Raw genomic sequence first — 288358 nt, forward strand, 5'->3', positions numbered from 1 at the left:
ATGTGACCCCGTTTTCTCGGCTGAACAGCGTTCTGGGGGGGCTCCCCTTGCACCACCTCACCCCCCATTCTCCGTTCACCTTTGCCACCCACTCCTCCACCAAGCATTTGTAACCAGCATTGTTGGCTGGTTACAAGGGCTTGGTTAGCCATCCACTAACCCCTTCTTTTCTATAAATACCCCCCCCCCCCCCCATGCTTCCTTGCAAAGGGTTACAAAAAAAGCTCTTACCAAGAAAGAAGAAGAAAAACTCAAGCATAAACACTTCACACAACTCAAACCCACATAATCACCCTCCAAATCTCACCATCTCATCATTCAAGCCATCTCCAAGACACTCAAAGTAAAGGTATAATATCTTTCTGCTCACTGTTCGATCCCCTGAGGGGGGCTGGCAGGGTCAAGGCTGGTAATCGATACCAGTTCTGGCCCTAAAGCCGGCAGAGTTTCAAGGGCTGTTGGCTGGAAAACCCTCGCGCGATGGTCCCGTATCCTCGCGCGACGATTCTGTCTGCGTGAGAATGGACCACGTGGGGAAGGGACCCTGGTCTTTAAGTTTATTATTGTGCATATAGCTCTTTTAAAAGTCTTTAAAGGAGATTTAGCCCACTGCTTTGCTGTTTTGCATGTTGAAAATCATTGTTAGGCTTAGTTTATAACACCTCTTGGTTTGGAATGCTTTTGGGATGCTCCTGAACATGTCTCAGAGCCCTAAATATGCAAAGCAATTCCTGGAAATCCAGTCAGAACAATCGCGCGTCTGTCTCATTCTGTCGCGCGATGGTTCTCTCTCTCCCAGGGACCGCCCTTGCATGAGCAGCCTGGCCTTGGCCTTTGTTTAGACACCCCCACTGTTTAAGGGTTGCATTTTCATAATATTTCTATCTGTTGGCTGTAATATTGTTTACTTTCAAGTACCCATAAACTGCTTGGTTTGCACCTGGGTGAGCACTGGTCCTTCCAGAGCCCAGAAGGGAATGAAATTCAAACCATTGGTGAAACATGAATACTCGCGCGAGTGTATGGGAATGTCGCGCGACGGTTTGCTTGCATGCGGATGAACTCACGCATGCAAGCTGGCTGTTTCTTCGTGTCAAACTCATACACAGCGCTGTCTTGATGTATGATCAATGTTTTGAACTTCGTTCTATTTATTACTCGTCATCTCGCTCATGCATGCTATCCATCACATCCTGCAAACTGTTACAGTTTTAATCCCCGATTAACTGTTCCCCCGCCCTAATTGGCTAAAAATTGATTAATGAAACAGAATCGCAAACAAACATTTTTCGCAAATGCCTAAGTAGAGACCGATCTCCGGATTGGGCGAGAGGGGTGCTATAAAACCCTTCCCCTTTCGTAACCTAGCTCCCGAACCCAGATATGGTTATGACGGACTAGTTCCTTAACTCTTTCAAATCAAACAGCGCAGCAAGTGCTTCGAAATACGGTTCCTTGGGTGTCGGACCTTCAAAACCCGAGTGGCGACTCTGTATTTTGCGAGCGCTTGCTTTCCCCGCTCGCGCTCCCTCGACCCGGGCCCCTTGCCTCGCGTCTCGAAATCCGGAAATTCCGAAAACGGGCACGCATGCCCACAATATTTTAATAAGAGGCCTATTGTCCAATGGACAAAGATTACCCTAACATCTATTGACCAACGGGTAAAGGCAAAAGGTTCATCTAGTAACTAGGTGAGTTTGGTTGCTTGGTTCCTCCAACTAGTTGGTTAGAAACTAACTAAATTGACCAAGTAGGGTTTCTAGTCAAGAACTAACCACGGACCATAATCTAACTTATGACGGTTTAACGGAAGTTAACAAGAAATCAATAAGTCAATTAAGAGAAAATAAGAAATTTGAAATAACAACGAGATTTTTATTTACTGAAAATCGGAGTTGTTACAATTAATAAATCAGTTTAGTGTTCATTGTTTTCGTTACTATTTCGCCCACAAGTTAATGATTAAAATTGATTTTACCCCACCTGTTACTGTACTCCACAAATCTCAGTTTTCACTTTACTATACCAATCAAGTTTGCACCGCCTGATCCAAGGTACAACGAGAACAAAAAGCGACTTGGGCCAGTTCCGCTAAGGAAAATAAGTAGTACTCCAGTACTTATTTTTTGAATGAAAGGTGATGTATTGTGAGAGGATGACATTTCTCGTAGAGAAAAAATAAGTACTTAAAAAATAAGAACTTTAGCAGAACGAGAAATTTTTTCAAAATATTGACACAAAGCACTAGAGAGCTTCCTTCAAAGGAGTAGCATCCGCCCTTCTGTATCTGCATGAAGAATGGGACCCAGTTGTTCTTCATAGAGACGTGAAGACTAGTAATGTTCTATTGGACTCTGATCTAAACGGAAGGCTGGGGGATTTCGGTCTTGCTAGATTACACGATCATGGAGCAAACCTTGAAACTACCCATGTGGTGGGGACAATTAGGTACCTTGCACCAGAGCTTTCTAGAACCGAAAAGGCAACCACTAGCACTGATGTAGATTGCGGAAGGAAGCCCATACAGCAACAACAGTCGCCTGACGAGGTTGTTTTGGTTGATTGGGTTTTCGAGAAATGGAAAGAGGGAGTGATTCTCGAGACAAGTGATCTTATATTGGGAGGAGATTATTTGGAGGAAGAAATAGTGTTGGTTTTGAAACTAGGCCTACTTTGCTCAAAGTCCGATGCAGCGACAAGACCCAGCATGCGGCAAGTGATGCAATACCTTGATGGAGATGTCCTATTGCTGGAGATAATTCATGATAGCACAAGTATGGGTACAATAGGTCTTGGTAATGAAGCATGCATCTTCTGAATTTGTCATGTCATTTCCGTCATCCATTGTGAAGTCTTCTGTTCCCTCCATATCTAGCACAGAGTCGATACTCAATAGCGGCCGGTAAATTTGAAAGTTTCTAGTGCCTTGGATAATGCTAGATCATGGTTTTTTATTTTATTTTTATTTTTTTTATGTGTGTGTGACAGGAGTTAGAAGAGTTGAACCTAAGACTAATTGAATTTGGAACAAGCGTGCAACCACTTGGGTTAGCTTGCAAGTTCATAGTTTGAATGTGTGACTTAAAAGAAGGATAGCTGCTATTGGGTGAAGGAGACATATGTACTTCAAATTTCGGTTAGGAAGATTGTTGAATATTACAGATATTTGTATATACAGAAGCATATGAATGTCAAATTCTGCAGCTTTTATAGCTTTGTTTTGAGTACTGCTGTATTGTTTCTGGTCTTTGCAAATAGCAGAAAGTCAGGAAATATATTCTTGACCCATGTTTTGATTAACAAATGATGATGTTACATGGTGAAGTGATAACTCTATTAGACCTTGTTTTTCATCATTAAGCTGGAAGTTAATCATCAGACATGGCAGTTGTTGAATACTGAGCATTGTATGTTCTTGTTTCTTGGCTTTCATTCAAGTTCGTGTTCATGTTTTGATTCCGGTAGTGTTTCAGCGGGGATTGTGGTTCCTGGCATATTATTTCTGGTCTATTAGATCTCACGACTTCAAAGTGTACATCCTTTGACCCTTTCTTCAACTAATGCGAGCTGGTAATTTGAGAGTTACTGTTAATACAAGTACATAACTCTTTCTCAGGGCCGGCTAAAGGGGTAGGCCAGGGAAGCACGTGCTTCGGGCCCCCAAAAAATGTTAAAAACGAGGCCCCCAAAATTCTAAAATCACTATATGTGTGTGTGTGTGTGTGTGTGTATATGTGGCCCAAATTTTTTTTCCTGCATTGAACCTCCTTTACACAAAATAGGCCCAATTGAAATTTATAAGCCACAAAATAGGCCCAAACGGTAGAATTACTCATTAGAAACACTCGGGCGATAAAAAAAAAAAAAGAGAAAAGAAATGCTCGAGGAGTTGAGGACTATGGAGACTTAATTAGTACGTTTGCAGCAAAAAGTGTGAGACAACTAATTTTCAAATGATGAATTTTAAGGTATTGTAATAGTTGCATTTTTTTTGGATAATATGCTTCTATTTTGTAATGGTAAATCTTTTGTAATGGTTTTTTTATGAGACTTTTTGTAGACCACTTTTGTATGAAAAATATAGGAAGGCCTCATTCAAGAGGTTCGCTTCCGGCCTCCAAAACTTATGAGCCCGCTCTGCTCTTTCTGTTTCGGTATGACTACAGCGTGTATTTTTTTTGATGTAGTGATTCCCTTTCCGGCCTTTTATCGCACAAAGATTCTAGGATTAGGAGACCTTGTAGTGCATGAGTGCACTATAGAGATATGGTGCACAATCCAAGCCATCTAAAAGTGTTTTTTATGATTTACATTTCAAAAGGTATCTTAAATCAGATACTTTTGAGAAATTTTGGTTGCAAATCGGGTACCACGTGGTACCGGTGCAACACCTTCGAGCTGTCCAAACGTGTTTTGGACAGCCGGATCCAAACACCCTTTCTCCTTCTCAGCCAAACACTCTTCTCTCCTCTTTCTCTCTCTCAAATCCTAGCCGTCTAAAACATGTTTGGATGGCTCGGATGTGCGTTGGGCACCACGTATCCCATACCTTATTTGCACCCAAAAACTTCTCAAAAAGACTACCTATCTTCTAGGGAAAATGGAAAAAGACAGAAGAGAGCTGCTCCTCATTTGTCTGAATAATTCCCCAAAGAAGCAAACACTGAACTCCCAAGTCAAAATCAGTAATCCCTATTTCAAACGGCGAACTAAACCATCCACATGAATTTCTTTTCACTTGCTAAAAAAATCTTGGCCCACTTTTAAGTAAATTCAGTTATAATAATTGAAATCAGCATTGTAGAGACCCGTATTTTAGGCCTATTTTTTTTATTTATATAATTGTATGGCTTGTCGAGATAAACGGTGTGGATATATGGAATGACGTATTTGTGGAAGGATATAAAGATAAATGGATGAGAGGTGCATGTGTGAGTGTGTGGTGTGAGGGCATGGGATTATTTCCCCCACCTCTATTATTTCCGGGGAACACTTTCCCCTTCTCATTTTTATTTTCTCTCTCGGCTGTCTCTCTCTCTAATTCTCTCGTCTCTCTCCAGCTCTCATCTCTCTCTCCCGACCTCTCCATCAAAGCCCACCAAATTGGTGCAAAACCCATACAAACCCACCTCCATTTTGACTTCTATACGCGACTCTAGCCTTGAATCTCGTGGGTCTTGCTCGGAGGAGGAGTATTCAGTTGTTTTTTTGAAGTTTGGAGAGCTAGGGCTTGCTCAACTTGCGTGGGTTTTGCTTCTCGACTTGAGGTAGGGAATTCTACCTCTCTTTATATGTTTTATGAGTGATTTGGTGCATGAATCGTGCTTGTAATGTCGTGTTTAAGTTCTGATTGAAAATTCGTAATTGCTGTCAGAATTGTCTGTTCTTCCTGGATTCCTACCGGTAGGCCCGTCCTTTCTACCGGTAGAATGTTGTTACTTTACCAGAAAATCGATTCCCTACCGGTAGGAACTTTTCACCTACTGGTAGAACGATTGAGAAATCTCGTCAACCAGCTCAAACGTATAGCAGCAGCTCAAAAGTTGCTCAACGTACCTAACTTCTACCGGTAGGAATTCCTTACCTACCGGTAGGTCAAGCACGAACTTGAATGTTGGCCTTTCTGTTTTCAGTTTCTATCGGTAGGAACCTTTCATCTACCGGTAGGTCAGGCACGAATTGGAGTATTGGCCTTTCCGTTTTCAGTTTTCTACCAGTAGGGGCTTTTTACCTACTGGTAGGTCAAGTTCTATCGGTAGGACTTGTTTGCCTACCGGTAGGAGTTGGAGTATTGGCCTTTCCGTTTTCAATTTTCTACCGATAGGGGCTTTTTACCTACCGGTAGGACTTGTTTGCCTACCGGTAGGAGATTAGGAGATTGTGCTGCTTTCTTTTCAGCTGCTTCTTTGAGGTGCTGCAGTATCTTTTAGCTGCTTTTCTATATCCTTCAACTTGCATGTCAAAGCTTTTCATTGACTCTAATGAGTTTGTTTACGCATCCTTCCAAGTGTTTTGGTGAGTATTACTCGTTTCTCACTTAGAGTGGTATTCAATGGACTAGAGTGAATATGTCTAGGGATTCGACGAGTAGTATTGCAATCCGTTCTCTCTCTCGACTCGTAAAATTCTTAGATTCCTTAGTACATGCGTTTGCGGACTCCGAGTATAGAAACTAGATAATCGGGCATCGTGGAGTCTAGTCGCGGGTTAATATGTGGCTTGTGAAGGTATGGGAAATGTACTTAGAGGTACGGTGAGGACGTGTGAGATTATGGTGTACTTAAAGGAAAAGGCGTGTATTAATTAAGTAGTCAGAGTCTTGACATGGATGACAGTTAGGAACGGTTTGAGATGTAATCAATGTGGTGGATTGGTAGGATTATACGTACGGGCTTGATACGCTATGTCTGATGCAAATGGGTAAACTAGTGAAAAGGCATGAACATGTACATTTGTGGAGTCGCGTAATGATTAATTAAAATTCAGTGGTATAACCGTCAAAGGGATGATGAAATTGATTATGAAATGATGTCGATTGTGAAATGTGTGAAAGGTGACCCAAGTGGTCGTTATTGAGGGAAAAGACTCGGGGTGACCCTGCGCTCAAGGGAACTAGACCCGAGGTGACCTAACTGATTCATATTATTGGAGGAAAAGACTCGGGGTGACCCTGCGCTCGAGGGAACTAGACCTGAGGTGACCCCAACTGATTATTATTATTAAGGGAAAAGACTCGGGGTGACCCTGCGCTCGAGGGAACTAGACCCGAGGTGACCCTAGTGATTATTGATGGGAAATACCAGATTAAAGGAAAAGAAAGGTTTTGTAATAAAGGGATTTAATGAAGGTCAATGTGGACACGAGAAAGATTGTACTACCGTACGAAGAATAATAAGATGTTTTGATTTGATTATAGACAAATGTGGAACGACGTGAGCTTAATAACATAACTAGTTAAAGAAGTAAACGGCTAGTGACATTGATGTGAAGTCTAGGACTCTTAGGCGATGATTTGCTGCTAGTTGGTAGTCACTTGTACTATAGGCGTATCTGTCCATACTCATTCATTCTCGGTGTATGATTCATTCAGACTACATATAGCTTGAGCTTAGAATTCTCTACTGGGCTAGTGTAGCTCAACCAAATCTTTCTTTTCAGGTTCTGATGCCGGGCAATAGATTGCATGCATTGTGTGCTTGACAGTAAAAGACTTTTGGAAGCTGACATCACTGGTTATTTCGTCATCTTTGTGAAGATCTCATTTCGTTAAAGATGGTTTTGTAAATAATTACTATTGAGTTTTCTTTTGACTAAAGTTGTAATTATCTAAACTTAAGGACTTGTTTGTAAATTAAACAGGTGGGAAACTCTTTTGGGTAACGTATATGATATGCGAGGTTTCTCTTTTATTGAAATGTATTACTTAATTATGTTGAAAATCGAGGGCGTGACAAACATGTCTTTTTTCTTCAATTAATTTAGAAATCAATGGTTTCTCTCTTCATACATTGCAGGAACCTTACATTGTTACTGATATATATATACAAACTATTACCATACATTGACCCTTCTATCCAGCTAGTCAATCCCACAATCATAGCTAATAAAATCAAATCTAGAATACAAGAAAGGAAGGAAAGCCTAGGAATGATTTGCAGATATTAAGGATTGATTTGGGCTTGATAGGAAGTATCCATAATTGACTAGGCTAGCTAACTGATGCTTGATTGATGCTATAGTCTCTAATACTCTCCCTCAAGGTGGAGCGTTACGTGAGTAACGCCCAGCTTATTGATGAGATGATGAAATGGATCCTTACCCAGCAGTTTAGTAAAACTGTTAGCAATTTGGTTTGATGATCGGATATAGTGGGGAGAAATCAACTTCGATTGGATTTTGTCACGAACAAAATGACAATCAAGTTCTATGTGTTTTGTGCGCTCATGAAACACAGGATTCTCAACAATGTGGATTGCTGCTTGGTTATCACAATAGAGATTGATTGGCGATGAAGGAAGGATACCAAGATCACTAAAAAGGTATGTCAGCCATTGAAGTTCGGATGTGAGCGTTGCCATAGCGCGATACTCTGCTTCAGCGGAGGACCGAGAGACAGTAGTTTGTTTCTTCATTTTCCATGAAATCGGATTAGAACCAAGGAGAACATAGAAACTAGTCATAGAGCGACGAGTCCTAGGACAGCCTGCCCAATCAGAATCACAAAAGCCACTTAAGGTGAGCGAAGTAGATGAAGAAAGCAATATGCCTTTCCTAGGGGTACCTTTGAGATACCGGAGTACACGAGTGGCTGCATCCATATGAGTAGTGCGAGGATCCTGCATGAACTGGCTCAAAATGTGTACTGAATAAGCAATATCGGGTCAAGTAACCGTGAGGTATATGAGACCTCCGACGAGTCGACGATATGTAGAAGGGTCGGGTAAAGATTCACCATCAGTTGAAGTCAAATGAGGTGTTGTTCCATGGGGTAAGCAGAAGGCTTTGCACCAAGTAATCCTGAATCTTTAAGAATGACCAAAGTATATTTGCATTGACACAAGAAGATACCTTGTTGAGAACGCGCAACCTCAATACCAAGGAAATATATCAACCGTCCAAGATCTTTGATGAAAAAAATTTCTGCATCAATTGCTGAATTGCAGAATGATCATTTCCGGTAACAATTATGTCATCAACATACACTAAGACAATTGTGGATGAGTTCCCTATCACCCGCGTAAATAAGGAGTAATCTGCTCGGGACTGGGAGATTCCAGCTTTGTGAAGAGTTTGTGAAAATTTAGCAAACCATTAGCGAGAAGCTTGCTTCAAACCATATAGGGATTTATGTAACTTGTAAACTCGAGTCTCTCCTTGTTGAGCAAAACCAGGTGGAAGGGTCATGTACACTTCCTCATCCAAGTCACCATGGAGAAAAGCATTATTGATGTCAAGTTGATGAAGAGACCAATTTTTGACAGAAGAACTTAATAAGAGAGCCCGTACAGTGACAAGCTTTGCGACGGGAGCAAATGAATCATGATAATCGACCCCTTCGACTTGTGTAAAACCCTTGGCAACCAAATGGGCTTTGTATCTTTCTATGGTGCCATCAGCTCGGTACTTAATTTTATAAATCCATTTACTCCCCAAAGGTTTCTTATTGGGTGGTAAATGGGTAAGGCTCCATGTGCGGTTACTTTCAAGAGCAGCAATCTCGGCAGCCATAGCATCACGCCAATGTGGTATCTTAACTGCTTGAGAAAAAAAACTTTGGCTCTTCATTTGAGGAGATGGAGCTAATGAGCGAAGGGAAGCTGAAAAATTGGTATATGTAATATATTGATCAAGAGGATACAAGATACTTGCTGATTTGGAGGCCGATGAAGTAGGTAGTGTAGCATTAGTGACTCTAGAACAATGGTAATCTTGGAGGTAGGCTGGTTGTTTTCCATCTCGAGTGGAATGTTTGGTGGATGTAGGATTCATGTTGTCAACAATTTCTACTTGAGGCAAAGGTGTGGGTGGATTAGACTGCACTTCTTGGGGAATAATAGGGACTGATTTTCGGCGATGATATGTATGAACAATGGGGGGACATTCTCGTGGAACCAAAGATGGTTCACTTGTAGGAGGGGATGAGTTTGGCATTGGAGATGCAATTGTAGATGAGGGTGAGTAATAATCATATCTTGGATGATCTTCAATAGGTAGTGAGATGACCAGTGCTGGTGTGGGAGTTGAAGTGACATCATGAAATGGAAGAATAGTTTCATGAAATACATCTCTTGACACATAAATAGTTTTGCTCTTGATATCGTAAATACGGTATCCTTTCTGGGCATAATTATAAAGAGATATTCATATATAAAACCTCACAATAATCCATCCAATACCCCAAAAGAGTTTAACATTCTCTAATGTTTACAAAAAAAATAAAAATACATGATTGCTCTGTGGCCCAAATCAACAAAAGGATCAAGTGATCAAGAATTAAGGTTTACAATGTTCCCATATCGAAGTACTATTATCAAAAGGAGTTACAAATACATCTTCAAAAAAAATGATTTACAAAGATGACTAAGTAACTTCTTCAATGTTAGCTTCCAAAAGAGTGTCCACATCCATGCACTCCAAACATGAACTACTGCTCGGGATTAGCACCTGAAATTGATGTAAGGTTTGAGCTACACTAGCCCAATAGAAAGCTCTAATCTAACAATGTATGCAGATGAAATGTAGGAATGGTCAAAAGATGAAAGATAGCGACCCAAACCAATGGAAATGGCAACAATAGTAATCCGATTCCAACCTTTCATTTTCAAAACCAATCATGTGTCTTACTAAACAAACTTTGAAAACACCATATGTCAAGACGTGTCTCATACATGTGTCATAAGCCAAAGCTCCAACTGGGCCAATTAAAGGACCCTAATGTCCTCTGCCAGGCACTTTACCCATTTGGGATGTCCTGAAGTATCAAATACGAGCATATAGCTCATACCGGGCCAATTAAAGGACCCCGATGTCCTCTGCTAGGCTCTTTACCCATTCGTGATGCCCTGAAGTGTTCTCGTCGTGTCCGTAAAGTTTCGAAATCCTTTTTCCAACCAGTCCATACCATTCAAATCCAACTTTGGTTTATAAAATGATTTTCGTAAAATCACGTTCAAATGAGCATTAAGGTTATGGATACGTCCAACAAAGTCATAAGGTGCGAGTAATCAAGTTAAGGAATCATTTGAGAAGTGTTAGAGTAGGTTGGAAGTGATTGGGAACCAAAACGGTGAAGTACGAAGCAAAACAGCAAATGCTGGAGATAAGCAACATGTATCGATACCAAGGCCAATGGTATCGATACCTTGTGGTCAAAAATCATTCCAAACTCAAGGGTATCGATAACTAGGACAATGGGTATCGATAACAAGTAAATTTTTGGCTTTTGGAACTTAGAGGTATCAATAACAATACTAAGGGTATCGATAACAATGGGTTTTCTGGGCTTTGGAACACGATGTTATCGATAACCACGAAAATGTTATCGATAACAACGAAAATATTATCGATAACAATGGCCTTCGAGCAGATTTCAGCAGATTTTCATGGGTTTTTTGACAACAACAACACCAACTACAACAACGATCAATGGCACAAACCAAGGCAATAGAAACAAGTCATAAACATGGCCTTCGAGCAGATTTCAGCAGATTTTCATGGGTTTTTTTGACAACAACAACAACAACACCAACTACAACAACGATCAATGGCACAAACCAAGGCAATAGAAACAAGTCATAAACATATATTGCAAGTTAGAACTTCCTACCTCAAAGATTGAAGAGAAAAATCAAAGATTCTCCAAGCCCTAGCCCTAAACCTTGAAATCGAATGGGATATGCTTCCTCCGAGCTCAAACCAACGAGATACGGACCGCAATATGCGAATGAATGAAGGATTGAAGGCTGTTTTTGGTGTGGGTTTTGAGTGATTTTGGGTGAGAGCAAGAGAGAGGGTGAGGGAGCCGAGAGAGGGGAGTGAGGAACATGAGAGTGAGAGAGTGGAGAATTGGGGAATTTTTATTCCCTTCACACATAAATATGATATATATATATACACACACACACACACTAAGCACACTAAGCACATATCACACACTCACCCCTCAAATGCAACTCTTTACACAGTTTAACCCCAACCTCTATATTCCAAATCAATTTTCTCCTTTTATTTCTTATAAAACATTTAAATCAATTTTATGAATTTGTGGGTCATTACATGGATATCCAACAAATATTCTAGGCTTGGCATGCTGATCAAACTTGTGTTTGATGTTTGCATTGTGGGCAAACACAAGGCAACCAAACACGCGAAGGGTGGAATAGGAAGGTTGCTTGCAAAATAATACTTCATGGGGTGATCCATTTTGAAGTAAAAGTGTTGGAGTTTTATTGATTAAATATGTACCAGTAAATATGCATTCACCCCGAAAGGAAAGAGGTAGATTTGCTTGAAACCTTAATGCCCGAGCAACTTCTAAGAGATGTCAGTGTTTCCGTTCAACAACGCCATTTTGTTGAGGTGTAGATACACAACTTCTTTGAAGAATAACACCTTTTTCAGAAAAGAAGTGTTGCATTTTATTTGACAAAAATTCACTCCCATTATCAAAACGAACTTGTTGAATTTGGGGAAGAAATAAGTCACCATCACCAGAAAATACATGTGTTATTTTGCCTTGAAATTGGATTTTCACCATGGAAAAGAACGATTTTAAATGATAGCTTGTATCAGATTTAAAATGCATAAGGTATACCCCAGTACATCTCGAGAAATCATCCACGATAGTAAGAAAATAACGTGCACCACTCATAGATTGTTGGGAAAAAATCCCCCATGTGTCAACATGAATCAATTGGGACAGTTTATTAGATGAAATAGAGCTAGTGGGAAAACTCAACTTGGTTTGTTTTGCTTGAGGGCAAACATCACAAACATATTTATTGGAACGAGAAATAAAAGGAACATTTTTGCCTAACTCAAACAACCGATGATGAGAAGGATATGCCCAAGCCGCCAATGCCAAATGTCGATGGCAGGTGTATCAGTAATGAAATGTGCAGAAGGGTTTTGAAGGTAGTAAAGGCCACCATGTGCACTACCCAGTCCAATCGTCTTCTTCGCAGACAGGTCCTGAAACACACATCGATCATGAAAAATGTCACAGAGTATTGATGAGATTTTGTGAGCTGACTGATAGATAGAAGATTAAAATGGAAGGAAGGTATGTAGAAGACATCCTCAAGTTGAAAATTTGGTGAAAATTTTATGGTTCCAATATGTGTGACTGGCGCATGAGAACCATCAGGTAGTTGGACATGGGTGGAGCATGGCGAATATGATGAGAAACATGCCAAAGAGGAGCACATGTGATTTGAGGCTCTAGTGTCAATAATCCAAGCAGAATCTAATGCATTGAGAGCTATACCTGCTAAGTTGGGGCGGGTTTGGGTTTGATTTGACCCATATTCGACCCGACCCGTTTCAACCCGTTTATTATTTGGCCCATATTTGACCCACAACCCGTTTCAACCCACCCAGACCCTCCCATTTGCCACATCTAGCTCCTGCCTTTCTAATACCAAGCCCACCACATTGTTTAGGACGACAGACGGTGTCCCAATTGATAAGATGGATCCTTCTCTTGTTACTAGTGTCACCCCAAAGAAAGTTACGATTAATTTTATCAATTTGGTTGATAATAGGAGTAGGCAAAGCAACAGTTTGCATGGTATAATTAGGGGTGGTGAAAGTCACAGATTGAACCATCGTCGAGCGCCCCGTGAGATTAAGGGAATCAGACTTCCAACCCGCAAGTTTCTTCTCTAGTGTTTCAATGATGTACTGATAATGCCTTTTAGAGACTTTATTATGAATTAAAAGGGACCCCAAGATACATACCAAGATCTTTCGTAAGAGTAAACCCACAAACAGTGCTAAGATCCTTGGCCACTCTATTGGAAACATTGGGAGAGACAAATTTTTTTGATTTAACAGAGCTAACAAGTTGCCCGGATTCCTCACAGAACATATTAAGAGTGTCCTTCATAACCTCACATTGACTAGACGTAGCTTTACCAAAAAAGAGGATATCATCTGCAAAGAAAAGATGAGTGAAAGTAGGACCGTTACATGAAGCTTTGAAACCCACCCAATGGTTATGGTTCACCTTTTGGGTAGTGAGAGCAAAGAGATGTTCCATGTAATGATGTAAAGTACAAAGAGGTATGGCGAAAGAGGATCCCCTTGTTTAAGGCCCCTCTCCGGAGTGAAGGAAGGGAGAGGATCTCCATTCCAAAGGATAGAAGATTCAATATTAGTAACACAACTCATAATGAGGGCAATGAGGTCCTCATTCATACGAAAATACCGAAGGGTATCAAGCAGAAAATCCCAAGAGATTCTGTCATAGGCCTTATCAAAATCGATTTTCCAGATCATGCCCCCACTTTTCCCTTTCTTATTTCTAAGAGTATGGATGATTTCCTGGCAGATAATGATATTATCAGTGGTATGACGACCCGGAATGAAGCTAGATTGAAAAGGGCTAACAATGGCATCCAAGTGAGGACAGATACGATTAACAATGATTTTGGATACAACCTTGAAGGACACATTACAATGGCCAATAGGCCGAAATTGATTGATAGACTCAGGGTTGTCCGATTTGGGAATGAGAGCTATGTAAGTGCGATTAATATCTTTAGATTACCCTAATATTTTTTGAAATATCTAGGATAAAGCCCCAAAAGCCGGCTTTTTTGGCTTTATCTTGGATATTTCCAAAAATATTTAAGTAAAAGTCATATTTTTTACTTTTCTGATTCCTCTCATTGAAACGAAACAATAATTCACAAAAATTTGTCGCAAAAAAAACAAACAAACACAAAAAAAAATTAAATAAAGACAAAACAAAAAATTCCAAAAAATCTCTTAGCGGAACTTAGCCGAATCAAGTAGTTGCAGTGCCTTTGTCAAGTATTTAATGTCATGGACACACCTAGCTCTTTTTTCTCCCACATGCCTCTCTCTCAGTCAAGTAAAGTGAAACCTTAAAAGCAGAATCAGGTGCAACTTTTATTTTTTGTTTCAATAAGCTTTTTCCCAAAATTATCACGTTGAAACATTAAAAGCACACTGAAATGTCAGAAATTATCTAGTTAGTCATTCCAGAACAAAACTTGCTTCCTCTTTCTGAATCACAATTGAGTCCAAGAAAATACATAACGTGTTGATCCAACAAAAAATCAAAAGGACATGATTCACATGACAGCAACAGACCATTTATTTTGAGCTTTGATAATGTGGTTATTTTAGAAATCCGACCCAAAAGTGCACACAACCACATGAAGAATAATCAATCAAAATACACAAAGAAAGCACAGCATAAAGACTTAAGGAGCTATCTAATTGGTTACCTCCATGATTCACACCAACTTTTCACTATATATCGAATTTAAAACAGAGTACAGTTGTATGCTACGCAAAAGCCAAGTGTCTATCCTATGGTTTTGCCTCACCAATTACTACAATTCCTTGGGGTGCAACCCTGGAGCCCCTGCCGTCAAAACCCGTCATAGTTTGCAAAGTGACAAACCAAACCAAATTAGGCTTCACAAATCCAATCTTTGAGTCATTGCTCAAGAAGCATAGTTTTAAATATCGGCCGATACGTACCGTATCGGCCGATACGTACCGGAATTTTCGGCTTCCGATACGGATATTGGCCGATATATCGGTGAGATTGAAATTCACAGGCGTATCGGCCGGTTCCCGATACGTATCGGTCCGTAACCGATATTTGGACCGATACGGCCGATACGGCCGATACGTATCGGTGCTGAAAAAAAAAAAGAAAAGCAAAAAACAAAAAACTCCTTCCACACAGCTTTTTTCACAGCTTTTTTCACAGCTTTTTTGCAAAAATTTTGGATCTTGTCTTGGAAAATAAGTAAATGTGATAATTAAGCCAATGTTTGGGGTAAAAGTATATTTTTCAAGTTTTATACATGTTGCTGATGATTTTTAAAAATTCACGACCGCGACACCCGATTCCCGCGACGTATCACCGATATGTCCCGATACCGATATACCGCGACCGATACCGCGACGGCGACCGATACCGCGATTTAAAACTATGTCAAGAAGTGATCCCAATCCCATCTATGAAATGGAGATGATCCTGGTTTGTTCCTTACGTAGCCTTCATTTATCTTATGGTTTTCCGGTGTGTTCTTCCATTGCCATTCTTTATCAAAGGAGAATAACCTGCTGCCCACTCTGTAATGGTGTTGACGGTGAAGTCATTATCATGCAGTCACGAACTTCGTTTTCTTAAGCAGACCTGCTGCCCTCTATGCAAAGGTGTTGACTCCTCAAATCCCTGTTTTACCCTTGGAAGGAGACCCTGATGTTTAATATCAAAGAAGAATTTATCTCCTAACAAATCCAACCATCCATTGCCGCAAGCAAGAAGCTCTTCCCAACATCATTAAATGACTTCCACACCGGTATCAGTTTATTTTCTGATACTTTTAATATTTTGCTTGAATCCCCTAGCCATGGCTGTAGATGAAAACCAGTTCGTGTACAATGGCTTCCATGGAGCCAATATTCACCTTGATGGAGCGAAAATCCATTCCAATGGTCTTTTGCAGCTAACCAACACTTCAAAGCAACAAATCGGTCGTGCTTTCTACCAGCTTCCAATAAGATTTGATACATCTTCGTCCAGGTTAGGCCAAGATCTTTCATTTTCCACCCATTTTGTGTTTGCCATTGTTCCTGAGATAACAAATCTTAGTTGTTGTGGAATGGCCTTTGTGATCTCACCATCTACGGACTTCACCCAAGCCCTAGGAATGCAGTATTTTGGGCTCCTCAATATTTCTAGCAATGGGCAACCTTCCAACCATCTATTGGCAATTGAGCTCGATACCCTTACAAATACTGAATTCAATGATACAAATGATAACCATGTTGGAATTGATATTAACAGCTTAGTATCAAATGTATCTGCTACCGTCATGTATTACTCCAATAGGGAACGAATAAATCGGAGCTTGCAGCTTGTAAGTGGGAGTCCAATGCACGTTTGGATAGATTATGATGGGTTTGAGAATGTACTCAATGTTACATTAGCTCCTATTAGAAGCCCAAAACCAGATCAGTCTCTTTTGTCAACACACATCAATCTTTCTTCAATTCTGTTGGATTCCATGTATGTTGGTTTCTCTGCTGCTACAGGAATATTAGTTACAGGGAACAACTATATTCTTGGTTGGAGCTTCAATAAAAGTGGGAAAGCACAGGGCCTCGAAATTTCAAAGCTTCCTTCACTTCCTCATCAAAAAAAACACGGTCTAGGAACTACAGGTCTAGGAATTATAGTGTCAATGACAATAGTAGTCATTGGGCTGACTATCACAATTATTGGGGCATTTTATGTGTTGAGGAGGAAAAAGTATCAAGAAGTACGTGAAGATTGGGAGAGGGAATATGGCCCTCATAGGTTTTCCTATAAGGATCTCTTCAAAGCTACCAAAGGTTTCATAGATGAAGAGCTTCTTGGAGCAGGAGGTTTTGGAAAGGTTTATAGAGGAGTACTTAAATCTTCAAAGGAACAAGTTGCAGTCAAGAAAGTCTCCCACAATTCAAAACAAGGGATGAGGGAGTTCGTGACCGAAATTGTTAGCATGGGAAGGCTAAGGCACAGGAACTTGGTGCAGCTCCTTGGCTATAGTCGGCGGAAGGGAGAGCTGCTTTTGGTCTACGATTATATGCCAAACGGAAGCCTTGACAAGTTCCTATTTAGCAATGAAAAGCCGGTCCTCAACTGGGCACAACGTTATCGTATCATCAGAGGAGTAGCATCCGCCCTTCTGTATCTTCACGAAGAATGGGACCAAGTTGTTCTTCACAGAGACGTGAAGGCTAGTAATGTTCTATTGGACTCTGATCTAAACGGAAAGCTAGGGGATTTTGGTCTTGCAAAATTATACGATCATGGAGAAAACCCAGAAACAACCCATGTGGCGGGGACAGTTGGGTACCTTGCACCAGAGCTTACTAGAACCGGAAAGTCAACGACAAGCACTGATGTGTTTGCTTTCGGTGCATTCATTCTCGAAGTAGCTTGTGGAAGGAGGCCAGTGCAGCTACAACAGTTGCCTAACGAGGTGATTTTGGTTGATTGGGTTTTCGAGAAGTGGAAAGAGGGAGCGATTCTCGTGACAAGTGATCCTAGATTGGGAGGAGATTATTTGGAGGAGGAAATGGAGTTGGTTTTGAAACTAGGCCTGCTTTGCTCAAGGTCTAATGCAGTGACAAGACCTAGCATGCGGCAAGTGATGCAATACCTTGATGGAGATGCCCTATTGCCGGAGATAATTCACGATAGCATAAGTGTTGGTACAACAGGTCTAGGTAATGAAGCATATTCTGATTTTAATATGCCATTTCCATCAACCATTGTGAAGTGTTCTGCTCCCTCTGTATCAAGCACAGAGTCAATACTCACTAGCGGTCGGTAAATTTGAAAGTTTCCAGTGCCTTGGATAATGCTAGTCATGCAGGTGCGTATTAATGCTTATGGGAAATAACGTATTATTATTATGCTGAGAAAACTTTTTATCTTTTGGTCAAAGAGTCTAGTTATTTTTGTATTTCTTTTAAGAATCTTTCTATCATTTTCCTTGAGTCTAGTTGTCTTTTCTTTTCTATAGGAGTCTTCCTAGTAGTTTGGAGTCAAAGTCTTGTTTACCTTTTATTTAGAGTCTTGAAAATGTAATTGCTTTTATTCCTATTCTTGGAGGGATGTTCAAGATATCTATTGAAGGCTTTAGCCATGAATGAAAAGGAGTTTGAGTTGATTATTGAATTATTGTGCAAGTGCGTCTTTGCTTGGAGTGAGTGATTCCTCCAACAATCAAGTGGGTGGCATGGTCGCATTGAGTGACATCCGTCATTAGTAGTGTTGAATGACAACCGCTACCCTCGATTGAGTGGCATCCTGGGACTATCCTAACCTCACAGGTCTCGGCCTACATCAGCTAGATCTTGGTGTTTTTTTCAGAGGAAATGGATAATGCTAGGTCATGGTTTTTTTTTTTTGGAGGAAAGGCAAGAAATGTTTGTTTGTTAGTGGGAGTTAGAACTTAGAAGAGTTGAACCTAAGACTAGATGAATTTGGAACAAGCATGCAACTACTTGGCTAGCTCGCCACTTCATACTCTCTCCATCCCACTTTGTTGTTGTGCTTGTTTTCTTTTTGGCACCTCACAAAAATTGTCTATATCTCACAATTTATAATTTTTTTTATCATTTAAAAAACGTTGTTTAAAAACAATTAATTAAAATTTATCAAACAAGATTCATATTGAATATATAAAATATTATAAATTAAGAGCTTTAGATCTTTCGAGACATCCAAAAAAGGAAACAGGCACAACGAAATGGGACGGAGGGAGTAGTTTGAATGTGTGAGACTAAAAAGAAGGATAGCTTCTATTGACTTTGAGGTATTTAGCTATATATCATATTTTGATATACTTGTGTACATGTCTTGACTTTGATGCTCAAGTGTGCTCATGTAGTCAAGTCTAGATTTATTGCCTTAGCTATTAGAAGATCCTGAAGGATCACGTTCCTATCCTATCATTGTAGTCTAGATTGGATTATAGAGTTCAATAAGTAATCGATATTGATATTGCACTTATTAAAAAAAATTATTCGTAAAAAAATATCGATAATCTGCAATTTAAATAGTATCAGTGGTGGATTAATTGGGTGGCGTTTTAGTTTCTGGAGGTAGCGAAGTCTTGGGTTCCCCGGGTTCTATCGGTGGTTCGGTAGTTTTCTCCGGTAGGGTGGCAGTTTGGGCTTGGGGTTTTTTTGTCTTTTGGGTGTTTGGGGTTTGTTGGTCTCGGACTGTCGCTTGGGTCTCGGGTAGTCTTGGAATTTAAGTAATTTTAATTTCCATTTGCCGTTGTCCTTTTAATCTTTGTAATCTTGCATGTGGAGATTAATAAAATTTTCTTTTGCCGATAAGAAAAATAAAAAATTTACATGGTATAAGAGCCCATTGTTTTGTTTGCTGTCTTCCTCTCCTGATTGTCTCTTGTTCTAGTGCAAGCCAATCTCAGTTAGTTGATTGGCTCTTACTCACTTCTGAGTACTACCTCGGTTTTCCTTGATAAGACCTCTTTGACATGTCTAGACCCGGTAATCAGTATAACTCTTGCATCCTAGCTCTGATATCTGTTTTCATTAGTCTTTTCCGACGAATATGGCCTCATCTGATATTGTTTAAAACATCTCCATCAAATTCGCTGGTCTCAATTACAGTCATTGATAAGAAAACGAATCCCATAAAATCGAATGATCAAAGGGATGATGCCTTTGAAAAGTGGATGAATGGGATATGGATAACAGTAAAATCATTACCTGGATTGCAAACTCTGTTAGTGTCTCTATTAGACTGCAACTACGTAAATTTGAGACTGCAAAACAAGTTCGGGATTTAGCGTTGTGTTCAAACTTACTACTTTGCAAGAAAATACAAGCTTGAGGTGGATATTCGAGATCTTAAACAAACGAAAGGACAATCTGTCTCTGATTTTTACTCTAAAATGTCCATTATCTTTATTCTACTACTACCCAGAAGCTTGATGGTTTGGGCTTCGGCTTGCTTCCAACCTGGTTGGAGTACAGTGTGGTGTAACTGCTACTGTGAAACCACTGAGGCAGAGGCCACGGACTTCGGTTTGCGTATCTTGATCCATTTACAGTCTATATTTTTGTTCAATTTAGTTTCTGTAAATTTATTAATTTTGTTAGTTGTTTAATTTTCCCAGTGTTTCATTTGGTTCTACATTTGATTAATAAATCAGTTTAGTGTTCATTGTTTTCATTACTATTTCGCCCACAAGTTAATGATTAAAATTGATATTACACCAACTGTTACTGTAATTCACAAATCTCAGTTTTCACTTTACTATACCAATCAAGTCTGCAACGCCTGATACAAGGAGTTTTCCACCCATTTTGTGTTTGCCATTGTTCCTGAGATAACAAATCTCAGCTGTTGTGGAATGGCCTTTGCGATCTCCCCATCTACGGACTTCACCCAAGCCGTAGGAAACCAGTATTTTGGGCTCTTCAATACTTCAAACAATGGGCTCCCTTCCAACCATCTTTTGGCAATGGAGCTCGATACCCACACAAATCCAGAATTCAATGACACAAATTAAATGATAACCATGTTGGAATTGATATTAACAGCTTATTTTCAAATGTATCTGCTACCGTCATGTATTACTCAAATAGGGAACGAAAAAATAGGAGCTTGCAGCTTGTAACTGGGAATCCAATGCACGTTTGGATAGAGTATGATGGGTTTGAGAATGTACTCAGTGTTACACTAGCTCCTATTACAAGCCCAAAACCAGATGTGTCTATTCTGTCAACACACATCAATCTTTCTATAAGGATCTCTTCAAAGCTACCAGAGGTTTCATAGACGAAGAGTTTCTTGGAGCTGGAGGTTTCGGCAAGGCTAACAGAGGAGTACTTTCCTCTTCGAAGGAACAAGTTGCAGTCAAGAAAATCTCCCATGATTCAAAACAAGGGATGAAGGAGTTTGTGGCTGAAATTGCTAGCATGGGAAGGCTAAGGCATAGGAACTTTGTGCACCTCCTTGGCTATCCGGGGGAAGGGAGAGCAGCCCTTGGTCTATGATTATATGCCCAACTGAAGCCTTGACAAGTTCCTATTTAGCAATGAAAAGCCAATCCTCGACTGGGCACAACGTTATTGTATCATTAAAGGAGTGCCATCCGCCCTTCTGTATCTGCACGAAGAATGGGACCAAGTTGTTCTTCACAGAGACGTGAAGGCTAGCAATGTTCTATTGGATGCTGAACTAAACGGAAGGCTGGAGCAAACCTCCAAACTACCCACCCATGTGGTGGGGACAATTGGGTACCTTCCACCAGAGCTTTCTAGAACCGGAAAGCCCACAACAAGCACTGATGTATTTGCTTTCGGTGCATTCATACTTGAAGTAGCTTGCGGAAGGAGGCCTATACAGCTACAACAGTTGCCCGACGAGGTGGCTTTGGTTGATTGGGTTTTTGAGAAATGGAAAGAGGGAGCGATACGTACCGGAGACAAGTGATCCTAGATTGAGAGGAGATTATTTGGAGGAGGAAATGGAGTTGGTTTTGAAACTAGGACTGCTTTGCTCAAAGTTCGATGCAGCGACAAGACCTAACATGCGGCAAGTGATGCAATACCTTGATGGAGATGTCTTGTTGCCGGAGATAATTCGTGACAGCACAAGTATTGAACCAATAGGTCTTGGTAATGAAGCATCATCTGAATTTGTCATGTCATTTCCGTCAGCCATCGTGAAGTCTTCTGCTCCCTCCATATCTAGCACAGAGTCAATACTTACTAGCGGTCGGTAAATTTGAAAGTTTCCAGTGCCTTGGATAATGCTAGATCGTGATTTTTTTTTTTTGGAGGAAAGGCAAGAAATGTTAGTTTGTTAGTCTGAACAAGCATGCGACCACTTGGGCTGGCTCGCAAGTTCATAGTTTGAATGTGTGAGACTAAAAAAAGGATAGTTTCTATTGGGTGAAGGAGACATAAGTACTTCAAATTTCGGTTGGGAAGATAGTGGAGTATTTCTGATATTTTTGTATATACAGAAGCATATGAATGTTGAATTCTGCAGCTTCTATAGCTTTCTTTTACTTTGAGGTATTTAGCTATATATCATATTTTGATATACTAGTGCACACATGTCTTGACTTTGTTGCCTAAGTGTGCTCATGTAGTCTAGTCTAGATTTATCGCCTTAGCTATTAGAAGATCCTGAAGGATCAGGTTCATCTAAGTTTGAGAACTTCGTTCACGAAGGACCATCGCCTCCCTGTGGTAACTTTATGTCCATCTCAAAACCAATTGGCAGTGAGTGGAGAGGTCCCGAATGTTATTAAGTGATTGTCCATTCCACTCCCAAGCAATGTGGGACTACATATCATTAACAAGAGAGACATGGGGTGGGGTGGCTTTTCTCTCATCTTTTCAAACATGAGATGGGCATATGACAGCCTTTAATTTGGATCTCGTTTAGAAAATCTACCTTTGATTGACAGCCTTGGGATCTAGTTTACCAAATTTCCGGTTTCAAATGTCAATTTTCAGTGGTGACATGTAGGTACAGGTTCTAAAAAGGAGAAGATTATTACCAAGTGAAATGTAAAATCTTGGAGGCCACTGGGTTCATCAGACACCACAGTGTCAGTGATGCACGTGGCGTTGCCCGTGCTCTCAATCCTCGCAATGCATTCGTGCTCTCTATCTTCACTCTCACGGGTGTTAGTAATTTGGGATGCATTTCAGAGACATTTTCACGCTTGCGCCTGCACACGAATTATGACTTAACCCAATCACTGCATCAAGAAACACACTCTGCAATTTTTGCAAAAAGAGTTCAGTGCTGTAGTAATACCTGCTCGCATTAGTTCAAGAACGGGTCAAAGGATGTACACTTAGCAGCCGTGAGATCTAGCAGACCAGAAATAATAAGCCCAGAAACCACATTCCACCGCGAAAATGCTACTGAATCAAAACAAAACGAAGCACTTCGCATGTATGACAAAATGTTGAAGATGTAATGCAAGTAGTTGTAAAGGAAACAAAAAAAAAACCAGGAAAAGAAATACCGTACTAGAAAGAAAGCCAAGGAATAAGACTTCACCATACAACATCATTTGTTAACCGAAACATGGGTCAAGAATGAACTTAATGACTTGCTGCCATTTGCGAAATAATACAGCATGCCTCTTTCCACTTCAGCGTAGCAAGAAAGTGTGCGATGTGCCGCGGTGACACCTTGTGTCTTTCCTTGTTCCAGAGCAACCCCTTTTGAATACAACTCGAAAGGCTTACTAAGAATTTTGGAAGTCCAGCCATGTCTCGCCTTTTCAGGATCACCAATTAAGCAACAATAGAAGCTGAGTTCTGCGAGTTAAGCTTGTGCCAAGTTTATCAAACCTTTGAATATACAGGAAAATGATTAAAAATGTAATCTCGAATTCCTACGTACGCAAACACATTTTACAGAATTGGAGTAACTAAAAAGCAACAAGCCTGCATGTAACTACCCGCTCAGGTTGCACTCGATCTCCTACAATATCATAACAGAAACGACAAGACTGATAATAAACTGGTTTTCATTCATATTAATTTCACCCGGCAGGAACTTTATTGTCCATATTTTCCTACTTGGTAGAAGCATGTCTAGTGATTTTGTTGTGTTTCTGGTTATGCTCCATGATGGTATAATCTAGCAAGACCGAAATCCCCTAGCCTTCCGTTTAGATCAGCATACAATAGAACATTACTAGCCTTCACGTCTCTGTGAAGAACAACTTGCTCCCATTCTTTGTGCAGATACAGAAGAGCGGATGCTACTCCTCTGATGATACTATGACATCGTGCCCAGTTGAGGATTGGCTTTCATTGCTAAATAGGAACTTGTCAAGGCTTTTCATTGCAGAAGAGATTGAAACGCTGGGAAAATTAAACTACTACAAAATCAATTAAGTTACATAAACTAAATTGAACAAAAATAAACTGTAAATGGATCAAGATACACAAACCGAAGTCCGTGGCGTCTGTGTCAGCAGTTTCACATTAGCAGTCACACACTGAGTTGGAAGCAAACCCAAGCCCAGACCATCAAGCTTTTGGGTAGTAGAATAAAGATAACGGACATCTCAGAGTAAAAAATCATAGACAGCTTGTCCTTTCTTTTGTTTAAGATCTCAAATATCCATCTCAAGCTTGTATTTTCTTGCAAAGTAAGTTTGAACATAACGCTAAATCCCAAACTTGTTTTGCAGTCTCAATTTTACCTAGTTGCATTCTAATAGAGACACTAACAGAGATTGCAATCCAGGTAATGATTCTACTGTTATCCATATCGCATTCATCCACTTTTCAAAGCCATCATCCCTTTGATTATTCGATTTTAGGCGATTCGTTTTCTTACCAGTGACATACATCAACATGCCATTTCCTTTTAGAAAACGACGCATGAGATGAGACCAATGGCTGTAATTGAGACCAACGAATTTGACGGAGATGTTTTAAATAATATCGGATGAGGCCATATTCGTAGGAAAAGACTAATGAAAACAGATGTTAGAGCAAGGATGCAAGAGTTATACTGATTACCGGGTCTAGACACCTCAAAGAGGGCTTATCAAGGAAAAACAAAGTAGAACTCAGAAGTGATTCAGAACCAATCAACTAACTGAGATTGGCTTGCACTAGAACAAGAGACAATCAGGAGAGGAAGCCACCAAACAAAACAATGGGCTCTGATACCATGTAAATTGCAGATTATCAATCTTTTTTTATGAATAATTTTTTTTATAAGTGCAATATCAATCACTTATTTCTAATCAACTCTATAATCCAATCTATAGTACAATGATAGGATAGGAACGTGATCCTTCAGGATCTTCTAATAGCCAAGGCAATAAATCTATCTACATGAGCACACTTGAGCAACAAAGTCAAGACATGTACACAAGTATATCAAAATATTATATAGCAAAATACATGAAAATCAAATAAAGGTATAGAAGCTGCAGAATTTAACTTTCATATTCGTCTGTATATACAAATATCAGTAGTATTGCACTATCTTCCTAACCGAAATTTGAAGTACTTATGTCTCCTTCACCCAATAGCACCTATCCTTCTTTTTAAGTCTCACACATTCAAACTAATGAACTCACGAGTTAGCCAAAGTGGTTGCATGCTTGTTCCAAATTCATCTAGTTTTAGGTTCAACTCCTCTAACTCCCACAAACAAACTAACATTTCTTGCCTTTCCTCCATAAAAAAAAAAAAAAAAAACCATGATCTAACATTATCCAAGGCACTAGAAACTTTCAAATTCACCGACCGCAAATGAGTATTGACTCTGTGCTAGATATGGAGGGAGTAGAAGACTTCACTATGGATGATGACGGAAATGACATGACAAATTCTGATGATGCTTCATTACAAAGACCTATTGTACCAGTACTCGTGCGGTCAGGAATTATCTCCGGCAACAGGACATCTCCATCAAGGTATTGCATCACTTGCCGCATGCTCGGTCTTGTCGCTGCATCGAACTTTGAGCAAAGCAGGCCTACTTTCAAAACCAACTCCATTTCCTCCCCCAAATAATCTCCTCCCAATCTAGGATCACTCGTCTTGAGAATCGCTCCCTCTTTCCATTTCTCGAAAACCCAATCAACCAAAACCACCTCATCAGGTGACTGTTGTGGCTGTATAGGTCTCCTTCCGCAACCTACTTCGAGTATGAATGCACCGAAAGCAAATACATCACTGCTTGTGGTTGCCTTTCCGGTTCTAGAAAGCTCAGGTGCAAGGTACCCAATTGTCCCCACCACATGGGTAGTTTTGAGGTTTGCTCCATGATCGTATAATCGAGCAAGACCGAAATCCCCTAGCCTTCCATTTAGATCAGCGTCCAATAGAACATTACTAGCCTTCGCGTCTCTGTGAAGAACAACTTGGTCCCATTCTTCATGCAGATACAAAAGGGCGGATGCTACGCCTCTGATGATACGATAATGTTGTGCCCAGTCTAGGCTTGGCTTTTCATTGCTAAATAGGAACTTGTCAAGGCTTCCATTAGGCATATAATCATAGACCAAGAGAAGCTCTCCCTTCCGCCGGCTATAGCCAAGTAGCTGCACTAAGTTCCTGTGCCTTAGCCTTCCCATGCTAGCAATTTCAGCCACAAATTCCTTCATCCCTTGTTTGGAATCATGCGAGACCTTCTTGACTGCAACTTGTTCCTTCAAAGAGGGAAGTACTCCTCTATAAACCTTTCCGAAACCTCCTGCTCCAAGAAGTTCTTCGTCTATGAAACCTCTGGTAGCTTTGAAGAGATCCTTATAGGAAAACCTATGAGGGCCATATTCCCTTTCCCAATCTTCACGTATTTCTTCATACTTTTTCCTCCTCAACATATAAAGTGTCCCTGCAATTGTGATAGTCAGCCCAATGGCTACTATTCTCACCGAAACTGTAATTCCTAAACCTGTAATTCCTAGACCGGCTTTTCTTAGATGAGGAAGTGAAGGAAGCTCTGAAATTTCTAGGCCATGTGCTTTCCCACTTTTATTGAAGCTCCAACCAAGAATATAGTGGTTCCCTGTAACTCCTCCCGTAGCAGCAGAGAAACCAACATACATTGAATCCAACAGAATTGAAGAAAGATTGATATGTGTTGACAGGAGAGACTGATCTGGTTTGGGGCTTGTAATAGGAGCTAGTGTTACATTGAGTACATTCCTAAACCCATCATACTCAACCCAACCTTGCATTGGACTCCCGCTTACAAGTTCCATGCTCCAGTTTATCTGTTCCCTGTTGGAGTAATATGTGACGGTAGCAGATACATTTGATGCTATGCTGTTAACATCAATTCCAACATGGTTATCATTTGTATCATTGAATTCAGGATTTAAAATGGAATCGAACTCAATTGCCAATAGATGGTTGGAAGGGAGCCCATTGCTAGAAACATTGAGGAGCCCAAAATATTGTCTTCCTAAGGCTTGGTTGAAATCCATAGATGGTGAGATGGTGAAGGCTATTCCATGAGCTCTCAGTTTTGTTATCTCAGGAACAATGGCAAACACAAAATGGGTGGAAAATGAAAAAGCTTTCGGTAACGTGGACGAAGATGTATCGAATCCTATAGGATGCTGGTAGAAAGCACGACCGATTTGATTCTTAGAAAAATTGGTTAGCTGCAAAAGACCATTGGAATGGATTTTTGCAATCCCATCAAGGTGAATATTGGCTCTTTTGAAGCCATTGTACGCGAACTGGTTTTCATCTACAGCCATGGCTAGGTGATTCAAGCAAACATATAAATGTATAAGAAAATAAACTAATACTGGTGTGGAAGTCATTTGCCAATTTCGGGAAGAGCTTCTTGCTTACAGCAATGGTTGGTTAGTTTTTGGTTGGAGATAGATTCTTCTTTGTCATTGAACATAAGGGTCTCCTTCCAAGGGTAAAACGGGGATTTGGGTAGTCAACACCGTTGTATAGACGGCACAACAGGTCAGCTAAAGAAACGTAAGCTAGTTTGTGACTGAATGATAATAACTTCACTGTGATTCCAATTTAACAGTCACCATGTCCTTCTCCTCATGGTTATCCTTTGATAGAGAATGGAAGACCACACAAACAACCATAAGTTAGATGAAGACTACTTAAGGAACAAACCCGGATCATGTCCGTTTCATAGATGGATTAAGGATGGCTTTGTGAGCAACAATCCTCATGTCGGATTTGTGAAACCTGATTCAGTTTGGTTTGTCACGTTGCAAACTATGACAGGGTTTGATGGCAGGGGCTCTCATCATGTCAAAATCGAGATGAACATAACCCGTAAAATGCGCAAAATGGTTGTACAAGTTTCGATCCACATGGACAAGACTTAATTCAACTCTAGAAATCGATTTCTAAATTAATGGAAGTATAACGATTTGCTGATTTCCATTATATCTAGATTTACTTAAGAGAGAGTTAAGATTTTTTTTTTAGCAAGTGAAAATTTTTGTATTCGAGTATATGAGCTAGGAATAAACCATCATTGACCGTCCACGCTAAATTCACACTAAACTCTATATTTTTAACTTACCATATACTTGGTAGTATGAAAACAATTGTATTTATAAAGTTTTCACGTTTTAGAGCGGAACTCAGTTCACTCCATATTTTAAAAAGTTTCACAATTCACATCCCGCGATATATCCTTAACATTACCAACATGTGTAGCCTTTTTACTAATTTGTCATCAAGGGGCGTGGATTGTGATTTTTTTTTTTAAATATGGGGTAAAATTGGTTCCGCTCTGATACCATATAAAAACTTTATATCTATCTCAAAATTAATTAACAATAAAATGGAGAAGTCCTAAATGTTATTAGGAGGTGATTGGTTACCTAATTTTCCAGTTCTCATCATCTCCTTTTCACCTTTTGAATGTTTGGTTACCCATTTTCAAAACACATTCCCATAGAGTTCTTCCATTTGGTTAGACGCCAAAAGCGAAAAGGAGGCTGATAGGCCGATACTACCTCCTTTTCCGACATCGGTTTTTTTTTCTTTTTTTTCAGCCTTTTCTGACATCGTTGACAAAAGGGTTTTTTGGAGATAATTTTTTATTGACCATTATACCCTCTCCTAAGTTGGGTAATTACCCTTCTCTCTTCACGTTTTAGACAACTTAATCCTAAAATGTGAAGAGGGAAGGTTAATCATCTTCAATAAGTAGTAATTAGGAAGAATTTTTCATAAGTCCACTATAGCACATTCCAAACTCATCTAATCCACTTCTAAGTTTCATAATTCACTAAGTCCATTAATAATTTTAATGACAAAAATACCCCATCTCAGAAATAAAGGCTCTGTTTGGCTAACACGAAAATACATTTTTTTTCATTTTTGTTGCAATCAAGCCGCCACTATCTCCGCCACCACCACTGTCGCCGCTACCATCACCGTTACCACCACGGCCGTTGCCACCACCACCATCGTCGCCGCTACCATCACGCCACATATAACATTATATGTGTAACAAAAAATGTATTTTTTCATTTTTCTCGATTTTTTTATTGGACCTATTCAATAAGAGAACATATATATAACGTTATTAGTTCCTCTTTTTTTTTTTGAGTTTTACAGGACAAAATCTCATATAACCTTTTATATGACAGAAGCTCATATATAAAGTTACACAGTACAAAAGGTCATATATAACGTTATATTTTCTCTTTATTAAATAACATAGAATATTTCTAATCTAGAATGTTATATATAACAATATAACGTTATATATTATTATATCTCTCTCTAACTAAGAATGTTTTACAAAAAAATGACATTAAATTACAAAAACACAACCAGTTCCAACCTTATATGTTTAGCCCTAGAAAAAACACACATATAATCTTATATATTTATTCAAAAAACTTCAAATATATTAGAAGCAAGTCGGAGAGGCCGCTGCGCGAACCAAATCAATAAGTGATTGATGAAAAACACAAATATAAGCTTATATATTTCTTCAAAAAACTTCAAATCTGCAACCCTAAGAAAAATACGCATATAACCTTATGTATTTATTCAAAAACCTCCAAATCTGATGATAATTTCTTCAAAAAACTTCAAATCTGCAACCCTAAGAAAAATACGCATATAACCTTATGTATTTATTCAAAAACCTCCAAATCTGATGATAACTGGACACGGGACAAACAAAAAACCGGATCCGCCCCGATCGGATACATTTTCGGTCCTCCATTCCTGCCCCAATGGAGATTTGATCGGAGATTTGGATATCCGAATGTAAAAAAAAAACATTTGGACTCTGTTTTTTATTTCAAGCTCCAAAAACGATCCAGTACCGAAAAAGATTCGATCTTTCATCTCCAATACACATTGCAAAAAAAAATTGAGATACACATGTCCAGTACAATATTATGAATATGTAATAGAAACCCGCAAATTTAAGAAGAAAAAACGTGAAAAGGAATTATCACAGATGACACCGATGGCCTCCTCGTTGCCATTGATCTTGGATCGTAGGTAGTGATTGATGAGTTCTTCGTCGGTTGGACGGAATCAGTACCCTATCGGAAGAGATCTCAAGGGCATAACTTCCATTTTCAGAGAGAGGCAAAAAAAGAGAAATTATATAGAGATGAGATGAAGAAAAGAGACGGTAGTTTTCTTTTTCTTTTTGATGTTCTTTATTTGATCGGGAGAATTTAGTGGGGTTTTGGTAGAAGCATCAGCATGCGAAAATGTGGAACGAGAGAGGGAGGAGGCCTGCTACAGATTTGTTTTTTCTAGGGTTTCTCTCCGTATGATAGCTTATATAGGAGGGCATTTTTGTCTTGATTGAATTTTTTTTTTTTAAGAAGTGGACTTAAGGCCTTACTAAACTATATTAGTGGACTAGAGAGATTATAAACATTAGAAATAGACTAACTAGGTTACAAGTTCTCTATAATGGACCCTAGACCAATTTTTTATAATAATTACCCTTCCCTCTTCACCTTTTTTGTTTTTCAATTGCTACTTCTTCTTTTTTTATTTGTTTCCCAATAATTATGGTTTTTGCTCTCTCTCTTTTTTTTGTCCTTATAGTTGGATTTGAGTGACTCGTTATTTGAAGTTAATGGTTTTCTTATTTTAAATATGACTTGGATGGCAATATTTGATTCTTCTTAATTAGCCCAAAAAAATGTGTAGGATTTCAATTATGGGGTACATGAATTTGTTAAACGCAATATGAAAAAACATTTGTCAATATTTGACAAAGGGGGAATTGGGTTTCAGTGGGAGGTGGGGTAAAAAATTTCCAAGTGGCGGACAACTTTTTATGGAATTGCATAAAAATGAAATGGACAAAAAGAAATTTTCCATAAAAGAATTAGACAAAAATAAATTCTCCATACATGAAACGGACAAAATTAATTCCCCATACATGGAGTCGGTTTGTAGTCGAATCTGGGTGTAGACCTAAGTTGCTCCATGTATGGAACTAAGTTGCCCATTGTATGAACCTAAGTTGCCCCATAATTTTTTTTACCTTTTTCTTGGATATTTTCAAAAATATTTGGGTAAAAGTTATAAATTTTTACTTTTTCGATTCCTCTCATCGAGACAAAACAATAATCCACAAAAGTTTGTAACAAAATGAACAAACTCGAAAAAAAATTTGTATAAAGACTAAAAAAATTCCCAAAAACATTTAGCGGAACTTAGCCGAATCAAAGTATTTGCAATGTCGTTATCAAGTATGTAATGTCATGAACACACCTAGCTCTTTTTTCTCCCATGTGCCTCTCTCTTAGTCAACTTTTATTTTTTGTTTCAATAAGTTTTTCCCCCAAAATCATCATGTTGAAACAATTTTTTTTTGTCGGCAAAAGTAACAATTTATTAAGGAAAAGAGAAAGGGATTCTAACCAAAAGTTGAAAGCTACAGCCAGAGAGACAACGCCCACAACAACACCTGAAGGTCTAGAGTGCCCAAATAAAAACAGATATAGCTCAGACATCCAAAAGGCCTAAAAAATCCAAATCTTACATTAAAGCTCAGCCCAAAGAAAATCCAAAATCTAACCCTAAAATAACGCCGCTGCCTACCCAGATCAGATAGAACACCCTCCACCGCCAGTCAACCACCACCGAAATCCACCACGCCACCACTGGCCACCCCTTCGGAGATACAAACCGGAACCTAAGCAATCCAAGACTGCCGCGGAAGCTACACCATGCCGTTAGGCGAATACTGGGCCCATCCAACAACGACCACTGCGAGATCCACAAGGAAGATTAACAGCCGTGTACAAAACTTGCTAACTCTTTCAGGATCACAATTGCGTGCAGGAAAATACATAACGTGAGGCAACAAAATATCGCAAGGACATGGTCCACATGACAGCAACAGACCATTTATTTTGAGCTCTGATAATGTGGTTATTTTTGAAATCCGACCCAAATGTACACACAACTACACGAAGAATAATCAATCAAAACACGCGAAGAAAGCACTGGCATAAAGACTTAAGGAGTTACCTAATTGGTTACATCCACGATTCACACCAGCTTTTCACTATCTATCGAATTTACAAGAGACTACAGCTGTATGCTGCGCAAAAGCAAAGTGTCTATCCTACGGTTTTGCCTCACCAATTACTGGAGCCCCTGCCTTCAAAACCCGTCATAGTTTGCAAAGTGACAAACCAAACCAAATCAGGCTTCACAAACCCAATATTAGAGTCATTGCTTAAGAAGTGATCCCAATCCCATCTATGAAATGGAGATGATCGTGGTTTTTTCCTTAGGTAGTCTTCATTTAGCTTATGGTTTTTTTGGTGTGGTCTTCCATTACCATTCTCTATCAAAGGATATTTGCTACCCACTATGCAACGGTGCTGAGTCTGTTGACACTGAAGTCATTATAATCCAGTCACGAACTTCGTTTTCTTTAGCTGACCTGCTGCCCTCTACTGACTCCTCAAATCCCTGTTTTACCCTTGTAAGGAGACCCTTATGTTCAATAACAAAGAAGAATCTATCTCCAAACAAAACTAATCATCCATTGCTGCAAGCAAGAAGCTCTTCCCAGCATTGGTAAATGACTTCCACACCCATATCAGTTTTTTTTCTGATACTTGGATATGTTTGCTTGAATCCTCTAGCCATGGCGGTAGATGAAAACCAGTTCATGTACAATGGCTTCAATGGAACCCGTTTTCACCTTGATGGGGCTGCAAAAATCCATTCCAATGGTCTTTTGCAGCTAACCAACACTTCACAGTATCAAATTGGCCGTGCTTTCTACCAGAATCCTTTAGGATTCAGTACATCTTCATCCACGTTACCGCAAGATCATTCATTTTCCACCCAATTTGTGTTTGCCATCGTTCCCGATCATGAGATAACAAATCTTAGCTGTTGTGGAATGGCCTTTGCCATCTCACCATCGATTGACTTCACCCTTGCCATAGGAATTAAGTATTTCGGGCTTCCCAATTCTTCCAACCATCTTTTGGCAATTGAGCTCGATACCCTTACAAATCCTGAACTCAGTGATATAAATGATAACCATGTTGGAATTGATGTTAACAGCTTAGTATCAAATGCATCTGCTACCATAACGTATTACTCCAATAGGGAACGAATTAATCGGAGCTTGCAGCTTGTAAGTGGGAGTCCAATGCACGTTTGGATAGAGTATGATGGGTTTGAGAATGTACTCAATGTTACACTAGCTCCTATTAGAAGCCCAAAACCAGATCAGTCTCTTCTGTCAACACACATAAATCTTTCTTCAATTCTGTTGGATTCCATGTATGTTGGTTTCTCTGCTTCTACAGCATTACTTACAGGGAACCACTATATTCTTGGTTGGAGCTTCAATAAAAGTGGGAAAGCACAAGACCTAAAAATTTCAGAGCTTCCTTCACTTCCTCATCAAAGAAAACCCGGTCTGGGATCTACAGGTCTAGGAATTACAGTGTCAGTGACAATAGTAGTCATTGGGCTAACTATCACAATTGGAGGGACATTTTACGTGTTGAGGAGGAAAAAGTACCAAGAAATACGTGAAGATTGGGAAAGGGAATATGGCCCTCATCGGTTTTCCTATAAGGATCTCTTCAAAGCTACCAGAGGTTTCATAGACGAAGAACTTCTTGGAGCTGGAGGTTTCGGTAAGGTTTATAGAGGAATACTTCCCTCTTCGAAGGGACAAGTTGCAGTCAAGAAAGTCTCCCATGATTCAAAACAAGGGATGAAGGAGTTTGTGGCTGAAATTGCTAGCATGGGAAGGCTAAGGCACAGGAACTTGGTGCAGCTCCTTGGCTATAGCCGGCGGAAGGGAGAGCTGTTCTTGGTCTATGATTATATGCCTAACGGAAGCCTTGACATGTTCCTATTTAGCAATGAAAAGCCAATCCTCGACTGGGCACAACGTTGTCGTATCATCAGAGGAGTAGCATCCGCCCTTCTGTATCTGCATGAAGAATGGGACCAAGTTGTTCTTCACAGAGACGTGAAGGCTAGTAATGTTCTATTGGACGCTGATCTAAACGGAAGGCTAGGGGATTTCGGTCTTGCTAGATTATACGATCATGGAGCAACCCTCGAAACTACCCATGTGGTGGGGACAATTGGGTACCTTGCTCTAGAGCTTTCAAGAACCGGAAAGGCAACGACAAGCACTGATGTGTTTGCTTTCGGTGCATTCTTATTCGAAGTAGCATGCGGAAGGAGGCCCATAGAGCTACAACAGTCGCCTGACAAGGTGGTATTGGTTGATTGGGTTTTCGAGAAGGAAAGAGGGAGTGATTCTAGAGACAAGTGATCCTAGATTGGGAGGAGACTATTTGGAGGAAATGGAGTTGGTTTTGAAACTAGGCCTGCTTTGCTCAAAGTCCGATGCAGTGACAAGACCTTGCATGCGGCAAGTGATGCAATACCTTGATGGAGATGTCCCATTGCCGGAGATAATTCATGATAGCACAAGTACTGGTACAATAGGTCTTGGTAATGAAGCATTATTTGAATTTGTCGTTTTATTTCCGTCACCAATTGTGGAGTCTTCTGCTCACTCCATATCTAGCACAGAGTCAATACTCACTTGCGGTCGGTAAATTTGAAAATTTACAATGCCTTGGATAATGCTAAATCATGTGGTTTTTTTTTTTTTTTTTTTTGTGTGTGGAGGAAATGCAAGAAATGTTAGTTAGGAAGTGAGAGTTAGAAGAGTTGAATCTTTCTTTTTAGCTGTTCAAAAAGAAGAGTTGAATCTAAGACTAGATGAATTTGGAACAAGCATGCAACCCCTTGGGCTAGCTCGCAAGTTCATAGTTTGAATGTGTGAGACTAGAAAGAAGGATAGTTTCTATTGGGTGAAGGAGACACAAGTACTTCAAATTTCGGTTTGGAAGATAGTGGAATATTAGTTATATTTGTATATGCAGAAGCTTATGAATGTTAAATTCTGCAGCTTCTATAGTTTTCTTTGACTTTCAGGTATATCATATTTTGATATGCTTGTGCACACACGTCTTGACTTTTGTTACGCAAGTGTGCTCATGTAGTCTAGTCTAGATTTATTGCCTTAGCTATTAGAAGATCCTGAAGGATCACGTTCATTGTACTAGAAATTGGATTATAGTTTTCAATACTAGTAAGTGATTGATATTGCACTTATAAAAAAAAAAATTGTTCATAAAAAAAAAAGAAGATTGATAATCTGCAATTTACTTGGTATCAAAGCCCATTGTTTTGTTTGGTGTCTTCCTCTCCTGATTGTCTCTTGTTCTAGTGCAAGCCAATCATAGTTCGTTGATTGGTTCTGAATCACTTCTGAGTACTACTTTGGTTTTCCATGACAAGCCCTCTTCGTCAAATTCGCTGGTCTCAATTACAGCCATTGGTCTCATCTCATGCGTAGTTTCCTGAAAGGAAAAGGCATGTTGATCAGTTGATGTATGTCACTGGTAAGAAAACGAATCCCATAAAATCGATTGATCAAAGGGATGATGCCTTTGAAAAGTGGATGAATGGGCTAGGGATAACACTAAAATCATTACCTGGATTGCAAACTCTGTTAGTGTCTCTATTAAAATGCAACTACGTAAAATTGAGACTGCAAAACAAGTTCGGGATGTAGCATTTTGTTCAAACTTACTTTGCAAGAAAATACAAGCTTGAGATGGATATTCGAGATCTTAAACAAAAGGAAGGACAATATGTCTCTGGTTTTTACTCTGAAATGTCCACTATCTTTATTCTACTACTACCCAGAAGCTTGATGGTTTGGGCTTCGGCTTGCTTCCAACCTGGTTGGAGTACAGTGTGCTGTAACTACTACTGTGAAACCTCTGAGGCAGACGGCACAGACTTCGGTTTGCGTATCTTGATCCATTTACGGTCTATATTTTTGTTTAATTTAGTTTCTGTAAATTTATTGATTTTGTTAGTTGTTTAATTTTCCCCGCATTTCATTCGGTTCTGCATTTGATAAATAACTCAGTTTAGTGTTCATTGTTTTCATTACTATTTCGCCCACAAGTTAATGATTACGATTGATTTTTCCCCAATTGCTACTGTACTTCACAAATCTCAGTTTTCACGTTACTATACCAATCAAGTCTGCAACGCCTGATCCAAGGAGTTTTACAACGAGAACAAAAAGTGAGTTGGGCTAGTTCCGCTAAGGAAAATAGGTAGTACTCCAATACTTATTTTTTGAATTAAAGGTGATGTATTATGAGAGAATGACATTTCTCGTAAAGAAAAAATAAGAACTTTAGCAGAACGGAAAAATCAAGGTCCCATTACACCTTAATATCAACTGTCTTTCAGTACCATAAGGTCCCATTACATGTTTTCCTGTGTACCAAAAAAAAAAAAAAAGAAGAAGGTCCCATTTCAACTGTCTTGGAAAAATATTCATGTCCTGTTAAGATATCTCCATCACAATTCTGTATATTCTTGGTACATGACCTTTCTCTTGGAAAAGTCTTCAAGTAGATCTTTTCTTTTGCCAAGTAAAAGCTAAGTTTCGCTAAGGGTTTTTTTTTTTTTTTTTTGGTTGAGATTTTTGGGCTTTTTTTGTTTTGTCCTTGTGTGTTTGTTCGTTTTGCGACAAACTTTTGTGGACTATTGTTTCTTGTGACTATTGAAACAATAGTCCACAAAAATTTGTCGCAAAACGAAAAAACACTAAAAAAAAAATTGAATAAAGACAAAAAAAAATCCAAAAATCTCCAAAGCCCTTATTATAATTTAGTCGAATCATGGTAGTTGCAGTGCCTTTGACAAGTATTTAATGTCGTGGACACACCTAGCTCTTTTTTCTCCCACATGCCTCTCTGTTTACACCTATTTTTGGCCAAATTCAAAAAAAGAATTTCTTAATAGATTAGTGGCCAAAAATAACATTTTGGGCCTTCATTGAATTAGGCATCGATTGATTTAGGTCTTTGGTCGAATATGTAGTGGGCCTATTCTTAGTCTTGTTCGGCCTAATTGAGTTAAAACCCAGAGTAGTTTCAGGCCTTGGTCCAACTAATCAAAACTCAGACTAGTTTTTCGAGCCTATTTAGCCCAACCAGGCCTGAAAATAGAGAAGTAAAAAAGGCCATAAGCTGCATAGTCATGCTTGAGAAGCAAGCTGCTCACAAGCAGCTCAAAGGCCTAGAAGCTTCTCCCTAGCAAGCTGCTCACAAGTAGCTCAAAGGCCAAGCTGCTCACAAGCAGCTCAAGGGCCTACAAGGTTTTCTCTAGCAAGCAGCTCAAAGACCAAACTGCTCACAAGCAACTTAAGGCCTGCAGCCATTTTCCTTCAGCATGAAGCAAGGACACATGGCATTCATGCAACCCATGTGGCCCAAGCAGCTCAATCAGGTCTGTATAAGCTGTTTAGTCATGGTTATAAGCAGCTCAAGGCCTGCACAATTGTTATTCTTCAGGATGAAGCAAGACCAATAACACATGGCATGCATGCAAACTGCCAACACAAGCTGCTCACAAGCAGCTCAACCAGGCCTGGGTTTTTTGCCTTGGTGGGCCCAAATATCCCTTTTTACAAGCATCCATGCACACAAGCTACTCACAATCAGCTCAAAGGGCTTAGGGATGTTGTGTTGCTTCAAATTCCTTTTGCTTTAACTAGTTTTTAGGCAAAAAGGAAGCTTTTCAGACCAGCAGCTATTTTCTTAGAGTGGAGAGCAAGGCTTGGACAGGTGGCAGCTTCCCATTGGAGCATTCAGAAGCAGCTCAAGGCCTGGAACCTTTGGCTATAAATATCATAATTGAAGGCCTTGGCAAAGGTCCCCGACCATACAAGATGAGCTTGTGCAAATTATCTTTCAATTATCTTTACTTTCCCGCAAAGTATTTTATCTTTCAGTCCAATCTAGCCCAGCCTAGATTTTATTTCCTTTCATTTCCTTGTACCTAAACTTCGTTAAACCGTTAATGAAGTTCATTTACCTTATTGTTCAGTCCTGTTTTTCTTTTCTTTCCATTTTTCACACAGTTGGGAAATTCTAAGTCCTTGTCCTAACAAGACAAACCACAAACCACATACGACCTCACCCCTTAGGTCATACGCAATCGCTTTAGAAGAAGTCAGATCTGAGGCATTCAGGCCTTAGCACGAATTTGGACTGCAATCCAGTCCTGGCACGCCCGCAACACTAGCCGATCTGGTTTTGCACATTTTTGTGGAAAACATTTTGGCACGCCCAGTGGGACCCTAATCATTTCAAGGGGTATGATCACGTCGATTCATGTTGATTCAATACGTTGAATTGGATGTTGTGATTTGGCGTTGTGAAGAAGAAATTAGTCGGCGATATGATAAGGTCGACAAACTTGAAGACGAAATCAACCGTCTCGATAGCGAGAGGTATCAGCTCAATCCTATAGAGGGATTGTTTATCGACACATAACACTTCTACAATGATGCAATTCAAAGGCTTGAAGACGAAGTTGGCAGACTTGAAGATGAGGAACGCCAATTACGCAATGAGGTAACCTATCTCCTTAATGCTAAGTCACATGGCTATTCAAGTGTCATGCATTTAAGCCTGCCCTTACAGCCTGAATTCCAAAATGGTGGCTTTGGTGATCCTCATACTTAGAACTTTGCGGGCCAAGTTGAAGATAACATCAACATTTGGTCCTGTACGGTTGCATCCAACGAAGAACTCTCACAGGGGTTTATTGATCCCTTGGAGGCATGTTTGTGTAGGCTCAAAAAATCCAACCAGGCCATTATTAACTCCAATCAGGCCGTTATTGAAGCGTTGGCTAAACTTAAGGATAAGTTGTCAACTCTTACTCCACCACCGGTATCACAGTTTGACACTTTAGACTTAAGTTCAGGCCTGAATGTGTCTAAACAGCCTCTAGTAAGCATACCAGGCCTCTAGGCTTCTCTTAGGCCTTAGCTTCCGACAGCCCTGCACTCGGGGGGCAAGGAGGCCAAGGAATAAGACTCGGGGGGCAAAGTTCTCAGTTTAGGCCTTTGAGGATTCCCGAACAGCAGCAAGGCCTGGATGATAAACATCAGAATGATAATGACAACATTTTCAGGCCTGAGCGTAGTAGCCAACATTCAGGAGTTTTTCAAAAACATCTAGATGGAAAGCTATTTCCATGCCCAGAGGAGCAAAAAGATAGTCCTGTTTCGGCACAAAGGGAACAAGATCTCAGACTTGAGAAAAGCCAAAACATGGAAAGTCCAATCATGAGGCAAGATCAGCCCATTTTCTCCTCTCAAGAGCTTTTTGAAGTCTTTGAAGGGCTACCACATCCAAATTCAGCCATGGGCGATGGGTAGATCATTGATGCAGGTTAGCAACAATCCAGGCCTGCCATCAGCCCTATAGGCAGGTCTGAATTGCATGTTGCAGCTGTTCTAGAAGAGGAGGAACGACATGAAGATGAGGCAAACGACAACACTCCAGGGCTTGATCACGATTTATTTGTGATTGGAGATCCCCCTCCTCCCTCGGTTAATAAAGGCCTTTTTGGCATGGTCCGACCTGCCAATAGGCATTGCAAGCATAGGCCAACTATAGGCCTTAAAGTTGTAGATTCACACCCACGCTAGATTTGTGGGGCACATCAAAAGCGAGTGTTATTCACTTGGCTTATGGAAAAATGTCGTGGTTGTAAAAAGGGCTAAGTAGAGGAAAGCCCTTCAAAGGCCGAACATGCATCTCTAAGATGTTCTGCCAAGGCCTACCAGTCATTGAGTAGGCCTTATTTTTAAGTTCTTACCAGGCCTTTTCTGCAGAGGTGGAGGCTTTTTTATTTCATTTAAATAGGCCTTTTTTTGCAGTAAAGAAGGCCCTTTAAGCTCTTTCTTTAAGTCTGAGCCACCTTTTTAGGCCTTTCAACGTATTTTCAGGCCTTTGTAGACACCCCATTCTGAACTGTCCAGATAACGTTATTTGTCGATCTTTTATTTCCCCAATGATGATTTTGGTCGAGAACAGTCTGAGGATAACGAGGTGTTCGAGTTTTGAGCGTCCCGAACCCTTCAAGCCAGAGTCAAACGGCCCCAGCAAAACCCAACTGGCTTACGCCAGTACCTTGATGACGTACGCCAGTTAGCTGCCACGTGTCAGTCATCGACCGTTGACTTAGCTATCACTGGCGCACGTCAGTCCAAATGTGGCGCACGCCAGCCAAGCCCAGCCAAATCAACTTTATTCAGCCACATGGACGAGACTTTTGTGCCACCCTGACGTCGACCACAGTAGCCCCTGATGATTATGTCGTCCAGGCCCACTCCCTCTCTCTCCTACACCCCCCATCAAGGCAAGTCCCATGCATTTAATGCATGGGAGGCTCCCTTCCTCTTCCAACCAGCCAACAAGGCTTTAGCCCCAGACTGATCTCAGTCTCTCTCTCCCCTATAAATACCCCCCCTTGCATTCATTTGCAAGGGGTTAGCCTCATTAAGAAGAAAAGCTCTCTTCTTCCCTCTCTTCTTGCTCTCTATCTCTCTTCTTCCATTGAAAGAGAAAGGAAAGCAACCCACTTCCATACACCCTACTGATATCCAGTCACCATCTAAGCCTCCATCTCTAAGCGTTAAGTTCAATACCACCTTCAATCCTCAAACAAAAAGGTCTACCACCTTTGTGTCCCTTTCTGTTTTTGGCCCCTGAGGGGAACCAGTAAGGCCCAGGCTATTAAGTAATATTAGTCCTGGCCTCAAACTGGTAAAATACGACAAACGTATGAGATGGACCTTGGCGCATGCCAGTATATATATGCCGTACGCCAGTCATGGCAGTACGAGCACTACTGGCGTGAGGATCATGGATCCTCATTTCTGTTATATCACATTTCAGTCGATCACCTTAGCATGCTAAATAACCAGTTTACTGCTTTCTGTATATTTAGAACTGTTTGGATGTGGTAGTTATTGCCTACTCTTCGTCTATTCAAAAGGCCTCTGGGATCCTTCTGGTCATGTTCCAGAGCCCAGATGATGCAAAAGCCAAGCACTGGATTAGGGTCAAACGTGCGTACGGCAGTCAATGACTGGCGTACGGCAATTAAAACTAGGATCCAGTGGCTGGCCCGCGCATTTTAGCTTAATCTTGGCCTCTTTTATGATCCCACTCTGTTTAGGGGGTTTCCTGTCTATTTTTATGGCTTCCAGTTATTTCATCTGTCTGTAACTATGTATTTTCTGCTCTACTAACTGTGTGGTTTGTCCTGGATGTGCGCTGGTCCTTTTCCAGAGCCCAGAGGATTGCAAACAAAGACTGTGAAACCTGAAGAGTGAAGTACGCCAGTCAGGTTATGGCATGCGCAGGTCGTATCTGCATGCACTGGTTCGGCCAGTGCATGCTGGTGCGGACCCTGCTCACGTTCCTTCAAGGCAGCGTACTTCAAATTCAATCGGGTCGCCCAGTGCTTGTTCTCAATCTATGTTTATCATTACAAGCAAGTCATACATAAACATTTTGTCACATAAATTGCAACTTGTTACAGTTTTAACCCCCGTTAACTGTTCCCCCGCCCTAACTGGCTAAAAAATGATCAAATGAGAGAAAAATGCAAATGTTTTACAAAATGCCCGAGTAGAGACCGATCTCCGGATTGGGCGAGAGGGGTGCCATAAAACCCTTTCCCTCTCGTAACCTGGCTCCCGAACCTCGGATGTCGAAGGTGACGACGGACCGGTCTACAAGCCTTTTCAAAAATCAAACAAACGTGGCAAACGTTTTCGAGTTCGGTTCCTTGGGTGTTTTTACCGTTAAAACCCTAGTGGCGACTCTGAATCGAGGCGTTTCGCCGCGCTTTTCCGAAAAAGGGCCGCGCCCAAGTTTTGTGTAAACGAAAGTTTTTGGGGCACGTGCCCACAGCCTTGTTGTCAAACCTTTCATAGGTTTGGAGCTTCTCTGCAATCGGGACTGAAAAGAGGCCTCGTATTGGTGTATGAAGGCCTTTTTCGCGGAGATGAGCTCTTTAAGTGGGCATGAATCTTTAATATGAACACTCTAAGTGGGAGTTCAGGCCTTCCAAACATATTTTTAGGCCCGAACATAGCCTTTATTGGCAAAAATAGGCCTAATAAGAGGTGATACTTATGAGCCTTAAGATTCAACTCTGGTATAGGCATGATCATCATTTAATTGCTCTAAGCAGCCCTAGAGGATGCAGATTAAGGCCTTTTATCTATAAGAGAGGTCTTTTCACATACCTGACCAACAAAAAGATGATTGGCAGACTCATTCCAAGGTCTAAATTTAGAGAATATTGTCAGAGGCTTGAAAGCATGTCTGGAAAATGTCTAATGCCTACTGAGTCCATAGGCAAGACATGCAAAAACAGGAATCGATGCTTTTTTGGATGCCAAAAATAGTTTTACTGTTTATACACGCCTAGATCCTAAAAGTAAAGAATCAAGGCGTATGGGGGGCAATGTTTTACACCCAATTTTGGCCAAATTCTAAAAAGGGATTTCTTAATGGATTAGTGGCCTAAAATAACATATTGGGCCTTGGTTGAATTAGGCCTCGATTGATTTAGGCCTTTGGTCGAATATGTAGTGGGCCTATTCTTAGGCTTGTTCGGCCTAATTGAGTTAAAACCCAGATTAGTTTCAAGCCTTGTCCAACTAATCAAAACTCAGACTAGTTTTTTGGGCCTATTTAGCCCAACCAGGCCTAAAAATAGAGAAGTCAAAAAGGACATAAGCTGCTTAGTCATGCTTGAGAAGTGTGAGCGGCTCAAAAGCCTAAAAGCTTCTCCCTAGCAAGCAGCTCAAAGGCCAAGCTGCTCACAAGCAACTCAAGGGCCTACAAGGTTCTCTCTAGCAAGCAGCTCAAAGGCCAAACTGCTCACAAGCAGCTTAAGGCCTGCAGCCATTTTCCTTCAGCATGAAGCAAGGACACATGGCATTCATGCAACCCATGTTGCCCAAGCAGCTCAATCAGGTCTGTATAAGCTGTTTAGTCATGGTCATAAGCAGCTCAAGGCCTGCACAACTGTTATTCTTCAGGATGAAGCAAGACCAATAACACATGGCATGCATGCAAACTGCCAACACAAGCTGCTCACATGCAGCTCAACCAAGCTTGCGTTTTTTGCCTTGGTGGGCCCAAATATCCCTTTTTACAAGCATCCATGCACACAAGATGCTCACAATCAGCTCAAAGGGCCTAGGGACGCTGTGTTGCTTCAAATTCCTTTTGCTTTAACTAGTTTTTTAGGCAAAAAGGAAGCTTTTCAGACCAGCAGCTGTTTTCTTGGAGTGGAGAGCAAGGCTTGGACAGGTGGTAGCTTCCCATTGGAGCATTCGGAAGCAACTCAAGGCCTGAAACCTTTGGCTATAAATATCATAATTGAAGGCCTTGGCAAGGGTCCCTGACCATACAAGCCCAGCGCTTATGCAAATTATCTTATTTTATCTTTTAGTCCAATCTAGCCCCAGCCTAGATTTTATTTCCTTTCATTTCCCTGTACCTAAACTTCGTTAAACCATTAATGAAGTTCATTTACCTTATCGTTCAATCTTGTTTTTCTTTTCTTTCCATTTTTCACACAGTTGGGAAATTCTTAGTCCTTATCCTAACAAGGCAAACCACGAACCACATACAGCCTCACCCCTTCGGTCGTATGCAATCACTCTAGAAGAATTCAGATCTGAGGTATTCAGGCCTTAGCATGAATTCGGACTGCAATCCAATCCTGGCACGCTCGCAACACTAGCCGATCTAGGTCTTGGCAATGAAGCATCATATGAATTTGTCATGTCATTTCCGTCATCCATTAATCTGCTCACTCCGTATCTAGCACAGAGTCAATACTCACTACCGGTCGGTAAATTTGAAAGTTTCCAATGCCTTGGATAATGCTAGATCATGTTCTTCTTTTTTTCCCTGGAGGAAATGCAAGAAATGTTAGTCTGTTAGTGTGAGTTAGAAGATTTGAACCTAAGACTCGATGAATTTCAAACAAGCATGCAACCACTTGGGCTAGCTCACAAGTTTATCAGTTTGAATGTGTGAGACTAAAATGAAGGATAGCTTCTATTGGGTGAAGGAGACATAAGTACTTCAAATTTCGGTTGTTAAATTCTGCACTTCTATAGATTTCTTTGACATTCAGGTATTTAGCTATTATATCATATTTTGATATACTTGTGTGCGTGTTTTCACTTTGTTTGCTCAAGTGTGCTCATGTAGTCTAGTCTAGATTTATTGCCTTTGCTATTACAAGATCCTGAACGATTGCGTTCCTATCCTATCATTGTTCTAAAAATTGGATTATAGAGTTCAATACAAGTAAGTGATTGATATTGCGCTTATAAAAAAAATATTATTCGTAAAAGAAGATTGATATTCTGTAATTTACATGGTATCAGAGCCCATCGTTTCGTTTCGTGTCTTCCTCTCCTGATTGTCTCATGTTCTAGTGCAAGCCAATGTCGGTTATTATCCTCACCTTTAAAGTAAAAGAACGTTAAGATGAGATTGGTGGCTTGCCAATTTTGGTCTGATTTTTTCAAATTTTACCCTTTCATTGGAGGTTTTTGTGGGTTGGCCTTGGGGGCTATTGCCCAGTTTCGCTCATGAAAAAAAAACTCAGCCTTCTTGTGGACCACTTGTGGCCACATTGCAAGAGAAACTCCCACTTTCCGGTTTGGTCCCCTCTCAGACCCTCCAAAAAATTGTTCCCCTCTCTCTCTCTCTCTCTCTCTCTCTCTCTCTCTCTCTCTCTCTCTCTCTCTCTCTCTCTCTCTCTCTCTCTCTCTCTCTCTCATACGCAGAGGAAGAGGGAGAGGTAATCCAACTCGTTAGGTTTTAGAGAGAGAGAAAAAGGGAAAGGAATGGGGTTGTTGAACGAAGCAAGCTACTTGAGAGGAAGAGATGCGGGACCAGTGGCAGATCAAAAGCGATTCAAAATTTTCAAAATATTGACGCAAAGCACTAGTTAATGTTGGAAATAGTTTTATGCATGTTAGAAGTTAGAACATAATTTAAGACAAGCAAACATAAGTCAAGGGTGCACCGGAACATAAGTCAAAAAAATAAGTTGAATTCGATGGTCTAAATTCTGTATATTTTTTGGTGCGTGACCTCTCTCTTGGAAAAGTCTTCATCACGACCTAATTAAGCTATCTCTCACTTTCAGTACCATGACAATTGTTAGGGGAAAAACTTCATGTCTTATGAAGATAGAGAGAAATTTATTCACGGAGCCTCCGCAAACATCCTATTCACGGAGCAGCTCACTCTCGTGCGTCAGTTTCGGCTTTCGACGATCCAAAGCCCAAAAGGATAGCCAAGATTGCACTCCGTAAAAACTTATATATTCACGGTGAATAAGTTTATCTAATTAAGATATCTCACATGCATTCTACCCACGAGATTCCATTGGCCTGTATATTCATTGCTGTGTATGTAGTGCCTTGTCAAGTGCTTAATGTCATGGAAAAATATCCCTTGCCACAACAAGCTGTCTTTTTTTTTTTCCACAAGCCGCCTCTCTCTAAGTCAAGTAAAACAGAACCTTGAAACACTCTTTTCAGAATAACAAACGAGTCCAAGAAAATACCATCACGTGATACAAGAAAAAATAAAATTTGCAAGGACATGACTCACATGACATAGACCATTTATATTGAGCTCCGATAATGTAGTTATGTTAGAAATCCGACCCAAAAATACACAGGGCCACACGTAAGAATAATAAATCAAAACACACAAAGAAAGCACGGCATAAAGACTTGCAGAGTTCCGCAATTTGGTACATCCACAATTCACAAGAGCTTTTCACTATTATATCGTATTTAAAAGAGGGTACAGTCACATGCTGTGTAACGCAAAGTATCTTTCCCAAGGTCTTACATCACCGATTATTGCAATACCTCGCGGTGCTACCACCGAGCCATTCTGTCAAACCCACATGCATTCACGTCTCAGACTCTCAGACCCTCCAAAAAATTGTTCCCCTCTCTCTCTCGCACACGCACATACACAAAATATTGACGCAAAGCACTAGTTAACGTTGGAAATAGTTTTATGCCTGTTGGAACCTAATTTAAGACAAGCAAACATAAGTCAAGGAATGAATCTAGTCCACATTATTTTATATCCAGGGATAACTCCAAAAAAAAAAGAGGTTGAATTTGATGGTCGAAATTCTGTATATTTTCTTCGTGCGTGACCTTTCTCGTGGAAAAGTCTTCAAGACATAATTTTTTTTTTTTTGATCCGCCTTCAAGACATAATTAAGCTCTCTCATTTTCACTACGGAAAAGTCTATTATATTGAGTACATACATCGTGTACATACGCATTTTGGACCAATATCGGGTCCCAAAAAACTGATCCGAGCCGCTCATTTTATTCAAAATAGATTGTTTAGAGTTCCTGAAAAAAATAAACTCAATCCAATGTCAGTAAAAATGTTTAAAAAACATCCGACCTTGCTTCATAATTCAGGCTTCGTTTGTGAAGAAAAGTTTGATATTTTGTATATGCCTTTACCGATTTCAAATAGAGTTTATTTTCTGCAGAGACCCTAAACAACCCATTTTGAACAAAATGAGCGGCTCGGATTAATTTTTTGGGACCCGAGATGGGTCAAAAATACATACATCAGAGATGTACGTACCTATGTATATGTACCTCCGCGTGCTACCATCGAGCCCTGCCGTCAAACCCTGTCATAGTTTGCAAAGTGACAACCAAAACAGAATCAGGCTTCACAAATCCAATATTGGAATCATTGCTCACGAAGTGATCCCAATTCCATCTATGAAATGGGGATGATCCCAGTTTGTTCCTCAAGTAGTCTTCATATAACTTATGGTTTGTTTGTGTGGTCTTTCCATTCTCTATCAATGGATAGCTATGAGGAGAATGACATGGTGACTTAATACATTGGAATCATTGTTAAGTTATTGTCATTGACTCACAAAAGCTAGGTTTCTTTAGCTGACATGCTGCCGTCTATGCAACGGTGTTGACTCACCAAATCCGCATTATAAACAAAGAAGAATCAATCTCCTAACAAAACTAACTATCCATTCCTGCAGCAAGAAGCTCTTCCCGAAATTGGTAAAATGACTTCCACACCAATATCAGTTTGCTTTCTGATACTTTTATATGTTTGCTTGAATCCCCTAGCCATGGCTGTAGATGAAAACCAGTTCCTGTACAATGGCTTCAGTGGAACCCGTATTCACCTCGATGGGGGTGCAAAAATCCATTCCAATGGTCTTTTGCAGCTAACCAACAGTAGTTCACAGCATCAAATTGGTCGTGCTTTCTACCAGCTTCCGGTTAGATTTCATACATCTTCCTCCACGTTAAACAAAGATCTTTCATTTTCAACCCATTTTGTTTTTGCCATTGTTCCTAAGATAACAAATCTTAGTTGTTGTGGGATGGCCTTTGCGATCTCCCCATCCACGGACTTCACCCATGCCATAGGAAACCAGTATTTCGGGCTTCTCAATATTACTAACAATGGGCTCCCTTCCAACCACCTTTTGGCAATTGAGCTTGATACCATTACAAATCCTGAATTCAATGATACAAATGATAACCATGTTGGAATTGATATTAACAGCTTAATATCAAATGTATTTGCTACCGTCACTTATTACTCCAATAGGGAACGATTAAATCGCAGCTTGGAGCTTGTAAGTGGGAGTCCAATGCACGTTTGGATAGAGTATGACGGGTTTGAGAATGTACTCAATGTTACACTAGCTCCTATTACGAGCCCAAAACCAGATGTGTCTCTTCTGTCAACACACATCAATCTTTCTTCAATTCTGTTGGATTCCATGTATGTTGGTTTCTCCGCTTCTACAGCATTGACTACAGGGAACTACTATATTCTTGGTTGGAGCTTCAATAAAAGTGGAAAAGCACAGGGCCTCGAAATTTCAAAGCTTCCTTCACTTCCTCATCAAAGAAAACACGGTCTAGGAATTACAGGTCTAGGAATTACAATGTCAGTGACAATAGTAGTCATTGGGCTGGCTATCACAATTGCAGGGACATTTTACGTGTTGAGGAGGAAAAGGTATGAAGAAATACATGAAGATTGGGAGAGGGAATATGGCCCTCATAGGTTTTCCTATAAGGATCTCTTCAAAGCTACCAGAGGTTTCATAGACGAAGAGCTTCTTGGAGCGGGAGGTTTCGGAAAGGTTTATAGAGGAGTACTTCAATCTTCGAAGGAACAAGTGGCAATCAAGAAAGTATCCCATGATTCAAAACAAGGGATGAGGGAGTTTGTGGCTGAAATCGCTAGCATGGGAAGGCTAAGCCACAGGAACTTGGTGCAGCTCCTTGGCTATAGCCGGCGGAAGGGAGAGCTGCTCTTGGTCTATGATTATATGCCAAATGGAAGCCTTGACAAGTTCCTATTTAGCAATGAAAAACCTGTCCTCAAATGGGCACAACGTTATCGCATTGTCAGGGGAGTAGCATCCGCCCTTCTATATTTGCATGAAGAATGGGACCAAGTTGTTCTTCACAGAGACGTGAAGGCTAGTAATGTTCTATTGGATGCTGATCTAAACGGAAGGCTAGGGGATTTTGGTCTTGCTAGATTATATGATCATGGAGCAAACCCAGAAACAACCCATGTGGTGGGGACAGTTGGGTACCTTGCACCAGAGCTTACTAGAATCGGAAAGGCAACGACAAGCACTGATGTGTTTGCTTTCGGTGCATTCATTCTCGAAGTAGCTTGTGGAAGGAGGCCTATACAGCAACAACAGTTGCCTGACGAGGTGATTTTGGTTGATTGGGTTTTCGAGAAGTGGAAGGAGGGAGCGATTCTCGAGACAAGTGATCCTAGATTGGGAGGAGATTATTTGGAGGAGGAAATGGAGTTGGTTTTGAAACTAGGCCTGCTTTGCTCAAAGTCTAATGCAGTGACAAGACCTAGCATGCGGCAAGTGATGCAATACCTTGATGGAGATGCCCCATTGCCAGAGATAATTCACGATAGCACAAGCATTGGTACAACAGGTCTAGGTAATGAAGCATATTCTGATTTTGTTATGTCATTTCCTCCAACAATTGTGAAGTCTTCTGCTCCCTCGGTAGCTAGCACAGAGTCAATACTCACTAGCGGTCGGTAAATTTGAAAGTTTCCAGTGCCTTGGATAATGCTAGTGATGCAGGTACGTATTAATGCTTATGGGAAATAAAGTATTATTATTATGCTGAGAAAACTTTTTAGCTTCTGGCCGTCAAAGAGTCTAGTTATCTTTATATTTCTTTTATGAATCTTTCTATCATTTTCCGTGAGTCTGGTTGTCTTTTCTTTTCTCCACGACTCTTCCTAGTAGTTTGGAGTCAAAATCTTGTTTGCCGTGTATTTAGAGTCTTGAAAATGTAATTGCTTTTATTCCTATTCTTGGAGGGATGTTCAAGATATCTATTGATGGCTCTAGCCATGAATGAAAAGGAGTTTGAGTTGATAATCGAATTATTGTTGATTATCGAATTATTGTGCAAGTGCGTCTTGCTTGGAGTGAGTGATTCCTCCAACAATCAAGTGGGTGGCATGGTTATCTGTTTTGTTTGGTGTCTTCCTCTCCTGAATGATCAAAGGGATGATGCCTTTGAAAAGTGGATGAATGGGATATGGATAACAGTAAAATCATTACCTGGATTGCAAACTCTGTTAGTGTCTCTATTAGAATGCAACTATGTAAATTTGAGCCTGCAAAACAAGTTCGGCATTTAGAGCTGTGTTCAAACTTACTACTTTGCAAGAAAATACAAGCTCAAGATGGATATTCGAGATCTTAAACAAATGAAAGGACAATCTGTCTCTGATTTTTACTCTTAAATTGTCCATTATCTTTATTCTACTATCCAGAAGCTTGATGGTTTAGGCTTCGGTTTGCTTCCAACCCAGTTGGAGTATAGTGTGGTGTGACTGCTACTGTGAAACCGCTGAGGCAGATGCCACAGACTTCAGTTTGCATATCTTGATCCATTTACAGTTTATATTTTTGTTCAATTTAGTTTCTGTAAATTTATTGATTTTGTTAGTTGTTTAATTTTCCCAGCGTTTCATTATGTTCTGCATTTGATCAATAAATCAGTTTAGTGTTCATTGTTTTCATTACTATTTCGCCCACAAGTTAATGATTAAGATTGATTTTACCCCAACTGTTACTGTACTTCACAAATCTCAGTTTTCACTTTACTACACCAATCAAGTCTACAACGCCTGATCCAAGGAGTTTTACAACGAGTACAAAAAGCGACTTGGGCGAGTTCTGCTAAGGAAAATAAGTAGAACTCCAGTACTTATTTTTTGAATTAAAGATGATGTATTGTGAGAGAATGACATTTTTCGTAAAGAAAAAATAAGTACTTAAAAAATAAAAACTTTAGCAGAACGGGAAAATTTTTCAAAATATTGACACAAAGCAATAGAGAGCATATCCATCAGAACCAAGCCACCGAATGAATCTAGTCCACATAATTTTAATTTCTGGTTCATTCCAAAAATAAGTTGAATTCGATGGGCAAAGTTCTTTATATTTTTGGTACGCGACCTTTTTCTTGGAAAAGTCTTCATGTTCTTATCAAGATACCTCACATTCTACCCACAAAATTAATTTGGTCAGTAAAGATGCCTCACATTCTACCCGCAAGATTAATTTGGTCATACAAGATACCTCACATTCTACGCACGAGATTAATTTGGTCTACTGAGCGCAGAGTAGTTGTAGTGCCTTTGTCAAGTATTTCATGCCATGGAAAGGTATTGAATACCTGTTTTTTCCCCACCTGCCCTGCCTCACTATCAGTCTAGTAAAGTGGAACCTTGAAAGCAAAACCAGGTGCAAGTTTTGTATTATTTTATTTTATTTTTTGAATAATATGAAATGACTGACCAAAACGAATCAAGCTTCACAAACCCGACATTAGAATCATCGCTCCCCAAGTGATCCCAATTCCATCTCTGGAACGGAGATGATCCTGGTTTGTTCGTCAAGTAGTCTTCATTCAGCTTATGGGTTTTTTTTAATTTTTTGGTTTTTGTGGGGTCTTCCATTACCAACCTCTATCAAAGGAGAATGACCTGCTGCCCACTATGGAAAAGTCTTGACGGTGAAGTCATCATCCAGAAACAAGCTTCGTTTTCTTTAGCTGACGTGCCGGCACGCCACTATGAAACGTTGTTTGACTCCCCAAATCCCCGTTTTACACTTGGAAGGAGACCCTGATGTTTAATGACAAAGAAGAATCTAGCTTCAGACAAAACTAAGCATCCATTGCTGCGAGCAAGAAGCTCTTCCCCAGATTAGTAAATGACTTCCACACCAGCATCAGTTTTTTTTCTGATCCTCCTGGTTTTTTGCTTGAATCCCCTAGCCATGGCTGAAGATGAAAACCAGTTTGTGTACAATGGCTTCGATGGAGCCAATCTTCACCTTGATGGAGCGAAAATGACCTGCTGCCCACTATGGAAAAGTCTTGACGGTGAAGTCATCATCCAGAAAAGCTTCGTTTACTTTAGCTGACGTGCTGGCACGCCACTATGAAACGTTGTTTGACTCCCCAAATCCCCGTTTTACACTTGGAAGGAGACCCTGATGTTTAATGACAAAGAAGAATCTAGCTTCAGACAAAACTAAGCATCCATTGCTGCAAGCAAGAAGCTCTTCCCCAGATTAGTAAATGACTTCCACACCAGCATCAGTTTTTTTTCTGATCCTCCTGGTTTTTTGCTTGAATCCCCTAGCCATGGCTGAAGATGAAAACCAGTTCGTGTACAATGGCTTCGATGGAGCCAATCTTCACCTTGATGGAGCGAAAATCCATTCCAATGGTCTTTTGCAGCTAACCAACACTTCAAAGCAACAAATCGGTCGTGCTTTCTACCAGCTTCCAATAAGATTTGACACATCTTCGTCCAGGTTAGGCCAAGATCTTTCATTTTCCACCCATTTTGTGTTTGCGATTGTTCCTGAGATAACAAATCTCAGTTGTTGTGGAATGGCCTTTGCGATCTCCCCATCTACGGACTTCACCGGAGCCCTAGGAAACCAGTATTTTGGGCTCCTCAACACTTCTAGCAATGGGCTCCCTTCCAACCATCTATTGGCAATTGAGCTTGATACCCTTACAAATCCTGAATTCAATGATACAAACGATAACCATGTTGGAATTGATATTAACAGCTTAGTATCAAATGTATCTGCTACCGTCATGTATTACTCCAATAGGGAACGAATAAATCGGAGCTTGCAGCTTGTAAGTGGGAGTCCAATGCACGTTTGGATAGATTATGATGGGTTTGAGAATGTACTCAATGTTACACTAGCTCCTATTAGAAGCCCAAAACCAGATCAGTCTCTTCTGTCAACACACATCAATCTTTCTTCAATTCTGTTGGATTCCATGTATGTTGGTTTCTCCGCTGCTACGGGATTAGTTACAGGGAACCACTATATTCTTGGTTGGAGTTTCAATAAAAGTGGGAAAGCACAGGGCCTTGAAATTTCAAAGCTTCCTTCACTTCCTCGTCAAAGAAAAACTGGTCTAGGAATTTCAGGTCTAGGAATTACAGTGTCAGTGACAATAGTAGTCATTGGGCTGACTATCACAATTGCAGGGACATTTTACGTGTTGAGGAGGAAAAAGTATCAAGAAGTACGTGAAGATTGGGAGAGGGAATATGGCCCTCATAGGTTTTCCTATAAGGATCTCTTCAAAGCTACTAGAGGTTTCATAGACGAAGAGCTTCTTGGAGCAGGAGGTTTTGGAAAGGTTTATAGAGGAGTACTTAAATCTTCAAAGGAACAAGTTGCAATCAAGAAAGTCTCCCATGATTCAAAACAAGGGCTGAGGGAGTTCGTGGCTGAAATTGTTAGCATGGGAAGGCTAAGGCACAGGAACTTGGTGCAGCTCCTTGGCTATAGCAGGCGGAAGGGAGAGCTGCTCTTGGTCTATGATTATATGCCAAACGGAAGCCTTGACAAGCTCTTATTTAGCAATGAAAAGCCCGTCCTCAACTGGGAACAACGTTATCGTATCATCAGAGGAGTAGCATCCGCCCTTCTGTATCTGCACGAAGAATGGGACCAAGTTGTTCTTCACAGAGACGTGAAGGCTAGTAATGTTCTATTGGACGCTGATCTAAACGGAAGGCTAGGGGATTTCGGTCTTGCTAAATTATACGATCATGGAGAAAACCCAGAAACAACCCATGTGGTGGGGACAGTTGGGTACCTTGCACCAGAGCTTACTAGAACCGGAAAGGCAACGACTAGCACTGATGTGTTTGCCTTCGGTGCATTTATACTCGAAGTAGCTTGTGGAAGGAGGCCCATACAGCTACTACAGTCACCTGAAAAGGTGGTTTTGGTTGATTGGGTTTTCGAAAAGTGGAAGGAGGGAGCGATTCTCGTGACAAGTGATCCTAGATTGGGAGGAGATTATTTGGAGGAGGAAATGGAGTTGGTTTTGAAATTAGGCCTGCTTTGCTCAAAGTTTAATGCAATGACAAGACCTAGCATGCGGCAAGTGATGCAATACCTCAATGGAGATGCCCTATTGCCGGAGCTAATTCATGATAGCACAGGTATTGGTACAATAGGTCTAGGTAATGAAGCATCTTCTGAATTTGTGATGTCATTTCCAACATCCACTGTGAAGTCTTCTACTGACTCCCTATCTGCCACAGAGTCAATTCTCAATAGCGGTAGGTAAATTTGAAAGTTTCCAGTCCCTTGGATAATGCTGGATCATGTTTTTTCTTTGAGGAAAGGCAAGAAGTGTTAGTATGTTAGTCTGAGTTCTTATGGTGGGGCTTGGGAGTCTTTTTAGGTTTTGAGTCTTGGTGGTAGGTTGGGGCTTGGGTTGTTGTGAGGGCTTTTTGCTTAATGGGTCTGTTGTTTTTTTGGCTTTTCTGATTTGTTTTTTCCTTTTTTTTTCTTTTTCCTGGGGATGTTATGTTGGTGTTGTAGAAGATGGGTTGTGAACCGTATGTTCTATAATCTGTGGGCAGCCCATGTCCATTTGGTCATCTGCATCACCTCTAGTCACTTCATGACTTCAGCTGTTAAGCTGGATGATGGTGCAACGCTTTGGTGGTTCCTTTACTTATGGGACCTCATTTGCAGGGATGTGCTAATGCTTCAGGTATACAGCTGGGGTTGCTGCTGCTGTTGGTATTTATTTCTGGTAAAATTTGGCTGCAGTCATTGATACCTTGTGTCCATATGCTGCTACTATTACGACCTTTGGTCATGCTGCAACTGACATAGAGGCATTCCTTTTGGAGGATCTGAGCGCTAAGTCAGTGGAGCAATATCCTATATACCAAATGCTATTTTAATCTTTTGGAGTTTTGGCTCAATGAAGATATCAATTCTGCAATTGGGACAACGACCTTGGTCTACTATTTGGACAAGGATTTGGGCATGTTTCTGTTTGCAAAATGGAAAATGGCAGTTGTGTTACACTTTGTCTTTTTTTTTTTCTCAGCTTGTCAGGTTGAATGCTCGCCAACCTTGTAGCTCTTTTGGAGCGGGTATGGCATATGATTGTTGTGTGGGTAGGGTGCCAACATAGTTCGGATGTTAGCATTGTGATGTCGTTTCGATCCCGTTTCCTTATCCTTTGTAATGTTTCTTTTGGTCATAATAAAATATTTTTCTTCGTAGTTCTAAAAAGAAAATGTTAGTGGGAGTTAGAGGAGTTGAACCCAAAACTGATGAACTTGAAACAAGCACCCAAACACTCTAGCTAGTTTGCATGTATGTGGATTGACTCTGTAAACAGGGATTACAGGTATAGTTGTCGGCTCAAATAATGGATTCCATGTATGTGTAAATTGTTTCTCTCTTTTCATGACATTATAATTCCTAAAAAGTGTCTCATGTAGTATTTGTTGTTATAAATTGCCCTTTTTCCCACTGAAATGCAACACTATTAGACCGGAAATGTTGAAGACAGAATTAGGTTTAGGTTTAAGTTGAAAATATGGGGCATTCGAGAGTGGATTAAGCTTTTTAGTTGGGTGTCTATGATAAAGAAAATTGTGGCCAAAGTATATACAAAAATTAATTGGTAATTTAAAAATTACTGTAGTTAAGAAAATGGTTTTAGAAGGTAATTGAGGAAGAGAGCCAAATTTTGGCTTTGCCACCACTGGAGTAGTTTGGCCAAATTATGGCCAAAAAAAAATAAAAAATGTTGTATCCTACCAAAATTTGGCTTTGGCACCCAAAAATGGTTACAACAACTGGAGATGGTCCAAAGGAGACATAAGTACACCAAAATTCGGTTATGCAGATAGTGGGAGATATGTGCAGGTTCTATTTTGGTAGATCTAATCTTGTGTTTAGGTGTTCAGTTGGCGAACAATGAGCAGAATGCACAGCTCTCCATCATGTTGCAGACCAATACACTTGGTCCCAGAAAAGTTGGTTCATTTCTTTTCCAAATTGCGTCCCAGTTGAATTAACCACTACAAACGTTTCAACAATGGCTTGACAGGAAGATGAGACTTCTATGTTCAAAACAAGTCTTCATACCAAGAATGTTGAAATACAGCTTTAGACAACCTCTCCAAAATAATGAACACTGAACAACATTGGCTACATCATCTGCTGCTAGGAGGGGTTTAAGCCCAATTGCTCCACAAGTAAATGAGAGTTTTGTATTCAAAACAAATTTTCATAGCCAGAAGGCATAATAGAAAACTACACAACCCCAATCCAATAATGAACACAAACAACATTGTTAAAATCATCTAATTGCTAGCTATTAACTTCTTGCATCTTGGTAGCTTTAACTTCTAGTAAATGCAGTAAAAATGAAACTAGTATATCCCCTTTTGTCAGATTCTTTCATCAACAAAGAAGCTTGACTTCTTTATATCATAACAACGCAAGAAGCTGCTCAGACCAGGAAAAATGGCATATTCATAGTCTTCCAACCCCACAAACACCAGAAGAGGTATAAAAACAACATAATTCATCATAAATTAACGAAAAATTCCCCAAGTATTCAAGTAAATGGAAAAACACATTCCATCAGAGATAATCAAGTTCCAGAACTCCCTTAGTAGAGATCCATTTAGTGCCAAAAAAGGCACACCCTTTATGTACAACTGGCCAACCACGGATCCTCTCTCGAACTCTCCGGTCATTTCATTCTCTTCTTGCAATCTCACTTAAGTAATAATGGTAAAAGATACAAAAACGAAAAGTAAAAGAACAAAACACCCGGTGGAACTCCAGATTTGCTCTCCGACAGCAACTGAGATTTTTTCCTTACAAAATCAGAAATCAAACTCTCCAGTTGCCTGAAAAGAAAGCATCATGATAGGAGAACCTTCAAGTTGGAGGTTAAAATGAAAACAGAACAAATGACCAATCAATTGTAGTAACCAAACACACCTTATTAAAGAGAATGTCTTTGTTGTTTATGTGCATAATGCCATCCTTCAGAGTGCATTTCCACCTGCTCTTGGTCCGGGTAACCTACCCGCATAAATGCAGTATGTTAAGGCTGTTTTCAAGGGTGAACATGATTATCAGATAAGGAATTTCACTACATCCTAAAAGAACAACAACAATACCTTGTCAAACTGAGCCAAAACTAAATGCTGCGTGTTTAGCTCCTCTCCCTGGTCCACATCATCATAGTCATCATCATCATTTTCATTCAAGGGTTCGTCGTCGTCATCGTCATCTCCAATATCATTCTGAGAGATGACAGCAGGCGTAGCTACTTGATCTAAAAGATGAAAATAATAATTAACTTCACATCCAAGCGAAAGCATTTACCAAGAAAAGAAGAAACAAGTCAAATGGAGAAAACCCAACAAGAAGTCAAAGTTACAGTCCAAACATCATAAGTTTACCATATGGAGCTGGTGTGTTCACTATATTGTAGTCTTCATTGACAACTCCTTGATAATTGTATATCTGTAGAACAAAAGATTTTAGTCAGTTTACAAAAGCAACAGCTGGTGAATTTGTCACATTTCATGTATCCCTATGAAGGAAAAGATAATGTCATGTATTATGTATCCCCATTCCACATGAAGGAGGAATCTACACACATCATTACGTAAGGTAACGGAAAACCCGAACAATACAAAAGATCAACCTTTACTTGGAGAAACAATCATCTTATGCATGCACTTTTGCATTGTTATGGATGCCTAAGAGTCTAAGACCCAAACCATTCAAGCTTGCCTCTTTCAACCTCTCAGGATCAGTTATTTTTACCGAGGTATTGTAACATTTTATGACAATTACATTTACACCACCACCATTGGACATTTACTAGCTCTAGCCTGCAACACACACAAGGGTGTTCAGGCATAACAAGTCTCCAATCTATAAATGAAGGCCCCATTAAAACTGCATCCTTTAGTAGATTTATGATGATGAAAACATTCATAAATACATGCAGCCAAGGTTGGAAAAAAAAAAAAAAAAAAGAGAGCAGAAGGTGATAATAGGCATCGTACCCTTGTGCTTCTGCAAAATTTTACCATGAAAAAAGATTAGTTCTACAAGTTTTCAATTAGGTTTCGGAATTAGAACAGGATGCCATGTCAACAAGTAGGTGTTAGGAACACACAGATTTTGAAATATCCAATGTCCAAGACAGCAGTCCGCACCAGCCTCCGGTGAGTCCATCGACGCAAAAATACAAATATAGGGTCTTTATGGTTCTCCACCTTTAGCTAACATAATATATCTACCACTCATGAGTGTTAAGCATAAAAATACTAGTGCATGATGCGAACACATGCACACCCATGTAAAAGTTTCCAAGCAAATCATCTTATATCATGCATACTCCTGGAACAGACATAGGCTAACACTTACATTAGGTGTAGAAAGCACATCATCATAAGGATCAGGAATTGGCCCATCCAATTGAGAAATCCTCGAAGATGACCACACCCATTGGTTCCCAGCAGCGACAATGTCATGTCCAGTACTGCCCCCTTGGCTTCCCTGAGTAACAACCATAAGATTACTAAAGAAACACTTATCATGTACAGAAAATAACATAAAACCAAGGTGGCCTAAAAATTTATTAGTGATGCAAGGACAAAGGATATTCTGCCATAAACAGACAAAGAATGTATACCAAGCGCTACATGAATATATTCCAAGTTTCAGATTCTGTGTTTTAAATTAAAAAAGAATCAAGGAGTTTGTCAAAACGCGTGCGCGTGCGAACATATTACACCCCAATTTTCCTGAAGATGACCATCTTTCTCATACTGCTTATAGTCAGGAGACACCCAAATAAATCTTATCGTTATTCAAATAATATATTCTAACTGCACTTCAAGCATAGAACCAGAATTTGCTGTTCTCGTACAACACTTACAGCACGACCCACAAACCCTTTCAGAGCTACGTAGTAAGAAACAAGACACCATGTGAATGATATCTCTCATATGTTCGTGAACGTGGTAGCTTAGCCTTCTATCCCCAGTGAAACCACATTGATCCTATCTCATTTTGGATCAGGAGATACTTCCTGTAGCACCCGCAAATGACAAACGAACTGGATCAAAAGAATCAACCATCCAAAAGGTCGGATTCATTGCATCACATTCACCTAAATTTACCATCTCAATTGTAGATTCCACATTAACAAACTTGAAATGAAGTTACTTTCCCCAAACTTGCAATGTGTTTATGTTTTCTCGGTGATTGATCAACAACTCTGTCTGCGTAAAAAAATACAAAGAAAATATGCATTAGGACTAAGCTATTACGAATCGAGCCCAACAATTTCTCTCGGTTATCTGACAACCTCCCCCACTTGCAAACCCCACTTTTGTACCTGGAGATGCAAACATCTAGACATAGAGAAACGTCACCCAATAAGAACAAAAGAACTATCCAAAGAGCAATCAAATTCATATTGAGAAACTTGAACCCGATTTTTCTCAAAGAAATCAAGCTACAATATGTCAATAACATGTTAAATCACAGTTCAGTGTCAAAAGCCTAAGTTATTCGGAAATGGGCCACAATGACTGGGGAACTATCTATACATCGCAGTCGGGAGTGACAACAATCGACACATATACGGCACCTTCTTAGTAGCCTTCATACTTCTCAGTATCTTCTAGCGCGAGTCGTGACACATTGTCGCACACTCCACTATTTAGGGCCAGAAAAGTCAACTTGGCAATTTCCCTTGGGCCTAGTGAGGATTTTCTCGAGCTAGAAGTGTCCTATCTTGGTTGCATGCCTTTATTGCTTTCCACAAGTGATCTACTAAGAGAATTATGAGGTTTAATTATCTCTGCTGGGTAAGTTTGCTTCTACATAATTTCTCCATATAAACTTCCATGTGGTTTAGTTTGCACTCAATTTTCTATTTTTTGGAGACTACTTTTTGCTTGATTAACTGGTAAGTTTGACCTTTCACGTAGAGGCCTCCATTAAAGGACGAAATCAGCCAGTCAGTGAAGTCCCGAGCTGAATTATGACGAGACAACCAGAAAACCCACTTACATTTTTTAGTCCAAGAGGGTTCCTGGTTTGGTAGGAGTAGTTAAAAGAGAGTGCTAGCTGGTCAGATTATTGGAAATAAATTCTTTCTTTCTTATTAAGGGAACCAAGATGATGAACTAGAATAAGTCATCAACAAAGACACATGTAAATGCGAAGATGAAGCTCCACCTGAAAATCATCTGACATGGCATCTCCAGCTCCATCCTGCTGTGGTATATATCCACTGCCACCACGATATTGTGAAGCCAATTCATCGCGTTTCCGCTTCCCAGAAGACATCATGAAGAAATCCTAGAAATTTCTCCAACATTTAGTAAAATTACCAAGTACATCTGTAAAATTAAATATCTTTCTAAAATGAGCGACTGTGTAAGAGACAGTGACCTCATTCGACATCATTTTGAACTTCATCAAGAGAAAGAAAATACTCCTACTAAGTAAAGCAACTGATGTGTGGAAGCATGCTTGTAATATTTTCTACTATCTAGTTTAGCACCAAATTCAGGATGCATGAAGTATCTGATTGCCCAAATTTCTGGAACAAAGAGAAACATGGAGCCGCATGCGCACTTACATCAAGATCTAAAAATAAAGAATAGGAGTATAAAGTGGAGTAGGAGACCACTTTTCATTCGCTTGATAGTCACATAAACTAGAAACCTAAAAAATATCGCTCAAAAACTCTATTCATTTACTGCACTCAATTGCAACTTGTTGCACAGTTTTGGGTAGAACTCAACCCCTAAAACTAAGTCAAGAAGAGAGGGTGCCCTCACACATATATACTTCATATTACTTTGGTACCCAAGTGATGTGGGACTTCGCTTTACACCCTCCCTCATGCATAGCATGCTCACTCATTAGCACCAGTCACGTGCAGGCCAAAGACACGCACCCTACCCATCTCTGGCACCTAGCTCTGATACCATGTTACACGAGCTTGGGTAGAACTCAACCCCAAAAGTTAGCTCATGAAGTGAGGGTGCCCTCACGTTTATATACTCCATATTACTTTGGTAACTAGACGATGTGGGACTTCGCTTCACACAACTAACCTCAAACCATTCCCTATATCAACTCAATCAGGCACTCTAAGGCCGCATTAGGGAGCATGAAGATATAGGAAGTCCTGCCCTCAATATTTTTGAATCACAATTCACCTCTCAACTATTTCATTGCCTTCTGGGTACTGATTATATTCTTTAGACGTGACATTCTGCGACACTGGCACTCTTTGGGACGTCTGTATCAGCATTCACTACATCTTCTTCACATGCTTTGAACACCAAGGATGAAACTCTTTGTCAAATGTTGTGCTATAACATTTCAAGGATTGTGCCTACAAATTTGAGGAAGCGTGCTCTCTTAACTTTCCCGCAATAGTTGAAGATTGTCTAGTGTTAACATCTTTCAGGGCTTGTACGACAATAAGTTTGTGGTACCACACACATAGTCCTTTTAACTCAGTGGATCAGATTAACTGTATAATTTATCCGGTTGCTAGTTGCAACCACCTTTCAACATAAAATGAGAACTTCCCGCAAGCACCCTGAAATTTCAAGAGAGGGAACCCTCAAGATAAACGATGCAAAATCAGGCCCCAAAGACTCCTAAATTACAAATTGTAACCTAAATAAGAGTCAAAACTTGGCAAATCGCAATATCAAATATGCATAACGAATGTATAATCACCTGCATAGTGGGTTGATGAGGTGTTCCCCTGTCCAGCTCTTCCCGCCCTTCCACATAAGCTAGAAAGATAAAAATAATAAATGCCAAAACATTGGAGGTTTGGCACAAATGGTGCACCAGTTCTCAAAATACATACCAACATTAACATCAAGAGGGGGCCTTTGATTCATCCAAGCAGAGGGTGGTTGCTGCAGAATGCAAGAAAGTAATTCAGTCCACACCAAGCTTAAGTAGCAATCAGAAAAAGAGTATCATTCACAAGTGAATGACATTTATGCTTTGGAAACATAATGCACGGATCTCAAACGAGTAAGGAAAAGGATGTGAACCAAAAGTTTGCACTATAAAAAGTTTGTCAGCAAATACCATGTATGGGCTAGGCCTCCCAGGTTTCATCTCAGGTACACCAGAATCAATTAAAGAAGGATAGTCCCCGGGGGAGATGGGGGTGCCAGCCGTAGACATGTTGTACATTGAGCTATCTGCAGTTCCCGGTAGAGGCGTTTGAGCAGTTCCAGGGAGAGGCGTTTGCGCAGTTCCTGGTAGAGGCGTTCGCATTGGAGTTTCTAAAGGTGTCTGCATATACCACTCCATATAAGACATTAACCGTTGAATTTTAAATGTGCAATGAGAGCGTTAATATATCACCATTTTTTTTAGGGAATTGATTTTGGCACTCCCCTTTGGGAGTGCGGTTATCAATTTGGGGAGTGATTTGGGAGTGCCAAAATCACTCCCCTTTTTTTAAACCACAAAGGTGGTAGGATATGCTTGTTCACTAATATTCTCAATCCATGAGTCATTTTCAAAGATGACCCAATCACAACTGCCCAACTAAAACTGTTCTAAATATCCACCGATACATAAAATTTCTCATTCGCGATATAACACAAATGCAAAAGAAACTCACTGGAGGAAATAGTATCTCAGCTGTGGGAGTTTCATACTCCTCAGTCCCTTCATAGGGCACATTAAGATCATGTACAGGGGTGATAGGACCTCCCGGTGTTGGCCTCTGTAACGACCTCTCTATCGGTCCCAGTATAGCACCAGCTTGCATCATCTTCAATTCCCATATCTATTCATCCACCAAAAAATCCCCAAACTTTAGGGTTACACTACAGCCCTAAGAGCAGATCCATAAAACCACAATTCAAAACCCTAAACATACCAGCTCAATAACATCAACGTTATCCACTAAACAAGACTAGCAATTAATGAAACCCTAAAAAGGAATCAATTAAGTGGCACATAAGAAAATATGACCACAAAGATCGAGAAAGTACTCCTTGAAGTTCGTTGAGAACGGACTCGCCGGGTCCGCCGTTGTTGAGGAACTCCTCTCGGACCTTATTGATGACGTCTTCGATGACGTGGACGTAGACGCCGCTGGTCGAGGAAGTGGCCATTTTTGTCCCGATTAGCTGTGTATATATACCTCAAAGACAATCCAAACCAAATCGAATGGACGGTGATAGATCTATCGGAGATTGGCGATGGATGTGGGTATGGGATTTACGGTGGGGGGTGGAGGTTGAGGAGTGAGAGAGCTAGAGAGATAGAGAGAGAGGGAGAGACGGCGGAGGGAGAGATTGGGGGGATGGGGAGGAGAGAGAGGGAGGAGAGAGAGGGGAGGGGGAAGGCGGACTAGAAAGGAGAATAAAGAGTGGAATATAAATAGGTTTTGGGTCCGTTTATAATTCGCGGTGCTACGTGTCAAGATCTGCGAGGTTGTGTTCCCTGCCTGAGTTTTGGGTAAGGTTATGTCGGGAAAGGGAGTGGATGATGAGGAGCTGGGATCCACTGTGGCCTCATTCACGTCATCACATTTTTATTATAGATTTAACACATCTCTTATATTCACGTGGACCTAAGGCCCACGTTAGTATAAAAGAAGTTTAATTGAATATTTGCTTCAAATATGATATTCCTTCTGTCATAAAAATGATAGTTTTTGAAATTTATGTTATTTTTTATTACTTATATTTTTTAATTTATAATTTTTTCATGAGTTTAAAATTTTTGTGAAGTAAAACTAATCAAGAACTATCAAACAAGATTCATATAGTATATTTTTTGAAATTCGTATTAAAAGATATAAAGAATTAAAATTGACACAAATATCAAAAATTGTCATTCAATATGAAATTGAGAGAATATGTACCAATCATTTTTGTTTATTTTCATGAGTTGTTGATATGATGTTGGATGAAGGAATGAGATATCCTAAAGCACTGTAAAGTCCCAGAGGGAATCGATGAATGGGGCTACCGATTAAAAATTAAACCAACAAATAACACGAATTCTCTAACCAATCTCCATGTTGAGCAATTTAAAATAACAATCAAATTAAATTAATGCAATAAAGCTAAAGAACAAGTACGCAAAGATATAAGTGGAAACTAATTAGGGTCAACACATCCTAAGCATAAAACCACGGCCTATTTTTATTTGTACTTTGACAATTAAAAGGTTTACAAGAGATATCGAATCAGAAATTACCCACAAAACCCTTGCGACACTTACTTCACCTCTTGGTATGTCACCCCATACACCTCCTTGATTTCTTGAACTCTACGAGAATCACCGCCTCAATCTCCAAATCAAAATCGACTCCGAAAATCATCTGGCTATGTAGAAAGGAAGGCGCACACCAATGAATGCAAATGATAATGATAAAATTTAGAGTGTATTCATAGAATATTAGAGAATGACCCTAGATTGACAAGTGAAATGATCAAACATAATGTGTAAATCATCGTAATGCATATTAATGAATATGAGAATGCATACCTCGACCCCGATCTGGTATTTTTGGGTACCCCGTTTCCGCCCCGATCGGGGAACGGGTTTACCCGCCCCGCTCCGTAAAAAATTAAAAAAATTATCAGCATAAAACAAAATAATTATAAATAAAGTGATATTTTAGTATAATGGTGAAATATAAGAGTAAGATTGGAAGGGTTTTTTATTAAAATGATAAAAATATTAGGGTAAAAATATAAAAAAAATTAGTATAATGATAATTAGATTAGTAATAAAAGTATAATTTTATATATAAATATAATTTAGGGCGGGTAATATCGGGGTGGGTATTTCGGAACGGGTTTAGGGGCGGGGTACTTTCCCCTGAACCCTACCCGAATCCGGCCAGGTTTTAGATTTTTTACCCCGATCCTCTACCCGAAAATGAGGTACATGAAAAACCCACCCCGTTAGGGGCGGGGCCAATTGCCATGCCTAATCATGTGGTACAATCGTGTGTTGCTGATTTGGGAGTTTCTCTTACTCTAGAGAAAGGATTTCATCAGGTAATTTAGAACAATGATTTTCACACTCCCCTATTCGATAATTACACTTCTATTTTTATCTTTTAGTGAACAAAATACACAAAAAAAAAAATTCACAAAAAGAAAAAAAAATGAGAGATAATTTGGGAGTTCATTTTTGCATTCTCCTTTTCATCGTTTGCACTCTTTTTCTCTCGCTATATATGTCGATTTACTATGCTACCCTTTTAGGTGTAAAAAATTCAACTCATGAAAGGGTAAATATACTATTAAACTTACACCAGTAGATGTTAAAAAGAAGTGCGAATATCAAAAAGGGTCCAGCTCCTATCGCTCCTCTCCAGTTTAATGGTTTGGACTGAGCGAGATAGTCCAGATTGAAACCATCCATTAGTAGATTCAATGATTCGGATTTTTCATACATTTTTATCGGTAAGAATATACTCTTACCGATGAAAGTGTAAAAATAGTACATCCAAACCGTTAATTGCAGCAAATGAACGGTCATAATCTTTCAGAAAAAACATTTTACATAGAAAATATTTTACATTATAAAACATTTGACCTCGAAACAAACAAAGCCCTAGGCACAAATATCAAAAGATGCATGAACAAAGTTTAGTCTAGTTGCAAAATGAAGTGCATGCATATATACATATGTTCGATTCATGCTCCGAGCACTTTGAGCATTGCGTAGGCTTCATCAACACATCTCCAAACACCGGGTGGAGATTCTAGACTCCATCACAACTAAATTACCACCCAAACCCAATTACAAAAACACAAAATGGTTTGACTTGACCCGGAAAATGCTAATAGTGCTAACAAGGAAAACTTATTTGAAGCCAATCTATACAGAGTTTTGTTCCGACTTTAATTAGATCGACTTTCGCAAATTGGCGGTGTAATTGATCGTCCAAAATTAATCGAGATTCTCGTAAGCTGGTCCGGACACCTGAGAGGTTGAGATATCAAAAATCTATCAGTGGACAACGTTAAGCTTGGCGTGACCTTTACTCATGCAATCCAGACTTCCCTTTCCACAATTTTCCACGTTGCCTTCACAAGAATTAACCATCATCTATATTTGTTCGTTGTAACTTTCTTTAGAAAGTGAACCAAAAAAAGTCACAAAATCAGCAATCCAAACAGGAAACCAAACGAGAACCACCCTCCTCCCTCATTCTTAATTATCTAGAGAGAGGAATTTATTTGATTTCTTCAATTGTTTATGCTTCAATTTTAGTCATTCAAAAACTACTTTAATCCTCCTATTAGGTTCAACTAACCTCGTACATGGTTCAACAATGTTCAGCTCGTCAGACCAAACTGTTCTGTTTTTCTCTACCAAACCTACCCGAAAGCTACTCAAATCGCTGGCTATTTTCTGCTTTGTTCTCTACGTGATGCACGTTTTCTCCAGCAATCTGTGGTGCAACTCATCTCATATCCTGAATAATTACCTGATTGAGTACAATCCTTCCCGGACTTCAAATTCTCTCCCCCCGACGAACGCTTCCCACATTGCTTTCGGGATTGCGAGTTCGTCGGGCACGTGGCGAAACAGGAGATATTACGTCGAATCGTGGTGGCGGCCCAACGTGACGCGAGGATTTCTATTTCTCGATAAAACTCGCAAGGACTTTTTTCCATGGCCGCCCGCCTTGCCGCCTCTTCAACTCTTTGAAGACACCTCTAGGTACATTATATAGGTTGGAAATAATTTAAACTTAGGGAAAATTTCAAAATGACACCTGAACTTTGCATCAAATGTCACAGAGACACCTGAAATTAAGTTTATTTCAATTAAATACCTTTACTAACAAAATCCTCAAATTTAGACACCTGAGCTTAAGTTTATTTCAATTAAACACCTGTACTAACAAAATCTCCAAATTTAGACCCCCGCCGTTATACTCCGTCCAAAAAATTGCTGACATGGCCTCTCCAACCCGTTTAAGTTGCCTCATTGCACATGTTTCTAACAATGGACGATGCACCAAAGCGAAACCCATAAGGAGACTTCAGGTCTAGGGTTGAAGTGAGGGAGATAGTGGAACAATAGGCAGACTTCTGGAGAGAGAAATGGAGAGAAATCAATTAGTTTAAGGTCATTTTTCCTCCAAACCATTTTTTTTGCCCAAACCTAGTTCTTTTTTCTGCTCGGCATACTTCTAATGACGGGTTTCGTTTGGGTGCATTGTCCCCTGTTGGAAACATGTGCAATGGGGCAACTTAAACGGCTTGGAGATGCCATATCAGCAATTTTTGGGACGGAGTATAACGGCGAGAGTCTAAATTTGGGGAATTTGTTAGTACAAGTGTTTAATTGAAATAAACTTAAGTTTAGATGTCTAAATTTGGAGATTTTGTTAGTACATGTGTTTAATTGAAATAAACTTAAATTCAGGTGTCTCTGTGACATTTGATACAAAATTTATGTTCCATTTTGAAATTTTTCCATAAAATTATACTCTCTCCGTCCCTTATTTAGAGTCCAGTATTCTATTTTGGGTTGTTCCTTAATAAATGTCCATTTTAAAAAGTTAGTGGATAAAAATTGGTGCATTGTCTATTTTGTCCCTAAAAGTATATATTCCATTTTGAAAAGTAAGTGAGTAAAAGTATAATAATGATGGATAAGTATAGAAAGTGGAGGAAAAAGTTGATGTTAAAGGTATAATAATGATGTATTTTTAATAAGTTGGAGTTACGAAATATGACACTTAAAAAGGGACAGAGGGAGTATAAGTTCGCCTTTAAAGAGTCTTTAAGAAAGGAAATTAATTTTAGCACTCCAAAAATTGATGGAGGTACTCCAAAACGACGTCATTTTGTGTATCAACACAGTTCAATTTTGAAGTCCCTCCATCAATTTTTAGAGTGTCAAAATCACAATCCTTTAAGAAATTCAATACTAGAATTGCTTATAAATTACAGTTCCCAATCCAACTTAATATCTTTGGTCATAAAATTTTGGGGAAAAAATTGAAATGGTCACTGTAGTTAAGTGTTTGTGTCAACTTGGTCCCTATAGTTGTAATTGGCTCGACTTACACTCTGTACTTTTCATTTTGTTCCAATTTGGTCCAATTACTAACCGCCGTTAGTCTGTTGTTAGTCCTTTTAACAGAAAAATCAAATGGCCCTCTTTTTTGGGGTTAAAACAGTAATTTCTCATTTCCCTCTTGTCCTAATATTAGGAGTGTGCACGGGTCGGGTTTGACCCCCCAAACCCGACCCGACATGTCGGATAACACATGTTTTAGGCCCGCAAACCGAACCGAAAATGGGTAAGAACTGTCCGCGAGCCGGATTCTTTACGTCGGGTCGGGTCGGGTCCGACCAAAAACTGAATTAATCTTTATGAATTGGTCGGGTCGGATCGAGTAAGAAACACACCAACTCGAACCCCGAACCGAAATCTGATTTTTAACAGAAAATGAACCCATACCCGTCCAAACCACATGTTCGACCTTGTACGAGACCCTTTGGGTCGAGTCGGGTTCGCGGGTGGACGGATTTTTTTGTACAGGCCTACCTAATATACCTCTGAACCAAAACACAGTTTATTCTTCCATTCTTCATTGATAAGAAAGCACCTAAGAAGAAATTTGGTTATAGTTTACTGCAAAAAGTTGCCCTCCAATTCAGCATTTTCATAATCAGCCATGAGGTAACATAACCACTGGTATTGTCTACCTGTTCAACTCGTGGACAAATTGTGACTCCCCGTTTTCCAGTGGCCGACGGTACTGCAGGATGACAGGCTGTATTCGGATGGGAGGGGACAAGTCATGGTTTATAAGAAAAGATCCATCCTATTTGTATAAGGCATTTTAAAGCTGTAAGGGCGGGCCAAAGCGCATAGAAACTTCATAGTTAAGTGTGCTCATTCTGGGGTAGTTTAGGGATGGGTGACCTATTGGAAAGTTTATAGGTTTTGGGCGTCCAAAGTAGACAATATTGTACAAAAATGGAGCGGGTCGTTACACAAATACTGAGATGCCTTATTTTTCTGCATAGTACTGAAATTGCATATAGAACCATGTCCAAAAGTCACAACATGATATAGATCCAAAAATCAAAACATGATAAAGAACCATGTCCAAAAGTCAGAATATTACATAAACTCAGTGGTTGTTCGGCTAAATATGCCAAGTGGCTTATTTTTTTTGTCCTTATTTAATTTTTTTTGCATTTGTTAATTTTTTGGAGATTTTTTGGAGATTATTGCTTTGTCATGACGAGACGAACCTAAAAAAAGTAAAAAAATACCATCAAAATTTAATTTTTTTTTTGAATAAAGACGAAAAATTTAACTTATTTTTGTCTTTATTTAAAAGGACTAACGGCAGTTAGCAATTGGACCAAATTGGAACAAAATAGAAAATACATAGTGTAAATCGAGTCAATTACAATTACAGGGATCAAATTGACACAAACACTTAACTACAGGAACCATTTCATTTTTTTTCCCTAAAATTTTTCTTCCATAAAAAAAAAAGAAAAAAAAGAAGGCCCTTCATCTTCAGTGGTGATTATTTAGGTACGAAGACTACAACAAACACAAAGCCCGACAAGCCATCCGGATGGTGCACATGATTGCCGAGATCTTCAGGGCCGAAAACCAAGGGGTGCGGTGGTACGCCTTTATGGACGACGACACAGTCATTTTCATCGATAATTTGGTGGATGTTCTGTCAAAATACGATCACCAGAAGTACTTTTACATCGGCGCAAATTCGGAGTCGATTGCGTCCAACGTGTTTAACTCGTTCGAAATGGCATTTGGCGGAGGTGGGTATGTGCTGAGTTACCCTCTTGTGGAGGCGTTGGTGAATAATTTAGATGTGTGTATTGAGAGGTATCCGAGTTTGTATGGGAGTGATCATGTGGTACAATCATGCGTTGCTGATTTGGGAGTTTCTCTTACTCTAGAGAAAGGATTTCATCAGGTAATTTAGGACAATGATTTTCACACTTTTCTATTCGATAATTACACTATTTTTATCTTTTAGTGAAGAAATACAAAAAAAAAAAAAACTTCACAAAAAGAAAAAAAAAACAGAGATAATTATTTGGTAGTTCATTTTTGCATTCTCCTTTCCATCGTCTGCACTCTTTTTCTCTTGCTATATATGTCGATTTACTATGCTACCCTTTTAGTTGTAAAAAATTAAACTCATGAAAGGGTAATATACTATTTAACTTACACCAGTTGATGTTAAAAAGAAGTGTGAATATCGAAAAGGGTCCGGCTCCTGCAGCTCCTCTCCAATCCAATGGGTTGGACTGGACGAGATAGTCTAAATTAGGATCATCCATTAATAGATTCAATCGTTTGGATTTTTCATACATTTTTATCAGTAAAAATATACTCTTACCAGTGAAAGTGTAAAATAGTACATTTAAACCGTTGATTATAACAAATGAACGGTCATAATCAGAACTGTCTCTTCCAGTCCAAAATATGGACCGAAGAAAATTCATTTCCTATGGAAAAAAGAGAGTGTTAAATTACAGCCCAAAATCTGATATTGGGTCAGCATTGCAATATGAGGGAAAATCAGCACCATTAAAAAGAGAACAGAATCCTATCCTCATATTGCTTCAATGACTTTTTCATTGCAGATTGACCTACACCACGACATATCCGGTTTCCTATCGTCCCACCCGCAATCCCCTCTCCTCTCCCTCCACCACCTCGATGCCGTCAACCCAATCTACCCCGCCACCGACCGCTACCACTCCCTCAACCACCTCATGAAAGCCGCGACGGCCGACTCATCCCGACTGTTCCAACAAACCATATGCTACTCCAAGCAACAAAACTTGACTTTCTCCATCTCATGGGGCTACTCCGCTCACGCTTACGAGGGCATTCACCCTCCAAGCATCTTGCAGAGACCCATCGAGACGTTTTGGCCGTGGACTAGGTTTGCGAACCCGCCGTACATGTTTAACATGCGGATTCCGTCGCGGGACCCATGTCGAAATCCGCGTGTCTTCTTCTTTGATTCCGTGGAGGAAGTTGCTAGTGGGGACTATATCGTTACGAGCTATAATCAAACGGATATGGACCGGATACGAGCTTGTTCAAAGAGTGAGAATTGGTTCGTGGATTACTTGCACCAGATCAGGGTACTATCCCCGTTGAGGAGATACAATGAGGTGAGTTTGTTTAATTTGATCCAAAGTTGTTTAACATTTCATGCATGTGGTATCACTATCTCCAATACTAGTAAATTAGCAAATTGAGATAGTGACCTTCAGTAAATAGTCGTATCGAGTTTTTCTTTAATAATATTTTGCCGTTTCAAATAGTCGTATGTGCAACTATATTAAATTTAATTTAATACGGTACCTACTACGTTGTATGTGGGTTTCTTGCACCCGCCGCAACTCCCATAGAAAGTAATAATTTATTGAATAGTGATATCGGTGGACGTTGTATGTCGGTTTTTTATACCCGCTACGACTCGCATAGTAATAATTTACTGAATAGTGATACAAGGGGACGTTGTATGTAGATTTCTTGAGCCTTCCACAACTCACGTAGTAATAATACATTAAATAGTGATACCATTGGTCGACATTGTATGTCGATTAATTTCTCATGCCCACCACAGCTTACGTGGTACTAATCTATAGAATAGTGATACTGGACGTTGTATGTGGGTTTTTTTATTATGCCCACCGCAGCTCATATAGTAATATTTTATTGAATAGTGATACCTATGGACGTTGTATGCGGATTTCTTATGCCAATCCCAGCTCAAGTAGTAAGAATTCATTGAACAGTGATTTCTTATGGACGTTGTATGTGGTTGAATATTGTGTCCTCTCTTAGAAACGTACCCTAGCCATGGAAACCCTAGCTAGCCGTGGGGATTTTAGTTGGATTTTAAGAAAAGAAAAAATAATAATAATGTGTGAATAGGCGCTATCCCTATTGAATATGAGGCTTCCAATTAGTTTTTGATTATTTAAAAAAAACAAATAGTTTTTGTTTGATACAAGAGACTTCCAGTAGTATTATTTTATTTCAAAGGGTGCTAATAAGTTTATTTGATTTCAGGCTGGAAACAGAAGAGAATGTTGCGACATAGTACAAGAGGCCGGCATGAATGCCTCAGAGATCAAGCTTAGGCCTTGCATGAAAGATGAATTTCTGGCTTGAAACAATCAACATCAATTGTGTGTCTTACTCGGTCAATTTAGGTAGATTTTGATGGAATTATTTGATTGAAAAAAACAATTAGAAGTCTAAACTTAGAGCCAAATTTTAACAAAACATGGCTCAACTTTCTTGTTTAATTTGTTTATTTTTATTTGCCAAAAGGTAGAAATGGTCAGCAACATATAATATTTGAATTGTGGCTCCACTTGAGTTTGCTTTTAATAAAGTAATTAAGCGGCGTTTTTATTACCTAACAAACAAATCAGCTCATTGCCCACTCTTGATCAGAATTGGCCTTACCTTAAAAGCGAGGCCTTCTAGACCTTTCAAAAGGAGAGATTTTGCCTTGGCCTCGAATACGACTCTCTCTTTTTTCCGGGCCCGCTCTTTCCGACATGGACCCGGTGAAATTGAATTCCCTAAAGTTACGGAGTACCAACGGCTAGACGATAAGATCCCGTGCGCCATGAGATTGTGCACGTTAACTATATAGCTTCACAGTGACAACCTTAATCGAATGTATAGGATCAGTGGGAGGTGGTGACACGCAACGATAGTAAGGACTACACTAAACAAATGTACACCCCAAATAAAAACAAAATGAATCAACTAGAGTTCGGATAGTTTGCCACCCTAGTACGCTTTCTATTGAGAGGTCAAAAAGACAAATCTTATCCAAGAACTAATTGTCTTCGTCAGTTTATTTTTCCCCGCCGTATAAAACCTATTTCAATTCTTGAGTTGTTATGTATTGGGTTTCATTTAGTCATCTCGTTATTGAAATTCTTTAAACTCATTATATCAACCGCTGGATGATATTATGATTAATATTAATATGTAAGCAAATGGTAACAAAATGGAATTGCCCGTTTCCCCGGTTTTTCCTCCGCAATCCCTCAAAGACTAATTACTTGATACTCATGCAGTATTATGTGGGATATGCTTACGTGATATTCAACACAAAACACGCGTGTTGTGTACGTAACCCACTTGCAAACAAATTTCATTACGGAATTAGTGAGAAGTACGACGTGAAAATGATACTGGTACACCGGAGCATTGAATAATCACTCGCCTCTCAAGTGGCGGAGCTAGAACATGCAGCACAAATTAAGACAATCTACAACAATACGTACAATACCCACTTACTCTCATGAAAGAGAAGATTAGATTGATGCTGGAGTGTGAGCCTACTAATGATAAAGTAGAGCCAAATCTTCCGTCCCACTCTAAATATCCCTTACGGAAATTCTTACATTTAAAAAAAAACATATTTCTACATATTTTTATTTTTATTTTCTTACATCAAATTAAAATGCTCATTGATTACTTTAATTTGATGTAAGAAATTTAAAAAAAAAATTTAATGTCTAGAAATATATTTTTTGGGTTTGAGATTGTACAAATTTCCGCAAGGAATATTTAAAGTGGGACAGCGGAAGAGTTTTTTGTTTTTTTTTTGCTTTGGAAACTCAAGTCTATTCAAAATAATAGGACGAATAGGATATCTTAGCCGGGCAACTAAGTTCTCATTTGTTGCAGCGGTTGCCTGGCCGCCAACCTCCTGATGTAGCCTATAGGAGTAAGATCGATCGAGTTTTCAATGGTATACAAGATTTGGGGTTTGTGGTGCCAACCTAATTGTGATGACTTTTTCCTTGTGGCGTCCAACTCTTGCTCTCTATGGTACTTGCACTTTGTAGTACTTAATAAAATGTAAAAAAAAAAAACCACACCGGCTGGCCTTCCTCCCTAGGGCATGAACCACGAAGCCTAACAAGGTTAACCTTAGGTTGACAAGTAGCCTAGGTGAGCCACTTCTATCTCACATATATTGGCTTGGGACTCCCATTCAATGTGAGACTCTCTTAGGCAGAATTTCACCATCTCCCCAGTTTATGATCGCAATGTCCTTGATGCACCCCATGGTCCAACAACTTTCACACACCATTTTCAGGCCCAGCACCAAAGAACATTTTTTTCATGGGACTTGCCCGCACTTCTAATACCACCTGTAACAACAACCAACAGTCCGACTGACCTTGTCCTCCCTTAGAGCTGAACCACGCTGCCTCACAAGGTTAATCTCAGGTTTACAAGTAGCCTAGGTGAGTCACTTATATCCCATACTGGCATGGCACTCCCATCCAATGTGGGACTCTCTTAGGAGGGATTTCGCATAAATTTCCTTCTTTGCTGTTTAAAAAAAAAAAAAACCCAAGTGTTGGTCCAAAAGCAACCTTTGGGCTAACACCAAGTTCTCGTATGGGGGAAAACAAGGGAGGAAGCTTTGGGGCATAAATGTAGTCAATCCTAGCTAGGAAGACTAATTGGGATAACCGTTATGGAAACGAAAGCTACAACCAAGATAACATACCAATTTGATTTTTGGAAAGATAGAGTGGCATGATTGAAAAGGGTGTCCCCTAATGAAAAGCACTATTAAGGAATGCGTATTATGTTTACGCGAATGGTAAATGAGCAGAATTTTGTCGTGCCCACTGACACAGCAACAACTATTCGGAGAGGGAACCATTCGCTCGTGCTCGCCTGCTTATGATCTTCTGCGTTTTTCTACTTTCTTCGTGTTGTTGTCTTGCTCGTTAGCTACTAACATTTGACTATTTTATCTTCACCTCTAAAATCTTATACTACTACTCAAACCCTACTTTTACTCTTGTATTGTCAGTTCTCATAGAGGGGTAATTTAGTCTTCTCTCATGAGATTGTTGAAGAAACCCTAGAATTTTCAAGGTCAGAGAATTAATTAGAATACGGTGATCAAACGGGATAATTAATCAAAACAAGGATTGCAATATGGATTAAAGGTAAATTTAGCATCAATGAATATAACACAGTGGAGAATTGAAGAGGTGCTTAAATGGGATTCAGAAGACCAAAATACGAGTGTGCCATGTGATGTTTTCGGTTTTCTTTTCTGATTGTTTAGGTGAGATCCTCATTCAACTCTCTGGTTGGATGTTTTCTTTTTATTTTCTCTGCGGATCATAATTTATGTTTTTTTTTTAACAGCATAAATGTTAGGTTACGGGTGCAAACATATTTGATGCTTTTCGCAATCCTTATCTTCTCGATGTACCCTTATTGAGTTTTGGTTAAACTTTCTCGTTTTCAGATTAAAAAAAGAAAGAAAGAAAGAAAGAAGAAGAAGAAGGCCATCACTACCACCCCACGGTAATTTCTTTTGAAGGTTTTTCATGGTACTGCTACTAATGGATCACAAATAGTTACTTTTGCCAATAAATAAAAAATAAAAAGATCACAAATAGAACTGTGTGCGCGCGTATATTTCCAAGGAAAAGAATTCTACGAAAACCATCCAATTCTCTCCCAAACAGCATGCAATAAGTTCCAAATAAAGGATATTTGCCCTTCTTTAATTTAAATTAAGGATTGAACAAATTAATAAATTAATAGCAAACAACATGATTAAATTGTCAAATCCTAGAAGTACATATACTGGACAAGTACTTACGGCAAAAGGAAAGGATCGAAGTCTCACAAAAGTAATATGTGATCGGATGGAGCTTTCCTTCTTTTGCTTGATTATATATTCTTCACAGAAAGTCTACACACACATACAATCTGTGCACAGATTGTGCACAAATTTTGTTGTGGGGCCCACCACGGGTCCCACACAAATCATCCGAACCGTTCATTAAATGTAAAATGTTTTTTCAAGGGTTCCCGTAAAAAATAATCTCAATCCGATACCTATAGATACTCGATTCAATCGTATAACTTTTCATTATCCGAAAATCTGAATGAAAAGTTAGATGGTTGGATGAAGCACATATAGGTATTGGATTAAGCTTATTTTTTACGGGGACCCTTGAAAAAATATTTTACATTTAATGAACGGCTTGGATGATTTGTGTGGGACCCGTGGTGGACTCCACAACAAAATCTGTGCACAATCTGTGCACAGAAATCTGTGTGGATAGCACAGCTCTATTCTTCATGTAATTGTATATATGTCTGTGTCGATTTGGGTAGATATCCCACAATATTAATCCGTAACACATGAGAGAGAAAAAGCACCGTGAATTAGAGGAACTTCCTCATACCGGTTGCTGCTGCAGACGAGTGATCTTGACTAGGCTCGTGCCCTAACCTAAGCTCAAGATCCAAATTATCTTCCCCCATAGCCGCCTGTTCCTGGCCAGTCGACAATGGAAAAAACCCTTTCCCACCACTCTCTTGATGATTTTCACCATGCGTCGTTGTGGGAAACGACGGAAGATGTTGGAGTACTTGTCCAAAATGGGCATTACTAGTACTTTGATCATGCCTTAACATTGTTGGAGTGGCATGATCCATACTTTCTTGATCAGTAAAAATCCAAGGCAGGTTTTTAGGTTGAATATTAGGAGGAGGAGGAGGAGGAGTCGTGGTGGAGCTGGAAGATTGTTTGAGCTTGGCCTTGTCTTTCCTGTGGATGTTCATGTGGCCTCCAAGTGCTTGTGCATTAGAAAAACCTCTCTTGCAAAAAGTGCACTCATATGACCTAACTTGGCCCAATATTTGACCCCCCTGCTGCAGCTGATCATCATCACCATGTGTGGTATAGGAGATTATCACTACTTGGTCCGAGTTTTCTTGGGATGGACGGTTTGTCTCCATTGTTGTGAATCTTGGAGAGAGAGAGAGAGAGAGAGAGAGAGAGAGAGAGAGGGGTGGTCAACTGAATGATGGCGATGATGTTTATATGGAGATGGAAGTCGGCCTGCAGCTAGTTTTTCTTTTTTTTAATTTTGGGTCTGAACTTTAGTTTAAATTAATGTTTTTTGATAATATAGCATGGTGGGACAATGACTAAAGTAGCCTTTAGAATCCATTTTTAACCGGCTATTACAAGTTAAAATAAATACGACAAAAAGTGGGTTACGGGTAATTTCGTCTTGTTTTCAAAAAACAAATTAAGTGATAGATTCTCCGAATCAATTGGTCCATTAGACTGCATACCGAGTTGTTAAAAAAAGAAAGACAAGAATTCCAATTGTACCGGATCAAAAAAAAAAAAGAATTCCAATTGTACATTGATACGTGAATATTGTATCAGCAGAGAGAAAATCTTGATTTGCGTACCTAGCTAGCTACGACAATGGTTGAATATATTAGTAGAACACAAAGGGTGTCCACCAAGTCTTATTTGCGATTGGTAAAACACCATAAATGATGATGTCACCCTTGGGCTGAATCCAAGGACGGAACCAGGATTTTACCCTAGCAGTGGCGAAATGTATACTAAAAAAATTTAGCGGTGGCGAGACTATATAAGTTGGGCATAAAATTTTTTTTACATATAATAATTGCATTTTTTAAAATTCCTGTCGTGGTAGTCGCCGCTACTAGACCTCCCATGATTCCATCCTTGGCTGAATCTTTTTTTAAGATCAAGGCTAACCTTATAATTTAAGGGGCCATAATCTTAATATCTTAATAATCATCGGGCTAGTTCATACAGAATTTTGCTCGGACTTTTATTGGACCCTGCAAGTGAAAAGTAAAATTTTGATCCCTCGTTATTAATCGAAGTACACTTTAATTAGGTGGCCTGGACACCTAAGTAGAAGAAAGCGATAGCATTTTAGTCCTCATCACCATTCATGCTGCATGGCATTTAGAAACACGTATAACACTGTGTTTGGTTTGCAATTTTGAGATTTATTTTTGAGATAAAAAAGTTCTATAGATTTGCGTATTTTTTCGTCTTTAGTAAATTTTTTTCATATTTTAACAAACTCTTTTACTTTTTGAATAGAGAGGTATACTATGTACATCCAATCAATAAAAAATTTGACAAAAAATACTAAAGACAAAAAAACACGGATGAAGAAACAGTCAAAATTTTTGAAGAGATTATTTCTGAGGAAAAAACCAAACTATAAAGTTTAAAACCTTGCCTTTTTCAAATTGTAGTCACTTTTAGCTAGCTTGCAGCATCACCAAAAGTGCATACACAAATATGTATTTATATAACATCAACAAAAGCCACCCTATACTATGGCATACGCGGACAGAATGTTTACTCAAAAACAATGTTTTTGCCAACGACTACAGAATCTATGATGTCTTACAAGTGGTGACTTTTCTATCCCGTAAAAAACACGGTTTCCTAAATTAGAAAGGTTCCAGATTATAATAAGACATTCGACACCGCGTAACGCATCTCAATTAGGTTGGCATCCTTTTTAGAGGAAAAATGAAGAATCAATCCACCAAACAAATTAATAAGCCGACAGTCAGTGTCATGCACCCATATATACAAAACAAGAAAGCCAGAAGGAAAACAGCAAAAGTTCCCAAAACTGTTGGTAATTAAGGCACCACCAATTTTCGGGTAGTTTTCAATTTGCTTGGTTTACCGATTCTTAGGCCCATTGGCCAGTTATGTTTCATCGATCTCACTCCGGCCTTGGTCTCCTGCCGGCCTTTTATTCCAGTTGTCTCATAAAATCCCTTTCATTCTCGGCGGTGTGATACATACACCTCCACGTAGTTTTCAACAATCCACAAAGCTAAACATTTTGATGGGGCGGCACACCCCATAAAGAAGTATTTTTAGTGCATGGCAATACAACCAATGCAGCGTCACCAGCTAATTAAAAAAGATCGTGAATGGGTTTGACAGATTTTTATTGTTTCGCACTAGCGTAATCACCTATGTTTTCGAGGCAAAAAAGTATATGGAAATACCGGCATGTGATATCCTCAGATAAAGGTCCTTGTTCAGCTAAATAAATTAACTGGCTTATTTTTTTTGTCATTATTCAAATTTTTTTCGTATTTGCTAGTTTTTCGTCAATTTTTTAGAGATTATTGCATCGTCATGACGAGAGAAATCTAAAAAGTAAAAAATTATTATCCAAATCCAATTTTTTTTAATAAAGACAAAAAAATTTGCTTATTGGTTTATTTTTGTTTTTATTCAAAAAAAATAGGTTTCGATTGTAATTTTTTACTTTTTAGATTCCTCTTGTCATGACGATGCAATAATCCCTAAAAAATGACAAAAAACTAACAAATACGAAAAAAAATTGAATAACGATAAAAAAAATAAGCCAGTCGATTTATTTAGCCGAACGGGGCCAAAGAGTTGTTGGAAAAATATGCCTTACAATTTTTATTTTTTTTTGACAATATTATATATATCATTGAGAATTAGCGAAAAATTAGTGTGTTAACAACCAAGAAGATTCGATGTCTTCGAACCCGGACCTCTCTCTTACAAGGCAAGGGGTACAATCAGATGGGATAAGAGCATCTCCAATGCACCTTCCATTCCTCTATTTCTCCATTTGAGAGGATCATTTCTGGAGAAAATACCATTCCAGTCCATCCTCTATTTTCTCCTCCATTTGAGAGGATCAAGTTTGATACTCCAAATATGGAGGATGGAGAAAAAAATGGATGATATCGTCCATTTCACTATTCACCCTCACCGAATCTCATTTTGTTCATCAAATTAGCTTTGATACACTAATCCTTTATAAAATTGGTACCAATCAAAAGATATGTACAATATCTTCAAAATAAGACCCATATTGAGTATTTTTTTAATGAAGTTAGAAAAATGAAAATTTGAGTTTTTGAGGGAAAGTGGGGAAGTTTGAGATTTGGGATGAGTTTTTAAAGAAATAGAAGTAGAAATAGAGTATTGGTTTAGAGTTAGATTTCCTCCAAAATCACTTTTGCAATAAAATATACTCCCTCCGTCCCAAATTGGATGTCAATTTTTGATATCTGTGCCAATTTCAATTACTTATATCTTTCAATATGGATCTCAAAATATATGCAATATGGATCTTGTTTGATAGTTCTTGATTAGTTCTATTATACAAAGTTTTCAAACTCATAAAAAATATTATAGATTGAAAGATATAAGCGCTGAAAAATGACATGAGTTTCAAAAATTGTCATCCATTTTGAGACGGAGGGAGTATTATTTTGATACTCTCAAATGAAGAAATGAATGCAAAAATGGAGTATTGGATTGGAGATGCTCTAAGAGCCACATCTATATCTCCCTCCGTCCCAATTTATTTGTCCAATTGTTGAAATTCGTATCTTTCAAAAATATACTTATATCTTACATTTTATAATATTTTTTATGATTTTAAAAAATTTGTATAATAAAACTAATTGAAATCTACCAAACAATATTCATATTGCATATTAAAAACATTACGAATCGAGAATTATAGACAATTTTTTTAGAGGTCAAATGCTTTCAAACAGTAAAAAAAGGGGACAAACAAATCGGGACGAAGGGGCCTTACAATTAGATTGGTTACTTGTGAAGGTACATGATCATCATCACTGCCGGAAGCCCCAAAACCAACAAGTACTCGCTTATTTCTACTTATAGCTTTTTCTTAAATACAGTATATTCAAAATGTTCAAACCAGTTTTACACGTACTTTGACAATGTCATTTAGAGGTCACAGAAGAAAGAAAGAAAAATAATTAAAAAAAACCTCATCTAGTGCGTAAGCATGAGCCAACGGGACGAGAAAGTGTGGGGCCCACAACCCCTTTAATTTTGTCAAAAATACGCCATCTTGCTCCAATCATTTCCTCGCATGTGTGTGTGGGCGCGCGCGCGCGAGGGGGGGGGGGGGGGGGGGGTGTTTAACACTTTGGGTCGTCGCTCATCATCGGCATTAGCTATCTATTGACAATTGCCTCAACTGGTTTTCCTTTTTGCATTCGCGCAGCATTCGCTATAGGGGTTGTTCGTCACTTGGTTGGGTATCGACAAGTTTCCATAGAACTTGATCGTAGATATAGTAGAATCACTGTTTGTAGTGTCTATTGAATTTGATATGGCTTTTAAAGTTTCGAATTCACACATAAGGGCTCCAAATGTCAAAATGATTTCTTTTCATAAGAAACCAGCCCATGAACTCCACCTTCAACTTGGTTACTTGTGCTGCACCACTACGAACCTGTACAAGCCGAAGTAACAAACAATATCATGGGACAGAATTCCTTCCCCTTATTTATCATTCGCAAGAACTCTCATCCATCAGTGATCGTGGACTCGTGTCAGGAAACTTAACCCACTAAATGAGCAAAAGAAAATTACTCTCAATAAGCAGGAATTGAAATTAGATGTATGGCGGATGGAATAAGTCGTTCTTCAAGAATAGCTAATTTAAAGTTTCAGTCTGTAGACTAGTAATAATAGTCGTACTGGTTAGAGCCCAGAACCATAGAAGGTATAACAGATAAAAGCTGGTTGTTTTATTTTACCTCAAGCCTAAGTACTGATGATCGTAATAGTTCATGAGCAGATTGCAAGGAAGAAGCACCAAGATCTTGGAAACCCTGCTTAACTGCTTGCATGTTGTATGGCAGAACTTCAAGACAAAGCCTTTGTCTGCAACAGCTCCAACAACCCCTTGAGCAATCTTTAACTTAGCTGTATCACCCAAGTATCAGGCATCGCTCCCTTTCATCATTGCTTCCAGAGAGCCCATGCCTCGATATTTTTTGACCCGGTGGTCACCCTGTTATAGAAAAAAGTATGGGAAGAGATAAAAACGACAGACTTTAGGTGAAAAGGCAAACATGGACTGCTTCTGTGTCCTCCATATACCCAATAAAACACCTTACTCCAAAAGGAAAAGCAGCCATACTATCAAGAAAGATAAAATCGTACTCTAGTTGACCAACACGTCATCAGACACTGATTTGAGCGTATTTTTCTACCAGAAACCACCGGTGGAATCCGCATCTCTCAATGCCATACTTATCTTCCTTCATCCAAACCATCCAACATTAAAGAAAATTATTCGAAGGCTGAGGAAGCAACGTAATGAGATACAAATTGATTTCTTATCAGAAAAAAAATAGAAACTGTTGACTATATATTGAAAAATCATTCACCTCCTTCCCCTGTTCTCTCATTAGAGAAAATTAAGGCCTTACCGAAAAGAAAGCAAGAAAGACAGCTGCTTCACAGCTTGTAAGTCTATCTCTTCCTTCCTTTATAGGTGTGCAAGTACATCAATATAAAGAGAGACATAAATATATCTCCTTGCTGTAATTGAAAGAGAGGAAAGAATTTATATGAATCAACCTAGATATACCAAAGATACTACACGTCCACAGCGCACACTATTGCACAAAAATAATCGAAGGACTTTATTCCATATCAAAAACAACTCATCATTTACAAAAGCAATAGGGTTAATTCCAGATACACCCCCTGTACTTAGGTCATTTTTCAACTACACCCCCTCTACTTCATTTTTAATCACTCGCACCCCTTGTACTTAAGACTAGTTTGGAACTGTTTGTATTTCCGTCCAAAGTAACGAAAAGACTGAAATATACCCATTCGTATTCCCTTTCTTTGAAAAATCATAACTTATTCATATAAGGTCCAAAAATACTCAAACCATAGCCCAAACTTGCGTAACATCCATATGTATCTACTGTAAAAATTGAAAGATTAGTTATCAACCAAATATTGTCCAAATTTCAAAAGAACAAGCTGTTCTACAGAAAAACAGGGCAGCCAATCATGTCTTCGTAGAAAATCCATAACTAATTCATTTCAACTCCAAAAATATTGAAACCAACTCTAAAAGTTTCGTAACGTAAAGTATTATTCTCAGTAAAAATATCAGATTCATAACTTAATAGGATAGTTCCCAGAAATAAAAAGAAGATGGCTCTGCCCAGATTTCGAAACATGTGTATCAGTTCATATTCCGAAAATCATAACTAATTCTGTGTTGATTGGTTTTGCATGTTCTTGGTATCAAAATTTTCGTCTTTAAACGTACTTTAAAAGTTATGAAGACTTCAAAAATTGAATCATAGCAGAAGGTTTCACAAAATACGAATTTGTGATGGTCCAGAAAGCTGTCAAGAAAGTTTAAGAAGTTACCAGCAAGAAAATAAGTTTTCCGACGAGAGAATGGTGACGGGAGGTGGTGGCTCATAGTGGAACTGAGGTGGGGGGTGGAAGAACACCATCCTCCTCCTCTTTCTTCAAATTTCGTAGCTCCCTCCCTCAAAAATTAAAATACATGTTTGACTAGTTTTTACCAAGATGATAAAAAAAATGTTATAACCAAATATATTTACACATGCATGAGTGTAATTCTAGGTGTCAAATTGGCCATGCCATGTGTCTATAAGCGTGACATGTGTACTTGCATGCGCAAGTGGTCCCAGACGCCCGAGCACACGCGTAGCCTAGAAGCTGTCCGGGTTTCGGTCTCAGAAAAATATGAAATTTACACAGTACCCTAAATAAATTATTCTTAGAATAACCCCATTCTCGGAATTTCAAGAAAAAATCCAGAACACATAGATTTGAAATGTCTGGCCAATTGACTTCTAAAATATGTTCGTGACTCCGTCCGCGACCAATAATTAATGGTAGTGATGAATTATCATTGTAAATGGGTTTTGGGATCAATTTGGTCTTAGAGAAGATGTTTTAGAAGGGAAAATTTCCGCCAACAAGCCATTACCTGCTTTTCCATTATTTTGGACAGAAATACTAACATTTCCAAACTAGTCTTAAGTACAAGGGGTGCAAGTGATTAAAAATGAAGTAGAGGGGGTGTAGTTGAAAAATGACCTAAGTACAGGGGATGTATCTGGAATTTACCCAAAGCAATATAAAAGGAACGCGACATGGCATGCATCACCTGTTACTCATAAGCACCAGGAGCTTCATTACTTCCAGCCAAAAAGTTTCCCATCATCACAGTTGAAGCGCCGAGGACCAAAGCCTTAACAATATGTCCGGAGTTTGAAATGCCACCATCAGCAATGACAGGCACACCACTTCTTTCAGCGATAGATGAAACCTTATACACTGCAGTTGCCTTGAGCAATATCGAGAAAAGCAAGAGAAAAAGAAAAAAAAAAAATAGAACAGCCCCATAAATTAAAACAGAACTTTCCCTCATCATCAAAAGTTCCTATGGCAGAGATATACCAAATCAATTTAGAGCAGTACCAACGTCTCAGTTCTCAAGTAGCTACTACTAGAAGTCATCAAAGTTGCCTCATTTTGGAGATTATTTCGGGAGACGTCAATGTCCAATAGGCAAAATTTCATTCAGAGTTAGAGACGAGAGGCCATCACTGTCTGTATCCCAAGCCATAGAGGATAATTCCCAACCCTGATCCATTAGCTTTACCCAACAGCAAATTACTGTTCAAACAGACATTCTAAAGCTCTTTTCCAGTGTCGCTCTATTGAAACAGACATTGATAAAGAGATTACAACAAAACAAAAAACTTAACGTATTGATTAACCATTACCTGTCCTCGGCCGACAGCACAGACCTCCTGTGTGGTGCAAATGGAGCCGGACCCCATACCAACTCTCAACCCATCAACTCCAGCCTGAATCAAGTTGTGCGCTTGATTCATTGTCATAACGTTCCCCCCGATCACATCCAACTCCGGATACGTCTTCTTGACGTACTTAATCATGTCAATTTGATAACTTGAATTTCCCTGAGAACTATCCAATACGACAACATTGGCCCCGGCCTTCACCAATTGCTCCAACCTCTCCTTATCTGATTCCCTCGTTCCAATTGCAGCTCCCACCATGAACTTGCCATCTGAACCCATCGACGGCTTCCCCAACTTTGGAAACCCCCTAATTTCTGTCTACGTCAGCTGCACTCACGACGTCCACCACTTGTCCTTCTTCATTCACCAAAGGTACAAATTCCAGATTTTTTGCTGCTAAAAACACAACAACTTGCTCTAAATCATAGTCGGATGGAGCTGAGATGGTTGATTTGACCATGTAGTCAGAAACCCTAGCTTGTTTGTCATTCAATGCTTCCCAATCAGATTTCGTGACCGCACCTAGCAGCTTCGATTTCCCGGTGCCTGACTCGGTAACCAGAATGCACGTAGGTGAAGAACCGAATTCCCCAACGGAATCGATAGAGTCGGAAGGAGATTTGAATATTAAATCGGAGACAAAGGGGATACGGTGAGACTTGGTGGAGCGGATGATGGCGGCTATAATCTACAGTATTATTGAAGAGTGATGATGACTCAACCAGTAAAGATGCGAAAGTTTTAATTCCACGGTGAAGAAGAAGTTCTTTGACCACGGAGACCGTTTGGCTTACTCTCGTCCTTGTCCCCTCCTGTGTCGGGCACAGAGAAGTGATTCTGTTTGAGCTCCTCCCTTCCTCCACCTACCAAAATTTTAGGACTGGCTGCCGGATATTCTTCACCACGGGGGAAATACTTCACTCACTCGAGGTGTTCCACTTGCTTTTTCAAAGTTCTTTTAAAAAAAAAAAAGGTTTTTTAAGCTCAAAAATTATGTATTTATTTAAATAATTTTTCTACCAATATAAATTTTGTTTGGTAGATCTCATCGAGATCTTTTAAACGGTGTAAAAAAATTAAAAATTTATTTTTCATTTTCATTATATTTGAGCTTGGAAAATCTTCTTTTTTTAAAAGTTATTTTTACTGCGCATCTGGAAAACTCTTGCTCACTCACTCTCACTCCGCCTGCCAAAGGTATGTGTTGACAAAATCTTTTTGGAAAAAAATTTTAGCGGGTATCACATGGTGCATGCTCGCTCATCCGAGCCGTTCATTCCGTATTTGAACGGCTTAGATTTGAAAAGAGAAAAAGGAGAGAGAAAGTGTTGGGGTGAGAGGAGAGAGAGGGTTTCAATCCGAACCGTCTAAAAGTGTACCGGACGGCTCAGATGCGCCGAGCTCAGCACTGAAAAATCTCTCAACTTTTTGGGTCTGATGGGGGCACCCACGGAATTCCACTTATTAGCGTTCTTAAAAAAAATATTATTTGTAATTTTTAAATTTAAAATAATTACAAATAAGTATTTATTTTTTAACAATAGAAAAAAGATTAAAAAATTATTTTTGTAAATATATTACTTTTAAATTTAAAAATTATAAAAAAGTATTTATTTTTGAAAACTTAAATGTTACAAGTACTACTGAAAAGATGGGTACATACAAGAAATTTGTATCCACGCGTACAGATCCTTTTGAGATTTGTTTCGGGTCTCACAAAGATGATCGGAACCACTTAAATTGTTCAGAATTTTTTTTTATTTTGGGTCCCATAAAAAAAATCTAATTTAATCAGATATGATATCGACAAGGTCAATTAGAAAAACATCACAATTTGCTTCAGAATTTAGCCCTAAATTACAAAACAAATTTGAATGCTTTGCAAATGCCGTTATCGTTATCCATTTGAGTTTAATTTTTTCAAAAAACTTGAAGAGAATAAAGGGATTCAATCATATTTATGTAACCCGAGAGAGACCCCAAGTGAATTTGTGTGAGCGGTTATCATATTCTTTTTTAAATGGATAATGATTTGATCACAATCGTCTATTTGATAATTGCACCTTTTTTTTTGTCTTTCATTGGGAAAAAAAATACCTAAAACTTGATAGAAATACAAAAAAATATTAATAATTATAATTAGAGTGCCATTATAAGAGCATCCACATTGTAATAAGCAAATTGGTATGGATAAGCAAACTTAACAACAATGCTAAAAAAACACCTCACATTGTAATAAGCAAAGTTACAAGTCTTTTAGCAAATAACCAAATTCCACCCATTCCATAACCAAACTTAACAACTTTTACCAATAACCAAAACTCAATAATCAAACCCAATAACCAAATTCAAAACTAAAAAACTAAAAAACACCTCACATTAGAATCGTCTCATCGAAAAGAATAATTTGGTGTGGTCGGGTGCGTGATTAGAACTCGTTTGTAATTGGACATAGGTGCATTGCGTATTGTGGGGGTTTTTTTTACAGGGATGCAAAAATAAACAATGTAGAGGTAAAGTTTGTTATGTTTGATTATGAACTAAATGGATAATCAAATGCTGACGTGACACATTTTGGTTATTGATTTTGATTATTCCCATTGCGGATGCTCTAAGAAAATGGGTGAAAATCTTTTCCTTTTTTATTTTACTACTCTTTGTTCCATATCGAGAGTCTCATACTTTCTCTCTTACCATTTTTCAAATCAAAAAATCTACTACTTATGTGTATAATTTTTTGTATTTTTCCGCTCCGTATTAAAGATCTCGATTGGTACTTTAATTTGGTGCGAAAAAAATTTAAAAATTATACACGAAAGTAGTTAATTTTTTTATTTGAAAAATGATACGACTTTTCATAGTGGACTTTCAAGATGGAGTAGTATTTGTTTGTTTGGGAGGAAAATGACGGCTAAGGACGGGTTTTAATAATTAATATCCGTCAAGGACATTTTCAGTATTAACAAATGTTCTCAGTATGTCCTTAGCGGGTATTAATTATCAAAACGCGTCATGGTCCGTCATTTTCCCTTGTTTGGGGGGCAAGGGTCCTGTCCAGTTACACTCCCAACCGTCCAGTTTGGATCCGTTGTGAGCCCTTTTTGGGTCCACAATGATGGAACCATTCATTTTTTATAGTTCGTCAAGAACATTAGCCGCGCCAAAAATCACGTTGATTGGATATCGTTTAATATGATATCGAAATGCATTTATCTTCAGATAATTGTGTCAAATTGATTGTAATTCAGTGTTGCACATTTTATTAAACGATATCCAATCAACGTGATTTTTGACGTGGCCAATATTCTTGACGAGTTCTAAAAAATGAACGATTCTAATTATTGTTACGGGCCCAGAAAGGGCCCACAACGAATCCAAATTGGACCGAACTGGTTGGGATTGTAACTTGTTAGGACCCTTGCCATGTTTGGGGAAATCTGCAAAGTCGGATCTGGGACTGGGAAAACCAAAATTGCAGAGCTCTATAGGCAGTAGGGGTTGCTTTCATAGCTGTAGAGACCCGTATTTTTTAGCCGTATTTTTCTTTTGCAATCGTACAACTTGTCGAGATAGACGGTGTGGATTTATGGTGTGACGTGCTCGTGAAAGAATATAAGGATAGTTGTGCGAGAGGTGCACGTGTGTGTGGGGTGGGAGCATGGGATTACTCCCCATGCCAATAATTTCCGAGGAGAATCATTTCTCCCATTTTCTCTCTTTCTCACACTCTCGGCCGAACTCTCTCCCTCACCTTCCGAAAACTTCCTCCTCTCTTCTCTCTTCGATTTCATCCACCTAGGGTGTAATTCCGGATAAGGTCCAAGAATTAAAGTTGTTATACGAAGCACGGGTTTTCCGAATATCCAAGAAAAATCGTGATCGAATCACGTGAGAACTCGATTGACTTGGTCAAAGGGCCGGATTTTGCTCAAAATCAAGCCCGAGCTTCCGACCCCCAAAAAAAGTTAAAAAGAGGGCCCTCAAAATTTTATGATCCCTATATATAAATATTCCAAAAAAAAATTGCACTAGTATCCTTTATACAAAATAGGCCAAATTGAAATTTAGAAGCGACAAAATAGAGCTAAATGATGGAATTACTCATTAGTAACACTAAGGCGTTAAAAAAGAAAAAAAGAAATGGCCGGAGCCTGGAAGATATTTTCAGTTCGGTGATTGCAAAGTACTCAATCAGGTCCTATCTCCTACGCTACCATCTCTGTTGGATTATCAAATTTTTTATAGTTAGAGGGAATTAGAGAGAAAAAGAACTCCTAAAAGAAACGCCGCGCAGCCGATCAAAAAAAAAAAGGAAAGAAAGAAATGCAAACGCTTGAGGAGTCGAAAGGGAGGGAAGATATAGGGAGGCATCATTCAAGAGGTTCGCTTCCGGCCTCTAAAACTTATGAGCCGGCCTTGCTCAAAATCCATGAGGTAGGAATTTTTTTATTCTTGTTATACGTTTATATGATGTTTATGTACCTAGATCGTGCTTTGTTTCATGCTCGAGGTTAGATTTTGTATTTCGGTCGAATTCGAAAATTCTGCTCGTTTTTTGAGTTTCAATCCAACTTCAAACGGCCATAACTTTCTCATCCGATATCCGTTTCATGCAAACTTTATATCAATTTCAAGGTCTTGAAGTCAACTTTTCATTACCACTAGAACCTTAAACCTCTTTGTACATAGAAAGTTATGATTTATTTGAGTGGAGGTGTGTTAATCTATCACGTTGCTACGTGACAGATTTGTGTTGCCTCTATAAACACCTGTTTAATCATCCTTGGAGTGCAGATTTGACTAGGGTTCCTTCGTATCTTTTAAGCTTCGTTCAATCGCGCAACTTTTGGGGCTGGAATCACTCAAAAATATTAAGAACTCGATTTATAGTGATTTTTAGAAAATTAAGTTGTAATCTAGAAATTTGGGCAGTATAGTGTACAGAGCTGCGTTTTTCATCGTTTGTTACGGTTAAACGACGCTATTGGTTATGGGTCCTTATGGATTTTAAAGATCGGTAAGTTTATGATGTTTTGGCGTTTGAATTATTGAAAAGTATCGAGTATGAAATTTTTAATGAATTTTCAAACACTGACTACTCTACTGTCTGGATTGTTTTTGTTGTTGGGGTATCGATCCCCATGTTCTCTGGGACAGTTTTGGTCCGTTTGATTCTCGTTCAACAGTTTAATTCTCCATCACTTCTAACACCTTTTAAATATCGTTAAATCATCTCTAAGCTTGATTACTCGAGTTCCGATGATTCGTTGATCCTTCAAACTCTTTTGGCGCTCGTCTATGAGATCTAAGCATCAATATTAGCGGGTGGTATATTGTAGAGTCGCTATGAGGTTGATACGATATTGTGATATACTAAGAGGAAAAAGGCGTGTACTCATTTATCAATCGATGTTCTATTATGATTGATCGTTTGGAATACATTGAAATGTGATTATCGATGTGTGTTTGACCTATAAGTCGGTTTGATTGACGTGCTTTATTGTGTCATGAGATTAGAGAAGTGTTTGTTGAAGGGGTTGTATGATTATTGGGATTCGAGTGGCTGTAATTGAGAATTGGAATGAGGAAGCGGCTGCAACACAATTGGCGGTAATGCAGAATGCAACGCATGGGGTGGTAATGTTGTGACCCAAATAATGAGTGATGTTGACTGCAACGCAAGGGGTGGAAATGCAAAGTGGTTGAAATTATGAGAAGTGTCAAAATGGTCGAGAACCTATTGTGAGTACGTTTGATTGATGTGAGTATATTAATGTTTCTACATGACATGCGAACTGTTAGGAATACTTACAAGATGTTTGGAACCCTTTGGCCATAGCCTGCCTTCCGTTGTGATAAACTCATGTTTCTCATGTTCACTTATCGAATTCTTTCACTCTCTGTGCATACTTCATCGCATTTTCACATAGCTTGAGTATAGATTTCTCTACTGGGTTAGTGTAGCTCAACTTATCATTTTCAGGTACACTACAGGGACACAATCTTGAAGGGTGTGAAATGCATGTAGATATCACAGGCTAAAGTTATTTTCCGGAGTACTTGTCTTCCTTTGTAAATCAAACTGAATTATACTATTTTTTCATATTTTGGAATACTGTACCTATTGGGCAGATTTGTGAGATTCGGGAACTGTATTGTAATTTGGGGTAATCTATCACTCTAAGAAATTCGGCTTTTAGCGAGGAAATCAATTCCCTCGCTAAAGGAAGGGTATTGGCGAGGAAATTATGGTTTCCTCGCTAATGGGACAATAGTAGTGTTTTATTGCGTGGAAGACGAATTTTTCTCACTATTTCCTTGTCGCTAAAGAGTATTTGCGACAAATTTTCACAATTCCTCGCTAATCATTGCCGCCCAAAACGTCGCAGGGTTTTTGTATGTAGGCGGGAAAAATAAATTTGCGAGGAAATAAAAAAAATTGTCGCCGAAAGGTTGTGGAGTTTTTTTGTGTCAAACTTATTTTGATGCTAAAGTTGTAACCATTTTGTATTCTTGCAAAAATAGTGGTTATTTGCGAGGAATGAAGCATTGGTCGCAAAAGTCTATACTTTGTTTGATAGTACAGTAAAAACATTTTACAAGAAAATGTGATGGTCGCAAAAAAAGTTCAACAAAAAAATATGAGTATTCTTTAAGCATGACCCTTGGTAGTTTTATACCATTGTTGCCGTTTTTTGAAATAAATGTTACTCCCTCCGTTCCAAATTGGATGTCAATGTTTGATATCTGTGTCAATTTCAATTACTTATATCTTTCAATATGGATCTCAAAATATATGCAATATGGATCTTGTTTGATAGTTCTATTATACAAAATTTTCAAACTCATGAAAAATATTATAGATTGAAAGATATAAGCGATGAAAAATGACACGAGTTTCAAAAATTGTCATCCATTTTGGGACGGAGGGAGTATTATATCTTAGTTTTACAAAAAAAAATTTTGAAATTTATCATAATAATATACATTGTAAATAATTTGTCAAGGTTTTGCAAAATACGGATTAATCAGATCATTCATTACAATTAATCGTGTATTCGTTAGACACTTGATCGAATGAGAAATATCATTTTTAAAAATAAATTTGCATCCCAATGAAGGGACTTTTAATACCTAATCGAGCAAAAAATTTACATGAATGATTTAATCAACACGCACAACAACATCAACGATCTCGATCGTCATAATTATGTCGCGACCATGTGGTTATTGTACATCAACAATTGCACAAGACTTAGTTTACTATCAATTGCGTCCCAATGAAGGGGCTTTCTCAACTCGATTGAGCCAAAATTTTACATGATTGCTTAATCAATAAGCCCAACAAAATCAACGATCTTGATTGTCATTATTATGTCACGGTCGCGTGGCTACTGTATATTCAACTACTGCACAAGATTTTGTTTACTATTAAGAAAGTTTAACGTATAGATTATAAAGATCATTGTCTAAGTCTATTTTTATAATAGTCGATCTAAACCGTTAGGATTTCACCTTTTACTGATCACATCATTTCTACTAAAATTTGAGATCATCAGATATTGTCAATCATATGATCGGAAGACATTAATGCGTTCGGAGGCATTAAAGTCTTTATGGTGCATCACTCGAGCCCACATTGTGGTCTTTTTTTGCCATAATACAAACTGTCTATCTTTTACATAATATGAATTAGATTATTTTTGTACCAGCATGAAGTTAATCACATATCGTTGGACGTCGTTTGATCATAACAAAACGTATTGTTTTATCAATGAATTTGTATCCCGATCGATGAAGTGGCTTACTAAACTCGATTAAGCCAAAATTTATGTGACTGATTTCATCAATAAAAAAATAAAATTAACGGGGTCGATCGCTAAAAAAATTTATGCAAGAAATTATGTTTGATGTTGTATTTCAATTGTTATATATGTAGCACTATTATAAAAAAAAATTAATATTTACAAAAGAAAATCATTCAGTGAGGAATAATTTTCGTTGTCATTTGCCCGAAAATTTCCAATTAGTGGCGGAATTGGGCCAAAAGGGGAATATTAGTCCTGCAAAAACTCTGGCCACTCATTCTGCTCTTCTTTGATTCCACTCTCCACAGTCCACACCAGGGAGGCAGCGACGCCGCCCACTCCCGCACTCCGCCCACGCCGACGTCCACTCCTCCTCCCGCCGACGATCGATCCACACGGCAGTCCACTCCTCCTCTCGCCGACGATCGACCCACACCCACAGTGGTACCACTGGTACGTCTCTCCTCTCTCTCTCTCTCTCTCTCTCTCTCTCTCTCTCTCTCTCTCTCTCTCTCTCACAGTCACAGCCACAGAGCTTCACCATCCGGTCCATCACTATTTTGATTTTCCTTCAAAAACAAAAACAAAGAACTCTACATTGATCTCGATCTAGATCTGGTTGTGGGTTGCGCCTTTGTGGGTTCTCTCACGGTCTCACCCTTGATCTTTTTGACGAACTCCAAAAAACAAAACGAGAAACAAGGGTCTCCAGATGCTTAACCCTGAGTATTCATACTTGGGTGAAATTGGGTGGGGATCTCCAAGACTCTTTGTGCTTCGTTTGTATTGTTTCTGTTACTGATAGCTTTTAGCAATTACTTTTCCTGAAATTCAGCTATCGATTTGGTTTATTTATTTTCTGCAACCATTCTGTGATTTGCAATTTACCATTAACCTCTGTTGTATGACCCTAGATTTCATGATTTTTGTGTGCGTATAAGAAGTACGTTAATGGAAAAATACCCTAAGTTGACAACACAGGAAGATGAATTTTCCTTCGCTATATGCTCTCAATAGCCTGAAACTTTGTAGTGTGTATCTCTTGTTTGTAACTTTGTATTGTAGGTGATGGTCCTGAATCCTGATGGATCCAGACCTTTTATGTTTTTTTGGTATTTGATGGATCCAGACCTACGTGTTATATAACTTATATGACCTTTGTTAGTATTGTATGAAGTCTTCCAATTTCGCAAGCCACTCCTCTCCTCTACACTCCTATCCTATACTCTAAGTTTTAGTTTTAGGACTTGGGTTTTGTAAGATCTTGCTTGTTGCAGTGTGTGATCTGATAGGTGACCAATACAAATACAAATTGCTGTTGTTGCTCGGTGACCACTTCATAGTAGATTAAGCCCCCGTCTATTGTTTCTAATCTGTTTAGCTCTTTCAGGTCTTAAAGCATAGTTTCTATGTAACCCTGGGTGAGGGATTGATATGTGAGGTAAGGAAAATTATGGGTTAGGTTTTTCATTTCGGATTCTACTTGAAGGATGCAATTAGTTTTTGGTACTCAACAGTACATTACATAATTGGTACTTCATTGTTGCTTTTTGTTTAAAGGACTTCTGGTACTTAACAACATGATATAGTACTTCATTGTGGAGGATATTGGAAGGAGGCTTTTGGTACTTAACAGTACATAATATAGTACTTCATCGTGGTTTTTGTTTAGATACTTGATATTATGTTTTGGAAATTGAGGCGCCATGTTTTGACATTTGGAAATTGTTTCAATTTTCCTGCAATTACTTTTGAGTTTGATGGATTGTGTTATTGGAATAATATAGCATATCATTGTATGACAAGAAGCAAAAAAAGAACAATTACCAAGGGTTTTTTTTTTTGTCGCTAAAGAGTTATTTGTGATAAGAAAACGATTTTTTATTTGCGATGATGAGTTTCTTTGCAAAATGTATTTCTTGTTTTGGGATAAAATTTTATTTCCTCACCAAACATATATATTGGGTGAGGAAACATGTGTTGTTGCTATTGAGGGGCCATTTTGCGAGGAATTTTTTCGTTGCTAAGCATTTAAATTTTGCGAGGAAATTCGGGTTGTTGCTATTGAATGCACCCTTTTTGCGAGGAAATGATTGGTCGCCAAACATTTATATTTGGCAAGGAACAGGATACTTATAGCGACTAATTTGTTTTACATCAGTGTCCAATGATATTCCTCGCAAAATGGTTCATTCAATAGCAACGACCAAAATTTCCTTGCAAAAAATAACCCTTTGGCGAGGAAAAAATATTTGGTCGCTAAAAAGAATTGGAGACTACCCATTTGTGAGGGATGGACGACGAATGAAATTTTGTTGCAAAAGTCTTTTTGTGAGGAGAATTTTGCAGTTAGCGAGAAATATATTTCCTCGCAAAAGGCTTGATTTCTCGCAGTGTATGTACTATTGTGAGGATTTTTATTTAAAATGGTATTGTTATTTATGTTGAAAATCCAGGGCTTGACAATAGCTGAGCTTGGACATTGAAAATGGAAGGATATCCGTTCGGGCATCATCATCATCATGAACATCACAATCCCAGGGATGGAGAAGAATACCCACCACCAGCGCCTCCTCCTAGCTTCAGAGATGATGGACCTCCACCTCCTCCTAGCTTCAGAGATGATGGACCTCCACCTCCTCCGCCGCCTTCATATTACGGAGACTATGATCCACCACCACCACCGCAAGTAAACCCCCATCATCCTGCGTATCACAGTGGAAGTGGAGGCGGAGGATCGTATGATGCCCCCCCGATCTCAGATTTTCATTCTCAACCACCACCATCCCAGAACTTCAATTATTCGTCATCGGGTCACGGTTACCCTTCCCAACAACCTGCAGATCGGACTGAGTATACTACGGTGGTCCATCATGAACGTGTCGAATCGGAAGGGCATCACTCCTATCGCCCTCATCTCCCATCGTTCCTTCACCACCATGAACATCAACAGGGCTCTGCCGCTGGTAAGCCTACTGTTAGGGTCTTCACCAAGGCCGAGGCTAATTATTCTCTCACTGTCCGTGACGGAAAGGTCATTCTTGCCCCTTCCAACCCCTCCGATCCCTTCCAAGTATGTTTTTCTTTCTTTTTCTTTCATCATCTCATTACTGAACTCTCAAATTTGCTTTTGTTTCTTAGTAGTTATTACGGATTAATTGCTCCATCTGTAATGTGTTCGGGTATTATTGTATCGCAGCACTGGATCAAGGATGAGAAGTACAGCACAAAAGTCAAGGACGAAGAGGGCTTTCCCAGCTTTGCTCTAGTGAATAAGGCCACTGGTCAGGCCATGAAGCACTCTATTGGCGCTACTCACCCTGTATGTTCATGCTTTACTTACCTACTGCGTATCCATTTTCTATCCTGTAATAGTGTGAACTTTTTCTTATTTTGATCAAAAGAATTTGATTTTTTTGGTTTATATATATATATATATATATATATATATATATATATATATATATATATATATATAAAACCATTATTTGGTTGCGTCCTATTGTAAGTCTGTAATCTGTTAATTGCGACCCCATTATGAGTCCTATGTCCGTATTTAACTTTTTTGTTTGATAATGGCCGTTAATGGCTCCAGATCAACAACTAACACCTACAGCTATCATCCATCATCTACTTCTAATTAATCGACAAACTAATTAAAACTTTTCCGATTACCAATTAAAAGTGCATCCTAATGTTGGGGTCCTGGGGTCATACGACGCAGTTGGTATCACTTTTGATCTAGAGTATTTGATTAAAAAGTCTTTGAATGGTCCATTCAAAAGTTTTGGGTACAGAGGGAGGTAGCCCATCACCTCAGGCTTTCCTTTGGTAATTGCTACAGGATACATTGTTATTGCCTTTCCCATGCCTACTAGAATGTATGAGCACAAATACGAATGTTAATACCTCTTTTCAAGCCAGAATTGTTATTTATGCTATACATGAGGAGCAATTCACTAAATTTGCTAGTCCAAAACAAGTGAACTATAAAATGTGGAAAAGCAGGGCATGCTTTTGATCCTTAATGCTTTGAGGCATCTGGAGAAATAAAATAGATAGGGTTTGGAAGGACTCCATGTTATGTATAGGATTTGCCACCTTTGTTCCTTGTTTAAATATCTCCTGGGCAACCATTTCTGGCTATATGCTTTCACATTTGGTAATGGTCATGCGGCTATAAATATTACTGTGCAGGTGCAGCTGATACCTTATAATCCAGATGTTCTCGATGAGTCGGTATTGTGGACGGAGAGCAAGGACTTGGGTGACAGTTATAGAACTGTGAGAATGGTTAATAACATTCGCCTCAATGTTGATGCTCTTAATGGTGATAAAAACCATGGAGGCGTTCGCGAAGGCACTACTGTTGTTCTTTGGGAATGGAAGAAAGGAGACAATCAGCGGTGGAAGATCATTCCCTACTGTAAGTCATTGAACCTCTTTTCCTCATTCGTGGATTATATCTGCCGTTCAGGGAGCCTCTCATTTGTCTTTTGCTATTTGATCTCTTTCTGGATGTCCTTTTTGCAGGATGTTGTGGAGTTCCAAGTATGGAAGCTCAGTTGCAATCTATATGGAAGACTTCATAGAATATGCTAGTGTACTCTTCATGAGTAGTTTGTGTGTTTCTATCTATGCTGTTTGGAAATCTTTGTTGGTGATGATTCTTCTGCTACCGTTATTAGGTACTTGGTTTTGGTTTGTTGTGTGCTCTCTCTTGGGCGATGGTTTGTTGTGTGCTCTCTGTTGGGTGATGGTTTGTTGTGTGCTCTCTCTTGGCTTTCCCAACTGCCAAAAGATAAATTTAAGTAAAGTGGAGTTGGAAACATATTTCGATTGCCATCATTGAATGTATAATATTAAGTTGTGGAAATTTCTGTAGGCCTAATTTTACTATTTACATCTTTTATGTCAATTTGTTGCTGATGCGATGTAATTGTGCTCATCTCCTCTCCTATGCTTTGCTCATGCTTTTTTTCTTTCCAAAGCCTACCTTGCCATGTTTGCAGCTCTCTGTTTTTTGTGATTGTACATCAGTTTTCTCCATCATGATTTACCTCCTCTCCATAGGATTTGGATGACCATACCTTGCGGTTTCATATACGACCTGTATAAAATCATGCCTGGCATTAGAGATGCACTTCCCTGATCTCTTAGATTTGTTAGTGTTGTGAGTTTCTACTTCTGGTAGTTATTTGATGAATCTATAAGTGTGGTATGATGCACGGAGCAGGATATATCCCGTAGCTAAATGCTGTTGGGGTCTTCATTGAACGTGGATGAAGGCTTTCTCTTTTGCATTACAGCCGTCAGTGAGGATCGGTGATGGGCTGACAGGGAGATTGATGGAGACTCGGAGTCGGTGTAGATTGGTGAGATGCTGAGAGGGAGAGCCTAGAGCCAGAGGTGCAGCGCTGCGTTGAATCTTAAATAGATTTAGGGTTAGTTGTTCACTGAGGCACCTTTTTCGTTTTTTCTTACTGATATTTTTGTTTGGACGCCGGTAAGGCACATAAGGCACTGACGCTGTAACAACGTTGACGGAATAGTAATGTATATAATGGGTTAAAGGCAGTGAATAGTATAACTCAAACGGTTCAGTTCGGTCTGAACTGAGATGTCTTAACAATAAACTGAAACGGGAAATATTTTTTCTTAAACTAAAAACTGAACCGAACTGTTTGAGATACAAAACCAAACAAACCAGTTCTATTTTTGGCTGGTTTGGTTTTTATTTCACCCCTATAAAGCACTATATAAAAAACAAGGGAAGTGCTACAATACACACTCCTTATTTGGGTGTGTATCATATGCACCCTCATTGAAATACACTAAAATGTTATGATTCCCAAAATGTTATGAATCTATTGCTAAAAAGTTACGAATCATATTGATGAAAAGTTACGAATTTTTAGTATAAAAGTTACGATGCGAAATAAAATGTTATGAATAACCGGTCCTACAAGTAATTTTTTATGAGGTGGCACAATATGAACCACACAATAGGTGCATATGGTACACACCTTAAAGGGGTGTGTATTGAAGACTTTCCCAAAAAACAAATGAGTTTTTTTTTTGACATGAAAAAACAAATGAGTTTAATCAAACAACTAGCAAGTACTCCGAAGGACGGACACTCAAAAGAAGGTGGGTAGAGGAGTGAGTACAACTGTACCTCTGTCGTTTGCAAAAAAAACACATCTTTTGATCGGAAAGTAATCATCAATAAAAAAACACCACATAGATTTCGTGTGTGGGAACTACATAATAGAGGAAAATGGGGGGAAAATAACTCGATATAATCTTTTAAGAGGAGAGACAGAAAAAGTTGGACATAACTCTTGTGAGGGAAAAAGATGATGGACATTGGACATAAATAAATCTCCTTTCAACATAATTCCTTAAACTGATTGGATATGAGCAGTAAAAGGCTCACAGGGAAGTGGTAATGATTCAAACCGTGCTTTGGTCTATTTGGAATGCCCCACTTCACAGCCTGATTTTTTCTGTTTCTCCCTTCAAACGACGAAAAGATAGGGAAGAAGAGAGGTTAAATGGACACATGCATACACCAGAGCACTCATTCTCATGACAGAGCAAATAAATCTCTAGGAAAAATGGGAGGTTATCTATTGTTCACTTAAACTATGACAGAGCAATTTCAATCTCCCGTTTCAATTCCATTTGCATGAGGCATTTTTACAGACATCTTGGATGCATTAAACTAAGGTCTCTGATTGCGTGATGTGGCGGAGGAGGAGGCGGTGGCGGAGGGGGGAGGCGACAGAGAGAGGGAGGCGTACACAGAGTATTTGTGTGACTGGAAATTGCTTAGAAAAGGTTAAGTATTTATGGGCCTGCCATTGTAGAATGGACGGTGTAGATTTATGTAGGGTATAATTCTAGATCGTTGGTTGTCTTTTGGATTCAAAACCAGTCCTATCTTATTATATAGACTAGTGAATGTGCAACGCATTTTAAATACAACTAAAATGAATTACAAAACTATTGACCACCCCCACCAACGAATCTGATAAATACTGGAAGATTTGTTTTCTTAAATTAGGTTCATGCCCGTGCCTAAAGTCATGGCTCAAACGATTGCACACACAAATAGACATTAGACTCACGTGCAATATATCAACCCTTATCCAACAAACCCAACTACGCAAAAAAAAAAAAAACCAAAAAAACAAAACAAAACAAAACATATTCGTTGGAATTCCCCGTGCTTAAAGCCACAATGTGACATAATAGCGAGTTTGCAATTATCCAAAATTACAAATGGGCCAGACAAAGACTAACAACAACAAAGTAAAAAAATGGTCCCACTACCTCAAACATGAACAAAAAAAAAATGGTCCCGCCACCTAAGATATGAACATCAAGAAAAAAACCGTTCCCATCGCCTGAGAGATCGAAATAAATACCTCAAAACCGACAATATGATATTGTTGTCGCTTTCCTACATTCACCCAATATGACTCCCTAGCAACCCCTTGGCTCTTGGAAAGCACCTTAGTGATTGCTCTGTCCAGAATGAAATAGATTAATTTGCCCATCAGCTGAAAATTAACACAAATACAATTGCACAGTCACGTTGAACACCTTATTATTTAAGAGAGTTCAAATATCACAATTTTTCGTTAGGATTTCTAAGGAGCTAGCAAACAATTTTTTTCGGGAAAATTAATTTCAGGAGATAAGCAACATGTACCAACCGATACATGACAAAGCAACATATACTCAAATGAGAAAAAGGTCCAACTTTGAAACTTTGCATATCTAACACATAAAATAAAAGTTGTCAAGATCACTGACCCTCTTTTCCCTTGCCAAAGTCATTGAGAGTCCACCTTCTTTTCTCCACGGTTGTTACCTCTGAAGAAGCCTGCAAGCCATAATTAACAACACACCCACAATCAGATTAATCTCGAAGAGTTATGATCTGAACATATGGGCAAAATAACTGTGAATGAAAAAAAGACTTGAACACATCTTGGAGGAGTTATGATCAGAACATATGGGCGAAGCAACTGTGAACTAAAAACGAATTATATTTGGTCTTAGACATCCATCAAAGATCTTATAACCTTCCATATCATGGTTGTAGCTAAAAGTAGTACAAAACTACAAATTATGTAAGAAATTGGTTTTTAACTATTGGATATGTGCCTCAACTAATTGGGGTAAGCCTAGCTATAGGCATCAAAACCAAGAAGGATCGTGATAAACTCTCACTGGAAATCAAACTTCTCGTATGGGCAATCTTACAAACACCTTGAATGCAATATAAAATTCTAAAGTACACAGCTACAGTCATGCTCCTAGTAACAGGAAACAAAAGGAAAGCAGAAGCAATTGTTTTTAAAAGGTATGCAGCTCTAGTGCCCCGCCCGCATTGGTGTCAGTATATGGTCCAATGCCCCATTAATCTTTTCATTCTAAACAGTGATAATGAAGTTTTAAAAATGAAGTTCCAGCACAATATAAGAACACCAATTGGTGATTAATTATAGGTATTGTAAACAAATACCAACTCAACATCCCCACAAATGATATCACTTTAAGAACAAAAAAAAAGGGCAACAGTTGAAGAACAATTTACATTTAGAGAATACCAATGTGCTAAAAATTGTCTAAATCTTAAAGCAAAAATTAACTCACTTGACTATAGCATTCAACTTGTAGTCGTACTGCAGCTCCATATAGCTGGTATCCCCAATGTCCCTGTCACATCAATGTAAGTAGTACCCAAAACCTAAAATGTGAAAAAGCGACAGTAACATCAAAAAGAGGCTCAAGGCCTGAATATTGTATTCATAAGTTTGTTTTGTGAGCTTAGATCAAATGCAACGTGCAAGTGAAATAAAAAAAATAAAGCGGGATTCATAGTGCAAGGCTACAAGCAATATTTGAACCTGTACGGGATTGAACTATGAAGGTTAAAAAGAGGAGCTTACATATCAGGTATGAACCACATGTAGGCTTGAGAGAATTTTTACTGAGTCTTGGTAGTTGGCGCAGAGGGGGGCAATCAGAGAAAACACCCAAAAATGAAAGTAAGGAGAAAAGAGGAAAAGCAAACACCAATTCTTTATATCCATGAGTGATGAGTGCATCAATAATAGTGAAAAAATCCAACAGTTTTAAGTTGATTCCAGAAACGAATGGAATTGACACCCCATGTTACAGAGAGTGGGTCCAAGAAAATCAACAACTAATCAGTTAAATCATCTATTTAAGGTTCACCATCACAAAATAAACTAATCAATTCAACAACCAACCAAATAAACCATCTACAAAATACAACATCCAAGTATGGCTCATCTCGCACCCGACCACACTAATTTCTTGAATTCAGGAATACACCAATGCAAATGTAGATACAAAAGATATACCTCTCTGTGACGATCAGCGATGGTAAAGTAAAGAAGGGATTTGAGACACCTCGAAACTTAGTAAGAAACTCCTTGTAATTTTCCTCGGTGAAAGAACTTCAACACCCACACCTTCAGAACTTCATCACCCATACCTTCAGATGCAAAACTCTTCAATTGGACTTCAACACAAACCCCAACTCGAACCCTCGTCCCAGCTTTCAAAATCCATGCTGTCGGACCCGTCGATTTGGGAAGAATCGCTGACATCCATTATTGCGCATCTTCGTCTACGGTAGGTTATCAAATTGTATAAAAATTCAAGCAAACAACGAGGAGTTTGGCAAAACTATACTAAGCGGTGACTGTCAATTTCAGAAACTAAAAATTATGTTTAACACTAAGTTAAACATCAAACAAAGAATTCCCCCATTTTTGGGTTTTTGAGGAACCCAATACTCACACATTTTACATGGCAAACCAAAAAAAATAGGGAGAATTTTTCATAAGTCCACTATAGCACTTTCCAAACCCATCTAGTCCACTTCTAAGTTTCATAACCTACTAAGTCCACTAATAATATTAATGACAAAAATATCCCACCTAGGAAACAAGGGCCTTGTTTGGCTAACACGAAAATATATTTTTTCCATTTTTTTTCGTTTTTGTTGCAATCAACCCGCCTCCGCCGCCGCCGTCACCACTGTCATCACGTCACATATAACGTTATATGTGTAACAAAAAACGTATTTTTTCATTTTTCTCGATTTCTTTTATTGAACCGCTACACTTAACATTTAACGTTATATATGTGACAAATTTTTCTTTTTTTTTCTTTTTTTCTTGTATTGATTTTTTAACGTTATATGAGTAATAAAAATTTCATAACATACAAAATTATACGTGGCAAAAATTTTCTAACAGCAACATTTCTTTTTGGTTTTTCTTATTTTTAGTCTTTAACGTTATATGCTAGTCCATACAAAATATATAACGTTATATGTTCCGTTATCTATCACTTATTGAATTGGTCCGCGCAACGGCCTCTTCAACTTGCTTCTGATAATATATGAATATATCCATATATTAGCTTATATATAACGTTACACGGTACAAAGGTATATAGAATATTTCTAATATAGAATTTTAGTATATATAACAATATAACGTTATATATTATTATATCTCTCTCTAACTAAGAATGTTTTAAAAAAATGACATTAAATAACAAAAACACACATATAACCTTATATATTTTTTCAAAAAACACAACATGTTTCAACCTTATATGTCTAGTCCTAGAAAAAACACACATATAACCTTATATATTTATTCAAGAAACTCTAAATATATCAAAAGCAAGTCGGAGAGGCCGTTGCGCGGACCAAATCAATAAGTGATTGATGACGCCCAAATATAACCTTATATATTTATTCAAAAAACTTCAGATCTCTAACCCTAAGAAAAGCACACATATAACCTTATGTATTTATTCAAAAACATCCAAATCCGACCACTCAAAACCCCGTAACTGTTGCTGCCCTCAAACTCCTTAAATTGCCGCTGCCGTAAAGCCCCATTTGCCCACAAATGCCTACATCGCCGCTGTCGCACCGCCACTTTAGACCGCTACAAATCCTCACTGCCGAAGCACCACCGCTATGACGCCCAAGAACCACCTCCACCGCTGCTCCACACCCTGCCTTAAAAAGGCTGATGCAAACCCCAAATCTTTTAACCTGAACATGCTTTTGTATTAGATGGGCTGAAAACAAAGAAAACAAAACCAAAAACCCTTCTAACATGGAGGAGCTTAGGCTTGATAATCTTAATGGTGTTTCTCAAAAAACTTCTTTACCCTGAAAGGAAGCATCTGAATATGGATCCCTCGTGAAATCCCAAGACGTGGATGCAGCAAATCGAGACGATGGATTGGGGAGATCGCGATCGCTCGCGAGGCTCCACGCCCAGGAGGAGTTCCTCAGAGCCACTTCTCTTGCTACAGAACGAACATTCAATTTAAAAGACTCCATGCCGGCAACGAGAGAGAGAGAGAGGGGGGGGGGGGGGCTCCAGATTTATTTTTGATCTAGGATTTCTCTCTATATGATACTCCCTCCGTCCCTTATTTATAGTCCGGTATTCCATTTTGGGTTGTCCCTTAATAAGTGTCCATTTTGTAAAGTTAATGGGTAAAAGTTGGTGAATTGTCTATTTTGTCCCTAAAAGTAGATTCCATTTTAAAAAGTAAGTGAGTAAAAGTATAATGATGATGGGTAAGTAGGGAAAATAGAGGAAAAAGTTGGTGTGAAAGGTATAATGATGATGTCTTTTTAATAAGTTGAAATTACGAAGCAGGACACTTAAAAATGGACGGAGGGAGTAGCTTATATAGGATGACATTTTTGTCTTGATTTAATTTCTTTTTAAAAAGAAGTGGACTTAAGACCTTACTAAACTATATTAGTAGACTAGGAGGGTTACAAACATTAGAGGTGGACTAATTGGGTTACAAGTTCTCTATAGTGGACTCTAGACTAATTTTTTAAAAAAAATACATGAACTACTAAAATCCAGTTTAGGGATTTTGGATTTTGAACTACTCACACATTATTTGCCGCCACCGTCTGTCTCTGATTGAGCAATAGAGGGAGGCAGTGATTGGCGGAGGAAATTTAGCAAAAGGTTGAAACTCAGCAACTCCGAAGAGGATTAGTAGGTTCACTCACCAGTTGTATCTAAAAACATACCTATAGGGCATAGCAAATGATACAACAACCCACATCGACCATGAGTATAAAAAAAAAACTTGACATATGCTCAGTCACCTCCAATTCATGTATCTTAGTCCAAAACTAACTATACAGGTCTACCAGAAACACTATGATGTGCAAATAAATCTCAAATGTCATTATGCCATAAATCAACCATTCTTTGTATGGTTGAAAATTGAATACATGTGATTATACACTTAGCAAGTAGTCTCAAAAATCTTAGTAATACAATCACCTCTAGCTTGAAGCTTTCTTCAATAAGTCCAACTTCGAAAACCTGTGATTCCAAGAAGTACATCCAAATCAAATCAATTGGGTAAAGGAGTGAGTACAACTGTACCTTTGTCGTTTGTAAAAAAATACACATCTGTTGATCGGAAAGTAATCATAAATAAAAAAACACCAAACAGATTTTGTGTGTGGGAACTACATAATAGAGGAAAATGGGAGGAAAATAACTCGATATAATCTTTTAAGGGAAGAGACAGAAAAAGTTGGACATAACTCTTGTGAGGGAAAAAGATGATGGACATTGGACATAAATAAATCTCCTCACAACATAATTCCTTAAACTGATTGGATATGAGCAGTAAAAGGCTCACAGGGAAGTGGTAATGATTCAAACCGTGCTTTGGTCTATTTGAAATGCCCCACTTCACAGCCTAATTTTTTCTGTTTTTCCCATCAAACGACGAAAAGATAGGGAAAAAGGGAGGTTAAATGGACGCATGCATACACCAAAGCACTCATTCTCATGAGAGAGCAAATAAATCTCTAGGAAAAAAAGGAGGTTATCTATTGTTCACTTGAACTATGACAGAGCAATTTCAATCTCCTGTCTCAATTCCATTTGCATGAAGTATTTTTACAGACACCTTGGATGCATTAAACTAAGGTCTTGATTGCGTGATGTGGCGGAAGAGGGGCGATGGCGGTGGCGGTGGCGGTGGCGGAAGGGGGAGGCGACAGAGAGAGAGAGACAAAGGGAAGGCGGCAGAGAGAGACTGGGAGAGAATGAGGCATACACGGGGTATTTGTGACTGGAAATTGCTCAGAAAATATTAAGTATTTACAGGCCTGCCATTGTAGAATGGAAAGTGTAGAGAAGTAGATTTATGTACTCCCTCCGTCCCTTATTTAGAGTCCAATATTCTATTTTGGGCTGTCCCTTAATAAGTGTCTATTTTGTAAAGTAGTGGGTAAAAGTTAGTGCATTGTCTATTTTGTCACTAAAAGTAGATTCCATTTTGAAAAGTTAGTGGATAAAAGTGTAATGATGATGAATAAGTAGGGAAAATAGATGAAAAAATTGATGTGAAAGGTATAATGATAATGTCTTTTTAATAAGTTGGAGTTACGAAGCATGACGCTTAAAAGGGAACAGAGGGAGTAAGATATAATTTTAAACCGTTGGATGTCTTTTAGATATATAACCAGCCATATCTTATTATATAGGTAAATTCACAAATACTCATAGCTTTATTGCTTTTGAATACCCGATACCATACACACACAAGAAATTTTTTGTTGCATCATATATGGACACTCCCGTTTCGTGGCCAAATTATGGCAAGCACTGTTTAAACTTCGTCCTGATGTCCGAGTCTCGATCCCTCGTTGGACTGGGACCTTTTTCTCCACGCTCACCACTAGGTCTCCCTCTGAAAAATGCCCATGGATTTCAGTCGCTCAAATCCACCTCACTTCGATTCTCACCCACCCTTTGTAGCATAAAAACCGTGCCCAATCCAAACCCATCCAGTATTAACAGATGGTCCCTCGACGGAGCCACGGCTCTCGTCACCGGCGGCACTCGCGGAATCGGGTCCACCCCATTCTCTCTCTACACGTGTATGCTTATGTATTATGAATACTATTTGGAGCCGTAATTTTGAAATTGGAATATGGGTTTTACGTTGTGTAGGCGTGCGGTTGTGGCGGAATTGGCTGGACTCGGAGCCACGGTGCACACGTGTGCTCGGAACGGAACGGAGCTGGATAAGTGCCTGCGAGGTTGGGAAGAGGAGGGGTTTAGGGTTTCGGGTTCGGTCTGCGATGTGTCGTTTCGAGACCAGCGTGAGGAGCTTGTGGACACTGTCTCGTCTGTGTTCAATGGGAATCTCAACATTCTCGTAGGTCTATTTATTTTGTTTTTTTTTCCCTTCATATTCCAATTAGGCATTGTTGTTTTTTCTCTGTCTCGTGAAAATGCAGTTGCGTTGTTTGTGTATTATCTGGTTAATGAACTTGTTAGAAGTTCAGATACTATGCTAGAAACATAGATAAGCCAAGAATCTAGCTTTCACTCATATCGCAAAACATAGTCCTAGCATGCCTTTACGAGGCTACAAAACTAAGTGATCAAGAATGAAGAAACTAAAAACCCAGGCTAACTAGGAAACATGAATAAAAACCTAGTCTACAAACTGTGGTAGGATAATTTTCCCTAATATTGTGCTAACATTATTGATGGTAATTAGATGCTGGTAATTGATCTAGTGACAAGAGATTGATTTCAGAGTTAAAGAAGGATGAGGTGGCAATTAGTTTAAAGTAATGTGGATGTTGAGAATTTTGTACACGAGTAATTGAAGGCTTTATGGTTGATATTAATATTACGGCAGCATTCCTTCTGTGGGGGTTGGGACCTGAATGATGATAAAACAAATTTGGGTTCCAGTTGCTTGATGGGGATTCTTATTATCTTCCCCAATAGAAGCTACAACTCTCTGCTGAAATTCACAAAATCATTTTTTGAAGTGTTGGTTTTTGCAGATGTCATAACAATCAATTGCTTGAGATATCACCTTTCCAAGTTTGCACCATCATGTGTATGTTTTTGCTTCTGGGATCTGCATTGTGTCGTATTTTTTTTCGTAATTTGTGGTTGCAAATATGCAGATTAATAATGTTGGAACCAATATAAGGAAACCGATGGTAGAGTTCACGTCCGAAGAATTTGCTAAACTCTTTGCAACGAATTTTGAATCTGTTTTTCATATGAGCCAACTCGCATATCCTCTTTTAAAAGCATCAGGGGCTGGAAGTGTTGTTTTCACCTCCTCTGTATCTGGTTTTGTGTCGCTGAAGTCTATGTCTGTACATGGAGCAACTAAAGGTAATTCACTTATTTGATCTGGTCTTCCACTGCAAGATTTTTACAGCATGCTTGAAGACTTATCATAGAGAAAGTAGTCTTCTTAGTTAGTCTTCATATGCAGGTGCAATCAATCAACTTACAAAGAATTTGGCATGTGAGTGGGCAGAAGATAATATCAGGAGTAATGCTGTTGCACCTTGGTACATCAGAACCTCTATGGTGGAACAAGTAATTTTCTTTTCACCTTCCTTTGTTATTCTTCCTTTGTTTTAGCTCCTCCAAGTCCATGTTGCATGGACTTTGGTGTGCGTGTGAATCCGAGTGTCAGATTCATCTAATTCACATTTCTAAGGATACCAAACAAGGGTAGCTTTTTAGAGTAGTTGTTAAATACTTAAACTTTGTAGGGTAAAATGGTATTTCCTAATAAAATAGAAAGCATTTTGCATACCCGAAAGAAATTTGAAAGAAAATCAGGGAGCTTGTATGCATGAAATGGAAGTCATGTCATGTGTGTAGTTATTTAGTAAACTCGGGTAGTTACGCACACTTGTTGGTCCGAGTCGGACTAGATTCAAGTAGATATGTTAGATGCAGCTCCTGTAGCTTTACCCATCTGTCAGGTGTCCGACTCACGCTTTCCCTCATATTTAAAAGGTTGCACTTTAAATATGAGTCTTTCAGTTCTTCAAACTCTGCTCTGATTAGCAATGCATATCACTTTCTCTTTTGGCTGTTCTTCATATGACTATTACATTTTGAGGTCATCATCTATGTTTTGGTTATAAAAAGAGGGACACCATATTCCTTCCTGATTCATAAAAACCAAGCTTATAAATATCCAACTGGTCATTCAAGTAATAGAACCTTACCAGGAATTATGTATCATATTTCAAATAACTTAGCTGAATTTGAGATACCAAAAATTGATGCTGTTTCTGATGCTTGGAGAGTACACAACTAAATTCTTTTCCACTCTATGCTTAGTGATGAAATGTAATTTCTTTTGGAATAATCTCTTCTGTTATGTTGTATTTTCCCGTCACCAGGTGCTCAGCAACAAAGAATATTTGGAAGAGGTATATTCACGGACTCCGCTTGGGCGTCTTGGAGATCCGACTGAGGTCTCATCCCTGGTTGCTTTCCTTTGCTTACCTGCATCATCTTACATTACTGGCCAGATAATTTGTGTTGATGGTGGGATGTCTATAAATGGTTTCTACCCAAGGCATGATTAAAGGTTTTGTCTCAGATGCTTTGCGGCTATAATTTGAGTACAACTTTAACTTGATTTTGTGATTTCAGATTCATTTAGCATAATTTAGATTAGCATGTGATCGTGGATAAGGGGAATTACTTTGATCAACTCTTTGTGTCTTTGTTTGTGAGGTGATTTTTGCTCAATGTTAGATATCATGTTGATGGAGGGTATGACCAGATACGGCATCCCCTCTCAAAAACATGACTGGGAAAGGCAGCAAGATGACTACGGTTGGTTTTCTCAATTGCCTGTACGTGAAAAAAAAAGTAAGGCGGCATTGTTTAATTACATTTTCTTCATCCTGTATTGCTAATGATCTTTCGCTTAGCCGGTTGACCTTTGCTAGAGTTTGTGTTTAGATTGAAGCCTGAAGGAATACCGCAGTCCTTTTTCACACACTCGGAAGCCCGTAGTGTGCGAGAAATGCGAAGTGCTTGGCCATGCGATGAGTTGTCCTAATAAGCCGTCTGCCTCGAGGCCCTGGCTAAACTATTCCTACTTATCCATGTGCTACATCTTCGAAAACATTTGATGTGCTTTCCTCAATGTGACTCCAAAAAATGCGATTTACTATGATTCGTGTGCACCTTCTTCAAGAAAGGCTCCTCTACGCTCTTCTAGCGAGGGGAGTGTTTTTTCATTGAAGTTCCCGTAATTATATGAAAGTACTAGTTGAGGAAGTTGACTCTTCCAAGAGGGGTGGCTGGACAAACTACCTCTTTCTAGGACGAGTTATATCTAATTGAGTTGATTTTTGGTGGGGTTACTCGAAAAAATATATTTTAAATTTAATAAACAGCTCGGATCGTTTTTGTGAGACCCAGAGTGGACCCTATGAAGCAATATGTGCAATTCATGTCTACACCTACCTAAGTATAGCCGAAAATGTCGGATCGTTTTTGTGAGACCCAGAGTGGACCATGTGAATCAATCTGTGCAATTCTTGTCCACACCTACGCAAGTAAAGCTGAAAATGTTTGAATAGAAGATGGTGATGGTTTTTCAGAATTTCAAGAGGTTGCAATTTTTGCCTACTAGTCTTGGGAGGTTGGGGAGTCTATTTGTTTCAGAATAAAATGTGGCTTTTGGGCTTTTGCTATAATGGGCCTTGTAATTTTTGTCTTGGGCCTTCAAAGGTCCCACATTAATTTTTGGAGGAAAGATAAAACATTTTCTGTAGCCCAATCACTACAATTAGAATCTACTAAACATTCAGGAGTTATGCACCAAAAGTCAGAAAGCTACATTAAACAGATCAAACTGAGGATGTTATTTTTCACCCACCACATAATGGTTTGAAAATGAGGTTGATGGGGCCGGGTTGAATAAAATTTGCAGCACTTGAAAATGAGACCTACAATAACAGATAGCAGAGTTTCTAATGGCATACGTTTCTCACATAGCTAGGTGGTGAATATTAGTGTGAAGACAACAACATTCCTTGAACAAACGGATTCTACGGACATAGCGTGGAATGCGTATCAAACGGTTTTTAATACATCTGTTTTTGGAAACTACTCTGATAATAGTACTCGTATTTTGTAGCAATTCCGGCCAAGAGGAGTAGACAAACATACAGTAGCTAAGTAGACATGAATTGCTGGATGTCCGGAAAATGTTCCATGTGGTGCAAATGGTACACGTACTACTACTGCTACTGCTACTCTCAATGAAAAAAAAGAAGCTTCATTTCCCAACAAAACGTACTACAGTAGCATGCAAAACTACAGTATACTAGCCTTTCTTTTTGCCTAACTTTCTTCCTTCAAGGAGAGGGCTGGATCCCAACGCAACGCGTGTTCAGTATCGAGCGGCGTCCAACTACCACGTACCCCACCCCTCCGCACTTCACACTCCACGGATCGTGCAGACATCCAGAAGAAAAGGTTCCAATATCCAAAAAAAACACCCTTAACGTAACGTCCCCTACTGAGAGTCACATAATTTGCGCTCCTGCGCCCGCAGAGTTTTTACTTTTTGCACATTTATTTTATGTGACAAGCTTTACAAAGTGAACGTTTTCGATTAATACGGAGTGGATCCCACTCGGCATGATGCATGTGCTGCCCCCCTTCCTTGTTTTTTTTTAGGTGCAGAACCATTCCCCTGTCAAACCACCCCCCCCCCCCCCCCCCCCCCCCACCAAAAAAGAAAAAAAAAAAGAGAATGACTTAACCAGAATAGTACCAGATGTCGTGGTCAAAAACAAACCCTGGTTTGCATGGCACGTGGCACTACTTCTGCGACCTGGTGTCACTTTCATGCAGAAGAGAAAACAATTGCTCGCCTGCCTGCTTCTGTTTGAAAACCTCACGCTCGGTTACGTTTTACCTAAAAGCGTACACGTCGTCCAGTAATTATTGTCACATGACATCGGTAGGAATCAACAACTTCTTCAGATTTTCCACGCAAAAAAAAGGTACTCCTTCCGTCCCGATTTATTTGTCTATTTTTACTATTTAGAATTTTTTACAAAATTGTCTATATGTTTCAATTTATAATATTTTTTATACGCAATATGGATCTTGTTTAATAGATTCCAATGAGATCTAAAATATGATGTTTTCGAAATTATGTAAAACATTATAGATTGTGAGATATAGATAATTTTTTAAAAGGCACGTATGTCAAAATTGGACAAATAAACTGGGACGGAGGGAGTAAATGGGAACCCACGGTTCATCCACGGAGCATGCGTGTTAGGCTCATTTGGGTCGTCCGTATTCGGTAATGGACTGTTCAGATATCTCGATCGAATAGATTTCAGCTGACGGCCGAGATAAAATCTAAACCGTCTATTGCCGAGAACGGACGACTCAAATGGACCCAACACGCATGATATGATGCTCCCCCAGTTTCGCCCCTACTTATCCAAAAGTAATACTTACTGATATCCGCTGGAACTGATTTTTTATAGGGCCCCATAAAATAATATTCAAAAATTTATGGATATATTTCTAGATTTTTTCGGAATCCAAAATGGGGCCAAACGCGTTGTCCCTGCGGATTGTCCCTGCTGTTAGAATTTTTGATTCGAAAACGGAGTCTTTTCAAATAGAAAATGTGATCAGCACAGACAAGTTTCCACTAACAGTTTTGAATATTTTTACCTTTGCAATGATCAAACCTGGAAGTTTCGAAAACTCGATATAAGTCATATGCTAATAAACAGTTTCCTCGTATTTCACCGCTTTATGTTATGACTCATGGCATAAAGAGGTGAAATACGAAAAAAAAATTCTCAAAGGTTAAACTATTTTTACCTTAAAAATGATCATAGTTCAGGAAATTTTATTTTTATTACAAAATATATAAGAATACTAAAATACAAATTACATCAAACGGAACATAAGTATACAATATACAATAATAACCCCAACCGATAACCCGTTAAAGAAATTAATAACTGAAAAAATAATCTCCCTTTAAAGAAAGAAAAAATTCCGTAACTATTTCCAAGGACAAGGGTGGCCAACTTAACTATTCCCAATCGATTGAACCCAAGAAATTTCTAATTCAACATAGTGTATCCTTTTCACAACCATTCCAAAATTGATAGAGTACTAACTTATGCTTTTTTGCTTTGACAACTTCCCTAGCCTATAAGCACAATTGCCTTACAAATGATCATTTTCCTGATTTTTGAAAGACTAGACTGAATCAAGTTTAGACATTTGTTAGAGTCGAGCCAATACCTTCTCATAACTTCTAGCATCATTTTTTCCCTTTTTTCTTTGTTTTCCTTTTTTCGAGGTTTTCGAATTAAATTCCTGCACTATTTTTAAGAGAGAATTTTCTTGTGAGGTGTTTGAATACCACGAGCAAGTTTGTTTCAAGTACTTGTAGAGTCTCGGGTGACTTTTGTGCGTTGTATCCTTAATTAGCCCGTTTAATTTTTGTTATCCTTTTGCAATGAAAACAAAGGAGTACTACTAAAAAATAAGGAAATTAACCAGGTGGAAGGCGTATCGGGCGGCTACCTATGACGGATCGCCAGATTAATGGCAAGTGCCAAAGAAGGAATGAGAACGAAACTACTCCATCACCTAATTCTCAATTGATCGATCTCTCTCTCATTTTATTTCTAGACGCAGACACCTTTTGGCCCACACATCACCATCGCACCCTCTACGTATTCCCCTCTGATTGGGCCACAACCCAACCCCCAAGGGATATCTCTTCTATTCAAATCTCTCGTCCCAACCCCCCAGTCCCCACACAACAATCTCTTCTTCCACTATTCACACACCTGTCCCTTTTACTTTTTCAAATTCAAAAGAACTAAAAAAAAAAAAAAAGATAAAGAAAAAGAGTAGTGCTTTACACATTATTTTTTTATTTTTTTAACCATGCACCCTCTTTTTGTCCTCGTTTGACATGAATTTACTATGTTACCCTTCTAAGCGGGAAAAATTACCCAAATAAAAAGTTGAATTTGTAAATTCAAATCACAAAAGGACAACAAATAGGGACAACAAATAGAGTGTGGTTATGAACAAAAAAAAATGTAAAAATCAATTATCAAAAGAACTCTAGAACCAGACCAAAACACCCTAAATTATTCAATGTCCTAGGACATGAATAGGTGGTGCCCAAAGGCTACCTCCATCACACAAGTGTATGTGGGCTCTATCTGTCCATGACGATGTGTGATGGAGGAAACCATTGGGGCACTAGTTGTCTACGCTCCTGGGACAATGAATAATTTTTTTCAAAATACACCCTAAATGCACAAACAATCACATAAATGTGTGGGTCTCACACATACATCACCGGTGTGTGTCATCTCACACATTTATTTAGATATTTGTGTACTTTGGGTGTGTACTTTGGATGCATGAGACTGTAGACTTGCTGGAAAAACTACGGGTACACAAGTTGGTATACAATTATATACATATGACTGTGTAGGACTCATCTTGGGATCTAACACAAATGAATGGAGTTGTTTCAATTGTCTAAAATAATTTTTAATATTCTGTGTAAGAATTTATCTCAATCAGATATTCGTAAGGGTTTGATTAATTCATTCAACTTTTAGTCCTGCGAATTCACAAATTGAAGCCCTTTTCTATATTCTACTGAACTGATTTTTTTATAAGAATTCATATTAAAAAAAATTAATTAATTAATTAAACGGCTCTTATTATTTGTGTAACACTCCGAGGTGAATAACACACGACTTGGTATTCATTCAAAATAATGTTGCGGTGACCATGTATGAGTACCACATTTTGGTATCATGTGAGATGTCATCATTGCATTGGTAGAATGTGTTATATCCCGTGACAAACGGGGCACACTCTATTAATGCAGTTGTGACACATCACATGATACGCAAAGTGCGGTACTCAAACATGATACTAGTAATTCATTAGTGTAACAATTAGTATTATTCAACAACAAACACTTACACACGCACTCACATCTTTTGGTGGGGCCCAACACACTGGAGGTGTAGTGTGTGTGTGGGCCCCAATATGAATATGAGTGGGTTTGTGTAAGAGATTAAATTATTTGCACTTCCAGTCATGTAAACATTAGTTTCCTCCAGATCAATTATATTGCGTCACATAGTCATATTTTATCAATTGAGATCACTGTTTTGACGACGTGACGTAATATACTTAATTTAGAGAAAACAAATGCTTACACCGTTAGTGTATACTCCTTCCGTCCCAATTTGTTTGTCTAATTTCGACATACATGTTTTTTAAAAAATTATCTATATCTCACAATTTATAATAGTTTATATAATTTCGAAAACATCATATTTTATATCTAATTGAGATCTATCAAATAAGATTCATATTGCATATAAAAAACATTATGAATTAAAATATATAAATAATTTTGTAAAATGTTTCAAATAGTAAAAAAGGACAAACAAATCGGGAGGAAAGGAGTACAATTTTTTATTTTTTATGTAAATATTTGTGTTATCGTTTGTATTGGTAGAATGATTGTTTGGTGTAAGCCAAACGGCGTGCCCATGGGTTATTGTTGTTTCAATCGCCGGACGTCGTTCTCAGAGCGGGACCACATACCGAAGACGAATTCAAAATCGTCTCTCTGTTGCCTCCTCATTAGGCCACGTACAGATAACTAGACCCCATAGCCTACACGTGTTGAATTCCACCAGACGAGTGTAAGAGGTACGGCAAACAGATGAACGGTGGAGATCGGCCTCCTTTAGGCGGGGGAGCACTTACGCGTCACACGATTTGTACCAGACACGGTCAGGGAAAACGGGCAGCTGACCGAAACAGCTCGTTCTTCCCGTTTGCAGCGGAGCCATGGCTGCCATTTTAATGCTTCCTCGAGCCCGCGCGGCCTCCTCTCTCTAAAATCTCTCTCCTCTCGTTTTTCCCAACTTTTTCTACTTTGATGATTCAAATGTTTTCAGTGATTCCAAGTGTTTAATAAGTTCAACTAGATTTGACGGACTTTTAACACAACGGAGGATTTTATTTATGGATGTGGAGTAAGGAAGGAGAGATTGTGATAAGTGGTACGTACGTACCTGGGGAGATTGGTTGGAATGGCGCAGATCTGCTGCGAAGCGGTGAGTGAGAGCGAGACGACGAAGCCGTGTGAGCCGAGCTCGAGAGCGACGAGGCGGCGGAGAATCGAGATGAGGAGGATCAAGTTTGGTTGCGGCGGTGAGAGTGAAAGTAACGAACAGAAACTGGATCTCCCTGCGGTCTCGATGGAGTGCGATAACGCCGTGGAGAACAGTGACGGCGCGGACGGCGGAGAGCTGGTTCTACGGTCGGAAAGCGAAGGATCGGGGACGAAAGGGATAGTGATTTCGGATCACCAAGCGACATTGGTTCCTCCGTTGGTGACGGCTCTGGTTGGTCAGGATCTTTCGCCGAAGTTTGGCGCAGCGTCGATTTGTGGTAGGCGGAGAGATATGGAGGATGCGGTCGCGATTCACCCGTTCCTTTGCCGGAGAGAGCAGGAGTCCGCCACCGAGTTACATTACTTCGGCGTTTACGACGGCCATGGCTGTTCTCACGTACGTAATGCATAAAAAATAAACACATAGTTATGCCAACTGTGCCAACCGTAACGATTTTGAGCTGATACCGTTACACTTCGATATACACCGCGCAATGAGATGAAAAATCACATGAGCATCAGCCAATTCCCGTTGCATATCGATCTGTTATCGATTCGCAGACCGGTTCACTGACATTATGGGCCATGGCCAATGGTCTGTGATTTGTGAACTTAAAATTTTTTTTGTAAAAAATATATTTTTTAATTTATGACTGCTACAATCGATTTTCATGTATGTTTCGAAACTCTTAATACCATTACACTGCGACTGTTACGTTACCATTATGTGGGCCGATACCGTTACTTAAAACCTTATGGATTTTTACCGGAGTGTTTGTTTTTTTTTGCTTTGTAGGTGGCGATGAGGTGCAGAGACCGGTTGCATGAGCTGGTGAAGGAAGAGTTGGGGACAAAGGGAGGAGCGAGAACGGAGTGGAAGAATGCGATGGAGAAAAGCTTCGGTCGGATGGACGAGGAGGTGATTCTGTGGAACGGAAGCGAGATGGCCTCCAATTGCCGCTGCGAGCTGCAAACGCCGGAGTGCGACGCCGTGGGATCCACGGCGGTGGTGGCTATCGTTACGCCGGATAAGATTATCGTCGCAAACTGCGGGGATTCTAGAGCTGTTTTGTGCCGCAATGGTAGGGCCGTTCCTCTCTCTACCGATCACAAGGTTAGCTCCCAACTGTTTGGCTCGTTCTTGCGTATAACTCTCTGTGTGTGGGAGAGAGAGAGAGAGAGAGAGAGAGGATGCCAAAACTGTTGATCTGCTAGTACTTAGGTCATGTTTGGCAGGGTAAAAAACTAGCTTCCGTTTCATGCATTTTTGCCTTGAGTTATTTTTTCGTGATTTTAAGCAAAATTTTCGGTTATTAAAAGCATGAATGAGATGTAAAACTATTTTAATGAGAGAAGCAATTATTATTTTTAACTGTAGCCTTTATTTTTTTATTTTTTCCGATTTTTCTCATCAAGGCCGACAATTAATCACAAAGCTTTTATTGGACAATTAGACACCAAACATCAAAAAATAATAATAATATGCAGAATCTTTAAAAAAGTTAGGTTATGTTAAAAACAGCCTAAAATTCGGTTCACATGTTTTTATTTTTTTATACTTGTGTGAATCCAGAAATTGAACAATTTCACTAAACCTGTAAAAAAAACAAACATATGAAAAGCTTAACTCTTAGACCTACCAAACGCAGCCTTATAGTAATAACGAACCGTTCGACTGGTGAGATCAACAGTTATGGTTAATGGTTCTTTATTGAGGTTTTGCAAAATTACAACTTTGTCCTTTTCTGAGAAGTTTTCCGTCTGGACCACAGCCGGATCGTCCTGACGAGCTGAGCCGGATCCAAGCTGCGGGCGGGCGGGTTTTATACTGGGACTGCCCCCGAGTCGGCGGTGTTCTTGCCATGTCAAGAGCCATTGGTAAGTCCCTTTTAATCCCAACTCATTTATTCGTCTATTAATTTCCACCTAGGTTTGGTTCCACTAAGGGCTTTTTGGGTTTTTTTTTTGTTTTATCTTTATTTAAATTTTTTTCGCGTTTGTTCATTTTGCGACAAACTTATGTGGATTATTGATTCGTCTCGACGAGAGGTATCAAAAAAACAAAAAAAAATTATGACTTTTATCCAAATATTTTTTAAACATCTAACATGAAGCCCAAAAGGTAACTCATTTATTCGTCTATTTTCACCTACTTATAACTCATCCAATCGTAATATTTCGATGACGAAGTTACAGCTGATCAAGAACTCATTTATAAAATGAGTTACACGAATAATGGATGGGTTTAGTTTGTGTCCTTGAGCTCCAAAATTTGATAGTACAAAAGTAACAAAAAGGTTCTTCTAGAGACCTGAAATTTTTGTAAGAACCAAAATATTCTTTTCAGTGAAACATATAATCGTTTATTTTTCCAAAACAATGATTCTTTTTCAATGAAATACTGAAACTGTCTCCTTTTCCTAGAAAAATTAAAACCTTGCTTTAAAAGAAACAGAAAACTGTTTTCTGAAACTTTTTCTAAGAAAACAGACTGTATTTTATTTCAACACAGAAAGTAGAAAATTGTTTTCTAAAGCCCTTTCTGAATATAGGATACAAAATTGTTTTTCTCCTCAAGCATGACACAACTTTCTTCAACGAAAGCAAAAATGGTTTGTGAAATCAAAACAGTGAGACACGAAATGTCTCCTCTTAGCTGGGATTAATTGATTTCTAGCTCTTTCTTCAACGAAAGAGCTAGAAATGATTTTGAAAATAAACTACTCAACCCACATCTGTTTATTCGATCTGAATCGTGTATTGCGTTGTCTCGTTGAGTAGGAGTTGCATGTAGAAATTAAGATTCATGGAATATCAGAAAGAGCTAGAAATGATTTTGAAAATAAACTGTAAAATTTAAAATTGACCATAAGTTTTTAAAATTTATTCAACAAGCCAAAAAGAACAATTGGTTCTGAACCCGGAGTTGGCCCAATAATGGGCAAACAGATGATGTGCACTTCGATCATCATTGTGATTCTATGCTTTTCTCCATCCAGGTGATAATTATTTGAAGCCATCTGTTATCTGTGAGCCAGAAGTGACAATCACAGATCGGACAATGGAGGATGACTGTCTTATACTCGCTAGCGACGGACTGTGGGACGTGGTTTCGAATGACACAGCTTGCGGCGTGGCGCGAATGTGCCTCAGAGGGATGGCACTAGTGGGCGAGTCTACAAGCAATTCGTGCTTGTTGGATGGTGAAAGCGTCAGACAAAATGCCGACAAGGCTTGTTCAGACGCGTCGATGCTGTTGACGAAATTGGCCTTGGCGAGGTGTAGCAGTGACAACGTGAGCATAGTTGTCATCGATCTCAAGAGGGGCATTTAGCGGTATCGTATCATTTCCTTTGATAGATCTGATCCATGTGTTATCATCCATGGAAAAAAAATCAACTTCATTTGATAAGTGTAAATATGTGCAGGCCACAAGATGGCTAACGGGATAGTTCCGTAAAGGGGGTAAGGAGTAGAACGGAATCGAATGAGGCTGGGAGTGGTTTTTTCGTGTTTTTTTTATAACCGAGTGTGCGGACCAAGTTATGTTGTCCCCAACTAATTTGAGCTCTGAAGTGAATCCAATGGCCTGAGATTAAGAGTGTCTTATGCATCTATGCCAAAATGATGCAACCAATCTTGTTTGCTGACTGCTGTGCTTCTAAATATGAGATTTTATTTACAGCGCTCAATCTCGGCCGTCCAAAAGTGTTTTGGACGGTCCGGATTGAAAACAATCTCTCAACGGTAATACAGTAATTGTTCTCAAACCGGACCATCCAAAAAGTGTTTTGGACAACTGAGATTGCGCAGAGCCATGAATAAGTCTCTCTCTCTCAAATCTAAATAAATTTTCTTACAAAAATGATGCATGAGAGCATACTTCATTGATGAAATCCCACAAGGATGAAATACATTCAAGTCAGAGCTGAGAGCACCACAGCTCAAAGGTCATAATCCATCAGAGCATCCAATAGTTAAAACAGAGGAACATTCACTGTCAAAATCAAAATTCAACAATTGGGTGACAAATGAGATTTGGTTGGGTAAAAGTCTCGAGCCAAACTTTGGTGTCAGTGCCCAACTTTGCAAACTAATCAATTTGTCCATCTTTTATGTTTTTTTTTTTTCCTTTCTTGGTGTCATTGCTCAACTTTGCAAACTAATCAACTTGAAAAAGTAGAACACCAGATACAGATAGATCAGGTACACAACCAAAATGAAAAACCAGCAACCAAAGTAAAGCCAAGAAAGAAGCAAAACCAAGAACAAGCTTTAGCAATACTTCTACTGGAGAACTACCCAAAGAACAAAGCCTTAAACCACTGTGGCTGCTGCTTTAACTTCAACTGTCTATCTTAAAGCTACCAAAAACTGTTAGTCAAGTTCAAAATCTGAACCACCTGACCAAAGGAAATTGATATATTTCTATCTTATCCTATATCCATGTTTAGGTGGTGGCGAGAGACTCGACAGCCAAGTAAAGCAGAGAGTTAGTCAACATTTGAACAATTAAGTTTTCTTTTTCTTTCTTTAGGAGGAATTTGGAAGAATCAATTCCCTTCTTCTGTTTGTCAAAGGAAAATGAATCTTGCATTTTACGGCTGTTTGATAAGGTTGTGGCCAGACATCAATTTTCTTACCCAGTAAAAGCTTAACTATTTTTCATTTTTCTGACCCTAGGTATGATTTCAGTAGGTTAATACGTTGAGGGTCAGCACAACACCCGTATGCTCAACCGTACGTTTAAACCTTTTATCATTGACATGAATCGCAAACCACTCGTAGAAACCTAAGAGTACAACCGCTTGGGCATTTCAAGCAGGATGATGATAGGATCAGTAGTGTCAATTATTTTCTCAAGCTAGCATTTCAATTTGGATTAACGAGTCCGTGAAATCTTCCATTCAAGAAGATAACTAGATAGATCTCCAACAAAGCTACAATTAGAGAACCAAGGGACGAAGAATACATTGAGATTTTACAACAGTCCAGTTCATTATTTGAAATCACATGACTGGTGGACAAGAAATCAGGTAAAAGACATCAGATTAAATCCATGTAATCTGGTAACACACTAAATCAAAGAGTAACGAATGAGACCTTTCGCAAGATGCTTGTAATGTCACAGATTCAGAGCGGGCAAAAAGAATTTTTATCTGCTTGCTTATATTTGCTTGCCCTCAGCCTCATTCTCGCTGCCCTTCAATGCCTTCAATTTTCTGTATCCCTTATCAGTACCAAATAGCCTGAAAAACATTTAGTCAGTTAGACCAAATGTCAAATATTCTGCACTACCTTCCATGCATTACTATATCGAAGGCATTTAGATTGAGCATCCAATTGACCAGCGAAAACATGCTGTAAATTCTAGGTCTCACCCAATATGGTTTGCTTCTCAATGAACGATATTAGCTGCATAGTTAGGTTGGAGAGAGAAACCAAACTAGAATATGCAAAAATCATGTCAATCTTTAATAATGTCCACCACAATATCACATGTTATCCACTTATTTTCATGTTCACGCTGGAACTTTCCCATCGTACCCTTCCAAAGACCGTTCATACCAAGCAAACATGGTGCAGTAAGCATGCAGAGAGCAGAATCAGTTTTTATCAGCAGGCAAAAGAGCAGTTTACAAGGAATTACTGCAAATACAAATTGGACTTCGCCAAAATAAGACTAAAAAGGCTGCACAAAGCCCCTTGAAGCAGAAGCCTGATAAGACTGTTGATGGACATCACAAATTATAACCAAGCGTTTGGCTTGGTTGACAAATGTCAACAAACCTCAACTGGGTTGGTCTTGGGGTTAAGGTTCTTAGAAAACCAAAAAAAAGATATTGCTAATTTTTGCTTACATTTTAGGCGTCACAGTCAGGGGCGGAGGGAAGAAGTTTTCAAAATCTCTATTCCACTACCACATTTGGTGTTAGGTTTATAAATTTGCCCCATTAAAATTGCAATATTGCCCCAAGCTAGCTTTGGCTTGGTTGACAAATGTCAACAAACCTTAACTGGGTTGGTCTTGGGGTAAAGGTTCTCAGAAAACCAAAAAAAGATATTGCTAATTTGTGCTTACCTTTTACGCGTCAGAGTCGGGCGGAGGGAAGAAGTTTTCAAAATCTCTATTCCACTACCACATTTGGTGTTAGGTTTATAAATTTGCCCCATTAAAATTGCAGTATTGCCCCAAGCTAGCTATGAGCACCCATCAAATCGCAGAGATTTATTTTGGCAATAAAAATTGTGTCAGATCGGCGTGAAATCGATGGATGAATGATAGATTACATGTGTATATTGAGAAAAATATATTTAATTACTACTAATCCTAATAAGGCTACTGTGCATTTCTCTCCAATAAAAAAATTCCTCGATGAGTTTTTCAAATCATCTTACCATGACAAGCGTACAGTATGTCATAGCCCATAAAGACTCGATGAAGTATATGTGACAAGACAACATTCCATCAAAAGGGAATTTAGACGATAGAGCTCTTCCCCGTCCCCTATACCGTTCGCGGGAAATCCGAAATGGGCGAAACGGGTTAAATGGCTTTACCGCAAGGCTGCTTAATTATTTACTTGAAATTGAGGAGAAGGGCGGCGGGTGGGAAAAGATAAAGAAGCATGAGAATAGGAAGATCCTGGTAGATATGATATCAATGGATAGTTAAAAGGGTTAAACTATTGCAAAAAATTATTTTTATGATTAGTACATAACACGTGTTTTTTCGAACCCGCTCATCGGTATTTCTGGCTCCGCCCCTGATCATGGTATTATGCTGAAAATAATATCAAGCAATCAATTTATGTTGGAACAATGGAAAATATAGCTCCGTGAGCTTTTCAACTCGATCCACTTACTCCATATGTGAGATCAGGGTTTTTGTTTCCATACTCAATCCACTTACTTAAACATACTTACTACTTCAAGTAAGGTTTACCAGACAATACTTTGTTCCCCATTGTTGGCCTTTGCTATATGTTTAAGTCTCCTACAAATATAGTTGTCAGTCTGGTCAATATGAGTCGCTAGACCAATTTGACATAGTAAAGCACCTCTTAATTAAAGAAAATTAGTAGGGATTCTTCTTTCATGTTACTGAAGCGGCCTGTGTGATAAGGGGTCTTTTGATTTTGACAACCATCGAACTCCCTCAGTTCAAAACCCTCGAAACAAATGGTTTAAGGAATTTAGAGTTGAAATAAATGTATTGAGCTATGATTTAGTTTTTTTTTCTGTAAAATATTGTCTGCAATAGATCATTCGTATGAAGCCAAAGCAAATGAATATCACTTATATTTGTGAATAAGTAGACATTTTGGCTCAACAAAAAAAAAGTAAACCAAGTGCAATAAGTTTTCAACCAAAACAAATACTGTATCTTTTATTTTATATAGTGTCTCGAGGCGCCCCTGGCAAGAAACTTTTTAATTTTGCTCATCAATAGAGCAAGGAACATTAGAGGGGACTAGATGGATTATGTTATTGTTGTTGTGTGAATAGAGCAAGGTACATTAGACATGTGTACCGTGTAAGTGAATTACCTAGTATCACATGTCTTCGATTATTTAATTTGGTTCGTAAAATCTCGTAAGCAAAGAGAGAACTTGTACTCCAAACCTTACAAACCAGATTGTCAATGCTTTGAAGCAGTGTTTTCAAAATCTTACCAGTCCATGTAAACGAAAGTTGAGGAGTAGTTGCCAGACTTAGTGTAGAGCAGCCGGTGGTGATAGTCGTGAAAATCAGCACTATATGTCAATGAAACAATCAAACGTTAAATCAGCACTGTGCACAATGCACTGCACATCAAGCTAAGTGATTTGTAAGTCTCACTGAGAACAATCAAGAGGAAAATGCATATACTCACCCGCCGTACAAAGGCAAGAAGTTTGAGAGGCTCCAGGGGAAATGATAACCGCAATGAGCCTCAACTGTCTCAAGAACTCGAACTACCATCCACAGCCAGAGAGTTATAAGATGGGGGCCGGTGATGGCAGGACCAACAATTGTTGCAAATCCAAGAAACAGGATCTCAGCGGGGTGAGCATATTCAGACGTCAGTCCAAATGGTGTTGCATACCTGAAGATTCGGTAAAATACCCTTTATGAACACCAAACAAGGTAGACAGAAATGAATACATCAAAAACTGTGCAACCTATATAAAGACTTGATGCTTTTTACTCACTCATGATGAATGCTGTGGACATGCTTGTACAACCATTTTGTATGTAACACTCTGTGTCCCCAATAGAATACAAAATCTTCCAGGATGAAGTAGAACAAAATCTGTGTAGATATTACTTTCCTGCACAACAGAAAGGTTCACAAATCACTCCAGGATATATGCATTACAAACATTCAACAGAATCGAGACAGCAAATTTATGATAGAGTAAAAGAATCACAAATGACAACGCCACAAATTAAACTTTCAGTATATGAAGAACCTCAAATTACCAGGAGGGCAATGGTAGACTACTTCTCATGCCCATGAATCTGAAGACAGGATAGGAAGCAATCATAACTGGTAGATTTACACACAAATGGTACAGCACTAGGCGAGTGATACATTTCTCTTGAGCTTCAGGGGAGTTATTTTTTGTCTGCATTGAACCACCAATTAATAATAGAATCAAAAAACAAAGATCCAGCAACATGAGGCCAAAATAAGCATGTTCGACATTACCACCAAGTATAACAAATTTGACAGTACTATCGGGTACATACAAACACATGTAGAGAGCTTTCAATTGTTAAAGCATACCAATTGGCAATGAGTGGAGAGGCCGCCGAGACTCATATACTAGTTTTGGGGGAGATAATTAACTGATGTGGGACAATTTCCAACACTGCCCCTCACGTGTGACCCCCGACTCGCATGTGGAGAGGTCAAGAAAGGATCCGGAACACACGGATCACAACGAAACAAAATGCAACTATGACACAAACAAAAAGGAAAAGCCTCCGAAGATACCATGTTAAAGCATCCAACTCACCAATTGGCAATGAATGGAGAGGCCGCCCACGCTCATATACTAGTTTTGGAGGAGATAATTAACTGATGTGGGACAATTACCAACAATTACATTGGTAAGAAAAGAATATCACCGTCTATAATTCTGGTGAGGCTTATAAGTTGAAGAACAAATAATTTGGAAGCAACAAGACATTGAAAAAGACAAATGTATGCTGAAAGATATGAAAAAATCCTCTTCAGTGCATTGCGGAAGACATTGATGAAGCTAATGATACGGCCAAGGACAAGGATGGTGATAAAGTGAAGAAGTATGACATGTAGTGTGTTTTGTATATCCAGCAATCAAATGAAGGCGTATGGAAAGAATCAATATATCCTGTCAGCACGAACATCCCTCCCGGTTTATCCTTTTCTCACAAACAGCCAGAAAGAGTCACGAATAATAATTGTAGGTCCCACAAACAGCATCAGGTTAGTTTGGCTATAATTATAAATAGATAAACACTACTTTACAAAACCTCGTCTCCAATTGAAATCAAGTAATAGAGGTTATAAATAGAACCACTTAAAACAGAAAACAGTGCTACAGATAATCATACAGCAGCATAGGAATGAAACCGAAGATTGGAATTTGAACATGAAAACTATTGTTCAGGCTAGGCTTTTGTTGGGCCAATAATGAGATCATATAACATGGAAAACAAATAATAACACCACTTACAAAATGAAAAACCATTATTCTCTTTAGCTTGTGTTCCCAATCACATGACAATACTTATTGAACTAATTCAGTAGCACGAGAGAAAAACCTGAATTTTATACTTGCTCAACCATCCTGCTCTTTCCAAGTAAATAAAAGGTAGTCCAGATAAGAAAAAGACACTTTCATGAAGAAAGAAACTCCCGAGACATGCCAGTTGGAAGTCATTAAAATGAGTGATCAGATACTGCACAATGAACAAATAATAATTCCACCAAACGTTAATACTATTCCATAACAACGACAATCTTACAATATCGATACAGAACAATGATTTACACACGTCACTAAATTATCACTCAAAAGTCAAAAGACATCAAAATTGAATCGAAACACATCGTCTTGTTTCCTTGCATCTCAGATGTGATATACAAGATTCCGGTACACATAGTAGTACCGAAGAACTATTTCACCAGGCCATGGGTCCAACGAACTAAGGCAATTCATGCAACTAAGGTATTTTGCTTGAACTTATTGATAGAATAATAACTCATGCACTCGCCAAATTAGCAAACACTCACAAAATTGGGCCCTCATCTATGCTTATTTGCACACTTCAACACAAACTTTTAACAAACAATTTTAGCCACTGCAGTTGCTCTAAATTAACAAAAATCTTAGGAACACCAACTTAGGGGTTTGCTCCCTCCTAAGATCTCAAGGGCTATCAACTCGTTTGGGGCCAATCCATATTAATTGGGCTCTCACGAGTGGGCGGTGGGATTGAGCCCAGGATTAGTTGAGTGCACGTAAGCTGGCCTAGACACAGTTATAAAAAAAAAAAATCTAAGGAACACTCTTCACGTTGAGCATCTGATGAAATATCTGAACCAAAAAAAAAACACAAACTCATAAAATACCACTGGTCGAATTGAATAAATCTCCAATGCTTCTCATTGTCTGACAACAGTAACTTGAAAGGAAATCTAAACAAGAGAAGAGATACAGAGTGATATTGAGCAAATCAAATTCTCATTCCATATGAAATGGAAGGAACAAACGTTATACATCCGCATCAAAACTTGATTTCCTTATCCACAGATGCATGCGTACAGATGTACATATAAACAAGCGTTCGTAGGAATTCAACGGATCCAAATGCGGCAATGCTCGATGAGATAGAAGCTATTTCAGCGAAAATCTAGGGCATGAGAGAAAAGGAAAGAGTCGATACCAGCCAACCAGATTCGATGATCGAGGCCATGAAAACCGGCGAGGCTGGACTTTATCTCTGACGGGGACGGAGAGAGAGAGAGTGAGAAGAGGAGAGAGTAGAGTGGAGCACTAGAAAAAGGAAACAGAGACTGGACATGCGAAAGTACTGGATGAGAGGGATGTAGTTTGTAGGACTCGAGAGTGGGTGCGGCCACAGCACGTTGGTGTCGGATCGGTGTCGCGATGGAATTGGAGATGCTGCCGGCCGCTCAACTCGATAAACAACCGCTCGAATTTTAGTCGAGCATTGAAGGGTCACATTTGTATGTGTTCAGATTTGATTTGAAACATTTGTGCTGAGATCAACGATTGGATCAATCGCTCAGCTGCATTCTCAAGTCCCTGCCGTAATATCCTTCTCCACCGTACATTCGCGTGGAACTCGATAGACAAGATTCATAACCTAAAATAATAGACTTAATTGAACATCGATAATTTCGTAACTAAATTACAGGCTTTCGTAAAAATTATAAGCCGTCTAAGTTTAAAATTAATATATTGACTTATTCATTTTTCTTTGCATTAAAAATCTTTATTTCATAAATTTATTGATATCGGGTCGAATCAATCTTGTCAACTGAATCTTATTAGTGATTTGAAAAAGACGTATAGGTCCACAAACTATCAAACTGAAACCTTCTCGAGACCATAGACTAGAAGGGTGGCCTGGACCGCCTGGTGGTCTAACACTTGTGATTTAAGAGTTCGTTTCCTCGTATAATTTCAAGTTCGAAATCTCCTATTACTATCAACTATTACGGAGCTAGTCATATGAAACTTTATTCCTACGCTAAAAATTAGTCGACGTCCGTGTAAACCGATCCATACAGATTGAATATAGAAAAGAAAACAAATTGGAGGGGTGGCGTGGTTCCACTAGAGGATGGAGTAAGACAGGCAGACTGTCAGGGGAATCTGTGCTGGGGGCCTGGATTTTATACAGGAACAAGAAGCCAAGTGAATAAGCTTGAAATTTGTGGAAATTAAATACTAGTATATAGTTTGGAGTATCTTTCACTGACGTGGTAGGTTGTGCAACTACATAGTACTAGTAGTATTATAGTATCTGAGTGAAGTATACAGATATACTACGTATTTATATATTTGTCTGTGGGTTTGGATCCCATTTTTGAATGATGCTGCTACTGCTTGAACTGCGGAGTTATTTTATTGGGGAAATTTCAATTGAGTGGAAATAAAGACAATTAAAATCATAGACACAATGGAAGACAATTTCAAATGCAAGGTCAGTAGCGGCCGGACGCAGAATTTGTATAAAGCGGGACTCCGAATCACATGTATTTTTATGTTGAGAACAAAAACTGTAGTCTATAATATAAATATTGTTACTCATTAGTTCTAAGCAGAAAACGAGATTGTCTCGCATTCTATAATCACGACTCAAAAATTGTCGAAAACTTGAAATTTCAGGGGCTTTATACAAAAACTTTATCCATTTTTTTCACTCAAGAAACGTGCATGGGCGAATCCTATTGAACTTTTTCAAATAAACCTGAATATATAGGATAGTTAGCGGGACAATTGGGGGGTGTGCAAGGACCCGGGCCCCCGCTTGCACCCTTCTTTGTTCGCCCCTGTGCACGATAAGATTGAAAGTAATACTCCCTCCGTCCCATTTTTATTGTCCATTTTCGTTTTTCGTGCCGTTCTTTCGACGCATATATCTTCCAATCTACAATGTTTTTCATAATTTTGAAAACTTTGTATTATAGATCTAATCGAGAACTATCAAACAAGATCCATATTGCATATTTTTGGAGATTTATATTGGAAGATATAGACGTTGAAAGAACGACACGAAAAACGAAAATAGACAATAAAAATGGGACGGATGGAGTAGTAAGGATATGCTAGAATCAAAGATGGAGCCATGATTTTACCTTAATGTAGCGAATGAATATATATAAACTTTAGATAGTAAAAATCAAAATAACGTACTATAACCTATACGATGTTTGTCACATGCACGTATCACAACTAATGATTGTTGCTTGACATGCTGCTTTCTCTTATTCGGTTGGTTTATTCCCGTTAATGTTGATCTAACACGTTAATATGAACAGTATTGCATGAAAGATTAAGTTTGAAGTTGGGTTTCTCCCTTTTTTTTTTTTTTTTTGGGGTCAAGTTGGGTTTCTCCCTTTATCAGTTCAAACTAGGAAACTAAAGACTTTTTATATAATAAAAAAATCGTGATAAAAATTTAATGGTAATTTGGGTTTTTTTTTTTCAATATAATACTCCTCCGCCAGATTTAATAATCATTTTTTAGAATTCGTGTCATTTTTCAATCGATTATATCTTCTAATTTATAGTGTTTTACGTGATTTCGAAAACTTTGTACTATAGAACTAATTGAGTTCTATCAAACAAGATACATATTCGATATGAAATTCATTACGAATTCAAAAATATAACTTATTTTTTAGCTAGTTATAATAGAACTAAAGACAATTAAATTCGAACAGAGCTGAGTGGTAGCATTTCTCAAAATTGTTGCAGTGATAACTGCTACCAGTTATCTCTTGGCTCCATCTTCGATGATTCATGTGGGGACCAGAGTCTTCAAAGTTCATCGTCTTCATATATACTTCGTGTTACGTAAATGTAGTTGAAGACGACCACTCAATGAGAAAATCTCATTAGGGTCACGTCAGAGACAAGGATGCAAGATTGCAAGTTTTGGCTGTTTGAAAGTGCAAGTTTTATACGTGTACTACCCAAAGTCCGTTATCTCGGATCCTCTCTCCATTTCTCTCTCTCTGTATCATAGTAATGGATACCGTTCCGTACCGGCCGGTACGTACCGTTTTGACGAAGAACCGGTATCCTAACACCCCAATTTCGTTCCGGGCTCAATACCGGCTGGTATCGGACTTTTCGGAAAATACCGGCCGGTATCGGGATACCGGCCTTTCCGGCCGAATTTTACAGAGTTTTTTTTTTTTTTTTTTACTTTTTCTGGTCCCAAAAAAACAAAAAAACTTTTTTAAAAATTTTAGCAAAACACGGACTTAACCATAGTACGTGCGCGAGGCTTAGATCCCGGATTTGCACCCCCCTTGCGCACGAATAACCCGTGACGCGCACCCGGTTAATTAGTTTCCGAATCAGTTTTTCCAAATTGCCTTCGGCCACGGCACATTTTTCCGAGCCCGCGAGACCTCTTATTGGGTTCTCATTCACAAGTTCACTAGTGTGCAAAGTCATTTAAAGTGGAAAAGAGTTTTGTAACTAAGCAATGTGGGACTAGAGAATCTCTAGTAGAGATATTTCATGATGAATTGTATGATATGGGGGATTTTTTTGAATTATAATTACATATAATTATTATATATATTGTAGTTGCGGTAAATCCGAAACGGTACCCGGTACCTAACCGGTACCGGTACGTACCGTACCAATAGAAAAATCGATACCCTGTCCGAAACGGTATTCAAAACTATGCTCTGTATCTTCCGAACATTTTAACCTTAGGAGGATACATCATTAATAAGGTCATCCAACGGTAAAAACTTAGCTACGTTGCCATTCCTCTTTTTAAGAGGGCTATTAGCTTTTTGAGGAAAACGACAGCTAACGGGGTGGGTGCTCCGTTTCTTTTGTTTCCCTTATTTGCTTTTTTACTCAATTACAGAGTCTCTCTCTCTCTCTCTCTCTCTCTCTCTCTCACAGCATCACCATGGCGGCAGGACCAACCTACTTTACACCCCCATCTCAATAAAACACTATTCATACCACCTCCCCAAACCCAACTACTCTTCTGAGATTTAAAAGAAATTGTTTTTAGAGAGAGATATGAACAGAGAGCTTTCAAGTTTAATGGCGTTTGATTACTGTAAACATTCAAAAAAATTTGAATGCTCTAGTTTCTACCCCCTGTATTTATGGAGTTGTTTGACGTTTCGAGACTCCAAATGTGGTGGGATTTTTCTGGAAACACTAAGCCAGCCTTTGAAATCGAAAATGAAAAAACAATGGGAGTAGACTGGTAGAAAGGATTTTGCACTCTGTTTACTTGAAGAAATTGAAGGCAAAATTATTGTTACATGAATCAATAATGATCAATAGTAATTGATATGAACTAAGAAAATTGTTGTTTTGTGTCATTTCTTGATGTAATACTTTGCTTCTGCAATTTGTAGTGTGAGAGAGAGAATTAGGGTTTTCTTTGACACAGGTAAGAACTTATCAGAGGAAACAAAAGGAAAATACTCAGACAACACTCCCTCAAAATGGACACAGTTAGAGGGGCTCTGGTTATGGATCGGCCGATCATCTTCTTCATCGAACCGCCGGCTGAATTTTCCGTTGATGAATCAGAGAGAGAGAGAGAGAGTTGAGATTTGGGTTAACTTTTAAAAATGGAAACGGCAGAAGTGTTCCCGTCAAGTTGCCGTTCTCAGGAAATGTTTGCAACCCTTGGATAGCCTTATTAATGAGGTGTCATCCTCAGGTTGAAATGTTTAGAAGATACTGAGAGAGAGAACTGGGGAAAGGATCTGAGTCCGGCCATAACTATTCCCTCCGTCTCTATTTTTTAGTCTCAAATAAGCATCTTTTGCTATCCCGAAAGTATTGTTTCACTTCAAAACCAAGAGGGTAAATAGTTAATGAAATTTCCCCCTTCTACTTTCAAATCAATAGTAGTGCAAAAATTTTAGAAACGCAATAGGACAAATAGAGCATACAATGATGAAAGTGTAAAATAGATAAAAGTGGTGATCAAATATGCAATGATTATATTCCCGCATTTAGTTGGAATTTCAAAAGGAACCAAAAATTGAGAACGGAGGGAATACTTTTTTTCCCCCTTCTGGTAATCAAATGAAGAGATCAAACAAAATAGGACAAAAGTAATTTTTTTTTGGAAAGAGAGTATCAAATATAACTGTGTTGGTTATTATCTTCCGAATTTTTTGGTAGTTTTGCAAAAGCACTTTTTTTTACGAACAAGATCATCATCCCATATATATTAAAACAAAAAGATTACAACTACAGAAAACACTTTTGAAAGATGCAAGACATGAGCGAAGATAAGCCGTAATGGTTCATCAAATTATCCAAAAATCTCTCTAACAAGAGATGACAGAAGAAAACACGTCTAAACCCGGAGATGAAAACAGGTCCAACATTCAGCCTGATAGTTCAACCATAAATTTCTGTAAGGTTCGAGAAAAACTGCTAGTTAGGCCTGGGCGCAGACCATTCAACTCTGAGAATGAGGTTATCATAACCATACCCATTGAGTTTGGCTATAGCTTTCTCAGCATCTTCCTTGTTCACAAAGTTGACAAAACCAAAACCTCTACTCGTGCCGGTCTTCTGATCGAGAGCAACGTAAACTCGGCTCACTGGGCCAAAAGTACGGAACAGCTCGTGCAAGTCTGCCTCGCGGGTATCCTCAGAGAGGTTGGTGACCCTGACAGAGTTCTCATCGTTTCTACGCCTCATGTCGGACCCAGTTCTCTCTGCACCCGGTCTCTGGCTGGGAGGAACATAGGCTCCCTTGCTGGGTCCTGAAGTAGTAGTTGGGACTTCTGATGAAGGGGGTTTGTCAATGGAGCCATCACCTTGTGGAGCGAGATCCTTGTAAGGGCATCGTGATGTCCAGTGGTCACCTTTCTTGCCACATGTCCGACACACCATGAGAACAGCACCTGCTTTTCCGATTTGAGCCAAGGGATCTCCGGCATTCTTTGTTTCTTCAGGTTTGCTACCTGTTGGCAAGTTCAGAGTCAGCAGGAAACAATTAAGAACGTTGCTTTTGAAACAAAATCATCAAAACACCAATGCACAAACAAGACGACGCACATAAAGATGCTACAATTCATGATTAACCACAGAACAGCTTGATGTCACTGTGAATTCACAAAAACCACCTCATCATAAAGATTTAACAAATCCTCCTTGTCAAATAATGGCTGATGCTAAAGAGATGGAGAGACTCACTAGAGTACAATACTAGGATGTTAGAATGTTAACACAGAAACACCTGATATGATTGTGATGTTCTGAGGGTAACCAGCTTTGGAGACCATATTGACCAGCTAGGAAATTAAACTAGAGCTAACACTGCAAGGCATATCAATGCACTGAGTTTTCTGCTTCTACTTCAGCAAACTCGACATACCTCTTTATAGGTGAAAAATAAAAATTAAAAAAAAAACTCCACAGAGATGAGATAATCGTTGAAATATGCTAAAGCTATTGGTTGTGGTCCTTGTAGATGCTCATGCTCCTAAGAATCACATGATAATCACAGTAGCAACGGGATGACTGGACAAAAGTATATTGAGCGATTGAAATCAAACAACCACTCCCACTTGTAATTACCAATACCCATCGTAAGCTGTGAAATCAGAAACTAGCACAAATTTTACGAGGAAAACACACATCGCGCCCACAGATCTCAACCCCAAGAAAAGCAATGCCACATCACATGGACAATTTATTTATCCCTCGACTCGGAGTACCAGTGCCCACCAGACATGAAAAGAGTAAGAAATATGCTGGCATCCATAGCTAAATTGGATACTTGGATCCTCTAATTTTTAACGTCGCTGAGAGAAAAGAAATTCACATTTTAACTAAAAGGACCTTGTCTAGACTCTACCTGGATAGAATATAGGAATCTCCTTGTCCTCTGGTCCCAATGTCCCACTTAGTTTCACGTACATTTCAACATCTTGTGACAAAGCATTGTAGAACAGAGGCTATACATTACATATTCATGTACCCGTATCCACCATTTGGAAACATATTGTAGCATCTTAAGCTCAAGGGTTTAAGGAGCCTGACGAATGACACACACCCTCACCCAAGATCAGTATCCAAGTAAGTATGACCAAAATTCTACAGGACAAGCAGCGTCTGGTTTGTTCATGTGGTTCCTGTCTCTGGAAACGGTAGGATGAGGTGTGAGTTCGAGACAGGAAACTAATGCTGTGATGTCTTGGGTCCTTAGTAATCGAGTGTCTGTTCACCTTCTGCCACACGAAGGTCTTCATGATCTAGTGTTGGTCGTTTCCTTACTGAACTTACCTTTTGGCAAAATAGTTCCAAATTGTGTTGTCTTAAAGTAGGTAGGCAGATGACTAAACAAAATTTGAGGTATAGGCTCCGTTTGTTTCGATGTTTTTTCAGAAAACAAACTTCAAACTCTTATTTTCCGGTATTTGTTGGCACATGAAAAATATTTTCAGAGAGAGAGAGAGAGAGATCTGAGAAAAAGGGAATTGAACGTGGTCAAGCCTAACAATCGAGGAAACTTAGCAATGAGAATTGCAGTAGAAGGTGGCGGGTTCATTTCGGAAAATAACTTACGGAAAATTTAAGGGCAAGTCATTTACATGTAAAATGTTTTCCTCATTTTTTATACAACCAAACACCGGAAAATAGGCAAAACATTTCACCAGAAAACATTTTACGCTCAAACAAACAGAGCCATAGTGTATACAACTTCCATATTAAGTCACACTATGGCCTCGGTATGGCCAACAGTCTTTTCACATCAAGGAGCCCCGATGAATCAGTGTGAAGCGGGACAAAATCATCAACAACCTTAGTGACCTATAGTCTACTAGTAGAAACGTCTTTTAAATTTTCAAACCCAAATTAGTGGCCATTAGTCTCGCACTAATAGGAACACCACCAAAATTCTCCTCCTTTATCCCACATAGCCAGTATTCTGTATATGCATTGGAAAACATTTCTTTTAAATTCATTATAAGAAAACCCGAAATTTTCAAATAGTGCCTTTTTTTCCTTTGCCTATTGTTATACCCGTGAGGCCAAGGGTCTCAAACCCACTAGGAGCAACTTATTCTAATCACGTGGCCAACAACCTTTTCACTACTAGAACCCCCAATGAATGAACATGAAACAGAACCAACAACAGCATTAACACTTTCCACATCGAGAAGCCACTCCCCTTACTACTAGGAATCACAACCTTAGTGACTAGTAGTCTACCAGTAGGAACTTCATTCGGTGGTCACTAGTCAATAATCTCCTTAGCCTACATAGAATGACTTCTTTTAGTCAATATTTCTGAAATCCACATTTGGTGGCCATTAGTCTCACACTAATAAGAACCATGTCTTCCCTCCTTTATCCCAGTCTAGTACACCACTTTTTGAAACTCAATGAGAAGAAAAACGAAAACTTCCAACTAGGGCCATTTTCCTTCTCCTTTCCCCATTTAAGTGGTGAGTGGTGGCCAGCAGTCTTTCTACTACTAGGAGGGTCTTTTGACCAGGAACCCCAATGAATCAACATGACACAGCACAACAGTATCAACACCTCCCACAAATTAAATCCGCTAACCTTACTAGTAGGAATCTTAGCCGCATAATCCTTCATTAGGGACGTCCGCTCCTGCTCTCAATCCTTGCTCTGCGCTCGGACTCTCAATCCTTGCCCTCAAGAATTTTAGTACTTTGGGATAGTTTTAAGAGATGCTTTTGCATTTGCATTAGCTACGAATTACACCCGTAGTGACAAGTAATCTGCTAGGAGTAGGATAAACTCCATTTTGTAGCCAATAATATCTTTAGCCTACTAAGGACAACTTCTTTTAACTTCATAATTTTGAAGCCCACATTTGGTGGCTATTAGTCTCACTCTGATAGGAACCAAATTTCCCTTCCTTTAGCACAGGTGGACAATGGCCCAGTAGTCTATTAATCTGCTAAGAACCATTCGTTTAAATTTGAAGACAAGAACCACCACTCCCATTTTTCCCCCTTGTAAGCGACCGGTGACTAGACCCACTTATTTTAATCCACGTGGCCAACAGTAACATTACACGGCATCATGCGATCAACCGCATCGACATCAAATGCATTTTGAAGCAAGTAGTTTTCCTACTAGGAATCACTCCACTAGTGACAAGTTGGGTACTACTAGGAATTCCATTTGTGGTTAATAATCTTCTTAGCCTAATCGGAACAACTTCCTTTAAACTAATAGTTGAACCATGAACCCATATTTGCGGCCATTAGTCTCAAACTAATAGGAACCACAATGTAATTTGATGACAAGATGAACACACACCTTTAATTTGAAAAACCATCCACATATACAAAATAATGTCTGATGACTTAAGCCAATGCAGTTTGATGCTCATTGAAGTTTTCCACCAACACCAATGAAGTTTTCCACCAACACACAAATAGATGCGATGCAAATAAAATCTTTTCCCATATAAAATTGATTACAAGAATATTAGCATCTAACTAAATTCTACCACCCAGATAAACGTGAATTCGGACGCCAAACATATGCATTCCATCTTTCTTTAGAGACGCAGACGTGAGAACTAGCATTCCGAGTGACAATCACTCCATTTAAGTAAACCAAATACGACAATCTTCCAAATCAATGGGACAATCGCAACCAAATTACCCTCTGCCAATGAAAAAACGAGTGGGAAAACCAAAATCCCACATATTCACTCACCAAAAATGAACAATCAAATCAAGAACAAAGTACCACCGACAGCGTACCAGGAGTGGAGGAGCCCTTGGGCGCATTAGTGAACAAATTAACCAGTAGAAAATTCAAAACCCTATATATTCACTAACCAAAACTTGCAAACCCCACACATTGTACAGTGTGTTCGCATCAGATGTCATAATTTCAACTATATACTCCTTTCCCCTTTGGCCAGGTGGAGACAGAAACAACGGTGTTTAGGTTTAATATGGTGGTCCAACGCCTAGATTAGACAACCAACTAGTCAGCGCCTAGGCACTTGGCACCCCTTTCCTGTCTGACTAGCGCCTAGGGATTTTTAGAACATTGAAATGAATTATATAAATGAATCATATAATATCAATAGATGTCTTCTTAAATCCTTTTTGTTAATTAAGTACTTTTTTGGCTCGTCCTTTTTGTTTGCCTTTTTTCCAATTATCAAGTATGGTAAAAATTTGTATGCTGTAGGTAATTGACCCCACCAGCAGTAAATTCTTTCTGGCTCCGCCCTTGCAAGAAAAGTATTAAACCTAAATACCGTTGTTTCTATCTCCACCTGACCAAAGAGGAATGCGCACCAGGAGGCAGGAGCCGTACGGGCGCATTAGCATCAGTGAACAAATAAAACATGGTATATGCTTTTGGCACTCTACTTTTTATAACCACCCTCCAAAATTTATCTCTCATTGTTCGGAATACACATAGCCTAATTCTCAAAACAAACTAAAATACAAATTTTTTAGCGCAATAATAATAATAATAATAATAATAATAATAATAATAATAATAAAGTGAAGTGGAGAAATCATTTTCCGAAAAATAAACAGCTGAAAATAAGAACAGAGTAATGCGTACCATGAGCCCTGGGGCGTTCAAGGAGGATCTCTTCGGTGGAGACCATGGTGAGCCTGCTCCCCACGTCCTCGTGTACGGCGTCCCCGAACTTGGGCCAGGACCGGCGCTCGATGGCGCGCTTGCTGAGGCGAGCGTTGGCGAGCTTGCGGACGCGGGTGGTGGTGGTGACCTTGACCTTGTTTCCTTCCTCGTTGAACTTGTACTCCACCACCTTCTTTATCCCGTTGTGGTCTGGCCCGATCACCTGACGCGGCGGGAGGAGGAAGTCGAGGCCCCCCTCGCCGTCGTCGTCTTCGTCGAGCTCTCCCCAACGGACCTTGTTCGGCGGAGCCGCATCCATCACCATGGCTGCTAGAGAGAGAGAGAGAGAGAGAGAGAGATGGTGGTTCGGAGTTTAGAGGGAGAAACCCTAGGGTTATGGGATCTAGGGTTTTCTTCGACGGCAGAGCAAAGTGTAGAAGCCCTTGAAGCTGAAGAAAGAAAGAGAGAAAAGATCAAAATCAGAGATTGGATCATAAGCGTGTGGGAAAGATCCGAATCGCAATAGGGATCAGCCCAATAGTCTTCTGGGTTTATGGCTCAACCCACTCAAGGGGCCCAATAATGCCTGAACCACCCACACTTTTACGGACTGAGCGATGCTGCTGCCCCCTCAAAAAGGGCAGCACACCGTGATGCCCCACCGAGTGAGGCCCACTCCGATCTTACTTCGATTGATCGGAAATGTTCACTTTGTAGAGCTCATCGCGTAGAATAAGTATGAATAAAATCAGCTCGATCGGATATTATGACATGCCTGATAAGAACACATATAACTTGAAAATAACGGGCTCCAGAGGGTTTGATCTAGTGTTTCAGATCCATTCTTTTCAAGATATAGGTGTTTCGATAAGGCATTTCATTATCTCTAATCGAGCTGATTTTTTCGCAAACTTGTTCTACGCGACAAACTCTTCAAAGTGAATGTTTCCGATTAATCAGAGTGAAACCAAAGTAGACCCCACTCGGCAGGGTAGCAGGGGCAGCACGGTGCGAGTATGGCATGGCAATATTCCTTGACAAAAATAACGGGGTTTAAACCCCTTTCATTTAGAAAGGAAAAAAAAAACACATATATACACACATACACACAAAGAGGTCCATCTTTTGCATGTCTTTAAATTTGCCTATCGTGTTGTCCTTATAGGTCCTGTCTTAATTTCTTTCTTAGATTTATGAAAAGAGGTATGAAGCCAGTTTTAAGTGGTTGGGTGCTTGTTTCCAGTTCATCTAGTCTTAGGTTTAACTCTTTCAACTCCCACTAACACACTAAAGTTTTGGCCTTTCTCCCCAAAAATAAAATTTTAAAGGAAAAACATGGGGAAACAATAAAAAGTTAGTAATTGTTTTCCACTTCGTCAATAGTGAAGGGAATGAATGGTGATACTATGAACTGATTCCGTGTCCATTAGAACAAAAAGCATTTGCCAGGGTAATTAGTTGGCCTTAAGTTTACCCCTTCATATTTTCGGGCTTTTTAAAGGGGGGAGTTTCTTGCGGTGAACTTATGGTACCAGCTGAATGCGAAAACAATAAGTTTAGGTACACTCCTACCAACCACTTCTCTCTCACATATGTGTGGGGCCCATCCTATAATTAAATATACGGGACCGACACGTATGTGAGAGATGAGTGGTCGGTAGGAATACGTAGCATTCCTCGTGCAAAAAGGGGGCGTTTGTTGCAATTGAAAGCTTTTGTTGCAGTTGAACTTATGGTAGCAGCTGAATGTGAAAAAGTGGTGTTTGTTGCAGTTGAACTTGTGGTGACAGCTGAATGTGAAATGCAAGAGTCAAGAAGCATTAGGGGAAAAAAGCTTCTCAAAAAGCCAACAAGGGTCAATTTATTTTCATAAATTTAAAGTTGTTTTTTGTCCGTAAGTAGAAAGCATGCAAACACCTTACCAAGCTTTCGAGACCAACAGAATATGTCCACCAAGAGATCATATATGCCTTGGCTGTAGAGTTTGGATAGTCTTGCTTCTTTTGCCTCTTGTTTTTTCATCGAGGAACAGGCAAATGCAGTAGTGAATAACCAACGTAGTCCAAACTAGGTTTTGGAGAAGTTATGTAACTCTTAACCTCACATCGGCTAGTGCATCAAACTGAAGTACCAGTTCTGTCGCCTCGCATAAGAAGGAACTTGTGAAAATGCAACCCGCAAGGTAAGGGTTGAAAGGAAATAGGGACCACTTGAGATTGATATCTATTTGACACAGGCATATCAAAAATGAAATTTGAACTAACAAGCGCATCATGAACTGTCCTTCTACTTGTTAACTTCATCTTTTCAAAGTGATAGCAATGTAGACAATCCATTGCTTATAGTTCGGTGTTGGAAGCTGAAACTGTACATGTGGGAATACTATACACACGACAAGGAATTCCAGAGCGATGAACCTTTATCACAGGTGAGGAGCGGGGAAAAAAAAAAGAGCACAACTTAATTTTGAATAAGATTACCAATAATCTCCGCACGAACAAATCCCGTCTCTAAAATGGTGAAACCGGTTTACATCTCGGACTAGAATCTCTCTGTTTACGAACTTGGAAATGAACTTCGTGACAGAATGACAGTCTTCACACAGCCTCAAGTTCTTGGTGATCCGAATGGTCTCCCCTTTACTGCTGTTAATCAGTCCGAAGGCAACTGCTAATTTTTCACTATGACCCAATACGATTTGTTCCTTCTCTTCTTCACCAAGATCATAGAGCACAACTTTAGTCGCTGGCACATAACCCTTCTCCTTCATCTCCATCGATATTTCTAGCAACAAAGCGTGGACCTGTTCAATTTGTGGACTGAGTTCCTCGACCGATGTGAATGAATATATCTTCCTTTTAATTTCAATCCAACTGCGACCTGAGACTTTCTGCAGTCCCCGGTCATCAAGCAACTTCTTCACTCTTTTTACCTCATCCCACATCTTAGCTTCTGCGTAAATATCAGCTAGAAGTACATAATTCCCTGCATTTGTGGGTTCAAGCTCAAAAAGCCTTTTGCTTGCTCTCTCTGCTAGTTCAACATTGCAATGTACCCGGCATGCTCCAAGGAGAGAACCCCAAGCGTCCTTTCCCGGCTCAATTCGCATATCTTCTATCACCTTAGCTGCTTCATCTAATCGATTGGCACGGCCAAGAATATCAACCATACAGGCATAGTGCTCCACACTGGGATAAATTCTATGTTCTTTAACCATAGACTGAAACAAAAGTTTCCCCTCCTCAACAAGCCCTGCGTGGCTACAAGCTCCAAGGACACTAAGGAATGATATGGCACTAGGAGGGATTCCTTGGCCAATCATGTCATTAAAAGCCTTGATTGCATTTGTTCCGAATCCATGAATCCCATAACTTGAAATCAAGGAATTCCAAGAAACAACATCTCTCTTATCCATCCGATCAAAAATGCTTTTGCCCCATTCCAGATTACCACATCTTGCATACATGGTAACAAGGGTATTCATAACTGGCAAAATTGAATCAAGCCTTTTTCTAAGTATGTACCCATGTATCAACTTACCTTGCTCCAAAGCAGCTACTGCTGCGCAAGCTTGGAGCACACTGACCATTGTCACAGAATTCGGAACTGAACCTAGGGTCTCAAGCATCATCATCTCACGAAAAAGCTCCAATGCTTCAAAGGCCATACCGTTCTTCGCATAACACGCGATCATAGCGCTCCACGAAACCACATTTTTCAACGGCATCTCATTGAACACGCAACTCGCATACCACACACGCCCAAACCTCGCGTACACATCCACCAAAGTAGTCGTACCGTGGACGTGGGCCTCGTACCCGTGTCGCAACATATGGGCGTGAATCTCCTTCCCTCTCAGCAACAACCAACCCAAGGTCTCTGAAGCAACGCATGCCTTCAACACATAGGTGTACGTAAACCTATCCGAAGGAATCCCAATCCAATTCATCTCGCGGTAGCGGCTGAACACCTCTTCGCTCCGACCCGCCAAGGTAAGAGCCCTAAACAACGCATTCCACACGTACACAGTTCTGTTAAAAATTCTGTCAAACACCTTGCGTGCGTGATCAATGGAGTCCAATTCAGCGTACATGTTGACAAGTTTAGTGGCCAAAAAGGGGTCCTGGTCGAACCCTCCATTTACAAGGTGAGAGTGAACGGTCAAGCCGTCGGAGAGAGAGTTCTGTTGGGCGCAAGAGAGGATTAGGAGCTCGTAGGTGCGTTGGGTTGGGTTGGGTTCGTGAGAGAGGGCTTCGATGGCTTGTTTCAGCCTGCCTTTTTTACAAAGAGATTGGATTAATTGATTGTTGGATGAGGTGGTGGCGGCGGCGGTTGAGGGGCGGAAGGTGACGGAGTTGTGGTGGTGGTGGGAGGAAGCTTGGATTGGGTGGTGAAATTGTTTGGGGAGGAAATGTGGTAGTTGGACAGTTTGGGGAGCCTGAAATGACCACATCACACGGGAACTTTCACTCTACTTGTTGCAGAAGTGTTGGCTGTTTTTTCTCCTGTTCTCTTAATAGTACGAGAAGATTTTCGGTGCCGAGCGGGTACCACGTGGTGCCCGCTCGGCGTGTCCAGGTTGTCCATTTCGGTTTTGGACTGCTCGGATTTGGAGAGATAAAGAGGAGAGAGAGTGTTGGGGTGAAAGGAGAGAAAGTGTTTCAATCTGAACCGTTCAATACACTTTTGGACGGCCAAGATGTGTTGCTTGGGCACAATGTCGGCAGGGTGACGTGGTACCCACCCGGCACCCAAAACTTTCTCAGTTAGGCCCCGTTCCAGAACTTGAATAAGTTCTTATTTTTTGTTCAATAATAAGAGGTGTTCTACAAACAAAATAAGAAGTAAGTACTTATTTTTTGGTTAAGGCAACTTTAAGCTCAAAAATTATGTGTTTATGCAAATAATTTTCCTATCAATATGGATCTTATTTGATAGATCTCATTGAGATTTTTAATACGGTGCAAAAAAAATTGAAAAATTATTTTTCATTTACTTTATTTTTGAGTTTGAAAATGTGAAATAAGCTGCTTATTTGAGTTTTTTGGAACAACCCTTCTTATATTTCTTTGAGAAGTTCCAAAATAAGTACTTATTTTTTAAGAAGGTTTCTGGAACGGAGCCTTAATACTATCATATAGTAGGAGTAGTACTAGGTATGGATACAGGGCAATCTTTCCATCTTGATTATTTTGGTGATTTTGGGAATACCATTATCCACCACACATTTTCTTAACGGTCTGTACATTTAATGTTGGCTCTGCAAAAATGTCCGGTGGATAAAAGTGTGGGGCACCACCGACCAAGACCACCAAATAAATTTTCATCTTTCTGTGCTTGTTGAAAGTCGGTCTTGTTTGGTTGTTATGGAAGACAGAAGCAACAGTAGAAGATTCATAAATTTGAAATGGGATGTTCAAGAAATTTTTTTTTTTCGGTCAAACGGAAAATTAGGATGTTCAAGAATTACCTTAGGCTTATTAGCCGTAGTTTCCCAAATTGGCTAAAAGTAATAAAAAGTGTATTTTTTCATCACTCAATGATTTTTTTTTCCTTCACAAAATATTAACAAATTTTTTAGCACTTTTATATTTTGGAAAACTACCCCTTTAACCTATCATGTATAAACAAAATTTTATATAGAAGTACGGATAATGCGATTAGAAAACATAAGAATACGTATGCGATTACCATTTCCTTGGTATCAAAAGCTCACGAGCTTTCTTGCCAATGGTAATCGTATACAATAGCTAAATGCATAAAGATTACTTGTAATAACTCGAGAACAGAATAAAGGAAACAGAGAGCAAAAGACCACGCAAGCAGTGAAAATTTGTGATATTGAATGGGGACTCCGACAAATCATAGTACTATCTGAATTCTTTCTCCTCCCATTACCAGGTAATCCGCCCAGTGAGGGCGGAAACAATCCTTGAGCGTCGTACTCGCACGTGAAAATGGAGCACACATGTTTTCTTGGGAAGGAGGATTTTTAAGGAAACACAAAGTGGCTCATCGTTGGAAACAGTCTCATTTCTTAGAAGCAAATTGAGCTATTGCAGCAGCAGTCGGATCACTGGTCACGCCCAACAAGTCGTCCTTTATTGTACCAATGCAGAACTGAAAAGTAAAAAAAAAACCTATACGCATCAGATGATGAACAACGGTCCCAAAAAGAAATAGAAGAAGAAATAATCAACATCCCCGCATAATAACACCAGACTGAAAAAACAATGCAGCTTGAGATATAAGTATAGACACGGCCATTAGTAGATGCGTTAAAGGTTTGAAACACATTAGCGAAACCTCTGAAGTCCACATAATGGTTCCAAATCTAGCGCTATGCCATATGCTACTCACTCTTGAACTGGAAGAATCTCTTCTTTCCACCTCTTAAAAACCCTGACCAGAGCCAACCCTATGGCTTGGTACTATTCAAAGATTTTGGCCCATCTGGATTTGGTTTGTAGAGCACTTGCATTTTCTACAATCAAATACATTGTCCAACTACTTTGAGATAAATTCCACATTGAAGAGGATAAACAGCCTTACTAATTCAATAAAAATTTTAGCCGAGCAAAAAAAAAATATCAGTAATATGTGAGCATCCATACTATGTTTTTCATGTGCTTTTTCCCCCCTCCAAAAACAAGTGTTTTAGTGTATTCACTAGGGGGGGTTTGGGGTGGGGGGGAGTTAACAAATCCACTATAATTTTCTGAACTTTCAAGTCACAAAATGCACAAAAATTTACTGAACCAATTTTCGGATGAAAATGTATGTTTCAACTTGGTGCCACAACGAAGAGTCACTTTCCTTTTCAATCTTGACCTGCAAAAGGACTGTGGTGAACAATTTCTCAGGCATAATCAATGAATTCAGAAATTAATTTTCTCCCAAATCCAAGTACGAGAACCTATTCGTACTGATCTATTTGAAGTTGTGTAGTAAGGCATATCTGCAGATTGGAACTCCATATCATCAGGTATCAACTGAAAACAATAGACGATGACATAAAAGTGTGCATAAACAGATAAGTTAAATACATGCTCACAAAGATACAAATGTAACCATTGGACTTTTTATGGCTTCAGAAAAATATTTCCTGAAGGCAGTGGTAAAGATTCTTAAAAGATAACTGAAGCCAAATGATAATTCCTCATGCTTTATAATGCAACCTATACTCTATGGTGCTTTATCATGCACCATTGTGTTGGTAGGAGGAAAAAATACTTCTCTACAGTTCTTGAACAGTTAATCCTTAGTTAGCAGTTGAATTGTGATGCACAAAAACGGGCCTGTACTGTGATTTCAACTATTTGGACTAAATGGGTATCTAATACAAGTAGGACAGGTAGGTTACTAATCACATGTGCAAGCGACATTTAACTTCTACATGAACTACTTTCTTGGAAAACGGAAAGAACCTTGAGAGAAGCAGCACCAAAACACAAAACCCTTTCAAGAGTGAAAACATGCTTAGTAAAAGAATCGTGGCATTGTTTGATTATTGAAGCTCCAGTTAAGCAGTAGTCAACATGGTTCAGTGTGGCAAATATGTTGATTTCAGGTTTCCTGGCTAAACAAACACAATCCATACACCATAATCGGAAGAAGAGATGACATTCAATAGATTTTGAACATATGGTTGTCCTCTAATGTAGTAACAACAGCGTCAAATCCTGGAAGCGGACTTGGTTACTTCACAACTTAGTTGCACGAAGCGGGAGGGGGGCAGCAGAGGAATATAGAAGCTCCCTGGGTTGGGAGTGTGAGACGAGCGTGTACATATATCATAGAGAGATGGGAAAGATAAGGAGGGAAGGAAATGGCATTGATGATGGATGGATATCTGTGAGCCGTAAAAGGAATTATCAAAGCAGCATTATTCTTCAATTGAAGTGCACTAGAGTGCGTAGTCTAATTGACGTGCTCATTACAATTGAGCTTTGGGACAAGGTATTAGCACTTTTTCCATATATAAAGTTGCAAAGATTATCAATTTAAATCCCTTCAATCAACAACAAAGCACGATCCTGATATTCACTTCAAATCTCCCTTCCATTTAAGTGGATACCTCTATTACCGCTACATTATACTCTACCTTGCAGCCAACAAATTGGTGATATCCTTTAGCCCATCACGCAACATCCTGCGTTTTCTATTTTGAAGATGAAAAAGAAAAACATACAAAGATATCCTCACTTCGCGCTATGGGTAATGTAGCAAAACTACCTGTCAATGCGAACTTGGTTAACATGTCATCAATAATCATTAACACTGAATTGAACAACAGTCACTCAAGTCTATGCACATGGTTCAGCTTACTTGCAATAACTACAGAAAAAGATTGCATCACAGAAGTACATATCGCATAAAAAATCATTGTGTGCATACGTGGATACTAGCAATAACTAAAACTGTGGGCACCAATGGAAAAGTAATGCAGTCCCACAAGGAAGACCGATACGAAAAGATATGTACGTCATGGATGCATACGTGGAGGTGGTCAAAACTTAGCCATTCTTTGTGGATCCCGCCGCCTTTTTTGTAGCCCGTCGTCTGAATGTCAAGCTTAATCTCTTCCAGTGATATCTAAATAAAAGGGCAATACATACAGAAATAAAAACAAATCCTTTATCAAAATAATAAAAGCTCAAACTTCTACCAATGAAATGGAAACTTACCACTGGCAGAGCTGTAGACAGGAGCTTTTGTAACCAGCTCATTGAGGTTCAATCTTCTACAAAGTGACGTCACAAAGTTCATCCTTATGTTTTTTGGTACAAGGAGATTGAAATTGAAAGAAACACCAAAGCAACAGAGAACGGCTAAGTTTTGATGACAATATATCGCAAAATCCAGCTTGATGGGCTCATGTTCCTATTTTTGAACCATGGCATTGGAGCTGAAGCTTTTTACAATTGATGGACAATAGAAAATTTATGAGCATTCATGTACCCCATTCCTAAGTTGGAATTGGATTTGGAAGATCAGCTTTGCCAACAAAAATTAAAGGCCAATATGAATCCTAGTTTAAGGGCAAATCAACTTTAGAAGCACTATGTTATTATTTTTGCTGTCAAAATATTCCCCAACACCCTAAGCCATCCATTTCCTTGATTCAATGCACCTAAAAGCCACGAATGAGCCACTGAAATAACTAAAATCGCACCAAATTTCTGATTAGACAATGTAAATACAATCAAGATGACAACATCATAGAATCACGTCAAACCCATTTCACATAATCACATAGAACTAGATGCTAACTTCCCTTATACCAAAGGCTTAATTACTGCGGTCAACGTCGTTGAATCAAATTGTGTCCCCCCACCCTCAACCATATCCTTTGTAGGGGTTCGATTTGACGGGACCTTGACCGTGGTTCAGGTTTGGATCCTTCCTCCGCGCTCCGGCTGCTGGACTTGCAACAAGTCACTAGGTTGAGATAGCCCTGTGACCCTCCGACGATCAAGTTAGATCTCAAGAGAAGAATGTAGGACTAGGGTTAGGGTTGAATGACATACCTCTTCCAAGTGAGTATCCCTTGGTATTTATAGACCTAGGTTTACCTGGCCTCCAAGCTAGCGCGTGGAGAGCACACATAGGTCACCGCCTCGGGTGACCTCATATATAACAAAAGGAATGAAGCGGTTACGGAGCACATGGCCAGACCTGATGATCCCAAGGATTACGCCTGTTGCACGATCCTCATAGGACCCATTTGGCATAACTGCTCCTGCTAAATGACTTTCGAAACGCCGAAACAGATACAATGCTATTGATAGCTCCGAAGCGATCGAAGGCCAATACCGAACACTGAACCGAACAGATTACTGAGGGCATCTTGTACCAAGCTGCGGACTTGACCTTCTTCAATCGTCGGTTCACACCACTTAGCCATATTACCGAACCGGTAACCTAGGCCACCAGAACAACCCCTCAACTTTCTGGAGCGCCACCTCTCGGCTCTAGGGAGTTGATCCTTCTTGTGAACCGAAGTGAAGAGCGACTTCAGAAGTGACCAAACAGCTAGCCCCAACCCTAGGAGCCACGCGTCGATCGTCGCCGAAGTGTGTGATATCACGAGCTGTCTCAACATGCGCTGTATTAGGTGATTGGTACGAAACGTCCTTTCAGGGGCATGTGTCACTTTGCCATTGGCTTGGTGGTTCGGCGCTCTGACCTTGGTGCAGAGCCCTTGATGCAGACCGTCCGATGAGGACACGTGTCGAAGATCCAACGACTTGGTGCATGACGCTTTGTTTCCCGCGTGGCCTCTCGAAAATCCCTTTAAAAAGGGGGGAGCAGGAGAGAGAAGAGTCATCCTCTCTCTCTGTCATTGACGAACTGCTGCTGCCCGTCTAACCCAGCTTCAGATCGAGATTTTGAGTGCTTTGGGAGCGGATCTTTGTACGAAAACCAGGTATGTTGATCTCCACGTATTAATCTTCACTTTTTGATCGTTTTGGTTAAGTTTTTCATCATTTTAAGCGTGCATTACGGCTAAGCCACCGCTTGCCGTTGTCTGGTTCGTGGCGGTGTGGGTTCCTCCAGCGCTATTCATGCTCTTCCCGAAGCCCAAATTCAACCCCGAGGCCTATATTCATCCCGAGGCCAATCTTTATTCCGAGACTATAGGAATAGTTACTAGCCCTAGGAGCTCTTCCCGAGGAGGAATGTCCGGATACATACCGAGACCTAGAATTTTCGAAGAGCGACGACTATTCTCCTGAATACTAGATCCTCTTGCTTTTCCCTGGGCATATAGCTAACAGGTTTTTGCACGTTTTTTTCCTTGTTAGATAGGGGCGAATGGTCGTTGAGCTCTTCTCGGACAGTTCAGGAGCTCTGATTCTTTTGTTGACATTCTCAAAGACATCCGCGAAGCGGTTTGGCTTCGAGCATTATACCGAACCCCGATTGACCATATCGAGCCACTTGACCCCTCTAGGGCTCCTCGTGTGGTTACAACATTTGATCCCCAGGAAATGGAGGCCCCCAGCACATCGAACCAAGGTCCGGGACCATTCGCGAACTCCCTCGAGGAGGTTCGGGGACGTAGGAGACCGATGAGGCCTTGTTCTTATCGGAATCAATACTTCAATGGCACCTCGGCCGCCTACGCCGAGTTCAAGAAAGTTTATCGCATCCCTCCTGATGTCGAGGTTCGGCTACTACCGAACAGCAACCCCAGGGATCTTCCTCACCGGCAGGGGGAATTGACTTTTACCTTGATGGCAATCACCGAGGGGGGAGTTAGATTCCCCCTTCACCAATTTGTTCGACGGGTGTGTAGACACCCCAATCCGGGTCTCCTAATTTATTTACTTTGTTTTTCGGTTTCTTATTTCCCCGATGATGAATTGGATCGAAAAACAGTCTTGAGGATGGAAAGGCTTGTACTTGGAGTGGTTGGAACCTCTTTTTGAACATCAAAACCCTAAGTCAAAACCCTAGGTTTGACAAACGTGTGTTGATTTGGAACCCACGCGCGTCAGTTAACTTGCCAGGTGTTGGTCAAAGGTCAAAGTTTGACTGTTGACCAACGCGCGGGTAGGTGGCTTATGTGCGCGCCTGATCGAGTCCCGTGCACGCCGGTCAACACCTGTCCCTATCTCCTTTTTCCAGCTAGATTTTATAATCATCAGGGGCTTTACAGGCTGTGCAACCCCGTTTTCGTTGCCAGTACAGCGTTCTGCAGGTGTTTGGTGTGCACCACCCACACAACAACTCCCATCACCTTTTTGGGACTCTTCACCACCAAGCAACCACAACCAGCCTTGTTGGCTGGTTGTAGGGCCTTGTTTGCCATCAACCTCACACCCTTTAACCTTTCATATATACCCACATTGGTCTTCCATTTTAAAGGGTTACAAAATATCAAAGATTACCCAAATTCAAGCAAAAGAAGGCCACAAAAACCCTAATACACTTGATATTTCATCGCTCTAGCCATCTTCATACACTCATTTTACAAGCTTCATCACTTTGTTCAATCCATTTCCAAATCCACTCAAGCAAAGGTACAAACACCTTATTCTGTTTACTGCTTTGATATCTGAGGGGGGCTGGCAGGGCTGAGGCTGGTAATACCAGTCCTGGCCCTAAAGTTATTAGGGTTACAAGAACCATGCAACTGGCTTATCCACGAGCATTGGACCCATTTATACGTGCGCCTGTCATAGGCTGCACGCGATGGTCCACGTGAGGTTGGGATGCTGGTTATTTTCTGTTTTATTAGTGTTATAAATCAGTGTGAAGCATGGTTAAAGTTGGTTCACTGTCTTACAAGTTAAAATTCATAGCTTAGCTTAGATTGCTCTATTATTTATTTTGGAATGTCTCTGGGTTGCTTCTGAGTATGTTTTAGAGCTCAGGCATGCAAAGACAATTCCTGGAAGTCCATTCAAGACAAACGCGCGTGTGTTCCACAATCACGTGCGTCGGTCAACTTATTTCCAGTGATTATTTCTGCATGGGTAGCTTGGCCCTTGGCCCTTGTTTTGATACCCCCACTGTTTAGGAGTTGTGTTCCATTTTCATTCATTTTGTTTGTAATATTAATTGCTGTTTGTACATGTAAACTGCTTGGTTTGCCCCCTGGGTGAGCACTGGTCCTTCCAGAGCCCAGAAGGGGATAAAATTCAACCTGTTGGTGGAACATCAACACATGCATGTGTGTATGGTTCTGGCGCGCGCTGGAGGACTTGCATGCACGTAGATCTATGCATGCAAGTTGGCCACTGCTCACGTCAAATTCATACAATGCACTATTTTGATATTTGATCACAGTGTTGGGTTTTATCCCATTTATTATTCAAATATTTCATCCATCCATACTATTTTGATCATATCCTGCAAATTGTTACAGTTTAAAAATCCCCATTTAACTGTTTCCCTGCCCTAATTGGCCAAAAATTGATTAAGAAAAGAAGAATCGCAATAATTTTCACAAAATGTCTAAGTAGAGACCGATTTTCGGATTGGGCCAAAGGAGTGCCTTAAAACCCTTCCCCTTTCGTAACCTGGCTCCCGAACCCAGATATGGTTATGACGGACTGGTGCCTTCACTTTTTCAAATCAAACAACGCGGCAGGTGCTTCGAAATATAGTTCCTTGGGTGTCGGACCTTCAAACCCGAGTGGCGACTCTGTATTCCAAGCGCTTGCCATCGGCGCTCGAGCTCCCTCGATCCGGGCCCTTGCTTTGGGAAGACAGAATTTCCAAGGGCATGCTGCCCACAGGGTGCTCCGAACCCTTACCCTCATCTCTTCCTAGCTCATAGTGAATTCTTTCCGAATTATCACCAGCATCATAGAGTTGAGGCGGCAATACAACCTGACCTTCGGGCTTGAAGAGCTCTTCGGCGTATACTTGGTGGGAGTCAATCGAGAGAGCGATCGGTACTACCTCTCCTGCAGGACGGGATACGACACGTTTCTTATCGACCACCTGCCCGATTCCGAAGAGTGGGCGAGTATTTACATCTCGGTCACCGGGAACTTTATGTTCGGGCCTGGGGAGAGCGTAGATATCGCTACCACGGTCTAGTTCGAAGCCGAAACTCCTGGTCGGTAGAAATCCTTCCTCGGTACACACTTTGCATATCTTGCCATACTTCGTATGTACTGACTTCTTTCTTTTGGTGTTTTCTTACAGCTGAGGGTGTCGTGCAGGAGCTCCGGGAGAGAGCTGTCTGGGCTCGGATAACTGCCGCCTACGCCGTCCCTATCATGAGCCGATACGCCCCTGAACTGCTCGGGTATGTCCCCACGTATACCAGCTACTTGAAAAAGAAACCGAGGCAGCAGGGGGTTCCGAGGGCAGGCTAAGACGAGGGAAAGGAAGAGGTAAAGGAAGAGGAGAGGGAAGGGGCAATGGAGGGAGCAATTCTGGTCTTTGTGGCACAATCCGAGAGGAGATCGACCGGGAGACCCCAGAGAGGACATGACTCAACGACGAGATGAGAGGCCGTGGAAGGGAGGTTCTGAACTTACGGCGCCAGAGGCCACGGGGCCGAGGCGCCAGTGTTGTAATCTGTTCGCCAGGAGCCGGGACCTTGAAAGCCGCCCCTGTTTCTCCACAAAAGCCCCCGGAGAAGAGGGCTCGGGGCGAGGAAGGGGACGGCGACCGAGGGAAGGATAAGAAGACGATCCTTATAGAGGAGGAAGAGGAGTAGGGGGCGATATTGGAGGAGAGGGGACCGGCGCTGAGGTCAGGGTTTCTGCAAGCGAGAAGCCCTGGGCTCCCGAGGTCCGCCAATACTTCGGACGCCTAATTCACCATGTCGATAGTGCTACCAACAACATTAGGACGGCATACGGGTTGCTACGATCCTGTGTTCTCCCCAGGGACGTTAGAGTTGTCAAGGGCCGCACTGAGGATCTTACTGGGGAGATAGCCCAGGATGGTGAGTTATTATTGTTCCTTGTTTATTGCCTTTGGTTCGGAGTTTGTACTTGTTATGTTTTCTTCCATTTCTTGTTGGCAGGCTGATGCTCGGACCCTGGCTATTAACGATAGAAGCAAGGCTCAAGAATAGGAGATCGCTGATTTGAAGGGGGCCCTTGCACAAAGGGAGGATGACTTAAAGATGGTTCGGGAGACTTGCGACCTCTATCTCGTAAACTTCCAGAGGTGTGATACAGAGCGGGTGCTTGCCGAAGGCTGAGCTACGAAGGCTGAGAAGGATGCTGCCACTCTGAGGGTCACCCGAGCCCGAGAGGTTGAGGCCGCAAGGGACAAGGCCTATGGTGAGGGCTGGGATGCAGCCGGAGTGGAATACAAGAAGCAGGTCCGGGAGATCGAAGCTGAGCTGTACAGGGATCGCTTCCTGGACGGACTTCGGTACGGCCATGGAGCTTTGCTGAGCAAGCTTGACCTTCCGGAAGACTCCGAGCTCCGAGCCGTTCCCAAACCCCCTCCCGGGGAGCTCGTGCTGCTCGAGGAAGACGATGAGATTGTGGCAAATCCTGAGACGTTGCTGGCCCTCAAGGGCCAAGTCGATCCCTACAACCCTGTTCCGACCGAAGACGTGTAGGATGGACCCGGCTCTTCTTCGTTGAATCAAAACTTGTAACTTTATTGATTTACTTGCTTTTGGCTGGATGGCTCCGGACAACCGGAGTTTGCCGTACCAGAGTTTGTAAATATTCCTTAATGTGACTGGTGCCGAACAGTTGGCCGAAGCCAGATCACTTGCAATAGTTTGACTAGGATTTTAACTTGCACCATACATTTACTTTGCTGCTAACACAGATGGATGTTTTCATTTCCTAAACAGTGTGTATCTTTGAAATGCTTGGATGAATTTATTGCTGCTAAGGTATTGTTCCCCCTGCTTCGGTGAGGCTTCTAGTATGACAGTACAGGTTTAACCGAAGCATGAACCGAAGCTTTCACCAAAATATTTCAAAGATGTTGGTCCAGAAAAAGATGGCTTGTTGATGCCCCCTACTTTGGACGATCGAAGCGTACGAGACGATCATCGAAGCCCCTGCCATTGGCAAGGTCAGAAAAAGGGACCGAGCGATCTAAATCGAAGCAAGGAAGTAGCAAATTTGAGTTTTTCGTGCCCATGCTTCGGGTTAGGGTGTCGCGATCACTTGTTTAGGGAATGAGCTGAGTGATATACAAGCTCAAAAGAAGGTAAGTGCTGCTAGGTGATTTGCAAATTTGAGTTTCCCGAAAGGGAGATGGCATCGGCCAGGATGTCGGGATGCAGCAAATCCGAGCAATGGATGACTTATTGGTGGATCGGTATAAGGGGCTCGGGAAAAGACCGAGTATCCTTAAGGCGAGCAACCGAAAGTCCAGAAGACCGAGGAGGCCGGGGCGACTTAGTGAGAATTTTATTAGAGGGAAATTGTAACAGCCCTAAATTTTGGTCAATAAAAATTTCGTTAAATATTTGAATTTTATTTGAATTACTTATTTTCTCTTGAGTGGCTATATGATTTCTTGTTAAATTTTCGTCGTAGTTAGATTTTGGTCTCGACTAGAAACCCTACGTGACCAATTTAATTAGTTTCTAACCGACTACTTGGAGGAACCGAGCAACCAACCTACCTAGTTACTAGATGAACCTTTTGAACCTTTGCCTTTACCCATTGGTTCATAATGGTTAGGGTAATCTTTGTCCATTGGACAATAAGCTTTTCATTATTATATTTGACTAAAAGTACATATAGTCTTTCAAAACTTATTTTAAGATAAAAAGTACTTGTACTTCTTTTATCCATTGGTCTTTAACCGCAAGGGAAATTATTATCCATTGGGTAATAGCCCTAATCTTCCAACAAGGTACAAGGTTCTATTTAAATAATCAAGTATGGATTTCCCATGTGATTTTATGCATTAAAATATTGGGGTATATCTAAACCCTAGATTTTCTAGTACTTGTACTCTATTATAATCTAATGGGGAGAATCCTAGCCTTTTTATTTAATTGGGGTACTTGGTACCACACCTATATTTAAATATAGGGCTTTTGTCACATGCTTTAAAGGACAACTTTTGATTATTTTAATATAAAAGTTCCCTAGTTACTATTGTCCATTGGACAATAAAAGTTAGGGGATTTATTATCCATTGGGTAAAAGGTTTAATCTTTCAACCAAGTACATGGGTTTATTAAACTAGTCTTTTTCTTAAACCCCATGTGATAAAATACATGTTATTTTATTATAAAAGTACTTAGTAGCCTTTAAGGCTTAAGATTCTCCTAAGTACTCTTTTATTATTTTATATTGAGGTTTTGTACCAAATTGGATTAATTTATTGGGGAGTTGATCCTCCTAGAGTACATTAGTACACTAGTTTGTTTATTTAAATGAGACATGTGCCTAATTGTAATTCTTTATTGGGTATTTGATTTTGTAAATCTTGTACCTTGGTACTTTCTTATTCTTTCTTGTTTATATATATATATATATATATATATAAGTGTACTTGTGAGAGAGAGAGAAAGAGAGAGAGAGAAACCCGAGAGAGAGAGAGAGAGAGAGAGAGAGAGAGAGAAGAAAAGAAGAAAGTTTTGGTGGTACCTTGCTTGACCTTTCTTCATCTTTCAAATCCTTGGGTGTATCTTTCTTCCTAGCCAAGAATCTATCCTCTCATTGTCCTTTTATGGTTGTTTAAGACCAAAACCTTGTACCCTTGTCTCCTTCTTTCCAAACAAATCTCCCATAGTCCAATCCAAGGACTAACCTAGCTATGCAAGCTACCTTAATAGGCCCAAGTCTTTTTTTTGCCTAATGACAACCTATTGATGGGCCATTATGACATAATCCTAGCCTTTATTAGCCTAAGATTTTGACTACAAGCTAGACCTAGGTTTTAATTACCTAGATTCACCTAAAAAGCCTAAGATCTTACTTGATTCTATAGCCTTACACCTAAGATTTGGATTTGACAAAGCATGACATGCTTTGATGTGAGTTGATGGAGCAAATCCATGGGAGATATAGAGAGAGAGAGGGCCGGCCATGATGGAGGGAGAGGGAGAGTTTTGCCTATAAATAGCAAGCCATTCCAAGCATTGAACTCACACCTTCTCACTTTGCTCCAACTTCTCTCTAGAATTTCTTTGTTCTTTCTTTGTTCTTTCTTTTGTTCTTCATGTTCTTGAGTTGTTCTTAAGTTCTTCAAGAAACTCATCCTAGGCCGCCACTAAACTGCCACCCGACCATCCTTCGATCCATAAAGTAGAGTAGTGTTAGTCAAGAAGAAGTTTCGAGAGAAACCATTCTCTTTCGAAGCTCCCGAAGGCATACCGTAGGAAGTTACTCCGTCCGACCACCGACTAACCTTCCGTAGCCGTTACTACCGCCAAGAAAGAACAGTAGGATATCCTTATCTTCCACCCCAAGTATAAAGTAGGAAATTTCTTATCTATTCATAAGTGTAATGTAGGTACCCATACTTACTCGATGAATACGTAGGTTATTTACCATGTGAAATGAAGTATTCGTAGTTTGATCTTTCAAAGAGTTTGAGTTGCATATGTGAATTAATTGTGTTACTTGTGGTGTGATAAAGCATAAGTGATTTCACTCCAAAGGTGTCCATACATGTGACGTTGTGCTTTGAATAAGCATAAGTGATACACTCCAAGGGCGTCCGTACATGTGGCGTTATGCTATAAATGGTGACTTAGCATGATAAGTAGTATAGAATTGGATGATCTTGTTAGTATGTTTCATGCTTACTTTTGTCCTACCGCGGAGTCTATGCATGATAACGTGACATGAGAACCGAGGAAGTAGAAACATGGCACCTAGGGTGTGGTTAAAGAAAGGAAATGTTTTTCGAGGAAGAAAATATTTTTGAAACTACATAATGACCAGTTTTGTGTGGCATTATGTGTGTGTGTTGTGTGCCAATGGGAACCCGGGACGGCGGAACCATTGTGAGGATACTCGGGAGACCAGAACGGCGGAACCGAGGTTGGGTGAGTTAAAAATAAATTTTGGTTTGAAAAAGGTAAAATGTTTTGGAAACCGCAATGTGGCCGGACGTGGTAGCCCATTGTGTGGTGTGTGTTCCAATGGAAATTCGGGAAAAACAGAACCATTGTGAGGTTGTGTGCGTTCCTATGGGAATCCGGAGCAGCGGAACCATGGTGAGGTATAGCTTAGTTATCCGCGGTACGGAGCCAATGCAATTGTGTGCCAATGGGAACCCGGGACGGCGGAACCACTGTAAGGATACTCGAGAGACCGGAACGGCAGAACCGAGGTTGGGTGAGTTAAATGATTTTTGAAATGTTTTGGAAACCGCAATGTGGCCGGACATGGTAGCCCATTGTGTGGTGTGTGTTTTGTGTGCCAATGGGAACCCGGGACGGCGGAACCATTGTGAGGATACTCGGGAGACCGGAACGGCGGAACCGAGGTTGGGTGTGTGCTTGGTTATCCGCGTTATGGAGCCAATGCAATGTGTGCCAATGGGAACCCGGGACGGCGGAACCATTGTGAGGATACTCGGGAGATCGGAACGGCGGAACCGAGGTTGGGTGTGTGCTTGGTTATCCGCGGCACGGAGCCAATGCAATGTGTGCCAATGGGAACCCGGGACGGCGGAACCATTGTGAGGATACTCGGGAACCCGGAACGGCGGAACCGAGGTTGGGTGTGTTAACAAATGGTTTTTTTTGAAAAGTTGATTTGTAAATGATAATGTTGACACGGTCTACGATGAGTCGCGTAGGAGAAACACGAAAATCTTGGACACCAACGATAGATGATTAACGAATGTGGATGTGTCATTGTTAGCTGTGTATACACGTATCATGTGGAAATCGATGTTTTATTATAACCTTATTTGTAAGTTAAGGTTGGTGGGTAAGAATTTCCCTATTGAGCGTTGTAGCTCACGGTGTTGCCTTTTGGTGACCCTGACATATTATATTGGCGGTGACGCCGGTATAATGTGTCAGACCTTGTAGATGTTCAAGACGAACAGTTCACCGTGGTGGCTTTTGGAGCAGAGGAGCTTGCTAGGATGGAAGAGCAGGCGGAGTAGTATTAGGAACCCTAGTTTCCTTTCTTGTTGAATAATTGTACCCCTTTGTTTATGATGTATTTATGATGTAATAATGAGTCAGACTCTCTTTATTATGTAAAAAATGCCTCATTTAACGTACCCAAAATTCGGGGCGTTACAGAAATACCCAGGGGAGGACATAATCCCAAAGTCGATATAAAACAGCCCGAGTGAGGATGAACCGAGTGGTAAAAGCAAACAATGGAAACAAAAACACAAGTAATGTGAAGAAAGGAAAATTTCTCATTGATACTTGAGTCAGACTGTCGTTACATAGGCGAGGTAGCCTTAACACAACAACTTAGAAAATAAAAACTTGAAGAAAGAAAAAGTTAATAGATCCTTGGCACCGAAGCGTTGCTAGCCATAGAACTTCTTCAAGTTGTTGGCATTCTAAGTTTTAGCAATTGGAGAACCATCTAGTTTCTCAAGTTTGTAATTTCCTGAATCGAGGTGCTTTAGGACTTGGTAAGGACCCTCCCAATTGGGCATTAACTTCCACTTCTTGGACTTCTCCACCACTTTCTTCTAGACGAGATCGTCAGGTTTGAACGACCTAAGAGGGACGCTACGGTTGTAACCCTTGGCGACCTCCTGTTGGTATGATGCAAGCTTGATCCTCACTTTTTCACGCTCCTCCTTAGCCTAGTCGAGGTCTGAAGCGATGTTGTCTATATTCACCGACTCGTCAAAATTGTCAATACGGATTGTTGGGAGCCCGACCTGAAGGAGAATGACAGCCTCCATTCCAAATGCCAAAGAGAAGGTAGTGCGGCCGGTGGATCGCCGAGGTGTAGTACGGTAGCCCCAGAGCACCCTAGGTAGCTCTTCGGCCCATTTGCCCTGACGTGACTTGAGTTGGCGCTTTAGCCCGGATGAAATTGCCTTGTTTGTAGCCTCGACCTGCTCGTTGCCCTGAGGGTAAGCCGAAGTGGATGTGTCCCATTTGATGCCGTATTTATCCAATAAGGACTGGTATTTCTGCCCCGTAAACTGTAGCCCGTTGTCCGTGATGATGGCGAAGGGGACGTCGAAGCGAGAGATGATATTTTGCCAAAAAAAATGAATGACGTATGTTTCTTCAATAGTGACAAAGGGCTCGGCCTCGACCCATTTCAAAAAATAGTCGGTGGCGGTTAAGAGGAATTTGAACCCGCCAGGAGCAACGGGGAGCTTACCGATGATATCCATGCCCCAATGAGAGAAGGGCCAAGGGCTAGTGAGGGGGCTAAGGTCCTGAGCCGGCTAGTGGATGATGGGAGCGAACATCTGGCACTTCTGACAACGCTTGATGAACTCTTCGAAATCTTTCTTCATTATGGGCCACCAATACCCCTGAGTGATGGCTCGGTGTGCGAGGGAGCGTCTGCTGGAGTGACAACCGCTGTCCCCGGCATGGAGCTCCTCAATGATGCTAAGAACTTGGTGGGGGTGTGCAACTAACAAGTAGGGGCCAGTGAACGACCTTAGGTAAAGCCTACCGTTCGGATTGAGCCAAAAGAGAGCGGCTTTATTGCAGAGTCGGTGAGCTTCCTTTTTGTCTTTGGGGAGGACATCATCTCGCAGGTAGGCAATGATCTCATCCATCCAGCTCGGGCCGAGCTCTATGCTGAGTACCTCTTGGCTCAATACTTTAAGTTCGAAACTGGGCTTGTCGATGGAGCTGAAGGAGATAGAGCGATGTTTTGAGGAGGAGCAAGCCGAAGCAAGCCCTATAAGGGCGTCGACATGAGCATTCAGTTCCCTGCAGATATGTTCGACGCGAATAGCTTTGAAATTTTTGATGAGTCGGACAGCAGAGCTATGGTAGGTACGCATTTGGTCGTCCCGAGCTCCATATTCCTTCGAAAGCTGGTTTACCACTAATTGGGAATCACTGTAGACCACAAGTTCTTCGATGCCCAGAGCTTTCGTAGTCTTGAGCCCGGAGATTGGTGCTTCATACTCGGCCTTGTTGTTGGAGGCTGAAAAGTTGATAGAGAGGGAGCTTTCATGTAAGACATCAGAAGGGGAGAGGAGAAGGACTCTGGTTCCTGCGCCTCGGCTGTTAGAGGTGCTGTCAACATATATCTTCCATACATCTCCGTGGAATAGCTTCCAGGCAGTGCTAGGGTTTGCCTGGAGCACTGCTTCGGTGCTTGGAGCTGGAGCCGAAGCAGGAGAGTTGGCCGGAGTGAGCTCGGTGATGAAGTTGGTAAGGACCTGAGCTTTGATTGCTATCGAGGCTGGAAGTGGATTTCATAGTTTGCAAGCTCGACAGCCCACTGAGAGATTCGGTTAGAAAGATCCGGCTTTCGGAGGAGAGACTTTAGGGGGTACTCGGTGAGGACGATGATGCGGTGTGACTTCCATGTAGTTTCAGGCTCCGGCATGGATTTCGTCTCTTCTTTTGTTGCGGATGATCGAAGCCTAGCCTAGGAGGATGATTGTGTAGAGGGCCAAGAGGACTAAAGCATGGCGTAGGCAGCGGAATACCCGATTAAGAAAACCGCTGTTCAAGCTATCTCACCCGGTACGAGACCAGAGGCAACTGAAACGGCAATTGGTAGCCCAAAAACCAGCCTTAGAATTGGCTTTTTTGGGATTTACTTATTAGATAAGGATCGGCGCTGTAGGGAGGTATTCCCGAGCAGGTACATTTAGTTATCGAACACGTGATGTCTAGGAACACGTGGTAAATACGACTAGACTTACCGCCGAGTAGTTCGGTGAACAGCGATATGGACCAGTGATATGAGAAGTCATGGCTATAAATAGACTGTTCGGTTATGATACAGCCGAACAGATGATGTAAAGAACCTAGCACGTGATACGAGTGATCACGGGTTGAAAGCAATGCAATCGATATCCGAATAAATGGTACGTGGGACCATAGTTTGAATATAGACAGGACAGTCATCATGCTAAACAAGTGTTCGGCAATATGGACCAGTGACATGAGAAGTCAATGGTCCAGGAAGGTTGTACGGGCTCAAGGACCAGTTACATGTGAGTTAACTGGTCCAAGACGTCTGTTCGGCTATGAGACGGCCGAACAAAGATGGAACTCCAATCGAGAGTAGGAGCAGAGAGAATACTCTGGAAGATTCCAGAATAGTCATGTCTCATATAGGGATAAAGATCCCAAGAATATAGGATCTGAGAAAGATACCCAACGAGTATGGGATGTTCGGCTCTTAAAGGAAAAGAATCCTAAAAGGACTCTTTTTCATAAACTGATAAAGGAAACGAGACTCCTTGATATCCTGGGTTTCCTATACGAGTTAGGAATCCTATGGCAATAAGGATGCTTGGACAGCAAGCATCCATAAATCTATAAATATGAGGAAAACCTAGAGGTGAGAGGTACGCAATACTGCATTATTATTGCTTTCCTACTGATAATTAGGGCTGAGTTTTCTAGTACGTGATACTAACAAAAGCATCGGAGGGCCTTTGCCACGAGAGGCAAAGGTGCACTCACCCCCTGTCTATTTTGCAGATTAGGGTTCAGACGTCGAGCTAGGGTTCCGGTGAAGAGGCACGAATAAGCCGTTGCAATCCAGTTGATCCGAAGCGTCAATTGTTTTCATCCCCCTACAATTGGCGCCGTCTGTGGGAAACGAAAGAATTCCCTTTTGAAATACGACCATGGTGGAAGTAACTCCAGCAACGCCGCATGAACCAAAAGATGTGTTAGATGAGGGAAGGGACAAATCACCACCTGGGGCTCCGAAAAAGCCCCAGGGTGGGCACAGAAGGAACACGAGTAAGGACCGCCATCTTACCGTGCATCATAACTCCAAAAATAGAGGAGATGGAGAGACGGCTTCGAGATCCACGAGAAGGAGTAAATCCCATCAAAGGGATGAATCGATCGCGCACTCCAGGAGTGTGCACCATAGTGACGACGTTCTTGATAGGAAGAGGCAAGAAGTCGAGGAGTATGCTCGTCTGATTAAAAAACGAGAGCATGAGATCAGAGAATTGGAAAGAATTAGGGATCATCCGGAGGATTCTGGCCTGTCTCGAAGAAATTCTAGAGGCAATAGGTATGCTGTGGTACCATACAGAAAAGCTCCTTCACGAGGAAGAAGGAGCAGAAGCGGGAGCAGAAGTCCTGTTAGAGGGCGTCATGAAGTTTCTCCACGAAAAAGGGGAAGAAAAAGTAGAAGCCGAACACCGGAGAGAAGGACTTCTTCACGAAAAAGGAAGAGCAGAGACCGGAGTTCTACCCCCGAGGAAGAGGACACGAGAAAGCATCATCGAGACAGGTACGAGAGACCTGATGCTGATTGGGTCAAGACCTCGGCCCATAAGTCAAAGGAGCAAGAGGATGGGACAGTAACTGCACGAGAAGCAGCACGCAAGGCCCTGAGTAATATTGCAGCCTCCCCCTTTACAAGGAGGCTACAAGAAGCAAGGTTGCCGAGCAGAGTGAAGCACGGTGCATTCGTACTTTACGAGACAAATACGGATCCCGTAGCTCACATACAACATTACCAACAGGCCATGTTTATGCATGAGGGGGATGATTCCATCTTGTGCAAGATGTTTCCCTCCAGTCTTGGCAAGGTGGCTTTATCCTGGTTTCATAAGTTGGCCCCACGATCCATACGAGGATGGAGGCAGTTGGCGGAGGAATTCACTGCTCGGTTTTTAACAAGCAGAAAGGCCCCAAAGACTTTTGAGAGTCTTTCTACCATGAAGCAGGAGGAGAACGAGCAGATCAGGGATTATGCAAAGAAGTACTGGGAAACTTTCAACGAGATTGAAAGTTGCAGTGAAGAGTATGCAATTGCTACGTTCAAAACTGGTTTGCCTGTTCGGGGAGAGCTGCGCCGTTCATTGAATAAACATCCAGTAGCCACCTTGGCTAAATTGATGGAACGGATAGAGCAACACGCCAGAATGGAGGATGACATACTCCGTGAGGATGGCAGGACGGTTGCTGAACAGCAGCAGACACCTGCCAAAAAGGTGGATAAGCCTGAACCCAAGTCTTACAAAGACAGAAGGGAGTACGGACAGGCTAAGAAAGAGCCATACAAAGACAAGCAAGCTCCTGACCCCAAGTCCTTCTTCTCTATCACTACGGTTTGGAAGGAGCCAATATACAGGATTCTTTATCGAATAAAGAATCAGCCATATTTTAAATGGCCCCCAAGTCTAGGTGGAGATAAAGATGCAAAACGTGCTACGAATCAGCACTGCAGTTATCACAAGGATTGGGGCCATATGACCGAGGATTGTGAGGTATACAAGAGGCACCTTGATGATTTGGTGTCTCGAGGCTATCTCAAGGAGTTTATCCAGGAGGACCCTAAAGAGAAAGGGAAGGTCATGGAACTGGGTTACGAGCAACACCCTAAAGGCGTGATCCATATGATACATGGGTTGGCTGCACCTTATACGAGGAGTGAGGTGAGGCTGTTGCAAAGACAGGTCAAGCATGATCAGCACGTGATGCGGTTGGGAAACAAGAGAGGGCGAGAGACTAATGCATGCAACGAGAGCATGGCATTCAGTGACGATGACTTGGCGGAGGTCCAAATACCCCACAATGATGCATTGGTCGTAACCCTACGAGTTGGGGAATACGACATCGAAAGAATTCTAGTGGACTCGGGGAGCTGTACAGAGGTGTTGTACTATGATGCATTCAAGAAGCTGGGCCTGGCCCAATCGGACTTGGAACAATCAACAACACCTCTAATTGGGTTCGGTGCAGGAGCAGTTTGGCCCCTGGGAAGGGTGACTCTACCTGTTCGGGCTGGATCAGTAGTGTTAAGAACAGACTTTTTGGTAGTCGATGTCCCATCTTCCTATAACGCGATTATAGGGAGGACGTGGTTGCACAAAATGAGAGCAGTCTCCTCGACTTATCACCAGATGGTGAAATTTCCAGGATCAAATGGGATTGAAGTCCTTAAAGGAAACCAGAAGGTGGCACAGCAATGCTTGATTTCCATCATCAAAACAGCCCCGAAGGTCCACCATGTTCACACACTAGAAGTACCAGATCAACCAATCATCGAGGATGTTGGGAGAAGCCCGGCTGAAAAAGTGGTTGAGTGCCTAGAGAAGATTCAGATCAACGAGATTGATCCTGAAAGATATTTTTTGATTGGGAAATCATTATCAGCAAACGAAAAGGCTGAGTCAATAAGATTTCTAAAGGAATATATTGATGTTTTTGCATGGGTGCCAGAGGAAATGCCAGGGGTGGATGCAGACGTGATCTGTCATCATTTAAACATTGACCCTCAACACAAGCCGATCATTCAGAAAAAACGAAGGGCTGCCGCGCAGCATGTAGATGCAGTGATTGAAGAGGTCGATCGTTTATTAGAGGCCAAGGCAATACGTGAAGTCTATTACCCAGAGTGGTTATCCAACACTGTTGTGGTAAAGAAGAAGAACGGAAAGTGGCGTGTCTGCGTGGACTTCACAGACTTGAACAAAGCATGTCCTAAGGACAGTTTTCCTTTGCCTAGGATTGACCAATTGGTTGATGCAACATCTGGCTACGAGCGAATGAGTTTTCTCGATGCATATCGAGGATATCATCAGATTGCTATGTTCGAACCTGATCAAGAGAAGACTTCGTTCATCACACCACGAGGGTTATACTGTTACAGTGTCATGCCGTTTGGGCTGAGGAATGCTGGGGCTACATACCAAAGACTTGCAACCATTATGTTCAAGAAGCTCATCGGGAAGACTTTGGAAGTTTACATAGATGATATGGTGGTAAAGAGTCGAGAAAAGGGAGGGCATATTTCTGATCTAAAGGAAGTGTTCGAAATCCTGAGGAAGTATAAATTAAAGCTCAACGCCTCGAAGTGTGCGTTTGGAGTTGGCTCAGGAAAATTCCTGGGTCATTTGGTAACTTTGAGAGGGATAGAGGCAAATCCCGATCAGATTGATGCCTTACAAAGATTGCAGAGTCCCAAAACTACCAAGGAAGTCCAAAGGCTGACTGGGATGGCAGCAGCACTTAACAGATTCATCAGCAGGTCAAGCGACAAATGCAGACCCTTTTTTCAGTTATTGAAAAAAAGGGAGGGATTTGAATGGGGAGCAGAATGTGAACAAGCTTTCCAGGACCTGAAGAAGTACCTGGCCGAGCCCCCACTGTTGTCAACTCCACAGCCTGGTGAGTCTTTAATTCTGTACTTAGCTGTTTCCGAGCATGCAGTAAGTGCAGTCTTGTTGAAGGACTTGGGGATCGAACAAATCCCCATCTATTATGTTAGCAAGACGTTGTTGAATGCAGAGACGAGATATCTGCCTTTAGAAAAACTTGTCCTGGCACTTAGGACAGCAACCAGGAAATTGCCACACTACTTCCAAAGCCATAAGGTTGTGGTTTATACTGAGTATCCATTAAAATCACTGCTTCGAAAGGCAGATTTCTCGGGACGGATCTCGACATGGTCCGTAGAGTTAAGTCAGTATGATCTCGAGTATCAGCCACGTACAGCAATTAAAGGCCAGGTATTGGCTGATTTTGTGGCAGAGTTTTCCCCCACTGTTGCTCCTTTGCCTCCTACGAGAAAGGAACAGGCAGCTAAGACATCATCCTTGAAGGATCAACCCGTAGCCGAACAGGATCCCAAAGAATGGAAGTTATTCGTTGATGGATCAGCGTGCAATACTGGTTCTGGAATTGGAGTTGTCCTCTTTCCTCCTCAAGGAGTTCTCATTGAACTCTCTGTTCGGCTTGGATTCAGTGCATCGAATAATGTGGCTGAATATGAAGCACTCTTGGCTGGGTTAAGAAGTGCGAAGACCCTTAAAGCAGAACGGGTCAGGGTGTATTGTGATTCCCAGCTTGTTGTGAATCAACTGTCCGGAGAGTACGAGACTCGGAATGAAAAGATGGTAGCCTACGTGCAGGCAGCAAAAGACTTGCTTGATACCTTCGAGAGGGTATATATTGAGCAAATAAGTTCTGGACAGAATGCTCATGCAGACTCTTTAGCTTGGTTGGCTGCAGCAGTACCAACAGAGTTTAAAAGAAGGGTGGCAGTAGAATACCTCAATGAGCCGAGCATTGGGAGGAGTGTAGACTTGGTCTTGGACGTGAACCAAGGACCAAGTTGGATGGACCCAATAATGGAGTTCTTACGAGACGAGATACTCCCTTCTGATAAAAAGGAGGCCCACAAGATAAGAGTCAAATCTGCTAGGTTTTGGCTGTCCCCAGAGGGTAAGTTGTATAGGAAATCCTTTACGGGTCCCTATTTGCTATGCGTACATCCTGAGATGGTACAGAAGTTCCTTCATGAAATCCACGAGGGAACATGTGGGAGCCATGCTGGAGGCAGATCTATTGCCCACCGAGCAATTACTCAAGGCTACTGGTGGCCACACATGCAAGAAGATGCAAAGGTGTATGTAAAGATTTGTGAGAAATGTCAAAAGTTCTCACCAATGATTCGAACACCCGCCGAAGATCTGGTGCCATTAACAAGTCCCTGGCCTTTTGCTCAATGGGGGATGGATATCGTGGGTCCATTGCACAAAGCAACTGGGAATCGAAAATTCCTGCTTGTTGCAACTGACTATTTTACAAAGTGGATTGAGGCAGAACCACTGGCCAAAATCACTGAGCCTATGATAGAAAGGTTCGTGTGGAAAAGCATCATCACTCGTTTTGGGGTTCCTTATTCATTGATTACAGACAATGGATCCCAATTTCAGAAGAAATTCAAGACTTTTTGTGCCCAATATGGAATAAGAAATTTTTATTCCACCCCAGCCTACCCTCAGAGTAATGGGCAAGCAGAGGCATCCAATAAAACTATCCTAGATGGGATAAAGAAGAGGTTGGACAAAGCAAAGGGAAAATGGCCTGATGAGTTACCGTTAGTTTTGTGGGCTCACCGAACAACGCCTAGGAGGTCTACGGGAGAGACCCCCTATTCGTTGGCATTTGGAACAGAGGCTGTTATACCTCTGGAAGTGGGTCTGCCGACCAACAGGACAGCTTTGGTTGAGAGTGGAGGCAATGACAGGGCCCTTCAAATCGAGCTTGACCTTGCCGAGGAGAGGAGAGAAAAAGCCTTGGTACATCTTGCTTCTTACCAAGAACAGCTGATGAAAAGCTACAACAAGCATGTTCACCCTCGAGAATTTGGTGTTGGGGACCTTGTGCTACGAAAAGTGCTCGGCAACACCAAGGTGGCTAACGAAGGCAAGCTGGGGGCCAACTGGGAGGGCCCATATAGAGTAACTGAGATTATAGGCATAGGAGCCTATCGATTGGCAGATTTGGATGGTGATCCAATTCCAAGGCCTTGGAATGTTCATAATTTACGAAAGTTCTTTGTTTAGAAGTATTAAATCCTGTTTTGGATTTACACTACGTGATTGTGTGGGAATTACGAATATAATTCCTTTGTTCTAGTTTTGATTATTTTTTAAAACAAGGGTACGAGTAACGCCCTCTTGCGTTTTACAGATTATGAATAAAATCACTTCTTTCGAATAACTGTTGTGGTATTTAAATACGAACTACGAGTTTGGTTCTCCTTATTCGTATTGGGGAGCAGGGTATACCTTTTGAGTATGTGAAACTTAAAAGTTTTATAAATTTTTAAGTACGTGGCACTTAACAAATACAAGTACGAAACACTTGTATAGAATCCCAAGTATGTGAAACCTGGGTATACATTTGAATGCAAGTATGAACACACTTGTATGTATTTTCTTAAAGTACGTGATACTTAGCAAGTATGAAAATACTTGTGTGTTTTCTTTTAACAAATACAAGTACGAAATACTTGTATGGACGTTCAAAGTACGAGATACTTATATGGTGTTTTAAGTACGTGATACTTGAGAACCTATATTGGCTTGACTTAAATGTAAGCCACATTTAGTTCAGTACGTGAAACTGAGACACAAGTATACTTGTAAAATTTTCAAGTATGAAACACTTGTAAGATTTTCAAAACATTAAGTACGTGAAACTTAAACACAAGTACGAAATACTTGTGTGATGTTCTAAATACGTGATACTTAAGGGATTTTGTGAAAGTACGTGATACTTAACAAGTATGAATACACTTGTAAAGTACTAAACTTAAAACAGTACGAGACACTGGGAAACAAATGTTTTTAAGTACGTGAAACTTAGACTCAATACAAAATAAGCATGTTTGTAGGATTTGCTTAAAGTACGAATACTTATGCACATAAACGATGCTTAAACAGTACGAAATACTTAGATTAAAATTGCATACGAACAGATGCAGCAAACATGGAAGCCGAGCAAAAAAAGTTATGCCACGAAGGGCCGAATACCTGTTTTAAAATAAAGTATTGATAGTACTGCTACCACGCAGGGTAAAGAAGGCTATGGTCATGCAAGACCAGCCGGATGATTTATCTTAATCTAGGTTCTGAACCTCAGGAGGGACGGCAGCCTCAGCAACAGCAGCAGCAGTTTGTACCTCTGGGATAACTATCTCAGTGGTCATTTCCTGAACAGATGGTTGCACGTCATTTTGTGATTCAACTTGTATATCTTCATCAACATCTGCAAAATTGTCAATCTGTTGATCAACATCATCTGCTTGAGCTGCAACTTGGCGACTTGGTAGATCATTCTCAACCCATAGGGGAGAGTCCTCAGCAACTCCTGCCTTTGTAAGGCATGCCTCCCAGCAGGCAACCCAGATTTGATCTTGAATATCAGGCATCTGCTCGACGTAACTTGATGTTGTGGCGTCGAAACCCTTCTGATAACCATCTTCAAAGGATGCCTTTTTGGTGCTGTCCATCTCGGCCAAAACATGATGAAGGCTCTCCTCTGTGGTCTCAAGCTTGCCCTTTGTTTCAGACAAATCAGCTTTAGCTTTATCTCTCTCCCTCTCTAATCTCGTAACTGTTCGGATTAGCCTGGTGTTGTCATTTAAAAGCCTGATCCTCTCGGCTTCAGCTTCCTGGAATTTTTGGCCCAGTACGACCATTTTTTGGATAAACTAAAGCAAATAACAAAACGTAAGTAACTTTTCTCTTAAATATTACAACATTGGAGCTTTTAAAAAGAGAAGTTTATGTTACCTTGATTCCACTGACGAGACCAGTGGACACAAGCCGATCAGGGGGAGACGAAGACTCTTTCTGTAAGTCAACAGGGAGTAACAATCCTTGGGCCAGAGCAAGTGCTGTTTCCGACGAACTAGCACTGTCCCCGACGTGAACGGGACGGTCTCCTCTAGTGAATAGAGGAGTCCATGTTTGAGGAAGTACTTGGGTAGTTGGTGAAACGGGGTGATGTGTTTCGGTATCTGCTTGGGACGCAGTACCAGTTGGGTCTTCTGATCTAGGCCGTTTGTCTCTGTGAGCATCACTGGCCTCTATGGTAGTCTCCACTTCACGAGATGAAGTGGAGCGGTTCGAACCTCCTCTGTTGCGACGGGGTGCAGGGGGGGCGTTCCCTGTGGAAGCTACCCGACCAGATCCCCGTCCCCGAGAAGAGACGGTGAGGAGGGAGCTGAGGTTTAAAGGCTGACGTGTCATGGTGCTTGAGTTAGGAGAAAATTGAGAATAACCTGAAGAGGATGATTGACTGGTGTCAAGATTCAATACTGGCTGTTCGGGTTGAAGAGGAATGACCTGTCTGGATCTTCGAACTCTAACTCGAGGTAATGGAACACCTTCGGAAATAGGGATTTCACCCAATTGACCAGCTACAGTTACTCCTGCGTTAGCTCTTGTGCTCCTAGGCTGAGGAGCAGTCGATGTAGAGGCAGCGCTGGTGCTAGGATGAGCGAGCCTCCTGTCGATGACACCTCTGTACGCAGGATCGTATCCCAGAAGCACGTCAGCGTCACGACCCCGACCAGCTGTTCGGGTACCAGGCACGCCTTTATATTTCAGAACTTTGTTAATGTCCTCTGTTCGGATGTTGCTTGGTGTACGTCTGGGACGATGATTAACGTTTTCAGCTGCAAAATTCAAATTGAAAAACCAAATTTAGTCCATGAGAAAAGCTACGAGAAAGCAGTAAATGAAGAATTGTAAAAGAGGAAAATCAAGAGCATACGTGGATAGCCCCATATGTGGGGGCAATGGAGCCCCAGCACTTGGCCATCTTCCCCTAAAGGCTCGAATGCTCCAGTTACATAGAGGAAGTCGATCTCATGGTCACGAGCAGAATCTGGCAGATTGAGCACGAAGCGCTTCTCTGCCCTCCTAACTTTGAAGTAGTAAGTATTGTACTCAGGGTTTAGTACTATACTATACCACCACTGGATGTCCCAGATTCCTAAATTGGTTTCTAGAATCCCATTTAGGGCTATAGTCCCCATTATCAGTCTAACAACGTTCGTAGAAACTTGCATGGGTGTAAGACGGTACCAGCTTAAAATCTGGCGGAGGAGTGGATGAAGGGGGAAACGGACCCCGCCTTCGACAATGGACACGATTGGGATACACATTCTATCCCACGATCCAGCATCCCTATCCGCTCCTAATGGAGCGAGTTCAAGCCCTACGTTTTCAGGGATATTGTATTTTTCTCTAAATGCCGCCATGGCAGCAGGGGTATCACAAAGCTTCCTAAACTTACTGGGTCTAGGAGGGTTGTCATCCGCCATGAGTATATTCAGAAAAGAAGAAAAGATGGAAATGGGTACGAATTGAAACCCTAGAAACGACCCACCAAATCTGAGAATGAGATCTCAGATAGAAACCTAAGAAGAAGAAGGGGAATGAGAGCAAGAATCTTACGAGAATATTGTGACGATTCCCTGGAATCCAATCGAGTTTGCAGGCGGCGGCAATGGCGGAAAGCTTTACGGAGAAAAACTGAAAGTTTGAATGTTTTGGATGAAAAACCAAAGAGAGCCCTTTCAGGGGTTTAAGGGTAAGAGACGGAGACGAAATGTCTCCTCTCACGCCGTTACAGGAAAAAGTAACGGAAAGCAGAAACCGTTCTGACGCCGTTTCATAGAACGTCAGTTCGAAGTTAATGCTAGGCATATGAAACGTGCCACGTGGAGTCGTTTACCCCGAAATGGTATAATGACATAGGCGCCAAAAGGCATCAATAAGATATCGAAATTATTACTGCACGGGATCAAAAGAGTTTGGTCTAGATAGAATTCTGTTTCTAAGCATCATATATTGCCCCCGAACAGTGGTAAATATATGAAGCTGGGGAGCAATTGTAGGGAGGTATTCCCGAGCAGGTACATTTAGTTATCGAACACGTGATGTCTAGGAACACGTGGTAAATACGACTAGACTTACCGCCGAGTAGTTCGGTGAACAGCGATATGGACCAGTGATATGAGAAGTCATGGCTATAAATAGACTGTTCGGTTATGATACAGCCGAACAGATGATGTAAAGAACCTAGCACGTGATACGAGTGATCACGGGTTGAAAGCAATGCAATCGATATCCGAATAAATGGTACGTGGGACCATAGTTTGAATATAGACAGGACAGTCATCATGCTAAACAAGTGTTCGGCAATATGGACCAGTGACATGAGAAGTCAATGGTCCAGGAAGGTTGTACGGGCTCAAGGACCAGTTACATGTGAGTTAACTGGTCCAAGACGTCTGTTCGGCTATGAGACGGCCGAACAAAGATGGAACTCCAATCGAGAGTAGGAGCAGAGAGAATACTCTGGAAGATTCCAGAATAGTCATGTCTCATATAGGGATAAAGATCCCAAGAATATAGGATCTGAGAAAGATACCCAACGAGTATGGGATGTTCGGCTCTTAAAGGAAAAGAATCCTAAAAGGACTCTTTTCCATAAACTGATAAAGGAAACGAGACTCCTTGATATCCTGGGTTTCCTATACGAGTTAGGAATCCTATGGCAATAAGGATGCTTGGACAGCAAGCATCCATAAATCTATAAATATGAGGAAAACCTAGAGGTGAGAGGTACGCAATACTGCATTATTATTGCTTTCCTACTGATAATTAGGGCTGAGTTTTCTAGTACGTGATACTAACAAAAGCATCGGAGGGCCTTTGCCACGAGAGGCAAAGGTGCACTCACCCCCTGTCTATTTTGCAGATTAGGGTTCAGACGTCGAGCTAGGGTTCCGGTGAAGAGGCACGAATAAGCCGTTGCAATCCAGTTGATCCGAAGCGTCAATTGTTTTCATCCCCCTACAGGCGCTAACTCTGAATCAGAAGAATCAGAGGTGTAACTAGGGAATTTATATTATTGACTTTAATTCCACTTAAAGACCAAGACAAGCGGAAGGAACCCCATATCCTGCTGAGGCAGAGGAAGAGGAATAGATCTCTGGCGAGCTTCCTCGATAAAGAAAGGATAGAGCAGCCCGGGGCGCATTCCTGACTTTAGGAAGAGACTTGGTAGCTCTCTTCTATATGGCTTCTTTGATTTAGTAGAAAGCCGGGTTCTAGCCATCTCATAGGTCTCAGTACGAGAGGTCAATTCAAATGCGAATGCGAATATAGGCCTTATTTCAGCATATCTGTGCAAATAATCTATTTTCGTAAGGATGTTATAAGATAGATTCTAAAGGTCCGTTGATGGTCATCGGTCCTTTCTTTCATTTAATAGCTCGATTCCCGATTCCCGGTCCCCGGTCATCTTTCTTCTAGCTTTTAGTTCTCTCTAGCGATTCATATAAAGAAATATGTGTCCCCTGTGAGTATTGGTCCTGTCCCGTACTCTATCTATCGGTCTCAACTGGATCAATCGCTTTGTCGGAACTCTTCCCTTGCTTGCTTCATCTCGCCTATACTATAGTTCGATAGTATGGCATTCTTTCTTTAGTAACAGGGCTTGTTCAAAGAAAAAAAAGAGGAGGTACTACGGTCAATGAACTATTGATTTGAAAGCGTAATCTGGGCTAATATGTCAAAGCGGTCATCTGCGGCAAAGGTTTCTATAACTGTGGAAAAGGAGGGAAAGGGCTGAAATCTCCATATCTGATCCAGGTGCAGATCGACCCTTACCTTAGCAGTGATAGAGATAGCATAGCTGTAGACAGGGGCCGGGCCCGAGATGGATTCTATATAATAAGGAAGGACTTAGGAGAAATGTAACAGGCCTCTAGATTGAGGCGCCCAAAGTGTGATCCTAAGGCAGCCATTAATCAGTCTCACTCAGCATGTAGCTGAGAGGGTGTACCCTAGTGTCGAAGAAGGGGTGTGCTCTCTCTTGCTACCCTAGTCTTGATAGCTTGCAGTTCTTCTATCGTGGGTGGGTCCGAGTAGCTAAGCGCCAGTACAAGAGCGAATGTCTTTTCCAAGTCGCCTACTGAATCCAGAGATCGCGAGTCAATTATCTCGAAGTGTGGGACCAGTTATGACAACCCTACCAAGCTAGTTCCTTTCCTTCCGTGAGTGCGCCTCTTTAACTCTTTCAGATGCTCCTCGAGCTGTAATATATATTCAATGAAAGCTGGGCTTGGCACCAAGATCTTCACAAGCGAAGAAAGGAAAGTGCTATACCCACCTTTGGAATCAAGAGAAGAAGTTTCACCCCCGAACCCCGACTGTACCTGAGAACTCCTCCCCTGTTGTTAGCTCCAAAAGGAAAGATGTTAGTAGGTTGAAAGCAAACCCCGCTGTCTGTTGTTAGCGTTCCTTCGACTTCGCTCAGGACCTCCTTTCTCTCCTGTTCATTCCTTTCCTTCTATCGATCGTGCATTTCTGCAAGTTAATTCAACACCCATTTATGTATGGGTGCATACCATACCTACTATCTTACCAAGAAGTATCGATAAGAAAGCACTATCATCCATATCCAAGCTAGTTATCTAAAAGTCTCAATGTCGTACCGACCGGAAGAGAAGGTACTGAAGGAAGTTCTCTAAATCTAAATATCGCAATGTCAGGAACTCACCACCGACAGGTACTGCTTTCAGGGGCGAGAAACAAAGAACTTGGCTCGGAATAGCTCCTACTGTTAGTAACAACAGGAAGAACAACACCGCCGATTGATTATTTTCATTCGGAGTAGAAACCGAGATGAAAAGAGAGGGATTGATAGAAAGAATCGAAAGGCCTCGCCTAGAATTCTCTTCTTTACCATCAACCTTCTTTAGAATTCGAGAGTAGACGAGTTAGCAAGAGGTTCCTGAGCTCAGTCTCCCTTCGACCAGAAGAGTTCCATTACGAGAAGTTTCCGCCTTCGGGCGGTTCCCTTATTAAAGGGGGTAGTTAGATTCCTCCCTTGCTTCGAGCACCCGAGCACAAAAGAGAGAATGTGAAGAGCTAGCTAGCTACACTAACTGAGAAGTCAAAGCAAGACTTCCTTAGTGAACTAAGAGATGAGAAAGGCATAGTACTGAATCGACTTTCCAGCCTTGAAAAAGAATGGCACCTGGGAACGAGAAAGATGACCAACCGGAGTTCAGCCTACGTACAAGACAGCAGGATTAGACGAACAATGGTTTACAATGAGGGGAAGCTCTCCATCAAGAACTTTTTTCAGGGGCTAGTTAGATAAGTTTGGAAGGAAACTGCGCATGAAAGATAAGACATTCTCGAAGTTGAAGTATGTACCGGCACAGTGCTGACTTGGAAAGGAGGAAGTTCTCTATAAATCGAAAGGTCATACCGTCAAGTTGTCTTGCTTTCAGGGGAGGACCCCCGATACTGATACTGATACTGATACTGTTTTCAACAACAGGAAGAACAAGAAAGAGATTCAATCTCGAAGTTAAAGTGTCGACCGCTCTTTCGAACCCCACTGTTAGCAACATCCGCCTTCAAGTAGAAGGCGGTTCCTTCCTCAATACAATAGGGGCTAGTTACATGAGTGGAGTCCGGCACAAAGCGATCTTCTCAAAATCCGATGTCTCCTGATCTCGATATCGAATGATCCGCACATTCATTAGCTCATCGGTAGATATGCTTTCAAGTTGCTCCAGTTCTTGACAGCAAGGCGAATTCTCTTCTGTAGGACAACCCTTTAAGAATTCTATTCTAAGAATAGGAAAATAAGCCTGCCCCTGCGGGTTACAGTCCTTGATTCAAAAGAACTGAACTCTAGTTTCGGCTTGAGCGAGGAAAGAGGAAAAGCAAACTAACTTCTCGGTTGAGACATCAAAATGAGAAAGTTGCATAAACACCGTGTTTTTTGTTACAATCGCTTTTTTGCCCAGATTCAAAGTCGACAACTTTCAATTTCCCGGGGATTTTCGTTACAAGACCGATTTCACTCTAACGAGCTCTTGAAAAATGGTCAAAATGCTTACTTTTGCCGCTATATGAGATGAAAGTTTTGACTTTTGATTGCCCTTTTCCGAAGGAAAATGGTGTTGCTTCATTTCTCCGCTATATGAGAAGCACTTTTTTCATTTTGATCTCAGTTCACCGAGTGAAAATCAATGAATGAACTTTTGCCGCTATATGAGATGGACTTTTCTCAACATTCCCTTTTTTGAGTTGGTGCCAAGCCAGATCTGCCCGCATGATCCGCCCTCATGGTTGGATATACCTAGGGCTCCTGCCTACATCTAGCCCTGGTATACAGGCTCTTGAACACTAATTGGCACCCGATAATTGGCAATGAAAGAGGGGCCCGATTCTCTGCGAAGTAACCCGCCCGCTATTTGGCACATTGTGTCGTAGGATTTGTCTATATCTCTTTTAGAAAGAACTGATGAACCAACTGACTCAGCAACGGATCCTGCTTCAACAGAGACTACTGGATCGACTTTTACGACATATGGATCCGCTTGGAGGCCTTTATGGCCGGTGAGAGGTTGATCACTAAGCGTTTCTCCCCTAACTTCTCCGCCCCCAATCTGTGGCTATAACGGCAATGGCTCTAGGGCATCTCTTCTCTATCCAACTGCCATTTGTACGGTGAAACTCTACGCTATAGCCTTTCTCTCTCACCACCCTATCTGTTTGGTTATTCCCACGCCCAGCCATACTCTAATGCCCTAGTAGGGGTTTTCCCCTAAGCAACTCGGCAAATGCCCCTATATTGGGGTTGCCACTCAATAGCAGCTCTTTAACCCTACTTGCTGGTAGGTTTCTCTATGTCTCTTGCCACTTATCGTCTTTATTGGGGTTCTCTCTAAGCTTCGGAACTAATGCCTCTATCCTCCCAAACTAGTACTCATCAATCAATCTTCTCCCTATATCTGTTGGTTGAACGGAATGCTAACTTCGGAATGCCATGCCCTAGTTGTTTGGTACGGTTTATCCCATAGCGCTTCTAACTGCCCTAGATCTGGGGCTAAACCAAGTCCTTTTCTCTTCCCTGGTTGGTCTGAATAGCCTTTCAACACTGCCCTAGGTGTATCGTTTCACTAATGCCGCTGGGGCTAATATCTTACCCCGTGTTGGTAGGTTATTCCCTAAGTCTATCTCTTACGTTACTAGTTCTTTAAGGAAACCCTATGCTGTATGGTTATTCTATACCGCTTCTCTTGCCATGCCTAGCCCTAGTATTTTGGCTTAACCTTACCGCGTTTCTTCATTGCCCTAGTTGTTTAGCTAGTACTGTACGATGTGAACTCTGAGCCTCTCTGTCTTATCTCCCACCCAGCTTACCTACCACTAACACCTCGCTAGCTAGTAGCTTCTATGCCAGTGCCAGGATAAGAAGCAAAGGTGGCTAGCATAAAGAGCGAAGGTGGAGGCACCCGCATAGGCAGCAGTACTATAGGGGTAGCCTACTATATTATTCTCCAAATCCTAAGGAGTTAGCAGCTGTGAGTGTCAGTAGCTTAAGAAGTAGCAGAGGAGGTAGTAGCAGTTCCTTTACCTTGGAGACCATGTGCCAGAAGTCTATACTGGCATTTCAGTCTACTAGTAAGTCTGTACGCTATTGCCTTCTTCTCTCTGAGTTACGGCAAAGCTTGTTCTCTCATCCCTCCTGCCTTTGCCTATACCTATGCTTCTATTCTCTTCAAGTTGTTGGCATTCTAAGTTTTAGCAATTGGAGAACCATCTAGTTTCTCCAGTTTGTAATTTCCTGAATCGAGGTGCTTTAGGACTTGGTAAGGACCCTCCCAATTGGGCATTAACTTCCACTTCTTGGACTTTTCCACCACTTTCTTCTAGACGAGATCGTCAGGCTTGAACGACCTAAGACGGACGCTACGATTGTAACCTTTGGCGACCTCCTGTTGGTATGATGCAAGCTTGATCCTCACTTTTTCACGCTCCTCTTTAGCCTAGTCGAGGTCTGAAACGATGTTGTCTATATTCACCGACTCGTCAAAATTGTCAATACGGATTGTTGGGAGCCCGACCTGGAGGAGAATGACAGCCTCCATTCCAAATGCCAAAGAGAAGGTAGTGCGGCCGTTGGATCGCCGAGGTGTAGTACGGTAGCCCCAGAGCACCTTAGGTAGCTCATCGGCCCATTTGCCCCGACGTGACTCGAGTTGGCGCTTTAGCTCGGATGAAATTGCCTTGTTTGTAGCCTTGGCCTGCCCGTTGCCCTGAGGGTAAGCCGAAGTGGATGTGTCCCATTTGATGCCGTATTCGTCCAATAGGGACTGGTATTTCTGCCCCGTAAACTATAGCCCATTGTCCGTGATGATGGCGAAGGGGCGCCGAAGCGAGAGATGATATTTTGCCAAACAAAATGAATGACGTCTGTTTCTTCAATAGTGACAAAGGGCTCGGCCTCGACCCATTTCGAAAAATAGTCGGTGGCGGTTAAGAGGAATTTGAACCCGCCAGGAGCAGCGGGGAGCTTACTGATGATATCCATGCCCTAATGAGAGAAGGGCCAAGGGCTGGTGAGGGGGCTAAGGTCCTGAGCCGGCTGGTGGATGATGGGAGCGAACATCTGGCACTTCTGACAACGCTTGACGAACTCTTCGAAATCTTTCTTCATTATGGGCCACCAATACCCTTGAGTGATGGCTCGGTGTGCGATGGAGCGTCTGCTGGAGTGACAACCGCTGTCCCCGGCATGGAGCTGCTCAATGATGCTAAGAACTTGGTGGGGGTGTGCAACCAACAAGTAGGGGCCAGTGAACGACCTTCGGTAAAGCTTATCGTTCGGATTGAGCCAAAAGAGAGCGGCTTTATTGCAGAGTCGGTGAGCTTCCTTTTTGTCGTTGGGGAGGACATCATCTCGCAGGTAGGCAATGATCTCATCCATCCAGCTCGGGCCAAGCTCTATACTGAGTACCTCTTGGCTCAATACTTCAAGTTCGAAACTGGGCTTGTTGATGGAGCTGAAGGAGATAGAGCGATGTTTTGAGGAGGAGCAAGCCGAAGCAAGCCTTACAAGGGCGTCGACACGAGCATTCAGTTCCCTGCAGATATGTTCGACGCGAATAGCTTTGAAATTTTTGATGAGTCGGACAGCAGAGCTATGGTAGGTACGCATTCGGTCGTCATGGGCTCCATATTCCTTCGAAAGCTGGTTTACCACTAATTGGGAATCACTATAGACCACAAGTTCTTCGATGCCCAGAGCTTTCGTAGTCTTGAGCCCGGAGATCAGTGCTTCATACTCGGCCTTGTTGTTGGAGGCTGGGAAGTTGATAGAGAGGGACCTTTCATGTAAGACATTAGAGGGGGAGAGGAGAACGACTCTGGTTGTAACGACCCTGAATTTTGGTCAGTGAAAATTTCGTTAAATATTTGAATTTTATTTTGAATTACTTATTTTCTCTTGAGTGGCTATATGATTTCTTGTTAATTTCCGTTATAGTTAAATTTTGGTCATTAGTTAACTCTCGACTAGAAACCCTACGTGACCAATTTAGTTAGATTCCAACCGACTACTTGGAGGAACCGAGCAACCAACTTACTTAATTACTAGTTGAACCTTTTGGACCTTTTGAACCTTTGTCATTATCCATTGGTCCATAGTGGTTAGGGTAATTTTTGTCCATTGGACAATAAGCCTTTCATTTTTATATTTTGTTTAAAGTACATCTAGTCTTTTCAAAATCTTATTTAAGAATAAAAGTACTTGTACTCTTATGTCCATTGGTTATTAACCGCTAGGGAAATTATTATTCATTGGGTAATAGCCTAAATCTTCCTACCAAGTACAAAGTTTCATTTTAATAATCAAGATTTGGATTCCCATGTACTTTTGTGCATTAAACTATTGGGGTATATCTAAACCCTAGATTTTCTAGTACTTGTACTCTATTATAAACTAATGGGGAGAATCCTAGCATTTTTATTTAATTGGGGTACTTGGTACCACACCTATATTTAATATAGGGCTTTTGTCACATGCTTTAAAGTACATTTTGATTATTTTAATATAAAAGTTTCCTTTTAACTATTGTCTAATGGATAATAAAAGTTAGGAGATTTATTATCCATTGGGTAAAAGGTTTAATCTTTCAACCAAGTACATGGGTTCATTAAATTAGTCTTTTATTTTATCCCCATGTGATGAAAGTACACATTATTTTATTAGTAAAAGTACTTGTAGCCTTTAAAGCCTAAGTTTTCCTAAGTACCCTTTTATTATTTTGTATTGGGGTTTTGTACCCAATTGGATTAATTTATTGGGGAGTTGATCTTCCTAGAGTACATTAGTACACTAGTTTATTTATTTAAAGGGACATGTGCCTAATTGGATTTTGTTTATTGGTTTTTGGATTTGGAAGAATCTTGTACTTTGTACCTTTCTTATTCTTTCTTGCATTTATATATATATATATATATAAATATATATATATATATATATATATATATATATATATATATGTGTATGTGTGTGTGTAGTGTACTGAGAGAGAGAGAGAGAGAGAGAGAGAGAGGGGGAGAGAGAGAGAGAGAGGAAAGAGAGGCCGAGAGAGAGGGAAAGGAGAGAGAGAGCCGAGAGAGGAGAGAGAGGGAGAGAGAGAGAGATTTTGTGGTACTTGACTTGATCTTCTTCATCCTTCCATGATCTTTCCTATCCTTTCAAATCCTTGGTGAATCTTTTTCCTAACCAAAACTAACTCCCCATTTGTACTTCCATGCTTTGTTTAAAACCAAATCTTGTACCATTGTCTCCAAATCTTCCAACAAATCTTCCATAAATCCCATCTTTGGTACAAACTAGCCTTGCAAGCTACCTTATTAGGCCTAAGACTATTTTGCCTAATGACAACCTATGATGGGCCATTATCCTAGCCTTTATTAGCCTAAGATTTGACTACAAGCTAGACCTAAGTTATAATTACCTAGAAAGGCTAAAGATCTTAGTTGGTTTCATAGCCTTACACCTAAGATTTGGCCTAAGATTGGAGAAAGGGCTATGACTTGGTTGATAGGTTGATTTGATGACTTAATGGAACAAATCCATGGGAGATATAGAGAGAGAGAGGGCCGGCCTTAGAGAGGGGGGAGAGAGCCAAGAGTTTTGCCTATAAATAGCACCCCATGCTTCTCATTCAACTCACACCTTCACCTAGCAACTTCTCTCTCTAGAAAAATTATGTTCTTTCTTTGTTCTTTCTTTTGTTCTTCATGTTCTTGAGTAGTTCTTGAGTTCTTCAAAGAAACTCAACCTAGGCCGCCACTAAACCGCCACTCGACCACCCTTTGATCCATAAAGTAGAGTAGTGTTAGTCAAGAAGAAGTTTCGAGAGAAACCTTTCTCTTTCGAAGCTATCGGAGACCACCGTAGGAAGTTACTCCGCCCGACCACCGACGTACTTTCCGTAGCCGACTAAACCTTCCATAGCCGACTACCGCCAAGAAGTAAGGTAGAGTCCCTTGTCCACTAACTCAACGTATAACGTAGAACCGTATGTTGGAAAGTATAATGTAGAGTCCCTCGTCCACTACTCAACGTATAACGTAGAACTGTATGTTGGAAAGTATAATGTAGAGTCCCTCGTCCACTACTCAACGTATAACGTAGAACTGTATGTTGGAAAGTATAATGTAGAGTCCTTTGTCCACTAACTCAACGTATAAGTAGAGTCCTTTGTCCACTAACTCAACGTATAAGTAGAGTCCCGTGTCCACTAATTCAACGTATAAGTAGGATCTCCTTACCTTCCACCCCAAGTATAAAGTAGGTTATGTTTATTTACTTTCTGTCTCAAGTATAACGTTGTTATTTCGAACCGCTAATTATATGTAGTTCATCCTTACATACTTATCGTTTGATTAGAAGTATTTGTATTTTGATCTTTAGGATAGTTATGAGTATGTGTATATGAGTTGCTTGTATTATTTGTGGTGTGATAAAGCATAGGTGATTTCACTCCAAAGACGTCCGTACATGTGGCGTTGTGCTTTGAATAAAGCATAAGTGATACACTCCAAGGGCGTCCGTACATGTGGCGTTATGCTATAAGTAGTGATTGAGCGTGATAAGTAATATAGAATTGGATGATCTTGTTAGAATAGTTCATGCTTATTATTGTCCTACCGCGGAGTCTTTGCATGTAACGAGACACGAGAATCGAGAAAAGTATAAATATGACACCTAGGGTGTGAGTAATGAAAGGAAATGTTTTTTGAGGAAGGAAATATTTTGAAACAACATAATGACCGATTTCGGGTGGCATTATGTGAGTTGTGTGTGTGTGTGTGTGTGTAAAAGACGTGTTTTGAAAAGGTTTTGAATTTTCGAAAACCGCAATGTGGCCGGACGTGGTAACCATTGTGTGGTGGGTGTTGAAAAACCCAATGAGAACCCGAAGCGGCGGAACCGAGGGTTTTGAAATGTGTGCGTTCCCATGGGAACCCGGAGCGGCAGAACCATGGTGAGGTATAGCTTGGTTATCCGCGGTACGGAGCCAATGCAAATATTTTTGTGTGCCAATGGGAACCCGGCGCGGCGGAACCATTGTGAGGATACTTGGGAACCCGGCGCGGCGGAACCAAGGTTGGGTGTGTAGCTTGGTTATCCGCGGTACGGAGCCAATACAAAAGATTTTAAAAGGTTGGGTGTGTAGCTTGGTTATCCGCGGTACGGAGCCAATGCAAATGATTTTAAAAGGTTGGGTAGCTTGGTTATCCGCGGTACGGAGCCAATGCAAATGATTTTTGAAAGGTTGATTTGTAAATGAAATTGTTGACACAGTCTACGGTGAGTCGCGTAGGAGAAACACGAAACTCTTGGACACCAACGATAGTTGATTAACGAATGTGGATGTGTCATTGTTAGCTGCGTATATATGTATCATGTGGAAATCGATGTGTTATTTCCTGTTGTTTGTAAGTTATGGGTTAGCGGGTATGGGATTACTCTGCTGAGCTTTGTAGCTCACGGTGTTGCCTTTTGGTGACCCTGACATATTATATCGGTGGTGACGCTGGTATAATGTGTCAGATCTTGTAGATGATCAAGATGAATAGTACACCTTGGAGGCTTTTGGAGCTGAGGAGCTGGCTAGGATGGAGAAGAAGGAGGAGCTGTAGTGAGGAACCTTAGAACCTCCTTCATTTGTGTAAATATTGAACTCTTGTGAGAGTATTTGTTGTAATAAGAGCCAGACTCTATTTTGAGGTTTTTAATGAAATTGTCTTATTTAACGTACCCAAAATTCGGGGCGTTACACTGGTTCCTGCGCCTCGGCTGTTAGAGGCGCTGTCAACATATATCTTCCATACATCTCCGTGGAATAGCTTCCAGGCAGTGCTAGGGTTTGCCTGGAGCACTACTTCGGTGCTTGGAGCTGGAGCCGAAGCAGGAGAGTCGGCCGGAGTGAGCTCGGTGATGAAGTCGGTAAGGACCTGAGCTTTGATTGCTATCGAGGCTGGAAGTGGATTTCATAGTTTGCAAGCTCGACAGCCCACTGAGAGATTCGGTTAGAAAGATCTGCCTTCCGGAGGAGAGACTTGAGGGGGTACTCGGTGAGGACGATGATGTGATGTGACTGGAAGTAGGGAGCGAGCATCTTGGAGGCTGAGACAAGGGCAAGAATAAACTTTTCTAATGGTAGATAGCGCATCTCGGTGGGGGTCATTGTCTTCCTAGAGTAGTAGATAGGTTCGTGGTCCCGTCCTTCCTGTCGACGAGCACCGAGCTTATAGCATGCAAAGAGACGGCAAGGTATAGGAACAAGTCCTCCTGGTCCCGAGGTGTGACGAGGAGCAGGGCCTCAAAAAGATAAGTCTTCAACTGCTGGAGGGCTCGGTCACAATCCTCTGTCCAATTAAAGCTGCGTTGGCTACCCTTTAGGAGGGCGAAGAATGGTTGACATTTGTCGGAGGAGCAACTGATGAATCGATTCATGGCGGTGGCCATGCCCGTTAGGCGTTGTACATCTGTCACGCCCCACCCCGCAAATGGCACCCAGAGTGGGCCCGAGTCAGCACGGTCACGTGGCATTCCACACAAAAGACCACACCTCATTCTACAATAATCAGAATAAAACTCAGCGGAAGACTTCTCACATAAAATACGACCAAGTCAACGCTAAAACCTCAACTCACAAGTTATAATAAATATCATTCTCTCCAATTAATTACAAAACATTTAGGTTAACTTCTAGACGAATCAGCTACACAACTATCTAACCAAAGACATCACCCGAGGCTAGTCTCAGCACTCTCCAAAGCGTTGACCAGTAGTGGACCACCCACTCTAAACCACCTGCTACCTGGCAATCCAAAAAGGAAAGTCAGAGTGTGTGAGATATAGAAATGCTCGATAAAATATCACAATACCCAAAGGAATATCAATGAGAATACTCACCACCAACATAACTGAAATTACCATATGGGTACAATAGTTATAATCACCACATCCTCCAAACACAGCAGTATTATCCAATAAACAACCACACAACAATAACTGAATCAACAACAACATGAATATAAATCACACAAGCATGTAGTGACACGTCTGCCACATTTCCATGTACCTAAGGCATTGTGTCCCACAAACCATGCTCCCAACCTCCGTTAATTAGACGGAATGACATACGACATGGTGTGACTCACTCCACAATCCTTTTGCGGGTACAATCAACATATAACAAGTATGCATACCATTAACTAAAACAACATATAGCATAATATACAATCTCCACCACATATATCCATATGATCAATAGCTAAACGTCGGTTAGCATGATATCATTGATATACAATCACCTCCACCGCATTATCTGCATAACGATAATCATATCGAAAGCTAAAATACCATTAGCAGGATATACACTTACCACCACAGCAATATCTTATTGAGAATAATCATATCAGACACACTCACCTTTGATTCGATTGGAGTATGCCAACCTTACAATTTCGGCACCTTATAAAAGATCTGCTCATTACCTAGCCACAAGTTAACCCATATTAGCATATGAACATCTTGGGATGTTAAGCCAAATGCTAGAATAACAAGGCGTAACATGTCTTTTACACCAGCTCCTGCAGCAAACATTACATAAAGTCACCAAAATCTCTAGAGGTGTCCGGGAGTACTTACATACCTGAGAGACCTCACACACCTTTTCCATACTCTAAGGTACTACAACACACCCAAATATACCAAATATAAAGACCCACAAGTGTACAAACTCAACCAAACAGCCCAATGCATCAAAACTCCCAAAATAGGAATGACAACCACCAACAGCCTGTATTATTTTGGCCATATCTTTTTACTCGATTAGAATTAGCTTACCAGACTACCACCGTTGGAAAGTACACTTTCAGTACATAGATTTCGATATACTATAAGCCTCGTTTTGATTTATAACAACAAAGTTATGCCTGTTTGAAGTTTGAACACGAATCTGAAAAATTGCTGCGAGGCAGCTTCGGGTTTCAACCCTCAAACCTCCACCAACCACCTCAAAACCACCCAAACAGCCACCAAAACACCACCACAACATCTTATAATGAAAATTACACATATCTAACTCACACCCATGCCTCAAAAACAAACCCATAACCAAACCCAATGAATTCAACCCAAAACATAAACTTTGTCAATTTCCTTCCAAAACTCAATCCATGGAGAATCTAACCACACAAATATAAAATTAAACATGGATTACACTTCTAAAGTACAAGAACTTACTTGTTACCGAGTTGGATCACCGAAAACGGACCTCTCCTTCCTCCCTCCCCCTTAGCCGTGGCCTCCTCCTCCTCCCTCCCTCTCTCTCTCTCTCTCTCTCTCTCTCTCTATGTAAAAGAATGAGGAAATATCTTCCTCATGGCTATTAAGTCACTTAGGAAGAAATCCCATGTGGTCACTTCTCCTTTCAACTTATACTCCAAACCAATAACAATCTCCATGCAAAATCACACCAAGGCCCCTCATAGAATCCAACAAATACGAATTAAGCCCCGAACCTCAAAATTAAATCGAAACCCTAAATATCTCGGGATGGGTGTTACAACATCCCTCTTGTTGTGGGGAGCCGAGAGTTTCTCAATGGCAAGAAGTTGAGCGAGGTCGGCTTCGATACCGCGTCGGGAAACGAAGTGGCCACGGAATTTACCGGAGTTGACACCGAATGCGCACTTCTCGACATTGAGGCGGAGCTTGTGCTTCTTGAGGATTTCGAAGGCTTCGGCGAGGTGAGTCAGGTGATCATCGGCTAGCATGCTTTTGACAACCATATCATCAATGTAAGCTATCATGGTGTCTCCTAGTAAACGCTCGAACATCTTGGTTATCATTCGTTGAAAAGTCGCTCCGGTATTCTTCAGGCCGAAGGGCATAACGAGATAGCCGAAGATTCCGTGGGGGGTGATGAAGGCTGTGTTTTCAACGTCTCCTTAGCTCATGGCAATCTGGTGGTAGCCTTGGTAGGCATCCATAAAACTGAGTCAGTCATGGCCGGCTGTTGTGTCAACGAGCTGGTTAATCCGCGGGAGGGAGAAGAAGTCCTTCAGGCAGGCGTCATTGAGATTAGAATAATCAACGCAGACCCGCCACTTGCCATTCTTCTTCTTGACCACCACAGTATTGGCCAACCACTTGGGGTATTGGACTTCACGGATGGCCTTGGTGTTGAGGAGTCATTTGTCCTCTTCAATGACAGCTTCGGAGTGGACCGGAGAAGATCTCTTAGCTTTTTGGACAACTGGGCACTTGATTCGGTCGATGTTGAGCTCGTGGCAGATGAATGAGGGATCGACCCCGGGCATCTCATAAGGGGTCCATGCGAATACTTTTATGTTATATTTGAGGAAATCCATCATGTCATTCCGCTCGGTGTCATTAAGTGAGGAACCGACAAGGAAAAAGCATGAACTGTCTTTGGTGATGGAGACGGTGACAAGGTCTTCGACAGCTTTCTCGTTGGCCGGTCTACCGACGTCTTCCAAAATTGCGGCCTCGGGCACCTCAATGAGGTTGACCCGGGAAGTCTGTTTGCTGCTTCGGACCGCATTGACATAACATCTTTTGGCTGCAATATGATCTCCGTACAAGTCCTCCTGGCGTCCATTAGCACCTATGAAGCGGACCACCTGGTGATAAGTAGAGGTGACAGCCCTTAACTTAAGGAGCCAGGTGTGTCCGACAATTGCGTTGTAAGGGCTAGGAACATCGACCACCACAAATTCCATATCAAGGACAACCGAGCCTGCACGGATAGGAAGAGTGACCATTCCGAGGGGCCAGACCGGGGCCCCGTTGAAATCGATGAGGGGGACGTTAGAGGGATGAAGGTTGGTGTCTGAGAGCTTCAGGTCCTTAAACAGAGAGTAGTACATGACCTCGGCCGAGCTGCCTTGGTCCACGAGGACGCGTCGGACGTTGAAGGTGCCAATGCGTAGCGTGACCACGAGGGCGTCATCATGTGGGAGCTGGACATGGTCGAGGTCCTTCTCGGTGAATGTAATAGTCCACTTGGATCCATCGTCGGTTTGGGCTCGCTTCGGCTCGGGACCGACTAACATGACCTGTTTGGAAGAGGAGGCATCATTCAGCTTAGCACGGATGATACAAGCGGCTTCGAAGTTCAAAGGACTGTGAATAACATGGATCGTCTGAACTTCTTCTTCGGCATGGTTTTCAGCATGCTGTGCCCGAGCCCTTGTCTTCTTGTGATCAATCAAGTTACCGAGATGGCCTCTTGCGACAAGCTGCTCCAAGTAGGCCTTTTAGGGCTTGCAGGCTGTGATAAAATGACCTTGTTCGTTGTGGAAGCTGCATTAGACGACCGGGTTCTTGATTTTCCCATTTTTGGTGTTGAGTTTCTAGTTTGGGAAGGAGAAAAAGGGTTGATTCTTCACTTGGTCGATAATCCGGTGGATGGGAATGGTAAAAATAGTCTTTTTAGCGTCGAAGTTGCTTGGCTTTGGTCCCTTCCTCAGGGACTGCTTGATATTGTTGACCTGCTTCTTGGGGGGTTAAAAATGGTACTAGAGCTGGAGCAGCCACCGAGGCATACGCCGTCTTGGAACTCGTGGACTTCCCGATGCCCCTCTCAGCTTTCGATTCGATGAGCTGGCACCATCCCTTGATGCGAGTCATGAGGTCCTCATGGAATTAGGTTTGTGTTGAGCGAGGTCATCATAAACCTGCTCGTCCTGAGAGGTGAGACCGAGCTTGAACCCGCGAGCCAAGATGACACCGTTACAACCTTCAATTTCATTAAACAATTCCCAGTAGCGACCGATGTACTGGTGGAACGTTTTGTCGTTTTGTTTAAGAAGGGCGAGGAGGGAATTGATCTCCTTCTCGTGCTTGTTGCTCGTGACGAACCGAGCCATGAAGGCATTGCAGAGGGAGTCAAATGAGGAGATTGACCGAGCGGGGAGCTGGTTAAACCAAATTAGACCCAGGTTCCCAAGGCTTGCGGGGAAGACTTTATAGAGGAAGGCATCGTCGGAGGGCTCATTACGGAGAAAAAAGGGACATAACGAGCATGTACTGTACTAAGTGAGTATATGCCTCGGTCTTCCCATTGTACTTCGCAAATTTGGGCTGGGTAAATCCTTTTTTTTTTTTTTGAGGGGGGGGGGGGGGGGGGTGTGTGTGTGTGACCGAATCGATCCCTCTTGTGAAAGGAAAGGTCGTGAGTCTTTTGAGTCTGGCGTCGTGATGAGGTTGGATCGAACGGTCGGAATCGTCTGGACGCTCGGTCGCTGTACGCTTCTTCGGGATAAGTTGATCCAACCTGCCATACTCTTTTCTCTTCGGCACGACGCTTACAGACTTCTAGGGGGAGTGCTCATGGCGGTCCTTTCGGTAGCTATCTCGAGAGGAAGACTTGAGGCACTCGGTTATTGGGCTCCTGTTACGGGCGTTTTTAGGGTGTGAGACGATAGAGCTTTTGGCTTAAGCATTTTTCAGACGCTCGCAGTATCCCTTGGTCTGGAACTCCAGGAGGCCGTCGTCTTCCTTGGCAGCCCTCGCAAGGCTAGGGGTGGGTTCATGCTGCCCCTTGCCTATTCTAATCGAATGAGTGGAGGAGGCGGAGGCTCTTACTGCTCCGAGCCTTTTGAAAGTGGATTGTTTCCCTCAAGGTTGCTTAGGGGAATGGGAACGTTCCCTATGCCATGCATCCTTTTCGGTTCGACCGCCACCAGCACCTTGTGGCTCGAGACGGTCTTTGACTGATGGTCGAGATCGATGTTCCACCAGGTGGCCTCTTTTGCGACTGTGGGGAGGGCTATGATGGCTTTTGTTTTTTGCCATGGCTCCCGAAGGAATGAGATGGGGAGATCTGGAGGAGATGTTTGATCTTCGCCAACTCGTCCCGGACGTGCTTGTCGCGGCCCACAACCATCGTTAGGTCGTCGATCTTCTGCTCCAGGTGACGGATGTTGTAGGGGGATGAAAACAATTGGCGCTTAGGACGTCACTTGATTGTAACGGTTTCACGTGCCGTTCTCACCGGAACCCTAGTTCGTCGTCGGAACCCTAATCTGCAAAATAGACAAGGGGTGAGCAATTTCTTGCCTCTTTTTATCGAGGACATCTTCGCTGTAGTGCACACTTTCTGAGTGTGCAATCGATTCATCCCTTTGGTGGGATTTACTCCTTCTCGTGGATCTTGAAGCTGTCCCTCCCTCTCTGTTCTTAGAGTTGTCATGAATAGTAAAGGGGCAGCCTTTACTCGTGGTCCTCCTGTGTCCTCCTTCGGGCTTTCTTGGAGCCCCGGGCAGAGATTTATCTCCACTTCCATCTAGCAGATTTTTTGGATCGTGTGGTGTTGCTGGATCTATTTCCACCATGGTCGTTTTTTAAAGGAAACTCTTTCGCTTCCTACCGACGGCGCCAATTGTAAGGGGATGAAAACAATTAGCGCTTAGGACGTCACTTGATTGTAACGGTTTCACGTGTCATTCTCACCGGAACCCTAGTTCGTCGTCGGAACCCTAATCTGCAAAACAGACACGGGGTGAGCACACCTCTACCTCTTGTGGCAAAGGCCCTCCGATGCCAAAATTAGTATTTCGTACTGGCTGAAAGACCCTAATTATCAGTTGGTGAATAATCGTATTGCAACGTATTGCGTACCTTTTATCTCTAGGTTTACCTCATATTTATAGATTCATGGATGCTTGCTGCCCAAGTATCTGTGTTACCCTAGGTTTCCTACCTCGTATAGGAAACCAGAATATCTTGGATTCTCGTTCCCTTATCAGTTCATTACCTCAGTCCATTTAGGACTCTTTTCCATAGCTGGCCGAACATCCCACTCTCGTTGGGTATCTTTTCTCAATCCTATATTCTCGGGATCCCATTCCTTAACGGAATAACACTGCTTCTGGGCCCTTCCAGAGTGTTCCCTCTGCTTTAGCACTTGATTGGAGCTCTTTCCTTATTCGGCTATCTCATTGCCGAACAGACCGCCTGGACCAGTCACTTCATATGTAACTGGTCCTTTATCAATTACTTGGGCTGATGTCTTCTCAGGAGCTCTCCCTCTATTCGGCCCCTCATTTTGCCGAACAGGCTACTTGAGCAGTGACTTCGCATGTTACTGCTCCTATTATATCTATACCATGGTCCATCATACCATACTTCTAATTCTATATGTTCAGGAATACCTCCCTACAATTGCTCCCCAGTGTTGCCTTTTGCTAATGTTCGGGGGCAACTGGTAAAACTAGAATAGATCCTTGAGCTAAGCTTTCAACTCTTTAGATCCCGTGCAGACATGCCATTGATTCTTTTGGCGCTTAAATCATTATGCCGTCTCGAGGCAAGAACTCCACGTGGCGTATTTCGTATACCTTGCATTTAATTTCGACTGACACTATGGCCAAACGGCGTCTAAACAGTACCACTTTCCGTTTCTTTTTACTTAACGGTGTGAGAGGGGATGTTTCATCTCCGTGTCTCTCCTTAAAACCCCAAAAAAGGATGTTTTGGGCTTTTCACCCAAAACTCATATCCCATCCTTCTCTCTCTATAACCAGGCGAAAGCTTTCTCCCCTTTCTTCTGCCATCGCTGCTGTCTGCAACTTGATTGCATCTCAGGCAACCGCTGCAACAGCTTCATAAGATTCTCATTCTTGCTTTTTATTATGAGATTCGTTCCCAGATTTAACCTTATTGTTTTAGGGTTTCGATCACACCTAGTTTCAGATTGTCGTCCTGTTCATTTCTTCTGTATCCATGGCGGATAATAATAAAAATCTTCCAAAACCCAGCAAGTTTAGGAAACTCTGTGAAACCCTTACTGCCATGGCGGCATTTAGGGCTGAATATAGCATTCCTGATAATGTGGGGCTTGAACTCGCCCTTTTAGGTGCGGAGAGGGATGGTGGTTGTAGGGGGATGAAAACAATTGACGCTTCGGATCAACTGGATTGCAACGGCTTATTCGTGCCTCTTCACCGGAACCCTAGCTCGACGTCTGAACCCTAATCTGCAAAATAGACAGGGGGTGAGTGCACCTTTGCCTCTCGTGGCAAAGGCCCTCCGATGCTTTTGTTAGTATCACGTACTAGAAAACTCAGCCCTAATTATCAGTAGGAAAGCAATAATAATGCAGTATTGCGTACCTCTCACCTCTAGGTTTTCCTCATATTTATAGATTTATGGATGCTTGCTGTCCAAGCATCCTTATTGCCATAGGATTCCTAACTCGTATAGGAAACCCAGGATATCAAGGAGTCTCGTTTCCTTTATCAGTTTATGGAAAAGAGTCCTTTTAGGATTCTTTTCCTTTAAGAGCCGAACATCCCATACTCGTTGGGTATCTTTCTCAGATCCTATATTCTTGGGATCTTTATCCCTATATGAGACATGACTATTCTGGAATCTTCCAGAGTATTCTCTCTGCTCCTACTCTCGATTGGAGTTCCATCTTTGTTCGGCCGTCTCATAGCCGAACAGACGTCTTGGACCAGTTAACTCACATGTAACTGGTCCTTGAGCCCGTACAACCTTCCTGGACCATTGACTTCTCATGTCACTGGTCCATATTGCCGAACACTTGTTTAGCATGATGACTGTCCTGTCTATATTCAAACTATGGTCCCACGTACCATTTATTCGGATATCGATTGCATTGCTTTCAACCCGTGATCACTCGTATCACGTGCTAGGTTCTTTACATCATCTGTTCGGCTGTATCATAACCGAACAGTCTATTTATAGCCATGACTTCTCATATCACTGGTCCATATCGCTGTTCACCGAACTACTCGGCGGTAAGTCTAGTCGTATTTACCACGTGTTCCTAGACATCACGTGTTCGATAACTAAATGTACCTGCTCGGGAATACCTCCCTACAATTGCTCCCCAGCTTCATATATTTACCACTGTTCGGGGGCAATATATGATGCTTAGAAACAGAATTCTATCTAGACCAAACTCTTTTGATCCCGTGCAGTAATAATTTCGATATCTTATTGATGCCTTTTGGCGCCTATGTCATTATACCATTTCGGGGTAAACGACTCCACGTGGCACGTTTCATATGCCTAGCATTAACTTCGAACTGACGTTCTATGAAACGGCGTCAGAACGGTTTCTGCTTTCCGTTACTTTTTCCTGTAACGGCGTGAGAGGAGACGTTTCGTCTCCGTCTCTTACCCTTAAACCCCTGAAAGGGCTCTCTTTGGTTTTTCATCCAAAACATTCAAACTTTCAGTTTTTCTCCGTAAAGCTTTCCGCCATTGCCGCCGCCTGCAAACTCGATTGGATTCCAGGGAATCGTCACAATATTCTCGTAAGATTCTTGCTCTCATTCCCCTTCTTCTTCTTAGGTTTCTATCTGAGATCTCATTCTCAGATTTGGTGGGTCGTTTCTAGGGTTTCAATTCGTACCCATTTCCATCTTTTCTTCTTTTCTGAATATACTCATGGCGGATGACAACCCTCCTAGACCCAGTAAGTTTAGGAAGCTTTGTGATACCCCTGCTGCCATGGCGGCATTTAGAGAAAAATACAATATCCCTGAAAACGTAGGGCTTGAACTCGCTCCATTAGGAGCGGATAGGGATGCTGGATCGTGGGATAGAATGTGTATCCCAATCGTGTCCATTGTCGAAGGCGGGGTCCGTTTCCCCCTTCATCCACTCCTCCGCCAGATTTTAAGCTGGTACCGTCTTACACCCATGCAAGTTTCTACGAACGTTTTTAGACTGATAATGGGGACTATAGCCCTAAATGGGATTCTAGAAACCAATTTAGGAATCTGGGACATCCAGTGGTGGTATAGTATAGTACTAAACCCTGAGTACAATACTTACTACTTCAAAGTTAGGAGGGCAGAGAAGCGCTTCGTGCTCAATCTGCCAGATTCTGCTCGTGACCATGAGATCGACTTCCTCTATGTAACTGGAGCATTCGAGCCTTTAGGGGAAGATGGCCAAGTGCTGGGGCTCCATTGCCCCCACATATGGGGCTATCCACGTATGCTCTTGATTTTCCTCTTTTACAATTCTTCATTTACTGCTTTCTCGTAGCTTTTCTCATGGACTAAATTTGGTTTTTCAATTTGAATTTTGCAGCTGAAAACGTTAATCATCGTCCCAGACGTACACCAAGCAACATCCGAACAGAGGACATTAACAAAGTTCTGAAATATAAAGGCGTGCCTGGTACCCGAACAGCTGGTCGGGGTCGTGACGCTGACGTGCTTCTGGGATACGATCCTGCGTACAGAGGTGTCATCGACAGGAGGCTCGCTCATCCTAGCACCAGCGCTGCCTCTACATCGACTGCTCCTCAGCCTAGGAGCACAAGAGCTAACGCAGGAGTAACTGTAGCTGGTCAATTGGGTGAAATCCCTATTTCCGAAGGTGTTCCATTACCTCGAGTTAGAGTTCGAAGATCCAGACAGGTCATTCCTCTTCAACCCGAACAGCCAGTATTGAATCTTGACACCAGTCAATCATCCTCTTCAGGTTATTCTCAATTTTCTCCTAACTCAAGCACCATGACACGTCAGCCTTTAAACCTCAGCTCCCTCCTCACCGTCTCTTCTCGGGGACGGGGATCTGGTCGGGTAGCTTCCACAGGGAACGCCCCCCCTGCACCCCGTCGCAACAGAGGAGGTTCGAACCGCTCCACTTCATCTCGTGAAGTGGAGACTACCATAGAGGCCAGTGATGCTCACAGAGACAAACGGCCTAGATCAGAAGACCCAACTGGTACTGCGTCCCAAGCAGATACCGAAACACATCACCCCGTTTCACCAACTACCCAAGTACTTCCTCAAACATGGACTCCTCTATTCACTAGAGGAGACCGTCCCGTTCACGTCGGGGACAGTGCTAGTTCGTCGGAAACAGCACTTGCTCTGGCCCAAGGATTGTTACTCCCTGTTGACTTACAGAAAGAGTCTTCGTCTCCCCCTGATCGGCTTGTGTCCACTGGTCTCGTCAGTGGAATCAAGGTAACATAAACTTCTCTTTTTAAAAGCTCCAATGTTGTAATATTTAAGAGAAAAGTTACTTACGTTTTGTTATTTGCTTTAGTTTATCCAAAAAATGGTCGTACTGGGCCAAAAATTCCAGGAAGCTGAAGCCGAGAGGATCAGGCTTTTAAATGACAACACCAGGCTAATCCGAACAGTTACGAGATTAGAGAGGGAGAGAGATAAAGCTAAAGCTGATTTGTCTGAAACAAAGGGCAAGCTTGAGACCACAGAGGAGAGCCTTCATCATGTTTTGGCCGAGATGGACAGCACCAAAAAGGCATCCTTTGAAGATGGTTATCAGAAGGGTTTCGACGCCACAACATCAAGTTACGTCGAGCAGATGCCTGATATTCAAGATCAAATCTGGGTTGCCTGCTGGGAGGCATGCCTTACAAAGGCAGGAGTTGCTGAGGACTCTCCCCTATGGGTTGAGAATGATCTACCAAGTCGCCAAGTTGCAGCTCAAGCAGATGATGTTGATCAACAGATTGACAATTTTGCAGATGTTGATGAAGATATACAAGTTGAATCACAAAATGACGTGCAACCATCTGTTCAGGAAATGACCACTGAGATAGTTATCCCAGAGGTACAAACTGCTGCTGCTGTTGCTGAGGCTGCCGTCCCTCCTGAGGTTCAGAACCTAGATTAAGATAAATCATCCGGCTGGTCTTGCATGACCATAGCCTTCTTTACCCTGCGTGGTAGCAGTACTATCAATACTTTATTTTAAAACAGGTATTCGGCCCTTCGTGGCATAACTTTTTTTGCTCGGCTTCCATGTTTGCTGCATCTGTTCGTATGCAATTTCAATCTAAGTATTTCGTACTGTTTAAGCATCGTTTATGTGCATAAGTATTCGTACTTTAAGCAAATCCTACAAACATGCTTATTTTGTATTGAGTCTAAGTTTCACGTACTTAAAAACATTTGTTTCCCAGTGTCTCGTACTGTTTTAAGTTTAGTACTTTACAAGTGTATTCATACTTGTTAAGTATCACGTACTTTCACAAAATCCCTTAAGTATCACGTATTTAGAACATCACACAAGTATTTCGTACTTGTGTTTAAGTTTCACGTACTTAATGTTTTGAAAATCTTACAAGTGTTTCATACTTGAAAATTTTACAAGTATACTTGTGTCTCAGTTTCACGTACTGAACTAAATGTGGCTTACATTTAAGTCAAGCCAATATAGGTTCTCAAGTATCACGTACTTAAAACACCATATAAGTATCTCGTACTTTGAACGTCCATACAAGTATTTCGTACTTGTATTTGTTAAAAGAAAACACACAAGTATTTTCATACTTGCTAAGTATCACGTACTTTAAGAAAATACATACAAGTGTGTTCATACTTGCATTCAAATGTATACCCAGGTTTCACATACTTGGGATTCTATACAAGTGTTTCGTACTTGTATTTGTTAAGTGCCACGTACTTAAAAATTTATAAAACTTTTAAGTTTCACATACTCAAAAGGTATACCCTGCTCCCCAATACGAATAAGGAGAACCAAACTCGTAGTTCGTATTTAAATACCACAACAGTTATTCGAAAGAAGTGATTTTATTCATAATCTGTAAAACGCAAGAGGGCGTTACTCGTACCCTTGTTTTAAAAAATAATCAAAACTAGAACAAAGGAATTATATTCGTAATTCCCACACAATCACGTAGTGTAAATCCAAAACAGGATTTAATACTTCTAAACAAAGAACTTTCGTAAATTATGAACATTCCAAGGCCTTGGAATTGGATCACCATCCAAATCTGCCAATCGATAGGCTCCTATGCCTATAATCTCAGTTACTCTATATGGGCCCTCCCAGTTGGCCCCCAGCTTGCCTTCGTTAGCCACCTTGGTGTTGCCGAGCACTTTTCGTAGCACAAGGTCCCCAACACCAAATTCTCGAGGGTGAACATGCTTGTTGTAGCTTTTCATCAGCTGTTCTTGGTAAGAAGCAAGATGTACCAAGGCTTTTTCTCTCCTCTCCTCGGCAAGGTCAAGCTCGATTTGAAGGGCCCTGTCATTGCCTCCACTCTCAACCAAAGCTGTCCTGTTGGTCGGCAGACCCACTTCCAGAGGTATAACAGCCTCTGTTCCAAATGCCAACGAATAGGGGGTCTCTCCCGTAGACCTCCTAGGCGTTGTTCGGTGAGCCCACAAAACTAACGGTAACTCATCAGGCCATTTTCCCTTTGCTTTGTCCAACCTCTTCTTTATCCCATCTAGGATAGTTTTATTGGATGCCTCTGCTTGCCCATTACTCTGAGGGTAGGCTGGGGTGGAATAAAAATTTCTTATTCCATATTGGGCACAAAAAGTCTTGAATTTCTTCTGAAATTGGGATCCATTGTCTGTAATCAATGAATAAGGAACCCCAAAACGAGTGATGATGCTTTTCCACACGAACCTTTCTATCATAGGCTCAGTGATTTTGGCCAGTGGTTCTGCCTCAATCCACTTTGTAAAATAGTCAGTTGCAACAAGCAGGAATTTTCGATTCCCAGTTGCTTTGTGCAATGGACCCACGATATCCATCCCCCATTGAGCAAAAGGCCAGGGACTTGTTAATGGCACCAGATCTTCGGCGGGTGTTCGAATCATTGGTGAGAACTTTTGACATTTCTCACAAATCTTTACATACACCTTTGCATCTTCTTGCATGTGTGGCCACCAGTAGCCTTGAGTAATTGCTCGGTGGGCAATAGATCTGCCTCCAGCATGGCTCCCACATGTTCCCTCGTGGATTTCATGAAGGAACTTCTGTACCATCTCAGGATGTACGCATAGCAAATAGGGACCCGTAAAGGATTTCCTATACAACTTACCCTCTGGGGACAACCAAAACCTAGCAGATTTGACTCTTATCTTGTGGGCCTCCTTTTTATCAGAAGGGAGTATCTCGTCTCGTAAGAACTCCATTATTGGGTCCATCCAACTTGGTCCTTGGTTCACGTCCAAGACCAAGTCTACACTCCTCCCAATGCTCGGCTCATTGAGGTATTCTACTGCCACCCTTCTTTTAAACTCTGTTGGTACTGCTGCAGCCAACCAAGCTAAAGAGTCTGCATGAGCATTCTGTCCAGAACTTATTTGCTCAATATATACCCTCTCGAAGGTATCAAGCAAGTCTTTTGCTGCCTGCACGTAGGCTACCATCTTTTCATTCCGAGTCTCGTACTCTCCGGACAGTTGATTCACAACAAGCTGGGAATCACAATACACCCTGACCCGTTCTGCTTTAAGGGTCTTCGCACTTCTTAACCCAGCCAAGAGTGCTTCATATTCAGCCACATTATTCGATGCACTGAATCCAAGCCGAACAGAGAGTTCAATGAGAACTCCTTGAGGAGGAAAGAGGACAACTCCAATTCCAGAACCAGTATTGCACGCTGATCCATCAACGAATAACTTCCATTCTTTGGGATCCTGTTCGGCTACGGGTTGATCCTTCAAGGATGATGTCTTAGCTGCCTGTTCCTTTCTCGTAGGAGGCAAAGGAGCAACAGTGGGGGAAAACTCTGCCACAAAATCAGCCAATACCTGGCCTTTAATTGCTGTACGTGGCTGATACTCGAGATCATACTGACTTAACTCTACGGACCATGTCGAGATCCGTCCCGAGAAATCTGCCTTTCGAAGCAGTGATTTTAATGGATACTCAGTATAAACCACAACCTTATGGCTTTGGAAGTAGTGTGGCAATTTCCTGGTTGCTGTCCTAAGTGCCAGGACAAGTTTTTCTAAAGGCAGATATCTCGTCTCTGCATTCAACAACGTCTTGCTAACATAATAGATGGGGATTTGTTCGATCCCCAAGTCCTTCAACAAGACTGCACTTACTGCATGCTCGGAAACAGCTAAGTACAGAATTAAAGACTCACCAGGCTGTGGAGTTGACAACAGTGGGGGCTCGGCCAGGTACTTCTTCAGGTCCTGGAAAGCTTGTTCACATTCTGCTCCCCATTCAAATCCCTCCCTTTTTTTCAATAACTGAAAAAAGGGTCTGCATTTGTCGCTTGACCTGCTGATGAATCTGTTAAGTGCTGCTGCCATCCCAGTCAGCCTTTGGACTTCCTTGGTAGTTTTGGGACTCTGCAATCTTTGTAAGGCATCAATCTGATCGGGATTTGCCTCTATCCCTCTCAAAGTTACCAAATGACCCAGGAATTTTCCTGAGCCAACTCCAAACGCACACTTCGAGGCGTTGAGCTTTAATTTATACTTCCTCAGGATTTCGAACACTTCCTTTAGATCAGAAATATGCCCTCCCTTTTCTCGACTCTTTACCACCATATCATCTATGTAAACTTCCAAAGTCTTCCCGATGAGCTTCTTGAACATAATGGTTGCAAGTCTTTGGTATGTAGCCCCAGCATTCCTCAGCCCAAACGGCATGACACTGTAACAGTATAACCCTCGTGGTGTGATGAACGAAGTCTTCTCTTGATCAGGTTCGAACATAGCAATCTGATGATATCCTCGATATGCATCGAGAAAACTCATTCGCTCGTAGCCAGATGTTGCATCAACCAATTGGTCAATCCTAGGCAAAGGAAAACTGTCCTTAGGACATGCTTTGTTCAAGTCTGTGAAGTCCACGCAGACACGCCACTTTCCGTTCTTCTTCTTTACCACAACAGTGTTGGATAACCACTCTGGGTAATAGACTTCACGTATTGCCTTGGCCTCTAATAAACGATCGACCTCTTCAATCACTGCATCTACATGCTGCGCGGCAGCCCTTCGTTTTTTCTGAATGATCGGCTTGTGTTGAGGGTCAATGTTTAAATGATGACAGATCACGTCTGCATCCACCCCTGGCATTTCCTCTGGCACCCATGCAAAAACATCAATATATTCCTTTAGAAATCTTATTGACTCAGCCTTTTCGTTTGCTGATAATGATTTCCCAATCAAAAAATATCTTTCAGGATCAATCTCGTTGATCTGAATCTTCTCTAGGCACTCAACCACTTTTTCAGCCGGGCTTCTCCCAACATCCTCGATGATTGGTTGATCTGGTACTTCTAGTGTGTGAACATGGTGGACCTTCGGGGCTGTTTTGATGATGGAAATCAAGCATTGCTGTGCCACCTTCTGGTTTCCTTTAAGGACTTCAATCCCATTTGATCCTGGAAATTTCACCATCTGGTGATAAGTCGAGGAGACTGCTCTCATTTTGTGCAACCACGTCCTCCCTATAATCGCGTTATAGGAAGATGGGACATCGACTACCAAAAAGTCTGTTCTTAACACTACTGATCCAGCCCGAACAGGTAGAGTCACCCTTCCCAGGGGCCAAACTGCTCCTGCACCGAACCCAATTAGAGGTGTTGTTGATTGTTCCAAGTCCGATTGGGCCAGGCCCAGCTTCTTGAATGCATCATAGTACAACACCTCTGTACAGCTCCCCGAGTCCACTAGAATTCTTTCGATGTCGTATTCCCCAACTCGTAGGGTTACGACCAATGCATCATTGTGGGGTATTTGGACCTCCGCCAAGTCATCGTCACTGAATGCCATGCTCTCGTTGCATGCATTAGTCTCTCGCCCTCTCTTGTTTCCCAACCGCATCACGTGCTGATCATGCTTGACCTGTCTTTGCAACAGCCTCACCTCACTCCTCGTATAAGGTGCAGCCAACCCATGTATCATATGGATCACGCCTTTAGGGTGTTGCTCGTAACCCAGTTCCATGACCTTCCCTTTCTCTTTAGGGTCCTCCTGGATAAACTCCTTGAGATAGCCTCGAGAGACCAAATCATCAAGGTGCCTCTTGTATACCTCACAATCCTCGGTCATATGGCCCCAATCCTTGTGATAACTGCAGTGCTGATTCGTAGCACGTTTTGCATCTTTATCTCCACCTAGACTTGGGGGCCATTTAAAATATGGCTGATTCTTTATTCGATAAAGAATCCTGTATATTGGCTCCTTCCAAACCGTAGTGATAGAGAAGAAGGACTTGGGGTCAGGAGCTTGCTTGTCTTTGTATGGCTCTTTCTTAGCCTGTCCGTACTCCCTTCTGTCTTTGTAAGACTTGGGTTCAGGCTTATCCACCTTTTTGGCAGGTGTCTGCTGCTGTTCGGCAACCGTCCTGCCATCCTCACGGAGTATGTCATCCTCCATTCTGGCGTGTTGCTCTATCCGTTCCATCAATTTAGCCAAGGTGGCTACTGGATGTTTATTCAATGAACGGCGCAGCTCTCCCCGAACAGGCAAACCAGTTTTGAACGTAGCAATTGCATACTCTTCACTGCAACTTTCAATCTCGTTGAAAGTTTCCCAGTACTTCTTTGCATAATCCCTGATCTGCTCGTTCTCCTCCTGCTTCATGGTAGAAAGACTCTCAAAAGTCTTTGGGGCCTTTCTGCTTGTTAAAAACCGAGCAGTGAATTCCTCCGCCAACTGCCTCTATCCTCGTATGGATCGTGGGGCCAACTTATGAAACCAGGATAAAGCCACCTTGCCAAGACTGGAGGGAAACATCTTGCACAAGATGGAATCATCCCCCTCATGCATAAACATGGCCTGTTGGTAATGTTGTATGTGAGCTACGGGATCCGTATTTGTCTCGTAAAGTACGAATGCACCGTGCTTCACTCTGCTCGGCAACCTTGCTTCTTGTAGCCTCCTTGTAAAGGGGGAGGCTGCAATATTACTCAGGGCCTTGCGTGCTGCTTCTCGTGCAGTTACTGTCCCATCCTCTTGCTCCTTTGACTTATGGGCCGAGGTCTTGACCCAATCAGCATCAGGTCTCTCGTACCTGTCTCGATGATGCTTTCTCGTGTCCTCTTCCTCGGGGGTAGAACTCCGGTCTCTGCTCTTCCTTTTTCGTGAAGAAGTCCTTCTCTCCGGTGTTCGGCTTCTACTTTTTCTTCCCCTTTTTCGTGGAGAAACTTCATGACGCCCTCTAACAGGACTTCTGCTCCCGCTTCTGCTCCTTCTTCCTCGTGAAGGAGCTTTTCTGTATGGTACCACAGCATACCTATTGCCTCTAGAATTTCTTCGAGACAGGCCAGAATCCTCCGGATGATCCCTAATTCTTTCCAATTCTCTGATCTCATGCTCTCGTTTTTTAATCAGACGAGCATACTCCTCGACTTCTTGCCTCTTCCTATCAAGAACGTCGTCACTATGGTGCACACTCCTGGAGTGCGCGATCGATTCATCCCTTTGATGGGATTTACTCCTTCTCGTGGATCTCGAATCCGTCTCTCCATCTCCTCTATTTTTGGAGTTATGATGCACGGTAAGGGGGCGGTCCTTACTCGTGTTCCTTCTGTGCCCACCCTGGGGCTTTCTCGGAGCCCCAGGTGGTGATTTGTCCCTTCCCTCATCTAACACATCTTTTGGTTCATGCGGCGTTGCTGGAGTTACTTCCACCATGGTCGTATTTCAAAAGGGAATTCTTTCGTTTCCCACAGACGGCGCCAATTGTAGGGGGATGAAAACAATTGACGCTTCGGATCAACTGGATTGCAACGGCTTATTCGTGCCTCTTCACCGGAACCCTAGCTCGACGTCTGAACCCTAATCTGCAAAATAGACAGGGGGTGAGTGCACCTTTGCCTCTCGTGGCAAAGGCCCTCCGATGCTTTTGTTAGTATCACGTACTAGAAAACTCAGCCCTAATTATCAGTAGGAAAGCAATAATAATGCAGTATTGCGTACCTCTCACCTCTAGGTTTTCCTCATATTTATAGATTTATGGATGCTTGCTGTCCAAGCATCCTTATTGCCATAGGATTCCTAACTCGTATAGGAAACCCAGGATATCAAGGAGTCTCGTTTCCTTTATCAGTTTATGGAAAAGAGTCCTTTTAGGATTCTTTTCCTTTAAGAGCCGAACATCCCATACTCGTTGGGTATCTTTCTCAGATCCTATATTCTTGGGATCTTTATCCCTATATGAGACATGACTATTCTGGAATCTTCCAGAGTATTCTCTCTGCTCCTACTCTCGATTGGAGTTCCATCTTTGTTCGGCCGTCTCATAGCCGAACAGACGTCTTGGACCAGTTAACTCACATGTAACTGGTCCTTGAGCCCGTACAACCTTCCTGGACCATTGACTTCTCATGTCACTGGTCCATATTGCCGAACACTTGTTTAGCATGATGACTGTCCTGTCTATATTCAAACTATGGTCCCACGTACCATTTATTCGGATATCGATTGCATTGCTTTCAACCCGTGATCACTCGTATCACGTGCTAGGTTCTTTACATCATCTGTTCGGCTGTATCATAACCGAACAGTCTATTTATAGCCATGACTTCTCATATCACTGGTCCATATCGCTGTTCACCGAACTACTCGGCGGTAAGTCTAGTCGTATTTACCACGTGTTCCTAGACATCACGTGTTCGATAACTAAATGTACCTGCTCGGGAATACCTCCCTACAGTGGTTCATGGGATAGAATGTGTATCCCCATCGTAGCCATTGTCAAGGGCGGAGTTCGTTTCCCCCTTCGCCCATTACTTCGCCAGGTCCTGAACTGGTACCATCTTACCCCTATGCAAGTTTAGACCAATGTCTTTAGGCTGGTGATGGGGGTTGTAGCTCTGAATAGAATTCTGGGGACCCAACTAGGAATTTGGGACATTCAATGGTGGTATAGCATCGTGCTAAATCCTGAATACAACACCTATTACTTCAAGGTAAGGAAAGCGGAAAAGCGTCTCATGCTTAACTTGCCAGATTCTGCTCGTGATCACGAGATTGACTTCCTTTACGTTACTGAAGCATTCGAGCCAATGGGGGAAGATGGCCAAGTGGTGGGCCTCCACTGCCCTCATGTTTAGGGCTACCCACGTATGCTCCTGATTTTCTTTGCCTTATTTGTAATTCCTTCCCATTACTTTTTTGAATTTTATTTAAGCCATGTCTATGTTTTAATCTACAGCGGATAACGCTAATAAGCGTCCTAGACGTGAACCAAGCTACGTCTGAACAACAGAGATCAATAGGGTTTTAAAGTACACAGGCGAACCTGGCACTTTGACAGCTGGTCGGGGTCGTGGCGCAAACATTTTATTGGGCTACGACCCTGCTTATAAAGGGTTTATTGATAGAAGGCTTGCCAACTCAAGCACTAGTGCTGCCTCAACTTCAACTGCTCCCCAGCCGAGGAACTCAAGATCCAAAGCCGGAGTGACATTTGCCGGACAGCCAGGTGAAGTTCCTATTACAGAAGGCATTCCCCTGCCCCGCTTAGTGCTTAGAAGATCTTCTCAAAGATAGACTGCTTCCCAACAACAACCCGAACAGCCGATTCCCAGTCGTGATACCAGCCAATCATCTTCCTCCGGCTACTCTCCATCTCCTCCAAACTCAGGTACTATGACTTGTTAACCCCTAAACCTCAGTACCCTTCTCACCATTTCTTTGCGGGGACGTGGTGCCACTGGAAGGGTGTCATCAACTAGCCACGTCCCCCCGCCATCTCGTCGAACTAGGGGGGCTTCGACACGATCCTCCTCCTCTCCTCGGGAACGTGATAGTTCCCTTGAGGCTGTTGATACTCATCGGGACAAACGCCCTAGGAACAAAGAAGCCGGGGACTCTGATGCACAAGCTGCTGCATCGCCTCTGGAAAATCCCTCACCGAGCATTCAAGTAACTCACGAAACCTGGGCCCCTCTACTCATGAGGGGTGACCGTCCAGTAAACGTTGGAGATAGTGCTAGCTCCTCAGAGACTGCACTGGCCCTAGCACAGGGCTTATTACTACCTGTTGATATACAGAAGGAGTCCTCCTCTCCCTCTGACCGGCTTGTGTCCACTGGACTCGTCAGTGGAATCAAGGTGATGTGTTTTTTCTCATAACTTATATTTCACCTTTTTTTTGGTTTTAAAATTATTAACTTCAAACTATGTTCTGGTTTTCCTTTAGTTTATCCAAAAGATGGTCACACTGGGCCAGAAGTTCCAGGAAGCAAAGACTGAAATAACCAGATTGCTGAATGAAAACACCAAGTTGCTCCGAACAGTTTCAAGATTGGAGAGAGAGAGGGACAAGACAAAGTTAGATTATAATGAAGCAAAGGGCAAGCTTGACACTGCCGAAGACAGCCTTAATCAAGCATTGGTTGAAATAGATAATACCAAGAAAGCTGCCTTTGAAGAAGGATACCAAAAGGGCTTCGATACCGCTACTGCTGATTACGTTGGCCAAATGCCTGCCATCCAAGACCAAATCTGGGTCGCTAGTTGGGAAGCTTGCTTGACAAAGATTGGAATTGCTGAAGACTCAGCCCTTTGGGTGGAAAACGACTTACCGAGCAGTTGTGCTGCGGCTTCTCAAGAGCATGAGACCCTTGAGGATGATGTCGAGCAGCAGATTAAAGACTTTGCTGATGCAGAAGAGGATATTCAGATGGAAACCCAAAATGTTCCAACTATACGTTCGCCTATTCAGGAGGCTATAAATGAGACAATCATCCTGCAGAAGAATGCTGCCGGTGGTGGTGACCCTAGCACTGAAGTAGATACAGAGGTTACAACTGACATTCTCCTGGAGATCCAAAACCTGGATTGATTTGGTAAGTTTGCCTTTAATTTTCTGAAATACCTTCAAACGTTTTAGCTGGTCCTGCGTGACCATGTTTTTTGAGCCCTGCGAGGCATCAATACTTTCTATACCTTTGATAACACAGGTATTTGGCCCCTTACGGCATAACTATACACTTTGCTCAGCCCCTCACACTTTGTATGTGTTTGGATGCAAACAGGTTTTTCTAAGTATTTCATACTTAGTTGAATACATGTTTGACTCAAGTTTTCCATACTTGTGTAACACATAGTGCATGTTTTCGTATGCTCCCCAAATTTCTCATATTTGGATTTTACTCCTAAGTGTATTCATACTTAGCAATCCCGTACATCTAAGTTTCTCATACTTAGGTTATTTTAAGTTTCTCGTACTTATACAATTTTAAGTTTCTCGTACTCTAAAATGAATGTTAAGTTTCTCGTACTTATACAATCCTTAGTGTCTCGTATTTGAATGTATGTACTGCAAATGTTCAAGCACGCTCTCGTATGCAAATCAAGTTTTTTCGTACTTGTATATATTAAGTTTCACGTACTTAGTAAACCATACAAGTGTTTCGTACTTGTATATATTAAGTTTCACGTACTTAAATATTTCTTAGTTTCTCATACTTTGAATGAATTTAAGTTTCTCGTACTTAATGTATACGTGGCATTCGTGCCTGTTCCCTGCTCCCCAATACGAATGGGGGAAACCAAGCTCGTAGTTTGTATTCTAGAACAAACACCAAAAATGTAATATTATATTGCAAAGAGTGATTTTATTCATAATTTTTTGAAACTCAAGAGGGTGTTAGTCGTACCCCTTGCAACTAACAAGTAAAAAACAAAGGAGTTTTATTCGTAACTCTTACACAATTACGATGTGCAGCTTTTAAATAAACTGAAACAAAAGCTGGAGTTTTCTAAACAAAAAACTTCCTCAAATTATGGACATTCCAAGGCCTTGGAACCAGGTTCCCGTCCAGGTCTGCCAAACGATAAGCTCCAATGCCCACAATCTCAGTTACTCGATATGGGCCTTCCCAATTGGCTCCGAGCTTACTCTCGTTGGCCACCTTGGTGTTACCGAGCACTTTTCGAAGCACAAGGTCTCCAACACCAAATGCTCATGGGTGGACATTCTTATTGTAGCCTTTCATTAGCTGCTCCTGGTAAGAAGCTAAATGCACCAGGGCCCTTTCCCTCCTTTCCTCGGCAAGGTCAAGCTCAATCTCAAGTGCCCTGTCATTGCCCCCACTCTCAACCAATGCAGTTCTATTGGTGGGAAGGCCAACTTCTAGGGGTATAACTGCCTCTGTACTATATGCTAATGAATAGGGGGTCTCTTCCATAGACCTCCTAGGCGTTGTTCGGTGCGCCCATAAGACCAGGGGCAACTCATCGGGCCATTTTCCCTTTGCCTTATCCAACCTCTTCTTGATCCCATCAAGAATGGTTTTATTGGATGCCTCTGCTTGCCCATTACTTTGAGGGTAGGCTGGGGTCGAATAATAATTCTTTATGCCATATTGGGCACAGAAAACCTTAAACTTCTTTTAAAATTGGGACCCATTGTCCGTAATCAATGAATAAGGGACCCCAAATCGAGTAATAATGCTTTTCCACACGAACCTTTCTATCATAGGTTCAGTGATCTTAGCCAACGGCTCTGCCTCAATCCACTTCGTGAAGTAATCTATTGCTACCAACAGAAATTTCCTGTTCCCAGTCGCTTTGTGAAGTGAACCCACAATGTCCATTCCCCATTGGGCAAACGGCCAAGGACTCGTTAATGGCATTAAATCTTCTGCTGGTGTTCGAATCATTGGTGAGAATTTCTGACACTTCTCATAGATTTTCACATAAACCTTAGCATCTTCTTGCTTGTTTCGCCACAAATAACCTCGGGTAATTGCTTGGTGGGCAATAGACCTGCCTCCAGCATGGCTTTCACATGTTCCTTCACGAATCTCGTGGAGGAACTTCTGCACCATTTCGGGGTGCACACAAAGTAAGTATGGTCCTGTAAAGGACTTTTTATACAGCTTTCCTTCAGATGACAACCAAAATCGTGCAGATTTTACTTTAATCTTATGAGCCTCATTTTTATCAGTGGGGAGTATCCCATTTCGTAAAAACTCCATAATTGGATCCATCCAACTCGGACCTTGGTTCACGTCCAAGATCAACTCCACACTTCTCCCAATGCTAGGTTCACTAAGATAGTCTATGGCTACTTTTCTTTTGAGCTCTGTTGGGACAGCTGCAGCCAACCAAGCAAGTGAGTCGGCATGGGCATTCTGTCCAGAGCTTATCTACTCGATATATACTTTTTTAAAAGTATCAAGCAGATCCTTGACTGCTTCGACATAGGCTGCCATCTTTTCACTCCGAGCTTCATATTCCCCGGACAGTTGTTTCACCACAAGTTGTGAATCACAATATAACCTCATTCTTGTCACTTTCAGGGTCCTTGCACTCCTTAACCAAGCCAAGAGTGCCTCGTACTCTGCTACGTCATTCGATGCACTGAAACCAAGCCGAATAGACAGCTCCAACATTACTCCTTTAGGAGGGAAAAGCACAACCCCGATTCCTGATCCAGTATTACATGCTGACCCGTCAACAAATAGTTTCCATTCCAGGAGATCCTGCTCAACTGGTGCTTTCTCTTTTTTAGACGGTGATCCAGTTACATGCTCCTTTCTCGTAGGAGGCAGCGGTGCTATTGCCGGTGAGAACTCTGCCACGAAGTCTGCCAACACTTGGCCTTTGATTGCCGTGCGCGGCTGAAAATCAATGTCATATTGGCTTAACTCTACGGACCAAGTTAAAATTCTTCCCGAGAAGTCTGCTTTTCATAGCAGCGATTTCAACGAGAACTCAGTATACACTACAACTCTATGGCTCTGGAAATAATCTGGCAATTTTCTAGTTGCTGTCCTGAACACCATGACCAATTTCTTGAGGGGCAGATATCTCGTTTCTGCGTCTAGCAACATTTTGCTCACGTAATAGATAGGGATTTGTTCGGATCCCCTATCCCTTAATAATACTGCACTTACAGCATGTTCAGAAACAACTAGATACAAAATTAGAGACTCACCTGGCTCCGGAGTTGACAAGAGTGGGGCTTTAGCCAACTACCTCTTCAGGTCCTGGAAGGCCTGTTCGCACTCTGCTCCCCATTCAAATCCTTCCCTTTTCTTTAACAATTGGAAGGAGGGTCTGTATTTGTCACTTGACCGGCTAATGAATCTATTAAGGGTCGCTGCCATCCCAGTTAGCCTTTGGACTTCCTTCGTTGTCTTAGGACTCTGCAGACTCTGTAGGGCCATTATTTGATTAGGGTTTGCCTCAATCCCTCTTATGGTTACAAGATGGCCCAAGAACTTTCAGATCTTACACCAAACGCACATTTCGAGGCGTTGAGTTTTAGTTTGTACTTCTTCAGGATTTTAAAGACCTCCTTTAAATCTGTTATGTGTCCTTGACTAATCTTACTTTTCACCACCATATCATCAATGTAAACCTCCATGGTCTTGCCAAGGAGTTTTTTGAACATGATGGTTGCCAGTCTTTGGTATGTTGCCCCTGCATTCCTTAGTCCAAAAGGCATAACACTATAATAGTACAACCCTCGTGGTGTAATGAAAAAGGTTTTGTCCTGATCAGGCCCAAACATAGCAATTTGGTGATATCCTCGATATGCGTCGAGAAAGCTCATCCGCTCATATCCAGTAGTGGTATCTACTAACTGGTCAATTCTGGGAAGAGGAAAGCTATCTTTCGGGCACGCTTTGTTTAAGTCTGTGAAATCTACACAGACACGCCATTTTCTGTTCTTCTTTTTCACCACTACAGTGTTGGATAGCCACTCTGGATAATAAACCTCTCGTATTGCTTTGGCTTCCAATAAACGATCTACCTCTTCGATGACAGCATCTACGTGCTGCACGGCTGCCCTTCTCTTCCTTTGAATGACTGGTTTATACTGTGGATCAACGTTTAGGTGATGGCAGATGACATCTGCGTCCACCCCGGGCATTTCCTTTGGTATTTAGGCAAATACATCAACATATTGTTTTAGGAAACTCACCAATTCAGCCTCTTCCTCTGCTGGCAGTGATTCCCCAATTAAAAAATACCTATCAGGATCAGTTTCGTTGATCTGTATTTTTTTAAGCCCTCGATTACTCTTTCTACTGGGTCTTTTCCGACGTTCTCGATAGTCGGTTGATCCTAGACTTCCACTGTATGGACATGGTGGACACCAAGCACTGTTGAGCCACCTTCTGGTTACCCTTGATCTTTTCAATCCCATTAGATCTTGGGAATTTTACCATCTGATGATAGGTGGAAGAGACTGCCCTCATCTTGTGTAACCATGTTCTCCCTATAATCATGTTACAGGAGGATGACACATCCACCACCAGGAAGTCAGTTTGTAGTACCACTGTCCCAGCCCGAACAGGTTGAGTTACCTTTCTTAATGGTTAAACTGCTCCTGCCCCAAATCCGACCAAGGAGGTTACTGACTGTACCAAATCTGTTTGTGTCAGCCCCAACTTCTTGAATGCGTCATAATATAGCACTTCGGTGCAACTCCCTGAATCTACCAAGATTCTTTCCATGTCATATTCCCTAACTCATAGGGTTATGACTAAAGCATCATTGTGAGGTACCTGGACTCCTCCCAGATCCTCATCCGTGAAAATTATGCCATCGTTGCATGTTTCTTCGTCACGCCCTCTTTTCTTTCCCAACCGCATCACATGTTGGTCGTGTTTGATCTGTCTCTGGAGTAATCTTACCTCATTCTTCGTATAAAGCTCGGCCAATCCATGTATCATATGTATTATGCCCCTTGGATTTTGCTCGTAATCCAATTCCATTGCCTTTTCTTTATCCTTGGGATCTTCTTGGATAAATTCTTTGAGATAGCCCCGTGAGACCAAATCATTGAGGTGTTTTTTAAATATCTTACAATCTTCAGTCATGTGGCTCCAGTCCTTGTGGTAGCTGCAGTGCTGATTCGTAGCACGTTTCGTATTTTTATCTCCACCTAGATTAGGGGGCCATTTGAAGTAAGGCTGATTCTTTATTCGATAAAGAATCCTATAGATGGGCTCCTTCCAAACTGTGGTAATGGAAAAGAAAAATTTGGGATCAGGTGCTTGTTTGTGCGGCTCTCTCTTAGCCTGCCCATAGTCTTTCCTCTCTCGATAGGTTTTGGGCTCTAGCTTATCTGCTTTCTTTGCAGGGCCTTTGACTTGCTCGGCAACTACCTTGCCATCTTCCTGGAGTATGTCATCCTCATTACTGGCATGCTGCTCTATCCGTTCCATTAACTTTGTTAGTGTTCCCATTGGACTCATGTTCAAGAACTTACGCAGTTCTCCCCGAACAGGCAACCCGGTCTTGAACGTGGCTATCGCGTATTCCTCACTGCAACCTTCAATCTCATTGAAAGTCTCCCAGTATTTCTTTGCATAGCTCCTGATCGGCTCATCCTCGCCTTATTTCATAAAGGAGAGGCTCTCAAAAGTCTTTGGAGCTCTCCTACTTGTTAAGAATCGTGCAGTGAATTCTTCGGCTAACTGCACCCATGTTCGGCTAGACTGTGGACCCAACTTATGGAACCAAGACAAAGCTACATTCCCTAAACTTGATGGGAACATTTTGCACATAATTGCATCGTCTCCTTCATGCATAAACATTGTTTGCTGGTAGTGCTGTATGTGTGCCACGGGATTAGCATCTGTTTCGTAGAGGATGAACGTTCCGTGTTTCACTCTGCTCGGCAACCTAGCCTTCTGTAACCTTCTTGCAAAAGGGGAGGATGCAATATTTTCGAGCACTTTTCGTGCTGCTTCTCGTGCAGTCATGGTTTCATCTTCAAGTCCCTTCGTTTTGTTGGGTCTAGTCCTTTCCCAATCGGAATTAGGTCTCTCGTACCTGTCCCTATGATGTTTCCTAGTCCCTTCCTCCTCAGGGGTAGAACTTCAGCCCCTGCTTCTCTTCCTTCTTGAAGAAGCCCTTCATCGTTCTAGTGTTCGGCACTTACTCCTGCTCCTCTCTTTTCGTGGAGAAGCTTTGTGTCGCCTTAGGGTGGGACTTCTGCTTCTGCTCAATCTTCCTCGTGAAAGAGCTTTTCTGTATTTCACCATAGCATACCCGTTGCCCTTGGAATTTTTTCGTGAAAGTCCAGAGTCCTCCGGGTGTTCCCGGATCCTTTCTAGCTCCCAGATCTCGTGCTCTCATTTTTTGATCAAACGAGCATACTCCTTGATTTTTGCCTCTTTTTATCGAGGACATCTTCGCTGTAGTGCACACTTTTTGAGTGTGCAACCGATTCATCCCTTTGGTGGGATTTACTCCTTCTCGTGGATCTTGAAGCTGTCCCTCTGTCTCTGTTCTTAGAGTTGTCATGAACAGTAAGGGCGCCTTTACTCGTGGTCCTCCTGTGTCTGCCTTCAGGCTTTTTTGGAGCCCCGGGCGGAGATTTATCTCCACCTCCATCAAGCAGATTTTTTGGATCGTGTGGTGTTGCTGGATCTATTTCCACCATGGTCATTTTTCAAAGGGAACTCTTTCGCTTCGCACAGACGGCGCCAATTGTAGGGGGATGAAAACAATTGGCGCTTAGAACGTCACTTGATTGTAACGATTTCACGTGCCGTTCTCACCGGAACCCTAGTTCGTTGTCGGAACCCTAATCTGCAAAACAGACAAGGGGTGAGCGCACCTCTGCCTCTCGTGGCAAAGGCCCTCTGATGCCAAAGTTAGTATTTCGTACTGGCTGAAAGACCCTAATTATCAGTAGGTGAATAATCGTATTGCAACGTATTGTGTACCTTTTATCTCTAGGTTTACCTCATATTTATAGATTCATGGATGCTTGCTGCCCAAGTATCTGTGTTGCCCTAGATTTCCTACCTCGTATAGGAAACCAAAATATCTTGGATTATCGTTCCCTTATCAGTTCATTACCTCAGTCCATTTAGGACTATTTTCCATAGCTGGCCAAATATCCCACTCCCGTTGGGTATCTTTTCTAGATCCTATATTCTCGGGATCCCATTCCTTAACGGAATAACACTGCTTCTGGGCCCTTCCAGAGTGTTCCATCTGCTTTAGCACTTGATTGGAGCTCTTTCCTTGTTCGGCTATCTCAATGCCGAACAAACCGCCTGGACCAGTCATTTCATAAGTCATTTCATATGTAACTGGTCCTTTATTAATTACTTGGGCTGATGTCTTCTCAGGAGCTTTCCCTCTGTTCGGCCCCTCTTTTTGCCGAATAGGCTACTTGAGCAGTGACTTCGCATGTTACTACTCCTATTATATCTATACCATGGTCCCTCGTACCATGCTTCTAATTCTATCTGTTCGGGAATACCTCCCTACAGATGTAGGTGTGGAGTTCGGTGGCGGCCCTTGCGTCCTGCGTCGAGGTTCTGGCTCCGACTTCGATAGATATGTGGGATTTTCCCAGGGCGTTGGCTTTACTGGAGGCCAAGTTATGGTCTCCGAAAGGGCCGAGCCCGAGGGTGGTTTCACTGGGATGTGGATCTTCGACTTCCACCATGGCTGGCTCGGAAGCTTGAACGGAGCTCTCAAAAAAAGGAGGAAATGATCGACTGAGAAAAACGGCTAGATCCCCAGTAGAATCGCCAATTGTAGGGGTTCAATTTGACGGAACCTTGACTGTGGTTCAGGTTTGGATCCTTCCTCCGCGCCTCTGCGTTCCGGTTGCTAGACTTGCAACAAGTCACTAGGGCTGAGATAGCCCAGTGACCCTCGGACGATCAAGTTAGATCTCAGGGGAAGAATGTAGGTCTAGGGTTAGGGTTAAATGGAATACCTCTTCCAGGTGAGTATCCCTTGGTATTTATAAACCTAGGTTTACTTGGCCTCCAAGCTAGCACGTGGAGAGCACGCATAGGTCACCGCCTCGAGTGACATCATATATGACGAAATGAATGAAGCGGTTACGGAGCACATGACCAGACCTAATCCCAATGATTACGCCTGCTGCATGATCCTCATGGGACCCATCTGGCATAAATGCTCCTGCTAAATGACTTTGGAAATGCCGGAACAGATACAATGCTGTTGATAGCTCCGAAGCGACAGAAGGCCAATACCGAACACTGAACCGAACAGATTACTGAGGGCATCTTGTACCAAGCTGCGGACTCGTCCTTCTTCGATCGTTGGTTCACACCACTTGGCCAGATTACCGAACCGGTAACCGAGGCCACCACATCCTTAAAAAATCCTCAACGACTCTTCAAAGAAACAATTCCTGATCACTGTATTCCACAAAACTGTGTCCGGTTCAAGAATTCCATTGAACACCTTACGCGGCCAGGGGCGGACCCACTTTGGCGCACGTGGGGTCACATGCCCCCACGCCCTTTTTAAAAAAAAATTCCCGATTTTCTATGTATATATATTATATATTCTATCATGTGTAAGATGTAAAAGTTTGGTACAGTGGTAAGTGACAGACTAATTTTTTTTGGTTTTTTTCAAAATCCACTAGAGCTCTTTCACAGTTAAGGTTTCCCCCACTCCCCAACGTCTCCAATCATTTGTGTAGTACTCAATATGAATCTGCACATTGTATTTGTATATTTTTGGTCCCCAAAACTTGTACTTGTAAAGTTAATAATAGGAAAATAGATGATGAACATGTGATAATTTTGTTTTAACGCATATAGTCGAAGTGCGCAAGTTTGCCCAAGTAGCTTGTTATTAAAATACATATATACTTTAAAATTATTACATTATCATGAATGCTAATTAAAATTATTTGGGAGTGAATATGCTTATCTGTAACTCATATATTACGGCGTTACATAGAAAAAATTGGTTCCCCACTATGTCGAATTCATAGGTCCGCCACTGCTTACGTGCATACCCAACATTCGAAAGTTTAAAATACATGTCGACCAGAGCAGACCCAACAAACTACTCCGGCCCATACCCATCAACAATCAAATGGGCATGAATCAAAATCCCAACTTTTTCACTCAAACCCACCCAGATGAAGAACTTACCCAAAGAACTTACCCAACAAGGACGACTATTTTTGACGACGACGATCGGCGATTTAGAAATATTCAAAACTGAAAACCCACATATAATGAATAATTCACCTAGATTCTTTCTTCATCCAACCAACTAATCGGTGATGTAAAACAATGAGAACAGTTTGATGAGATACAACATTCACAATTCAGAAACAACAAAATAAAGACTAAGCAAAATAACAATTGTAGAAAAAGAAAAAAAAAAGAAAAAGTCAGATGAGAGTTGAAGATTTGTTACCTGTGACCTGACAGAGAAGCTCAAGCGCGGTAGCTTCGCAGCTTTCCCCTCTACCCTCTGCACCAAAATACAACATTTCACAATTCAGAAACAACACAATAAAGACTCAGCACAATTAGGGCTTTTGTTTTCTTTTACCAATTCTTTCCGCCTCCACACTCTGCGACAGCTACCTCCATCGTTTCTTGAATGCTTCCAATGGTGTCGACATTATTGGAGCTCGAGAGGTAAAAGAGAGATGGGTTCACAGGTTAATAGCAGATAGCCAAAAAATTGCCAAGCTCACAATTAAAACTCGATCAAGAGAATACGAAACATTTAAATTGCTCCCAATATTGCGAAAAAGACTCATTATCTTGTTGATATAAATGGGATAGTTCTTGTAAAAGCATATGAGTCTCATATGAGGGAGTGAAAGTTTTGAAAAATTGTTCTGTAATCTCTTGCCATGTCGATCCTGGACTCAAAGAATAAAACCAATCTTGAGCATTATCACGCAAAGACGCTGGGAATATTTGTAAAATAGCCCTTCATCGCTAGCAAAATTTTTCTCAAGATCATCAACATGCGAAAATGGATTTTCTGAGGACAAGCCATAAAATATAGGAAGTAACAATGAACAATCAAGTTGCTGTGCATACCCTCCATAGCACCTTGCAAAGTAGGCCATAGCCCCCCTTGTTATTCTGAGTAAACAAGCATACACAAAATGTAATACCCCGTTTATTAAAAGAATGACTTTTAATTAGTGAAATATGTTTTGTTTAAGTGACCCAGTAACTTTATGACTTTTAATTAGTGAAATATGTTTTGTTTAAGTGACCCAGTAACTTTATTTTTGTTGTGTATTTAGAAAATATAGAGAACAAAACAAAAGAAAAAGGGCATTCGGTGCCTTGTGCAATGTGTAGAGCATTTTGTGTGGGCATGTGCTGAACTTGGGAATTAAGCTGGAGGTGGAGCTCATAAGGTGAACTTGGTGATTTGAATTGATGACTAAGCATCAGTTACTATATAAGTGAACCTGAAGGCTTGAATCATTACGGTTGTAGGAAAACTAAAAAAAACAGTAGTCATTCATAGAGCAAAGTTATGGACAGTGGGTTCAATTTTGATGGTGATGAGATCTTGTACGATATTCTTTGAAGAGTACGTTGTTCTTGGAAGAGGAATATAATGTGGAACTATATCTGATGACTAGGCGATTTGAGGATGAGTATGAGATACATATTTCTTATATAATATTAATGTTGGGTTCTTGTTGGTTGTGTTATGTGCGGTGACTGTATGTCGTGGAACTGTTTGGTATGTGGCGGGGTGACTAGGCTAATAAGCTATGCCAAAAGACAAGTTAGCCAATGGGCTGTGGTGAGGCTAGTGAGGTGGTACGTCACCCGTTATATACTAAGGAGAACCGGATATGTGATTCCATTTATGTGGAACGTGTTATATGCGTGGTTGGTGTTTTACGTGGTGGCTGATGTGGTGCAGTTTATTTTAGTATTGATATTGTACATGTTATTATGTCTCACACACTCTTGGGGTCCTTTGGACTCCAGCTTGTAGGTTGGTTAGCGGGCCAGGTGCCGGTGACGCGAGCTTGTCTGAGTTGCTCCGAGAGTGGGTTGTTATTTATTTACTTTAGAAATAGTTGTAAATTGTAAAGTTTCTGGAATAAAAGACAGATTGTGGTCTTTTTAATATCGTGGTGCTTGAGGATTCGGGTTGTGACACAAAACAACAACTAATTAATTAATCCAGACTAGAGGGGCTAAACCGCCACCTCATCTCAACAGCAAGTTATGCCACTATCTCGGCTAATCAATGCAATCAAATAAAGCTAACTACACTAACTAAGAACAAATTCAATATTTAACTTGGTTTCATTACACCTCAGGTTATGGTATGAAGACCGGTTAGAGGTATCCACCAAGCTAAATATGAGCTACCAACACATAAACTATTAAACTACTAGACGAAAGCAGGATACTTACAGCGGTTTGTCAAACCTCCAAGAAAGCCATAATAAGATAATCCCGGGCAACGGCACCAAAAATGCTTCGTTCGTCAATATATCATAATATGATCACCCCAAGCATAGGGTAAACACGTCATTTGAAGTATAATAATCCGGAAGACCGGGATCGTACCCAAGGGAAAAATTAATACGGTTTGGTTGGATTTGTAGATGTAAGCAAGGTTTTTGGCTTTTAGACAATCAACTTTGTTTTACTTTGCGGTGGAAATAAAAAGGCTAAATTAAAAGCGAATAAACTAGGAAAAAGACAGGCTAGGTGTAGGAGATTCTAACACTCACGACTCAAGTCAAATTACATTTCTCACCCAATTACGCGGTTTAAGATACTCAATTAAGGTTCTTAATTCGAAAGACAAATGGTTCAATTACCAAGCTAGCTTTAGAATTCATTTAGCAAATGCCTTGTGCGATAAAGCTCTAAGCATCATGTGTGGCAAGTAGTCAACGACCTTGCCTACACATGATCAAGAAGGTTAACACCTCGTGCTATTTGACAAACAAACCTGAACTACACATCGATTTTCAAACCAAAGATTTAAACTTTATGATGAGAAAAATAAATTTAACTCAAGCCATGAGGTGTTAATCACTCCATGATCTAATCTTGAAAAACTACTCACTCATATCTAGAGAGATAAAAGCAAGCAAAAATCAACTTAACACATTGAAAAGTAACACTTGAAATAAACTAGATAATATGATAGATTGGAAGATAAGCTACAACTTTAATGAAAGCAAAAATAAAAAAAAACTAAATTACTTAAGGTAGAAAATTAAAGATTCAAAGCTGAAAAATGAAGAACAATTCAAAAAGCAAGTAAATCTATTCTAAATCTAAAAATGGGTACATTTCTGGCCAAATCGTGCAAAGGTAACATAACGGGGTATTTATACCGCCTTTGTTTTGCGCACAGAATATCCCAAAGATGCTCTAAAGATTTTGCTCCGAAGGCCCTCGGTACTGATACCTAAGAAAATGTGGTACCGATACCGAGCTCATTAACTGTTGCCTCTAAGCTCCTCGGTACCGATACATCTTTTTCCTTGGTATCGGTACCGAAGCCTTTAGCTCCAACTTCAGCTTCATAGCTCCCAGCAGCTTACACAGTATCCAACAATTTTCACAGCATCTTATTTTCATTCCCTATATACTTAAATAAAGATTACATTTTAAACATTTCTTTTACCTTTTCTTTACTTCAAATTATATAATGAAAATAAGGAAGTACCCCCCATTTGGAAACAATAGCATTACCAGAATTTTGAGATTTCAATCCAATCAAAATATTGATCCCAAGCTTTTAGTGTAAAACAGAAAATAGCACACTTTGCTATAGAAGAAATGGCTCAAAACATGACCTTGCTCTTCGAATAAAACCTTGCAAATTTGAAGTTACTCTTAGAAAAATCCAAGGATCAATTACAACCATTTTTTATCTTAGAAATCAATACTTTTTTGAAAAGTCATTTTTCTATACTTAGACAAATTTTCAAGGGCCGACTGGGTCTTCATTGGTTCCTCGGGTACTTGGACGCACTCGGGTCATATATGACGTCAAAACATGCCTTATTTACATGATTTACCTGAAAATACTAAAAACATACATTACGTGCAAAAGCAGATAAAAATAACTAAATTAACAATGAAATCAAATTAAACTAGAGACTTAGCGCACCCTCATAGGCAATATCGGGTGCTTATCACCTATTAGATTAGATTCGTTGCACCTTTCACCTTGGGGTGGAGCAAGAAATTTTGTTTTCTGGGGCCAAAAGTTAGATTCACATGTTAGATACTTTTCATTTACAAATCCAAAGAATAACTAAATTAAGAGGTTGATTATAAAATAGATATACACTTATAAAATGTATTTCTGCTTTATAATTAATTGGTCCCAAAGACTAGATATATTTTGAAAACGATGCATGACTAGTTTAGTCCCAGTGATTACCTGGTATACGTGGGACAAAAAACAGTAAATAAATGGGGACCAAAATAGATGGGTAGAGTGATCTTGTACACTTACATTAAGCTAGGAGGACAAAAATGAGAAAGACAAAAAAGACTATTCCAAGATGTGTGTAGTCTTTGGATCAAAGACAAGCATGCCCTACGTCAATGGGAATATGAAAGGCTTACCATCAACATCGACCAAGACAATGGGCAGAACCATCCAATGACCAAGACTTAGCATTTAACTCAGTGGAACCCATGATGACTTCGATAGGATGTCTTTTTTATTTTTTTCTAAAATGTATAATGGGGCTGGGTTTCTTACCAAATTTTTTTTTTTGGGTCAAACTTTAGAGATACTTTCATTGATATGAAAAACATATATCGCGAATGGCAGAACGGGTAGCCACCTCCAAGGAGAGAGGAAAACAACTATAAAAGAGGCCTAAACTCACAAACGAATTGAACATTCAGGACAAGACTTGTTTTTGACCTCGAAAAGCCATCAAGATGACGTAGAAAACCCACCAAAACAACATACACAAGGAGTGAGAGAAAGTCCCATGCAGGGGAAGAAAACCAACCAAAAAAAAAAAACACAGTAAACAAAAATTAAAGCAAAACCTACGAGCAAATAACAGATCTACACCCGGCTCTAAGTTCAGCCGCCTAAAAACGCCGATCAAGACCCTCACTGCTGCCATGTCGAGGGCGGCCGAGAGACAGCAAAGACCACGAAACGGAACCTTGATCAGCACAGCAACCACACCACACCGTACAACAACAACAACACCAACACCAACTACTATCTCCTTCCCAAGAAACGCGACTACGTTTGGTTTGAGTTTAGTGATTCAATCCTTTCTTTTTGCACACAGTCCTTAATTATTACTTTCTCAATTCTAATTTTTTAGTCATTTTTAGAGTCCGTGCCACTTTTCAATTAATTAAGATTGAAGATATTTAATGTATTCGGAGACGTTTAAGTGTTATAGTGCACTAACCAAGCCCTGCTTGAGGTCTTTTTTTGGCAAAATCCAAATAATCTCTTTTGACGTAATACAAATTAGATCATTCGTACCAAGAATGAAGTTAACCGCCTATGGATGGACACTTGATCTAACAACAAAATTCTTTTTATTTAAGAATTTGCGTGTTGATAGACAGCTTTCCTTAACCCGATTGAGCCAAAAATTTACGAAAATTCTTATGATTAAAGAAGGAAAAAAAAATGAACGGTTTAGATCGGGAAAGGTTGCATCGTGATCAATGTCCATCGGAACAAATATTTCCTTTCTTGAAATTTGTGTAAACGGGAAAAAAAAAGTTGATATTCGCCGACCAAATGTAATTTTAGTCGGCAAATATTACCTATTCCCTACTAAATTATTTAGTCGGGAAATGTTTTTCATTTGTTGATTTTGTAAATTAGAAAAAAAAATTGATATTCGCTGACAAAATGTAATTTTAGTCGGCAAATATTACTATTCCCTATTAAATTATTTAGTCGGAAAATGTTTTTCATTTATTGTTTTTTCAAATTAGGGGAAAATTTATATTTGCCGACTAAATTTATTTTTTGGTCGGTAAACATTATTATTTCCCGACTAAATAATTTTAGTCGGTGACTGTCCAACAATGGGCGACTAAATTTATTTTAGTCGGGAATTTTAGTTGACAATGGTGTAATTTCTTGTAGTGTATTGTAGAGCTTGTTTAAGAGAGCATTAAAAAAATATTTATCTTTTATCGAACATCGATATATAGTATATAGTTATGTTAACGGCAAAAAATATTTTAAAAATAAGACTTGTTTCAATACATGTCCATATCGATGATTAATTTGGAATTACGTCAATATTAATCCCAATTCAAAATGCAGATCGAGTACTACAAAACAAAACCACACACCCACCTTTACATCTTGCGTCTAAAGTGGCCTTATTTGGATGGGCATTAATTTCTCTCGATGCTTATAAATGCATTTATGTGGGTTGCGGATCATTTGTGATTAATGGAGGAGGCCATGAGTAGTGAACAATCTGCACAGAGTGAGCTGGTAGGAGGATTAGCGATATCCCAACTAGTCGGAAGAGAAGATCATGACCGTGATCGTGGTGGTGCTGAAGAAACTGGCCTGAAAAGGAGGTTGTGGGTCGAAACAAAGAAGCTGTGGCACCTAGTTGGTCCAACCATCCTCAGCCGCATTTGCACTGCAACGTTTGCCGTCGTCACCCAAGCCTTTGCTGGCCACCTTGGCGATGTCGAGCTTGCTTCCATCTCCATCGTCAACACCGTTATTCTTGGCTTCTGTTTCGGACTCGTGGTATTTTTTATTTAACACACTCATTAACATTAGCTAGCGTACGTGAAACACACATATATATACACACACAATACATGACTACTTGATCCAATTAGCTAGGCAGCATAAAGAAGGTTGCTAAGTGTTGTTTCCCCCCTCCCTTTGATAGCCATATGTTAGTGGGTTGCTAGCTTTTTCTCCCTTATCTTTTCTTGGAGGCAAGTGCAGAGCCCAGGGTTGTAGATACCGTAAAAGGCGGAGATTTTAAAAGAATTTTTCCCTCAATTAAACAAAATTTAATTAAGGAAATGCAAAAAGTAAAGAAAGTTTCTATAGGGTGCAACATTCCACCACTTCGCCTAGCAGCACCGACGCTTGTATTGCTCTCCCACAACCCGGTTTTCCCGGTTTAGGCCAAACTCCTTGTCTATGAATAGAAACTTTTTGGAAATCTCGCCACGTTCTATCCAGTAGAAGATGAACATCCGCAAATAATGCGGAAAATACGGAAAATTCTTTGTTACAATTCATAATAGATTGGGTACGTGATCATTTTTTCGAATCTTAAATTAAATAAGTGAAATAGAGAAAGCTTTCTCGGTACGTCCCGTTTTAGCACAAATCCAGTACCTTTGACCTCCATTTCCGTTTCGTCCAACTTTTCGGCTGATCTCGAACAATTCCGGCAGATCGGGAGAATCTTGGCCGAGATGACAATACCGCTGATTTCGTCCGGCAAATTTCACCGCCTAATCTCTGCTATTTTACTTCCCAAACTGAGCCTCAACGACACTTGTACGCACTGGTGTAGCCCCAAATCCTTGAGATCTGCGTATCCGGCGAACATCATCAAGTCTCTGGCGACCTCGTGTACTCTCCGGTGACCTCGTCTCGTCTCCATCTTCAGATCGTAGTCGCTGGAAAACTTCCAACATCACCGTGTATGGAGGTCAATGTTCCACTGTGCATTTTGTGAGAAGTTAATGCTAGAGAAGAGGAAAGTAAGAGAGGAGAAAGACAGTCAAAGGGAGCCTGGCAACCGTGCAAAATTTGGACGGCTGTGATCTTCTTGAATAAAGGATGGTCGATTATAATGAGCGTGATATCTATATAATATGACAGAGAGGTTTTTGAATCCCTAAAATTCTTTCTATATTTTGGATCCTACGATCGGTACACATTTTTTCTACGGTTGAGGTCTACAGGTAGATGGCTAATGATATATTTAAAAAGGATGGTACAAATATTAAATGGTCTTTTTAATTACCCGAAATCACAGAAGGATTGAAATAATATATTTGAAAAATATGTTGACATTTATAGTGCAAATAAGATCAAATGTTTCTTTTTTTCTTTTTAATCATAAAGATCAATTAGTGCAATCATACCATCTTATACCTTCTATAATACCTTGGTTCCAAATCGAAAATTTGGAAATAAGATTAATCTTTGCTACTTCAAAGATTTAAATTTTGATTATACTTTCTATTTAGAAGGTCCCCGTTTTTTCGGGTAGTTTGTCACAGGCATACATTTGTTTTCCAACTTTTGAAAGACCATTTTCGATAGTGAAGTAAGTTTGATTTCTTGAATTCAAGAGATTCAAACAGCGAAGGATTTTTTCAGTTCTCACGCAAGTCTGATTTTTTTCTTGAACGATTAATTTTTACTCATATTAGGTTTCTTTTGCCGAAAATTGAGAGTTTCTTGAATGATTTTTTCAGTTCTCATGCAAGGGATTCAAACATCGAAGGATTTTTTTTAGTTCTCATGCAAGGTTCGATTTTTTCCTTGAATGATTTTTACTCATATTGGGTTTCTTTCGCCAAAATTAAATTGGGAGAAAAATATGAGTGTGAGATAATAGTTTTGTTTTAAACAACCTTGGGTCTTTGTTGTTTTCTTCTACCTTCTTCTTACTTTCTAAAATTTGTAGGGAAAATCAGCAAAAATATATTTAGTGAAATTCTGCATCGATCTTAAATTCGAGGTACTACTAATGTTTTTTTTTTTTTTTTGATTGGAGGGTTTTTTTTTAATCTTTGTTTTGGTATGTCAGTTTTCTTCGCAATCGTGGCACAAGATATATCCACTTTATACTCCATCTGAACCATCCCCATATCATATAGAAGTTCTGTGTTTTTTCTGATTTTCTCTACCTTATATTTCTACCAAAAAATTTCATTATGGGTTGGTTATTTCTACTTATTTTGTTTGATTCCGGGTAGTTGTTGTTTGAGCTATTGTTATTCATGGCTATTTTGAGCATGCATTCCCCTACCCCCAATTCTGCTTTGAAAAGGAAGTTTTTTTCTTAGTCTGTTATGAATCCGACTGGTTTTTTGAAAAACGATTGAGCTAACCGAACCAAACCATTCCAAGCACACACCGAACTGAACCTTCACTTTCACAGAACAGTCGGTGCAGATGCATGAGTTTCAAAAACCGACTTGAACGGTTTGGTGCGAAAAGTGGGGAAAAAACCCGACCAGTTCCGAACCGATTTTATCGCAAGTCGTAAGACATGGGTTTTGTTGGGCTTGCGAAGACTTAGTTTTGGACATAGATCGTCTACCCAAATAATTTCCACACAGATATGTATTGAGATTGGAAATCTTTCATTTTTCAATGTCTATTGCCTCTATATATGGGAGGAATTTTGGAGCCTAGGATTGGTATACATTTTTTCAATGGCTAAGATCTACGGACAGTATAACTAGTGACCTATTTGGAAATAATTGTACAAATATTTATCACACTTCTAATTTCCCGAAATCACGGAGAACATTCAAATGATATATTTGGAAACGAGTTTATAACTTCTATATGCAGATTTATACCTTCTATAATGCCACAAACGTGGTCTAGGATAATCCGAAACATGGTCTACTTTCCATTTTGCATTTGAAGAGTTACGAGTTATGAATTGACAGATTTAAAGATTTCGGCCTTCTATTCATACTTTCCTTTTTGCATTTGTTTATACCTTCCATAAGGAATTATTGTCGAGATTTTGGGATAAGAATTAAAGGAAACCTCTTATTGTTTGTCTTCTGCTTGATTTCAACCTCTGATTTTGAACCATAAGACCATTGCAGACATTATCGAGACACAAATGGTGAGGGTTCCAGGTCCAGACACAATTGCACTCCTCGGATTTCAAACTTTTGAAGTTGGACCATTTTCAGAATTTGAATACACGTTACACACAATAATTCTTTTAGTCGTGTTAAAAAACGTGTTGTGCCGTGCCTGAACATGGGTAATTTCTATCTGGGACACCTAATAAGGAGCAATGGTTTTTGAATTCAATACATAACCAACGGTCCAAATTTATCCCCCTCCTTACATAACCAACGGTTTTTGAATCCAATACATAACCAAACGAAGGGGATATCTAGAGCTGGGCAACAGACACGAGACACGATAACACAACACGAACCGGACACAAAGTTAGCGGGTTAGGGTTGAACATTTCTGACACGAAACACGAAAATGACACGACTCGAGAACACGAATTCTAAATGGGTCGGGTTCGAGTTGAACACGCTAGACATGAAATTGACACGACCAACACGGTTACAAATCTGTGTCACCCATTTTCACGAACATATATACATAATATATGGTATATCTGCAATTCTATATAGAGTTAGGCAACAGACACGATAACACGACACGAACCGGACACGAAGTTAACGGGTTAAGGTTGAGCATTTCTGACACGAAACACGAAAATGACACGACTCGAGAAACACGAATTCTAAATGGGTTGGGTTAGGGTTGGGTGATTTGTGACATGAACCCGACTGACACGATATGAACACGACTCGACACGACTTGTTACCCAGGTCTAGGGATATCTACTCTTCATTCTACATTCCTTTTAAATTTTACACGTTTTCTTGATATGGGACAAAACTAAACATATCCCCTTCCTTTTTGAATTGTTACAAAATGGAAAAAGATATTCTAATTGATTATCCAAATAAAAGAGAAAATTAATGTGTGCAATTTTGAAAAGGTAATGTTAAAATGACGCTCCATACAAATTGGCATTTGCAAGTATAGGATCGAAGAGGATTCTAAAAGACTACAAATGTTGTCCACTTATCTTAAATTATGCTCCTAATTAGGAAATGTTTTGAATCGAGCAATGTGTATGTAGTTGTCAAGAACTCCATTTGCGAGTGATTTTTGCCTCCTTAATTTCTGCTCAATATGACAATATCACCAACCCTCTCATATTCTCTTTTCTATAATACTCAAACAAACAACAAAATTAAAAATAAAAACTTCAAATTATATTCTTCATTTAGACATGAACATGAACACCGACATTAATGAGAGAAGAAGGATATGCTATGTTGAGTTTTTTTTGCTTTTGTGTTAAAGTGGTTAGAGGGATGAAAATGAATAATTTTTCGACCATCGATTCGAAGCCGTGCCTTCAGGCACGGGCATGTGCTAGTATCTCTACATTATTACGGGGTTTGCACATATTTTATGTTCCCTTTAAAAAACATGTTTTTATTGCTAAAAATTGTGAAATTTAAACAATTATTGCACTCTAATTTTCCTTGGGTAGAATAATGTTGGATTATGTAAATGAAATTTTAGTGTAGAAGTATAATTCCACTAGCGATAAATTCGAAACGGTAACCGATAAGACACCGGTACCGGTACGGTAATAAATTCGAAATAGTAACTGATAAGACACTGGTATCGGTACGTACTGTACCGGTACCATGTCCTATACGGTATTCAGAACCTTGGTAGAGCCCTTTTTGTTATTTCTTCTTCTGTCCCAATTTGTTTGTCTAATCTTGAAAATTCAACTTTTTTAGAGAATACAATAATTACACCTAAAATGATTCAACTTTCCACATTTATCCTTAACCTTTTCAAAAAAGTTACTTTATTCCACTAAAGAAGGGCAAAAAGGAAAAATCAATTTAATTAGAAGTCAAATGGACAAGAAATCTTACAAGAAAACTTAAATTTCTTCATTTTGTTAGGATCGATTTTGTAGGAAAGTGTCTCTGTCAATGAGAGAGTTGAAGCTGTTTGTCCAACAACTTTTTTGATAACTAAAAATACACAAAATTATGGAAAAGTTAAATATTTTTTTTCATCATCTTCGTGCAACTGAACAAGGCCTACTGAACCATTTTTTAGTCCTGAGAAAATAGACTTTATGTCTGTACAAATCTTTTGTGTCATTTACTCTCTCTCTCTCTCTCTCTCTAAAACTATGTTTGGTCATGCAGACAGGGATGTCAAGTGCATTGGATACATTATGTGGGCAGGCTTTCGGGGCTAAGAGCTACCACATGTTGGGAATACACCTGCAACGATCATGCATTGTGCTTCTCTTATGCTGTTGCCTCTTATTGCCTGTCTACATTTTCACAACCCCGGTTCTGAAGCTGTTGGGCCAACCCCACGACGTGGCCGTCCAAAGTGGGCTCGTGGCCGTATGGTCCATACCACAGCACATGAGCTTCGCGTTCGTGTTGCCAGCCTTCAAGTTCTTGCAGGCCCAGCTGAAGCCCGGGGTCTTCGCATGGGTCTCGATGGGGACCCTCGGGGTTCACGTGGCTATTAGTTGGCTGTTTATGTACAAGTTTCGGTTCGGGGTGGTGGGGATTGCGGTTGCCTTGGATGTTTCGTGGTGGATTATGGTGGTGGGCATGTTTGGCTACGTTCTCTGCGGCGGTTGTCCGGAGACTTGGACAGGGTTTTCAGTGAATGCCTTTTCCGGATTGTGGGACTTTTTCAAACTCTCTGCGGCTTCTGGTGTCATGATTTGGTATGATGCACTCTCTCCTTCTCTGCACGTTTTTGTTAAGTATTACAACTCTCAGGGGAAACAAGAAAAGATGCTTAAAAGGGACTATATGGATGATAAAAAATTCACTTATTAGTTAGAGTTTGCTGTAATCATCAGTACGTCATGCTAAAATCTTGTTAATGAACATTACTTGATATTTTCGATGAGCTCTAAAAGGTGAACATTTTGATCACTAATGCCAGTATGAAAAGCACCCACAAAACCAAAGCATATGATGCCTTGCTTTTGGATAATTTAGCCAAGTCTCTCCCACAAAGGCACTGTATTGTGTCACAATCCAAACCTAGGATTCGGGCTCAAAATTAGGAAAGCTGCAGCCACAAAATGGATTTGGATTAGGTACTTTCTCTTTTTAAAATTCAAACCGTCCAAAACACGTTTAGACAGTGAGATTGAGAGCGGTCGGAGAGTGGTGAATGTTGAGTGGTGGGGGTAGACTTAATGATTGTATTATTGACTCATGCTATTGATCTGGAAATTATTCTGCAGCTTGGAGAATTGGTATTATAGAATATTAGTCCTGATGACTGGAAATTTAAAGAACTCCACATTAGCTTTGGATGCCCTACTGGTGTGGTAAGTAATCTCATACGTCTTCCTCGATCTATTGGTGAGTATCGATTAACTTAAAATATTTCCATTACTTCAAATTCAGAATTTAATTACTACTTGCGTGACAATATTAATTAAATTCTCCAGCTAGTGTTTTACTCCTATTTAATTTAATTTGCTCTATGAAAACGTTTTTGGCAGCATGAATGTGAATGCCTGGGAAATGATGATTCCTATTTCTTTCTTCGCAGCAATCGGGTATTAAATCTAATCTAATCTAATCTATTTTTACCAAATGCTGATCTTTGATCTCACCCTTTGTCTTTTGTTCCTTCCATTTCGTTGCTAATGCTATTATTATCCCATGGAGCACCATGTTTTTTGATAACTTATATTGTTTTTAGACCAGCTTATGCGCATCGACTAAATTCGGGATCCAATATTCCACCGCCCACTCGAGGAAAATCCTATTAAAGCTGGAACAAAGCTCTATATAGATTGACCCATATGAACTGATAGCACTTGAGAGGTTTTGAACCCGAAACCTTAAAACCTTGACCACTTGCTAGGCTAACCCCTTGAGATTAGCATGTAGCACCATGTTAGTGTCTATTATTGTTCAAATTAAAAGCTCACCAATCGAGAAAACTAATAGAATATACAATTGGGGGTATGATTTTACACTTCCCATTCATTTTAAAAAAAAAACCCTCTTTTTTCGTGTGATCACTTAACCCCAAAAGTACTATCCCTTTCAGTTGATCTTTCCAGATCTTCTTTCACACAAGGATGTTGATTTTGGCGCTTCACTTTTGTACGTAGGGTCTCCACTTTAACCGTGAAATTACTAGTAACTTCATGTACGAAGTAGATTGCCTACGTACAAAAGTGAAGCGCAAAAATAAATTTCCTTCACACAAATGCAAAAATCATTTTGTGAATCTGCTTATTTTGTTAGAATCATTCTTTAAGAATATGTTTTAGAACATGCATGTGTAATTTTACACTCAATATATAAAGTGGTGAACAGAGTAAGAGTTGCGAACGAGCTAGGAGCAGGAAATGGAAAGGGAGCAAAATTTGCAACAAAGGTGTCCGTGGGGCAATCCCTCTCAATTGGCATACTCTTCTCTCTCCTCATTATACTCTTCAATCACAAGCTTGCGATGATCTTCTCGTCTAGTCACGATGTCATCCAAGCAGTTGGCAAGCTTTCTTACCTCTTGGCCTTGACCATCCTTTTCAACAGTGTTCAACCCGTTTTATCTGGTATAATAATAATTACTGAACAATATATAAATTCGACTTTTTCTACGGTCTATACCTTTTTTTTTAAATGAAAGAATAAAAAAGTTTGATTTTCTAGGAAATTTTTAAGTAATTAACTAGTGTGAAATATTCAATTGACAGGGGTAGCCGTGGGTTCTGGTTGGCAATCATGGGTGGCTTATATAAATATAGGCTGCTACTACCTTATTGGAATCCCCGTTGGACTTCTTCTTGGGAGAGTCTTTAACTTTGGTGTTAAGGTATGTTGGGGCCGTTTTAATTTGATTCTTAACTCTACCAACACTGACGGTACTGGCATTACCTATTCTCCACCGACGGCCACGCAAAGGGTTTTGCACGGGGAATCCGAGCCGATCAGTAATAAATAAATAAAAAAACCGAGTGGACTTGTGAAAAATCAGCTCAATCCAATATGTATAGGTGCTCGATTCAATCTTTCTATTTTTCATTCAGATTACAGGATCCTGCAATCTTCTCACTCGGTTTTTTTTAAAACTTATTGAATGACTCAGATTTTTCGTGCCAGATCTGGATTGGGCCTCCCGTGGCCGTTGGTGGAGAATCGATAACGCCACCATCGGTGGCCGTAGCTTTTTCGTAACTTAAATTAGCATTTCGTTGGATGTATTGTAAAGTACAATTATGAGTCATTAGCAATTGGGTAAGAGACCTAAGAAGGACCTTAGGTAAGGGGTGTTGGATTTTTTAAAAACATTGGGTAGACGAAATTATACACAGTTCAAAAGTTTTTCAAAACTTGGCTATCAAAATTCAAAAGAAATTTTGTTTTGGTAGGATAATCGCCCAACCTCACCCGTCCTTGATTACATATTTCTGAAAGCAAAATGCCATGTATAACTAGTACCATTTATTTGCTTGTCTTTTACTATTGTATCCACGATTGACTCTCCTCTATAAAAATATTTTGAGTGACTGAAATCAAAAGATACATATCTTGCAGTTAGAAATTTATGATGTATCAAATTGTGGGAAGAATTTATGACATGCGCGATATTTTTCTGATGATAATGGAAGTTGAACCCTGGCAGAATGGCGCTGACTCGTCCGCAATTCACACCAAGAAACTAGTTGGTGTTTATACCATCTAGTGACTACCATCACACTATGAGAAAAATCTTTTATTTATTTATTTTTTAAGTGTGGAAAGACTGGAAACCCATTTTATATTCTTTTTTTTTTTTTCAATCGTCATACATCAGCGGGGGTTAGTGGGGGGTGTTAGAGTTAGCACGGAGTCCAGAAGCTATCCATAGCTTGGGACCCCAAGGGTGTTGCTCCAACAGGAGTCGAACCCAGGACCTCCCTCATAAGGGAGAGATGACATACCAACTGCACTAGGCAGTGATTGTCAACCCATTTTATATTCACTCTCATGGATTTCAATCCTAGTGAAAAACCTCTTTTGCCAGTGTCGATTTTTTTAAATAAAATAAGTCGAAACAACTTTTGTGAAATTATTGGAAAATGTTGTCTAAAGGTTTTTGATAATTCAAATGTCTGGACTAATTTAGAGACACCTAGCTAAAATGTTGTCAAAAGTTCCTAAAACTACGCTTACAGTATTTCTTTTATTTATTTGTCATGGTCGCAAGTTTCATCATTCAACAGTAATACTAGAAACCAGCCATGATTAGCTCAGTTGATCACTCTTGTACACTTTTAAGCGGGAGGTCAGATATCAATCCTTACTAAAAGCAAGGATTGATAGAGAGTACTAGAGTTTGTGTGTTGCATTACCACCAATATTGTTTTAAATTGGGCGCCCATTGACTGTACGGTGATTATTCATAATGACTTTTATGCCATTGGCTAAATTAACACAGGGTATTTGGGGTGGTATGATTTTTGGGACCGCTGTGCAAACAACAATATTGGCCATCATAACAATATTGTGCGATTGGGAGAAAGAGGTAACAAATCTATCGAATTTTTGGTAGCTTCTTGACAACTATAGGATGTTGCCTATCAATGAAGGATAGCGATTTTGATTTGCACTCTCCTCATTTATATATCCACATCATTTTTTTTGTCTTTGATGTGGATTTACTATGTACCCTTTCATTAATTAACACAGATTTTTTCCTCATGAAAAGTAGCATAGTAAATTTACATGAAAACAGGACGTCTAGATGAAATGAAAAATGTGAAAATCAACTCACATATACGTAGTGATGTGGATTTACTATGTACCCTTTCGTGTATGAATTTGCAGGCACAAAAAGCTGTTTTGCGGGTGAAGCATTTGTCGAGTCCTAATCCAGATGATGATCAATTAATTAATGGGTGAAAATTAACAACTACTACCACATTGTCCTCCTGAAAACAATTTTGTACTATTTTTATGGGGGAATTGCTGTTCAGTGGGGGTTGGAGCAATTTATTCCCAATTCATGAGACACTTTTTGGGAATTGTCCAGACATGGGAAGGAAAAGAATAAATCCCAATACATGGTGTTGAAGACAAAAACACCCCTCTCTATTATAACACACATTCAGAGAGCAATATTATATGATTGAAAGAGCAATATAATTTAATTGAAGGTGCAATATTATGTGATTAAAAGAGCAGTGAACTTCCACCGATACCTTATACAGGACGCCGTTTCGGATTTTTTTTTTTTTGGTGTTGAAACATTTGGTTTTATCCTTCTCTTAGGACTCTTCAACGAGAGCCCTAGAGCTAAAAATTAATTATGATCTTTTAGAATAAAATGATTAGAAAAATAAGATCTTTGCACCGGTTCAAACAGATTGAAAATCGGAACATTTAATTTTTTCATTTGGTTTTATGGTTCTCTTAGGGTTTTTCAACGAGAGCCCTAGAGTTAAAAATTAATTATGATCCTTTAAGATAAAAAAAAATAAGATTTTTGCATCGGTTCAAAATGATTGAAAAATTGGAACACGTAATTTTTTTCATTTGGTTTTATGGTTCTCTTAGGGCTCTTCAATCAGAGCCCTAGAGCTAAAAATTAATTATGATTCTTTAAGATAAAATGATAAGAAAAATAAGATTTTTGCACTAGTTCAAAATGATTGAAAAATTGGAAAACTTAATTTTTTTCATTTGGTTTTATGATTCTCTTAGGACTCTTTAACGAGAGCCCTAGAGTTAAAAATTAATTATAATCCTTTAAGATAAAATGATTAAAAAAATAAATCCAATTTTTTCTTAAATGATCGTAATTAATTTTTATCTCCAGGGCTCTCGTTGAAAAGCCCTAAGAGAAGCATAATAAACCAAATGAAAAAATTAAGTGTTCCAATTTTCAATCTGTTTGAACCGGTGCAAAGATATTATTTTTCTGATAATTTTATCAAAAAAGATCATAATTAATTTTTAACTCTAGAGCTATCATTGAAGAGCCCTAAGAGAAGGATAAAATTAAATATTTCAACACACAAAAAAAACAAAAAAAAAACAATCAAAACCCAGATTCAATTTAGGTCTATAAAAGGGGCAAATTAGATTCATAGAATGAGCAACTTAGATCCAAACTCAGATTCAACTACAAATCGACTCAGGATCTCATACAAGATGCAACTTAGGTCCATAGAAGGGGCAACATGGATTTATAAAAGGGGCAATTTATGTCCATAGAAGAGGCAACGTAGGTCCAAACCTACATTCAACTACAAATCGACTCATGATCTCATACAAGGTGCAACTTAGATTCATAAAAGGAGCAACATAGGTTTATAGAATGGGTAACTTAGGTTCATAGAAGGGCAATTTAGGTCCAAACCCAGAATCAACTACAAATTGACTCCATGTATGGGGAATTTTTTTTTCTCAGTTTCATGTATGAGAAATTTTGTTTTTTCCATTTCATGTATGGGCAATTCCACAAAAACTTGAGGGCGTAATAGTCATTTTAGGTGGCTCTTTCCATGTTTTGGCAATTTCTTTCTTCCTTTTCATATTTAGATGAATTTAGAAAAAAATGGTCCATGAGTTGGGCATTATTTGCCCCTCCTACCACTGTCCTGTAATTCCCCCTATTTTAATTGGATTTGTAGCTGCGTACGTAGGGCCAGGCCTTAAAGGGGCTTAATTATTGCATTGTAGATTGAATAAAATTTAGAGAACTCAACAAGATTTTAATGGAACTTGGAATAAAATCCAGCAAGCCTATTTAATAATATTTGAAAATAAATACTCCATTTGAACCTGGCGTGGAATAAAATCTTGCAGGCCTCTTTAGTTAATTCTTGCTGCATAATAGTACTAAACATTTCAAATGGTTGCAAGTTGGTGCCATTTAGTCATAGCTATGGCGCACAATATATAATGGGATTTCGGAAGTTAAAATAAGTGATTCATATTAAACTGTGGGCTTTTTTTCAAAAAAATAGAACAAAATATCAACCATGTTGGATCTAGAATGTAAACTTTTTTTTTTTCTCGGCAAAAGGAACTTTTATTAATCTCAAAGGGGTACATCGAAGATAAAGCAAAAATTATAAAGAGCTATAAGCAAAGAAAATATCCAACCAGAGTTGGATAAAACACCTCTTTTATCCAATCTACACCTTCACTTTTCGAATCCCATCCAGGTAACCCTTTGAAATGCTCCATTGTGTTTATCTTGATATTGAACTTAGCCTTCATCCACATAGCTACTCTAGTTTTAACTAAATCTACCACTTCTAAAGGCTGATATGTTGCCCCATTAAAGATATACCCATTCCTTAATAACCAGATGGACCAGAGCTAGCGTTGCAAAAAAACATACTTCCCATATATCTTTCTCCAAGTTTCGAAACCTACTCCCAAATCATTACAGTGCTAACTCTGCTAAGGAGGATGGACAAACCCACTGGATGTTCCACCAAGCCAATATTTCTGACCACACCACCCACGAGAAACGACAGTGAAGGAGCAAATGTTGAGGTGTTTCCACATGCATGTCACACAAGGGGCACGCGCCCCGGAAGTTTTCCAATTTTGTTATTTTGAAATATCGGGTGCGGCCCTCTTTGAAAAGCGCGGCGAAACGCCTCGATTCAGAGTCGCCACTCGGATTTTAGCGGTGAGAGCACCCAAGGAACCGAACTCGAAAACGTTTTGCTACGTTTGCTTGATTTGAAAAGGCTTTGTAGACTGGACCGTCATTACCTTCGATATCTGAGGTTCGGGAGCCAGGTTACGAGAGGGGAAGGGTTTTATGGCATCCCTCTCGCCCAATCCGGAGATCGGTCTATACTCGGGCATTGCACAAAACGTTTTGCATTTTTCTCTCTTTTGATCATTTTTAGCCAGTTAGGGCGGGGGAGCAGTTAACGGGGATTAAAACTGTAACAACTTGCAGTTATGTGACAAAATGCTTTATGGATGATTTGCTTGCAATGATAAATATAGATTGAGAACAAGCACTGAGCAACCCGAATAAATTGGAGTACGCTGCCCTGAAGGGTCGTGAGCAGGATCTACACCAGCATGCACTGGCCAAGCCATTGCATGCTGGAATGACTTGCGCACGCCATCAACAAACTGGCGTACTCCACTTGTTTGGTTTCTCAGTCTTTGTTTGCAATCCTCTGGGCTCTGGAAAGGGACCAGCGCACACCCAGGACAAACCACGCAATTAATAAAGCAAAATATATACAGTTACAGACAAATGAAAATGGCTTCAAGCCACGAAAAGCAGCAGAATACCCCAAAAATAGTGTGGGGACAGTAAATAGGCCAAGATTAAGCTAGGATGAAGGGCCAGCCACTGGACCCTAGGATAAGCTGCCGTACGCCAGTCGTGGGATGCCGTACGCATGTTTAACCCTAAATCAGTGTTTGGCTTTGCATCATCTGGGCTCTGGAACATGACCAGAAGGAATCCAGAGGCCTTTTGAAACATATGAAGAAGTAAGCAGCAACTACTACAGCTAAGCAACTCTAGATACAGAAAGCAGTAAACTGGTTATTATCATGCTTAGGTGATTGACAGAAAGATATGATAACATAAATGACGATCCATGATCCCCACGCCAGTAGTGCTCGTACTGCCATAACTGGCGTACGGCACAGAGATACTGGCGCGCGCCATGTCTTGTCTCATACGACTATTGTATTTCACCAGTTTAAGGCCAGGACTAGTATTGCTTACTAGCCTGGGCCTTACTGGTTCCCCTCAGGGGCCGAAAACAGAAAGGAACACAAAGGTGGTATACCTTTTTGTATTGAGGTTTGAAGGTGGTATTGAGCTTAAGGCTTGAAGATGGAGGCTTAGAAGGTGACTGTATATCAGTAGGAGTGTATGGAAGTGGGTTGCTTTCCTTTCTCTTTCAATGGAAGAAGAGAGATAGAGAGCAAGAAGAGAGCAAAAGAAGGCCTTTTTCTTCTTAATATGTCTAACCCCTTGCAAATGAATGCAAGGGGGGTATTTATAGAAGAGAGATAGACTGAGATCAGTCTGGACTAAGGCCTGTTTGGCTGGCTTGGGTCAAGAAGGGAGCCTCCCATGCATTAAATGCATGGGACTTGCCTTGATGGGGGGTGTAGGAGAGAGAGGGAACGCCTCTGCCGAGAGTAATCATCAGGGATACTGTGGCCGACGTCAGGGTGGCCACCAAAGTCTCGTCCATGTGGCTGAATAAAGTTGATTTGACTGGAATTGACTGGCGTGCGCCACATATGGACAGGCGTGCGCCAGTAAAAGCTGAGTCAACGGTTGATGACCGACACATGGCAGATGACTGGCGTACGTCATCAAGGTACTGGCGTAAGCCAGTTGGGTTTTGCTGGGGCCGTTTGGCTCTGGTTTGAAGGGTTTGAAAGGGGTTTTGAAAGGGGTTAGGAATGCTCAAAGCTCAAACACACCATCGTCCTCAGACTGTTCTCGACTATAATCATCATTGGGGAAATAAAAGATAGGAAAATAACGTTATCTGGACAGTCCAGAATGGGGTGTCTACACACCCTGCCAATTGAATCTCAGAATTAAATTTCTATCGAAAAGAATCGACCTTGTGGCAACCTTATCTTGAATGGCCATCCAAGAGAAAATTTCCACTTTAGGGGGACTCAAATTCTTCCACAATGAACCGAGTAAAGTGTTCCGTGGTTGTGACTGGGCTTCCCACTGCCTATAGACCAATTTTATAGAAAAAACTTTGTCGGTTGTCCAAATCCACTGTAACAAATCAGGCTTTGAAGGATTTAAAGTCACACCAACCAGTCTTTGTTTCAAGGACTCATATTGTTGAGAATCCCGAACCCTTAGTGTGCCCCGAAACAGCAAATGGCACTCACCATTGCCCCCCAAACCATAGAACCTACTCAGATTCTCATCCTGCTGCATTGATCGCCTATACAGCCTTGGAAATTCATCTTTAAGCGCTATAGTACCCAACCATGTGTGCTCCCAGAATAGAGTATCTCGACTGGAGTTTAACTGCACCTTGAACCCCTCCCCGAATAGAAAATCCAAGTGCTGAATCAACATTGCCAAGTGAACAAATGTCCCTCCATACATTAGATATTGACCCAGAATGAGGCGAACACGGGAACCAACTCTTCCGGTCTAAATTATATTTTCCTTTGATAACCTTTACCCATAGAGAGTTTTTATCGCTGCTGAATCTCCACCACCACTTAGCAAGGAGAGCCAGGTTTTGTTGCAACAATCGCTTGACCCCTAGACCCCCATTCTCCTTTTTCATAGTGATCCTCTCCCAATTGACCATGTGCATTTTCTTCTTATCCGGTGTATCACCCCAAAAAAATTGCCTTTGTAATTTCTCAAGCGATTTGGCTACTTCCATGGGTATTTTGAATAGGGACATCAAATAAATCGGCAAGGTGCTAGAATTGTGATTGATCAAAGTCAACCTGCCCCTGGTAGATATAGTTCTCGTTTTCCATACACATAACCTCTTTTGAGTCCTTTCTAAGACTGGTTCCCAAGTTTTCACCCTTCTAGGATTAGCACCTATTGGAAGCCCAAGGTATTTGATAGGCAGAGACTCCACCTTGCAACCCATCACCCGAGCAAGTGCCTCTATATCCTGTTGCTGAACTTTTACACCACAAAGGGAGCTTTTAGAGTAGTTGATCTTCAGGCCAGACATTAATTGAAAGCATCTAAGAATTCGCTTGATGTTCTCCATTTCTACCAAATCATTGTTGCTAAAAAGAATTGTATCATCGGCGAATTGCAGATCAGAAATAGTCACACCATTATTCCCCAACCTAACACCTTTGATGATATTCTTCGCTCGAGCTCGTTCCAGCATAATATTAAATGCTTCTGCCACTAGATTAAACAAAAAGGGGGATAAGGGGTCCCCTTGCCTCAGCCTTTTCTGCGTTTGGAATTCCCGCGTTGCTGCCCCATTAATCAAGATAGACATAGATACAGTGGAGCAACATTCCTTAATCCATCCACACCACCTATCCCCGAATCCTACCTTCTCAAACATATCCAATAGAAAACCCCAGTTAACACAATCATATGCTTTCTCGAAATCCAATTTCAGAATTAAACCACCATGAGCAGAATGTTTCCAACTATGAATTACTTCATTAGCAATTAACACACCATCCAAAATCTGTTTTCCCCCAACAAAAGCAGCTTGAGTTTCACCAATAATATCAGGAAGATGATCTTTAAGCCTATTAGCTAGCACTTTGGATAGGATTTTGTAAATAATCCCCACCATGCTAATAGGCCTAAAATCCTTAAAGGTAGAAGGACAATCAACCTTAGGAATTAATGCAACAAAAGTGGAGTTAATACCTTTTGTAAGCTTTCCATTCCGATGAAATTCTGAGAAGAATTGGATTATTAGGTCCTTCATGAACTCCCACCCCTTCTTGATAAACGAGAAGTTGAAACCATCCGGACCCGGAGCCTTTAAGCTATTGCACCCTTTTAGAGCAACCACAATCTCCCTTTCCTCAAACACTCCTTCCAATTGCAATGATATCTCTCCGGACATTTGTCTTTGAAAACCCCCCCCCAAAGTTGGTCTAACCTTTCTCTCCTCTGTAAAATTACTCCGAAAGTGGACGATTGTAGCTTCCTTGATTTCGTTGGGATCCTCCACTGTTGTACCATCAACTCTGACTAAATCGACCATATTCCTCTTGAACCTATTATTGTCCATAATCTGAAAATATCTTGTATTTTTGTCCCCCAATTTTAGCCACTTAACCCGTGATTTCTGTCGCCATAGTGATTCTGAAAGCTTGTAAAGCCTCCAATATTCTGCCTTTGTTTTACATCTCAAAGCCTTTTCATCTGGATCAAGTGGTCTACTTCAGCAACAATATCAAGCTGATGGAGTGTAGCTTCATTATCCTTGAGAGCAGTGTTGACATCCCCGAACTCCTCCTTATTCCAGACTTTCAGCCTATCTTTAATGGCCCTCAGTTTTTGAACAAGAATAAATCCAGCCCACCCCGCCACCTGAACCTCATTCCATGTCTCTCTGGCCAAACTCATGCATTTAGGGTTAGAAAGCCAAATATCCATAAACTTGAAAGGTTTAGGGCCCCAATCCCTGCTATCATCCTTAATCGTAACTGGGCAATGATCAGAGATTGGTCTCGGTAGACCCCATCGCAGGATATTATACTTATCTAGCCACTGTTGAGACACTAGGAATCTGTCCAACCGGCTATAGACAGCATGATCCTAATAATTAGTCTAAGTATATTTCTGGCCAAGCATAGGAATATCAATCAACTCCATGTTGTTGCAAAATTCTGAGAATTCCCTCATGCCCCTTTCTAGTCGCAAGCAGCCCACCCTCTCACTGATAACTCTAATTTCATTGAAATCCTCCCCTACGCACCATACCCTCTCACTGATAACTCTAATTTCATTGAAATCCTCCCCTACGCACCATGGAATAGGGGAGCCATTCTTAAGCTCCAATAATTCCTCCCAAAGCTCTTGCCTAGACGCTGCTTCATTTGGGGCGTACACATTGACAATCGAACAAGGGAATTCATTGTAAAGCATACCACTCATTAAAATATAGGATCTTTGGACCAAAATGTTAGTAGCCGTAAAGAAATCCTTATTCCAAATGATAAGCAGACCTCCGAAAGCACCCACAGAATTGGAGCAAACATATTCGAAATCGGCATTCCCCCAAATTTTCTGGATAACAAACCTCTCTACTGCCTCTAATTTTGTCTCTTGAACAAAAACCATATCCGGTTTCCTATTCTTAATAAGTTTTGACAGAAAGCGTTTTTCGACAATACTTCCCAAACCTCTTATGTTCCACTTTGTAATCTGCATTAGAAACAAAAGCCCTTTTGACCTACTCCTCTAAATTAGCTAAAACACTAATTCCTCTCACCCCTCTCTCTGAGTAGAGAGTACTCCTTAACCTCTAGATCAACCATTCTCTTTAAAGTTTCATTATCATTAGGCAAAAAATTAATATCCAACTCACCTCCGATTGCCATGGTAGCTCTGACTTCGTTTGCAATCGTTGGACTGACTTGGCTAATATCCTCTGAAAGAGACTGAGAAGCTTCCTTCGAACTTGAATCTCGGTCCAAATCCTCACGAATCCTCAACAAATTATTCAGTTGTCTTCTCCTTCTTTTCCTGCATTCCGTATTATTCAGGTCCACCAATAAGTTAATGCAAGGCACCTGAGACAATCGCACCACCAGTTGATTCACTAAGTTTTCCCATGGTGACTCCATGATTGGGGACGACAACTCCAGATGTGGAACATTAGCCGGAGACCCTATTGGAGATGGTATCTCATGGGCGTGGCCCACTACCTTATCTACTCCTAACTTATCAACCGGCCCATCATGAGAATTAATAGGAGCCCGTGGTATTACTTGTGCTTTGCTGGGGGCTAAAGATTCCAAGTGGGCCGAGAGCTGAGTCTCGAACGACCGACTCCTCAATCAAAGATTCAAAATCCTCTAGGAATACCTGTACACCCCTTATGTCAAACATTAAATGCTCCCCTGCAGCTGAAAGCTTTGGGCCACCAACCCTCTCATCTTTTTTCTCCTTCCCAGTAGTCGAGCCAGAGTCCCGTGCACCCTCACCTACCCCTTCCTTCTCATTGGTTAGACCCTTTGGAGGTATTTCCACGTCATCACCTTCTACCAATGTCCCTTTTGCAATAGGGCCATTACCAACCTGCAACTGAGATTTCGAAAATGGCCTTTGGTCAACCTGAATCCCCGGACTCAAAACTTCAGCTTCATCTAGGTTGAAAAAAGAGGACAACTCCTTCACCAACACATCATATTCCACACCTTTTACCACCAGTTTAATCCACCTCTCGATCCTGGACCTTTCCTCAGTGGCTATTAAAAGTTTCCCTTGAGCAAAGAATAAACCTCTCAAAGTATCCTCATGCACTGAGATGAACTGACCCCATATCTTACCAATTTGTTGGAAAGTGGTATTGTCCCATGCATTAAGCGGAAGACCTTGACATCCCAACCACATAAACCGTTCATGGCTAGCGGGTTCTCCACTCCACGGTTTCACCACCTCGAACCACCTTTCCAACTACGAGCCCTTAATGAGTTCATCCCTTACTCGTTGGCTTTGCAAATGTTATCAGAACAGATCTCCCACCCAAAACTCTGAATTGGGCAATCTTATCTGTTTCCAACCCAAAGCTTACCTTCAGAGTCATCATCGGGACCACTCTACGCATAATCGCCACCGCACTCCAGAAGAGCCATCCATTCCCAACAGGACTGACCTGAATCGTGACATTGGGGCTTGGAGTTTTGGATGACTCTCCATTTACCACTTGGACAAAAGATTTGCCAGGATCCTTGCTAAACTGTCCAGCCTTCGAGTTCACCCCTTGACCAACTTGTTGACTAGGCCCGTCCCTGCTTCTGTATTCCTGCTCCCTCCATTCATGGACCCTGGGTTCCTTCCTCTTCTCAACCCGACCAAAGCAAGCCTCTTTGACAAATAACTTTGTCCTCCACCCAAACTCTATTCAACTGAGATATTGCCATGGAGGCAGAGGCTTGGCAGTCGAATCTGACAAATCCAAATCTATTTCCTGTACGTTTGCTTCTCTTCCATGGGATAAAAGCATATCCTTAACTACTCCAAACTTATTGAAAGTTCGTTGTAGCCACTGTAGACCTTGGGTTTCAGGAATGTTGTCCACGAACAAAGTATAGGTCTCCTGAGTCCTTCCTCCTTTGTCAGCTTGAGCCCTGTGGCTGTTGATCACAGGGATCCACACACCTTCACCTCTGGCCTTTCCTTGCACTCTAACCCGAAATCTCTCTCTCTCTCTCTAGCCATTGTTTCACAAGAGAGAGAGACATCACTTTTCGCAGCTGTAAACTTTGTGGGCAGAGAGGGGTGCACATTTATCCGACCAGAGTTGTTTTTCACAAAAACGGACTTGACATCTACCATAACCCATTCAATTAATAAATGAGTTCCACCGGATATCCTCAAGACAAATCACATTAAGCTTTTATTTATGAAGCTCGTCATAATTTTAGCAAATTTCTCATATAAAAAAGTTTTCAAATCTCAAATTGCCCTCATGTAGTTCATGTTTTAAAAATTGCGAGACGCTAGTTGGCTTTCTAATCTAAGCGTTCAATCATCGCCTAGCGCCTAGGCCGCCTAGGCGGAGACTAGTCGGTTTTGGCGATTGACTTTTAGAACAATGATGTAGTCCACCTTTTTCTTTGTGAAACAAGATTCTTCAAAGTAAAATAATGTCAAACTTTATTGGACGGAGGGAGTATTAGTTTGTTACGAGGGCCAGCTGAGCCGAATATTCATCCCCGGTACATTTAGCCCTTGAATATTCATCCTGATACACACTTCGTCTATTTTTTCAGTAGATCTCAGTCCTTGGAGCGACTGGCATGAGGGACGGGATCTTAAAAGTGAACCGGTCCCGAATTTTAATTTACATGAAAATGAAAAAAAAAAAATCTCCATAATCCATCCCAATGAATTTATCAGTAAAAAAAATCCCAATGAATTCGAAATGCTCGACTATCACACTCTCTCTCGTGAACGGATCGACTCTCTTTCCTGGGATGACCAATCATGAAAAAGTGCTTCAATATCGCTACAAAAGCAGAAGATCAGAAGCTATATATTGCTACTAGTGTTTGCCCGTGCCTACAACACTACGCACGCTAGTAGGAAATGCTCGTGCCTACGGCACTTGCTAGCTAGTGGCTCAAATACTATCGATTCATTAGTGTGTAGTATGCTATCCTCTTCTTAGTGGCACGAAAGAGAATTTTCTGTGCTTACGGCACTCCTCTAACTATACATTTAAGCTAGTTACAAAGAACTATCAATTTGTTTTTGGAATCCCATTAAATACCAAGTAAAAAGTTAAAACTAGGAATCACTCTCTACACAAAAATGAGTACACGCTTACGATATAATCTTAATTTTCATAGGCAAAACATGATTCCAAAACTTATTCCACTCTGCACTAATCTCTCCACCAAACTTCTTGACTCCAAGAAACTTTGGATTGGAGTCGCGACCGTTCTTTGTGGATCCCGCCGTCTTTTTTGAAGACCTTCGTCAGAATGTCAAGCTTAATCCTCATCCTCTTCCGGTGATATCTAGATAAAAGGGCAATACATACAAAAATAAAAACAAAATCCTTTATCAAAATAATAAAAGCTCAAACTTCTACCAATGAAATGGAAACTTACCACTGGCAGAGCTGTAGACAGGAGCATTTGTAACCAACTCATTGAGGTTCAATCTTCTACAAAGTGGTGTCAAAAGTTCATCCTTATGTTTTCTGGTATAAGGAGATTGAAACTGAAAGAAACACCAAAGCAACAGAGAACAACTAAGTTTTGATGACAATATATCGCAAAATCAAGCTTGATGGGCTCATGTTCCTATTTTTGAACCATGGCATTGGAGCTGAAGCTTTTTACAACTGATGGGCAACATAAAATTTATGAGCATTCATGTACCCCATTCCTAAGTTGGAATCTGATTTAGATGCTCAACTTTGCCAACAAAAATTAAAGGCCAATATGAATCCTAGTTTAAGGGCAAATCAACTTTAGAAGCACTATGTTATCATTTTTGTCGTCAAAATATTCCTCAAGATCACCCTAAGCCGTCCACTTCTTTGATTCAATGCACCTAAAAGCCACGAATGAGCCACTAAAATAACTAAAATCTCACCGAATTTCTGATTAGACAATGTAAATACAACCAAGATGACAGCATCATAGAATCACGTCAAACCCATTTCACATAATCACATAGAACCAGATGCTAACTTCCCTTATACCAAAGGCTTAATTACTGCAGTCAACGTTGTCGAATCAAATTGCATCCCCCCACCCTCAACCATATCCTTAAAAATCCTCAACGACTCTTCAAAGAAACAATTCCTCACCAACCCAGAAATCACCGTATTCCTCAAAACCGTGTCCGGTTCAGGAATTCCATCGAAGAAATTAAGCGGTTACGCGCATACCCAACATTCGAAGGTTTAAAATACATGTCAGCCAGAGTAGACCCAACAAACAACTCCAGCCTATACCCATCAACAATCAAATGGGCATGAATCAAAATCCCAACTTTCTCACTCAAACCCACTAAGATGAAGAACTTACCCAACAACGACGAATATTCAAAACTGAAAACCCACATATAATGAATAATTCACCTAGATTCTTTCTTCATCCAACCAGCTAATCGGTGATGTAAAACAATGAGAACAGTTTGGTGACATACAACATTTCACAATTGAGAAACAACACAATAAAGACTAAGCAAAATAACAAAATAACAATTGTAGAAAAAGGAAAAAAAAAAGAAAAAAGTCAGATGAGAGTTGAAGATTTGTCACCTGTGACCTGACAGAGAAGCTCAAGCACGGTAGCTTCGCAACTTTCCCCTCTACCCTCTGCACCAAAATACAACATTTCACAATTCAGAAACAACACAATAAAGACTAAGCACAATTAGGGCTTTTGTTTTCTTTTACCAATTCTCTCCGCCTCCACTCTCTGCGACGGCTTCCTCCACCGTTTCTTGAATGCTTCCAATGGTGTCGACATTGTTGGAGCTTGAGAGGTAAGAGAGAGATGGGTTCACAGGTTAGCAGACGGAGGGAGAAGGGGAGTGGTTAGTAGCAGAGGAGAAATTTTTCAGTGCGGAGCGGTACCACGTGGTGCCCACTCGATGTGTTCCGGCCGTCCATTTCGATTTTGAATGGCTCAGATTTGAAGAGAGAAAAATGAGAGAGAAAGAGAAGAGAGAGTGTGGGCGTGAGAGGAAAGAGAGTGTTTTAATTTTGGTCGTCCAATACACTTTTGAAAGACTTAGATGTGCCCGCTCAGGCACAACGTCAGCCAGGTGACGTGGTACCCACCAGAGGCATGGCGGACAGAAATTGGGTCTGGGTTTCGGGTGTGTGAGAGAGAGTACGCACTTTGGGAAAGTGAAAGAAGAGAGAGAGAGTGAGGCCTCAAGTTTTAAATTCAAATTTTGAACCACCGAGATCTATTTTTGTCATAAAAATGTGTTGTATTTACCAAAATGTCATTTTTTGGATGAAGGGTAAAGAGAAATTTGGACCGTTGGATTTGTTTGTATGTGTAGATAAAATTTATATCAGAGAGAAATCTGAACCGTTGAGAAAGAATATTCCCAAAGATACCCGTCCTGTATATGTCCGTGTCGTCGAAGATTTGTTGGCTCGAGATTAACCCAAAACCTTTGATTAATTAAGGGAATTTAGTGATTAATTAAGGCAAGAGATTTCCGCTACTTTCTCTGGGAGATGAAAAGGAAAGAAAGAACCGAGGGAAGAACTGATCCTATTCTCTTCCACTCCATTCTTCTCCTTTCTTTCTACAGTTCTCTTGCCTTGATTGATATCGATACAAACATGGGCCTAACCTTTGCACTTGGGCCCAACTACAAAATAACTTAAAACATGACCCAAGAACTGAATAACATTTAGCCTACTTGCAAACTTAGGTCTAGGCCTGTCAATGGACCGGATCTAATCCGGATTCGATCCGAAAAATTCGATCCGGATCCGGATCTGGATCCGATAAAGTCGATCCGATAATCCGATAATCCGAATCCGGTAATTCAATACGGATCAGGATCGGATCGGATCGGATCGGATCGGATTAAATCCGTTATCAATCCGAATCCGAACTTTATTTTTTAAAATTTTTTTAATTTTTTTTAAAAAATAGTATTTTTTTTTTTTTGAAAAAAAAATGTTTAAGAAGTTGTATTTTTATTTTTATTTTTATTTTTTAATTTTTTTAGGAAAATATTTTTTTTTGAAAAAAAAAATTGTATTTTTTTGATTTTTTTTTTTTTTTTGCTAAAATTTTTGAAGTAAAAAAAGTTTCCGGATCGGATTCGGATTTTCGGATTCGGATTATCACTATCGGATTTGAGTCTTATCGGATCCGGATTGGATTGGGTCTTATCGGATCCGGATCCGGATCTGTCAGATTCGGATCGAATCCGGTCCATTGACAGGCCTACTTAGGTCCCGTTCCATTCAAGTTCTTATTTCTCAATCTTTACGAGGCAGGTCATTTTCTTACAATTAGTATATCACATTTAGTTCAAAAAATAATAAGTAAGTATTTTTAGTTAGTAGAACACATTCCTAATACTTCCAAAACACAAAATTCAATTTTAACAAGACTAGGTACAAAGGTAATTGATCCTAATTATTTGAACTCCAAGATCATGTTTGTTTTTGGACTCATGTCTCAACATTTTTTCTTTGTGCACGGTTCCCAATAAATTTTTTTGTCAATTATTATTACTCTTATTTTTTTATCCATCTCTTTTCACTCATTACCCAAAATTCAAAATTCCAAAACGAAAATAGTCCAATTCATGATCCAACTTTTGAACTGCAAATTCTAGACCATAGGGTTCCAATCTTAACTATGAACAAGAAGATTTTGATTACGATTTTGAACCCCATTCGATCCTATATACTATTTTTTACTCTTCGATTTTGGCACTTTTTTTCGCCCTTTGAAAACCCTAGTCGGTACATGTTGTTGATACTGTATTTGAAGTAATAATTCTGATCTCGATTTTGGACCCTAGTTGTTATGTATTGGTACCTACGTTTCTGAAGTAATAATTACTACTAAGGTCATGCATCCAAGGACGAAACCAGGATTTTATCCTAGCAATGACGAAATGTATACTAAAAAAATGAAAAATGCATTACAATATTAATATTCATCGGCTCTAGAAAAAATTAAAATAACCTAACAAAAACTACTGTAAATGATGTTTGACATTTGCACATGGAGTACGAAAAAAGACTAACTTTAATTTTGGGTATCGATAATGCCACTTCCCAAATTTATGTCACTTCCCAGATCCCTATATGAATTTCCCAAATTGATAACCGCACTCCCTTTCAGAAGTGACATTATAAATTTAGGGAGTGACATATTATAATTAAATTCTCTTAATTTTTTAGGTTAAGTTATTTTAGGGTTAGAGTGTAGAGTTTTTTTTCTTAATTACATATCATCATTTATATTATTTCACTTTGGCCATTTGAATTTAATTTTGGAATACTTTTTTGGGTCTCCTTTCTTGAAAAAATAAAATAAAAGATTTGTAATTATTATATAATAAAAAATAAGGAAAAAAACCTAACAGTGGCGAGACTATATAAGTTGGGGATTAAAAAAATTCACATATAATAATTATATTTTCTAAAATTCTTGTCGTGGCGGCCGCCGCCACCGGACCCCCCTGGTTCCATCCTTGCATGCATCCACGGTGGTATAATCAAAAGCCAATTATTTTTAAAGTTAACAATATTGGTATAAAAAATGACTCACAATGGTATAATCAAATTTAACAACATCCTTAAAAATAATTAAATTTTGGGCTCTGAGTAACCAAAACTAACAACCTTTTTCAATAATCAAAATTTGTAAACCCCACACCACATAAGTTAACTAGTTCCAAAATTTGTATACAAGCATATTTCAACTGGTATTTTCTTTTTCTCTTCTTCGCTTACTCTATATCTTCTTCACTTCATTCACAAACTATTTTTCTTACTTCATTCACAAACTATTTTTCTTTATTTTCCTCCAAAAGTGAAGCTCATATCTCTCAATGATCTACAATTCAACCCATAGTCATCTGATTAAGGTATTTTACAATTCTTTCCCGTTTCTATTCCCCCCCCCCCCCCCCCCCCCCCCCCCCCCACAAAAAAAAATTTTCATAGTAGACAAGAGGGAAGGAAGTCACCAATTTTTTCCCAAAATTAAGAGAGAGAATCGATATATTTTTGCCAAAAAAAAAAAACTTAAATGGAGGGAAGTGAATGGCGAGAGGAAGAGAGAGAGAGTGCGTGAAATTATAGTAGACCCCTTATTTGGGTTATGGACTAGAAGTGACCATTGCGAACCTCAACATTGTTAAGCTTAGCAACCTCTTAAATGAATAATCAAAAGCTGATGTGTCAACTTTTGGTTATCATTTTTTGCTTATACCACTGTGGATGGCCTAAGACCCATGTGTCGTAACACCATATATGTAAGTTTTCATTTTTGGGATCTAATTAAGGTTGTTTTGTTGGGAGAAAATTGAAAAACTTGTGAAACTGAAAAAGTCTAGCTCCATAGAAAGGCTCAAGAGACATTTAACAGCCTACATACAAGGCAGTCGAATATTCAGTACATAGTCGATTAAGAATTCAAATCAGTAAGAAGTTTAGAAGAGTTTCCCATCTGTTAATCATCTCGTTCCTCTTGATGTTGTTTCTGAGCAGATCAGTACGAGCAGCAGCGACTTGAGCAGAAACTCCTTTCTCTTCTTCTAATAACTTCTCGAATTCTCAATTGTACCCATCTTTCTCCTGTAACAAAGCATTCTAGCTTCTCTGCCAAGATTTGTCCCCATCGTAGCAGCAGAGAATTTTCTTCCTATTCAAGTGCAGAGAATTTGACTTTACAGACAAAACTTCAAACTGCATGTTTGACATTTTGGTTGAAATACTGGAGAAACCATTGAGTAACTCTTTCTTTTGGCGCATTTCTTCACTGTGATACTTGAACAAACTGAAGGTGTCACTAGAAGTGTTGAAAAAATGCTCAAGGACTATGTGTTCCTACAAAGAAAACACATTTTTCTGTACTAAAACAGACATACATTCAATCAGTTCTTTGGATTTATTCATGACTACTTCCTCGAAAGGAAGTTTCAGTAAGTCAAAGAATAAATCGACTTGTGCCTGAATTCCTTCACCATATTGAAGGAATTAAGAAGGTAAACTAGATTCAGGACTTACTGTTTGAGACTTTAAAGATTGAGAGGCAGCTTAATTCAATCTCTGCAGCTAGTCGAGCTAAGTCTGAATCTGTTTGGCTAAAAGACTGATTGACAGGTGTTTCTGCTTTATTCACTGATCGAGGTGAAGCCACAAGATGGCTACCAGAAGCAGGAATTATTGGATCATTTTGGGCTTCAGGAGTTGTTTCTCTAACAACTGAATTAACAGGACCCCCATCTGGATTAGAAGTTTCATCTTCGTTTGATGCCATTTTTGGTGCACCACATTGTGAGTCAGGTTGATCTTTTCCTGGAAGTCTTGACATGACTTGGGACTGATCACCACCTTGAGGGGTTACAATTTGAGTTGCTGGAAGAGCCATAGGATTGTGCAAGCCTTCTTTCATAGGTATGAATCTAGGAGTTTCAAGGTCTATGTCAGCAATTCGTTGACCCAAATCTGAACTCCTGTCTTCCACCAACTCGGTATTTACATCCATCACCACTATGTTTGGAGAGAATACGGTTAAAGATGTATCAACTTGGTCAATGCCTTTTGGGTTAAGTATTTGATCTGTTTCTATAAGTTTCACTGCTTCGATTGGTACTTTAATCGAGTTTTCACTCTCTGTGATTATTGAATCAGATGCAGCAGTGTCTTGAAAATCAAAAGCACCAATCTCTGTAGAGACCTGTATTTATTTTATCAAATGTTAATATTCTATAAATGCATGATTATTGGGAAAGAAATTGAAATAATGGTATTTATGTGATTTGAGGCTAAAATGATAGAATTGATTGTGGAACAAATTCCATGCCCAATTTTATAGGCATGAACTCATAGTGTCCATTGCTAACTTGGCCAAGTTAAAACAGAGGCCAACAGAGACAGCAAAACAATTCCTAACTAGGTTTAAACGACTACGAATCCAATGTCACTGCTTTGTTCCAGAAACAGAAATTGTTAGAATAGCACAAGATGGTTTGGAATACAATTTCAAGAAGCAATTCAATGGATCTAACTTTAAAGATCTGTTTGAACTTTCAATGAGAGCCTCATAGTTTGAGGCTATTCTCCAGGAAGGAGAACAACTTAACAATAAATCACTAGGAACTTACGACCAAGATGCAGCAGGAGATATTGAGATCGATGTAGCCTAAGTCATTGGGAAGAATCCCATAGTTTGTGATACTTTAACTAGGGCAGAAAAACTAATGAATATGCCTTCCTCCCAACCACATAAGAAAGGGAATTAGGCTAGTTATAGGCAGTATTCTTTTGATTTGTCACAAGCAAATCAGCTATTTGATGACCTGTTAAAACAAAAGTTCATAACTTTGAGTGCTGGTCATACTATTCCATCTGACAAAGATAGGAATGAAAGAGAATACTGTAAATGGCATAATTTATGAATGCATAGTACTAATAACTGTATTACATTTCGTAATTATGTGCTGGATTTGTTCCAAAAAGGCATGTTACAATATTCTAAAGGAAGCAAAGAGGTTATGGGGATTGATGTTGATCCATTCCCTAAACTTGATATCAATATGGTGTCTGCAAGACTTTCCGAAAGACTGGGACCCAAAGTTGAGAAACAGAAAGAGGAAGAGTATATGGAGACTGATGGAGAATCATTCTCTGCAAAGTCCCATGGTTCGAAATTCTCAAATGATTATTTATGTCTCAGGTGTGGTAAAGAGGTCAAATTTGGGAAAACAACCATTGCTGAGAAAGAACATAAGTTTGCTTTTTCTAAATCTGGGATAAGGTTTAATACTATGGGTGGTAATGACCTCCAGATTTATGTTGGAGCAAAACTTATTCATGAAGGAATTGATCCTGGGATTTTTGTCCCAATGGAATCAAACTACTAGTATGGACCAGAAGATCCATTTCTTTTCAAAGGCAGTCCTGTAGTGCCTCCAAAGCCAGGAGTTCCATCTTATCATGATTTGGAGGCAGTTGGTTACCAATTTCCCAGTCGAGGGAGATACCCGAATAACAGAGGAGCAGGTTTCAGAAGAGGCATGGGTCCAAGAGGTGGAGGCCTTCATGGACGTGAGGGGAACCAACCCAGAATGGTACTACCTCCTAATCCAAATCATCACGAATGAGACACTATTCGACATCTTAAATTCCCTGCAAAAGGATGGTATACTAAAATTTCAACTTCATAGAAAAGGAGACTGCAAAGAAAATTTGCCTCAAGGGTCTATGATGGTCCTTTAGATCATGTAAATGATCCAATGAAGTCGATTGCAAATATGGTCTGGACCAGAGAATCTGGAGAATCCAGTTAGTCAGGAGGAGTTGTCCCAAAGTCTGGGAGGCAAATAAGGATGTGATTCTTTCCCAGCCAAAAGGGAAGAAAGAGTTAAAACAAAGTTTGAAGCAAAAGATGGAGGAGTTTCAAAAGCTCATGGAAGATGATGATGATGATCTCCTTGATGAATTAGAACATGATCAAGATGAACTTATTCGAGATGCAACTCCTTCACCATAGAAATTAGCAACGTTTGGTGAAGGATTGCCTTCGGGTCAGGAAAACCCCCAATTGCCGGTCCAGACCCCTAAAACCGGACGAATCGGTATTCAATCCGGTTCCGGAATCCGTTGAGTGTATAAAGAATGGAGATGATTTGCGAGGGTCAAGTCAATCGGAGGCAAATTTGGGTGATAAATCGACGGTCGAGGGCGGGGGCGGAGGAGAGAGAGAGAGAGTGGGACGAGGGGGATTACGAGCTGTTGAAGAATTGTTGGTGAGGCATCCGCTGGGGAAGCCGGGGCGGTGGGAGGGGGTGGCGAGGCGTTCCGGGGGCGGCGCGGGGCGGAGAGCGTGATCAAGGCTGCCAAGTCGATGGGAGAGAGGAAAACTAATGATGCCGATTCGTTTGTGCGGTTTTTGAAGGACCAGAAGCCTGTGGATAAGTGGATCGAGGAGGAGGCGGAGATGGTGGTGTGGTGGTGGAGGGTGGTGAAGTGGTGAGAGAGAGTGTGGGTTTGAGTGGCGGAGATGATATAGCTCTGTTGAATGCACTGAAGGCGTTTCCAAAGGATGTGCCGATGAGGTGGGAAAAGATCGCGGCGGCTGTGCCGGGGAAGTCAGAAGGCCGGGGGTGTGAAGAGGATTGCTGAGTTGAAAAAGGGGTTTAGGAGCTCAAAGGCTTCTGCTGAGGCTTGAAAAAGGATTTCTTAATACAACTGTTCTGAGTGGCATTGGAGGGGTAATTGGTGTATCATTGCATTATGACATATCCTTTCCGTTTATTGATTGATGGAATTTTTAAAAAATTTATCAAAATTCAATTTGCACATGCATCGACTGTTGTAACTCAACATTTAGAAAAAGTGGCAAATATGTGTTTCAATAGCTTCCTGTTTTAATGTTTGATTGATTTTTCACAAATTCTGTCTAAATTCGACTTGCACACGAATTGCTTGTGCCCCGATCTCTATAGTGCTTTATGGGCAAATTTGAATGCATAGAAAAATTAGAGCTAATTTGTAGCTTCGTGCTTATTAGAATAGACTAGAGGCCGGGGCATACGCGATGCGTGTGCAAATTGGATTTTCACGGTATTTTTGTAAAAATGCTTCCCACTTATTGTTTGATCTAACTTTCACAAATGTTGTGAAAATTCAACTTGCTCACGCATCGCGTATGCCCCAGCCTCTAGTATAAATGAAGGCAGGTCATTGAACATTCCAATTAGTTCGGTTATTAGGCCAGTCATTAGTCAAGTTTTATAACATGATCAATATTGAATCAAGACCACAAAATAGGCAGTTAAAACATTATCAGATTTGCCTCAAACATGTGACTTCATCAAACCCTCTAGTCGTCTTCCTATGTTCACTGTTTCTTTTTCTCTTAGAACTTCCACTTCGATCAGTTAATATACGTAACTCGTCATCATTACTCACGTAATACATATATGCAATGTACAAATACTAACTTAACCATAGGAAGCACTATTAATCAACACTAGAGGCCGGGGCACACGTGATGCGTGTGCAAGTCGAATTTTCACAACATTTGTAAAAATTTGATCAAACACTAAGTGAGAAGGCATTTTTACAAAAATATTGTGAAAATTCAACTTGCACATGCATCACATGTGCTCCGGCCTCTAGTACCCTTCTAAACTCTAATTCTAATTCTGATCACCTATAATTCTTTTGAGACTTGATGAGCGGATAGGGGGAAAAAAGTATCCACAAACCAAATCTTCAAAGAATTTATCCTAGCAAATAACCTTAATTTTCAGTTTTGGGAGGAAAAATATACTACCGTGTACCTTACTCCCCAAACCCATGCTTTATCATCTGATGAAAGGAGTTGTAAAGTGAAAAACTTCATTGAGATTCACGATAAAAAAAAAAAAATTAAATTAAACTTCACAGGCATTCATATAACAGAAAGTCTGAGCTTCCCGACGGGTAACTCCCGACCGAAATCCCGACGCCGTACCGGGCCCACTCCGACCACCGGACGGCTGATCGGAGCCGACCAAAAATTCTAAAAAAAAAAACCGAGTGGGTCTACGCAAGAATCAACGGCATCCGATATGTGTAAGTGGCCGATCCAAACACTCCATTTTTTTGTATTGTGTGTATACAAAAGAATGGAGTGTTTGGATCGGTCACCTACATACATCGGATGCCGTTGATTCTCACGAGGACCCACTCGGTTTTTTCTTTTAGAATTTTTGGTCAGCTCCGATCAGCCGTCCGGTGGCCGGAGTGGGTCCGACGTGACGTCGGGATTTCGGTCGGGAGTTCCCGGTCGGGAACTGTAGCCTTACTCTTCATATAAATACAGAAAGTGAAAGGAGTAGGTGGTACCTTTGAAAGGCTGTTACTCCATCTTTTAGTCCTCTCTGCACAACGTACAAAGATGAGGATGAAATTGGAGAGATTATTCCATGCCCCCGGGCATAGCCATGTGGTGCTCCGGGGCTTTCTGCACCACACATTTCAGTGTGGACCACTGAAATGTGTGGTGCAGAAAGTCCGGGGGCACCACGTGGCTATGCCTTTGGGGCATAGTATAATTTTTCATGAAATTGATTCGTCATACCTTTACTGCTTTACACGAAAGAGAGAGAAAAAGACCGAAACAGATGAATTCCATGGCTGTTCTGTCTGCAAAAAGAAAACTGCATGGCAGTTCTGTCTATGAAAAGAATTTTGTGAGCCACGTGTATATAATGACCGAAATATCTGAAGATTCAAAAAGGTCATAAGGATGGCATCACTGTGGACCTATCGTTCATTTGTTTCAATTCATCTGTATGTCAAGACACATTTCGACATTCCACGTCACACGTTTCCCGAACAAAAGGTGCAGCCAGTACGTTCTGCCGAGCCTTAGGTGTTTCTCCGAACAGTAAGGCACAATACCTCGTTCGGTAATTTTAACCTCCCGATAAAGTTCTCTTGCTCGGTAGATCTCTTAATGTTCGGCGGAAGCTTCTTACGTTCAGCGAGTTACATTCCTTTTAAATGATAGCTTTGCTTGTGAATACGTTCGGAGACCGTTGTTGTGGAACATTCTAGAAGCTTCCGATGATACGTGAGTTGTTTTCTCTGATAACCGAAGTAACATCTCTGCTTGACGTGACATACCTGACATAGTTGTGGCTTTGCAAAGCCTGGGAAGCGGCGCTCATTAAATGACTCTGATACATGACGTCATCCGAGCGTGGCAACGCGCACGAGAGGCAAAACCGACTTGCTCAGCACTCTACCCCTTTGCCTATAAATAAAGGAGTACCCCTCATAGGGCAAAGATCTTGTAACGCCCCGAATTTTGAGTACGTTAAATAAAAAAATTTATTGAAAAATAAACTGAGTCGGGCTCTTTATTACAACAAAGCTTAAAAGAAGTACTTTTATTACAAACGGAAGGGAACTAAGGTTCCTAACTACTGCTCCGCTTGTTCCTCCATCCGAGCTAGCTCTTCGGCTCCAAAGGCCTCAGGTGTAAAGTTCACTTGTTCATCTATGAGGTCTGACATATTATACCGGCGTCGTCACCAATATAATAGGTCAGGGTCACCAAAAAAGCAACACCGTGAGCTACAAGGCTCAATAGAATAATCCAAACCCTCTAACTCTTAACTTACAACAATACATCATATAGTCAATAATTTCCACATAATGCATGCTTATCTAGCCAAATTAACTAACAACGACACATCCGTATTCGAATATCAATCAACGTTGGTGTCCAAGATTTTTGAGTTTCTCCTACGTGACTCCTCGTAGACCGTGTCAACATTTTTCACATTTCATAAACGTATCACCTTTTCAAAAATCATTTTTAACACACCCAACCTCGGTTCCGCCGTTCCGGATTCCCGAGTATCCTCACAATGGTTCCGCCGTCCTGGGTTCCCATTGGCACACATTGCATTGGCTCTTCTCCGCGGATAACCAAGCACACACCCAACCTCGGTTCCGCCGTTCCGGGTTCTCGAGTATCCTCACAATGGTTCCGCCGTCCCGGGTTCCCATTGGCATACGCACATACACAACTCACATAATGTCACCCAAAATCGGTCATTATGTAGTTTCAAAAATATTTCCTCCCTCGGATAAACACATTTTCATCTTCGTTAACCCACCCTAGGTGTCATGTCTCTACTTTCTTGGTTCTCGTGTCACGTTGTCATGCATAGACTCCGTGGTATAGGACTTTCCACATAAACAAGCATTTATCGAAAACTCAAAATGAATCCAACAAGATCATCCAATTTTAGATTACTTAACATGCTTGAATCACAAATAACGAACATCATGCATTTCATACGTTCCCAACAAAAGATAACCTTATCTACGTTAAATAAAATGATCAAAGTTACTTCCTAATGAACTTATATTTAGAGTTAGGGTACAAAACTACTTTATACTTAGGATAGTAGATAAGGATAACTACCGTTATTCTTGGCGGTGGTCGGCTACGAAGATTTGGTCGTCGATTTTGGAATTCGGCGTCGTAACGGCGTCGGTTTGCTTCGAAAGGAAAAGAGATATTCCTTCTTTTCCTAGAAACAACTTTACTAACTAATGTGGACTACTTTAAAGATCTATGGGTGGTTTTAAGAGGTGGTTTGGTGGTATTGCTCAAGAACTCAAGAAAACTCAAGAAAACTAGAACTTTGGAAGCAAGAACACTTAAAATTTCTAGAGAGAAGGAAGAGCAAAGCTTGAAGGTGTGAGTTTGAAGCTTGGAATGGCTTCTATTTATAGGCCAAGACTCTCCTCTCTCTCTTTCTAGCCGATTCTCTCTCTCTCTCTCTCTCTCTCTCTCTCTCTCTCTCACTTTTCTCTCACTTTTCTCTCACTTGTCATGGTTGATTGAAAGGTTGATGGGGAAAGTTAAGGCTTACTTGCACACTAACCACCTAGTTTTAGGCTTGCATGGCTAGTTTAGTACCTTGGATGGGATTTTGGAAGATTTGTTGGAAGGAAAGGGGACAATGGTACAAGATTCTTGTGTTAAACAATTGAAAGATGTACAAAGGAGGACAATGGTGGTTATACTTGGCTAGGAAGAGTAAACAATCAAGGATTTGGTAGTACATTGGAAGATCAAAGATCAAGGTACACATCAAATTCCCCCTCTCTCTCTCCCCCCTCTCTCTCTCTCTCTTGCATGGTACATATACACATATATATATACTACTAGTGCAAGAACACAAAATAAAATAATGGGTACTTTTGGTACTTGAAATCCAAAATGACTAAAAGGTCAAGATTTCCCATTAAACTAATAAATTGGCACATGTGTACTAAGGTAATATTTAAATCATCCAAGTACTTATATATTATATACATGGGTACTAATGTACTCTAGGTAGTTCATCTCCCCATTAAACTAATCTAATTGGGTACAAAACCCCAATATAAAATAATAAAGAGTACTTTAAGAATCTTAGGTTTTTAAAGACTACTAAGTACTTTTCATAATAAAATAATATGTACTTCATCACATGGGTTTTAAGAAAAAGACTAGTTTAATAAACCCATGTACTTGGTTGAAAGAACCACCTATTACCCAATGGGTAATAAATCCCCTAACTTTTATTATCCAATAGACAATAGTAACTAGGAAACTTTTATAGTAAAATAATCAAAAAGTACTTTAAAGCAATTATAAAAGTCTTTGCTCAAATCTTTCATTTAATCTTTTTAATATAAAGAATTGGGTTTCTATTATCCAATGGATAATAGTTCCCCTAACTTTTATCGTCCAAAGGATAAAGAATAAAACTAAAACAATAAAAGGAAATAATTAAACAATTTCTAGTCTAGGGTTTGAAAAGGTTCAAAAGGTTCAAGATGGGCAAAATGGTTCATCTATGGTTAGGGAAAAGTAACTAGGTGACTTCCTAGTTTGGTTTCTCCAACAAACCGGTTAGAAGCTAACTAGACTTTCTAGGTAGGGCTTTAAAAGTCAAGAAACGATCTTTGAGGGGTTAAAGTGTAATTAGGGTTTCTAGTCGAGAAATATGATGATAAGGCGTTCAATTGCTTGAAGACAAATCGCTAGAAATTAATAAGAAAACCATCGAGCAATTAAGAAATTTCGAATAACAACGAGATTTTTATTGAATGAAAAATCGGAGTTGTTACAGATCTAATCTTCTCTCTTCCTTTCCCTAGCATATTTCTTACTAAACTCCTTATTCTTCCTCCACCTACTAACTTGTTCGTTAGAGCTTCTTCCCGGAGGAACATCCCCCTCCGGTTCTGCAGGTACACAATGGTCAACGCAGCTCTTCCACAGTTCAACAAATAGAGGGAAAGGTTTAAGAAGATCATGGTGAAAATCAGCCCTCTACAATTGGTAACTCTGTTGGGGAAAACGTACTTTTCCTAGCAAACAGTGGGCCTGATTTCCACCCAAGGTCCTATCCTCTCCTCTCTGTTTTTCTTCTGAATGGAGGAAATGGCTCATTGTCTTCCACCCTCAGGTCCGGAGAACTTCACCCTTAGGTTTGCCAGGTACGGGTCTCTCAATCTCGAACCCGGACAAGTTGCAAGGACGGTTCCTCCAGTTTCTCGTCAACTTTCATTCCCTCAAACCGAGTTAGACATTGCCTTGGCGGAGTAAAAGCGTCAAGCGGCGGTCATAGCTCTACTCCAGCAATGGCTCAAAGATCGGGACGGAGGCGTGGCTGTTACACCTACATATGACCACCCTACCGAGCCAAGCCGTTCGACAAAGCCGCACAAACGCTTGATAGGGTCGCAATTGCACCATCGAACGTACAGTAAAGGAGGAACATCCCCCTCCGGTTCTGCAGGTACACAATGGTTAACGTAGCTCTTCCACAGTTCAACAAATAGAGGGAAAGGTTTAAGAAGATCATGGTGAAAATCAGCCCCCTACAATTGGCAACTCTGTTGGGGAAAACGTACTTTTCCTAGCAAACAGTGGGCCTGATTTCCACCCAAGGTCCTATCCTCTCCTCTCTGTTTTTCTTCTGAATGGAGGAAATGGCTCATTGTCTTCCACCCCCAGGTCCGGAGAACTTCACCCTTGGGTTTGCCAGGTACGGGTCTCTCAATCTCGAACCCGAACAAGTTGCAAGGACGATTCCTCCAGTTTCTCATCAACTTTCATTCCCTCAAACCAAGTTAGACATTGCCTTGGCGGAGTAAAAGCGTCAAGCGGCAGTCATAGCTCTACTCCAGCAATGGCTCAAAGATCGGGACGGAGGCATGGCTGTTACACTTACATATGACTACCCTACCGAGCCAAGCCGTTCGACAAAGCCGCACAAACGCTTGATAGGGTCGCAATTGCACCATCGAATGTACAGTAAAGGAGGACATTCGGGTCACGAGAACACGATCATTTTATACGATCAGTTCACAGGGATGCCAACCGTATATCAGCTTGTGGATGGAGGAGCCGAGCTTCATCAAGCTCATTTAGGGGGCACGAGAGAGGAGGCCCAAGAGCTATCCGGAGGAGTGTAACGCCCCTGAATTTTGGTCAATAAAAATTTCGTTAAATATTTGAATTTTATTTTTTTATTTTTATATTCCTTCTATATTTCCGATATTTCGTGATAATTAGATTTTCGTCCATAGATTTTAACCATTGGCTAAGTAGTTTCCCGAGCACATAGAACTAGATTCTAAACCTATTGGTTAGAAACCAACTACCTAGTTCCTTGGATCCTTTACCCATTGGGTAATAACCGTTAGGGAAGTTAGTGACCCTTGGGTAATAGAGTCTTTTGACCAATGAAGTACCGATGTGACTAGGAAATCTTCCAATAAAGTTGATTTGACTAGTCATAATAAAGGAATCTTGTACCTTGTTTCCTAGAAGCCAACCTTATCACTTCAAGCTTTCTCATCAAACTTACTTTATTCTTTTATCCATTGGTCCATATTGTTAGGGTAACTTTCGTCCATTGGTTAATAACCTTTTCATTATTATATTTTGTTTAAAGTACATATAGGACATGTAGTCTTTCAAGAAATCTTATTTTAAGTATAAAAGTACTTGTACTTCTTTTATCCATTGGTCTTTACCCGCTAGGGAAATTATTATCCATTGGTTAATACCATTAGTCATTCTTTGATTGACTTGTACTTGAAAGACTTAAAGATTTGACTTGTACCCTAAGATTCTTTAGTACTTTATATTATACTTTAAACTAGACATGTGCCTATTGATTAATCTTTGTCCTTAGGATTTATTAGCTTATATATAGTACCATAAGTACATATGTATACATATATATATGTGCATAAGTGTATTAGCAAGAGAGAGAGAGAGAGAGAGAAAGGCCATGGGAGAGAGAGGGAGAGAGTGAGAGAGGGCCAGTTGGAGAGGGAGAGAGAGAGAGTGATATGTGATGTGTTGTTGTACAAGCTACCTAAATAGGCCTAAGTCTATTTTGCCTAAATGCCAACCCATTCTAGTCTCTTTCTAGCTTCCAAAAGTACACCCTAGCCTTGCCTAGCTAGATTATAATTACCTAGATTCACCTAGAAAGGCTAAAGATCTTATTTGATTTCATAGCCTTACACCTAAGATTTGGCCTAAGATTGGAGAGAAGGCTATGACTTGATTGAAAGGTTTGATTTGACAACTTAATGGAGCAAATTCATGGAGGATTTGGAGAGAGAGAAGGCCGGCCATGAGAGGGGAGGGAGAGCCCAAGATTTTGGCTATAAATAGCACCCCATGTTTCTCATTCAACTCACACCTTCACCTAGCAACTTCTCTCTCTAGAAAATCCTAATGTTCTAGTTTGTTCTTACTTTGTTCTTGAGTGTACTTGAGTTCTTCAAGAAACTCATCCAAAGCCGCCACTAAACCGCCACTCGACCACCCTTCGATCCATAAAGTAGAGTAGTGTTAGTCAAGAAGAAATTTCGAGAGAAACCTTCTCTTTCGAAGCTACCGGAAGCCTACCGTAGGAAGTTACTCCGCCCAATCCCCGACGTACCTTCCGTAAGCCGTTACTACCGCCAAGAAGTAAGGTAGGATCTCCTTATCTTCCATCCCAAGTAGGAAGTAGGTTATCTTTATTTACTTTCCATCTCAAGTATAACGTATGTTGTTTTGATCTCCAAGAAAGAACGGTTTTTCAAAAGTTAAAACTTTACTATTTGCATCGAAGTATTCGTATTTTGATATTTCGAGGAGTTTGAAATGGTATACATGAATTGATTGTATTACTTGTGGTATATTATGGAGTTGGATGATCTTGTTAGAGTAAAATGAATGATTCATGCTTACTTTTGTCCTACTGCAGAGTCTTTGCATGGAATCGAGACACGAGAACCGAGAAAGTAGAAACATGGCACCTAGGGTGTGGTTAATGAAAGGAAATGTATTCCGAGGAAGGAAATATTTTTGAAACTACATTATGACCGGTTTTGGTGCATAATGTGAGTTGTGTGTGTGTGTGCCAATGGGAACCCGGCGCGGCAGAACCATTGTGAGGATAGTCGGGAGACCGGCGCGGCGGAACCGAGGTTGGGTGTGTGGCTTGGTTATCCGCGGTACGAAGCCAATGCAATTGTGTGCCAATGGGAACCCGGCGCGGTGGAACCATTGTGAGGATACTCGGGAACCCGGCGCGGCGGAACTAAGGTTGGGTGTGTTAAACAAATGATTTTGGAAAATGTTGATTTGTATATGAAAATGGAGACACGGTCTACGATGAGTTGCGTAGGAGAAACTCGGAGAATCTTGGACACCAACGATAGTTATATAGCGATTGCGGATGTGTTATTGATATTGTCTTTTGTAGCTGTGTATACACGCATCGTGTGGAAATCGATGTTTTATTATAACCTATTGATTGTAAGTTTAAAGTTGGTGGGTAAGATTTCCTATTGAGCGTTGTAGCTCGCGGTGTTACCTTTTGGTGACCCTGACATATTATATGGGTGGCGACGCCGGTATAATGTGTCAGACTTCATAGATGAATAGGGTAAGATGTATACCTTGGAGGCCTTCGGCGCCGAGGAGCTTGCCAGAATGGAGGAGCAAGCGGAGCAGTAGATAGGAGACCTAGTTCCTCCCTTGTTGAATAAATGTACCCTTTGATGTATTTATGATGTAATAATGAGCCAGACTCTCTTTATTATGTAATAAATACCTCATTAACGTACCCAAAATTGGGGGCGTTATAAGGAGGCAGTCAGAGGCGTCTGGAACGAAATGAACAACCATGGCATTAACACCAAGAACAAAGGAGGATTCCCGAACCACGTGTGGAGATTTCCAAGCTTCTTGCTGCTCAACCTAATCCCATGCCTGTTGACAATTCGAAGCTCAAGCAGGCAAAGGCTTCCCCTTTCATTGACACCATTCAACAAGAGTGGCCGCCAGATCGGTTTGTTATGCCAAAGCTTAAATGTAACGAGACAAAGGAGGATGCAGTCGCGTTCATTTGTCGATTCCGTCAGACGATGAGTCTCCATAACTTTTCTGATGCTCTAATGTGTAAGGTTTTCCCTTTTACACTAAGTGAGCTGATAATGTTATGGTACAACCAGCTCAAGCCCAAATCTATCAAATGCTTCAACGAACTAGAGTTGGAGTCACCAAGCATTTTGTGATGAGTAATATCCAACCGAAGACGCTATCTATGCTTGTAAACATGAGAAGAACCCCAGGAGAAACTCTACGGTTGTACACCGAGTGTTACTGGGAAGTGTACAACCTCATCCCCGACTGTGACCAGAGCGTAGTTGCCGAGTCATTTATGAATGGACTCGATCCTACCTTGGCAATGTTCCATGATCTTTCCCGAAACCCACCGAAGACAATGGGAGAGCTTATGGTCATTATCGAGAAGGATTGCATTCACGAGGAAGCAGTAGCCGAGCGCAACGCACCGAAGGCAGTGAATCCACCCAAGATAACGTCCACGCCCAAAAAGCAAGTGGTTAATGTGCGCCAGGTACAACGAGGTCAAGGAAGTACAAGCCAAGGATCTGGTAAGCCGAACAACAAAAATTGGCCTCCACAGCATTCACAACAGAAGCAACCTTGGCAACAAACAAAACGAGAACCGAGGCCAGACGAGTACGTGGCTGAATGGACGATGTTCACCAAACCCATCTAGAAACTCTTGAGCATCATCAACCAGTTACCGTTCTTTGTATGGCCAAAAGGTTTCTTAGGCACGGTGGGAAATGGTCCCGGGATGTGCAGTTACCACAAAAAGTGTGATCATTACACCACCCAATGTCCACCGTTTAAGCGATATTTGAAGGAGCTGGTTGCAGCCGGGCATCTTAACCCCTGGATTGACACTCGGAAGATCCCACTTTCCCCTGCTCATCCTATAGTCTGAAACCTTGTCGGGGTCATTTAGGGCCTACTTTCTGAAGGACGAGCTGCCGAGCTTCGAACTGAAATTTATAGAGCCGTGGCCGAGCTTCGAACTGAAATTGATAGAGCCGTGGCTGCATTATTGGTTTGCAACGTGGGCACCTCAACGAAGCAAAAATGGGTAGATCCAAACCTCGAAGACCTGATAACCTTTACATCTGAAGACTTTAACGGGATACAGGTGCCACATATCGATGCTTTTGTCGTTACCATCGTCATTGACAAATAAACTATTCAACGAGTGTTGGTCGATCAAGGAAGCTCGGCAGAGATAATGTTCTACTCAACCTATAAGAATTTAGGGCTCTCACCAGATCACCTTCAGACAGCAACCACTCCCCTCATTAGTTTTACAGGTGCCCCAGTATGGCCGCTCGACTTGATTACCCAACCTGTGCGAGCCGGTTCCCGAGCGATAGATGTCAAATTCGTGGAGGTTAATTCTCCTAGGCCCTACAACATCATCCTTGGTCGAGCCTGGCTACACGGTATGAAGGGTGTCGCCTCTACCCTCCACCAAGTCATGAAGTTTGTCGGGTGGAACGGTCTGTAGGAAAGCCTACATGGTGATCAGGTCTAGTCCAAGAAATGCTACATCAGCACCGTTACGAATAGACCGAGCTTCGTAGAGGTACAATGTATTAAAACAGCTGATATTCCAGTTCTTGAAAATGTTGGGTTGCCCGCCGAGCAACGATCAACTGAGGAGCTCATAAGGATGCCAATAACCGAGGATGAAGGACGGTACTTTCTCGTCGGTAGTTCTTTGGATGAGACCGAGCGTATGGAGATGTTCAATTTCCTCAAAGCGGACATCAAAGTATTTGCTTGGACTCTTGAGGAAATGCCAGGAGTGGATCCCTTATTTGCCTCCCATTCCCTTAACGTTGACCTGAGCAGACAACCTGTGGTGCAGAAAGTTCGTCATTCGGCAGCTTTGCATGTGGAGGTAGTGATGTCCGAAGTTGATTAGTTGTTGAAGGTTGGGGCTATCCGGGAAGTTTTGTATCCTACCTGGCTAGCAAACCCTGTTGTCATGCCAAAGAAGAATGGAAAACTAAGGGTTTGCATGGACTATACAAATCTCAACAACACCTGCCCCATGGATCGCTTCCCCCTTCCTCGGATTGAGCAGATGGTGGATGCCACCGCAGGATACGAGCGACTGAGCTTTATGGATGCATACCAAGGCTATCACCAGATTGCCTTAGCAAAGGATGATTAAGAGAAGACGGCGTTCATCTCTCCGCGGGGTACATATTATTTCAACGTCGTGCCATTCGGATTGAAGAATGCCGGAGCTACCTTTCAGTGAACAATAACCAAAATGTTCACTGGGAAGCTCGAGAAGACGCTGGAAGCATACATTGATGATATGGTTTGTAATAGCAAGCTCGGCAACGACCATCTTTAGGATTTGGGCTAGATTTTTGACATTCTGAAGATGCACAAGCTTCGTTTGAATGCAGAGAAATGTGCATTCGGAGTTGGCTCGGGGAAATTCCTTGGTTATATGGTGAGCTGCCAAGGGATAGAAGCCGACCCGACGCAACTCTCCACCGTACAAAACCTCCGAGCTCCAACAACAATTAAGGAAGTGCAATGGCTCACGGGGATGGTGGCCGCGTTGAACCGTTTTATCCGACGCTAGGGAGATCTCTGCCGCCCTTTCTTCCAAGCAATCAAGACAAGTCAATGTCGGTTTGTGTGGACCGAGGAGTGTGAACTGGTTTTGCAGTCATTAAAGGAATACCTTTCCCATGCTCCACTCCTCATTACACCTTTGCCTGACGAAGACCTGTACCTTTATCTTGTTGTCTCGGATCATGCTACGAGTGCTGTGCTCGTTCGGAAAGAAAGGATGGAGCACTTATCGATTTTTTACTCAAGCAAGATGATGACGGACTCTCAGACAAGGTATCTGCCTATGGAAAAGTTGGCATTGGCTCTCGTCTCCGCTAAAACGAACCTTTTGCCTTACTTTCAATGCCATACGATTGTGGTCCTCACTGAGTTCCCTCTCAGGGCTGTCCTTCGAAAGACTGACTCATCGAGTAGGATCTTGAAATTCTCCCAGGACCTTGCAAATTATGACATCCAATTTGAGCCTCAGAATGCCATCAAGGGCCAGGCTTTGGCAGATTTCTTTGCTGAGCTCACGCCCGGATTGAAGGACGAAGAAAATGCCTTTGCGGTTACTACGGAAACGGCTCTGCTTGCCGTAGAGGAGTCCCATATTGAGTGGGGTATGTAGACACCCTATTCTGAACCATCCAGATTAATTTACTAACTGTCTCTGATTCGCCAATGATGATTAAGGTTAAGAACATCTCGAGATTGTTGGTGTGTTTAAGCCTTGAGCGTTCTAAACCTCATTTAAACCATTGTCGAACCCCTTTCCAACCCTTCAAACCAGAACTAAATGGCTTTAACAAAACCTTACTTGCTTACGCCAGTGCAGTGATGGTGTGCATTGGTAAACTGCCACGTGTCAGTCATCGACCGTTGACTTAGTTAACACCGACGCACGCAGGTATATGTTTGGCGTACGCCAGTCAAAGCTCGTCAAACATCACTGTTCAACCATGTGCACAAGACTTTTGCGACCACCACAGTACAATGAACAGTAGTCTGATGATTGCAATTGGGCAGGGGATGTCCCCTTCTCTCTCACACCCCCTTTCAAGCCAAGTCCCATGCATTTAATGCATGGGAGGCTCCTTCACTAACCTAACCAACCCTTAACCCCAACTGATCACAGCCCTTCTTCAGTCACTTTTGGCTATAAATACCCCCCTTGCATATGAATGCAAGGGGTTACCACCACTAAGAGTCTCCGAGTTCTCTTTCTCTGCCTTTTGTCCTTTGCTTTCTTATCTTTTCCTCCATTCTAAAGGGTAAGCAAGGAACACCTTCATACACACCACAGCACCCTCACACCCTTCATCCATCCACCAAATCTCAAGTTCAAAGCCCAAATCCACCATCAAGCACCATCCAAAAAGGTATACCACCTTTTATTCTATAACCTGTTCTAACCTCTGAAGGGGGCTGGCAGGGTCAGGGCTGGTAATCAATACCGGTCTAGCCCTAAAGCTGGCATAGTTTTGAAGATCGTGTGTGGCTATCACTGGCGTGCACCAGTAAAATAGAGCCATACGCCAGTTATGACTGAACGTGCAATACTGGCGTGGGGATCACTGATAAGCTATTTTCTACTTTCCTTTTTATTTTATCACCTTACTGCATGCTAAAACCAGTTTATAGCTTTCTGTATTTTAGGACCGTTAGTTGTTATTTGTTTATTCTGCTCTGGAAGGCCTCTGGGATCCTTCTGGTCATGTTCTAGAATCCAGATTATGCAAAAAGCCAAGCATTGGGTAATGATGTAACTGGCGTACGGTCCCTTGAGATTGGCGTACGGTAGTTAAATCAAGATCCAGTGGCTGGCCCTTGCATTGTAGTTAAGCCGTGGCCTTTATTTATTTCCCCACATTGTTTATGGGGGTGGTCTTTTCATTTCATTTCTCTAGATCTATTTATATTTCTGTAGCCATATATAAACTGTGGTGTAAACTGCGTGGTTTGTCCTTGGTGTGCGCTGGTCCTTTCCAGAGCCCAGAGGATTGAGAATAGAAGCTGTGAGTTTAGATCTACTGACGCATGCCAGTTCGGGTGTGACGTACGCAGGTCATTCCTGCACGCAGTGGCATAGCTAGTGCATGCAGGCTTCTTCTTGCGTGCCTTATCCTCGACCGGTTGTTTTTCAGTTTGTCTAAACATGTTCACAAGTGCTTGTTCTCAATCTGTACTCATTGCTTCAATAAATCGTCCATGTCATTTTATCACATAAATGCAACTTGTTACAGTTTTAATCCCCATTAACTGTTCCCCCGCCCTAACTGGCTAAAAAAAGTGATCAAAGAGAAAAAAATGCAAATGTTCTACAAAATGCCCGGGTAGAGACTGATCTCCGGATTGGGTGAGAGGGGTGCCATAAAACCCTTCCCTTCTCCTAACTTGGCTCCCGAATCTCAGATATCAAAGGTGATGACGGTTGCTTCGTTCGCTCCGATATAAGAGATAACACCCCAAGCGTAGGGCCTAATACGTCAGTCGAAGCATGATAATCCGAAAATCCGGGATCGTACCCAAGGGACTAATTAATACGGCTTTGCTGGATTTGTAGATGCAAGTAAGGGCTTTCGGCTTTTAGACAGCCAACTTGGTTTTACGTGCGTAGTGGAAATTAAAAGGGGCTAAATAGAAAAGCTAATAAACTAAGGTAAAAGACAGGTTAGGTCTAGGAATTACTAACACTCGCGACTCAAGTTAAAATTGCATTTCTTACCCAAATACGCAATTCAGGATACACAATTAAAGTTCCTGAATCGAAAAATAGAATGGCTCGATCACCAAGCTAGCTCTAAAATCTATTTAGCAAATGCTCATGCGTCAGAGCTCCAAGTATCATGTGTGGTAGGTAGGCGATGCTCCTACCTACACATGATCAAGGAGATTAACACCTTAGCGATTTGACAAATAAATCCGAACCCCACATCAATGATCGAATCCAAAGATATAAACTTTATGGTGAAAAACGCAATTCTACTTGAGCCATGAGGTGCTAATCACCCCATGATCTAACCTTGGAAAACTACTCACCCATATCTATTGAGATAGGAGCAAGTAAAAATCTACTTAACATAATGAAATAACAAGACTTGAAATAAACTAGAGATTAAGATAGATCAGGAGTAAAGCAACAACTTTAATTAAAGCGACAATATCAAAAACTAACAACTAAAGGCAGAAATTAAAATATTCAAAACTGAAAATGAAGAACACTCAAGAACAATGCAAAGAGATCCAAAATCTTTTCTAGATCTAAAAGTTGTACTACTCAATCTATTCTATTTGTTTGTACAAAATGATGACACAAGCTTTTATACTCTGGGGATCCACGCGCAGAATATACCGCAAGATGCTCTGAAGATTCGCCCCTAAGGCCCTCGGCATCGATGGAGAAGGGCTTAGATTGCTACGCTAAAGGCTTCGGCATCGATGTAATGTATTTCTTTCCATCGATGCCGAGCACATTAGTGCCTTCCTGGATAAGCCCCTCGGCATCGATGTAACTTATTTTCTCCCATCGATGCCGAGGCCATTATCCCCATCACTTCAGCTTCATAGCTCTCAACAGCTTCCACAGCACCAAACAGCTTTCACAACATTTTATTTTCATTCTCTAAACTTAAGTAAAGAAAAGGTTTCTTTACTTTAATTTATTTAATGAAAATAAGGAAGTACCCCCCATTTGGAAACAATGGCATTACCAGAATTTTGAGATTTCAATCCAATCAAAATGTTGACCCCCAGCTTTTAGTGTAAAACAGAAAACAGCACACTTTTCTATTGAATAAATGGCTCAAAACATGACCTTAATCTTTGAATAAAACCTTGCAATTTTGAAGTTGCTCTTAGAAAAATTCAAGAATCAATTACCGCCATTTTTTATCTCGAAAATCGATATTCTTTTCAAAAAGTGATTTTTCCATATTTAGACAGATTTTCAGGGGCCGACAGGGTCTTCATTGGTTCCTCGGGTACTTGGACGCACTCGGGCCATGGATGATGTCAAAATATGCCTTATTCACACGATTTACCTGAAAGCACTAAAAACATACCTTATGAGTAAATGCAATTAAGAAGCAACTAATTAAGCGATGAAATTAACTAAAACTAGATACTAGCGCACCCTGCATTGCATTAACGGGTGCTTATCAACGGTCCAGTCTACAAAGCCTTTTTTTCAAATCAAACAACGTAGCAAGCGTTTCAAGTTTGGTTCCTTGGGTATTTCACCGCTAAAATCCGAGCGGCGACTCTAAATTGTAAGTGTTTCGTCGCGCTTTCCAAAAAGGGCGCACTCAATTTTAAACAGCAAAATCAAAAATTTTGGGGCGTGTGCCCACAGTGGCGACTTTGCTGAGGACTCATTGCATTGATCAATATTTGGCAATTAATACATAAATGAATAATTTTTTAAAAGTCTGTCGAAACAGTGCGCTCCACGCTGCTGAAGAACGGAATGGTAACGTAACAGGATCTCAACATCCGACCAATCCGAACCGGGGCTTTTACTATTGTTCACTTGTGTAGTTTTCTCCAAATGTTGATTAATAAAAGTGAGCCAAGCTTTAAAAGGCATTTTTCAAAACGTTGCATTTTTCTCTCACTCGATCGTTTTTGGCATTCTTCATTTGCATCAATGTTGGTCAGCCCCGTTGAGGTGTTTTGGGTAACCGGCACAGTTTACTGGAGTCCGGGGTCCTCGAACACCCAACAACCTTGGACGATGAGGAGTCGTACTACCGTTCAACCGTTGCTTTGCTACACACATTGCAGCGGGAGGTATATCGCGGCTCTAGTCAGAGGAACCCCTTTAAACCAAAATTGGCCTCGACATGTGTACAAAGCAATAGAACCTTCCAACCTAAGACAGGAACCCGCAGGGTAGGATTGTTTACATCTAACCCCCATATACTGTCTATGTGTTACTGCTTTCCTTATCGCATGTCTATACATACATTCATACCGTTTTGCGTAGGAGCATGCTAGGGTGGCTTTTAGGTTGTTTTATGTCGAGTCTATCTTATACTTATTAGGACGTTGTCTTGGCCCGATAACGAGTCGTGCATCTCGATGTTGCACGTTATCAATTTTCAAAGTCCTTGAATCAGCGAGACTTAGCGAGACTTTGAGAAATCAATATTCTCTAAGTCCTTGTCTAAACACCCGGTCGAAGTTTCAAACAAAAAAACCTGGAACAACAGAGAGAATGTCGTGATACTTACACCGTCCAGGTTAAAAGTGCTAATCACTTACATAACTCAGGCTTCGACACAATGCTGCTTACGCCACCCCGGTTATGGTATCACGTCATCTACACCGAGTTGTTCCGACTCCAAAAGTAGATGAAAATTACTTCGAGGGTGGGGGGTATTGACATTGAGATTACTCCTAATGATATTGCTGCATATTTGAGATTTCAACACCCCCCTCCTGAGTCTGTGAATTACCCTAGGAAGGATGAGTTGATTGATTTGCAAGTTGTGAATAGTCCCCTCTATAGTGACCCCGCATTGGCTACAGTACCCCATGTGCCCGAAAATTTCAATGCTAGTTACAGATTTCTGAATAAAGTGATACATTTCAATCTTTACCCCTAAGGCACAGAGCACAAACCTATAATGAAAAGTGGAGAAATTTTGTATGCTTTCACTGCAGGTGATCTTGTGGTAGATTGGGCCATGTTTATTTTTACTCAGCTGTGTGATTTCAGGGCTAACACTTTGATTACTTCAAGTATGCCTTTTTCTTGTATGATTACAAGTTTGTGTATAGAGAAAGGAGTCAGGGGGACAACATATGAGAAATTGGAGGAGCTTTCTCTGGGGCCTATAGATGATACATTTGATGAGAAGAGTTTGTTCCAAACCCACGCTGCAAAGGACAAACAGGTAAAAACCGAGGATTACTTGACCACCATGCCTTCAAAAAAGGAAAAACAATCATCTTGGATCAAGAAGCTATTCTGTCAGGGGGTCGCAATCATTAATTGTCAAAGGAAGGAGAAGATTGAAAGGAGAAAGATTATGAGGGAATAGGAGAGACAGAAGAGAGAGTTGGCTTGGCAAACATCACTTCTGGAGCAGCAATATGGGGTGAAGTATGTCCCCGAACCAGTTGATGAAGGAGATGTGAGCGATGATTTCGCTGGATACGAAAGTGAGGAATTAGCTGACTGATGGGGTGATTTGACATCTTGGTGATGTGGTGTGATGATGTGATAGAGAGTCGGTGGCTTTAGAAATCCCTTTACTGGGTCGGGGTCTAGGTTGGTTGACATGCCGACCATTCAATCCGTTATTTTGTTTTGTTGCATTTCAGTTCGTAGTTTAGTACTGCACATTATTAGTTAGTAGTTGGTTGATATTGGTTTGGCCATTTTGGCCCTTGACTTGGTTGATTTCATGTGTTGGCGGCGGTCATTCGGGTAGATAACCAAGCTAGAAAAAGACCGTCACCCATTTTTGCTAACCTATTCTTTGTAACCAAGGTCATTAGAAGCTTAAAAAAGTTCTTAGTGTGGGCACGCGCCCCCGGAAATTTCATTTGTAAAATCGGGTGCGGCCCTTTTTGTTTGGAAAGACGCGGCGAAATGCCTTGATTCAGAGTCGCCACTCGGGTTTTAGCGGTGAATGCACCCAAGGAACCGAACTCGAAAACGTTTTGCCACGTTTGTTTGATTTTGAAAAAGGCTTGTAGACTGGTCCGTCGTCACCTTCGATATCTGAGGTTCGGGAGCCATGTTACGAGAGGGGAAGGGTTTTATGGCACCCCTCTCGCCCAATCCGGAGATCGGTCTCTACTCAGGCATTTTTATAAAGCGTTTGCATTTTTCTCTCATTTAGTCATTTTTTAGCCAGTTAGGGCGGGGGAACAGCTAATGGGGATTAAAATACTGTAACAAGTCGTGATTTATAGCAAAATGTATATGAATGGTTTGATTGCGATGCTTAAATATAGATTGAGAACAAGCACTGAGTATCCCGAGCAAACTGCAGCACGCTGTCACAAGGTGACGTGAGCAGATTCTGCCAGCATGCACTGGTCGAGCCATTGCATGGTGATAAAACCTGCGCACGCCACATATAAACTGGCGTACTCCACTTGTTGGATATCTCAGTCTTTGTTTGCAACCCTCTGGGCTCTGGAAAAGGACCAGCGCACACCCAGGGCAAACCACGCAGTTTAGTATAGCAGGACATGCACAAATACAGACAGAATGAGTGGCTTTAGGCCATAAAAGAAAGCAGAACACCCCGAAACAGTGTGGGGACAAAAGATGGGCCTAGATTGCGCTCAGATGCAAGGGCCAGCCACTGGACCCAAAAACTTAATGCCGTACGCCAGTATGGTACTACCGCACGCCATTCAGCCCTCAATTCCAGTGTTTGGCTTTGCATCATCTGGGCTCTGGAATATGACCAGAAGGATCCCAGAGGCCTTTTATGACAGAAATGAAAAAAAAAAAGATAGGATATAACCACTAAACAGTTCTAAATATGGAAAGCAGTAAACTGGTTATTTAGCATGCTAAGGTGACTGACAGGAATGAAACTTAGTAAAAGAGACGATCCATGATCCCCACGCCAGTATTGCACGTAACACCATAACTGGCGCACGGCATATAATTACTGGCGTGCGCCATGTTTTGTTTTAAACGACTGCTGTATTTTATCAGTTTAAGGCCAGGACTAGTATTGTCTACTAGCCTGGACCTTTCTGATCCCCCTCAGGAGATGAAAATAGAAGAGAACACAAAGGTGGTATACCTCTTAGTATGGTGGTTTTGTGGTGGTTTTTGAACTTGAGGGTTGAAGGTGGTGGCTTATATGGTGACTGGGTTGCAGCAGGAGATATGGGAGTGTATGGCCTTCTCTTATCTTTTAATGGATGAAAGAATAAGAAGTCTTGGAGAATGAAGAAAGGGAGAGATGGCACTTCTTAATGTTGCTAACCCCTTGCAAATGAATGCAAGGGGGGTATTTATAGGGGGGAATGGACTGAGACCAGTTAAGGCCAGGCTTTGTTTGGCTGGTCTTAGGTGCAAAATGGGCCTTCCATGCATTAAATGCATGGGACTAGGTGATGGGGAGTGTAGGAGAGAGAGGGGACGCCTCCTGCGGAAAGCAACCATCAGGCACACTGTAGTCGACGTCAGGGTGGCACAAAAGTCCCGCCCAAGTGGCTGAATAAAGTTGATTTGACCGGGTTTGACTGGCGTGCGCTACTTATAACTGGCGTGCGCCAGTGAAAGCTGGGCCCATGGTCGATGACTGACACGTGGCAGCTTACTGGCGTACGTCACCCATATACTGGCGCAAGCCAGTTGGGTTTTGCTGGGGCCGTTTGGCTCTGGTTTGAAAGGCTGGAAATGGGTTTGAAAGGGGTTTGGGACGCTCAAAGGTTCAAACGCACCTTTGTTCTTGATCTGTTTTCGACTATAATCATCATTGGGGAAGTAAAAGATCGACAAATAACGTTATCTGGACAGTCCAGAATGGGGTGTCTACAGAAGCCCCCCTTTGACGGCACTTGAAGCGCCATTGACTGGAGACAAGTAACGTCAAAGGTTTTCTAGACACCCTCTTCGAGGCTATCCAGAATGCATGGAATTTGAAGAACCTGTAGATTTTGAGATTGGACGGATAGATCGTCGTTGATTTGAAATTGGACGATTGGATCGTCGCTGAATTGAATCTGGACGAGCGGATCGTCGTTTGAATTGAAATTGGACGAGCGGATCGTCGTTGAATTGAAATTGGACGAGCGGATCGTCGTTGAATTGAATTTGGACGGATAGATCGTCGTTGAACTGAAATTGGACGAGCGGATCGTCGTTGAATTGAATTTGGACGGATAGATCGTCGTTGAACTGAAAATGGACGAGCGGATCATCGTTGATTTGAAATCGGACGATTGGATCGTCGCTGAATTTGAATCTGGACGAGCAGATCGTCGTTGAATTGAAATTGGACGGATAGATCGTCGTTGAACTGAAATTGGATGAGTCTCTGCTTGGGGCTGGGTCCACAACTTCTCAGAATAAGTCGGGCTTTCACTCGGAGAGCAAAAATCTGGCATGGGCCCTGAATTGGGCCTGAGGCCCACAAACTAGTGGCGTACGGTACACTCGTACTGGCGTACGCCATGGTTGAAGGAGATCCGAGCCCAGACCCGAGCCCAGACCCGGCCCAAACGTCCCATACGACGTATAAGCTCCTGAACCAGTGCAGAAACCGCACTTCTTTGGTTTTGAAGTTCTGAAATCTCCCCAAGTCTCTCAAAACTTCCCAATCTCTTACTCAATCTTTCATCCTTCTTGCAAACCCACTTACCCACACTCATCCATGGCAGAACCCGGCGAAGGTGGCGGCAATGGTGGTGTTGGTGGAGAGGAAAACCGACCAAGGGGTGAAATCGAGGCCCCGAGGCCACAAATCGACGATCAAACGACAGTGAGGGTGTCGCCGAGCGCCGGCGCTGGCAGTACAGGCGGCGGCGACGGCAGCGGTGGCCATGCAGTGGAGGCTGGCAGTGGCGAAGGGCGGCGTGCGCCAGGATCAGAGGGGCGTACGCCAAGTGCTACAGGGTCAGTGGGCCCACGAGTTCGTCGTTTGGACGCCAGGGGTGGTGTAGAAGGGGTGGTGATCACGGGCCTTGGCTCGGCGGGGGCCGGCAGTGCCGGTGGCGGCGGCAGTGGTGATGTTGGTGATGATGGTGGAGATGGTGGTCGACCGGGGACTCCAACGAGGGATCTGGCAAGGGGCAAGGCTCCTGTGGTTGAGGAGGGTGCACCCGGAGAGGTACCCGTAGAGGAGGTGGCGTTCCGGCCTGCGGTGGGCTCCTCGGTTCACGTCCCCATCACTCGGGGGGACTTTGCTGAGTTCGTGTCCGAGGAGGAACTCGGCCGGCTGCTCCGGGAGAACCCGGGGGTGGTGGCCGCTGTGTTGGCTGCGCGGGAGGACCGGGCCCGGCAGGTTGAGCGGGCGCAGGAGGAGGAGCGCCTGAGAGAGGAGGCTGAGAGGGCCAGGGCCCAGGAGGAGGCCTTTGAGAGCGAGGCTGGGGCAGCAGAGGAGGCTCAGGGGGAGGTGTGGTCCTTCGAGCGAGCGGTGACGCTTGCAGAGTCCGCCCGGCTGGCGCCCCGCCGTCAGTTTGACGCGGCTACATATGCTCCGGCCGAGCCACACCTGTTTATACCGTCCGGGGTCGAGAGCCTCGCGCCTTTGAGGGAGAGTTACGACGCCGAGCTGATACTGAGGGACCCCCAGAGGCACTTGTCAGTGGACTGGGCGCAGGTATTCCTTTGAACTTGCTTTAGTATTTCATGCCTTACCGTTTTTATGATATGCCATTTGAACTGTAGTAGCTTAGCCCATAATGCATGTAGATTAGAACCTTGACTGTAACCTGACTGCGAAAATGGAATCTTGAATAGTATGCCTCGACTTTGAAACTTGACTTGAATGATAGAACACTTGAAATAATTGAATCGACTGGTAGGATGCTCGTGACTTCGACAAAAATGGTTAGTGCCAGACTTGAATCGACATTAAGTGGCTTTGATTTGATAGGGCTGTCCTTTGAACTCGACTAGGTAAATTGCCGTGACACGTTGAACGCCGGGATGGCGTGCCCTGTAATTTGATTCGACCATACGGATAAGCTGAAAACCTGCGAAATCGACTGAGAGATGTGCCCTGAGAGAAAAGAGGCCCTGTAGCTCGGAAATTGCCCGAAAAACACCTTGAATTGACTCGACTGATGACATAACTGAATGGTATAGTATGAGTGCCCGGTAGCTTTGCTCGACCTTTATGATGCTCATTTCGACTGTAGTAGTTACCTTTTGAGATTCTGAATTCGACTAACGGCTTGGATTGCCATTACTGATGAAATTCTTTCTGTTGTCTGTCTTTGTTGTGCAGAGGGGAGCAGCCAACACCCGTGGCCACGGCGGTCCGGCGAGTTCGCTCGAGCTGTACAGGAGTTTGCCCGAGCGAGTCAGGGCTTTGGTTGATGCGGCAGGATTCCGGCCTTTCATCCTTACACTGACGCCCGTGAGAAGCGACCACGCTCTGTTGACGGCGCTGGCCGAAAGGTGGTGGGATTCTTCGAACACCTTCCACTTGCCGATTGGAGAGATGACGGTGACTCCGTCAGACTTCGCAGCGCTTACCGGCCTGAGGGTAGGAGGGGAGCCTATTCCGTTCGACTCGGAGATGTACAGGGACTCTGAGGCTCTGGCGTGGTTTCTAGGGCAGGCGCCGGCAGGTGAGGCGGAGACTGTCCACTACGACCAATTCAAGCGGTACTTGCACGGGAGGGAGCCGGAGTCAGAGTTGGAGGCGGAGCAGATGGCCAGGGCCTATTTGCTGTACTTGTTTGGGGCTACTTTGTACCCGAACAAGCGGTCCACGGTGCACTTGTCCTACTTACCGGCCCTCCATGACTTGAGCACGGCCTCGAGGTTCGACTGGGGAGGAGCAGCACTGGGTACCTGCTATGGTTTCATGGGGGCCTTTTCGCGTGGAAAGAAAGCGGCTGCCGGCTACTGGAGGGTGTGGGAGGTAAGAACCCAAGCCCATCGTTTACTTACCGCTTTTCTGCTTATTGCTTTTGTACTTTGATTTGCATATGAACTGTATTCTGACACTTTGATTGTTTGATTATTTGCAGCTATGGGCCTACGAGGTGCTGAAAATGTACCCTCCGGAGAACAAGTGCCCGAACCTGAGGATGCTTCCCCGTGCCATGATCTGGGGTCCGATGTACAGTGGCAAGAAGAAGTCGAGAGGGAGCCTCCTAGCTTTCCGGACCTACCTCGACGAGCTGTCGGGCACTCAGGTATGCAACATGTTGAATTGGGTATTCTGCCCTTAGAATTGCTTTAATGCTGTCGCTGATGCTTTATTAACTGTACCAATGCCTTGCAGGTGGATTGGAATCCTTGGAGCGGCGCTGAGCCTGAGCCAGAGTACCTGGCAGAGAGCAGGGTGGTGACTGCGAGCCGGGTGCTGTTGGAGTCGGCCTTCGGGTGGCGGTGGTACCTGGGTGACCGGGTGACACGGCAGTCACTAGGTGCCCTTGACTTTCAGGTGCCCGGGCCACTGCCTCGCCACGCCTCCCATACGGACAAGTACACCCTGGCTGAGCTGAGGCGCTTCACCGTTCCGACCGGGCTGGCTGCTTTTCTGAGGCCTGAGCGTGACTATGCTGTCTACCGGAGGCAGCACTTGGCGAGGCCGCTCGGTGTGCTGGAGCATGTCGCCGTGCAGAGCGAGGCGCTTGAGGCTGGCGAGGAGAGGCTGAGCCGGGAGAGCAGGGCAGCCCGCCCGAGAGAGAGGAGCGACTACGCCACGGCGACCGGGCTGCCTCGGCTTTCTTGGACCCTAGCAGTGCGGGACGCCCAAGGAGAGGAGGCCATTGTTCAGTTCGAGCCTGCCAGGACAGACCCGGCAGAGATAGTAGGACCGGTAAGGCATTCCTTATCCCTTTTGCAGTTTCTGTACTTCACTTTCAGCATGTATACTTGGCATTTGATTCTGACTTTGCCCGATAATTGAATTGCAGGCCCCGATGGAATGGGTGCGGGAGGCAGCTCGGCTGATAAAAGCCATGGAGAAGGAGTTCCATAAGATAGCGGGCGGCGCCTCCTTGCAGTTGCAGTACCCACTTCCAGCTCCGGCTCCCGCTGAGCAGCCTCAGGTATAACTGTTCCTTTTACTTTTGATCGGGATTGCTTTTGACATTTCCTGCACTCAGCATTTCAATATATACAATATGCACAATGTATGTTAACTGAATTGAATGACTATGCAGGGACACGCTAGGGCGGCTCCTAGGAGAAAGAGCATGCGGCCTCCCCCAGCAAAGAAGGCAGCTTCGAGCTCCTCCCAGCCAGCGGCAAGGGTGGAACAGGGAGTGCAAATCACTCCGACCAGCGAGGAGCTCCAGTTCCGCCGGGAGCTGAGGAAGAGGCCTGCAGAGAAGAAGCCTGCCGAGGGACCCTCGCAGAAGAAAAGGAGAGAAGAAGAAGAGGCAGAGGAAGAAGAGGAAGAGGGGACGTCCCTCAGCAGCGGCTCTGACTCAGCGAGCGATCCGAGGTTCCGGATAGACCCTAGGGAGGTGGAGGACAGCGAGGACGAGGACGACGAGGAAGACCTTTTTGATGACTGAGGGCTATCACCGAGCCTTAGTCTATTTTGCCAGTACTTGCCATTTTTGGATAGACACTTTGATACTCGACATTTTGGATGGGGCCTGCGTGCCTCTTGATTTTGCGGGCGAGTGTGCCCTGATACATTTAGCTCTGCCCGGGCCGCTGTGCCGTTTGATACTTGATACATTTCCACCGTTAGCTTCGACACAGTAGTATATAATAGATGCATTTTCTGTTTTATCGCTTTCCCATCACTCTGGTGAGATTTGGTAAAGGAAAAGGACAAAACATCCGCTAATATCTAACATGCATTGATGAATACTTTGAGTCGACAACAGACACTTTCATACGCACATAATTGACTTAGCTCGAAGAAAAGATGGACGGAAACGTCCTAGGATACGACACGTATCCCAGACACGCGGGGGATACGGGAGTTTTGGGCGCCGGTAGGCCAAACTCCATCATTTACCCCGGGGAAGGAAACTGACCCTTTTGAAAGGTGACATAGATGCAAAGTGACTTGTACGAACCATCGAATACCGATAGAAATGTCCTGGTGATGGGGAAATACCAAAAAAAAAATGCTAAAAATGCCATAAAAACGGGCATAAGACGCCAAAAATGACTCGATATGGTCCCGGACCGAAACCGACACCCCCACACAGTCATATAAGTCCTACGCAACCTGTGTGGTATGACAAAACTTGGCAAGAGCCCCGGAAACGAGTTTTGCCCATCCGTATCCTTGATTTTGGCTTGACACGGGCCACCGAGGGTCCAAAATCTTTATCAGGCGTGGCTTTTGGAATCCGATGCTTGGCCATAGTCTTAAATGTCATTTGTGACTTGTAGGAACCAACAAATGGCCAAAGTCAGCCCCGGGATTGAAAACGACCACACGGAGGCAGTAGCTGCTGCAAACTGGTTTCTGGGGAAACCTACTGGCGTACGCCATCAGTTGAGCGCAGTACGCCAGTATATGGGGACACGGACACGCCAGTTAATAACTGGCGTACGCCAGGTTCTTGAGTGCCAGATCCACTTGACTGACCCACTGTCCTTTTTCGGGGGCCACTTTGTCTCCACCCCCACACGGTTTGCACACGGTTTCTGGGTGTCTCAGGGGGCAGTGTCCTTTGCAGGAGCATGATTTGGAGTCTAGCATGAGGCTTTGGATGCCCCCATAAGTGGAAAGAAATTCAAAGGGTAAAGGCCTATAAAGCAGAGGCCCTGCGAAAGTTTCCCAGAGTGCCTTGCTTCCCCTTTTCTCCAGTATACTTCAATATTTGCCATGGACAACCCCCTCCCGACTTTACTTAGGCCCTGGTTGGCGCAATTTCTAAGCGTTGACTGGCTCAACTTTCAATACCACGGTCTCGCCTCGTTCCGCTTTCTTCGACATGTGCCACTCCGCCCAGCGCTCCTGCAGGCTGCTCTCAGATTCTGGGATCCAGATGTCCATGTCTTTCGCTTTGGCGACGACGAGATGTGCCCGACTGTCGAAGAATTCCAGGCGTACCTTCGGACCTTCTCGTCCCCTACGCTTGTAGTTCCGCCCTACCAGGCGAGCATGCCCAAATTGCTGGCCAGCTCGCTCGACATTTCTCGGGGTTTGGCGAGTACCATCCTGGAGGGCGGCCAATTGAATATCATGCGGCTGATCGAAATGTACAGCCCGGACGGCGATTTGGCTAGTGATGATGCTCAGGCGCGTCGCCGCTTTGCCTTGGTGATCTGCTTGCTGGCCGCCTACTTGCTTGTGCCGGCCGACGGGCGGGTCAGCCCTTCACTGGTGAGCGTTGCTGCACAGATGGGGGCGCGAAGGAACGTGGTCCCTCTGGTCCTGGCCGAAACTCTCTTGGGTTTGGATTTGGTGTATACGGGCCAGTCCGCCGTTTTCAGCGGCAGCCCGCTTTTGCTTCAGGTAATCTCACTCAGCTCACCTTTTTCCGGCTTTTCACACGTTCTCTTTTTACCTCGACACTCGGCTTAGGCTGCTCCCTAGCTCCTTACTTGTCTTTTCGCTCAGGCTCTATCTGGCTTCTTACTTGTCTTTTCCTCTCATACAGTTGTGGCTGTCAGACAAGTTGAATCTCTTGCATCCTCCGGTAGCGGGCTGGAATCTCTTTCCGAAGGGGATCCATCAAAGGGAGATGCGGTATCCGGACATGGACATAGAAGGCTGGTATGAGTTCATGCAGCAAATGCAGCCTGATGAGATTGCTTGGAGGTGCCCCTGGCTGGACCTTCCGGATATGGCTATTTCTTCCGACGGATTCGACCGGATGGTGATGGCTGGGCTATCGAGTTTCACTTTCTACATTCCCGGCCGTGTTCTTCGACAGTTGGGCGCCTCTCAAGAGAACCACCGCACCAGCATTGGGGACTTCCGTGTCCCGAATTTCAACGCTCAAACACTCGGCGGTTACCAACGGCGCTGGGGCCTTAGAGCCCTTCAGGCTGAGATGCCAGATTTTTCAACAGGGCTGAGGAGGCGCTACAGACAGTGGCTGAGAGCAGATGTGAATGAAAGAGAAAATATTGACTGACTCCGGGCCACTCTGCTATGCTTAGAATAAACTGCGAGCCGTTAGGCTTCATAAGCATTTTGTTCTGTTTTTTTCATGCTTCAACTGTTTTTTTTTTTTTTAAGGCTTTTGTGCTCAGCTTATATATTAGAAATAGTAATTTGCAATAAAGTTGAAAGACAACAGGTTTCCCCCTTTTTGACTCGCTTCGGTGCTGCCTTTGACTTGCGCTTGACCCCCTCGAATTGCGCTATTGACCCAAAAATGTCGAACCTGGATCGAAATTTTGATGGAATGTGACCGAATCTCAAGGTGAGATTGCCTACGTATCCCTTTTCAGGGAATCAGGTCAGAACGTAGTTCAGGATAAGGTTCACTCGTGTATTTTACCTCTCCTTTTACGCTCTAACTTTTGCCTAGCACCGTCTTTTCAGGTTTTCGGTCTAGCGAGCTTTCGACTTTTTGCCCATTTATTTTTGCCTAGAGCCGCCTTTGCAGGTTTTCGGTCTAGCAGGCCGCTCTAACTTTTGCTTGGAATCGCCCACCCTTGTGGTTTTCGACCCAACGAGCATCTCTCAGGGAAAATAACGCTTGAGCTGATCCAGGTTGACCAGGGCGTTGAATTCATTGCCGTCGAGGTCGATGAGCTTAGCAGCACCCCCGGATAGGATGGCCTTGATGATGAATGGCCCGGATCGCTTCGGCCTGAATTTCCCACGAGGATCAAACACTGGAGCCCGGATCTCCTTTGTGACCATGTCTCCTTCGACCAAGCCCCTGGACTTCACCTTTTTGTTGAATGCACGGGCAATTCGACGCTGATACCCCTGAACATGATACAAGGCCCGGAGTCTTCTCTCATCAAACAACATCAACTCGATAAACCTTCCGCTTAACCAGTCAGTTTCCTCAAGACCGCTTTCGACCATGATTCTCAGCGATGGTACCTCGAGCTCGATGGGAAGTACCGCCTCCATCCCATAGACTAAAGAGAAAGGAGTTGCACCCGTTGAAGTGCGAATAGATGTCCGGTACCCCCAGAGGGCGAGAGGCAGCTGCTCGTGCCAATCCCTTGCAGACTCGGCAGTCTTCTTGATGATCATCTCGACATTTTTGTTTGCAGCTTCGACCGCCCCATTTGTTTGCGGGCGATAGGTCGTTGAATGATGGATCTCGATACCAAATTCCTCGAAGAGCTCCAGAACCCTCCCCTTGAAATGGCTCCCGTTATCGGATACAAATGCCTGAGGAACTCCGTACCGGTAAATGATGTTCTTTCGAATGAACTGAGCAACTTGAACCGTTGTCAGCGTCTTGTAGGATTCGGCCTTGACCCATTTGGTGAAATAGTCTATCGCTACTAGTATAAACTTATGGCCGTTTGAAGCAGACGGTCTGATCATCCCGATAACATCGATGCCCCAAACAGAGAACGGCCACGGCGAAGTCATGCCATACAGCTTAGACGGAGGGACATGCTGCAAGTTTGAGTGGATTTGACACTTGTAACAGCGTCGGACGTAGTCGATGCACTGCGTCTCCATTGTAGACCAGTAGTAACCCTGCCTGAGGATTTTCCTAGCGAGCATGACGCCGCTCATGTGAGGCCCGCAGACTCCTTCGTGAACCTCTTCCATTATCCTTGTTGCCTCGACGCCGTTGACACAGAGCTTGTGCATCCCGCAGTGCGACCTTCGATACAGCTTCCCCCCACAGATGATGTACTGAGAAGCCAGCCTCTGTAAGGCAATCCGGTCCTTCTTCGTGGCCTCAGTAGGAAACTCCCCACGCTCCACAAAGTTCCAAATGTCATAGTACCATGGTAGGCCATCATCGACATCGTCAATGGCGTTGATATACTCGTAAGCGGGCAAGTCCCTCTGTTCAATCACGATTGGCCGCAGCTTAACTCCTATTGGAAGTTCGATCATTGAAGCCAAAGTCGCCAAGGCATCGGCGAACTGATTCTTCAAGCGTGGGACATGGGTGAAAGTCACCTTATTGAAGCGAGGAATCAGTTCTTCCAAATCTTGGTGACAAGGCTTCAGCTTTTCCTCACGAACCTTCCAATCTCCATTGGCTTGGGAAACCACCAAGTTCGAATCGCCAATTACTTCCAACTTCTCGACCCCTAAAGCGATAGCAGCTTCCATTCCGACGATGCAGGCCTCATACTCGGCTTGATTGTTGGTGACATCGAAATTCAGTTTGAAGGCGAGAGGAATGTGTGCACCGGCGGGCGTGATCAACAATACTCCGATCCCGAATCCCCTTTGGTTAGCAGCCCCATCAAAATAGAGCGTCCATACTTCTTCGACCACTGTTAGAACCTCTTCGTCGGGGAATGTGAAATCCACGTCTTCCGGGCCGTCGATAGGGTGATCAGCTAAAAATTCGGCCACAGCGCGCCCCTTTACAGACTTCCTCATGACATGTTGGAGTTCGAACTCAGCCAGCAGAAGCAACCAACGTGCTAGCTTATGGGTGAGCGCCGGCTTCTCGAACAGATACTTGATAGGATCCATCCGAGAAATCAGTCTCACCGAATAGGCTAGCATGTAGTGTCTAAGCTTTCTTGTAGCCCAAACTAGCGCCCAACACGTCTTTTCCAGAGGGGTATAACGCTCCTCAGATCCGACCATCTTCTTGCTCAGGTAGTACACAGCCTTCTCGACCCCATTGCTTCCTTCCTGTGCTAGCAGACACCCCATGGCTGTTGAAGAAACGGACAGATAGAGAATCAAAGGTCGACCCGGCGTTGGCGGCATCAGCACCGGTGGGTTCTGCAAATACCTCTGAATAGACTCGAAAGCGGTCTGGCATTTCTCCGTCCATTCGAATGGGACCCCCTTTTTGAGCAAATGGAACAACGGCCCGCAGGTTAGAGTTAGCTTGGAGATAAAACGGCTGATGAACTGGACTTTCCCTAGAAAACTTCGCACACCCTTTTCAGACTTGGGTGGTTCCATCTCAAGGATTGCTTTGATTTTGGAAGGATCCACTTCGATTCCCCTTGCCGTGATCAGAAACCCCAACATTTTTCCAGACGTGACCCCAAACGTGCACTTTTGTGGGTTCAGGCGCACATTGTACTTGCGGAGCCTTTCGAGAAATTGCCTGAGCGTCGGGAGATAGTCTTTTTCCTCTTTTGCCTTCACAATCATGTCATCGACGTAGATCTCGACGGTCTTGTGGATAAAATCGTGAAACAAGGTCGTTTGAGCCCGTTGGAAAGTGCACCCGGCGTTCTTCAGCCCAAACGGCATCTTTACATAGCAGTAAGTCCCCCATTCCGTGACAAATGTCGTTTTCTCTTGGTCCTCGGGTGCCACAGAGATCTGGTTGTATCCGGAGAATCCGTCGACAAAAGAGAGCAAGGCATGCCCCGCCGTGTTGTCCACAAGCACGTCAATGTGTGGCAAGGGAAAACTGTCTTTGGGGCTTGCCTTGTTTAAGTCCCGAAAGTCGACGCAGACTCGGATCTTTCCATCCTTCTTAGGAACGGGCACAATGTTGGCCACCCATTTGGGGTATTCTGCAACCCTTATGAACCCTGCATCAATCTGTTTAGTAACCTCTTCCTTGATCTTCTGAACCCAATCCGGCCTCATTCTGCGGAGCTTCTGTTTGACGGGGACAGCCCCAGGCTCTAACGGGATGCGATGCTGCACTATCTCGGGATCGATGCCGGGCATATCCTTATGAGACCACGCGAAAACCTCGGGAAATTCCTTAAGAAGCCCGATAGTTCCGGCATGATTTTCCGGGGATAGATTTGCACCGATTTGCATCATGCGGGGGTCATCCTCGTCTTTCAAATTTACAAAAATTACTTCTTCTTTTAGAGGCTGAGCACGCCTTTCATCTTCCTTTTCGATGAGGGAATGCAACTCAGCCGGGATATCCCCGTCGAAGTCTGTTCCTTCATCGTCAGGGTCGACACAGTTTATATAGAAGCTAGCAAAGTAGTCAGAAGTAGGATCATGCATTTCATAAAACCCCACGGGGTTGCCAAGTACAACAGACTCGAACTCGAAGTAAAAGCTACGACGTGGAGGGCCGAGAGGCACAAGCTCCGACTCTGAGCTAGACTTAGACTTGACAGACTCTGTGTCAGACTCAGACTCATCGTCAATGCATGTTAGACGCGGAGTGAAAATGCAATTATTGAGACTTCCCTGTGCCTTCACAATGAGAGAGGTAGGATCCTCGAGAGTATCTGGGGAGTCGGGCCCGAGCATCAGCACTTCAGCTTCTTCGCCCTTGCCAACCAAACCTACTTGGGAGAACAGCATCTCCAGATCCCCTTGATCAAAAGCCTTCAGCCAGTCAAACTCTCCCTTGGTCTGACCCAGCTGCTTCTCGAACTCCTTTTTGGCCAGTTTTTCTTCGGCCGTCTCTTCATCGGACCAGGTGTCCGCAGCAAATATTTCAAATCCCGGCAGCCAAGTGGAAGCCTCTGGATCCCAAAACGGCTCTATCTGTCCCGAATAAGCAGAACCTCCTCCCTCTCGCACAAAGTAGCTGTCGGGGTTACCAAAAAGGGTTCGAGGTTTTCCCGTGTCTTTCCTCTTTTCGGCGCCTTTGGCCGGTGGAGTGTAACCAAGACCAAAGCGGCCGTTGTTGGAAGGAAAGACAGGGAACTCGGCGATCCCTTGTTGGTTGGCCCCGAGTCCTAGGCCCGGCATGAATGACATCTTCCTCATCATTTCGAGGACAGTTGAGCTTATGGTGAAGTCATCATCCATGGCAATGGCGAGGACTGAGCCAGATGTGTCGAAAGAGAAACCCCCGAAGTCCGAGTCTTCTTCCCCGTGCATAATGCCCAAGACAGGCGTGCCGTCATCCGTGAGCGGGCGGATCCCAGAGTCCGCGCAGATTGTTAAGGTTCCGGTAGGCAGCCCCAGCATGACTTTCTGGTGTAGGGTTGAAGGTACAGCCATAATGTCGGCCCTATGAAGCCAAGGCCTGCCCAGCAGCAGATTAAAAGTGGCGGGGACGTCGACCACGTGGAACTCTACATCCATTTCGAAACCCTCAGCATCCAGTTTCAGCATCAGAGTTCCTTCCACCCTGCGGCGAGTGCTGTCATATGCCTTGACAGCCAGATTGGAGGGCGTTAGGTCGCTCTTTGAGAATCCCAAACGGTAGGCAACCCTCATCGGGCAAACGTTGATAGCTGAGCCGTTGTCAATTAGCACGGTTGGCACCCAATGTCCCCGGCACTTGATGGTGATGTGCAGCGGGCGGTTGTGAGCAGTTCCTTCAACGGGCAGATCCCTCTCAGTGAAAGTGACGGAGTGTTTAGAGAGAAGTGGCAGCACGAGAGCAATCATGGCCTCGGGGGTAATGTCGATCGGTACAGTGAGCCGGGCCAATGCGGAAGACAGCTTCTCACGATGCTCCTTTGATGACGATATCAGACCCCAGATAGAGACGGCGGCAGGAATCCGTTCGAGCTGTTTCAAAATGGCGTCTTCTTCTGGAGCCCCATTTGGAAAGAGCGGGTCAGTTCGCTGAGCAGCGGGAACAGTGGCTTTCTGACCGGGCGGATTGGACGAGCTTCCAGCCTGGAGGTTGGAGGGCTGAAACACTCGGCCGCTCCTAGTGACATTGGCCACATCCCACCAAGATGATGAGTCAATAGAATCCCACAGATCGGCCGGTACTTCTTCCAGCTTGCGCTTCCCTTTGTCCGTTGATGCCACCGTTGCAGTCGAATCTGTCCCCAGAGCGGTATCCCATTCCAAATCCTCCATCACTAGACCTTCCCAAAAGGCGGGATCCTGTGCAGCCTCTTCTTCGAAGGGTGCTCCCGGGTTAGTGATGAACGGAACGTCCCAAAATCCTCCATCGACAAGAGCAGTATTGACGGTCCATACTTCGTTCCCCATGTTTAGGTCGACAATGTTATCGACGTCCCAAATATCAGCAGGCGGTGAGGTCTTAACAGCTTCTTCCGCATCCCAGAGATCGGCCGGAAGCGCATCTAGTACCATGATTGAGCAGTCATCCCCAGGGGCTGAAATGACAGGACACGGCCATTCCACAGAAACAACGTCGAGGGTAATATCACACTCATGGATGCGACGGTCGAGCGTGTCAGCAATAGCATTTACCAAGGGTAACATGGCGCCTAGCGGGCGACGAACTTCGGGCACAACTTCTCCCTCTTGGAACTGGTCCCAGTACTTCTCATCAAAATCGTTTTGATCCACATCCGCCTCGAGGCCCTGCCCCAATTGCCATCCATCAGGCTGTGGGTCCCACACGTACTCCTCGGCTTCCACTTCGACGGGGTTTGATTCGGGCTGGTAGAAGAGCGTGAACAAGGAAAGACCATCCAGAGGGTCAGCCTGCGCCGCGTGCCATTCTTCCTGCCACTGATCTAGCCACATTTGATTGACCTGAGGGTGCGCGGGGAATCCCATATTATACTGTTCAGTCCAATCACTGCAAAGCTCTTCCCATTCCTTGGCTCTGTCCTCCATGGCCCAACCGGCCGCCATCATGTTAATGCTTGGTTCGGAGGGAAAGGGTACAACTGGTCTTGGGTTAAAGGTTGAGGTAATATGGTCGGTAGGGTTGAATATGGTGGAGCTGAGGTTTATCTGGTTCACTTGGGGGTTAGGGTCATGCTTGGGTAAGGAATTGGAGATGACATTGGGCTTTGCGGGTGGAGTTGGAAGGGTGCCATTGTCCACCAAATCCTGTATCGCATGACGGAGGCGGTAGCAGGAATCGGTGTAATGGCCGGGCATTTGATGGTACGCACAGAAAGCGTTGGGGTTATGGCTAGGGGGTGGATTTTGAGGAAGTGGAGTTGGGGCTAGAGGCCTGAGGTGCCCGGTTTTGATTAGCTTCTCCAACACCGAGGAGAGAGGTGCCTCGAAGTTGGCGAAGTTACGAGGTTGGTTGCGGTTTCGGGGTCTTTGAGGTGTTTGAACTTGGTTAATGTCGGCAATGTGGTTAGAGCTTTGGGCAGAGGGGTTGTTAGCAGAGTTCGCATTGGCGTAGCTGTTGCCGCCGAACAGAGCAGTGCTGTTCCCGGTGTACGCACGAGGCTTTGATTTTGAGGCTGAAGTGGAAGAGGAATTGTCACTCCTAGGCAGAACGCCGGTTTGAAGGGCTTCTTCGATGGCCAGCCCGGAGTCATAGAAGGTTTCAAAGTTTGCGCCCTGAACCAACACGAGGTTTTTGGCGAAGTCGGGCTGCAGATTACGGGAGATGATGCGGATCTGATCCTTCTCGCTTGGGCGGTCGGGCATGAGAGCGGCCTTGGCTCTCCATCTTTGGATAAAGTCTGCAAAGGACTCCTTTGCAGTCATCTTGGTGGATTCCAACTCCCGAGTGGTCATTTTGAGTTGTGCGTTGTAGCTATACTGAGCATTGAAGGCCGTGCCGATGTCCTCCCAGGTCCGCCTCTTGGCGATGTCGAGGGACAGAAACCATTGGAAGGCGGGACCGGCCAGAGTTTGTGGGAATAGCTGAGCCATGGCATCCTCCCCAACGCCATGCAGCTTCATGGCTCCATGATAGGCCAACAAGTGAGTTTTCGGGTCTCCAGTACCGTCGAACTTTGCAAAATCGAGCATTTTGAACCGATCGGGTAGCCGAGCATTCGGAAATGGGCAGAGGCGGTCCATGTCTAGTACTCCCGACCCTTTTCTTTCAGATTTGGCGACGACCTCTTCCAACTTGGCCATTTTGGCGACCAAAGCTGCCATTTCTGGGCTTGGAGCGGGGTTCTCAACCAGTGGTTCCTCTTGGCCGGCGGCTCCCTGTTCACGCCTTTCACCGCCTTCCCCTCCTGCTACCAGGGGAAGTCGCTCCTCGATTAGGGTTTGGAGATTGGCCATAGAGGCGTCGGCCTGGTCGGCTCTCTGTTGCATGATGGCCAGGTTGCGCTGTAGACCGGCTAGGACGATTGCAAGATTCGGAGGTGGGACATCCGCCATGGCTTGTACTTCTATTTTAACAGGTTTGGGAGACGCTGGCGGAGATGGAGTAGACGGAGGGGACTCGTGCGGAGTAGTTGGTGGCGAATCCTCTCGTGACACAGTGCAGGCCAGAGCTTCCGTTGCAGTCGACTGAAAAACGAACCCCAAATCAGATCCTCAAACAGACTCGACGGACGGTCCCAAGTAGGTTTGGCTCTTGATCTCGGAATTCTGCTTTGACATCGGCATGACTAGACGGCAAAGTACAAGAGCTCAGTGACAGCCTGCAGTCATTTTATTTGAAAGAATAGACGGGAATTGAAAAAATGATCATGCCAACGTCGTCGGTGTCCTCCTAGACTCTAGAACTAGGGGGAGTCTGCTTTACACCATTCGGACGGTTGCCATGGAATCCTCGGATTTCTTTTCGACGGTGTAACCTTGATTGAATCGAATGTTACTAAGAGATGCCAAAACAGCCTAAGCCTTTGACTTTCTCCCTTCTCGAAGTTTCAAAGTTTGATTTTGGAACAGCTCGGTGTAGATGTCATGATACCGTAACCGAAGTGGCGTAGGCAGCACTGTGCCGGAGCCTGGTGTAAGTGATTAGCACTTTTAACCTGAGTGGTGTAAGCATCATGCCATGTTCTCCGTTGTTCCTAGTTTTCGGTTCGAAACCTCAATGGGGTATTGGTCAAAGACTTAGAAAGTGTCGATTTCCCGAAGTCTCATTGATTAAGGACTTTGAAAATTGAAAACATGCACCATCGAGATGCATGACTCGTCATCGGTCCAAGGCAATCGCCGAGTGGGCGCAAGACAGACTCGACAAAAGACATCCTAAAAGCCGCCCTAGCATGCTCCTACGCAAAACGATCATGAATGTATGTACAGGCATGCGATATGGAAAGCGGTAACACATAGACAGGATATGGGGTTAGAAGCAAGTAATCCTATCCTGCGGGTTCCTGTCTTAGGTTGAAAGGTGCTAATGCTTTGTACACGCTGTAGAGGCCGGTTTTGGCTTAAAGGGGTTCCTCTGACTAGAGCCGCGATATACCTCCCATTGCAATGCGTGGAGCAAAGCAAAGGTCGAACGGTAGTACGACTCATCATCGTCCAAGGTTGTTGGGCATTCGAGGACCCCGGGCTCCAGTAAACTGTGCCGGTTACCCAAAACACCTCAACGGGGCTGACCAACCATCGATACGAATGGAGAACGCCGAAGAATGATTAGATGAGAGAAAAGACATGCAACACTTTTTGAAAACAAACGCCTTTTGAAGCTTGGCTCACTTTTGTTAATTGATATTTTGGAGAAAACTACACAAGAGAACAATAGTAAAAGCCCCAGTTCGGATTGGTCGGATGCTGAGATCCTGTTACGTTACCATTCCGTTCTTCAGCAGCGCGAAGCGTACTGTTTTGACAAGCTTTTGAGAATTGTTCTATTATGTATTAATCGCCAAAAAAAAATCAACCAACGCAACGGTCCCCAGCGGAGTCGCCACTGTGGGCACGCGCCCCCGGAAATTTCATTTGTAAAATCGGGTGCGGCCCTTTTTGTTTGGAAAGACGCGGCGAAATGCCTTGATTCAGAGTCGCCACTCGGGTTTTAGCGGTGAATGCACCCAAGGAACCGAACTCGAAAACGTTTTGCCACGTTTGTTTGATTTTGAAAAAGGCTTGTAGACTGGTCCGTCGTCACCTTCGATATCTGAGGTTCGGGAGCCATGTTACGAGAGGGGAAGGGTTTTATGGCACCCCTCTCGCCCAATCCGGAGATCGGTCTCTACTCAGGCATTTTTATAAAGCGTTTGCATTTTTCTCTCATTTAGTCATTTTTTAGCCAGTTAGGGCGGGGGAACAGCTAATGGGGATTAAAATACTGTAACAAGTCGTGATTTATAGCAAAATGTATATGAATGGTTTGATTGCGATGCTTAAATATAGATTGAGAACAAGCACTGAGTATCCCGAGCAAACTGCAGCACGCTGTCACAAGGTGACATGAGCAGATTCTGCCAGCATGCACTGGTCGAGCCATTGCATGGTGATAAAACCTGCGCACGCCACATATAAACTGGCGTACTCCACTTGTTGGATATCTCAGTCTTTGTTTGCAACCCTCTGGGCTCTGGAAAAGGACCAGCGCACACCCAGGGCAAACCACGCAGTTTAGTATAGCAGGACATGCACAAATACAGACAGAATGAGTGGCTTTAGGCCATAAAAGAAAGCAGAACACCCCGAAACAGTGTGGGGACAAAAGATGGGCCTAGATTGCGCTCAGATGCAAGGGCCAGCCACTGGACCCAAAAACTTAATGCCGTACGCCAGTATGGTACTACCGCACGCCATTCAGCCCTCGATTCCAGTGTTTGGCTTTGCATCATCTGGGCTCTGGAATATGACCAGAAGGATCCCAGAGGCCTTTTATGACAGAAATGAAAAAAAAAAAGATAGGATATAACCGCTAAACAGTTCTAAATATGGAAAGCAGTAAACTGGTTATTTAGCATGCTAAGGTGACTGACAGGAATGAAACTTAGTAAAAGAGACGATCCATGATCCCCACGCCAGTATTGCACGTAACACCATAACTGGCGCACGGCATATAATTACTGGCGTGCGCCATGTTTTGTTTTAAACGACTGCTGTATTTTATCAGTTTAAGGCCAGGACTAGTATTGTCTACTAGCCTGGACCTTTCTGATCCCCCTCAGGAGATGAAAACAGAAGAGAACACAAAGGTGGTATACCTCTTAGTATGGTGGTTTTGTGGTGGTTTTTGAACTTGAGGGTTGAAGGTGGTGGCTTATATGGTGACTGGGTTGCAGCAGGAGATATGGGAGTGTATGGCCTTCTCTTATCTTTTAATGGATGAAAGAATAAGAAGTCTTGGAGAATGAAGAAAGGGAGAGATGGCACTTCTTAATGTTGCTAACCCCTTGCAAATGAATGCAAGGGGGGTATTTATAGGGGGGGAATGGACTGAGACCAGTTAAGGCCAGGCTTTGTTTGGCTGGTCTTAGGTGCAAAATGGGCCTTCCATGCATTAAATGCATGGGACTAGGTGATGGGGAGTGTAGGAGAGAGAGGGGACGCCTCCTGCGGAAAGCAACCATCAGGCACACTGTAGTCGACGTCAGGGTGGCACAAAAGTCCCGCCCAAGTGGCTGAATAAAGTTGATTTGACCGGGTTTGACTGGCGTGCGCTACTTATAACTGGCGTGCGCCAGTGAAAGCTGGGCCCATGGTCGATGACTGACACGTGGCAGCTTACTGGCGTACGTCACCCATATACTGGCGCAAGCCAGTTGGGTTTTGCTGGGGCCGTTTGGCTCTGGTTTGAAAGGCTGGAAATGGGTTTGAAAGGGGTTTGGGACGCTCAAAGGTTCAAACGCACCTTTGTTCTTGATCTGTTTTCGACTATAATCATCATTGGGGAAGTAAAAGATCGACAAATAACGTTATCTGGACAGTCCAGAATGGGGTGTCTACACTTAGTTGATCCTTTGCGCGCATGGATTCCTTTATGATTGACTGTCTGATATTTGCATAATTAGTTGCATGGCATGTTTTCCTTTCATTATCCAAATATCATCTGCTAGTTTTTAATTCTGTTGAATAAAGTGTTTTCGTTGTTTGAGGCATAGTATTTCTTGTTCGTTGTTGCCTATTTGTCGAGCACTTCTTCGGTGGATATGGCTTTAGTCTGAATTCGCAGATTTTGTGTCCCGTATCCTCCCCTTGTTCGAGGACACAAACCTTTTAGCTTGCTCTTAAACTTGCTTGACACTTAGCCTGTTTAGATTGATGCTGAAATTGTGAGTTGTAGAAATGAAATAAAAAGCTGGATTGTTGAACTCTTGTTAGTTTACAATGTTGAGCATGTTCTAAGTTATGATAGCGGAGGGAATGCAAAGTTGCTAATTTTCAAATTTTTTGCAGTTTGTTTGCTAAGGACTAGCAAATCAAAATCCCAAGTTAGGGGGTGTGATAAGCACCCTATATTGCAATTATGGTGCATTAGATCTTTAGTTTTAGTTTTATTTCTTCGCCAATTTAGTTGTTTTTGATTACTTTTGTACGTAAGGTATTTTAGTTTCGTTTTGTAGAGAAATCATTCAAAACAGGAGTTTTTAAGCCCAAGGCATGTCAAGACATTCAAGGACACAAAGGTGACCCGTCGGCTCGAGAAAGCAAGCCAAGAATCAAAGAAGCAGGTGCTGGACACTAAGCAA

General features: G+C 41.5%; 15 protein-coding genes, 1 long non-coding RNA gene and 2 pseudogenes across 20 annotated transcripts; 11 read left to right on the forward strand and 7 right to left on the reverse strand.

Moving 5' to 3' along the window:
* Window positions 1-4937: 4937 nt before the first annotated feature.
* LOC131316690 (uncharacterized) lies at window positions 4938-7415 on the forward strand. The gene is made up of 2 exons (XR_009197233.1): window positions 4938-5267; window positions 7159-7415. It is a non-coding gene; the product is annotated as an uncharacterized LOC131316690 (long non-coding RNA).
* An 8398-nt stretch (window positions 7416-15813) lies between these two features.
* Window positions 15814-18436, forward strand: LOC131316524 (L-type lectin-domain containing receptor kinase SIT2-like). Its single transcript, XM_058345929.1, has one exon. The coding sequence runs from the start codon at window positions 16053-16055 to the stop codon at window positions 18087-18089; it is 2037 nt and encodes a 678-aa protein (XP_058201912.1). The 5' UTR covers window positions 15814-16052; the 3' UTR covers window positions 18090-18436.
* Window positions 18437-19766: 1330 nt separating this feature from the next.
* On the forward strand, window positions 19767-22108 carry LOC131331852 (L-type lectin-domain containing receptor kinase SIT2-like; annotated as a pseudogene).
* Window positions 22109-23796: 1688 nt separating this feature from the next.
* On the reverse strand, window positions 23797-27735 carry LOC131316509 (L-type lectin-domain containing receptor kinase SIT2-like). 2 transcript variants are annotated; one of them, XM_058345919.1, is made up of 3 exons: window positions 25354-27735; window positions 24662-25312; window positions 23797-24535 (listed from the first exon to the last, which is right to left on the reverse strand). In XM_058345919.1, exon 1 carries the CDS (start codon window positions 27573-27575, stop codon window positions 25536-25538), a length of 2040 nt encoding a protein of 679 aa, XP_058201902.1. In that variant the 5' UTR covers window positions 27576-27735; the 3' UTR covers window positions 23797-24535; window positions 24662-25312; window positions 25354-25535. The 2 variants fall into 2 exon arrangements, with proteins under 2 accessions (XP_058201902.1, XP_058201893.1); XM_058345910.1 differs by having other exon boundaries at window positions 23797-25312.
* Window positions 27736-32679: 4944 nt separating this feature from the next.
* LOC131316496 (L-type lectin-domain containing receptor kinase SIT2-like) lies at window positions 32680-49622 on the forward strand. 2 transcript variants are annotated; one of them, XM_058345900.1, is made up of 2 exons: window positions 32680-33677; window positions 48191-49622. In XM_058345900.1, the coding sequence occupies exons 1-2, from the start codon at window positions 32825-32827 to the stop codon at window positions 49345-49347; spliced, it is 2010 nt and encodes a 669-aa protein (XP_058201883.1). In that variant the 5' UTR covers window positions 32680-32824; the 3' UTR covers window positions 49348-49622. The 2 variants fall into 2 exon arrangements, with proteins under 2 accessions (XP_058201883.1, XP_058201874.1); XM_058345891.1 differs by lacking the exon at window positions 32680-33677 and having other exon boundaries at window positions 47206-49622.
* A 1496-nt stretch (window positions 49623-51118) lies between these two features.
* On the forward strand, window positions 51119-54914 carry LOC131316695 (L-type lectin-domain containing receptor kinase SIT2-like). The gene has a single exon (XM_058346133.1). It carries the CDS (start codon window positions 51911-51913, stop codon window positions 53942-53944), a length of 2034 nt encoding a protein of 677 aa, XP_058202116.1. The 5' UTR covers window positions 51119-51910; the 3' UTR covers window positions 53945-54914.
* Window positions 54915-56198: 1284 nt separating this feature from the next.
* Window positions 56199-63097, reverse strand: LOC131316703 (transcription initiation factor IIA large subunit-like). The gene is made up of 11 exons (XM_058346142.1): window positions 62721-63097; window positions 62345-62512; window positions 61801-62010; window positions 61571-61622; window positions 61435-61493; window positions 59911-60033; window positions 58087-58218; window positions 57108-57171; window positions 56823-56980; window positions 56641-56724; window positions 56199-56546 (listed from the first exon to the last, which is right to left on the reverse strand). The coding sequence occupies exons 1-11, from the start codon at window positions 62841-62843 to the stop codon at window positions 56523-56525; spliced, it is 1197 nt and encodes a 398-aa protein (XP_058202125.1). The 5' UTR covers window positions 62844-63097; the 3' UTR covers window positions 56199-56522.
* Window positions 63098-66031: 2934 nt separating this feature from the next.
* LOC131331861 (uncharacterized) lies at window positions 66032-72001 on the forward strand. Its single transcript, XM_058365806.1, has 4 exons — window positions 66032-66423; window positions 69274-69682; window positions 70359-70898; window positions 71806-72001. The coding sequence occupies exons 1-4, from the start codon at window positions 66032-66034 to the stop codon at window positions 71905-71907; spliced, it is 1443 nt and encodes a 480-aa protein (XP_058221789.1). The 3' UTR covers window positions 71908-72001.
* A 3974-nt stretch (window positions 72002-75975) lies between these two features.
* LOC131331870 (zinc finger protein 11-like) lies at window positions 75976-76551 on the reverse strand. The gene has a single exon (XM_058365817.1). It carries the CDS (start codon window positions 76549-76551, stop codon window positions 75976-75978), a length of 576 nt encoding a protein of 191 aa, XP_058221800.1.
* Window positions 76552-81055: 4504 nt separating this feature from the next.
* On the reverse strand, window positions 81056-87389 carry LOC131331877 (inosine-5'-monophosphate dehydrogenase 2-like; annotated as a pseudogene).
* A 4867-nt stretch (window positions 87390-92256) lies between these two features.
* On the forward strand, window positions 92257-96948 carry LOC131316713 (ricin B-like lectin EULS3). Of its 2 annotated transcripts, XM_058346153.1 has the most exons (5): window positions 92257-92525; window positions 94529-95145; window positions 95272-95394; window positions 96270-96498; window positions 96606-96948. In XM_058346153.1, coding segments are annotated over exons 2-5 (939 nt in total). In that variant the 5' UTR covers window positions 92257-92525; window positions 94529-94560; the 3' UTR covers window positions 96608-96948. The 2 variants fall into 2 exon arrangements, with proteins under 2 accessions (XP_058202136.1, XP_058202132.1); XM_058346149.1 differs by having other exon boundaries at window positions 92265-92525; window positions 96270-96948.
* Window positions 96949-105726: 8778 nt separating this feature from the next.
* Window positions 105727-108695, forward strand: LOC131316728 (tropinone reductase homolog At5g06060-like). The gene is made up of 5 exons (XM_058346160.1): window positions 105727-106054; window positions 106154-106361; window positions 107131-107347; window positions 107451-107557; window positions 108379-108695. Exons 1-5 carry the CDS (start codon window positions 105768-105770, stop codon window positions 108565-108567), a joined length of 1008 nt encoding a protein of 335 aa, XP_058202143.1. The 5' UTR covers window positions 105727-105767; the 3' UTR covers window positions 108568-108695.
* Window positions 108696-114848: 6153 nt separating this feature from the next.
* LOC131316736 (probable protein phosphatase 2C 24) lies at window positions 114849-118851 on the forward strand. Its single transcript, XM_058346170.1, has 4 exons — window positions 114849-115611; window positions 116011-116328; window positions 116987-117092; window positions 118214-118851. Exons 1-4 carry the CDS (start codon window positions 115132-115134, stop codon window positions 118546-118548), a joined length of 1239 nt encoding a protein of 412 aa, XP_058202153.1. The 5' UTR covers window positions 114849-115131; the 3' UTR covers window positions 118549-118851.
* Window positions 118852-120056: 1205 nt separating this feature from the next.
* LOC131316746 (methylsterol monooxygenase 2-2) lies at window positions 120057-126566 on the reverse strand. 2 transcript variants are annotated; one of them, XM_058346189.1, is made up of 7 exons: window positions 126135-126566; window positions 125010-125147; window positions 123681-123826; window positions 123410-123529; window positions 123091-123303; window positions 122891-122971; window positions 120057-120463 (listed from the first exon to the last, which is right to left on the reverse strand). In XM_058346189.1, exons 1-7 carry the CDS (start codon window positions 126162-126164, stop codon window positions 120382-120384), a joined length of 810 nt encoding a protein of 269 aa, XP_058202172.1. In that variant the 5' UTR covers window positions 126165-126566; the 3' UTR covers window positions 120057-120381. The 2 variants fall into 2 exon arrangements, with proteins under 2 accessions (XP_058202172.1, XP_058202163.1); XM_058346180.1 differs by lacking the exon at window positions 126135-126566 and adding an exon at window positions 125969-126022.
* Window positions 126567-131223: 4657 nt separating this feature from the next.
* Window positions 131224-137125, reverse strand: LOC131316759 (uncharacterized). The gene is made up of 2 exons (XM_058346198.1): window positions 136532-137125; window positions 131224-131916 (listed from the first exon to the last, which is right to left on the reverse strand). Exons 1-2 carry the CDS (start codon window positions 136875-136877, stop codon window positions 131381-131383), a joined length of 882 nt encoding a protein of 293 aa, XP_058202181.1. The 5' UTR covers window positions 136878-137125; the 3' UTR covers window positions 131224-131380.
* Window positions 137126-138741: 1616 nt separating this feature from the next.
* Window positions 138742-141698, reverse strand: LOC131316768 (pentatricopeptide repeat-containing protein CRR2, chloroplastic). The gene is made up of 2 exons (XM_058346209.1): window positions 141684-141698; window positions 138742-141062 (listed from the first exon to the last, which is right to left on the reverse strand). Exon 2 carries the CDS (start codon window positions 141003-141005, stop codon window positions 139029-139031), a length of 1977 nt encoding a protein of 658 aa, XP_058202192.1. The 5' UTR covers window positions 141006-141062; window positions 141684-141698; the 3' UTR covers window positions 138742-139028.
* Window positions 141699-217576: 75878 nt separating this feature from the next.
* Window positions 217577-228162, forward strand: LOC131316781 (protein DETOXIFICATION 27-like). The gene is made up of 8 exons (XM_058346232.1): window positions 217577-217999; window positions 223249-223790; window positions 224322-224408; window positions 224586-224642; window positions 225415-225653; window positions 225795-225913; window positions 227519-227605; window positions 227908-228162. Exons 1-8 carry the CDS (start codon window positions 217688-217690, stop codon window positions 227980-227982), a joined length of 1518 nt encoding a protein of 505 aa, XP_058202215.1. The 5' UTR covers window positions 217577-217687; the 3' UTR covers window positions 227983-228162.
* A 30961-nt stretch (window positions 228163-259123) lies between these two features.
* Window positions 259124-259822, forward strand: LOC131331891 (uncharacterized). The gene is made up of 2 exons (XM_058365849.1): window positions 259124-259394; window positions 259500-259822. The coding sequence occupies exons 1-2, from the start codon at window positions 259124-259126 to the stop codon at window positions 259820-259822; spliced, it is 594 nt and encodes a 197-aa protein (XP_058221832.1).
* The last annotated feature ends 28536 nt before the right edge of the window (window positions 259823-288358 follow it).

Source organism: Rhododendron vialii, chromosome 1a (genome assembly GCF_030253575.1).
Source record: "Rhododendron vialii isolate Sample 1 chromosome 1a, ASM3025357v1".
Classification (NCBI taxonomy): domain Eukaryota; kingdom Viridiplantae; phylum Streptophyta; class Magnoliopsida; order Ericales; family Ericaceae; genus Rhododendron; species Rhododendron vialii.

Coding starts and splice junctions, on each gene's coding strand:
- LOC131316524 (XM_058345929.1), top strand. CDS start 16,053: ATGACTTCCACACCGGTATCAGTTTATTTTCTGATACTTTTAATATTT.
- LOC131316509 (XM_058345919.1), bottom strand. CDS start 27,575: ATGACTTCCACACCAGTATTAGTTTATTTTCTTATACATTTATATGTT.
- LOC131316496 (XM_058345891.1), top strand. CDS start 47,308: ATGACTTCCACACCAATATCAGTTTGCTTTCTGATACTTTTATATGTT.
- LOC131316695 (XM_058346133.1), top strand. CDS start 51,911: ATGACTTCCACACCAGCATCAGTTTTTTTTCTGATCCTCCTGGTTTTT.
- LOC131316703 (XM_058346142.1), bottom strand. CDS start 62,843: ATGGCCACTTCCTCGACCAGCGGCGTCTACGTCCACGTCATCGAAGAC. Junction 61,623..61,800: donor GGAGGCCTAGCCCATACATG/GTATTTGCTGAC, acceptor TGCATTCTGCAG/CAACCACCCTCTGCTTGGAT. Junction 61,494..61,570: donor CCCTCTTGATGTTAATGTTG/GTATGTATTTTG, acceptor TTATCTTTCTAG/CTTATGTGGAAGGGCGGGAA.
- LOC131331861 (XM_058365806.1), top strand. CDS start 66,032: ATGTTCAGCTCGTCAGACCAAACTGTTCTGTTTTTCTCTACCAAACCT. Junction 66,424..69,273: donor CTCTTTGAAGACACCTCTAG/GTACATTATATA, acceptor GTGATTATTTAG/GTACGAAGACTACAACAAAC. Junction 70,899..71,805: donor CGTTGAGGAGATACAATGAG/GTGAGTTTGTTT, acceptor ATTTGATTTCAG/GCTGGAAACAGAAGAGAATG.
- LOC131331870 (XM_058365817.1), bottom strand. CDS start 76,551: ATGGAGACAAACCGTCCATCCCAAGAAAACTCGGACCAAGTAGTGATA.
- LOC131316713 (XM_058346149.1), top strand. CDS start 94,561: ATGGAAGGATATCCGTTCGGGCATCATCATCATCATGAACATCACAAT. Junction 95,146..95,271: donor ACCCCTCCGATCCCTTCCAA/GTATGTTTTTCT, acceptor ATTGTATCGCAG/CACTGGATCAAGGATGAGAA. Junction 95,395..96,269: donor CTATTGGCGCTACTCACCCT/GTATGTTCATGC, acceptor ATTACTGTGCAG/GTGCAGCTGATACCTTATAA.
- LOC131316728 (XM_058346160.1), top strand. CDS start 105,768: ATGGACACTCCCGTTTCGTGGCCAAATTATGGCAAGCACTGTTTAAAC. Junction 107,348..107,450: donor TGTACATGGAGCAACTAAAG/GTAATTCACTTA, acceptor CTTCATATGCAG/GTGCAATCAATCAACTTACA. Junction 107,558..108,378: donor GAACCTCTATGGTGGAACAA/GTAATTTTCTTT, acceptor TCCCGTCACCAG/GTGCTCAGCAACAAAGAATA.
- LOC131316736 (XM_058346170.1), top strand. CDS start 115,132: ATGGCGCAGATCTGCTGCGAAGCGGTGAGTGAGAGCGAGACGACGAAG. Junction 115,612..116,010: donor ACGGCCATGGCTGTTCTCAC/GTACGTAATGCA, acceptor TTTGCTTTGTAG/GTGGCGATGAGGTGCAGAGA. Junction 116,329..116,986: donor CTCTCTCTACCGATCACAAG/GTTAGCTCCCAA, acceptor TCTGGACCACAG/CCGGATCGTCCTGACGAGCT.
- LOC131316746 (XM_058346180.1), bottom strand. CDS start 126,007: ATGCATCTGTGGATAAGGAAATCAAGTTTTGATGCGGAT. Junction 122,972..123,090: donor TTCTTGCCTTTGTACGGCGG/GTGAGTATATGC, acceptor ATTGACATATAG/TGCTGATTTTCACGACTATC. Junction 120,464..122,890: donor ACTTTCGTTTACATGGACTG/GTAAGATTTTGA, acceptor AATGTTTTTCAG/GCTATTTGGTACTGATAAGG.
- LOC131316759 (XM_058346198.1), bottom strand. CDS start 136,877: ATGGTGATGGATGCGGCTCCGCCGAACAAGGTCCGTTGGGGAGAGCTC. Junction 131,917..136,531: donor TGAACGCCCCAGGGCTCATG/GTACGCATTACT, acceptor ACTTGCCAACAG/GTAGCAAACCTGAAGAAACA.
- LOC131316768 (XM_058346209.1), bottom strand. CDS start 141,005: ATGTGGTCATTTCAGGCTCCCCAAACTGTCCAACTACCACATTTCCTC.
- LOC131316781 (XM_058346232.1), top strand. CDS start 217,688: ATGGAGGAGGCCATGAGTAGTGAACAATCTGCACAGAGTGAGCTGGTA. Junction 223,791..224,321: donor GCTTCTGGTGTCATGATTTG/GTATGATGCACT, acceptor ATTATTCTGCAG/CTTGGAGAATTGGTATTATA. Junction 224,643..225,414: donor TCTTTCTTCGCAGCAATCGG/GTATTAAATCTA, acceptor AGTGGTGAACAG/AGTAAGAGTTGCGAACGAGC.
- LOC131331891 (XM_058365849.1), top strand. CDS start 259,124: ATGTTCTACTCAACCTATAAGAATTTAGGGCTCTCACCAGATCACCTT. Junction 259,395..259,499: donor GAAGTTTGTCGGGTGGAACG/GTCTGTAGGAAA, acceptor GTATTAAAACAG/CTGATATTCCAGTTCTTGAA.